Source organism: Eublepharis macularius, chromosome 1 (assembly GCF_028583425.1).
Source record: "Eublepharis macularius isolate TG4126 chromosome 1, MPM_Emac_v1.0, whole genome shotgun sequence".
In the NCBI taxonomy this organism is placed as follows: domain Eukaryota; kingdom Metazoa; phylum Chordata; class Lepidosauria; order Squamata; family Eublepharidae; genus Eublepharis; species Eublepharis macularius.
This window is the reverse complement of record NC_072790.1, coordinates 82,783,914-83,028,857: the sequence shown is the minus strand read 5'-3', so window position 1 is coordinate 83,028,857 and position 244,944 is coordinate 82,783,914. Positions and strand designations below refer to the sequence as shown.

General features: G+C 42.4%; 5 protein-coding genes across 7 annotated transcripts; 4 read left to right on the top strand and 1 right to left on the bottom strand.

The window, feature by feature from the left end:
- Nucleotides 1-1,797: 1,797 nt before the first annotated feature.
- Nucleotides 1,798-6,071, top strand: LYRM2 (LYR motif containing 2). Its single transcript, XM_055001780.1, has 3 exons — nucleotides 1,798-2,000; nucleotides 4,071-4,211; nucleotides 5,351-6,071. The coding sequence occupies exons 1-3, from the start codon at nucleotides 1,956-1,958 to the stop codon at nucleotides 5,429-5,431; spliced, it is 267 nt and encodes an 88-aa protein (XP_054857755.1). The 5' UTR covers nucleotides 1,798-1,955; the 3' UTR covers nucleotides 5,432-6,071.
- A 3,079-nt stretch (nucleotides 6,072-9,150) lies between these two features.
- Nucleotides 9,151-139,629, bottom strand: ANKRD6 (ankyrin repeat domain 6). 3 transcript variants are annotated; one of them, XM_054995699.1, is made up of 16 exons: nucleotides 139,431-139,629; nucleotides 87,337-87,601; nucleotides 49,076-49,174; nucleotides 30,596-30,694; nucleotides 29,468-29,566; nucleotides 27,877-27,975; nucleotides 26,057-26,155; nucleotides 24,078-24,176; nucleotides 23,808-23,912; nucleotides 22,630-22,734; nucleotides 22,239-22,376; nucleotides 21,579-21,755; nucleotides 20,236-20,388; nucleotides 17,829-17,942; nucleotides 15,031-15,358; nucleotides 9,151-10,978 (listed from the first exon to the last, which is right to left on the bottom strand). In XM_054995699.1, the coding sequence occupies exons 2-16, from the start codon at nucleotides 87,454-87,456 to the stop codon at nucleotides 10,416-10,418; spliced, it is 2,397 nt and encodes a 798-aa protein (XP_054851674.1). In that variant the 5' UTR covers nucleotides 87,457-87,601; nucleotides 139,431-139,629; the 3' UTR covers nucleotides 9,151-10,415. The 3 variants fall into 3 exon arrangements, with proteins under 3 accessions (XP_054851674.1, XP_054851675.1, XP_054851673.1); XM_054995700.1 differs by having other exon boundaries at nucleotides 23,808-23,885; XM_054995698.1 differs by lacking the exons at nucleotides 49,076-49,174; nucleotides 87,337-87,601; nucleotides 139,431-139,629 and adding an exon at nucleotides 46,299-46,592 and having other exon boundaries at nucleotides 23,808-23,885.
- A 3,734-nt stretch (nucleotides 139,630-143,363) lies between these two features.
- Nucleotides 143,364-170,543, top strand: RRAGD (Ras related GTP binding D). Its single transcript, XM_054972285.1, has 7 exons — nucleotides 143,364-143,770; nucleotides 149,278-149,573; nucleotides 151,893-152,092; nucleotides 158,943-159,057; nucleotides 160,060-160,202; nucleotides 161,273-161,421; nucleotides 169,926-170,543. Exons 1-7 carry the CDS (start codon nucleotides 143,575-143,577, stop codon nucleotides 170,075-170,077), a joined length of 1,251 nt encoding a protein of 416 aa, XP_054828260.1. The 5' UTR covers nucleotides 143,364-143,574; the 3' UTR covers nucleotides 170,078-170,543.
- A 3,742-nt stretch (nucleotides 170,544-174,285) lies between these two features.
- UBE2J1 (ubiquitin conjugating enzyme E2 J1) lies at nucleotides 174,286-195,436 on the top strand. Its single transcript, XM_055000807.1, has 8 exons — nucleotides 174,286-174,577; nucleotides 180,389-180,462; nucleotides 183,685-183,816; nucleotides 184,525-184,609; nucleotides 184,872-184,977; nucleotides 186,277-186,406; nucleotides 188,481-188,612; nucleotides 194,416-195,436. The coding sequence occupies exons 1-8, from the start codon at nucleotides 174,547-174,549 to the stop codon at nucleotides 194,677-194,679; spliced, it is 954 nt and encodes a 317-aa protein (XP_054856782.1). The 5' UTR covers nucleotides 174,286-174,546; the 3' UTR covers nucleotides 194,680-195,436.
- A 3,692-nt stretch (nucleotides 195,437-199,128) lies between these two features.
- LOC129328281 (gamma-aminobutyric acid receptor subunit rho-2) lies at nucleotides 199,129-243,730 on the top strand. Its single transcript, XM_054977241.1, has 9 exons — nucleotides 199,129-199,316; nucleotides 210,738-210,844; nucleotides 229,203-229,270; nucleotides 231,523-231,746; nucleotides 234,252-234,334; nucleotides 238,855-238,995; nucleotides 240,632-240,784; nucleotides 241,314-241,510; nucleotides 243,422-243,730. The coding sequence occupies exons 1-9, from the start codon at nucleotides 199,129-199,131 to the stop codon at nucleotides 243,728-243,730; spliced, it is 1,470 nt and encodes a 489-aa protein (XP_054833216.1).
- The last annotated feature ends 1,214 nt before the right edge of the window (nucleotides 243,731-244,944 follow it).

The following is a 244,944-nucleotide window of genomic DNA, read 5'->3' as shown; positions in this document are numbered from 1 at the left end:
TGATGATCAAAGAGTATTTGCAGTTTAATTTTATTTAATAGCTGCACAGCTTTTACGTGGTGGTTCCATGGAAGCAAAGATGTGTATTTTCAAAGTAATGTTGCTTATCTATGGAAATACTTTTCTAGCACTCAAAATCAGTGTCGTATTTCTAGATAAATTACGGTTACTTTGAATGTGGTCATATGATTGCCACAGCTGTTCACTGGAATGCATCCTATCACCTTCTGCTATGTCTGTGCCTAAGAGTAGGCTATTTTCCCACCCAACCCCATTAACAGTGCGACACTATTTCTGTGTCTGTTTTTGAAGGCCGGTTATTCCCCTTTTCTCAGGTCAGGAAACAATTTCACCATTTTCTTCCTCTGGGATAATCCACTTATATGTGGATTCTAGGTAGCTACAGGTAGTATGACTCTGAGAAGGTAGCTTAGAATCCTAAAAGTATTGGACTAAAAATAAGACCCTGTTCACACAGTGTGTCTACTGATTGTGTGCTTCCCTGTATGGTGCCATAAATCTTGGAAACTATTGGTGATGTGGAAAAGGAATTTGGTAAGCAGTTTCTATATGGGATTATTTAAAGTGAACTTCAGGAATAAACTGGCTATATGAACTCATACTTGACAGTGTACCGTAAGCAAAAGAAATGCCATTCAGTGGATGCACAAGAGCTCTGCAAGTTTGTCATTACCTTGTTGAAAAAGTTATCAGCTGAGTAAATAGTCTTAAAATCATCACTGCCAAGGAAATATCACAACTACCTTTGCTTAAACCATGTTGCTTTCTTTGAGCTGTGCCCCAGCTGTGGGACTATTACTCAATTTTTATTTACATAATTTATAGTCCACCTTTCTCACTGGGACTCAAGGTGGATTAAGCAGTTTAAATCAATATGATCAACAGCTGGGGACATTCAATAAACATTGCACTAGGATATGCAAATACAAATTTGAAGAAATTGAAAACAAGTCGAAATCTGATACAGAGCCAAAAACAATACTGAAACAAGCGTAAGCAAGTTAAAGGTAAAGATAGTACCTGGTGCAAGCACCAAGTTATTACTGACCCACGGGGGGGATGTCGCATCACAAGTTCACAACGTTTTCTTGGCAGACTTTTTACAGGGTGGTTTGCCATTGCCTTCCCCAGTCATCTAAACTTTACCCACAGGAAACTGGCTACTCATTTTACCGACCTCGGAAGGATGGAAGGCTGAGTCAACCTTGAGCCAGCTAGCTGAACCCGACTTCCGCCAGGATCGAACTCAGGTTGTGAGAAGAGCAAATTAAACATGACATATTAAACAATGCAGAAACTACCCAGCAGGAACATGCAACAGACAGTACACAGCAGTATAGTCCCTGTCCCTTTAGTAGATCCAAATACAAAAGCTATATAATATTTCTGTTTGTTTTTATTATGACCAACCTACCCAGCAAGCTTTTCATGTTCTCTGGAGCAACCTTTCAACATCCAGCCTGATGGAGAAACAAAAAGGAGAGGGAGAAATAGCAAGAAATTATTAATAAACCATCTTCAGTTGCTGCTTTACTAGTTTTCTTGTGTTCATGGTATATTCCCTCCCTACCGGAAATTATCTTAATAGGTCTGCCCAGTAGAAGCTGTACTAAGTGCTGCCTCGCTCTGTTTAACTGCAGGGCCTCCTCTTTATGGAATACATTTTTATTCCCTCCCTAAAAGGAAAGGAGGGCGGTATGCATCCCGCGCCCGCTTTATTCTCACAATCTTTTTGGAAGCACTTCCTGCAGTTCGCTGCCGGAGAGCTCCCAGCGATGCTCCAGCCACCCTCCGTCCCAGCTCTTAGAACGGGGCCGGCAATCTCCCAGTCGCTTCTTCCCTCACTGCAGCGTTTAGCCTGAGAGGGGCGCTGAAGAGCCCCCGCCAGCCGCCCGCAACCAACGACTGAGGAAGAAACCAGCCAGGCAGTCGTCATGGCGTCGTCCCGGCTACCGCCGACAGCAATGACGCTGAAGCAGGTAGGGGGGGGGAGGCGGCAAGGACACCCACACGCACACATTTTCCTTTGCTGCTTCTCGCTGTTTAGCGCTGCTGAACCTCGGAAGGCTCTGCGCCTCGGAGCCTCCTTGTCACCGGTGGGGAGGAGTAGAGTCTGCAGGCCTAGAAGCGACGGGCAGGCATAACTTTAAAAAGGGGAGAACAAAAAACACTTTGCTGCCTCAGCCTGAGAAATGCTGCCTCCTCACGCCCCCCTCCGGCAGTGCTGTTGCTAGGTTTAGCAGCGCGATACGCGCAACCCACTCGCTCAGTTCTAGCACCAAGTCCCTGTCGGAGGGGGAGGGGGAGACCAACAAAGCCAACAAACAATGGATTGTCTCTTCCATTGTTGGGGGCGGGGAAGGAATTCAGGAATCATTTTATTTGCTGTTGCCTTAGCAGGGTGCCCCCCCCCAACATTAACAATGGCATGGCGAATTCAAAATGCAGTTGTGCCCATCTTGGCATCTAGTTTTTAGTAGCAGCTATAGCAGAAACAAAAACCATGTAGCATTATTCTAGAATACAAAATGTACAAAAAGAATACTATTTTTTAAAACTCTCACCCTTTCTCCCAAAAGCTCAGGTAGTGTTAGTAGTCCGCACAATTTATTCACACAACCTGTGAGACTGACTCTCAGAGTCACCCAATAAGCTTCATAGTGGAAATTTGAATCCAGGCCTTTGTCCAGCACCCTGTCCCCATTTGCTCATTTATGCAGCAATAGTCATATGTAGGTGGCTGCCTTTGTCTGGAAATATACACATAGGTGTGATGGTCTCAGTTTCCATATGTGACGGACTCAGCTTCAAATGCTGAGATTACTGGAGAGTAAAGAGGATTATTGACGTCTCCCCCCCCCCCCCCCTGCTGCCTTTGTGGCTAGCCTGAAATGGCAGTTGGTGATGGAATGTTGAGGGGTTGACAGTTGGAGAGTAAACTGCAGAGTGAAGAGAGTTGGAGACTGGCTTCTGACCAGAGAGGTCTGCCAGTTAGTCCCTTGAGTGAGGAAGGAAAGGGAAGGTGTTCCCTTAAAAGTCAAATCAGTACATTCCTGAAGCACTTTTAGTCCTTGGACTAAAGTGGGAAAGACAGCACTAACTACTGCATAGACGCAGGAGATCTGAGAAGTATAGTGGGCCAAGGACGTGGGTAGAGTCCTTCCTTCAGCACCAGGAACAGGTTATAGCTCATAACTATAATGCTTGCCCAGTATCTTGAAAGGGTTTGACTCAGTGGAGTACCCTAAGTTCTGGAGAGGAGGGAAAGTCGTGCTGTGTATGTTAAAAGTGGAGCATTTGTAAAGCAGATCCAATCTCTGAAAGAACATAAGTCTGGTAACACCAACATCTCTTAATACAGGCCAGCAACAAGAATCATATCAAGTGTTTTGTGCCTCACACCAGTGAAGTATTTTGTACAAAAACCTCTCCATTATTTCAGTTTCAAACACCTGCCTACCTGCCTACTTATTTTACCCACTTGAAAATAAACTTTGTTTCAGTTTGAATTTCCACAAGCCTTGTGTGCCAGCTTCTGTTTAAGGGAAGTGCAAACCCCTATTCTTTCCCCTACTTGAACTTGGCTGGGTAACCATAATACTTATATGTTACTGAAAGGTGGGAGAAGAAAAAAAGTTGAAGCTAAACATCAACCACGCTACTAAAGACTTCCCAACCCAGTATACAGCTTCATAGGCTTAGAGAGGAGAAGTTTTACCTCAGGGTAGGGGGAGGTCAGCCCAAGAGTGTGACAAGGGTATTATAATGCCAGGTGCTACACCATGTGTTTAATATTTAGTGTTTCTATAGGGTTTATTTAGATTATCAAAACTGGTGTATGTGGAGTGATAGCTCAGTTATGGAGCCCCAGACATTGCATGCACAAAGCCCCTAGCCAGTCTCCAATGCTAGGAAAGCAGGTTACAAGTAGACAATACTGAACCAACAGCTAATACTGGACTTAGGATAAGACGCCTTTGTATGTTTGCATCAATATTGTAAGATATGCAACCTGTTCCAAAAGTTGATACTCATTTGATGTTTTATAGTTCTTGAGAAGGCAGCAGGTTCTTCATTTATACAGAAAACTTCTGCAGGCTATTCGTCAGGTACCCAATGAAGCTGATCGTCATTACTTGAGAGACTGGGCAAGGGCAGAATTCAAAAGGAATAAAGGTGCTACAGAAGAGGTGAGAAATAGTCACCTAACCATATGCAATAAAACAAGAACTACTAGTGTAGTGGTTAAGAACAGCAGGACTCTAATCTGGAGGACCGGATTTGATTCCCCACTCCTCCACTTTTAAGCCAGCTGGGTGACCTTGGGTCAGTCACAGCTCTCCAGAGCTCTCTTATCCCCGCCCACCATACAGGGTGATTGTTGTGGGGGTAATAATAACATGCTTTGTAAACAGCTCTGAATGGGTGTTAAGTTGTCCTGAAGGGCGGTATATAAATCAAATAATGTTGTTGTTGTTACTAACTGCACTGTATCATAGTGGTTAAGTGGTTGTTCTGCAAATCAGCACTCAAATCCCATCACTGCTATGAGGTTAGCAGGTAGCCTTCTGTAAGCTACTCCTCTCAGCCCCAACTCCCCAGCTGTACTGTAGGGATTATAACAACACTGATTTTGTTCAGTGCTCTGAGAGTGGCACTAATCTTTCTGGAACAGTGATATATAAGGAGAGTTGTTGTAGCTGCTGTAGCACAGTGGTTAAGTGGTTTGGCTGCAAATCAGCACTCCACTGGTTCAAATCCCACTACTGCCATGAGCTCAGTAGGTGGCCTTGGGTAAGCCACTCCTCTCAGTCAGCTCCCCAGCTGCATTGTGGGGATAATGATAACACTAACTTGTTCTGTGCTCTGGGTGAAGCACTAATCTGTCTAGAAGAGCAATATATAAGTGCAGTTATCATCATCACCATGTAAGGAGATGACTGAAAATAGTGGTCCATACCATTATGCTGCTAATGTACAAAAAGTACCAAAGTGTGCTGAGCAAAGGTTTTTGGAATATTTGGTTGAATACTGGAGCTGTAATCTGTAGCTCTGTTTATTATGATGATCTTTGTGCTCAGGGTGTATTACGTGTGTATTATACAGAGCTGTTGCTAGGCAGAAATATTTTTATATGGCCTCCTCATAGGTGTTGTAACATGTTGTATACCAACCCTTATTAGAAAACATGCTAGTTGTAGTTATCATTGTTATAAATAGCATGCAGTTCGTATTGTTTTGCCACCCGACATAAATAGACACTTGTAGAGTATAAGTGAATACTTACTGCCCTGTACGTGCCTACTAAATATGCATTTTTATTTTACAGGCTACAATCAGGATGATGATCACTCAGGGAAACATACAGCTTCAAGAACTTGAAAGAACTCTAAAATTGGCAAAATCCTAGCCTTAATTCTGCTCAGTCACTAATTGTGGAATATATTTTTTAATGTAGCTTCCTCAGAAGACATCAGATTTAGAAAAGTAATGCTTTCACAGACTGTCATAGGCAGGAAAGCTGAGCAAGGTTGAACTGTGATGGGCAGAAATCTATTTAAAAAGGTGATGTCTAAATCTGATTTAGACGCATCAAAATGCAAGTGGACTACTGCCTCAAAAATATGGATTTATTCTATGGATTACATTGCTCAGAATGTAATCAAGCATTGGATTAACTGAATTCTACCCAACATTCTGGAATATCTTTCTCTGCCAGATTGAAGAAGTTGATCTATCATTAGGTGTATTTGTCATGCAAATTGACATCATTCAAATGGTGAGACTGATTTTTTTTCATGTGTTGGTTATGTATGAAGGACAACAAGCCTAAACTATACCACATTGAAAGCTGAAGACCTACAGTGCTTTATGGAAACTTATTATTGCTGATGTTTTCCAACTTTAGAAGAACATCTACAATGGGATTAAAACTCTAGGAACTGTTTATATAAACCAGTATGTTTAATTTCAATTTATATATTCTACATGGTACAAGTAATCCAATAGGAACTGTACAGGTGTTTTCCATAAAAAACTATTACATCTGATAGGTAATAAGTTAATTCCAAACACATCCGTTACAGCAGAATACACATCTCCATCTATGAATTCCATTTGTTTTATACAACAATTTCTATAAGTACATTCATGCTTTACAGTGGATAATTGTGATGAAATATGGAAGCTGAAGAGAGAGCTGCTTAGCCCAAAGCCTCCATCAGGATCTAGTAATCTGCATTCTTTATTTTCCCTAGCAAGGCATTGTGGTGGTTTTTCTCTATTCGAGAGACTTAAAGCCACTGTGTATGATTATTAACAATAATGAAGGCAAGTGTATTTGAACAGAAGCGATAATGGTTATCCATTTTGGTTAGGAGCAGCTACACATGGAAATGCTCCAATATAGCACAAGTTATAAAATTAACACTGACAGTCCCACAACTATTTGAAGCAGAAAACTACTAACAATCATTTACATGGTTGTTTCCTCAATATAAATTCAATTTAACACAATACCAATGAATTGTATTATTTATAGGGGGAGAGTGCTAGTGGAATACTTCATACACAGGTATTAGTAACCCAGAAAAAAGCAGAAGGCTGAAATCCTACATACTCTTAAATGTGAATATATGGCATCATGTCGTCAATGGAACTTATTTCTAAGTAAACTCACATAAAACTACAGACCAAGTTGCAGTACTTTGCTTTTAAACCTCTTCACATATTGTTTCACGGGCATACGTACACTGTTCCCTTCTCAGCCTTGCAAAGTAATGGATTGTGGTTCTAAAAATAGTTCACAGCAGCTAGAATGCTCTTTGAAAAACAGGCTCTTTGCTTGCAACTTATTTTAAACATCTTAAGCTGTTCTATCATCACAATCAAGTGGGGGAACATCACAAGTAGAAACCTGTTTCATTAGATAGATCTCTCCTACAGTGAGCAATAAAGTTTACTTGGAATGCAATTTTTTGTTTGTGGAAACCTGAGACTATTGATGATCATCTGTTAGGAGGAAAAGAATTTCCGGTTACCTATGCCTGCCTAATGAATTACCTATTTAGGATGGATCAGGAGGAAATAATTTCAGCTGCTGGCACACATTTTTTTGAGGGCCAGACCAGAGGAGACACTGGGAGTTTCCATAAACTGAGCTCCCAGCGTTTTTATTTCTTCAAATACCAGGGATCCAATTACAAAAAGTAAATCAGTGTGAGAAAGGGGACTCAAAGCTTTCTCCCTACCGTTTTCTGTACCTAAAATGGCCCTGGGGGAGGGGGGGGGGGGGCTATTTACCTAGTTGTACCAGACATTACTGATGTGCTGAAAATGTTCAAAACAAGCAGCAAAAAATGGACAAACTAGCCAATTTGACATGGTCCTTATAATAACATTCGATTTATATACTGCCCTTCAGGACAACTTAATGCCCACTCAGAGCGCTTTACAAAGTGTGTCATTATTATCCCCACAACAAAACACCCTGTGAGGTGGGTGGGGCTGAGAGAGCTCCAAAGAGCCGTGACTAGTCCAAGGTCACTCAGCTGGCTTCAAGTGGAGGAGTGGGGAATCAAACCCGGCTCTCCAGATTAGAGTCCCGTGCTCTTAACCACTACACCAAACTGGCTCATCTCCAAACTGGCTTATCTCCAACATATCTTCCTAGAATGCAGCAGAGACTACTATTAGGAGACTAGTAGTGTTCTGCCCCATCACTAAAATATTAAGGTGATACTGCAATCAAACAAGATAAACCAAGCTCCTGCCAAATACTATAGTATATATTTTCACTACCCTTGCAGAGCAGTACAAAAATGGTTCAGGTTGCACTTACCTGTGTGTTGTGAGGAGACTTAACAGTGGAGGTTGGCAAAATGTTGGCCTTGAGGACATTGTTACTTGCTTCCAGTACGTTGCCTGCAAGGAGCTTTTTCGTTCATTGGACCAGAAGAAGGGACCTATATGCAACACCTTTAGCATACACAGATTTCCTCTATCCTCTGAGTAATAACAGCAAAATGAGTGCAAAAGTCATAGTGTTGTTGTTATCCCCACAATACAGTTGGGGAACTGGGGCTGAGAGGAGTGGCTTACCCAAGGCCACCTACTGAGCTCAGATCCTAGTGCACAGCAGTTGTGCGAAGATCCCCATGATGGCATTGTCACAGCTGACTGCACTGTCATCTGTAAAGAGCACAATTGTACAAGTATCGCTGTACACACACTTCTGATTACTTCATGTGTGCGTGTATGCATATGTTTACCTTTTTAGCACACTTTCTGTATACAAAAAAGGAACAATAATATGATCAGGTACTATTAGAATGTACAAAATACAAATCGATAAAAACTATTAAAGAATTTTTCAGTTGGGTTACTCAACAAATCCAAGCTATTGTTTTTGGTACATATAGCACCATCAACATATTTCTGGAATTCCTTACAGGATTTAAATAAATCTATTTTTCTGAAAGGTTGTTATAAATCATGGGAGCTAAAGACCAGTTTCTAAGTGAATAAAAAATTTAGACTAGTTGGATTATGAAACATAAGATTTTGTTCATAAAGACCTTCTATGTAGTTTCATATATATATTTGCTCCTTTTTTAAGGCTTTAATTCAAGAGGTTTATACCAGTGGGTGCCATGTGAGATCTATGCCGAGGGCTCTACTTGTGAATGACAATACCTTTGGGGCCCAATCTAGCTAGGAATATGTAAGGACATGGATGGAGATGTGCATGTTAAGTGCACATCAGAATGTACTTGCCAGTCAAGCAACACAGTGCAAACAGATTGCATCCTCACTCATGCGCATCCAAATGTATGCTGGTAGTTCCAAATCTAGCAAGTGATAAATATAAATATGTTTATGTACACTCCTGCTAGTTTGGGGAACTCTGGGGAAAAACAATGGTGGTGTTTGTTTGCTCAAACAACTTATATTACTTGCAGCTGAGACATCAGACATTAAAAAATGCTTACAGGACACAATATATGCTACTACATTCACACACTTTTAAAAACACAGTAGCCATTTTTTTAAAAAAAAATTCAAAGGTAAGGCAAAATGGCAGTCCATTTTTTTAAAGTTGGTCTTCCTCAGTCCATCAAGACAAACTACATTGAAAAATGCAAGTTTTAAGACTGACTATGCTAAAAGGTACATATGATACAAACACAGGAAAGATGTGTAGAAATGACAATCTATATGCTCCAGAGCCATTCCATTCATCAAAAATTGTATACAGGCTAATTTGCATTTTAGTAGCAGGTGCAGCCTAGCACTATGTTCTTCACAGTTATTGCACATGTGTGCTCAGACATACAAATAAGCACATTTACATATGAAAAACGAAATTCAAAAGAAAGGCAACAATGTATGGAATGTCTCTATCTTACAACTTTAAAAGATTTTTTCATCTTTACAAATGAAATTGTAGCAAACTGGTTGCCAAATTTAAGATTAAAATTTGCTAGGAATGTCGGACGGTCAGATACAAATCACAGTTTTCAAACAACCTTTTAACCTTGTAGGGATTCATAGGACTAGTTTTCATATGAATGTCCTTCAAAAGGAAATCTCCTTTAAAAGGAAATATCTTTCTACATAGGAAGGAATCGCTAAAAGAGCTAAAGCCAGCCCTTTCTCTGCTTCCTCTCACAAAACAGCTGGTCAACATGATTATGACTAATTTGCCAGGGCCATGCATAGGTAGTTCTAACAATTAATGGGCTGGAAAATCAGATGCACGGCACCCATTTGTGTGTGTAATCACGTGATCAACAAGCTAAGGGATATGTGCATGAATGGAGGTTTTAATACACACACATGGCCCATAGCTGAATATGGGCAGAAGAGGATTCATGAAATGGCAGTGAACAGCTATCCAGGAAGAAGAGGTAGCCTTGGTTGACCACAGTGTTTTATTTTGAAAATAATACAAGATGTGCTATAGTTTAAATGGAATAGCAACAGAATGCTCAGCTTCAAAATATCTTTTAATGAATAAAACATTTTCACAAATGACACAGGTATTGGGGAGGCAAGAAGAGGAGTCGGTGTCACTCATCACCACAGTGATCTCATGGGCACTGACAGGCAATGCAATTACATTCTCTACAGGATTACTCTCACAACTAGTATGCCAATGGGGATTAAATATTTTCTTCCCAGCAAGGAAAAAGAATACTGTTTCCCCTCAACAGAAATGCTATGTACTTTAGGAAAGAGATCTAGATTCCTTTGCAACAATTACTGGATGAACAAAATCACCAGCCAAAAAGGCCACAGATCCAACAAGCGTGGTATAGGTTGCCCTTTCCAAAAATTACCTTAATTACTGTTGGTGACAATAGAAGTTCCTCTGTATCTTTCACAAGTACGGACTAATTTTCTTTTTGCAACTTAGTCCTTAACTTATAAAGTTCCTCTTCTAGACTTCTAATGTGTTCTTTAAGAGCTGCTTTATCTTGCTGGGCTTTCTGATCAGCTTGACTCCGGGCTTCCTCAATCTTCCTTTCATACCATTTCTCCATCTGACATGAAACAGCCTCAAAAAAATATTGTGTGATTTCCAGTGCTTGAGAAGTGCTTCCAAGTGGAGGGTTAACCTGGTTTCCTTCTGGGACAGCAAGCGGCTGCTGTTGCTGCACAGGCTGAGTTGCTGCATGCTGGTGGGGCCTGTGCTTCAACTGACCACTTCGGCTCGATTTCTTGGTTTGAGTTCCTTTGTCTGCAAAGTAGCCACTCTGTGACTCTGGCTTTATACATTCAGCAAAGGCCTGTGAAACAGTTTGTACTTTAGCATGCCTTAATTTGGAACCTGAGTATTCAGACAATGGGAACTGTTCTTGCAGTCTGTTGTAACCTGCTTTGTCCTTAGGCCTAACAACTGGAGGAGATCCTGCAGAAAGAGTAGGACCAGCAGTAACTGGCTCTTGCTCTGTTCCTTTAAATAAGGAGGAAAGTACAAATAATGAGTTTTTTTTAATGCACAACACTATGAAAAAGCAGATACTCTCACTAAGGAAGGATAGCGGGCTGGTTTACAGATGCAAATTGATCACTAGAAGATTGCAACATCAAGTGAAGACTTGCACTTGTGAATACGTAATCAGAACTTGAGCTTTTATTTCACCCTCAGATGCAGGACTTTGTCATGGAACAAAGTGGTGGTTCAGCTGCCCATACTGTAATCAATTATTTAAAAATCTCTTTCACATATGAGAGAGCCAGCCCAGAGTGCCCCATTTACACTAAGTACAGCAAGCATTCCCAAAGAGCAGACTGGTACCTGGGTCTTGAGTAGGCCAATCAAGCAGGACTTACTGACATGAAAAGTCCAGTGCAAGTATCTTAGAATGGGCTAACTTGAACAGCCCTAATCTGACATATACAATGAAAGCTTCACCACTAAAAACACTAACAACAGTTATCACCTTGTTCCTTGAAAGCTTCCCATTCAGGTAATTGCCTTTAACTATGTTAAAAAGAATGTTGGGTAGATTTTCGTAATATGTAACTAACCATCCTTTCAAATTTCTAGTAATTTCAGGGGCACTTGTACACAGCAGCTACTGGGAAGCAATCAGGGCCGGTGCCAGGGTTTCTGAAGCCTGAGGTGAGAGACCTACTTGCACCCTTGCCCCGTGCATGCGCTCAAAGCGCGAGTGCACTCCGACCCTGCGCGATGACGTCACTTGTGACATCATCGCGCAGGAGTGTCCCCCTCACCTGAGGCGGGTGGCAGTGGCAAAGGGTCAGGGAGGTGGCCCGCTTCCCTGCTAGCTTCCCCACTCACTGCTGCACCGCCTGGGCGCCCGGCTCGCCAGGAGCTGAGCCAAGGCAGGCAGCAGTGGCAGAGAGGTGAGCAGGGATGCGGCCCGCTTCCGGGTTGGGGGGTTGTCAGGGGCCAGCATGGCACCTCCTTCACAGTTCAGCGCTCGAGGCAGCTGCTGGCACCGCCTCCATGGACGCACCGGGCCTGGAAGCAATGCTCATTTCGCAGAGCTATCTGCTGCTCCAAGGGCACTGTGGAACATCCAGAAGAGAATGATAATTTTAGTGAGCCAGACAGTTGAAATGGTACCTTTTAGGTTTTTGATGGCAACTGACAGGGCCAGTTCCAAGTTTTGTGGGATCCTGGGTAGAGAATGCTCAAAGGCCTGGGCAGAGAGTACCTGCCTCCCCATCTGCAACCATAACCCCTATATGTACCCCCTTTCTGCCCACCCATGCTTATATCCCTCCGCCATTATGTCATTTATGTGTATCCATTATGTAATTTTAAATATTGTATCCATTTGTGGTTTTCAATTTTTCTGAAATGTAAGTTTTCTTGGAATGTTTATTAAATGTAATCCACCCGAGCCTGCTGGTGTGGGGAGGGTGGAATATAAATTGAAGCAAAATAAATAAATAAATAAATAGCCTGTTCATGCCTCCTCTCCACCATGTCATTCGCAAGCCCTCCCATCACCACTGGCTGGAAGCATGGGTTGTGTGAGTAGGCTTGCAATGTGAGCAAGTAGGGGAAGGAAATGCAGAAGGGAGGGTGTTGATGTTGGACCCCACCAGAACCACTGGGCCTCAGCTGCCCCACCTGAGGATATGCTGTCACCAGCTCTTGCAACTGAAGTACTGGTTTGGGAAGGGAGAAATTAAGCAGGAGCAGTTTATATTCAATGGCCTAGACAAAGAAGGGGGAATACACACAACATCCTAGAAGGAGAAAAAGGTAAAATAAAAAGGTGTTATTAGAAGTAGAAATAAGCGAGGAGGACGGGAACTTTTCCCACTGTTGGTGGAAATGCCACTATACAGAAACATTTTGGAAAGAAGTCCTCAAAGAAATTCAACAAATAATGAGATATGATATATACCACTGTCACCAGAAATCATTTTTTTAGATCAATAGGACAAATGTCCGGCCCACGTCCCTATAATAAGAAGGGATTTAATAGCTACCTTACTTGTGGCCGCAAAAAGCACCATAGCAGCCCTTTGGAAATAAAAAACCACCCCGACAACTGACAACTGGTTTTCAAAAATTTGGGACCACTTCATTTCAGAAAAATTAAACGATAAAATTTATCAAGCAGATTATTTCCCCAATACTACAAAGTTTATAGAGAAATGGTTTCCATTTTTTGAGTATCTTGAAAACAACAGCTCTCAATCAGGCTTAAAGTTTTTTCATGTATATGCAAATATGTAAGTTATCTACAAGTTCTTTTTATACACTGTTCTATTAAGTAAACAATTTTAGGCTATGCATTACTTCTTATATTCTCTCTTTGTAATTTGTAATTCATAATTTGCAACTTCCAATATTTCATTATATTGTATAAAAATTAAATTAAAAAGTTTTTTAAAAAAAGAAGTAGAAGTAGAAAAAAGGGAAATAAAATTTCCCGTTTAGTTAAAAGTCTGATGTAAAATTGCCAGTGCTCTTCGAAAGTCTTCCTTGGGGATTTTTTTTTAAAACAGACACACAGAATTTCTCTTCCTGGTGAAACAGAAAAGCAACGTCTGAAGAAGTCATCTCTGTTTTCAAAATTCCAGAGGAAAATTCTCAATTCTACCTTAGGAGTTTTACATCATATTTTAACTGCAAAATGAATTTTTTATTAAGCTTTCTGCTTCGACATTTGGTTGTGTGTTTGGCTTATCCATTACATTAAATACACAATCAAGTATCCTGATTCTTGTGCCCTCAAAGTTACTGTGATGACAATATCACCATAATTTATTCACAGCTGCAGGCTCCAATAGGATTAGAGATGTAGGGAACAGGGACATTTAGGAAATGACAGCTCTAAAACAGCAATTAGACTGTTTTACAAAATAAATACTTTACTTTTTGAGCATTTGTGCTTGGGCTTATCTTGCTAAGTGCTTAGACAAGAAGTCTAGCACTTAGCAGAATCACACCCCATTAAAGTCCTGCTGGCTCCTCCAGCTGATGGTCTACTATGTTGTTTTGGGGTCTTTGCAACTTGATGTTGCTCTGTAAACTGTTTTAAGTCCAGGAAGATAAGGTGGGATACAAATATTTTAAATATATAAATAAATGTCTGAATAGGGCACTTTAACAAACTGCAGTTTGTTTCTTTTTAATTCCGATAAAGAATTCTGGTTGTTAGGCAAGATACAAACTCATACAGACATCATAGCAAACTGGAGTTAGAATAAAAACTTTTGAGAACCTAGATGTCTTCAGCTGTGCTCTGTAATTAACAGGAGGAAGGAGAGAGTGAACAAACTTTACAACAAATCAAATTCATGCTCATCATGAACAAATTTCAGTTTAACTTCTTCAGAAGTGAGCTGTGACTCATGAAAGCTCATACCCTACCACAATTTTATTAGTTTTATAGGTGCTACTGGACTCTTGCTCTTTTCTACCGCTACAGACAAACATGGCAACCCATCTTGAAATTTCAGTTTGTTTAATGATATCTGAATACATGTCTAAATTATAAGAAACAAATAAAGCAAACCAGAATAATTTCCATATTATTTGGGGGAAGTGGGTAGATGAGCAATGCTGAACAACAGAGGCTTACCTAAAGCCAACCAGTGATTTCTGGGCTGAAGTGAGACTTGAACTGGAGATTTCCCTAATAACAGCTTATTCTTTTAAATGCCACATTACACAGTAAGTCACTGAAGACAATGTGTACCAAGAGCTGCCTCTGTTAGTTGCTGGCCAGAAGCGCTAATCCAAAACAATTCTGTTCAGTGTGGAAGAACAGATGATGGCAAAGGGAAAGGAAGGCATTACTTACTATCAAATGGAAATTCTTCCACTAAAATTTGACATTGTTCCATTTGCATGGACTTTAACTTTATTTTCAGTGAAGGGAGGGCTAAGGAATTGTGCTGGAGCATTGTGAAAACAGCAATATCTGATTTTTTTTCAGGTGCAAGAGGACCCAGTGTTCTTTTTGCTACAACTGACATACCTATTATTCTAGAAAATTGCTTGCAAGAAAATACCTGATGCGTTGGAGTGTTGAACTACAAAATATTGCTTCCCAAAGCTTTGTTCTGTTGTTTGTACTCTACTCCCAGCAGTATCTTCTGAGAGGCTATTCTGAAGAGCAATGCAAGAATGCTCGTGTGAACCATCTGACTGTAGTGGAGTCTGGCTTGTTTTACAGTCCTTAGTACTATGAAGATTTTCCGTATCCAGGGTCTCAGTGAGAGACTCGCACGTGGACTGTGTTGATTTTGGTCTTGAAGATCTAGAATCTCCAGAAAGCTTCAGCTCCAGAGTCTGAATTTTTAACATGCACCAAGCTTTCAATTCCCCCACCAGCGAAACCTGCAAGAAAAACCCACAGGCATGTCAAGGTGCTACAATGGCCATCTCTCTCAATGCCCAGATGCTCAATGTGTGTGTGTTCGCAGCACCATCTAAACATTTTTTTTTGGAAGTACATCTCACCCAGTTCAGTAGGACTTGCATCCTAGTACAGTTGCTCAGAATTACAGCCTTAATTTAATGCACATTTCACTTATAATATAAAAAAGCCACTAAGATAATTCCACCTTTGCACAATTCAGCCAAACATTTACGCTGGCTATCAGCCTGCAGCACTGCAGAAACACTGTGATTTGTGACCATGTTCTTGTGCCACTGTAGATTCAGCAATCAGTCTGTAAGTGCTGGCAAAGCAAGTCTTCAAATCAAACCATTAGTGCTTATTGGACCAAACAAAGAGAGGTGTGGCACTGCTGCAATTCTATTACTGCTCTATTCTGTCCATGAAAATTGTCTGCTGTTACGTAGCTGCTACGTTAACTGGGATTTTGTTTTCATTTTGAACATCTGTCCATTCATCCTACGAGGTTTGGTTTTTAGGTCTCAAGCCATCGTTCTTACCAGAAAGCGTCTTTGAAATGTTATAGTACAGGTCCCCCTCAAGACTGAAAGAAACTAACATTTTAGAACTTACCACCCTGTGATAGAAAATGTGTTAAATTCTGATTTACCTGACGGCTACCCACATGGGAATTGGCCTTTGGAACTGAAAATCTTAAATGAGGAATTATGATGCAAAGAGATGCTCCTTTACAGACTGCAAACAGCAAAGTATGCTGGACAGCAATTTGGAAACAGAGCTCTAGTAGCAATGAGACAGACAAACCCTATTTTTAAGCGGGAAGAATGAATATCTCAAATTTTTGTTGAGTAATCAGTGGTTAATGATCAACCAGCTGAAAAACCTTTTTAATGTAAATGAATCAAATGAGACAGCTTTTAAGTAAAGCGGATCCTTTATTATCGATTATGCATTCATTGATTAAGACCAGCATTACATTAGCGGCACTGGTTCACCCATATTCAGAGAGGAGATAGAATTATTGTGGATAACTTGGAATTCTCTGGATCACTTTACGGCTTTCTTTTTAAGGACTCCGCTTTTAAAATAATAATTAATGTAAAGAAACTCTCTTATCTTCAGCAGGAAAACGGACTCCTGAAACAGATATATCTGCACATGAGTAAGCGATATTTGAGTAGTGATCAGCTCATTCCACGTTTTTCTGGGTCTGCTCAGCAGACATCTTTCACATCCATAGCTGTCCAAAGGAAGACAATGGATTAATCTATGCAAACACTGTGTGAAGACTAGATGAGCAGTGGAAGTCAGGTAAAGCTGTAACCAAAGGCAAAAATACCATTTCTGGTACTGAAACTAAAAAAAACCCTCTGACTACAAACACTGAATCATCATTTTGAAAGTGTTTTTCCCACATGAAAAATTGCTGGATTATGCCCCCCTTTTGGCTCAAGAAAGTGGTTCACTTATCTTCTATAATATCAAGGTAAAGCGGCCTGGAAGAAAAATTAGTTCTGTTCAGGAAGTACATTCTGCATTTGGCAGGCAGGAAGTTCAGGAAGTACATTCTGCATTTGGCAGGCAATGTATATTCCTTGGAAACCCTCTTCTTTCCTTTGCTTAGAAACACTCGATATTTCCACCTTGGTGCATGCACAGCAGCGCAGAAATCACTCTTGGAGAAGCACATCAGGCCACACAACTCTATGGACTAAAAGATCTAGGAAAGCTTGTGCCAAAGTAATTATGGAAATTGGTTCATTCAAGCACTGACCTCAAAATGAAGTACAAAAAAAGCTACCTTGGGAAGTTTGGGGGTATAGATTTATGAGGAACAGTAAATATTACTCCATCAGTTTCCTCTGTTAAAACCTCAGGTGACGAGTGAAATCCCCCTGGACTGCTCTTTTATCTCTACAAACAATAGTGGCTAACAGGCATAAGGAGAGGGAAAAAACCCTTAATAGGCAGCCTGCGCTTTAGACCTGTCAAAATTATGTGCTGCTTTTGTTAAACCCCATGTTCTCAATTTTGTTACGGCTACCATGATGAAAGCTAGTCCATTCCTCTGCTTTTGCTGATGGTAGTGTTATTCCTCTTCATTCCTTTCTTCTGTCATAGCCAGTGTCTGACGGAAATGAACTTGAAATTACCACCACAGCAAAAGGCAGGAAGACTGCATCATCACCCGTTACCACTGTCATTAACGGTCACTATGCGTACCTTGTAGAGAACTGAGGTTTTGCACAGAAATATCATAAAGCAGCACCTTTTGGTTCTACAACCTGCATGCATATATATATGTATATGAGGCCAAGACTTCATATATCTGACATACTGGACCCCATCTTACAAAAGCCTTTTACAAGAAAATTGGTTTGTATTTAGGGTGCCACAAGATCACTCGAGATATCCTTTACTATGTGAAATATTTATTTTTTCGCCTACCTGCCGTTTTTCCCCTTCATTTTTTTCCAACTCAGCATGCTGCTGAAGGCGGTGAAGGCACTCTGTTCTTTCTGCTGACAGTCTCTCTGCCATCAATTTGTCTAAGACACGGAGCTGTGATAGAAAAGAAGGGTTCACCAGAAATGACATCAGCGCATAAATCGATTCATCACATCTCATGACTTTATAAATCTCTCTTCCTGGCTCCCAGGCCTTTTATTTCAATTTATTTCACTAAGGGAATTAATTGATCTAAACAGGCATAAATCTATAAAGATACTCCTTAAATATCACAATTGTGATGGGAAAAAGTCCATTCTAAAAATTTCATGTACTGCAATTATTTCATTTCCCAACTGGCATACAGCTAGTGTGTAAAACAGTGAAAAAGATTTTATCAATTTATTTTCAGGGGTCAAAGAAGACTTCTGTGCTTTGAAAGGCATCATTATTTTTTTTTCCAAGGCCTACATTGCAACAATAATATTTGATTTATATACTGCCCTTCAGGACAACTTAACACCCACTCAGAGCGGTTTTCAAAGTGTGTTATTATTATCCTCATGACAATCACCCTGTGAGGTGGGTGGGGCTGAGAGAGCTCTGAGAGAGCTGTGACTGACCCAAGATCACCCAGCTGGCTTCAAACTGAGCAGTGGGGGCTCAAACCCAGTTCTCCAGATTAGAGTCCTGCCGTTCTTTGTCAAGGGCTTGCTGCGGCCACTGCTGGGCGGAGCACCGGCATGCCTGGCCCTGACATCAAAGGGGTGTTAGGGATACTGCAGGACCCTGCTCTGTGGAAGGAGGGGCAGTATACATCACCCAGACTCCCTCTCAGTCCACTCAGGCCTGCTCAACCTGATCCAGTCCTCCCCCTTGATCTCCTCCGTCCACCTGCCTCTTCTCTCACTCTCGCTCTCGCTCTCGCTCTCGCTCTCGCTCTCGCTCTCGCTCTCGCTCTCGCTCTCGCTCTCACTCTCACTCTCACTCTCACTCTCACTCTCACTCTCACTCTCACTCTCACTCTCACTCTCACTCTCACTCTCACTCTCACTCTCACTCCTACTCAACCCACCACACCCTGTGGGAGGGCTTCCCTTTTATCCCCTCAGCCTTGCCATGCTCCACCTGCCAACCATGCCCTCCTGCTGCCTTCTAACCATGGCCCTAGCTGGCCTAGGCAGCTGCACCTGCGCTTGTTTGGCTGGAAGCATGGGCCGGGCCACCTGTGCCTTGTTGGCTGGCTATCCAGCCTCTTTGGCTGGGCTGACGGCTGAAGGCAGGTCCAGCTGAGCCTCCTTGGCTGGCTGCCCATCTTCTCCCCCAGATTGCCTCAGGCAGCTCCACCTGGTGTTGTTTTGCTCCTGGCATCCCCTGGGCTAGGTTATTGCTTTCAAGCTGGACTGCAGGCTGGGGCGTGGCTCTGAGTTGCTGAGGCTGTTTCTCCTCCCTGACTGGTAAGGCTTCAGTTTGCCCGGCTGCTGGTTGTCTGTCCCCACTGAGTTGCTGAGGCTGCTTCTCCTCCCTGGCTGGTCAGGCTTCAGTTTGCCCGGCTGCTGGTTGCCTGTCCCCACTGCCTTTGCCCTCCCTCTCCCTGCCTGGCACCCTGGACTCCCACTGGAGGGTGGGACTAGCTAGCCTCCACCTGCCCCTTCTAATCCTCTGAGGCTTGGGAGTTATTTTCCCTCCCTCCTGTGCAGGTAGGTTCTGGCCATGGGTTCCTGCTGGGGTGACTGGGCAGCTGTCTCTTGGATGGCTCCCATCCCCTCCTCCCGGTAAGTCGGGGGGATGTGCCCCAGACCCCTGACACTCTTAACCACTACACCAAACTTGACAGATTTAAGATGTAAACTAGAGAAGTGACATAAGGTCCACAATATGCATTATGTTCACCACAGGGAGGCTGGCATGGAAGAATGGCTTCCATATTTGACTACTGTATTGTGAAAAGTTTCCATACTACAACCATCTGTCAAGAAAGTCTGCTAACAGCACCTAGATTGGGAGCATTGGGAGCAATCCATGGAACAATCGCATGGTGAATGCAGCCCTTTTCACACATTCTAAGGAGGTAGAATGAACATGTGGGGCAATCATCAGGATCATGGGGGCAATCTAGCCCCCATCACTACATGAATTCACTGGAATTCTGTGGGTTCCTAATCAAGGAGAGGCAGACCTACTTGGCTATGCTTCTACATGCCTAGGCTCTCTCAATATGTCCAATGAAGATGGCATTAGACAGGACTTGCCACCACAATCCTATTCCCAATCAAGCACTTAGAATGTCTACAGATGCTTCATGCAGCTTCCACATAAGAGTTACAACAAGCAGACCAGCCCTCATCCTGCAAGTGAGATTTCCCAACATTTACAGGAATACCTTGTCTCCGGGATGCTGCTTTACCTGATGCTGAGTTTTGTTTTCCATCTGTCCTAGTTTGCTATTCATCTTATCCTGTACAGTCACAAACTCAGCTTTTATTTCTTCCACAGCTGCTGCAAGCTGATTCTCTACTTTATTTATCAGTGGCTCACAACGACATCCATTTATTGGGGCCTGTGAAGAAATGAACAACTGTGACGACCCATCCCTCTGTGCCAGCAAAATGTATCTTCACAACTTCAGCTAGCTAAGAATACAACAAAGGCAGCCATAGCAAACATTCTCACTATTGTTCCCTTCAACAATCACCTGGAAATACAGGAAGAAAATTATCAAGATGATGACAACAGATAGGTGGACCGTCTGTATACAAACGTCAGTAGGACCTGAAAATAAATAGGTTAACCTAGCTTAGAACCCATTCTTTGCATTTCTATTAATCAGAGATTTATAAAAATGTTAAGTGCTTTGAAGAGTCAGGACTGCAGCCAATTTTTCAAAAATATGTGTGCTGCTCTGAGTTTACATTTTAGGCGTGACCACTTCACATTTATGACAGGGCAGGTTAAAGGATTCACAGTTATGCCCTGTGCTCTGTAAAATCTTATTAAAGGAGTACCACCACCAAAACTCAAGAGTCTTAGGTTAAACAGAAAACTAAATCAAAAGTACTAATAATATTCATTACTCTCATTGGGAATATAACCTCTTTCAAACAAAGGCTTTCTTTATCTTGCAAAAACACAGCTTCCTATTAGAAATATATGTTCCAAGGTGAATGCTAGAAATTTCCCTCAAAAAGATTCCATTGATTTCTCCACAATTACAAAACATAAACATCAGGAACGCCCCCAACCAGAAATAAGATTACAATTTTTGAATATAAAGAAAGAGAATATAAGAACATGTTGTTATTTATATAACAATATAAATATAACAATAACCATTATAAAGAATATAAAACATAAGATTTTTATAAAATTAAATCCAACCAAAATTATCTGAGTTGAGTAGACTGCTTAGGGACATCAGAATTATCATTCACACGTGAAATAAATTAGAATCTTGAGAAAATAATCTGGTTTTACATGTACTCTTTTTTGCTAATTTTAATTGGACTCTTAATTTTTCTATAGCTGCCAACAATAATAGCAATTTTTAATAATTATTGTACCCACTGAACTGCAACCAGAAAAATAATTCAGAAATCTTGAAATGTTTAACCATAATGGCACAAGCCCATATAATGAATGCATCACTTCTTCAAAGAAAAAGTTATCTATCACTCTCTTGACTGTGCTGAAAATCCTTTCCAGCTCTATTTCTCCCAAAGATACTCCTGTTGCTCCAACCGGATCAGTTACCTGCATGATCTTCCCATTTTTTCCACGGTAAAGTGTATACAATTGGTAGGCTCTGAATTCATGGGGAGGTGGAGGCGATGCACAACGGTGTTTACTTTTGCGTTTGGGCAAGTTCTGCTGTTGGCCAGGAGGCATCTGCTGATCAGCTGGTGATGTGGGATCTGAGTGTGCAGAAGCCTGATAAAATACGTACAGCAATTCATTAGCATATAAAATGCTTAAAGTGTTGGTAGTCCATAACAAGATCTAATTATGTTTTTTACGTCTATGAGAACAGTCCACATCCTTCACAACTAGACATATATTCATTCATCAAATTTACATCAAATTAAGTTAACATTCTGGATTTTATTTCTACTGTGCAACTCATTACTACCCCAAAAAATTCTTGGAATGGTGATTTGAAATGGAATGTAATAAACTGTGACCTAAACCTGGGTTAAAGCAGTTACGAGACCGATGGGTCTTGTAAGCCAAGGCCAATTGACCCTGGATTTAGCCTTTCCTGTGAACTGATATCCATTAATGCTTACTAGGACTCCATGTCTCTTACAGGGGCCAACAACAGCAGGCAAATGTGACAAATCTGCCCTTGATGGAAGAAGAAGAAAGTGGCTCGTGTCAAGAATGTGTGCTCTGTCACTTTATATCTACTGTTACCTTTTCTCTTGGTTTCTTATTTTTATTCTTCTTCACTTTGAGCTCTGACAATGGCAGTTGAGCTTCATCTTTCAAGTCACATATCCCTTGAGGGCCCTGGTCACTGCTGTGAGTGTCATCTGCAGCTGAGACACTGCCCTGTTTCAATATAAAACACACAAAATCCAAGGTGATCAAGATTCAGAACTCTGTTCTTGGATAGCTTCTTGTGCTCAGGGCATGGCCAACAGCAATATTCTCCAGCACTAATATTTTCATCCAAGTTACTGCACAGTGACTCAAAAAGTGAATTTCCCACAGCAGATTCAAAAAGTTTCAAAAGGGGTTTTCTGAAATCAAGCTACATTCTTTGCCTTTTAAGTATATGAAGCTGGGTAAAACGGGTCTGTACCTTGCTCTGAACCACTTCATCTCTTGGTACGGACTGAGCTCGCCTTTCTGCTTTGAGTCTTTCCCTCTTCTTCCTCAGGCTCCTTCCACGATTAAAGCGTGAAACCTGCATAAGGCAACATTTCCATCATTATGGTCTAGTCAGTCCCAGTCCTGTTACAGAAAGGGAAGTTATAATGTATCAGTTTGCTCATAGTGGGCACCATCAGAAAGGCAAAATTCTACCTACCTTTTTTCTGAGGTAAAATTCTACCTTTTTTTTCTGAGAAAAGAGGTGGTGGAACTCAGTGGTACCATATGGGTGCGTACACTCCCAGGAACATGCAATGACATCACTTCCGGGAAGTGACATCATCGTGCAGGGCATGGTCAACCCCTGCTTGCCTCCCTGCCCCAGGCTGATTTGGGCCCAATCCTGGCTGTTTTGGGCCCATTTCAGCCCCATTTTGGCCCAATCCGGCCAGGATTGGGCCGCTGCTGGGCAGGGGAGTGTTCCCCCCAGCAGTGGCCTGATCCTGGCCATTTTGGGCCCATTTTGGCAATTGGGCAAAAATGGGACTGAAATGGGCCCCTCACCCGGCAGCAGCCTGATTCTGGCCATTTGGGGCCTGATCCTGGCCATTTCGGGTCCGATCCTGGACGTTTTGGGCCTGTTTGGGCCATTTTGGGCCCGAAATGGCCAGGATCAGGCTGCTGTCGGGCAGGGGAGTCTTCCCTCGCTTGGCAGAGGCCCAATCCTGGCTGCTTCAGGCCCGATCCTGGCCATTTCAGGCCCATTTCAGGCACGAAATGGCCAGCAGCGGGGGGGGGCAGTTTTGAGAACTGCCAGAACACCATTCCGGAGCATTCCAGCAGAAAAAAAAGCTGTGCCTAATGGAATGCTCAAACCAGTTTGCACCCAAAACTATTGAAAACACAAATGAATGCAGGCTGGGTTCTTCAGTAAAACCTTCCCTCCCAAAAGGGAATACTCACTCTAATATTTACAGAGTGCAACTGCCTCCAAAGAAGGAAGTTGCAATCTCCGCACATTAGACTGAGTTATCAACAAGCCTATCATGAACAATACCTAGAACACATAAACAATTTCATGTATGTGAGAGAAACTTAAATATAGGGTATTTCTGTTAAATAAAAGCTCTAAGTCAAATATTAATGAACTATATATTCATGATGTACCTGTGGAGCCTTGGTGAGCAGAAGGGCAACCTCAGGGTTGTTGTGTTCTCTGGCAACTTCTAGCGGGGTCTGACCAGCCTGTAACAAGGAAGACTGCATGATGCCCTTCAAAAGACATTTTAAAAGTTACTATGCATTTAAGACTTTTGCTTTTGAGCATTTGTTATATATACAAATAAAGTCTTAGATGCTTCTATTTGGTCAAAGTAATATTTCAATTGTTTCAACCATCATTTAATTAAAAACAACTAGAAATTGTTATGTGCTTACATTGTTAACTATTGTCCCATCAGCACCTGCTTCCAACAAGAGTTTGACCACCTTTTTATGATTCAATGCAGCAGCTACATGAAGCGCTGTGTCACCAGCCTGTAAATCACAAAACCAAGATGCACTTTAAGACTTTCACATCCAGCACATTCTGTGTCACGCAAATGGAAACATAGATGCACAATTCATATTTCCAGATTTGGGACACATTCGGGCAGGCAGGTTTTCCCCAGTGTGTTTGTTTTTATAGTATCAGTAGTTCTGTGCGGAGCTTAACGGTTTATTTCTGTGGTGTTTTCTGCCTTTCCACCCAAAGGTCCCAAGGAAATCATTGCTTTTAGGAAAAACTAGTATAAATGGGAAATGCATCAAAACATGCATCTGAATGTGGACACTGTCTTTAGCTTTCAGTTGGATGAACATCTGAATGTATATCTAAATGCTGATGCTGTCTTGGATTCCAGGGGGACACACTCCTCCATTCTTAAATCCTCAACTAGCTTGCATAAATACGATCTTCTGTATCCAGCTGCATTATTTTTTTCAAGTACTGAAAAGAAAATTGGGATCAGGATAATTTACTGTGCTATCAGAATGACATTATATCCATCAAAAATCAATCTGCAAGACTCACTATATAACTTTCCTAACTATCAAGCAGTAGGAATCAGTGGGAATAAATTATTAAGAATAGATACAGTGGAAGCAACAGCTACTTTTTTGTACAGTCAACAAAAATCTAGCTCAGTAATAATTAATTGTGCTTACATACTGCTGTTCTAGGCAGATTAGTGCTCTACTCGAGTGGAGAACAAAGTCAGTGTTATTATTATCTCCACAATACAGCTGGGAAGCTGAGGCTGAAAGGAGTGGCTTATGCAAGGCCACCTACTGAGCTCATGGCAGTAGTGGGATTCGAACCTGCAGAATGCTGATTTGCAACCCAACCACTTAGCCACTAGGAATGTTGATACATAGCAATCCAAATCCGTTGGGTTCATAACAAATGTGCTTCAATAAGAGCTGCTTGAAAGAAAGAGATTATCAAGAGCAACCTAAACTGGATTTTTTGAAACATTTTGTTTTGAACATCATGATGGTTACGAACATATCAGCCATTTGTCAAGTCTTCCATGTTGTATTTAGTGAAATATAATATTGCATCAATGGCAGCAGAACAAGCATTTAATTACTGTGCAAATGTTTATCATCACAAAGTTTCTTTAAACCCAGTAATTTTGTATTGTGCCTCTCACATCAAGTTTATGTTTTATATATCGACTCCAGGGAAAGCAAACAGTTTAAAAGTACTAACTCCCCAGATTCACACACGAGCATCCACTTAAATCTGAGGGTAGGTCAGGAAAGGAATTCTGCCTCTAAATTGCATGTTACACCTTATCTGCACTATGGAATGTCACAACTTTCCTAAAACAGCAGCACAGCATTGCTCTGCGGCACTGGAATAAATACACCAATATGAGGCATCAAAAGGCTTAATTTACTGGTATCACAAGTTTTGGCACTGAGCCATTACTAATGGTTTCACATCGCTGCAATGTCGATACGTGTCATAAGCAAGTATACAGAGCAGGAAAGATACCTGATTATTTGGTGCTTTGTTTTAGAGCAAAACTGGATGTTTAAAACATATGTATTTTTAACTTCTAATTCAGTTTTTAATCAATGGGGCAGCTTTCACTTTTGCAGATTGAACATTTTCCTAAAAAGTCTAAAAGTAAGCAATGAAAATGTGATGATGCACTCTGAGATGACAAACTGAAGATACAGCTTTTCTGTAAGGCCATCTTGACACGGGAGCAATAACTACAATACAACAATATTGTGATAAGGTTGACAGCCTTCTACATGGATAAGAGTGCAGTGGCCCCATCCTTTATTCCAAATATAGGAAATAGCTTGTACTAGGAAGCCTTATGGAAAAGGGGCATAATGGACAATGAAGTTCATGCACTGACCTGATTTTTTTCATGGACCGAACAGAAAGCACTGAGGAGCACCCTAATGATGGGTAAGTGATTATAACGCGCTGCAACATGCAAACAGGTGTCTCCTGCCTAAAAAAAGGGGAGGGGGAATGCAATCAAAATAAGAACGTTTTTTGCTGTGTCAACTAAGATATGGTAAATACATTAACAATGCAATTGGGCTTGGACTGGAGTATCTCTGCATGGATTGCACTAATGACACATAGATCCAGAGGAGTTAGCCGTGTTAGTCTGCAGTAGCAAAATAGCAAAGAGTCCAGTAGCACCTTTAAGATTAACCAACTTTATTGTAGCATAAGCTTTCGAGAGCCACAGCTCTCTTCGTCAGATGCATCTGATGAAGAGAGCTATGGCTCTCAAAAGCTTATGCTATAATAAGTTGGTTAGTCTTAAAGGTGCTACTGGACTCTTTACTAATGACACATTTTATTTTTACAGCTTGAATCATAAACAGCATTACTGATTTCCCACCCTTTCTCAGTTAATCTGATCAGTTTATTTGCACAGCTTCTGTTTGATTTTTTAACAACACATCAAAGATATTATAGGCTAGAGGGGTTTGATATATTGATTCTGCAATACTATTTTGCTTATGTATCCAAGACATTTTAGGCTGCAATCTTTAAATCCTTTGCTTAACAGTAGTTTTGCTGGTTCACTAGGACAACTTTAGAGTTGGCAGTTTTGTGTCTGTGGCCCTGATTCCGTTAATGTTACAGTGCACTTTAAACCTTTAACAAGCTCTAATTATTTCTTTTTATAGCAGTTGAACAGTTCTTTAATTTCTTCCTATACTTATTCAACAGAATAAACAAAGCAAAATATGTAAAGGCTTAACCATTGGTTCAACTTCTGTTGATGTGGATCCATTCATTTCATGAGGCACCATGGTGCTAACACTACTGGCATAACCAAATGATGGGCCCAAAACCACACTGCTGATTATAACATAGCTTAGACAAAGCCTTCATTCACTCAGATTTAGGAATGAGGTACTTTTGAGATCAGTATTTTTGTTATTACATTGCTTCTGATTTTTGGATAATTCAAAATTAGTGTTATAATGTATTGGCTTAACACAATTCCATTTTGTTAAGTTGTTAATCTTTTGCAAAAGTATCTAATACATTTAAATATATGAAAACACAGGCCACAATCTAGCACAGCAGTCACTATGTTTATACCTTTCTACCTTTGCATTTGATTGTAGATCTCTTTTTAAAAAAAATAGTTTTCATGTTTTTTATATTATATGGGAGAAGGTAAAAAAGGTAAAGTTAGTCCCCTGTGCAAGCACCGAGTCATTACTGATCCATGAGGGGACGTCGCATCATGACATTTTTACAGGGCAGTTTGCCATTGCCTTCCCCAGTCATCTACACTTTACCCCCAGGAAACTGGGTACTCATTTTACCGACATCAGAAGAATGGAAGGCTGAATTAGCCTTGAGCAGGCTACCTGAACCTGGCTTCCGCCGGGATCAAACTCAGGTCGTGTGAGCAGAGCTTGGACTGCAGTACTGCAGCTTACCACTCTGTGCCACGGGGCTCTTCCTGATATGGGGGAAAGAGGTTTATATATTCTACACAATAAGGAAATTTATCTTCTCTGAATATGATAGCTGCTACTCAGAAAATAAAGACAAACTTCCTTCAAATTAACCTTCAGTAATTTGGTTATTTCTGGTAAATGCTGCTAGCTTTACCTATGCAGAACTCTAGCCCATTTAACATTATTGTCATCAATCCAGACACTGTATTTGATTTTTTGTTAGTTTTACATCACTCACATTGTTTTTGATATCTGCCCGAGAACCTCCAAGAAGCAAAACTCGAACACTTTGTGAATGACTGTTTTGGCAAGCCAAGTGCAATGGCGTGTTACCTGCCTGAGGAAAGAAACAGGAAAACACACATGTTTAGGAAGGAGACAGAATGAACAAAGGGCCCAAACAGCATTACATTCTTTCTGCGATTCTGTACATTATATATGTCCTATAATATCTATGGGGAAATGAATCTGAAATATAAAATGAACACTGGCAGAAACAGAATTGTGGCTTCAAAGAAACAGATAAAGGCAGATGCTTTCTTCCAAATTATACAACATATACCATTCCTTTTGCAATCCCATTTACAATCCCATATGTTCATTTTTTCTGCATGCTAGTTCACAAAGTCTGACCAAATATTTGAGTACAACCTAATGAGATAGCTGGCCCTCATACCAGAATCCATTATTTCCTATGGGAAGTGTAAATTTTATTCAAAACCCAGTAATGAGAAACAACAGAAACAGCATGAGATCAGAATTTAATGATACCGTTGTTTTAAAAATACAAGTTGTTTCATATGTTTGCATTTTAATGCAATGTAATTTGAATTTATTTCTTTTCAACAGAGAAGGATCTTACATTTGGGGGGGAGACAAAATGGCTTGAAATCCGTGATCTGCCTGCAGAAGGTGTGATGTGAATTTTTGTTCCCCTCAGAAGTCCATTTCAGCCCTCAGAAAGATAATTCATTGGATGTTAAGATCCATGTGGACAAACAACCATGTGGTTGAGGTGGCTACAGAGGACGTAAAAGTAGGCAAAATTGCCCCCTCCTTTTTCCTCTGCACTTGAAGAAGGGAGAAGCGAGCAATTTCGTCCTCTTCTCCCTCTAACAGAAGCCCCCCCCCCCAATCCCCATAACTGTTTCTCCACCTCCACACGGTTCCTGTGACCAGAGAAATGATCTTTATGAGGGTCAGAAGGGACCACTGAGGGAGAAGAGCATAGTGAACATTGACTCTCCTTTCATGGACAGATTATTGGATCCAAGCCATACCCTTGTTTCCCCCACTTTCTAATTCTCCTTTTAGAAGTTTCTTCATAGTAAAATACAGAACACAGACTAAAAAACATTTTAAGTTTCCTAAAATGATTTTTTTAACAAAATCTTGTTTTTGAAGGGTGAAACATTTCCTCTGTCTATTCATTTGGTTTTCTTAGTTCTAATAAAATGGATTTTTATTACCATTTTTTCTTATTAACCTGATTGGTTTTCTGACACCAGCTACAATGAATCTCTTCCATACTAATCAGGATGCTAAAGGAACTCCTAGTGCTTTTGAGCCATAATTAATGCAACATTCAGTGTTACCGAGTTCTTCCTGTGTCAGCTGTCAAAACACAAAAATTCCCATATGGAAATTTCCTCATGATGGAATAATCTAGGCACAGTTAACTAAAAGGAAAAAAGATCCTGCCCAGAACTTCACTACCACTCACATGGAAATGTCAGTGCTGGAAACTACTGATGAGAAATAACTATTTTAAAAATTTATTCTTTTTTTAGCAGCTGAACCTAAAGAGCTTCTTTCTACATTCATCTTACCTTGTTTCTGGCCAGAACATTCGCTCCAGCTTTAACAAGCAGTTTGGCAGACTGACTGAATCCATGCCAAGAGGCTTCATGAAGAGCTGTGTTTCCATCCTAAAGAACACAGAAAAAGCAGCAGTGAGAGTACTGGGTCAGCAATATTTATCAGTTATTTGTCACATTTTAAGATTTTAAAACATCTAGCTGGTTACTGTGTTGCAGTAGAGAACAGTATTGCATACATCTAGACTGCATTAGGCACTCTACATGTCTTTGGTCCATTAAATAAAAACCTTAGTGTACTTTCTTGTTTTAGCATTCAAATCTAGGGTTTTAAAAATTGAGAGGAATCGGTCACCCCCATTCTTACCACCCCCAACACTTTCCTCCCAACTTTTCTGATGGGGAAAAATTGGAAAATCCTAGAGGAAACAATCCTTTTTTTTTTTTTGAATGAGTGAAATGTTTGTGAGCGATATTTATTGTAGTTAATGTCAAGGCCCATTTCCAGAGCAATCCTATGAAAAGTTACACCGGTCTAAGCCCATTGAAATCAATGGGCTTAGACTGGTGTAACTCTGCTTAGGATTGCACCGTTCAAACTAGAGTATGAAACTAAGATTTGAAAGTGGTTACAAATCTTGTGTGAACCCTGGTTAATGTGAAATGTGGTCAACATCTGTGCCAGCACAATCCTGAGTCACAGCTGAGCCCAGAAGGGCCACACTGTACATAACACGGAATGACTGAGAAGATGAGGAAGGAACACGCACTGCTGCCGCCTGATCCCACTCCCTTAACCGTGGTTAAGAAACAGGCCAGCCTGCAACCCTACTAGCTCTAGGTGGTTTCCTCTAAACAACATGGTCATCAGTTCAGAGTAACGAATACTGAGTCAAAAAGCAACACACACTGTCAGCTTTCACAATATGTGAAAATAAAAGCCTACAGCAACTCAAACTCTCCTAATAATAAGGGGATTACCTAAATTTCACCAGTGCAATATGAATGTATTTCAAGGGATGTTATTTGGGACTTTTAAACATTGTATTTAAAACTGTTAACATTTCCTCCACAAACAAGGTCCAAAGGACTTACTTTGCAGACAACAGCCTAGTGTTTTTGCCATCAGTTTCCGTTTACCTTATCTTGTCTGTCCAAAGCACACCCTTCGTGGATAAGAGCCGCTATTACATCTGTATTCCCTACAACAGTAGCCCGGTGCAAAGCTGTCTGATCACCCTGGAAAGAGAACAAATTTACTAACACATTGGGTTTCAAACTGACACAAATATACATACACACACATCCTAAACACCGTGTTCCCTGTAAAACAGTGACACAAAGAGTGCAACTGAAATACACTCACTCTGTTGGCCCAAGCTCCATAAAAATCCCAGCATTCAAATCCTAACTCATTTCACAGTCTGTCAAATACTTTGGTTTCGATGTTCATAGACATCTTTGGCACTTACAGCATTTCAGATGTCATGCTTTTCCTATACAGAAGGCACTTGCAGTTGGAAAAAATGGATGAAACCCAGATGGAGGTTTTCATGCATTAACTATTGTGCTCATGCTCTGCTCTGTGTTCATGCTTGTCATTATGATGGTGATCTACATTCAGGTCTCGTCGTGATGCTTCCCTTACATGGTCTTGCCTTCCTTGTAGGAGGAGCATGATTTGAAGCAACCACTGTGTTAGATCCTAAAGTTTGGTTCCACCAATGTAATGGCAGTTATGCTGGCAGAATAGCCATCGCCATTGCCAAGGAAGGGAGGGCTATTTCCACTGATTCCCAACTCCCATTGTGGACCTCCATTTTGCCTATACAGTGCTCTTTGGTCTCCCAGCATTGTGGAGAACTCAGAGGACTGCAACAGCATGAAGGAGGTGGTGAAATACAACTCCAATACAACTCCATGGGTTTGACTTCACTGGCAGGACTTAGGATCCATCCTGTTATTTCTTGAAAGAAGCAATCAGGTCTGTTGGGCTGAAATAATTTCAGCTATATGAAAAAATAAGATTCAAATGACGTAGATAACAGTGAAGAGAGATGTAACTTGGTATGATAGAAGTGGCTTGAACCACATTTGCTGACTGTCAAGGTTATTGATTTCAAGACAGGAAGTGTGTGTAATTTGGGGGGGGGGTGCGTGCTCTGTATAAATATGGCTATCAGATCCATAGCAGTTTTAGCCTCTGCAGACTGTTTATATAGTGAATGTAAATTGAGTGACTCGACAGCCAGCTTGCCCACAGCAAAGTGGTTGTGTAACAGTTTGAAATGCACCCACTGCAAAGCCCAAGGATCTTGAAGAAGCAGGGAATGAACTTTAATTTGCACAGAGTCAGGAATTCTGTAAGCAGCATCTTATTTAAGATTATTTTCTTATTATCATAAAAATTACCTTCCCTTTTGGGATAGGGTGGGACAAATTATAAAATAATAAATACTAAGGTGGGTTACATGGTGGTACAATAAACAAGGCTGAATTGCAAAACAGGCCACATCCATAATTAGCTAAGAACATATTTAGAAAAGGGACTTCCCAGATGCATTCCGAGTTGCTATTATGGGCCAATTTTCTGCCATGCCTCCCCAGCCATGCTTTTATGCATGTGTACTATATGAACGATTCAACCATATTTGGATTTCTAGATATGGTAGATGTTTTATAAGGTTTACTTTTGGGGAGCACTTTATTTTGTCTGCTTTGGTTTGGAAATTATATTTGCTTTTAGATTCTTTTTTGCATTCATCTTTCTTTTTGTTACATTGCTATTTATTATTGGAAGAAGGGAAACATTTCAGGAAAAGAACAATGTCAGACAAGCCAATATGGGCATATGACCTGCACATCGGGCAGAAAACAAGCAAGAAGATTGCCTTTGCCTTCACTCGGATAAATGAAAGCAAGGGACAGGAGTTCTGTTCATGAAGGTTGTAACTACATGATACATCTGACATGTGCCAAGTCACGAGTCTGTGACAGGACACAGTCAAACATACATTGGGGGAATTCACCTTAAAAAGCACTTGTGTCAGTCTCTGGCAGTTAGGTCCCTCAAGCCCTCCACAGTTAACATGCAGGTGTTCCAGTTGAAGTAGCTTTATTGAGATCCATACAGTACAGGTATTCACCCAAAGGTGGCAATTGGCAGAAGTGACAATTCAAACAAAGGCATAACTAATTATAGGAAAACTTCCCACCCTCTGTGGTCCGTTGATATTTTGGCACAAAACCCCAAAATGTTTGCATGGGAACAATTAGTTTAGACTACATGAAGTACAAAGCAAAATATCCCCATCTCTGGGGAAAGATACAATGTGTGCTGCTAGCAGCTCTCCTCCAAGGACACTTACTGGAAGAAGTGAAAGTACATATTTTCAACAGATAACAGAGAGGCCCACTGGCCCTCCTGCAATAAATGTTAGCAGTTAAGACACTTTCAGATGATCTGAGATCTCAGGCACAGCATTGACTAGTACAAAATGCAGAATACAATCATGGCAGGTATGCTGGGATACATGACATACTGCCCACCCACCCCAAAAATTCACCCCCCTCTTATATCGGGCCAGGTTTGTCAGGGTACAGCTAATGAATTTTTTTATATGTCTTTGAGCATTCATGTTAGAGCTTTCAATCCACTCCCTGTGACTTTCAGCGAAATATTTCCAACGAACCAGATAAAAGTTTTCCATGTTTTATTTTAGAGTCTAGGAAGTCCTCTTTCATGATGCACTTGTCCATCCATGAGGATGGGGCGGGGAGCTCCACGCACGGATGCCATTTATCGGGGGGGGGAGCATTTTTCAGGAGGCTGAAGTGGAATACTGGGTGGATTTTTTTAAAAGTTCTTTGGTAATTCCACCTCTGCAGTTACTTCATTTATTACTTTCTTTACTGGGAAGGGTCCTAAAAATTTCCATCCAAGTTTTTTACTGGGTTGCTCTCCCCACAAGTGTTTGGTGGAGATGTACACATAATCTCCTGCTTGCAGCTTCCATTGGACAGATCGTTTTGTCAGCAAACTTTTTATAATCCTCTTTGGCTTTTTCCAAAGTCTTTTTTATGACCTCCCATTGGGTAGTTAAGTTAGTCCACCACTCCCCCAGATCTCCTGGTTACTGAGATTTTGGGGTCTGAGTAAAAAGCATTGTTGTTCCCTCGTAGACTTGTGCTACCATAAATGGCAAGGCACCTGTGGAACTGTGTATGGAGTTGTTATAAGCATCTTCGGCAAAAGCCAAGAAATCAGTCCAATTATCCTGTTGATAACTGATGTAGCATCTTAGGAACTGTTCTAACACCTGGTTTGTTCTTTCCGTTAGCCCATCAGTCTTGGGATGATTGGCGGAGCTACGTCCTTCTTCAATCCCTGCTACTTTGAGTAGCTCCTGCCAGACGTTGGCAACAAACTGGACTCCCCTGTTGGAGATCATCTTATTTGGAAAAGAGTGCAGCCTGACCACATGTTGCACAAAGAGGGTGGCCAGTTTCTTTGCTGTGGGAATAGTAGCACAGGGAACAAAATGGGCTTGTTTAGAAAATAAATCAACCACCACTAGAATTACTGTTTTCCCCTTTGAGGGAGGTAGATCAGTGATAAAGTCCATTGAGACCACAGTCCATGGTCTAGGGGGTGGTTTCTAGTGGTTCTAACAATTCGGGAGGGGGGGTGTTTCTGTAGGAAAATATAGCAGAGATTGTGCAAAGATTGTGCATTGGAAGTAATGAGAATAGATTCACACACATACTCCAGTGTAGCTCTGTAAAATTACTTTACTAAAGGATAAAAATTAGGGTTACATTTGGAGAAAATAATAAATTGCTAAGCTGACTACATCTTGCTAGATAAGTGACTTAGAGTAGAGACAAGAAGAAGTGAAGAAGTGGAAGTGGTGGAAGAAGAAGTGAACAAAGAGCAATAAAACTTCAGTATATAGCATCAATTAATTGCCCCCAATAAACAAACTGCCCAATAGAAAATCCTAATCCTACTTCATTATGCTTAGTGACTCCCCTTACTACGGCGGGAATCTTATTCGAAGCTCTAATGGTTACATTCAAAGTATGTTTACTAATTAAGTAGGTAACACAAACAGTTTAACTCTTTCATGACTGAAATGAAAACACTTGCCAAATTCCCACAGTTTCCCTCCTCTGGGTTTCCCCATGATACACACTTGACAAGAAGATACATACTGAGAGACATCCTTTCTCATATTTGGCCACCAAAATTGTCTTTGCACTAGATGCAATGTTTTTAAGTATCCAAAATGACCAGTCAATTTGGAATCATGACATTGTTTCAACACTTCCCCTCTTAAACTGGCTGGAATGTACAATTTATCGTTTCTGTACCAGTTACTATTTTCCCCTTCGTTCAGTTCAGTTTTTGGTACAGCTTCCTCCTCTTTTTCCACCTCGGTTTTAACTCTTTCCTCCCAGTCTGGGAGGTCATGCTTTACATTTGCTTTTATGGTTTGACTACGGGTAACCACAGCCCCTCCCAATTGGGTTGGTGAGAACATTGTGTCTATCACCTCCTCCTTTTGGCTTTCATGCTGATGCATGCGCGAAAATGTGTCTGCCAGGAAGTTAGATTTGTCAAGGAGGTACTTCAGAGTGAAATTGAACTTGGAGAAGAATTCCGCCCACCACAAGTGTTTGGCACCTAATTTGCGGGGGGTATGTAGGGCTTCTAGGTTCTTATGATCAGTCCATACTTCGAACAGTACCCTAGCCGCCTCTAACCAGTGTCTCCAAGTAGTTAGAGCTAATTTAATAGCTGAAGCTTCTTTATCCCAAATTGCCCAATGGCATTCAGTCTCAGAGAATTTTTTTGACACATAAGCACAGGGGGGCAATTTCCCCTCATCATCTACTTGCAAGAGTATACCTCTCATTGCAAGAGTATACCTCCCATTGCAACATTGCTAGTGTCTACTTGCACAATAAATTTACAATTCTCGTCCGGGTGCTGCAGGACCGGCTCTGAAGTGAACAGTGTTTTAAATGGTCAAATGCCTCCCGGCACTCTTTAGTCCAGTTTAACTTAGCACTGGGTTTCGTTCCTTGAGGCCCCTTCCCTTTTGTTTTCAACAGATCAGTTAAGAGTAAGACGATTTGAGTAAAGTTCTTTATGAATGGTCTGTAAAAGTTAGCGAAACCCAGGAAAGATTGTAATTGCCTTCTAGTTTTAGGGGGGTCCCACCCCATCACGGCTTGTATTTTTGCCAGATCCATCTTTAGACCTTGCCCAGACACACGGTAGCCCAAGAAGTCCAACTCGTCCTTGTGAAAATAACATTTAGACAGTTTTACTGGTGATTATCATTTAGTCTTGACCACTTCCCCGACCAATGTCACATGTGACTCGTAATCTCTTGAATAAATCAACACATCATCAAGATAACCACCACACCTTTGTACAGGTATTTATGCAAAACTTCATTAATTAAATTCATAAAAACCCCTGGAGCCCCTTGTAATCCAAAAGGCATTACTCTGTATTCAAATTGTCCCAATGGGGTGTTGAAAGCAGTTTTCCATTCATCCCCCTCCCTTATTTGTACTCAGAAGTACGCATCTTTTAAGTCCAGTTTAGAAAAAATCTTCCACTGAGCCACAACGCTCAGTAAATCCTTAATGAGAGAGGGGGGGTAGGCGTTAGGCATTGAAACAGCATTTATTCCTCTATAATCAGTACAAAGTCTTAGTCCTCCATCTTTTTTCTTGCGAAATAACACCAGTGCAGCATGGGGAGAGCTGGTGGAGCAGATGAATCCTCGTGCCAAGTTTTTGGCAATGAAGTCCCTTAGCTCCTCCTGTTCCTCCCGGCTCATAGAATACAATTTCCCTTTTGACAGCTTCTGTCCTGGGATGAGTTCAATGGCACAATCAATAGCTCTGTGGGGTGGAAGCTCATTAGCTTCTTTTCCCCCAAACACTTGTCTTAAGTCCAGGTATTCGGGAGGAATTTGCTTTACTTGTTCTTGAGTCAGTAACACAGCTTCTAAGGGGGAGGGGGATGCTCTCCTCCAAAGACACTTGCTGGAAGAAGTGAAAGTACGTATTTTCAACAGATAACAGAGAGGCCCACTGGCCCTCTTGCAATTAATATTAGCAGTTAAGACACTCTCAGATGATCTGAGATCTCAGGCACAAAATACAGCATAGAATTCTGGCAAATAGCACTGACCAGTACAAAATGCAGAATACAATCATGGCAGGTATGCTGGCATACATGACAACTTGCTTGCTCAGTACTGCGAGGTAGTACCGTGAGGGAGAAGAAGGAACTTTCAATTTCCCTCCCCTGCTTATACCAGCAGAAAGGGCAGCTTTTTGCCTCTTTGCTCTGGCACTACATATCCTTCCTAGGGCACATGGAGCCAGAGAAAAGAGGCAAAAAGCACCCCACCCCCCACCCACGCAATTGCCTTTCCAATGGCGAATGCAGGACAGGTAGGAAAAAAGAAGCTTCTTCCTCACAGCACTCCCTTGCTGCACTAAGCAAACAAGCAGATTTTAAGGTGAGTTCCACCAGTCTATGTCAGTTGGAGTCCAGGCAATCACATGTCAGGTGTATCACAGAGCTTGGCCCTAAGAAACAGATGAGACACAGTAGGGTTCAAACATACAGTGACTGGAAGTCTGAAAAACAGCTTTTCTCCACCATGAACAACCTACTAATCATCAATTGTTACTAGATAATGTGTGATTTTAATAAAACTGAATTGAGTACCCAGTTTCCTGGGGGTAAAGTGTAGATGACTGGGGAAGGCAATGGCAAACCACCCTGTAAAAAGTCTGCCAAGAAGACGTCATGATGTGACGTCCCACCATGGGTCAGTAATGACTTGGTGCTTGAACAGGGGACTACGTTTACCTTTTTACATTTCTGTATTAAATACAACTCTTTAGGCTCAAACAGTAATGTGATGTAATTGGATAGGAAAAAGAAGCTTGTTGGCAGAGTAATGTCTTATTTGTGATATATCAAAGGACTCTTCGTTCCAGTTAAGAATTCTTGCCAGTTACTAAAATAGCCTGCAAAGGCTATATTTGAAAACAGAGCTGCTGTAGCAGAGGGTCAAACCACACGAGACAAAATACACTTGAATTACAGTCGAATTACTCAAATACACTTGAATGACCCATGTAATTCGAGTGTATTTTGTCTAGTGTGGCGAGACTCACAGTGGTTAAGGGGTTCAGCTGCGAATCAGCACTCTACTGGTTTGAATCCCACTACTGCCATGAGCTTAATTGGTGGCCTTGGGTAAGCCACTCCTCTCAGCCCCAGCTCCCCAGCTGTATTGTGGAGATAATAATAACACTAAATTGTTCGCCATTCTGGGTGAGGCACTAATCTGTCTAGAAGAGCGGTATATAAGTGCAGTTATTATTATATAGTTTTTAAAATTTAATTTTTTTATTCCTCCAATACATTTATAGGTCTTTTCACATGTTTCTGTCATCACCACAGATTGCAGGCCCAAGTTCCAGGAGAGAATTTACAGCTCTATATCTGACAATATCTTTTTGCTGCATCTAACACAGAAATCATATTCATTCAGATAATATGATATGCACACATGTACTACAGAGCAGAATAGCCATCAATCTGTTGTAGGAAAACTACCTTTTTGAAACTGCTAAGTTATAAAAGATGGTACAAATCAAAACCACATGGAAGGGCATTTATCACTGAGATATATGGTGCAAAAATAATTCCTATTATTTCCTGCAGTTCAGATCCAAAGCATCTTAAATAACAGGGCTCAAGTGCCTGCTCTTGAAAAAAAAAGATTAATTTGTAACAAAAGACCCACTTAATAGATTTTGTTGTAACAGTATTTGAACAAGATTAGACTGACAGCAACCAGAAAACATAATGTAGTTCATTAAAGGACATTAAACTTGCTGGCATTTGAAAAAGGCAAAATCTGCTCTGTGATATCTTCCTTTCCTAATAAAGTGAATCTCAGATCACAAAGCAGAAAGATATATTTCCAATGTAAATTTTTTTTTTAAAAAGATTGAAATCCAACACAAACACAGAAAGCTCTGTAAAACAACTATCTGAGTTACATCTGCTATTGCAGCAAAGCATTCTTCCTCCACACACACACACACACACACACACACACACACACACACACACACACACACACACACAGAGAGAGAGAGAGAGAGAGAGAGAGAGAGAGAGCAGCTCAGTTGTGTATATTCCAGTGTGTATACAACTATTTTTTTATTTTTTTATAATATTTTTTATTTTTAATTACTAACATCCAGACTACAACCAAACTACAAACAGAAAAGGGGAAAAAGGAAACAAGGGGAAAGGTAAAAAACAACATAAGAACATAAACTACAACTACAAGTATTGAATTCCCTTCATAACACAATTCTTTAAAGTTAAACTTTCTCATATGCTATTAGATTGGCAGATCTTATAAAATACAAACTACAGTCAGGATCAGGTCTTCCTCCCCCCCCCCCCCTGCGTCTCGGTCTCAATTCTCTCTGAACAGCTACACTAGCTGCGCTCACTCCCTCCTCTCCACTCCCCCCTCCAGATTCTGAATCTTCTTCTTGCTGGAACTCTTGATGATTAAACACAAAATCCCTCAGCTGTACTTCCGATGTTATCTTGTAGGCTTGGTCTTTATATCTAAACCAGATGCCTTCCGGAAATAACCATTTATATTTTATGTCACGCTTTCTCTTTTGTATTTGAATCTTCTTTTCCGAGCTAAAAATGGAACGTCCTTCAGTATCTTAACCTTGTTGCCCAGAAAGTCCAAGTCCACATTAATCGAATTGTATAAGATGGTGTCCCGAGTCTTCTTAGATGAAAAATCAATAATAATCTCGCGAGGCAGCTGACGCTTCGTTGCATATTTTGAAGACGTCCGACGGACTTCCAGAATATCGCTTTTTACCTCTTCTTTAGTTGCCTTTGCGAATGACGCCAAAAGTTTCAACACCAAATCCTTTAAATTTTCACTTTCCCCCTCCTTCACATTCTGTAAACGCAATACTGTCTGAGCACGATCCACTTGTAGTCCTATCAATTGATTCTCCAGAAGCTTTACCTCTTTATTTGTAGCTCCCATGAGTGTTGCATTTTCCCGGGCAGATTTCTCTGCTTCGAGCGCTACATCTTTAATGGTTTTCACTTCATTTTCAACTGAGCCAACCCTTTGTCCGATTTCATTTAGCTTGTCAACAAAGGGCTTCATAGCTTCAACGACTGACCGTTTAACCACCTCTTCTAGAGTCTCTCCCTTCCCCAGCAACGCAACCGAAACTGATTTGCCCACCGCGGGGCTCTGCTTTTTCGTCGCCATCTTAGGGGAGGGGGGGGAGTCCGCCAACTAGGTTCCAAAACTCAATGAAGGGGAAGATTTCCGAACCTTCTTTAGCTTCATCTCCCACCAATCCTTCGCATATGCTTAGAATAACAGAAGGGATCCGCTTACTTACAGGCTTTCACCTTAAATCTGCTTGTTGCCGTTCTCCATGGCCCGGTGGACAGAGAGGGAACAAGCCCACGGGAAGCACATAAAACTAATCAAAGAATTTACAAAATTGTATTCAAAGTGCAAGTGCTATAAATAGTGGTAATTCATACATATATCAATTTCATTCACATTATCTCATTCCATATCCATAACAAACTGTACAGGGAAAACCTTCACAATTGTACATCCAACAATCGGGCATAAACACAAACAGAGTCTATTGTAGATTCCAATGCAAAATCTTGTGTCGAACAAGCAAATTCCTGGAACCTCCCAGATGAAAAGGGAGCATCACCGTTTGAAATGAGGAACAAACTCTCAAACCACGCCCAATCTGGGGCTGGCTAAACGCTGCAGATTTCGTAGCACCTTCATCAGGAGCGTGTTGTTCGCTATAATACAAAATACAAAAATCCTTTCGTATCCAATGTACAGCCATTCATACCCCCAATTAACAATAAATTAAAATTTTACCTTCATTATGGGAGGAACAAGCTTAATCCAATGTTAATTCATCATCAATATTTGAAGCCCGGAGCACAATGGCTAAGTTTACTTGCTTGTGCACTGAAAACGCTGAGCGTTTCCCTGTTTCTGTCTTTGCTGGCTAATGATCAATCAAACTCTTAAAGGGATCTTCCTCATTATCTCTCTCAAACTGCAGCAAACCCTTTTACATCTATCTCTATTAGGAGCTTCGAGTCAAACAACTTCAAAGAAAACAACTAAGGGAGAGGTCATGATTAAGTCCCCGTGGCTGGACTGTATCCAATCTGTGAATCCAAGTTGCCTCCCTACATAAGAGTGCTGTTTGAGCATTGTCATGACTGTGCTTGTATAAAACTTCCAGGATAAAAACCTTAATAGCATTCTCCTTATGTTGTTTAGCAGTAAAATGCTGTGTCAAGGGCGCTTCCTGAACACAATTCCAGATACAGGATATGTGTTCTAGGATACGCACCTTGATAGGTCTCATAGGACATCCTATGTACACAAGTGGGCAGGGGCATTCGATAGCATAAACCACTGCAGCACTCTGGCAAGTGGCAAAATGAGTGAAGCATAATCTCTGTCCATTGAGTGTTACTTCCTTGCCTTCCCAGAGGACAGAACACATCTGGCAATGGCCACATCTAAAATTACCCTGTGGCAACTCCGATGCGGAAACTCTAGACCGTATATCAGCATGGATTAGGTTATCCTTCAGACTCCTAGTTCTACGGAAACCTACCCGTGGTCTCAACTCACACCCTGCAATGCTCTCAATCAGTCGCCAGTGATTGTGCACAATCTTCTTAATGTTGTTGGACAAGGGTGTGTAATCAATCGCCCAACAGATTCTGTTCTCAGGATCCTGTGTTCTAGTGGCGAAAAGAGACTCCCTACTCACAGAAGCAGCCCTGGTCATGGCTGATCTAACTACTTCTCTAGGGTAATTTCTCTTAATAAAACTGTCGCACAAAATTTCACTATCCCTGTCATAATCCAGGGGAGAAGATGAATTGCGCTTAATGCGCAAAAGTTGTCCGTAAGGTATATTCTCACGTAAGTGACGGGGATGAAAGGAACCGAACTCCAGGTATGAGTTCCGGTCCGTCTCTTTTTTGTAGCTTCTAACTCTGATAGTATTATCACTATTTCTATATGTGATAATGTCCAAAAATGAAATTTCCTGGTTATTATATTGCCACGTGAACTTAACATGATTGTCTCTCTGGTTCAGCCATTGGCAGAAATCCTCTGCTGGTTCAGGACCCTCATACAGAAAATAAAGGTCATCAATGTACCGAGAATATCTTATAATGTTTGCCCTGAAGGGATTCAGAGGGTTCAGAATATGTTTTTGTTCCCACTCACTCATGAATAAATTGGCTATGCTGGGTGCCGCCGCGCATCCCATAGCAACGCCCCGTAACTGAAAGTAATAAGAATCATTAAAGAAAAAATAATTCTTCTCTAGGACCAAGTCCAATAACTGTAACAGGAAATGGACCGGTAGGTGACTGTCATGTCTAGTGGTTAAAGCCTCCTTCACTACCATTCTGGCGCTCTCATGTGGAATGATGGTATAAAGGGAGTTCACGTCCGTCGTGAGAAATACTGTGTCGTCCCCCATCTTTACCTCTTCTATCTATCTGATGAAATCACGACTATCGTGAATCAAGGGACCTATTCCTGCAACTGCCCCCTGAAGCTGGGAGTCCAACAGGATGGCCAGCGGTTCCAAGACGGAGCCGCAGCCTGACACAATGGGACGGCCTGGGGGAGGGGAAATCTGTTTGTGTATCTTTGGCAACACGTAAAACAGGGGGATCCGCGGTGACCTGGCTTGCAGTGCTTGATGCAGCTGATTTCACCTAACTCCCTTGCTTCATCTACAACAATTTGAATAAGTTCCCTGATGTGATTCGTTGGGTCCTGTGCAACTCTGGAGTAACTGCAAGGATCCCCCAGTTGCCTCATCACTTCCGTGATGTACATCTCTCGGTCCATGACAACTACTCCCCCACCCTTGTCTGCCGGCTTAATGATTATAGTCCTGTTGTTCTTAAGGGACATTAAAGCTGTTCTTTGTGCAGATGTCAAATTATGCCAGACCCTAGTGGGTTTACTCTCAAGTGCAGCAATGTCTTTCATGACCATGTATTCAAAGGTCTCAATCCTGTGGTCAGATACGGGGGGCATGAAATTGGATCCCTGTCTCAACCATTTAGGCAATTGAAAAGTCAGAGCAACGTGAATCAGACTCACTGAGAAAAATTCTCAACTTAATTAGACGAATGAGTCTAAATAAATCTAATCTAGTTTGAAAAGAAAAAATGGGGGTGGGTACAAAACCCAAGCCTTTATTAAGAACAGACAGTTCTGCCTCACTCAAAACATGCGAGGATAAATTAAACACTAAGTTCTCTGCCTGGACTTGTGGTAGGTCTTTCTCCTGCCTCTGTCTAAAAAAGGCTGTCTAGGGTTGGGATATACAGTTCTACTACGTAAGTTATGACCGCTGGTCCCTTCATCTCCTGAACTATCTGATAAACCTGAAGTCTCCAGGTCAGAGAAGGATCTAATTGGAGACGCCCAACTAACCTTACGTTGAGTATCCTTATTAGCTTGGGATGTGTCCCACCAACTGTACACTCTGTTGTTAGCATAATCCAGAGTATCTCTCTTATATTTTTTAATTTTGATGTCCTTAGTGCGACTCTCAAAAGCCTGTACCTCCTTCTCAATCTCCTTGAGGCGTGTCTCAAACTCTGTCAAGGGGGTCTGAGCTTTGATAGACTCAGTAACCTTCTCCACTTCCTTAACCGATTCTGCACTCTCTCTCTTGCATCTCCTAATCACCAGCAACATCAGGTCCAGGCTGCACTTGTTTAACACTGCAGCCCAATCTGATTTGAACTCTTCATCACTAGCAAACATCCCAGGCAGTTTCTGAACCCTCAGTCCCCACGGAATGCGCTGTGTTGTGTAATAATCATATAGGGTGGCTGCATGTAAATCATATTTGACCTTTTTACATTTCAAAAAATTGAGCGAGTCCCAGTCATTTCCCGAAGTATCATTAGTAACATTCATAATTGATTTCATACCAGCAAGAATCTGTGCCTGATCTTCTGGTGTAAAAGCTAACACCTCTTTGTAAGAAGCCATGATAGAGTAACTGAAAAAAGCAGCTGGCTGCCCCCGTATGTATAGCGTACAACACACTCCTGATGAAGGTGCTACGAAATCTGCAGCGTTTAGCCGGCCCCAGATTGGGCGTGGTTTGAGAGTTTGTTCCTCATTTCAAACAGTGATGCTCCCTTTTCATCTGGAAGGTTCCAGGAATTTGCTTGTTCGACACAAGATTTTGCATTGGAATCTACAATAGACTCTGTTTGTGTTTATGCCCGATTGTTGGATGTACAATTGTGAAGGTTTTCCCTGTACAGTTTGTTATGGATATGAAATGAGATAATGTGAATGAAATTGATATATGTATGAATTACCACTATTTATAGCACTTGCACTTTGAATACAATTTTGTAAATTCTTTGATTAGTTTTATGTGTGCTTCCCGTGGGCTTGTTCCCTCTCTGTCCACTTGTACATACGGGGGCAGCCAGCTGCTTTTTTCAGTTACTCTAATGTTCTCCCTGCCAATCAGAAAAGCAGCAAAGTCAGTGTAATGATTCCAAGTAAATGTGTGCATGTGTCTCTAAATGCTTGGTTTGAGCTAAGTGAAGAGTGGGGTGAGTGATGTGATTGGTTGATGACTGAGAGTGTGGGCGGAGTGAATACAGTTTAGACAGAGAGAGCAGAGAGAAAAGGTTTCAGTCAGAAGAAAGCAGGCTAGCTGTGTGCTGCCTGAGTATACTGAAGTATTTACGACAGAAATATGACCTGTGTGGAACCTGAACTGAGCATGTTTGTGAAAGGACACTCAGTCAGGGAAAGAGAGGCCAGCTGTGTGCTGCCTGAGCAGGTTTCATATTTCTGTGAATGAGAGTCAGAGGAAGAGGGGCTAGCTGTGTGCTGCCTATATTTGAAGTATTTGTGAGAGAACTATTGAGTCTAGTGAAGGAGGCTAACTGTGTGTGAAGCCTTAGAAGAGATTTGTGTGAATGAGTTTATAGGAAGTAACTTTAAGAACTAAGAACTACTTTTATGAAACCAATACGCTTCTTGAAAAATAAACATTTATTTTGTTTTGTTATATCCCAGTGTAGCTGTCATTGCTATATCCCATTCATATCCTCAGGGCCACATAGAACCACGAAGGAGCCTGACGTTTAAACACGTTACCAAAGGGGAAATCTGAATAAAATTTTTGGAATAATATATTCCTGGTGGCAGCAAACTACCCAGAGGGTGTAAGGGGAAGAGTAAAAGAAAAATCTACCCCAAAGAAAGTACAGGTCATAACAGTCAGGCAGCCATTAAGCAACATAATTTTTTACATAATAGGGGACTCTCCAGGTATGCAGAAACAACATCTTCTTAAATTAACCAAAAGAAAAAGAAACAACTGGGAAACCACCTGATAAGAACTGAACATGCTCCAGGAGCATGGAATGTTAAGAGCAGTTGAGTATCAGTTAAAAGGAATCAAGGGAGAGGGGGATTTACATGGATGGTGACTTTCATTATTTTCCTCAACAACTTCACCATTCCTCAAGGGTCCCCAGTTGTCCTCCTTTACTTTCAAGTAGCAAGTTTTTTACCAAGGAGCTACAATGTCACTGATAGCTGACTTTCTGGATCCAGGAAGGAATTTTCTTCTCCCCACTTGACTGACAATGCAGAGAAGGCTTTTAACAATCAAAAACTAGTGATCTTCACAGCTGTGTTCAACTGACAATATATGCAATACCTGTGCCATATCTGGCCAAGGTCAAGCCAGCAACCTTGCTTATTAAGGATCAGCCTTTAAAATCCAGTCAGAATGAACAACTTGACAGGGCAGAAAGCTATAAATTACTAGTCTTCTGATCATCATAAGCATGAAAGACAAACTTGTATTCTAGCAAGTGGAAAAGAGGACTTCCTAACCTCCTCACTCAACATTAAAGCCAAATACTGTATATTATATTAAGGATCTATATACTTTAGCAGGTATCCTGAGATAAGCTCCGAATCTACTTCATTATCTTTTTTGTTTATACAAGTACTGCCTTTTGCCTGGGAGAACTTCCCATCAAAGACTGAGTTTTCCCATCTAATCAGTTACAACTCCCAGCTCTTCAAACCCTCCACAGGAGCCGTCACTGGTGTCATTTTATTAATTTTGACTGATAATTTGATGTTTATACTGTTTTATTAGGATGTTTTCTATTTGTTAGCCATCTTGGGTTGTTGAACAGAAAAACAGAATATCAAATTAATAAATAAATGTTCAAGATGAAGAACTCTCTTTCATCCCGAAACATCATAATGTAAACAATAGCAAAGCTGTTATCCCTTGTGGACAGAGTTCCAGAAAGCAATACAACGACCAATGAACAACCCATATAGTTAGAAAACTGTTTCTGGCTTAAAGACTTTCAGATTCCCTTTTTGTGTGAACAGTGAGTTTGTTGGATCTGGACTGCTCAAACTATTTCTGAAAAGCATTTCATATAGATACTGTACTTGGAGAACATTTAATGGGACTCTATGTAAAAAGTATATCGGTAGGCATTTTTCTGACAAACCATTCTAAGAAAGCCAGACATGCAACCATGCACTTTTGAAGGAACTCTGACATGCCAGATGGCCAATCAAAATGCTACATGCAACTGTGTCAGAGAGAGGCTAAAGTTAAAAGTGCTAACCTCCTTCTCTCTTTCCAATCTTCTAGGGTCTTTTCTAGCCTTTCTCCTCTGTTTTTTCTTATCTTTTTCTTCCTTGACTTCTTTTACCAGGGCCACTTTTCCTTTGTCTATTTCTGAGGTATGTGCTGTGTGAACACTCATTGACCAATCGGAGATGGCATCAGGATTCCAATAAGGACTTGCAGGATTAGCAGGGAGAAGGAAAGAATTACTTCTTGGGGTTTCATACTCTAGAGAGCTGGTCTCCACAGGCTGAAATTCATAATAATCCCACTCAAGGCCACTGGAGGTCATTCTTCAACTAATGATAAGGTCTTTTACAATATATATTAAGGATCAACATCTGTAGAACATGAAGTCAGAATTTTAAATTCTCCACAATGCTTTAGAGATCCTGCATTCTGTATAACATTTGGCAGATGAAGTGTTAATTGGGGAGTTAGATATTTGCTGTAGGATAGCAGTCAAATATAAAATGATTACTGGCTTTCACAGCTCACTGAAAAACAGCAGGAAAAGAGGTAGTCATTTGAAAGCGGGGAATATCATTAGCCAACTGAGATGAACAAGCAGTAAAACTGTAATCTTAAGCATATACTGGAAAGCAAGGGAATACAAGAATCTTAGAAGTGCTATAAATATTTCAGAAAACAAAGTAACAAAACTCCACAGGGACCTTGTCTGGAAAAAGGGCCACTTTGTTTTTATGTTACATCTAAAGCAGGGTGGGGGGAAACCCTTGGGGGAACCTACAAGAAAAGATTCAAATGAAGAAACTTGCAGTGCTCATCTTAGAGATAAGACAGCTTTTAACTTAAACTTAGTATAGAGAACAATCCTAAGCAGGACTACTAAGAATCCTACTGAAATCTATTCAATATTGCTTACTCCCTAGTAAGTGTTCTTAAGATTGCACTATTAATCTCTAGGGGTGTGCGCTTTGGGTTTCCGATTCAGATAAGATACCCGAATAGGACCCTATTTGTAAAGATTCGGGATTTCCAAATTGGGTCCACCATGCTGGCCCCGATTCAGGAATCCCAAATCAAAGTTTCCCCAAAGCATTTGGGTCTCTTCAGGAAGCTTTGGAGCAAGTTTAAAAGGCCCTTTCCCTGCCACTTGCAAGCAGGTCCCTTTAAACTATCAGCTGTCAGGTGGCGGGGAGGATCCTCCCTCGCCACCTGACAGGTGATAGTTTAAAGGGCCCTTTCCTGATGCTTGCAAGCGGCAGGTTCCTTTAAACTATCAGCTGTCAGGGGGATCCCCCCCTGCCGCCTGCCAGGTAACAGTTTAAACAGCCCTTTCCTGCCGCTTGCAAACAGCAGGTCCCTTTAAACTATCATCTGGCAGCTGATAGTTTAAAGGGCCCTTTCCTGCCACTTGCAAGGGGCAGGTCCCTTTAAACTGTCAGCTGTCAGGCGGCGGGGAGGATCCTCCCTCGCCACCTGACAGCTGATAGTTTAAAGGGCCCTTTCCTAATGCTCACAAGCAGCAGGTTCCTTTAAACTATCAGCTGTCAGGGGGATCCCCCCCTGCCGCCTGCCAGGTGACAGTTTAAACAGCCCTTTCCTGCCGCTTGCAAGCAGCAGGTCCCTTTAAACTATCACCTGGCAGCTGATAGTTTAAAGGGCCCTTTCCTGACGCTTGCAAGGGAGGGATTCCCTCCCCCACGCCGCCTGACAGCTGATAGTTTAAAGAACCCTTTAAACACCCCAAACCTCACAACCCCCAGCCCCCCAGCCCCAACCCCCCACTTAACTTGGCTCTGCTGCTGCAGTGGTGGAGGCTGCAGCCCAGCAGCAGCAGCTCTGGCCTTCTCCGCCGCCCTGCAGGCCTACGTGGCGGCAGAGGAAGCCAAAAAGGCCATTCCTGCCCCTCAAATGTCCGCCACGAAGTGATTCAAATACCTGAAGTAGGAAACCCGAATATTTTCAGGGTGCACACCCCTATTAATCTCCCATCCCCCACACAATTACTACACTTTTAGGAGTCTGCACACATTAGGGGGATTGGACATTGCTCAGATTTTAAGGGTATAAAATTCTGTCACTAGAATGGGCTATCTGTCAATGCTTCTTTGAATTCTGATCACAAGGTAGTCAACCCATGAATGGCAAGAAACATCCCACAAATTAAAATGGCCAGTAATTTCTGTGCCACAAAGCACTTTTGTTTCTCTCAATGGAATGAGGCCATAGAAAGTGTTCCAGCCATTCTATCTGCAAGCATTCTATACTATTTTGTGCTAAACAATGTGATGGAGTGTGAACTGTCTACCCTGAGTGGAGATGAGTCCGAACAAATAACAATGCTATCTTGATATGTGAGGCAAGTAAAGGCTTTTTGGGGTGGGCAGTGGAATTAAATTTCCTCCAAAACTTTTGTACCAAATGTCTACCCATCTGAAAAGTATAGGTCTAATTCAGAGCTCCTAAAACAAAGAACAGCAAATTTTGAACACCTAATATGTTTCCTACACTGTATACATGAACTGATTTCACTTTGGTGCCATGCTTTCCTGCTGCTTGCAGATATTATTAAAGAGATCTAGGTCTTGAAAACAACCCCCAAGGCACTTATCTACAATGCCATTGTCTTTAACTATCCCTCCCCCCTGCATGCTGACCTATAAAGCTTCAGAGCATGCAAACAAAGCAAACATCTGTTCTAAGCTGAAGAAGGCTCTAAAGGAGACAACTTGTTGCAGTCGTCTTTGGAATACTAATGTGGAGGAGGGGCTTTTCTTGGGGCAAGAATGGTAGTTTGAAGCTACTCACATCATCCTGAAGGTCCACATCACAGCCTGCCTTGAGTAAAATCTGAACAACGTCAAGATGGCCCTTGTGAGCTGCAAGATGGAGAGCTGTCCGCCCATGCTGTAAAGCAAAAGAAAGCAATTGCTGAAAAAAATCAAAACCAGTTGCTAGTCAGACTTCCTGTTTGGGATCCATGGAGGTCTAACGCAGCTCCACTTGCGGAGCTGACCGGACTGCCGTTTTAACCGGCCGGCGGGGTGAAAATAGCCCGCGGCCGACTGCTCTCAGGCGGGGAGCAGGCAAAGAACGCTCAAGACCCTAGGGTGAGCTAGATCTCGGACGAGGGGGGGCTCTACACAGCGAGTCTCCCCCCGATCCTTGAGGTCCCACCTTGCGACGGGTCGGCTATAATCTCTGCGGCAGTTTTGGGGCCAATTCGGCTGGCATAAGACCTACATACCCAAGCATCGATTGGGGGAAGAAGCTGAGAGGAGAACTTAAAATCGAAACAGCGATTACAACCCGAGAAAAGTGAAGAGAAGGTAAAGATCATTATCTTCTGAGACGGGACAGATTGATAAAAACAGAGAGGAAAAAAAGTAGATTTTTAAACTGCAACAGACTAGTGAAAAGGAGGGGAAGACTCGGCAGGAATCGAATTTAAAAAGAGACTAAGTTTAAAGAAGTTATTAAAGAAATGGGACTATTGTTTTGAATACCTGTGGCTTTGGAGCTGTGAGAAAAAGACACCATCGCGAGATCTGCTGTGGGAAGACGGGAGACAGGAAGTGCGTAATAACAATAGAGTGGCTGGAGAGAAGCGGCCCTTGCTGGAGGGCAGGAAGTAGGGAATCGCCATTTTTGAAAGGGGAAGGGTCGCGGCTTCAGCGGAAGAGGAAGTAGGCCATCTTGGATTACAAAATCATAGAGAAACCATAGAGAAAAGACGCCCGACATTTTGGACTCTTTAAAACTTAATTTCTATAAGAAGACCGGGACATTTAAAATAGAAAAACGTTAAATTTTACGCCACGGAGTTAAGGAAGAGAGCGGATTCGTGGGAGCGAGCTAAAGCAAGCCCCACGATGTCAAAAAAAGAGTGGCAATCGGCAATAGAAAACCTGGATAAAAACCTGGACAAAAAACTTTTAGATATGATTAAAGAACTTAAGGACACGAAATTGGAGCTGATAAAAGAGGTTAAAGAGGTTACACAGACAGTAAAATCGGAGCTGTCAGAAGTGAAAAAAGGTATGGAAACAATACGAAGTGAACTACAAGGAACGCAGCAGAGAGTTAAAACAGTAGAAGACGCGATGGAGAATTTAGCAGACACGCAACAAACAGAGATGAGATTGGTGAAGGGGAGAATGTCAGTTGCAGAAACTAAACATATGGAGAAGCAGCTACGTTTTCGTGGCTTGCCAGAAGTGGAAGGAAAGTCAGCGCAAGAACAGATGACTGAGGTGTTGGCTGAATACCTGGGGAAGGAGGAGGAGGAAGTTGTGGCTATCCTAGATGTGGCGTACCGTGTGAACTCGAGAATTGCAACCCAGAGGAAATTACCAAGGGATGTGATTGTGCAGTTTACAACTAGAAACATGAAAGAGAGGATTGTGACAAAACAGTTTCAAGATCCATTGGAGATTGATGGCAAGACGATTATTATAATGAAGGAACTGCCCAGATCAGTGTTATTGGACCGGAAAAAATATAAAGTGCTAATTCAGACTTTGAAGGACATGAATATTAGGTACAGATGGGAGCTACCGGAAGGAGTGTCCTTTGAGTTTGGAGGGGCAAAAAAACGCATCAGATCTGAGCGGGAGATGGAGCGATTTATTAAGGACAATGAAAAAGACTTACCAACAAAACTATGAATATGGAGTGTAAAGTATTATCTTGGAATGTAAATGGACTAAACTCACCGAATAAGAGGAAAAATATTTTTCATTGGCTACTAAAACAAAAATGTGATATTGTTTGTTTGCAGGAGACCCATATTAGAAAACAGGATGTAAAATATTTAAAATCTGGAAAATTGGGCAAAGAATTTGTAGCGGCCTCCAACAAGAAAAAAAGAGGAGTGGTGTTGTACATAAAGGAGGAGCTGCAGCCAAAATTTGTTATGAGAGATGTGGAAGCTAGATTTGTAGCAGTGGAATGTAATTGGAATTTAAAGAGAGTGTTGGTAGTCGGACTTTATGCACCTAATGGTGCAAAGGAAAGCTTCTTTGAGGATTTAAGGAAGCATTTAGACGATCTTGCATATGACCAGATAATTCTTGCTGGAGACTTCAATGGAGTGACAGATTTGGAATTAGACAAAAAGACTACAACAGCACAAAAGAAAAGAGGACTATTGCCAAAGCTTTTTTTTGAGTTGATTCAACAAGAGACTCTCGAAGATGTATGGAGGAGAGAATATCCTAAAACCAGACAGTTTACTTTTTATTCTGCAAGGCATCTTACATTATCAAGAATTGACATGATCTGGGCCTCAAAAGACTTAGCGTTATGGACTAAGGAGGTAGAAATAATGCCGATGGTAGGCTCAGATCACAACCCAATTATATGGAAATTTGGAAAAAGGAGAAAAAGGAAAGCCTGGAGAATAAATGAGGACTTGTTACAGGAAAGAGAGAATATGGAAATATTGAGAAGAGAGACAAAGTTTTTCATACAATACAACGTGAACAAAGAAGTACCAACCAACAAAGTTTGGGATGCATACAAGGCGGTTGTAAGGGGCATACTAATGGACTTAAATGGTAGAGCAAGGAAAAAGAAAGAGGAGAAAAGACAAGAGATTGAGGAGAAAATAAAAGCCAAAGAAGCACAGTTAAAAAAGAGACCAGGAAAAAAGAAAATATACCAGGAAATCAAAATTCTTCAAGAACAGCTAACAGCAATGAGTAATAAAGAATTGGAGTGGAACCTTAAAAGATTGAATCAAAAAGCGTTTGAGGGTGCCAATAAACCTGGGAAATATTTGGCATGGCAATTGAAGAAGAAAAGGGAAAAGAAAACAATAAATAAAATCTGTGAAGAAAATAAAACGTACTTGGAGCAGACTACCATCAGTAGAGCCTTTTATAAATTTTATGCTAAGCTGTATAATAAAAAAGAAGTAAACAAAGAATCAATAGCATCATATCTGGAGAAAACCAAACTTCCAGAAATCTCGGAAGCTTGGAGAAATAAGTTGAACAGTGAAGTAACTGATGAGGAAATAAGTAAGGCAATACAATCCGCAAATCTAGGAAAGGCGCCAGGGCCAGATGGACTTACGGCTAAATTTTATAAGATAATGGCCAATGAACTGGCACCATTCCTAAAAGAGGTGATGAATGGAGTTTTTAGGGATCAAAGGATTCCAGATACTTGGAGTGAAGCGAATATATCATTGATCCCAAAAGAGGGCCAAGACCTGACCAACGTGAAAAATTACAGACCTATATCACTACTTAACAATGACTATAAAATTTTAGCGAAGATATTGGCGGAGAGATTGAAGGGGTGGCTCTCGGAAGTTATAGAGGAGGAACAAGCAGGCTTTTTGCCAGACAGACAAATAAGAGACAATTTAAGGACAGTGATCAATGCTATTGAATATTATGACAAGCGTTGTGACAAAGAGGTTGGTTTCTTCTTTGTAGATGCTGAAAAAGCGTTTGACAATTTAAACTGGGACTTTATGTTTGCCACTATGGAAAAGCTACAACTGGGAGAAAGATTTGTCAAAGCAATTAAGGAAATTTATAGAGACCAGACTGCAGCAATTGTAGTGAATGATGAACTGACCAAGAAATTGACGATTAGTAAAGGAACAAGACAAGGTTGCCCGTTATCTCCATTGTTGTTCATTTTAGTATTGGAGATTCTGATGATACAAATACGACAAGACGAGGAAATACGAGGAATAAAAATAAAGGACTATTCATATAAGGTCAGAGCATTTGCAGATGACATAATGTTAATTGTAGAAGACCCACTGGAGAACATGCCAAAAGTGATAGATAAGATTAAGGAGTTTGGAGACTTGGCAGGTTTCTTCATTAACAAAAAGAAGTCAAAGATACTATGCAAAAACATGACTAAGCAGAAACAACAATTGTTAATGGAAACAACGGATTGTGAAGTAACTAGTAAGGTGAAATATTTGGGAGTTGAGCTGACTGCAAAAAATATAGATTTGTTCAAGAATAATTATGAAAAATTATGGATTCAGATAGAGAGAGACTTGATCAAATGGAATAGATTGAACTTGTCATGGCTGGGCAGGATTGCAGCAGTTAAGATGAATGTGTTACCAAGAGTAATGTTTTTGCTACAGACAATACCAATCATCAGAGACTCTAAACAATTTGAAAAATGGCAGAGGAAAATATCAGATTTTGTTTGGGCAGGCAAGAAGCCTCGAGTGAAAGTAAAAGTTTTACAAGATGCAAAGGAAAGAGGCGGAATGCAACTGCCCAACCTGAGACTTTATCATGATGCAATCTGCCTAGTTTGGCTAAAAGAGTGGATGACATTAAAGAATAAGAAACTATTAGCCCTAGAGGGATATAAAAAAATTTTTGGATGGCACGCATACCTATGGCATGACAAAGTGAAGGTCAACTCGATGTTCCTGCATCATTTTGTAAGGAGAAGTTTATATACAATCTGGAAGAAGTACAGAATTTATCTACAAGAAGGAACCCCCTTGTGGGTGGTTCCATATGAGGTGATAGACCCGAGAGCTGTTGATAATGAACAACAATGCTTAACGTACAAAGAAATAACTAAAATTGAAGTATCTAAACTTAGAATAAAGACGCAAGAGGAACTATCACCTAACTATGATTGGTTCCAGTATAGGCAGATCAGAGACTTATACAATTCGGACTCTGCAAAAGGGGCCATACGAACAGAGAACTCGGAACTAGAGCAGACCCTTCTTAAAGAAGATAAGAAAAGAATATCCAAGGTATACCAAGTACTGCTGAAATGGTATACTGAGGACGAGACAGTTAAAACACAGATGGTGAAATGGGCTATAAATTTTAATAAAGAAATAACAATGGAGGCATGGGAATACTTGTGGAAAACTACAATGAAGATAACGACATGTACTAATATTAAAGAGAACATTTACAAAATGATTTATCGTTGGTACATGACACCAAAGAAGATTGCGCTAGGGAACTTGAATACTTCTAATAAATGCTGGAAATGTAAGAAACATGAGGGCTCCCTCTACCACATGTGGTGGTCGTGTGAGGTAGCTAGGCAGTACTGGGGGGAAATAATAAGAGAAATGAGTGAAATTTTACAGTTTCAAATAAATAAGAACCCAGAACTCCTGCTACTAAACTTGGGAATGGAGGGAATTCCAGCCCATCATAGGACGTTGATATTTTATATGACAGCAGCAGCTAGACTTTTGTATGCGCAAAAATGGAAAGTACAAGAAGTGCCAACTATTGAAGATTGGATCTACAAATTGCTGTATATGGCTGAAATGGACAAGATGACGAGAAAATTGAGAGATCTGGACTCAGGGCAGTTTAACACGGACTGGGAGAAGCTGAAACAACATCTGGAGAAGAAATGGGAGGTGGGAGGAAAACTGTGGCAGTTTGAGAACTACTGAAGTATAATATAAGTATAAAAGAGAGGGGTGACTTTACCGGGGGAGGAAGAGAAAAGTGAACTTATAAGCAGTTAGATTAATAGATTGATATATATCAATATATGTATAGGTTAATTGATAGAACATTGATAGAGAATAATTAATGATAAGGTTTAAACATGAGGATTGAGTAACTAACAATATTTTCTTTCTTTGATAAGATTTATATGCACCAAACTGAATGTACAGAAGAGTTAAATTGATTGACTATGTGATGAGCTATATAGAATTACCATAAAAAGATGAAATGAGTAACATATAGAGAACAAATCAAATTGTTTGATTTGTTTGATTTAAATGTGGGAAATTTTTATGGTTTATGATATATAGGTTTATGATATATAGAAATATTCAAAATGGGAAAAGGGGATAAATTGTTTATCCAAGGACGTACAGTTTGGGTGTATAGTAAGTAAAGGAGTTAAAGATGTACTGCTTAATATAATGGAGAATGTATATCTGTTTTAGATAGAGGAATTTAATAGAAGTAAGGGAAAAGGGACAGAGGGGGGGAAAGCTGTTGGAAGTCAACAAAAGGGGGGGAAAGGGAGGGGGTTAGAAATGAAAAATTTGGGGAAAATTGAATGTAATGTAAAAATAATAATATTCTAACCCAATAAAAATTTTTCTAAAAAAAAAACCAGTTGCTAGTGAAGAGACTGCTATTAAACAAGTGTTTGACAGCAACAGAACACACTAACACATTTATACATGTGTGCCCTTTTGTAATATTCCTCTTCCTACATTTCCAATATCAGGTGCCCGATTTTCAGTCTTTTGTTCTTGTTTCACAGCACACAATGGAAAAACCTAATTTCAACACACCATTCCTTTTATCATTTTAGTCCGACAAACTTACCTCCCCTGAGAAAGCAATTTCTCCAAGCAGGGGCAGTCTTGGCCAATGGGCAATAGGGCACTTGGCGGAAACTCAACCACCCACAGCCCTGTCCCCCAAAGGAGAGGGGGAAAGAAGAAGAGCAGGCTCCTATTGCCACTTGACCCAGTTCCATCTGGGGCTTAGGGCCAAGCTACAAGTGACGAATGACACTTGAACGGCAAGTGAACAGACTCACGTGTATTCCTCCCTGTTCACTTGCTCTCCACTTGCTCTCCACTTGATCACTATGTGATCAAATGAACAGGGAAGAATACACGTGAGTCCACTTGCTCTCCACTTGCTCTCCACTTGCTCACTATGTGATCAAGTGAACAGGAAGGAATACTCGTGAGTCTGTTCACTTGCTGTTCAAGTGTCATTCATCACTTGTAGCTTGGCTCTTAGGCAGTTGGCTTCCAGTGGAAGCGGTGGTTCCCACCCAACACACATGGGGTGAGGGTCACCCCATTGCTTGTCTCAGGCTAGGGTGTGGTGGTGGGGTGGCCGTGATTCTGAGGCCCTAGCCTGGACTTTTGCCCAGGGCCCCAGAATCACAAAAGCATCCCGTCTCCAAGAAGCAAATGACTACAAATGTAGTCTATCAAACTGAAGTAATAAAACACATCTTTAACTTAGCCACTGAACTTAATTGTACATTAGAGTGTTAACTCAGCCAGTGTAGTACAGTAGCTAGAGTAACAGCTCTAGTTTGATTCCTCACTCTACCATGGAAGCTTGCTGCATGACCTTGGACCATCAAATACTCTCAGCCTAACCTACTTCACAGTGTTGCTGTGAGGATAAAATGGAGGAGAGAAGAAGGATGCAAGCCACTTTGGGCCCCCACTGGGGAGAAAGGCAGGGTACAAATGAAGTAAACCAAAATTTATACACCTCATTCTTTGCAATTGCACATTCATGGGAAGTGGGTGCTGGGTGGGACAGAAATCGTTAACAGCCCTCAGGAATTTCTGTGGTTGTTGAAATTACAGAAATGGAACAACAGTACAACTAGAACACAGGAAGTACAATGAACAAGATGTATACATAATTTACAATTTGAAGAACACACAAACTATCACAATTTCTTTTAATTAATCAAGGTATTACTAGCAATTTAGCAATAACCCTCTCAAGAGAATTACATACTCATACAACGTGTACCTGTAAAGAAATTCAGCTGAATTCAAGATATCCAAAAAGATATTTTTGCTAAAGGAAAAAAATAAAGGATTACTAATGTGGTAGCAAATAAAAACAAATGTATAAAAGATAAAAATAAGTATTGAAATTGAAGGCCACCCAAGAACGTAGCAAAATTTAAAAAATTAAAAACACCCATCAATCTACCTCTTTTTGCTTCCACAGCCAAAAGGATATAAACTGCATATATGGTGTTATATCATTCTTCCCTCATGGGACAGGATTCTGTGGCAACATCTTATCACAGCCCTTAAACCACATTAATGGATATATTTCCTACATGGGTAGCATGGGGCATGGTCAATGTCAGAGTTAACAGGGCTGCTGTGTTACAGTGCAGAAGCGTTGCGGGGCCACAGACACACCTGCCTGTTCTTGTAACAGCTATTCTTAGACCTCAGTATTTTACTGGCCATGATTAAACAGGGTTAACATACCTGTAACTTATGTTCATCGAGTTCTTCTGTGCTGACACACATGGGGACTGCGCAGGCGCAGGCCAGCCGCCGGAGAATTTTCTAGAGCTTCCATGGCTCCGAAGGGGCCGTTTGTCGCGCGCCTCAGCGACCGTTTTCCCGCCCAAACGGTCACGTGATCCTCCAGCGACCAACGGCCCCTTCCCTCAGTTCTCCCTTGCCGCCGCTTGACCAACACACTTCAGCCATAACACCTTAAAAACACCAATTTCCGTTACAGCCACCACATCTTTGTGCATTGGAATTCACAGCGGGGTAGGAGGGAGGGTTGTGTGTCAGCACAGAAGAACTCGATGAACATAAGTTACAGGTATGTTAACCCTGTTTTCATCTTCGTTCTTCTGTGCCTCCACACATGGGAGTGTACCAAGCTTCACACAATAAGGAAGGCGGGGGTGAAGTCCAACACAGTTTTATTAAGCAAACAAGATCAACAATAAATAGATATGCATATATACATCTATGTAAAAAATACTGTGTAAGGACACATAAATACTCAATATTTACATATATACACACCCCCAGGTACATATATACACACTTTCACTCAAGGGTACCCAACAGGTACGCCAAGAAAGTCATACCAAAACTCCCTCAGGAAAAAAGGGAGTGTAAGACAGCCTTGGCCACAGATACATCCTGCTCCGCATTGACATCAACGGCGTAATGCCTGACAAAGGTGTCTGCAGAGGACCATGTGGCTGCTTTACAAATGTTAACCAGGGGCACACCCCTGAGGAGTGCCGAAGAGGATGCTTGGGACCGCGTGGAGTGGGCTCTGACATGAAGCGGGCAAGCCACCCCTGCCAGGGAATAGGCCTTGCTAATAGCCGTCACAATCCACCTAGACAGGGTCTGTGAGGAAGCCCTGTTACCCTTGTCCTTGGCCCCAAAACATACAAACAGGTGAGGACTGGAGCGGAACCCCTTCGTCCTATCCAGGTAATAGGCTAGGGCCCTCTTCAAATCTAGGGAATGGAGGGCCTTTTCCCCCTTAGAGGAAGGTTGAGGAAAGAATGCAGGCAGTGAGATATCCTGCGAGAGGTGGAAAGCGGACACCACCTTGGGCAGAAACCCGAGGCAGGGACGCAGGACCACCTTGTTGGGATGAAACACAAGAAAGGGAGGGTCAGACCGCAGCGCAGACAGCTCACTGACCCTTCTGGCCGATGTGACGGCCACCAAGAATGCTACCTTGTAGGAGAGCATATCCAAGGGGCATGTAGCCATAGGTTCAAATGGAGGCAACATGAGACGGGAGAGCACCAAGGACAGTGACCACTGAGGCACTGGCGCCGACACAGGTGGGTAAAGATTGTACATGCCCTTAAGGAACTGGCGGGATTGTGGGTGAGAAAACACCGTAGCACCCTCAACTCGGGTGTGAGCAGCTGATATCGCTGCCAGGTGGACCTTGAGGGAGGAAACCTTCAAGCCCAGGCCACGCAAGTGGCACAAATACTCGAACACAACCCCCAAGGGACTGCTGTCAGGCACCACTCCTCTGGCAAGTGCCCAGAGCTCAAACCTGCGCCACTTGGCCGCATAAGCGCGCCTAGTGGATGGCCGACGAGCATTCAGGAGGACCCTCTGTACCTCGTCAGTAAAGCCTACAGGGGAGGAACGATCCGCCAAGCCGTTAGGTGCAGCTTCCTGGGATCGTGGTGGACTAGGCTCCCGTTTAAGAGAAGGTCTTGCCGAGGGGGCAGACTCACATATGTCCGTTGGGACATCCGCAGGAGCTTCGGGAACCAAACCTGCCGTGGCCAGAAGGGGGCCACCAGGATGCAGTCCGTCCCGTCTTCCTCTATCTTGCACAGGACCCTGGGAATCAAGGGGAATGGAGGAAACATGTAGTGCAAGCCCTGCGTCCACGTAAACTGGAAGGCATCCCCAATAGAGAGGGGGTCGCTCCCTGCCCTGGAACAGAACGTGTGGGCCTTGGTGGTTGCCGCAGTGGCGAACACGTCTATCACCGGATGACCCCACATCCGAAAGATCGGCCCAATGCACTCTCCGTTCAGTTCCCACTCGTGGTCTAGTAAAGGGGCCCTGCTGAGGGCATCTGCCCGGGCATTGTCTGACCCAGCCACGTGTATAGCACGGAGCGACACGCCGTTCTTGATAGCCCACTGCCAAGTGAGTGTGGCTTCCCGGCACAGGGCCATGGACACTGTGCCCCCCTGCTGATTCACGTAGTACATGGCAGTCGTGTTGTCCGTCTGCACCAAGACCTGACGATGTCTCAGCAGTGCTGTAAGAGACACAAGTGCGAAACGAATGGCCCTTAGTTCAAGCACATTGATATGGAGGGTCTTTTCCCTGTCAGACCAGACATCCTGCACAGACACATCACCACAGTAAGCCCCCCATCCCAACAGAGAGGCATCAGTGGTAACCGTGATGTCATGGTGTTGATACCCAAAAGGAGTCCCTCTAAACAAGTTGTCATCAGACAGCCACCAGTCCAAGGAGGAGAGGATGACCCTCGGGATAGAGAATTTGAGGGACGGAGGGTGCAGCAGAGCATCGTACCTCCGCACAAACCAGTTCTGGAGAGGGCGCATACGCAGCCTAGCGAAAGGCACCACCGAGGTGGCCGCTGCCATATGCCCTAGTAAGCACTGGATAGTGCGCACAGACTGGAATCGGTTCCTCTTGAACATGGACACTAGACCCCTTAGGGACCGAGCCCTCTCCAAGGGGAGCAGGGCCTTACCCTCCACAGAGTCTAACAGTGCACCAATGTAGGACACCTTGCAATTGGGCACCAGCTTGGATTTCTCCAAGTTCACCAGGAGCCCCAGGCGTTGGCAAGTGCTAAGTACCAAGCCAATGTCCCGCACCAGCCTAGACTCTGATCCAGCTACGATGAGCCAGTCATCAAGGTACGGAAAGATGGTACAGCCTTCTTCCCGTAGGAAGGAAACCACAGGGGCCACACATTTAGTGAACACTCGTGGGGCAGTGGACAGGCCAAAGGGGAGCACCTTATACCGGAAAACCCTTTGCCGGTAAACAAAGCTCAGGTATTTTCTGTGCTCCTTCCTTATGCCCACGTGAAAGTATGCGTCTTTTAAGTCAAGAACCGCAAACCAATCTCCCTGTTTCAGCAAGGCGATCACAGCCGCCAAGGTAACCATTTTGAATTTGGTCACCTTGAGGAAGGCATTAAGGCCCCTCAGATCTAAAATGGGACGTAAGCCCCCATCCTTCTTAGGGACCAGGAAGAACCTAGAGAAGAAACCCCTTACAGAGTCCTCATAGGGCAATTCTTCCACAGCACCCTTGGCCAAGAGCGACACGATCTCCGCATCCAGCTCGGCCATAGTGTTATTGACAGCTGTCAGGGGTGAACTGCACCTAGGCAGCTCAACAAACTCCAGCCCGTATCCCATTTCAACAATTGTTAAGACCCATGAGTCAGATGTTATTGACTCCCACTCAGAGAGGAGTGGACTCAGTCTGTCCGAAAAGTTCGGGGATACGGCTGGCGTGACCCGTCAGTACTGCCTCCCGGCGCCCTGCTGATCTTTCTGCTGGGCTGGTTGTTGTGCCGGACGAGGCTTGAAGGGCCGACGCCTCCTCTGCTGTTGTGCGGGAGGGTAAGGCCGCTGCTGGTATGCAGGATACTGCTGGTAGCCCGGTCGCTGATGTTGGTATCTGCCCTGGTAGTGGTAAGGGCCGGACCGGGGAGCGTACCGTGGCCTGGAGGAGGGCTTGTCCGCTGGAGCCAGACCCAAAGACCGCGCCGTCTGCCTGTCCTCCTTCTTTTTCTTCAGGGTCTCGTCGGTGGACTTGGAGAACAGCGAGTCCCCTTCAAAGGGCATGCTCTCCACCCTGGAACGCACCTCTTGGGACAGGGCCGTCGACCGCAACCAAGAGTGGCGCCTGAGGACCACCGCCGACGCCATCCCCCTAGCAGCAGTGTCAGCAGCGTGGCTCCCAGCGTTCATTTGCTGTTTAGACAGCCGGACAGCCTCTGTTTGCAGCAGGGACACCACAGCCTTCTGCTCAGGAGGGAGGTCCCGGGTATAGGATGCCAACTTCTCCCAGAGGTACAGCTGGTACCCTGCCATGATGGTCTGGTAGTTGGCAATCCTCAGACCCAGCGAAGCGACGATGTACTGGCGCCTGCCCATGGCATCCAGCTTCTTGCCCTCTTTATCGGCAGGCACCGAGGAGTGACCCGATCGTCGGGGGTTGAACTCCTCTGTGACCAAGGAGGAAGGTGGAGGGTGTTTCACCAACGCCGGCCAGGTGCCCTGCTTGATCTTGTAAAGCTGCTCGATGCGCTTGGACGTTGGAGGTTGATCACAGGGCACCTGCCACACCTTCTCCACAATCTCCTCAATACCCTCGAGCATGGGGAAGCCAACGTACGCCAGATTATCCCCATAGATACGCTTGAGGAGCTTGTCCTTGGTCTGGGGGACTGCCGAAGAGATGTCCATCTCGAGAGCCTTGGCCATCCTTGCCATCTGGTCGGCGTAGATGCGGAGGTCCTCGAATGGGGAGTCCGCAGATGGCACTAGCTCCTCCGCTGGCGATGGTTCGGACCAGGACTCCGACTGGTAGCCGCCAAAGCTCTCCACATCCTCCTCATCGGAACCGAGCTGGGATTCCGGGACCTGGAGCGGAGGGGGAGCCCACGCAGACCTCGATGTCGAAGGCCTCGGTTCCGACACGGAGAAACCCGCAGGTGCCCCCTCCCATTGGCAACGGTATGGCGAGGGGAGGTAGGAAGCCTGTCGATGCCGGGACGCAGTGGACCGGACTGATCGGGCACTGTCCCCGGAACCATGCCGCTCACGACCGACCGGAGGTGGAGACGGACGGGCAGGCGACGGACGGCTCCGACGAGGAGACGGGCTCGGTTCCAGCCTCGGCGACCGAAGGGGAAGCGATGGTCGGCCCCGACGGCGCGGGCTCGGCTCCGGCCCCGACGAGAACTCTGCGGGCACCGTCTCGAAGGCCATCGGATCCGGCACCGGCACGGAGATGTCTTCTGGCTCCGGGGAGCCCAGATGAGGGGAAGGCGTGTGAGGAAGCACGATGACCTCCTCCTGAGGAGCGGGACGCGGCGACCGATGATGCTTGGTCTTCTTCTTCTTCTTCGCTGGTTCCGAAGAAGACCTCGGAACCGACGCGCTCCTCGCCTTCGAAGGGGACCTCGGTTTCGACCTCTTAGGCTTCATCGGAACCGATCCGGACGTCGGTTCCGACCGGGGACTCGGTACCAGGATCCTCGGTTCCGACGTAGGTCTCGGATCCGACCTGGTAGATGACGCGCTACGGGGCGGCCGCACCGGTCCCTGCGCTGGAGAGGCCGCTCTCGACGCCGAGGTACTCGGGGGACGCGGTTTCGACCCCGACCTCGCGGAGGCCACTGAGCCAGCTCTTGAATGCCGTTCGGCAGAGGGGCTTGGGCCGGCCTTGGAGGAGGGCAACGGAGCGCCTCCGGACATGACCTTCTGCCACAGGGAGGAGTTAAGACGGGCCTTGCGCTCCTGTCGGGCCTTGCTGGTGAAGCCCTGGCAAATCTTACAGGCCGTCACATTATGGGTCTCCCCCAAACAGAACAGGCACAGTTCATGGCCATCGGTCTTGGCCATTTTAGTGTGGCATTGCAGGCAATGCTTGAAGAGAGCCTTAGAGGCCATCTTCAGGGGCACGCGAAAGGAAGGTCAAAAACAGTCCGAGTCAAATTACCGAGTCCACAACAAAGTCCAAAACGAGATCCGAAGAATAGTCGAGGTCACGAAGTCCGAAGTCAAAAGCCAAGCAATCAGTCAGAATAAAGCACGAAGCACAAAAGCACAGAGCAACGAAGCTCACGTTCTCTCCAAGCGGCGGCAAGAAGAGAACTGAGGGAAGGAGCCGTTGGTCGCTGGAGGATCACGTGACCGTTTGGGCGGGAAAACGGTCGCTGAGGCGCGCGACAAACGGCCCCTTCGGAGCCATGGAAGCTCTAGAAAATTCTCCGGCGGCTGGCCTGCGCCTGCGCAGTCCCCATGTGTGGAGGCACAGAAGAACGAAGATGAATTTTAATTGTAATTGGAGAATGTCTAGCAAACAAATAATAAGGTCATTTCCAAGGTACCTATTTTGATTTTCACTGACCCCAGAAGAGGATGAGTGGAACCAGTGTTTGAAGCCATTATAATCTATCTACAGGAAGACTTTCCTCCAATAAGACAGCAATGGAATACTACCATGAAAAGAATATTGAACTGGGGGCAAGGGGGAAGCGTATTTAAATATAACCTCAAGTATGAGGCCGATGTTTACTTAAGCAAATGCTCCCCTCTGTCCGTAAAAATCCTTTCCCTGTTCTGAATTCATCAACAATTTTACAATCTGAAGCAGAGCTTTTTTTTCCTGCTGCAGTGCTTTCATTGTGAAACCCCCTGGCCCAGAGAGGCCCACTTTAACTCTTTTATTTTTAGATGGCTGGTTTAAAAATTCTTTTTAAATTAGAAAGTATTTCATAAAATTCACAGCCAAATGTTTTAATCTCATTGTGATCCTTTAGTACACCTTTGGACTGTTTTTTGTCTATTTTATGTAGTGATCTGGTCTTATGCAGATTTGTTATTTATACAAATTGAAAGCTGAAAGACATTTATGGCTTCACTTTAGTTCCAGGTAAGTACATAGTAAGATGTCCCTACATGTCTCTAGGCAACATTAAAACACATACGTACACTGATCTGATAAATAATTTTGAGACATGAGATGTAGGTTTATAATAATGCATTCCTACAAGTTGAGGCCTGTGGCTTCTATCTGCAACTCTTAGAATACATAAATCAGGGTGACTCATTTCTTGACATGTTAAAGAACTGTCATAGGAAACCAGCTGAAAAGTTAACTGGGAGCTGTATGGACAGTCCACCTACTGACTGGCTTATCCATTTTTGGTCAGTGCAAACTTCCTCAATTTTATATTGTCGAAGGCTTTCACGACCGGAGAACGATGGTTGTTGTGGATTTTCTGGGCTGTATAGCCGTGATCTTGGCATTGTAGTTCCTGACGTTTCGCCAGCAGCTGTGACTGGCATCTTCAGAGGTGTAGCACCAAAAGACAGAGATCTCTCAGTGTCCTACAATGCCTGACACTGAGAGATCTCTGTCTTTTGGTGCTACACCTCTGAAGATGCCAGTCACAGCTGCTGGCTAAACGTCAGGAACTACAATGCCAAGACCACAGCTATACAGCCCAGAAAATCCACAACAACCATTCCTCAATCTTAATTTCTCCTCAAATTACCAGGTAACAGCTGCTGCAGATGTACAGATGGCAGTTTGTATTTGTTATGCCAAAAGAAAACCATCATGGGATTGCATAGATTCTACATGAAGACAACAGTGCCACCCAACAGAGTCTGGCATGCTAGCAATGGTTCTTCCACTTTGGTTTGGATTCTACCACTCCACTCAGAGGAGTGTGTAGCTTTCCTCTGGTGCAAGAACCCATCCTAGCAGAAGAGGCTCTTCTTCTAGAGAAAAGCTTCTCACAGCCTAAGATGGCTCTGTACCTGAAAACAGAACCAACCCACTGCAGGTAGCCTCACCATGGAGGTCTGCAAATCAGGGTGAGGCTGAGAGATTGTCTAAAACTTGTCTAAAAACCATCTAATCGGGTCATTTGACAATTGCTGCCTTTTGGTCAGATCCAGCTGGACCTTCCTTGGACAGATGGCATGAGAAACTTTGGGAGATTTGTGTTTTAGAGAAAATTGTGCACAATCCCTTTTTCTGTAGCTTGCATCATAGTGCACAACGGAGCAGTTATGAAGACATCTGGAATCCTGTCTTTGATTATTTGGAACTCAGAGGAATCCTAGTGTAACCCTTGCCCACTAGAGGGAGATAGACAGTTGGGGTATTCCTTATAAGGAAAAAAAGGCGCAAATTTCCCTGAGAGACTGGAGGGCCTGAAGCTGCAGGGAGAAGCACTCACTCCTCAGAAACACTCCTTTCTCTGAACTCTCTATTAATGTTATAGGTATGAGAATTTCTTATACTTATTATTGGAAGGGAAGATTGTGTTTATATTAATTAGCTGTTAGTTTGTAATTTGATTATTGTTGGGACTATTTGAAATGGATATTATATGTATAATTTTCCCTGAGAGACTGGAGGGCCTGAAACTGCAGGGAGAAGCACTCACTCCTCAGAAACACTCCTTTCTCTGAACTCTCTATTAATGTTATAGGACTCCTGTGAAGAACAGAAGGTATATCAAAGTAGAGCACAGCTACAAGTTGCTGCAATTCAAGGGACTGACCACCATACAGAAGTCAGAAAGACTGAGACCTGGGTCTGCTTGAGTAAAACAGGCCTGTTTTGTTACATGATTGTTGTTATATATGCTTTATTATTGTATTGTTCCAAATAAGATGTTTTTTTTCTCAAGTTTGTTCATTGTAATCTTTTATAAATGCAAGTGTCATAAGGTGGGATCACACTGTCATAGACATGAACTCTCCCAGTTCTCAAATTAGATAAATTTATTTATTTCATATTGCCCTTGAACAAAACAGGTTACACTAGCATGGAGAAAAGACTATAGACTTTGGTTTTCTCTTTGACTATCCTTATGTCTGAAGCTGGTATATTTTTTTACACTCTTGGGGTGGGGTCTAATTGTGTTTATATTTGTGTACTTTTTTATGTGAATAAATTAGAAATTAAGGGGAAAATAAAAAATATAACATCATTTAATCAATTGATGGCAAGAAGCAAAGTCTGAACTGGGGACCTCCTGGTTCATAGTTCAGTCTGCATTTATAAACGAGCTTTCTTCCAAAACAGGTGGCCACTGCACTGTGTTATATTAACTTTCCAGATATGTCACCAATCCACATTAAAACAGCATAGCCACTGTCATTTGATGACCTTTCTATTCACCGAACATAAAAACAAATGAGCCTGTTTTCCTGTTAGATATCAAAGGATGATGTTAGCTGAAAGGGAGGCCAGGAACAGAGGCAGGAAAAATGGCACAGAGCCAGCCACCTCAAATCAAGGAGTTTAGGTTGTCAAAAATGTAGGGAAGAGGAGTAAGTAAACAGCTTGGTGTTGTCTGTCTGTCTGTAGGGCCTAGAAAGAAATTTATGTGCTACTATTAAGCAGGGGACCAGGGAGATACCTTGCCAAACAGACAAGAATATCATGAGAAAAAGAAAAAAAGATGAAATACAAATAGTGTAGAAGTAGCAGACAGGCTTGTGAGACAGCTAGAGAGAGATTGAGGAGGAAGCAGAGCCTATGTCATAAAGGTACTTTGAGCAAAGCTCTAAAAACAAGCAAAATCAAGTACTTGTCTAGGAATACTTTTGCTTTAGCTTACCAATAACAGAATCAGCACTTGTAGCTTTAAGATAGAAATGCCCTCCGTGGCCATTGCTAGGCAACTATAGCAGTATCTCCAGCCTTCAAGTATTGGTTTCTGTCAGTAAAAGGCAAGGGAAGAGAGCTGAGTTCTTTCCAGGGGGACTCATTGGGGCCAGGCTTAGCAGCAGCCAGCACATAACTTCTTACCACATGATTTGCATATTTCGCCTTAGTCTGGCTGCCCTCTATTGTTCAACAGCTGCCAGCTCATGAAAGTGTGGTATAACAATTAGAGTGTGGTATAACAATTAGAGTTTCAGAGTAGGGTATGGGATATCCAGGATCAGATCTCCACTGCTGTGGTAGTTTCCTGGGTGACCTTGTGCCAGCCACATACTGTTAGCCCAACCTACATCACAGGGTTGTTGTGAAGATAAAACTGAGAGGAGAAAAATGTAAGCTGTTTTGGCTCCATATTTTCGACAAAGGCAGTGTATAAATGAAGTACATAAATAATACAGCTAACAATGGAGGGGACAGATAAAAGGTAGGTTGGTCGGTGGGTGGAAAAGAGAGAAGGAAGCAAGGAAATGTGAGAATTTGGGGGCTGCCTAGAGAAGGAAAAGAGGAAATAGTTACACAGTGGGGAACCACAAGTACTTGTAGGTTCCCCACTGTGTAACTGGGCCTGGCCTGAGCCAGTCCAGTAGCTGGAGAGGCTGCCAAAGGGGTTAAAAAGAGGAAAAGCTGAAGAGGGGGGACAGATAAAGGTAGGTTGGCTGGTGGGCAGAAAGGAGAGAAGGAAGCAGGAAAAGGGGAAAGGCTATGGGGGCTTTTAGAGAAGAGATTCAGGGAAAAAGGAAATAGCGGGGAAAAGGAAAATGACATGCCCCCTGCAAGTCCTTGGGAGTTCCCTGCTTGTATGTATCTAAAGGGCTCTGTGGGGAGGGGGGGAGGGGGAGTCTTACCTGTTGGGAGGCAACCTTGGCAGTGTCATTGTGACATTGCCAGTGATGCAGTGACATCACTTCTTTTTTTTTTTTATAAAATTTTTATTGGATTAGACACATATAAAATTTATTACTATCACATTCCCTTAAATTTTCCGATTCTAACCCCCTCCCTTTCGTTGACTTCCAACAGTTTTCCAACCCCTTGTCTATTCTCCCTCTACTCATTTCAAACTTATTGTACTTATTATAATATACTTTCAAACTCTTCTAAGCTTTTCTATAGTAACATAGTGCTATCTCTAATTTCCTTCCCAAATGGGTAAAAGTATGACAATCTTATCTTTTTCAATCATCATCATCATCATCATCATCATCATCATCATCATCATCATTTTGGTATTCTGTACTCTATCTTACTCTTTCTAAGTACTTCAAAATGGGACAAACAATTTGTCCCTCTTTATGCATAACTTCACATACTTCTATAAACATTGCATACATTTATTATAAATCAATCAATTTGACTTGTACTCTATGTGTTACTCTTTACTTTCTTTTACGTCTTGTCCTTTTTGATTAACTAATTTCTCCTTTGTAAAACTACACAACAAACAATTCATGTACACATTCAACAAAGGTCTATCAATTAGACCTATATTATGTATGCTAATGTATATTAATTCTCCATTGTACAGTTATCTGCTTACTTAAAAAAATTAATTAAATTCTATCCTTATAATCCTTATAATAATAACACTATTGATACCCAACTATTCATACTAATCAAATAAAATAATTGCTTAGAATTTATTCACTTTACTCTCTCCCCCCGGTATAGTCACTCCCCTCTCCTTTTGTTATATTTCAGTAATTATCAAACTGCCACAGTCCTCCTGCAGTGACATCACTTCTGGTGCATCCCAGAACAGAAGTAATGCCATTGTATCCTCAGTGACACTCAGAACTGACATCATGGGTATGAGGAAATGGTTATCGCCCCCTCCCCAATTTCTCCAACTATTTTCCCCCCATCACCCAGCTTAGTGGTAGCAGGCAGCATGGAGAGGGGGGAGGAAGACCTGCCAAAGTGGTACATCTGGCCTCCATAGCATGTGTGTATACAAATCCCATATGCCAGGTTGCTATGGCACTTAGAAATGTCATCGTGGCATCTTGTAATTTCAGCAATTATTTTATTGTGGCAGATCTCAGTTGTTCTTGGTGGATGTACAAAGCTTATTTATCATTGCACGTCAGAATGTTTTGTTTTATGATGTAGAAATAAATGAACATGAAGTTCTTGTCATTGCATGTTTATACGGAAACTTAATTTTACACCATTCATTGGTGGCTGAGAAATTCATTTCTTAACCAGTTGGTTTCTATACTGGTTCCAGTATTCAATTAACTGGAGATTTTTAAAGCAATAATGACATGAGAAATTGGGGGAGAAGTTAGGTTAGGGTTTCAGGTTAGCTTTTTGTTGTGATGATGACAACCAATGTTAACCCTATATACTAGCTTTTATAAAATAACAAGGAACTCTAGCTCCTAAATTTTGGGGCTGGTTCCTACAGCCAAACAAAATTTGTCATGGTGTGCATATGTGTATTTAATGTTGTGAAGAGGCAAATGTTCCTAAATACAGGGGTGAAAGAAGCCCCAAGAGCGCTTTTCATGAATTGGTTTTGAAGTTTCGTTTACAGAATAGACAGAAATGCCTCCATGGAGTATCTTCACCAAAATATCATAGCATAAGCTGCAGAATATGGAAATGTGTCCTATTTTCTCATAATTTCAAGTTCCTCCATACAAGCAACAGCCTCTCAGAAAGTAGCACAATTGTTGATGAAGGAGAATATATTTGCCAGCATTAGGTATTACAGCAGAAATGGACCCCCCCCCTCCCCTCAATGTGAACAATCCATGGGATGAATCTATTTGCATCACATGTTCAAATCATTCCACAGAACAGCTTCACTTTGGAAACCACTCAAACACCCAGTGCTGTTGACAGTATATAGATGCCTTTATGCCTTTACTAGTTTCAACAACATTAGGGTTCTGTCTACAAGCACAGACAGATTTTTATAAGATATTTACAAGACTATGCATACTTGAAGTATCTTTTAATCTAAACAATCATGCCAGGCATGCTAGATTTCTTCAGCCTGGCTAGATTTATTGGGTTCCAGTCAAGAAAAAGAAAAACAGAAACCCTTTTCAATGTTGGCAGGCCTAGACAACTGTATTATTAGCCTACGAAAGGCCACATGATCTGATTTGTAGCCGCTTCAATAAGCAAGAATTCCAAAATGCCATTTTCTTCCTATCCTCATCTACTATAAAGAGTGCTGATTGTATTAACTGGAGCTTTAAAACTTGAATTATAAAGGATTTAACATTTTTTAAAAGTACACTTAAATGCCTACTAATGGTTTCTCACTGGTTTCTTTGATTTACATTCAGTCAGGATTAATTTAACAGGAAACAGCTAAGAAAATCCATAAGATTCTGACAGGATCTGCAGTCAGAGTTGGAACATAAGTTTATATCAGAACAGTTTAATGCTGTCACACGATGTTCTCTCTTGTGCGTTATATATAATAAACAATATAGTTCCCCAAACCAAAAGGCCAATGTAATACCTCTGAGCCAAAACATGTATTTCAAAAGCAATCACATGAAATCCAGATTTTCAGTATGGATTTTTTTTCTCTTGAATCCAGATTTGCAGAGCTTCCAAGCACCAGAAGTTAATGAGAAATCGTCTACCATTTAAAGAGTTAGATTCGGTAGCATGTTAAAGACCAACTATGAGCTTTTCCGCATCAGGGAGCTCTCCCTTAGGAAGTTCTGACTGTCAAAAGCTCATACCCTGTGAATCTAGTTGGTCCTTAATGTCAGGTTCAGAATGCTCTCATGTATGTTCTTGCCTAACCGACTCCATCTTTAATCCTTTCAGTGTTTAAGTGCTTTCTTCACAGGTGCCAAGGTTCCCAGGCAGCTATCTCACAGAGAAGGATTGTTTTGGCTACCGCTGTTCCACCAAGAACCGGCCTTGAGAGACTTTCGCTTTCCTAGCCTTCAAAGGGATTGTTTTGGGAACTATGGGGGGAGGTTGGGCCTGCTGGGATCTGTTACTTTGTACCTCATGCTTTGCCTGTCATTGGTAACAATTCACATGTACCATCCTGAATATTGTATTCAGGGTAGTGGACTATAATGAACTAATTCTTCAGTAAAAACCTTTTGGAAACAATGGACTGTTGTCTAATTGCAGAAGGTAGTCTGGAGTAAGGACATTATCTAGCCACAGCTCTGACATTTTGTTACCAATCACCTTTTCCAATGCCTAAGCCGGATCAAACGGACTCCAAAGCTGTCCCGCTCAGGGATCCTTTGTTTGACCCGTATGTCTCCCCCGGCTCCCAAGGATTGGAACCTCAAGGACCTGTACCAAGGGGAAACAGCTCCTCTGTTACTACGCTCTACACTCTCGCTCCCAGCAGTGCTGATACCCGACCCAGAGCTACAGCCGAACCACTGTTTTCCGTACCCACTCCAACGCAGTGGGGCGCGAGACCAAGGGAGACGAGGGAACGGAGGGCCAGTACGATGTTCACGCAAACACAGGTGGATAGTCGGCACAGTTTGGAGTCGATACCCGAGCATGCCAGCAGCCAACCGTGGCTCTACTGGAACAGGACGACCGAACAAACGGAGTGGGAGACGTCCCGCCGTGGCGCCCTAAGCTGGGATTATTCGGAGGTCACCCCGTGGTCGGGGCAACAAGAAGTAAGTGAGCAGCTTCAAAGCAGAACGATTGCGATTGACTCTGGTATATCGGCAATCACTGGGTTGGCGAAAGGGATCTTAGCTGCAAGGTCTCAAGAAGAACAAGAAGTAGAAGTACCCTTGCCTTGGCAACAGACGAAAGCCACGAGACCACATGCCGAAAATGTGCTGACCTCGCAGGCTACTGGGTATACAGAACAGGAGGAGGAAAATCCAGATAGAGTGCAAGTCTTGGAGACCAGACTAGCAAGCATGGAAGAAAGCTTAGCCCACGCAGTCCACCTGCTGTCTGTACTCGTGGTGGGGGACGGTGGACGTGAACCGCCAGCTGGTCTATCAGACATCAGCCAAAGTTTGTCAAACCTACAAAATCTTTTGCCCCGTCCGGAGGGCCCTATCCAACCGTGGCCGCAACAGCCACCGGAAACGGGGGATTCTGACTCTGTAATCGGGGAAAGACCTTGTCCTGAAGACCCGTGTCCAGAAGAACCCCGTCCCGAACAGCCGATCATACCAGATGACAACGGAGCCGGCGGAGGAGGTGGAGAACCGAGTCCAGAAAACCCCCTTCCCGATCGTCCAATCATTCCCGCTGACAATGGAACCGGAGGAGGAGGTGGGGAACCAGGACCACCACTGAGGCCCACTTCCCCTATAGTGTCTCCACCCATGACCCAAGCGAATCAGCCACCAAGCCTCCCGAGAGGTGATACACCGCGAGTCATCCCCGGCACGAGCAGAATTGGAAGAGGTACTACTCCCAGGCCACACCAAACGCCAGGACCGCGGGGGGCCATGGTGCCCCTCCCACCTATATCTCCTCACCCATCCCCGTTTCAACCGGCACCCCAAGGGCTGATTCCCGCTCCTCTTTTACCAGCGACCAGATTACCGACGCCTCGAGGCCCACCGCCGGTGCAGCCAGCACCCTTACGGCCAGCGCCACTACAACCCGTACCTGGAGGGCCTCCCCAGCCGATCCCGGGAGGGCCTCCCCCACAACAACCTCAACCGTATCCCCAACAACCTCCGCCTCAGCTGCCACCAACACCGCGACAGCCTCTTTTACAACTCGCCCCGCTCGACGTCTACCCGATGCCAGCACCAGCTCCCAGGCAAGAACTTCCCATGGGTTGGGTTAAGCTGGAAGCTACGTTTGATGGAGATCCTTCCAAACTGGGATTTTTCCTTGTCCAAGCGGTACAGTTTTTCAATCGATAGGGACATCTATTTGGAAGTGAAGCCAGTCAAATCGAACACCTGGGATCGAGACTTCAAGGCAAAGCGGCTGACTGGTATGTAGGACTTTATGATATTGGTGCCCCAGAGTTGAATACACTTCAAGGGCTAGTGGACGCGCTCCGAGCTCAATGTGAAGATCCCCTAGAAGAAACTAGGGCCCGGACTGAATTGCAGTCTATTAGGCAAGGCAGCATGTCGGCTAGAGACTATGTTACAAAATTCCGACACCTCGCTGCCATATGCCCAAGGTGTGAGGAATCCACCAAAATCATTTTATTCAAACAGGGATTGAATCCTAAATTGTTGGACAGAGCTCTCATGCAAGATAACCCTCCTACGCTGTTAGGATGGATCCAATTAACTTGCCAAGTAGAAAATCGCATGCTAGAAGTTCGTTTAGTGGAACAACATCAACAACCCGCGGGCCAAAGGCGCTCCTCAGTTCTCGTTCGAGGGGGCCGAGGGGCTGGATATGCTACTCGTGGAGCGAGAGATGCTAGATGGCAACAAGGTTTGTGCTTGCAGTGTGGTCAAAGCGGCCACTTTGCAGCGCAATGTCCGTACCGGCCTGTGCAAAGACCTCCGCTCCAACTAAGACGTCCAGCCCCCGCAACCTACTCTGCGCCACCGCGCCCAACACCAGCTCCCAGATCAGCGAGGGGCAGAGGAGCTCCTCGGAAGAAGTTATGGAGAAGTTATGGAGTATGATTCCACAGCTCTAACCGGGGAGGAGAATCCAGAAAGTCCCGCTTCGGGAAACGAAATGGATCTGTCGTAAAAGGACCCAAACGGCAGATCAAACCTCAGTCCGTTCCTGCTTTGAACAGACCTCCAGGGTCCATACTCTTCATACCCGTAATATTGGTAAATCCAGATAGAAAAATGCACATCCGCGTGCAAGCTCTAATAGATTCGGGCTGCTCAAGAGACATTATTGCCCCAGCCTTGGTGAATGGATTAGTGCTTCCTGTACAAGAACTGCAAACGCCCGTTATTTTTGAGCAAATGGACGGCACTAATATGAACCCAGTCACTACCGAAACCACTCCGGTCGTAACCGGCATGGGGCACCATTGGGAGGTAAGATCGTTCGTCATTAGTGCCACCGCCAAATACCCCTTGATCCTGGGAAGCCGATGGTTGTGCGATCACAACCCCTATATAAACTGGGCAGAAGGAAGCATTACGTTCAGCCATGACGCCTGCAAAAGTCACTGTTGGAATCAAAATTGGGGTGTTAATCCTACCCACAAAGAATCAGCTCTCCTCAGCCAGGAAGAAATTAATCAAATACCCAAGGAATATAGAGCTTACATCCAAGCCTTCACAGAAGAAGAGGCCAATACTTTACCTCCACATAGGAGGGCAGACTGTGCCGTGGAAATTTTACCAGGCGCCTCGCTGCCTAAGGGCCGCCTATACCCCATGAGCCCCAACGAAAGAGAAGAACTTCGCAAGTTCATTGACTCGAATCTTCAAAGGGGATTTATACAACCTGCTAACAGCCCGCATGCTGCACCAGTGCTCTTCGTCAAAAAGAAAGATGGGGGTTTAAGACTGTGCACGGATTTTCGGGGACTTAACGCTGTATCATCCAGCAACGCATACCCCATCCCGCTCATCAGAGACCTTCTCAACGTTGTGGCTCAAGGTAAGATCTTTACCAAATTAGACTTAAAAGATGCCTACTTCCACGTTCGTATCAGAGAAGGGGATGAATGGAAAACCGCTTTTAACACGCCCCTCGGCCAGTATGAATATTTACTTATGCCGTTTGGGTTAGCTGGGGCACCGTCGGTTTTCATGTCCATGATCAATGAAGTCTTACATGAATTTTTGTACAAAGGAGTGGTGGTTTACCTAGATGATGTTTTAATCTATTCAGAATCTGAGGAGGAACACGTGGATCTTGTCAAAAGAGTCCTAACCACCCTAATGTGTAACAAACTGCCCATCAAACTATCTAAATGTGAATTTCATAAAACAGAACTCACTTATTTGGGCTACTGCATCTCCAAAGATGGTTTAAAAATGGATCCGAGCAAAGTACAAGCAATCCAAAGTTGGCAAACTCCTACTACTCGCAAGGAACTACAGTCCTTTTTAGGTTTTGCCAACTTCTATAGAGAGTTCATTGCAAACTTTGCTCAACTTACACTCCCCCTAACTGAACTGTTAAAAACTAAAGACAAGGGGGATAATGCCAAAAAGCCGAGTGCCAAATTGCCTTGGACACGGGAATGCCAAGAGGCATTCGATCTTCTCAAAATGCAGTTTGTTTCCGAACCTGCCCTCCAACACCCCGACGAGAATCGCCCCTTTGTAGTGCAAGTCGACGCCAGCGACACCACAATAGGGGGCGTACTTTTGCAGAAGGGGGAGGACGGGAAACTCAAGCCCTGTGCCTTCCTATCCCGGAAATTTTCTGAAGCAGAGAGAAATTGGAATGTATGGGAAAAGGAAGCATTTGCTGTAAAAGCAGCTCTCACTACCTGGAGGCATTGGTTAGAGGGAGCCCATCATCCATTCGAGGTCTGGACAGACCATAAAAATTTAGAAGCCCTACGCAGTCCTCGGAGACTAAATGCTAAACAGCTGCGCTGGGCAGAATACTTTTCCAAATTCAATTTCACCTTGAACTTTTTGCCGGGCAAAACTAACTTTCTAGCTGATGCCCTCTCGTGCATGCCCCAACACAAAAGCAAGAGGGAGGAGACTATAGACACCGTCTTTTCACCTACGCAATTAGGGGGTGTGGTAACAACGCGCAGTCGCACTGCCCAGCCCCCTCAACCCGATCAGGGGTGGAGGTTGAAGCTGAAAGCTGAAGTGGAAAAGGAGGGGGGGAAAGTGCCCAAAGACAAACTGCAACAATCGAAACAAGGAGAATGGCTTTGGGGGGACCGCTTTTATGTACCCGACAGCTTAAGAAAAGAAGTCTTGCAGCGCTGTCACGATGCCCCTACGGCAGGACACTATGGGTACTTAAAGACGCTTCATTTAGTACAGCGTCAATTTTGGTGGCCAGGCATGCGAAGGACATTTCCCAATATGTAGCATCCTGCCCCATTTGCCTCAGTGCCAAATCCCGCAAAGGCAAGCCTCCCGGATTATTACAACCGTTAGAAACACCAAGCAGACCGTGGGAAGTAATTTCCATGGACTTTATCACTGATTTACCCCCCTCCAAGGGGCACAACTGTATTCTGGTGGTAGTGGATTTATTCTCCAAGCAAGCACACTTTATACCTTGCACCACTATACCTTCAGCTAGAAAACTGGCGGATATTTTTCTAAAACACATTGTAAAATTACATTCTTTTCCGTCTAAGGTGATTTCGGATCGCAGCGGACAGTTCGTTGCCACCTTCTGGCGGGAGCTGTTACAAATGCTAGATATTGAACAAGGTTTAAGTTCAAGCCATCATCCTCAAACCGACGGACAGTCGGAAAAAACTAATCAAATCCTGAAGCAATTTCTTCGCTGTTATATTAACTTCCAACAAGATAATTGGGTCAATTTGCTCCCCCTAGCAGAATTCTCTTACAATAACAGTGTGCACGCCTCCACAGGAGAAACTCCCTTCAAAGTCGTTTATGGCCTCCACTTCAAACCCTTCCCGTTTGAAGCGCTCCCCCCTCCTACAGCGGCTTCCAGAGACGTAACAGAATGGTGGGGGGAAGCTGCTCAACAATGGACTCTAATTAAAAAACATCTCGACAAAGCCAAAGAGGATTACAAACGATACGCCGATCGCCACCGTGCGGCTGATTGGGATTTACAACCAGGTGATCTTGTCTATCTCTCCACAAAGAATCTGAAAGTAACTTTCAAACCAGCCGTAAGCTCGCATTAAAATTTCTTGGACCCTTTCCTGTTCGTAAAGTAATCAACAAAGTGACTGTTGCCTTGGATTTACCAAAGAATTTGCGCCACGTACACGATACTTTTCACATTAGTCTGTTGAAAAGAACTCCTCCTGCAGACCAATGGCACATCCGTGCCCCTCCAATCCCAACTTTAATTGATGATCAAACTCATTACGAAGTATAGCAAATTTTGGACTCTAAACTGAAAAGAAACCAGCTGTTTTACCTTATCAGGTGGAAGGACTTTGACTCTGGGTTTGATGAGTGGGTGAATTCTGCACATGTTCATGCTCCTAGATTAGTTAAAGCATTCCATTCTCGCTACCCACATAAACCTGGGGGGGGGAGCATCTTAGAGGGGGCAGAATGTCAGGTTCAGAATGCTCTCATGTATGTTCTTTCCTAACCGACTCCATCTTTAATCCTTTCAGTGTTTAAGTGCTTTCTTCGCAGGTGCCAAGGTTCCCAAGCAGCTATCTCACAGAGAAGGATTGTTTTGGCTACCGCTGTTCCACCAAGAACCGGTCTTGAGAGACTTTCGCTTTCCTAGCCTTCAAAGGGATTGTTTTGGGAACTATGGGGCGAGGTTGGGCCTGCTGGGATCTGTTACTTTGTACCTCATGCTTTGCCTGTCATTGGTAACAATTCACATGTACCATCCTGAATATTGTATTCAGGCTAGTGGACTATAATGAACTAATTCTTCAGTAAAAACCTTTTGGAAACAATGGACTGTTGTCTAATTGCAGAAGGTAGTCTGGAGTAAGGACATTATCTAGCCACAGCTCTGACACTTAAGTTACTACCAGACCTGAATCTTGCTCTTCTACCAGAGACCAACACAGCTACCCACCTGAAACATTTAAAGAGTTGTGATTGTTTTGCAGAAAGCTGAAAGTCTCTTAGGTTCCAACCAAACATTTTGTCACTGTGATGCATTCGCTGTAATAAAAGGATGACTGAAAACAGAGGAATCACTGACATGTCGGGATTCCTGCTCATAATACAATTTCTGAACCAGTACCCTTATTTCACCCTTGGTCAGATGTGCATTCTAAAATAAACTCTGAAGTGTGGGAATCTGATTGCAGGACAGGTGTACATGTCAGCGACTAGGACATTTGGATAAGTCCAGCTCTCAGCCATAAGCCAGAGCATCATTTCTGCCTGGTTGGAAGCGGGGGCCCCCTTTAAAGGGTTTTGGGGCAGTATGGTGCATGGCAGCAAACCTCAAGGCTGACACATTGACCATGTCACCAGGAGTATGGTGATGGGTAGAAACAGCAGTTTCCCCTGCATCCACCCTAATACGAGCTCTCTCCTCTTGGTTATCCTGAGGTGGGTTGGGAAGTTGCTGACAGCAGGACTGGGCTGTCAACAGCGTCCACTGGAAGAGCCAACAATTGGACTGTCAATTGCTCCCACTGGAGGAGCTGGCAGCAGTTGGGCTGTCAATTCTACTCATCATCCACAGTCTATGCTGTGCCAAGACCCATGGAACCTGTAATCAATGTTGTGGCCCGATCCAGCCCAGCACTGTGTGTTTCTGTCATCTTTTCTCCCCCTACCCTAGGCAGGTCCTGCTCCAGGCATGAGGCAAACTCAATGCCTAACCCCAGGCTTAATGAATGAACTCCACACCTTTTAAAATTCATCAAGTTTTTAACTGACCAAGGCAGAGGGACATACATTCAAGATATTGTTACAATTCAGGGTAATATAATTCTACTTCTATATCTATACCACATCATTAAATCTTCTGCTTCCATGATGTGTCAGTATGAATTTCCTTTGCCTAGAACTGTAATACTTTTAGCATGTTTATTTTCTCTTATTTTCTTTAATTCACTCAAGAGCGGATTGTGGATGCATTTCTAAATTTTACAGTTATTCCCATAGTATACAGCTTCACTGGATACTTCCTCTCTACAATCAAAGATGCTTTACTTTTGTCTCCTCAGTATCTAATGCAAATAAAAGTGTCTGAACTAGCAAGACACTAAGTCGTGGGATTCAACACAGCAAGTCTGCCAGCATTTGATAGAAAGCAGATTTTTCAAAAGCATCAGACACAAAGAGCCTAACAGAGCAGGTGTTTATGTGCAGTCTGAACATTTGCACATTCGTTCAGACGTCATTTCTACTGAATTAAATGAGACTTTTCCTGGGTAAGTGTACATAGGATGGCAACTTTAATCTGTAACCATAATCCAGCAACAATACACTGTTTGAAAGAAACAGAAAGAAGCGTTTTTCTCTGAAACCCAAAACAAAAGATGGTGAAACAAGATTCTGATTCAGTTTAGACACAATACAAACCATTGTTTGGCACAATATGGATGACCCTCAGGCATGAGCAAACCATGCTTTGCTACTCTGATTTGGAAGAGAAGCACAAGCCAGTATGTCAGTCTGGATGTTTCACAAACTGAATTTTATTGGTAGAAAATGTTGCTTCATTTTGCATGGCTTTCTTTAATTTGCAATTCTAAGATAGGTAGGTTTACCAACCTCCAGTTGGAGCCTGGAGATTTTCTGGAATTACAACTGATCTCCATAGTCTGGAGATCAGTTCCCCTAGAGAAAATGGCTGCTTTGGAGGGTGAACTCTATGACATTAGACTCCACAAATATCCCTCCCCTCCCCAAACCCCATCCTCTCCCGGTTGTAACCCCAGATCTCCAGTAATTTCCCAACCGGAAGTTGTCAACCTGAAAGATAGGTCAAGTTGCTTCAAGTCCTCATTTTGAAGTTTTAAGTCTCTCCTTTGTTAGAAATCTTTTTGCTGAAATGTGAAATGAGGAATTTCCTTTTATGGGATAAACCCCTCAGCTACGAACTTCACTTTCCTACTTAATAGCTCTTTAAAAAATCGTCATCTTTCATGTCCTTGATAATAATGAAACAACTTTTTCCAGCCAAAGGATGGCACTGTTATTCATCGGTATCTGAGTTAGAATTAGTTCTCTATTGGCTGTTTGAATGCTGGCTAAAAAAGAAAATCTAATCAGCCAAGCAAAAATACTGACAAACTGCTCATGTTGCTTTTCAAGCCATGCTAATTTTATTGGCAGATCAAGGTACAGGGGATTTATATCATCACCTGTACAATACTCAGCGTACCCACAGACATCTGCAAAGACCCTTTTCTTGAAAGAGGGACCAGTCTCTTATTCAGAAGTGCAAGTCAACAATCTGATTCAGTCCTAGTAGCCAGTGTAGTTTGGTTGTTGGGTCCAAGACTTGGGCTAGCACACTCCTTTTCACACTGAATTCCTTTCTCCTTTCCTGTTTGTGCACAAACAAATTGTTACTCTCTTCTTAGTAGTGGCTGGTACAAAGGAACACAGAGATTTCCATGATCCTTTATTTCCTGCTCACTTTTTCTTTCCTCATTATTTCCCCTTTGTACTTGCACTCCATTTTACATATTTCTTTTGCATTTAAACTTAAATGCATTACTTGTATATCTAAAACATGCAACGCTATAATGTGTGAATACAACAAACATGTAACACCAGTGATGCAGCTAGTCACAAACGGTATGCTCCTAGGGTTGCCACCCAAGTGTGATCATGGAAATGATGCCAGCACATTAGTGCAACACTTTAGGATTCTAACCAAACGCCGTGATGTCAATTTCTCCATCATTTTTCTCCTGCTACTGATGTATCATGCAGCAAGAGGTGGAATGACAGAGGTCTCCCTGTAGAGCAATCAATGCTGGGCAAATAGGACAGAGCATTACAGAGATGCAGAGGTCAAAAGGTCCTCACTGTGCTCTGTGCTCCTGTTCCACAAACGGTGGCTTTAGGTTAGGTACCTGAAGTACAGGGATGTGTGTCACTCAAGCATTTTCTAAGTTTTGTGGTAGTAAGATCCAGCTTTTTCAAACCAAAGACCTAACTTTAGCTACAACCTGTGACATGGGATCCATTTATCATCTGTAATCACACAACACGAAATTCATGGGTGAAGATTTTAAGAATTAAAGCCCCTGCAACCTGGGACCCACAGAATTGAAGGATTCCTCCTGTCTTCATAAAGGCTCAACCAGGGGTCATTTCGTAGAAAAAGAGCTGGAGGAACTCATTAGAATAGCTCACTAGCATAACTCATTAGCATATGCCACACTCCTTGCCATCACCGGAAATGTGTCGTTAGCATAACTGATTTGCATGTGCCACACACCCCTGACATCACCTATCCTGTGGCTGTTTTGGACCCAATCCTGGCCATTCAGGGCCGAAATCAGGCCCAAAATGGCCAAAAGGGGCTGAAAATGGCCAAAAGGGGGCTCAAAATGGTCAGGATTGGGCTGCTGCTGAACAGGAGAGTGATCCGCCACCCGTCAGAGGCCCAATCCAGGCCATTTTGGCCCCAGTCCAGGACGAAATGGGCCCAAAATGGCCAAGAGTCAGATAGGCAGGGCACCTGACATGTGACCTCTTCAGGGAACTGCCAGAACTGCGTTCCTCTGCATTCCCCCTCAAAATGAGTCCTGGGCACACCCATGGTCAGATTCAATACACTTGAATAATAACATAACAGGGTTTTTTTCATAGTAGTTTTACATTTGTAAGTTTATTAATATTCTATAGAATATGGTAAAAAGGAGTATCTAAGGCTCAAAAATGCTATCACATTAAATAAAAGGTAGGCAATGGGGTATGCAAGCCTATTTAGAGTTTACTTTCTCTGTCATTTAAAATTGCTTTATGAAAAGCTCCCTCTTAAGTAATGTAGTTTTGGGGAGAAAAAAGCCTGGTTGTGCTCTTTAGCAAGTTCATTTTGTGTAACTTCCTCTGTATGCTACAGACAGTTGGCCTTTGTTGATATGGCACGACCTGGGTCATAGGCTGTCATTCACATTTTTGTTGTTTATATATAAAAATGAATTAAATGCCTGTTAAGTTTGACTTTTTTGCCCCTCTCTCAGCACCTATATATTCTGTTTCTTGTTCTAGTGGGCTAGTCATGTTACAGCACCATCCTAATAACAACAACAACAACAATAATAATAACATTCGATTTATATACCACCCTTCAGGACAACTCAATGCCCACTCAGAGCGGTTAACAAAGTGTTATTATTACCCCACGACAATCACCCTGTGAGGTGGGTGGGGGCTGAGAGAGCTCCAGAGAACTGTGACTAGCCCAAGGTCACCCAGCTGGCTTTCGTGGAGGAGTGGGGAATCAAACCCGGCTCTCCAGATTAGAGTCCTGTGCTCTTAACCACTACACCAAACTGGCTCTCTATAATAATAACATTCAATTTATATACCGCCCTTCAAGATAACTTATTGCCCACTCAGAGCAGTTTATAAAGTATGTTACTACTAGCAACAAAGCCAGTTGTGGGGAAAAAATACAACGGGCTCTAGAAAGGGGAGGGCAGGCAGGAGGGCTTTCCCTCCTCCGTCACTGATCCCAGCTGGATGATGGTGGGGGGGCATGGCCATCTCCTCTGCTCCTGATCCCAGCTAGGTGAAAGGAGGGCAGGCATTACCTCCTGGTCCGCACCAGATCCTGGCTGAGTGAAGGGGGGAGCAGGCACTGTCACCTGCTTCACTCCTGATCCTGGCCGGGTGAACTGGCGGGCAATGCTGCTTGATCTGTGCCTGATCCCAGCCAGGTGAAGCGGGGGTGGGCACTATCTCTTGCTCTGCACCTGATTCTGGCCGGGTGAAGTGGGGGGCATTGCTACCTGCTCTGCACCTGATTCTGGCTGGTTGAATGGGGGGACGGGCATTGCCTCCTGCTCCGCGTCTGATCCTGGCCGGATGAAGGTGGAGGTGGGAATTGCCATCTGCTCCGCTCCTGATCCCTGCCAGGTGGTGGGGGGTGGCATTGTCATCTGCTCTGCATCTGATTCCAGCCGGGTAAAGGGGGTGGGTGGGCATTACCTCCTGCTCTGCACCTGATCCATGCCAGATGAAGGTGGGCAGGCATTTCCTCATGTCCTGATCCCGATCCCAGTCATGTGAAGGGGGGCAGGCATTGCTGCCTGCTCTGCTCCTGTTCGCAGCTGGGTGAAGGGTGGGTGTGCATTTCCACCTGCTCCACTTCTGATCCCGGCCGGGTGAAGGGGGTGGGGCATTGCCACCAGCTCCACTCCTGATCCCAGCCAGATGAAGGCAGGGGGTCGGAATTGCCAGCTGCTCTGCACTTGATCCCAGCCACATGAAGGGGCTGGGATCAAGTGCAGCATTGTTACCTGCTCCGCGCTTGATCTTGGCTTCATGAAGGAGGGATGGACATTACAGCCTGCTTCGCGCCTGATCCTAGCTGGGTGAAGGGGAGAGTGAGCATTGGTTCCTGCTCCACTCTTGATACCAGCTGTGTGAAGGTGGGGGGTGGGCATTGCCACCTGTTCTGCGCCTGATCCCACTTGGGTTAAGGCGGGGTGCAGGCATTGCCACCTCCTCCACTCCTGATACCAGCTGTGTTAAGGCAGGGGGTGGACGTTGCCACCTGCTCTGCGCCTGATCTCAGCTGGGTGAAGATTGGGGGGTGCATTGCCACCTTCTCCGCTCCTGATACCAGCTGTGTTAAGGCAGGGGGTGGGCATTGCCACCTGCTCCGCTCCTGATCCCACCTGGGTTAAGGCGCGGTGCAGGCACTGCCACCTGCTCTGCTGCTGATCTTGGTCAGATGAAGGGAGGAGCAGGCATTGCTACCTGCTTTGCTCCTGATCTGAGCTGGGTGAAGAGGGGATGGGCATTGCCACCTGCTCTGCTCCTGATCCCAGCAGGGTGATGGCTGGGGGCGGCATTGCCACCTACTCCACTCCTGATCTCAGCTGGGTGAAGGCGGAGGGTGGGTATTGCCGCCTGCTCCATGCCTGATCCCAGCTGGGTAAAGGGTGGGTGGGCATTGCCACCTTCCCCGCACCTGATCTCAGCTGGGTGAAGGGGGGCGGGCATTGCCACCTGCTCCACTCCTGTAATGGCAGGGTGTGGACATTGCCACCAGCTCCGCTCCTGATCCCAGCTGGCTGAAAGCAGTGGGCAGGCATTGTTCCCTCTCTGTTCCTGATCCCAGATGGGTGAATGCAGGAGGCGGGCATTGCTGCCTGCTTCATGACTGATCCCGGCCTGGGCCTCCTGCCCTGGCGCACTCTCTGGAGGTCTGGCTGCCTCATCTGAGTTTCCTTCCACAGCAGCACCCTCTGGAGGCGCACCAGGGTAGAAAGTGGGTTGTCTTTAATATGCTTAGCCTTTTATATATTAGGATTATCCCCACAACAAAACACCCTGTAAGGTGAGTGGGGCTGAGAGAGCTCCTAGAAGCTGTGACTGACCCAAGGTCACTCAGCTGGCTTCAAGTGGGGGAGTGGGAATCAAACCCAGTTCTCCAGATTAGAGTTCCGCACTCTTAACCACTACACCAAACTGAAATAAAATCTCTAGACCCTTCCCTTGCAAAGATAAGCCATATGTCCACAAGGTAAGGGCCTATATATTTACTTTTAAAAAAAAATGAAGCTGAGAATTCTGAAAACTTGCTATACCTGTTGTTACAGCGGTGTATCACTATAATGATATTCTAGCACCAATTTTTAAAACAATTTTTTAAATCTCTTGAGGCAGTGGGGGGAGGAAACAGATGCTACAGAGTCAGAGGAAATTGCTGCCACATGGGACAGAAAATCAGAATTTTCCAGCAACTGTCCAGGCTTTACTGCAATCTTTCCCAAAGCTTTGGAGCAAAGCAGATTTGAGAAAGTTGGGAGAGTAGGCGGGGAATCCCCCAGAGATGCACAAATGTACCAAGATGCTGTGGGGAAGCAGGAAAAAAAACCTGCTTCCAAAAAGCATTGAACTCAGGGCAAATAGCTTGTGTGGAAGACACTTCTGTGATACTTCTGTGCAAAACTAAAACAGATGATAAGTACAGTGACCATTCATATCAACTGCAGAGATCATTCCCATTGGTCTTAATAAAAAGGTATTATACTGTTTTTCTTTTTGGAATGTTTTTGTGGACCTCCATGCTTCATCTAGTCACATTAGCAATAACTGGACATAACACAACCTTCCTAGTTTTGCTAAAGTAATTTAATACTGATAATAGTTGTAAAAACCTTCCTATTGATCAGACTTAGACGTAGATAAATACAGTAATATTTCCTGGATTAATTCATATATTTCCTGGATTAATTCTAACACAGCCATTTCACAATGGAATCTGCCTTTGAAGGTCTTTTAATTAATAATGGTGATTTTTTAGGTTGGCAGTTAAACTTCCCAAGAGTCTAAAATATCCTTCTACTATGTTGCCATTTTGGATATCACATATGTGTCCGTTTATTCTTTTGCATTGCAATGCAAAAGTGATTGACCTGCATGTCTTATGTAGATGTCAACTGTTGTGTTATGACGTATATTACGCTGGACGAACGAGCTTCTGATGGGACGGCCTGTGTTGTTAGGACACATAATAATGCGTCCAAGTAGGTTTGGGAGGGAAGCTGGCATCTGGGTTTGTTAGGGGGGTTAATTCGTGGATTTATGTTTGATTTAAGTCATATTGATTCACTTCCAGAGGCAGGCAAAATCAAAATTCTAGTCCTTCGAGGGAAGGAGTGTTTCTCGCTTCTAATCCTGCCTGCAGCAAGAGCCTGAAGTAATCTTAGTTCTGACCTCAGCAACCAATTTAGCCTTTCTCTGCCACCACCCCAGCACTTAAACTTACATGTTTTAGTGCGGTGAGCCCAACTCTCTTTCGTCACAGCCACACAGTATTGATAGGAAGCTGCTTTTTAAAGGACCACAGGGGCCCAATTTACCTGAAGACTGCAGCATTTGGTGGGGGGGGAGCAGGGGCTCCTACCTCCACCCCTTGAGCCATTTTCCCAAGCGAAAATGGCCCACATGGAGTTATTTGCCCCATTTTGGAGCTGCTTGTGCCTCACTTTGGGAGGGTAATGCCATACATTTCACAATAGTTCAGCCTGGGTTTCTTAGCAAAGGCCTATGTTAAATTTTACTTCTTGATGTATATTGGATAACATTGCATATTATTATGTATTCCCCATTTCTCTGAATAGCAAACATTTCCAGGAGCAACAGTTACCTGGCTCAGTTCCCTTTGGAGTACTAGGAATGTGACACTGACATGGCATTTGATTTATTTACAATTATAAAAGTAGAGCACAGGTGGAGTAAAAAGGCACTCCTGCTCATCTGCTACCTGACTCTGGGTCCCCAGAGAGAGAAATGTTGCATCTTCATTGCCCTTCAGCCAAGTTACAGCAGTATCTGTCTGTTCCTCACTCTGCCGCTTCCCAAATCTAAAACTGCTGATTCTTTATAAACACACATATCTATTTTTCCCTGGCTGGGAATGGAGGAGGGGGGTCACCTCCTCCAAGCCCTGATGGGTGCTTGTGTGTGTGTCATGTGCCATCAAGTTGCTTCCAACTTATGGTGACCCTATGAATGAATTACCTCCAAAACAACCTATCATTAATAGCCTTGCTCAGATCCTGCAAACTGGTGGTTGTCGCATCCTTTATTATGTCAGCTATTTAGCTCCAGGGCAACACTGAGGATCGCACTACAAGTGACGAATGACACTTGCCTGGCAAGTGAACAGACTCGCGTGTATTCCTCCCAGTTCATTTGCTGTTCACTTGTTCTCCACTTGATCAAATGGAGCGCAAGTGAATGGCAAGTGAACAGGGAGGAATGCACGTGAGTCTGCTCACTTGCCAGGCAAGTGTCATTCGTCACTTGTAGTGCGACCCTGAGTCTAAGGAGATTACAAGGGATAAAACTGTTTAAATAAACAAATGAAAGCTGGGTAGCTGTTGCATTTCTAACAAATTATTGTTGAAACTTGAAAGCCAATTGGAATATCTATTTGAAGTTTTATAAATGTACAGATTTGGGGTTATTTTTCTTTTTGGAAATTGCAGCTGCAGGAGAATGGGATTTAGAACAGAACTGTGGTATACCATCTTGCAAGCAAGGCCCCGTAAATCTAATATTTGCATTATTAAGAGAAACATACAGGTTGCCAGTAGGGTGCCTGTATTTTTCTTCAACAGGACAAGTATTAGGCTGAGGCAGAGTTCAACCTGGAAAAAAGGTATAGGGGGGGACAGTCAACTGCTCCCCCAGGTCATGGCCTCACTCTGAATAAAACCTCCATATACACAGCTTCTACTTACTAATAAAAATCATGCTGGATAGCCAATCCCAGACCTTCCAGCAGCTCAACTGGTTTGACCCCCAAACAGGTTTAACCCCCCCCCCCAAACCCTCTGATGTTTGAAAGTCTGAGGTTTGAAAAGCATCAGCACTGTAAAACTGTTCATTAAAAATACCCCAAATCCCATGAACAAAAAAAGGATCCAATTGTTATCCACAATCCTATTTCCCCAAATATATTATTTATTGGTTAAGTAACATTTCCTAAAACAGTGCTCTCCTTCCTTTTGATATATACATGGTAAGGGTGTTTCCCCCCCCGCCCCCCCCCAGGAAGCACTAAAGAGCTCCCTCCACTTCTGAATTTTCTTCTCCCACAATAATTATTTTGTCAATGCAAAATACAAATGATTGCTTCATTGTTAAACTCTGTTTTTAACTGTGGCTGTTTGCCTCTTGGGAGTAGGAAAAACAGCAAAAAAAAGAAAAAGAGAGAAAAACATTTCACGACTAAATGGAGCCATATAAATACAGCTGGAAAGGGGTGGGGGAATAACCCCCTTCCATCAGCATCACTTCTAAGAACAATTAAATTTGCAAAGCAAGGAGAACATTTATCAGGAGAAAGGTTTGGACTGAGGCTAGTTCTGTGAATTTGTAAGGAGTTTTTCTCTTGTTACCTTGGTAACAGCTACCTTGGCACCCTTGTTGATAAGTTGCACAACATTATCCACTTGCCCTTTATACGCAGCTATGAGAAGGCGTTCTGAAAGCACGGCAACCACATCCTGCTGGCTCATGAATTAGGAGAGAATGGCTCTCAGGACAAACTGTGGACAAGCTCCTTCCGCGCAAAACAAAAGCTTCACATCAGTCCAACGGCAGTGCACAGAGGGACCCCAGTTTGGTGGAAGGCTGGATCCGTTGCTATGCCATCTTCTGGATCTATAGATTGGGGAGGAGGGGAGGAGAGAAACCATCAGTCACATCTTGGAAACAAAACAGCTGCAATTACTCCTTCAGAAACCCTCTGAAATGCAAGCAGGATCAACAAAGAATTACCAAGCTAGAATGGCCAGGATTTCTACATGCAACAGACAGGAACTAGATGAGACAGACTTTTGATACATCCTTCTGCTGCTTGTCCATGCGTTTAACAATTATTACAGTTCATAAGTGGTACTTATACTTAAGACTGCAGCAACATGAGAAACACGAGGTGAGCTGCTGTGCTATTCTGAAGCAATCCTCCTCCTATTTGTTCCAGGATGCTCATTTGCAATCTGGCTGTCCCTCCTTCCCATTAGTGGGCAGAAACACTGGCTGCATCTCCTCCTTTTTAAATTCTGTTCTTTCACAGAGTGCAGCCTCCAGTGTACGTAGGTACCAATCAATTACTCCATGCCTAAATTTCTGCCAACTGTAGCCTTGCTATTATTAAGGATATCGTAAAACTGACTTGGTCTACATTCTCAACACTGTGTAGCTGTACAGATCCCTTAACAGCCAGAGAGTATATCTCAAGAAGTGTGATTATAAAGTGCAAAAAATAAAGCAAACTGATGTTCCCTTTATGATGTGCCAGTACAAAAAGGCCATTTTGCCACATACACACACCAAACACCATTTTCTTTGCCCTAAATCTTTTCACAGGTCTAAAACAAGCAAGATAGACAAAAAAAAAATCACCGAAATTGCTGCTATTTCCATAATCGTCCATACAGCATTGAGCAAAATGGCTCACTTATTTTGCCATGGGAAACAGAATATTTGCTTGACTTATATGAGACCACCCTCTGAGTTCAAGTAAAGAACGGAACTCAGACCACACATTTCCAAACAAAAAAACCGTGCATGAATGTAAATAATTGTACTTAAATGCACTTACTCACCGAGCACACTATATAAATAATTAAAGTGAACAATTATATTTCTACAGTATTTTATTGATGCTACAGGAATTCTTGGATAAGCTGAAATCCTCAAGTTTATAATAAGGCAGTCATCATAACACCATATAACTTTTCCCATAAGTGGCAAGCACACAGCACGTGAGTCAGCAGTTGCATGGATTGTTGCAGTTTGTGCCAGACCTGGGGAAGAGAGAAGAACCACCAGTCCCGGCTACAGCACAGAATGAAGCCTCCACTTCTGCCTGCCTCTCCATTGCCTGACCATCTGAACAAAATAGCAGAGTAAGTTTCCTAGGGCACTAGCAAGCTACACCTGTACTGTCGTGCCCAGCTGAACAATGCTCACCTCTTCTGAATATGACTTGCTAGATTGGTTGGCCAGCACTGTCACAGCCCATGGCTACAACTAAGAGAAGACTGTGAAGACTATCCCATAGCTGTGATCAAGTGCTTTGTGTGTGCACTTTTCAGCTGCCATCTTATATAGAGTCATCAGGAAACCACTTTCATATATAGATTTGCATCCAGTACCAGCTAATTTGTTGTTTGCTGAGATGGTCTTGAATTCAAAAGCAGCATTTGACTTCAGGTCATTGATAACTTGATTTTTGGGTGACTTAACTGTGAGGTAGGTTAGGCTGAGAATGTTTGAGTGGATCAAGGTCTCCCAGTGAGCTTCCATAGGAGTGGTGATTTGAACCTGGATCCTTCTCTGAAAAACCATTATATTATATTGGCTTTTGTGGGTGGGGGGGGGGAGGCTGCTATTGAATAGTAGCAAGCAGCTATGTCTGGGTGAGTCTTGCAAGTCAAGTGGTATCAAGTTGTCTGGTGGTTGCTTCTGCACTTGGCTCCAATGAGTCCTCCCTCAAAGGCGAAAACAGCCTTGAAAGTGCTCTGCCCCTTTCCCCTGCTTGACAGCAGCCAAGCCTGGAATATTGGTTAAACTGTTATGGATGCCAAGGAATAGGCCCTCCTTTTATCATTTTGGCTTTTTAAAACCCCCAATGTATTTTTTTATTTCAGGTTTTTCTGCAAACCTGGAATTTTTCTCAAGTGTGTAGGAAGATCTGTCTTGTTCATTCATGGCTCCAGTCTCTCGGTTTAAGTATCCACAGATCAGGGCCACTTAGCTATTATTATATAAGATTCTAGTACATAAACTTTCTACACATATTAAAATATGCAAACCTGTCCATATGAAGTGGTCGTTAGAAATCATTGATGTAGTAATGAACTAGAGAATATATTTTCCATGACAAGATGTTTCAGAAGTACATGAGATTGTGCACTTACTGTAAAAGTGTGCCAGCAAGCATCAAGTTTAAAGCTCCAACAAAAAGAAACTTTCTCCACCCAGAAACTGTTATCCTGATAACACCGCAACAGATTTGAAAACAAAAACACCTTTTCAATCACTCAAGAGAACAAAATAGGCTTAGTTATGAAAGCACACGAAGTATAGTTGAACTGACAATACAAATTAGTATTGCAGAATGAGGGAATGATGTCATCATCTTCCAGATAATTACATCCAACAATATCCATCGATGACTCATTCAGTATTGCAAAATAAAAAAATATATCTCAATGCAACAAGGCTGAATAGTTTCTCAAAGATAAGTTTAGAAATACACAGGCTTTGGCAATGAAAGCTTGCTGACCATCAGTCTGAAGTTCAGTTTTATTTAACCAGAGAAGATACACGTTAACTATATGGGAAACCTTTAGAAATCAGTGCAGGCACACTGGAAATTGCATTGTGCATGGTCAATTTATTATTTAGCAAATTTTTATGCTGCCTTTCCAGGGAACCTGCCTGAGGTGGCTCACAAAACCACCCTCCTCACCTCTAAAGTCAGAGAAGCAGAGTGCAGGGCTTGTGATTAGGGTTGCCATTCCCCCGCTGGGGGTGGAGGATCCCCAGATCCCACCCTTTCCCCCCATGTCCACTTACATGGCTGGCAGGGGGCGCGCTCCCTAAGGAGCCCCCTCCCTGGGCAGTGCGGCACAGCTCTGGGCAGGGGGCGTGCTCCTGCGCTGTGAGAGCAGGCAGCAGCAGCCAGAACAGACTCTCACAGCGAGCACGGCCGCTCGCTCTCACCACCACTGCCAGCTCTTGCTGCCGCCGCTGCTCATGTGCACCAAATGTGAGTGAGCGAGCGAGTGGCTGCTGCTGCGCTTGCTGGTGGTAGCAACAAGGGCCCCCCCTTTGACCCAGGGGCACCCTTTGACCCAGCGTGATGACATCACTCGTGTATGTGACATCATCACGTGAGCTGGGCACTACACATGCATGCGGAGAAAGGAAGCCGGGGTAAGTACCGGCTCCCAATCCCACACTGGGAGACTACAGGGACCTGGGGATCCCCTGTCAAGGGACTCCAGGTCCTTGGCAACCCTACTTGTGATGTAGATCTTAACTGGCAGGTGGGACAATATTGAAGAGGGTGGCCCTTCAAGTACCCTAGCCCCAAGCCATTTAGGTCTTTAAAGATAAGAACTAGCACTCTGAATTTTGCTCTGAATGAAATGGGAAACTAGTGCAGATCTTTCAGCACCAGAGTGTTGCCATTCCTGTATCCTGTCCCTGGCAGTAACCTGGCTGTTGCATTTTAGACAAGCTAAAGTTTCCTGACTGTTTTCAAAGGCAGTCCCACACTGAGCACATTACCACCTGCATGCACCTGTTATGGACTTCCACAGACCCACCTGACTCAGTGGTTAGGGAGACGGAGAGCTGGTGACATCTGAATATTAGTGGCATCTCACTCCCAATCATTAGAATACTTCTCCCAGCAGTTTCATGTATATGTTAAAGAGCATATGTAAAGAGTATATGTTAAAGAGCATACAGAAATCTGCAGGACCCCACCGCATAAATACCATGGGGACCAGCAGCAGCACCCCTTCTGGAGTCAGTAAGAATGGAACCACCAAAGCATGGTAACATCCCCCCTCCCACTCCCAACTCAGCCAGCCTCTCCAGAATGATATCATGATTGATGGTCTCAAACACCACAAAGAGCTCCAGGAGAATCCACATGGATGCACTCCCCTTGTCACTCTCCCAGTGAAGAAGATGCATCAGTCAGAGTGATCACGGCAATTTCTGTCCCAAACTCAGGCTTGAATCCAGATTGAAATAGGTCTAGATAATCTGTCTCCTCCAAAACTGCTTGAAGTTGCATAGCCAGCACCTGCTCATGCACCTTATCGAGAAATGGAATGTTGGCTACCAGGTAGTAGTTGCTTAGGTCAGTGGCATCCGGGGATGCCTTCTTCAGGAGAGGTGACACGACTGCCTCTTTCAAGGCAGTTGGAACTACACTCTCCACAGAAAGGTACTTATTACTTACTGGACCCAGTCAACCAACTTAGTCCAGCTTGATACAACAGCCACGAAGGTCAAGGGTCAATTCTAGATATGGTGGGACAAACACTTCTAAGCGGTTTGTCCCCTTTCATCAGGCCTTACCAACTGAAAATCCACTTTACAACTAGGATCACACCGCACTCCAATGTACTCTGAGATTGAACTGCACCACCTATGGCATTTAAGTCATAGCAGATACAAGCAAATTTATCCACAAAATGCATTATGAAAGCATCATAGCATGTCTTCCAAGTCTATATTTTTAAGAGTCCAGGATAGGAGAATAAATGTTGCCATTAAAATAAAATTAGCCACAAAAATGTGACATGCTCATATTCTGTGGCAATATTAACAGTCTAACCAATCTGCCCATGCACTCTATTTTTATTCCCATTGCCAGTGAGCAAATGATGATCATGTACTAGGCAATTTTATTTTGCCATCTTTATTTTTGGATGGAGCAACCTAGTACTATTTTCTGCAAGTATCAGGCCCAGGATTGAAGGAAGCACCCAGACAGAGCCAGAGATAGGGAACTAGGAGCCAGGGATAAGGTCAAGGGGAGTCCAAGAACTGACACCATGAGAGCCAAAATAAATGATTCCAACTTGTCAAGCAGAAGCCAGAATCCCAGAGACGTCCAATGGTCAAGACCAGAAAAGCTTGTGGCAAGGCTACACTAATTGTTAGACAGCAACCAAGGTCACAAAGAAAGACAAAGGTCAGAAGTAAAGATGGGCAGGGACTGGAAAAACACATTTCACAGACCACGAACTTTTCACAGACCTGCCCCAGTCACGGACCAGTTCATCGGTCCATGGTCCGTTACTTCTGGGGGCCCTAGGACCACCCCCTTTAAGATTCCAAACCTGCAGTGAGGCTTCAGCAGGCTCTCCTCCAGCCACCCTCCAAGTTTGGCCAAGATTGCATTTTGGAGGTCCAAGTTACAGACCCCCAAATTGGCCGCCCCTAGGAAACTTCCAGTAGATACTAGAAGTTGCAAGTGCCAATTGACTTGCATTGGTTCACAGCATCAAAAAATTGCAATGAAGCAAAATCAAACATAAAAGGGTGGGGGAAGAGCCCCCTCACTCACCAGCTGTTGCCTAGGGCATTAATTCTTGCTCCTTGCTCACATAGACAAGAATGGGAGCTCTCTGGTTGGCATCCAGAGCTGCCTATCAAGGTTTTGAGGGCTAGAATTGGTGTGGGAACTGCAAAAGGCCTGCGAACGTCCATTCCATTGCCTAGAGAATTGACAGATTGGTGCCAGGATGTCTGGACTCACAGACCACGGACTGTTGGACTGGCCCAAATGGACCAAAGTTTGTGGAAAAAGTGAGTTCCATGAACCGCGTGTTTGCGAACCACGAACTGGGTCGTGCCCACTTCTAATCAGAAGAAATCAAGAGAACAGGAAAGAAGATCGGCACACCAGGACAATGGTAATACTGTTAAAATGAACAGAAATCCTGAGGCTTCCTTGGGGCATGGTAGTTATTCTCCCTGGAGGGAATCAATGTGCTAAGTATACGGATGCGTGCCTCTCACACTGCCATAAATTTCTTTAGGCGCCCCATACAAAATGGCCAGGTCTAATAAATATCTTCTTACTCTATAAAATAGGATGCGTAAGAGCAGCTGTGGATCAATATATACATAAAATAATTAAAACCCTTTGAACAATTGTATTTTTTAATTTATAAGAACGAATCATTATGGAATATTTAAGCCAAACAAGTCATACTTCAGTTTCACAGCTTTCTATTTGTGTGGCCTGTTCCCCCACCCCCATCCCAATTTCACTACCAATCTGATAAGGATTTTATTTGAAAAGGGACATTCTGTTTTTAATAGCAAGACATTCTGTGCAATATCAGCTGGCCAATAGAGTAATTAAATTCTGTTTCTTTAAAAATAGAAACATAATGACAAAACAGTTAATATTTCTCCAAGGCAATTTTTAAATTTTTTCATATTTTCTCTGAAATTTGCAGAGCTATAATTATATAATTTAAGCAATATAACATGAAGCAGTTTGTGAAACAGATTTAAAAACACATTTTGCTGCCTGATAAAAAATTTATAACTTTCTTTTTGACTGAAATTTTGTGATCATTTTAATGGCTTTGGTAATTCGTATGTTTACCAGTTACATCAATTAGGAAAATTATTCACATCCATGAGACCAAAAATCACATATACATTGCAAAATGGAAAAAAAAAATTGAAATGCAACTGTCAATCAACTTTCCTGAATGTTCACAATCCAATTCAGAAACCTAGCACTTTATTTCCCTTTTGCTGTCAAGTTGCAGCCAACCTGTGGCAAAGTCATAGGGTTTCCCAGACAAGACTTTTAAAGGTTTGGCATTGCCTGTCTATAATGCATAGCAACCCTAGATTTCCTTAGCAGTCTCCCATCCGAGTAGTAAGAACTGTCTATTTTTCACGTCTGAATCTAGGTATTCTCACACTTAGAGACAACATGCTGTTTTTCACAGATGTTCACCAATAGCAAAAGAAGGAATTGACAAGTGTTAACATGCATTTTACTGTAAGTGTTCTGCTGCTTTAGTGTTTCACTGTCATATTTGGCAACAAGGCAGAGGAATAAACTTGGCTGAAGCTAGCTGGCTAATCTAATACTAAAGTTCCTTTCAACGCACTCACCAAGTAATATACAAGCTAGTTTTCCATGACTTTAAGTCTTGCAGATGCAGAGCATGTGTACATGTGTATGCATAAGCCAACCCTTTCTGGCAGAGACACGCCAATGGTTGATCAGTTATTGGTAGAGTTGCCATTCCCCCAGTGGGGGCAGGGGATCTCCCACTCCTACCCTCTGCCACCACTCACCTGGCTGGTGGGGGGAAAGGTGGGGGAACAGGCTTCCAGGCAGGGTGGATTTGATTTAAATCAAACTGATTTAAATCACGATTTAAATCACGATTTAAATCACTAGTCAGTAAGGCTTGATTTAAATCATAGTTTTCTACATAAAGACTAATTCTTGCTGGTATAACTTTAATATGCAAGTAGATGAATATTTTTAGAATAACAACTTTTCATATTAGTTTTACAGTTGTATAAAATATTGATTTTAATACTATTAGAAACACATTATAGTTAATTTATTGTGAGATGAATTATCCCCAGTTTAGGTTAATCATTCATATTTGGACAACTTTTCTGTTGTACTTTATTGGAAGGAGAAAAATAATCATTACCTTAATAATAACAATTTAAATAGTTTTATTTATTCAACTGAAACAATAACATTACAGCATATGTTATTTGCTTAAACAAACATCCATGTTTGTTAACTAATTTGGCTAAACAATATATATATATTTTAAGAAACTTAGACTGTCAGCCCAGCCTACACATGAAAAACTTAAATACTGTCCTCTGTAGCTCACTCGTCATCTTCATCTTCTTCTTTGTTCATAATCTGGAAAAGAAAAACAAGCTTTCCTGCTTTATCGGGTCCCAAACGATTTCTCAATTTAGAATGAATGAGTCCAAAGGAAGAGAATATTCTTTCAACGCCTGCAGAAGAAGCTACTGCTGTTAAAAGTGAAATCATTACTTGAACAGTCTCTAAATCCAAGTACTTAAGTGACTTCCACCAGTTCACTGGTGTGACTTTCTTTAAAATATCTTCAGCAAACATATATTTCTTGAATGGTTCCCCCTTAGCTCTGAAGTTTATTATAGTTGGCATTACAGATGGATGATTGCTGGATACCCATGTCATAGCTAACTCCTCTTCCTCAGCACTTAAGTTTTGACCCTGGTACTGGATATTGACAATATTTGCCAAAAAATGAGCTGGAGACAGTGCTTGTCCCATTCATTTTTCTAATGCTTGTAATTTAATTCTGTCCATGTGTAGTTCTGTTTTTAAGTGTTCACACAGTTCCTTCCAAATTTCAACAGCATCAGCAATAAAACAGCTATTTTTCTGTATTTTGTTTAAAGCTTCAGAGATGGGTTTCAGGATGCTCAACATATGTTCAACATTTCTCTTAAGCCCAATGTTGAGGATTTTGGCCGTGACAGTGCCATCTATTTTATCTCGATTTTGTTCACAAACTGTCATCAGAATAGGCCAGTTCTTGACATACTGCTCAAAACAGTCCACCACAGAGTTCCATCTAACATCTTGTGGGAGCGTTAGCTTGGTTCCACCCATCCTTTTCAGAGCTGCTTCAGCAAAATGATTGTTACGGAAGTATTTAGCAATTTCAACAACATTAGTCTTTATTTCTGGAACACTTAAGTCTTTGGCTAAGAGGTGCAGCAAATGAGCACTGCAACCATATGTTATTAGCTTTGTATTCCCTTCCTGCTCTTCAAAATTTCTTCTCATCTTGGATACATTTGCAGCATTGTCTGTGACCAAACTGCATACTAGATATTTGAATTTTTGTTCACCTGTTATTATAGCTTTTACTGCCACTTCTTGTAAGTATTCTGCTGTGTGTGCATTTCCTGACGTATCAATTGTTTGTGCAAGGAAGACTTTCCCTTCTTCTGTTGTTATACAAGCACATACAACAATTTCATTGTGGACATTACTCCACCCATCAATACTTAGGTTAACAATTCTACCCTCCAGAGCTGTTGCACATTGCTCCATTTCTCTGTCATACACTTTATCCAGCAGTTTCCCTTCAACATCTGCTCTGCAGGGTGGACTGTATCCTGGTCTCAGTCTCAGTGACCGAACTATATTAATGAAATGGGGGTTCTCAGTCAGACGGAAAGAAGAGTTCGTTGCATAAACAAACTGGGCAATTTTTTCATCAATTAACTCTTTTTCTAATCTGCTAGTTTTTATCACAAACTTATCTATGGTGGTTCCAGGAGGGAAGGGTTTTTTCTTTCTTTTAGGTGATATACTGTGGGTGTCTGATGATGATGCAAATGAAGCACTAGCCAGGATGGATAACTCTGAAACTGTAGAAGAGGAGGATGGTGATCTTGAAGGTGGATAGTTTCCAGAATCCTTAATGTTGACGATGAATTCCCCTAAACAAAAAAGGCAATGCTGTTATTTTATTGTTTATACAATTTCTGTTTATTGTACAGCACTGCTCCAAAAGGAGTATTTGCTTTTCTTCATAACTGTACCAAATGACAGTAACATGCAGTAATAATAAGAAATATAATTTTGCTCAAACATGACAGTTCAAGGCAGACTTTAGAAATATGATTCAATAAAAATGTTTACCAACCTGAAGATCCTGCCTGTTCAAATGTGTTTCTTTGGTCATCTTCATCATGATGTTGCCTCATTCGGGCCACCAGGCCTTGCATTTCTTTGTTGCAGTGTTTGCATTTTGCACGCATGCCTGCCTTACCGATAGGTAAAGGAACTTCATTAAAGTATTCCCAAACTGGGTCTCTTTTACGGCCTGCTGCCGTTATAGGTTTTTTCCTCCAAGGAAATAACGTGATAAACCTCAGGTCATACACACAAAAGATCCAAAGACTTGTGCAGTATTGTGCTCAAAAAGTTTCACTTTCATTTTGTACTGCTTGCCCCTCCCTCCTCACAGTTTCTTCTTGTGCAGATCTATTCCACTCCAAACAATCAGAAAAATATTGTTTCTATTCACTGAACTTCTTGAAACTTAGCACTGAAGGGGTTGATTCTGTCTTCATAGGTTTGTAGAACAATAGGATTAAGGTCTTTTTCTCAACTCTGTTCATGTTATAACATTTTTGCTGTGAAGAAGAGGCATGTGATCTCTGCTGAGCTGACACAAATTCAGTTTTGAGAACTGCAAAACCAAGCGTCTGTGATAATATCTTGTAGGCAGAGAAACTGCCCAATAATCTTACAAAAACCTCTGGAAGAGCATGACATTGTGAATGGGTTAATGGAATTTATTTACCAAAAAAATTAAACATATACAGCCTTATTCTACATAATTAAAAACTAATCTTTATTTCATGATGGAATAACCTTTGGATGGTAATATATTTTCCTCAAAAAGCGTTTTATTTTTAAAAAATCCAATTTAAATTTAAAAATCCGATTTAAATCAAAAAAATCTGATTTTTTTGATTTTTTTAAAAAAAATCATTGATTTTTATCCACCCTGCTTCCAGGGCACACTCCTTGTGCGGCACAATGACATCATTGGTGGCAGAGGGCAGAGGGTAGGAGTGATATCATTGTGCTGCACCAGGAGTGCTCTTGTGCAAAGTGCGCATGCTGGGAGGGTAAGGGACCTGTGGCAATTCTAGTTACTGGGTTCAACTTAATGTTCTAGCTATTACCTACAAAGACGTTAATAGCATTGTACCCACATACCTGCAGGAACCACCTCTCCTGCTATGTTCTGCTTCAACTGCTCCATTCATATGAGCACAACCTTCTGAAGGTGCCATACTGCAAACAGGTAAAATTGGCAACTGGTCCATTCATGAGCATTCTCTATGGAGGCTAAGTTATGGAACAGCTGGCCTGAGACTATCAGCAAGGCCTCCACATTTCTATCAAAATGTGCAAAACAGAATTGTCCAGGAGGACATTCTTGTGGAAGTAGCAAAGCTGCGGTGTAATGGTTCAGCTCAGGAAGCAACAAGATTATCAGTGTAGAAAAGACTTTTCCCCTAATAAAATTAGGGGGGGGGGGAGTCTTTGCTACACTCATCATCTTGCTGCCTTAAACAGAGAGGTTTGCTAGTAGTGCTCTTGGTTTTTTCCCTCCTGCATTATTTTGTTTTACTAGGAATCTGTGCTGCCAGATTCATATGTTATCGTATTTTGTAATCTGCTTTCTGCTTGATTGAAACTTTAAAAAAAATTATATTTGTAATCTGCCTTGGCCCTGACCTGGATAGCCCAGGCAAGCCTAATCTTATCAAATCTCAAAAGCTAAGCAGGGTCAGGCTTGGTTAGTAATTTGATAGGAGACCTCCAAAGAAGACTAAGGATTTTATGCAGGTAATGGCCAACTACCTCTTTAGTCTCTTGCCCTGAAAACTCCAACAGGGGTTGCCGTAAGTGCCATGACTTGATGGCACTTTCCACCACAATCTGCCTTGTATCCCAGTGAGAACAGAGGATGATAAATGAGAATATATAATTAAACCATACATTAGGTTAATAGAATGACAGTAAACAGGCTGTTAATATGAAAGACCCATGTGAGAACCAGTTTGGTATAGTGGTTGAGAGCGGCAGGACTCTAATCTGGAGAACCAGGTTTGATTCCCCACTCCTCTGCTTGAAGCCAGCTGAGCGACCTTGGGTTAGTTACAGCTCTCTCAGAGCTCTCTCAGCCTCACCTACCTCACAGGGTGATTGTTGTGAGGAAAATAATAACACACTTTGTAAACCGCTCTGAGTGTGGCATTAAATTGTCCTGAAAGGTGGTCATATAAATCAAATGTCGTCGTTATTATTGTAATTAGCCACATTGCATGTTTATGGCATTTACACACACATTACAGCTGTGTGGATAAAATCATAGAATAGGACTTTGTAATATTATGGGCAGGGATTCCCATCAATGGAAATGTGAGTTAGATATACCAGTTCTGTATCTACATCTGCTTTGGACAAAAAGATTACTACCTCTCCCTCAGAGGCAACTGCATTATACATTGGTCTTGGCACTAGAAGTATCTTTTTCTGTATTTCTCTGTGTTCCAATAGTGTTGTCCAAGTAGTGTAGTCCTAGAAACACTGAACAGACTTGAGTAGACATGTTTAAGATTGCACTCTAGGTAATAGTTTTGGGAAACTGAGCAACAATCCCCTTTCCTTCTTCACAATTTCAATGCATTACCTTTCAGCCCCATAATTTCAGCCTTTAAGAAACAATAAAAGCTAGGATGAAAAGTAGCAGTACAATATAGACTCTATTTTCAGTGTAGCTAAAGGAAAGCCATTAAGTTTATATCACATTCGAGGTTAATACGTTATTCAATTGCCTATGGGAGAGTTCATTTAAAGTTGTGTGCCTATATTTCCAAACGGTGACCCATCATGAAAAGGATTGTGCCACTCACATGAACAACACAGGACCCAAACAACCTCTAATGGCCTAATCTTCCCATTTCCCCAATTAATATATGCAGCTTTTCTCACTAGGGTGATTTTTTTCTCCTTCTATATAAATGAGAGAAAGTAACTGGAGCAGGTGCAGGCCACCAGCTAGGCGATGACATTGGATTCCTGCCAACACTATCTGTAGTCTACTTAGCATAAGAAGGGATAAATAGACTGTCCCCCCTCTCCGCTGGGAAAACAGAAGTTCTGCCTTTACTGCAGAGATCTGTAAATCAGATCTTTGCCAATAACAATGTGTATCACTGACACTACAGGCAATTCTACAAGGACTTTCAAATACAGTGATATCTGATTCATGACCATTTCCAGTCTAACAAAATTACAAAGACCGTTTGCACTACACTGTGCAATCTCCATTGCAAATGTTTAAGTTGTATTAATATAGCTACCTAGTTTAGAAATTGTGCACAGAAAATAAATCTGTAACCACAGTTTGCCCCCTTTCCTATCAGCAAGCAGAATCTCCAGATGCTATCCCAAACTCTCCTGCGTTAATCTGGCTGCTGGCGAAGCCTCACTAAATATGCAACCTGCTTACCACTAGTCAGCCACAATAAATGTGCAGAGAAAACATCTTGCATGAGATCTCTGGGCCAGTGACCAGTCATCAGCCACCCTTCCCCCTCTGTCTAACTGTGTACGCCAATCTTTTCTTAAGTCTGAAACAATTTGAAGCGTGAGTAGGTATGGCAGTAAGTAGGCTGGATATACCATTTGACTGTAACTATGATTTTGTGGAGCTATTTCTATTGTGTATGTTGGTAAATTCAATAACATCATGTGAATAAGTGACATCTTTGTCCTGCTGCCTTTTAAATTTCTTTTTTTGGAGAGAATAGACTCCAAAGTTCTGTTTGGTATCATTACTAGCTGAAGGGATGGACAGAAGACAGAGGGATAAATAGTATATACTGAGAAAGCACCTTTAAAAGCTGAACACAACTGGAGGAGCTAATTTTTATCCTTATTCTGTGCAATCAGCTCTGTATGCAGGAAGCTGAGAGGGATAGTGCTAGTGTTCTTCATGGGACTGACATTTGTCTTTATTGGAAAGGTCTTTCCTTTCAAATAAATGCATATTTCTAATGCTACATCTATTATCATAAATGATCTGAGCTTTTACACAAGAGGGAGATCTTGACCCTAACATATTAGAGTACAGAAACCCATTCAGGATATAATTGTTCTCTAGAATTTTCAAATGCCACTTATATCAAAAGAGCATAGAGGAACAGCTAAAGTTCTCTTAGCCAAATGTCATGGGTTTCATATTGTTATTGGTCCCCACCACTTTCTCGTGTCTTAATTCTCAGTCATACTTCTCATGCAAAATAAAATTAAAGCATTTATTTAAAACACATGGTAGCCTTGCTTCCATTCACTCCAAATCTGAAGTAGATTTATACAATTAATAAATAGGCTTTATCTCATCTCTTTCAAGTGAAATTTCAGTTGAATATTGGAAATTGCATGGAGTTGGCTTATTCCATCTGCTTAGTAAAATGCCAATGTTGTTATTTGTGGCACTTTGCTGAACTCTCATCAAATTAGGGTTTCCCACTCTAGGTAAAGAAATCCCTAGGCATTTGGGGGGCGAAGCCTGAGAATGGCAGGGTTTGAGGAGGAGAGCAGGGTATAATGTCATAAAGGTCACCTTCCAGGGCAGCTATTTTCTCCAGGGGCACTGATCTCAGTCACCTGGAGATCAGTTGTAATTCTGAGAGATCTCTAGCTACCACCTGGAGGTTGGCAATCCTACATCAAATGCATAAGGGGTGTGTGTGAAAAAACATCAGGCTAAGCCCACATTAACTGCTATTATTTTACCCTTTTCAGCCATCCCTCATACAAACTTTGTGTTAATGTAACACGTTAATGGTCAAGGGACAATATAGTTGCCTATAAACTGGCTGTCTATGTATAATTATAGCACCATTTGCTATGAATGCTGATATATTTAGTGTTTGTTTGTTTGACTGACTTATAGTCTGCTATCCCTGCAATGCAGGCTCAGAGTGGATCACAACCTGATTAAAACACAATACAATATACAATAAATAACAGCTAAAAGCAATTTAAAACTGGCAGCAAAATTTAAACAGACAGCGGATTTCACAGTCCTGAAAGATCACTGGGTCTGCGGAGACTAATATACAGTAATGAGCTAAAAACCAGAAGTGGGGATCTTCCCCCCATCAGTAGGACACCGAGAGGAGGCCCACCCTCCTCAACCACCAAAAGCCTGGCAGAACATCTCTGTCACGGGCTGGGCCAGCCCAAGCAGGGTGGTTCAAGTCCAAACCTTAAAGCCAAAGTCAAAGGGGAGTTCCAAGAGCAAAAGCCAAGTCAAACCGGTGGTCAGAGCACGAGATAAAGCCAGGAGTGAGTCCAGAGTCCAAAAGCAAGGTCAGGCACAGTCCAAGGTCAGTCACCGATAGTGTCAGGTCCAAAAGCAGGCACGGGCAAGGTTCACGAAACACGGAGTGGTTGCAAGCAGTAGACACGTTGCTTCCACGCCCAGCAGTTCCTCCAGACTGGCTCTTATAGCCAGGCGTGGTTTTCAGCCAGCTGCTGGGGCTCTATCCTGTCACTACTCATCATCACTCTCCAGCAGCTGCCGTTGGCTTAAGAGGCGAGCACTGCGCCGTCTCTCCTGCAGTTCCAGTCTCTGGCGCTGCCTGCGGCGTTCCTTGGGCGTGGGTGAACCTGGGGGGGTGGAGGCTCTTGGCTGCGCTGCACCTGTAGAAGTCCCTGGCTGAGCTTCCTCTGTAGTATTGGAGCTTGAGGGTGCTGGTGCCTCAGCTGCTGGCTGTAAGCTCTGATCAGCCAGCAGCTGTTGCTCCTGATTGCTGGCTTCTGCTGAATCAGGGCTAGGGCTGGCTACACAGGGCTCCTCTTCTCCAGAGGAGTCCTGGCTGGCTACACGAGGCTCCTCTCCTCCAGAGGAGACCTCACTCTCAGACTGGGCCATGACACCATCCCCCCTCCCAAGGCCCCCCCTCTTCTGCGGCCCGGGCAGCCCCGGTTTCTGAGGATAGGCCCGATGGAACTGTCGGACTAGACGGGGGGCATGGATGTTCACGGCAGGCTCCCATGAGCGGTCTTCCGGCCCATACCCCTTCCAGTCCACCAAGTACTGTACTTGCCCCCGCCGGCGACGTGAGTCTAGGATCCGGGCAACCTCATATTCCTCTTGCCCCTCGACGGTAATCGGAGGCGGAGGGGGCGGTGGCCCGGGATGGTGCGGGTCCGGGGGTAAAGCCGGGACTAGAAGGGACCGGTGAAACACAGGATGGATCGGGAGGGTTCGTGGTAGTTGCAGGCGGTAGGCCACAGGGTTCACCTGGTCTGTGATCACAAAGGGTCCAAGGAACCGGGCATCTAGCTTTTTGGAGGGCCGTTGGCTGCGGATCTGGCGGGTGGATAACCAGACCCGATCACCCACAGACAAGGGAACACCAGGTTGCCGTTTCCGATCCGCAGCCTCCTTGTAGCTTCCCTTGGCAAGCTGGAGTTGTTCCCGCAACAGCTCATGCATGGATTGGAGTTCCTGGAGGCGATCATCAGCAGCTGGAATTCCCGACAATGGTGCTGTGCTAGGGAAGAAACGAGGGTGGTGGCCATAGTTTGCCATGAAGGGGGTCTGCTGGGTGGAGGAGTGCACTGCATTGTTATATGCGAACTCGGCCAAAGGCAGTAGAGCTAGCCAGTCATCCTGTTGATGGTTTGTGTAGCATCTCAGATATTGCTCCAGGGTTGCATTGGTGCGCTCTGTCTGCCCGTCAGATTGGGGGTGGTGTGCTGAGGATAAGTGGACTTGGGTGCCAAGAAGGGAGTGCAGGGCCTGCCAGAACCGAGAGGTGAATTGAACTCCCCGATCAGAAATTATATGATCCGGACGCCCATGGAGTCGAAAGATGTGCTGAAGGTACAGGTGTGCCGTTTCCTGAGCAGTGGGGGGTCCAGAACAGGGAACGAAGTGGGCCATCTTTGTGAACAAGTCCACCACCACTAGGATGCAGGTGTGGCCTTTGGAGCAGGGCAGGTCTGTAATGAAATCCATGGAAATAGTCCTCCATGGCCCAGTGGGTGTGGGGAGTGGATGCAGGAGACCAGAAGGTTTGCCGGGGACGTCTTTGGCCCGTCTACACGTTTCACAGGCTGCCACATACCGGGCCACATCCGATTGCACCCGGGGCCACCAGAAGTCACGGGTCAAGAGATGAATTGTCTTGTGGCGGCCGAAGTGCCCGGCAGGTCTAGAATCGTGGACCAGCTGCAGTACCTTTGTTCGTAGAGAGCCTGGGGGTACATAAATCCGGCCTCGGTGGGTCAGTAGCCCCTCTTCCTCTGCAAATCCCTCTGCCTGGGGATGGGGAGATCCCCGGACGTTCTGGAGGTACTTCTGGGCAACGGGGTCCAGCAGCTGTTGAGTCTGTATCTCCTCCACCAGCCCCGGAGGGGGTTGCGTGGCGGCGAAAGTTTCTGGAGCCAGGATGGTCATTGGAGGTTGTTCCAGGTCAGGGGATGTGTTGTACTCTGGCTTTCGGGACAGAGCATCGGCCTTCTTATTCTGGGAGCTGGGAACATAGGTGATCCTGAAATCAAAACGGGAAAAGAACAACGACCAGCGGATCTGTCTCTGGTTGAGACGGCGGGCAGTTTGGAGGTGTTCGAGGTTCCGGTGGTCAGTGAGCACTTGGACTGGGTACCGAGCCCCCTCCAGATGATGCCGCCAAACCTCAAAGGCTGCCTTTATTGCCAGCAGCTCCCGCTCCCAGATGGTGTAGTTCCTTTCAGCGGGGGTCAGCTGGCGAGAGTAGTAGGCGCAAGGCTGTGGAGAGCTAGAGGGGGTTGCCCGTTGTGAGAGCACCGCTCCAATGGCGGTGCTGGAGGCATCTGCTTCAACTAGAAAGGGTAGCTGGGGATCCGGGTATCGAAGGACTGGTTGCGTGACGAAGCGTGTCTTCAGGGTCAGGAATGCCTCGCTGGCTTCCGGTGTCCAACGGAAAGGTTCTCGAGGCCAGAGAAGTCGAGTGAGAGGGACGGCTATGGATGCAAACTGGGGGATGAATTGCCGGTAGTAATTGGCAAACCCCAGAAATCGCTGCACATCCTTCCGAGAACGGGGGGCTTGCCAAGTCTGTACAGCCTCGACTTTAGCTGGGTCCATTTGGATTCCGTGGGGTGATAGCACATGGCCAAGGAATTCCACGGTAGGCCGGTGAAATGCACACTTTTCCAGTTTGGCGAATAGGCCATGCTGCCGGAGTCTTTGCAGCACCGTCCGAACATGCCGAGTATGTTGCGACGCATCACGTGAATAGATTAATATGTCATCCAGGTAAACAATGACAAACTGATCCAGGATATCTCGAAAGATGTCGTTCATCAGTCTCTGGAACACAGCTGGCGCGTTAGTCAGGCCAAAGGGCATTACCCGGTACTCGTATTGTCCATATCTGGTACTGAAGGCGGTCTTCTATTCATCGCCTTCTCGGATACGCACCAGGTTGTAGGCTCCCCGAAGATCCAGCTTGGTGTAGATCTGGGCTCCCTTGACTTGCTCCAAGAGGTCGGAGATCAGAGGCAGTGGGTACCGGTCGCGAACGGTGATCTTGTTCAGGGCCCGGTAATCATTGCACAGCCGGAGTTCTCCACTTTTCTTTTTGACGAAGAGGACTGGGGCAGAAGTAGGCGAGGTAGAGGACCGGATGAACCCTCGCTGCAGATTGGTGGTGAGGAAATCCCGGAGTGCAGCCAACTCAGGCTCTGATAACGAGTACAGGCGTCCCACTGGCAGGGGGACTCCAGGAATCAAGTCTATGGCACAATCATATGGCCGATGAGGGGGAAGTTGGTCTGCTCCCTTTTCCTCAAACACATCTTCAAACTCTGCGTATTCCTCTGGCATCACAGAGGCCTCCTGTACAGCGGCTGCAATGGGACCTGGGCATTGATTTTCGTGTGGGCATGGGTCCCGGAAGCAGAGGTCCAACTGGCCCCACCGGATAACCGGGTCATGGCGGCAAAGCCAGGAAAGTCCCAAGACCAGCGGGAACTGAGGGATGCCTACCACATCAAAGCAGAGCCGTTCACGGTGCTGCTGGATCTGCAAGAGGAGGTCCTGGGTCTCCTCGACCACGGGCCCAGAACGTAGCGGTCGCCCATCAATGGCCTCAACTACGGTGGGGGTCTTTTTTGCCCGCAAGGGAATTCGGTGCTGTGCGGCAAACTTGGCGTCCATGAAGCAGCGGGATGCCCCTGAGTCTATCATGGCATACACAAATAGCCATCGACCATCAGGCAGGCACAGCTTTACTGGCACCAGGAAGGGTTCAGGAGGAACACTGGAGGCATTGGCCGTTCCCACAAGTTGTTTAGTGGGAGTCTGCTCCTGGACTATAGCTCGGGTCCTTCTTTTGGCAGGGCACCCATCGGCAAAATGGCCCACCCCACCACAGTACCAGCAGAGGTTGTGGGCATGACGCCTCGCCTTTTCCTCTGGAGGCAGGTGGGTAGAAGGCATGTTCAATGGTGTGGGTTCCGCTGTCTTTTCAGGCAAGGTCTGGGGCGGGGGTGGCTGGCGTAGCGCACGTGCTTGCCGCCGGCTCTCCAGTCGTCCATCAATACGGAGGCATAGGAGAATGAGCGCTTGCAGCCCTCCTGGTCTTTCAGATCGAGCCACTTCATCCAATACTGCGTCAGACAGTCCTTCCAGGTACTGGTCGACTAAGGCTGCTTCGTTCCAGTCCAAGTCCTGAGCCAGTAGCTGGAATTCAGTGGAATATTGGGCCACAGTCCCATCTCCCTGGGTGAGGGCACGTATTTTCTGGTTTGCTTTCACAGCTTTCAGTGGGTTTGCAAAGGTGGCGGTAATGTGAGCCACAAAGCTTGGAAAATCCCCCAGCAAAGGGGATTTGGCCAGTAACAAGGGTGTGGCCCATCTTGCTGCCTGCCCCTTTAACAGGCTGAGGATGAAGCCGACTTTGACTTGATCTGTGGGGAAGTCTCTAGCCCGGAATTCAATATATAGCTGGCACTGGGCGAAAAATGCTGGGAATTCTTCCACATTGCCCTCAAAACTGTCAGGAGGCTTCACTGGGCATTTTGCAGGCAGAGGTGCAGCAGGGGCGGCAAGGAGAGTAGCAATCTGCTGCTGCAAAGTCACCAGTGCTTGGGTTAGTTGTAGTACCTGGTCCTGCAGCATTGCCAGGCTCCCTGGGGTGGGTGTTGCCATGTCCATGCCAGGGAGTTTTGGGTGGAAGCAATCTGTCACGGGCTGGGCCAGCCCAAGCAGGGTGGTTCAAGTCCAAACCTTAAAGCCAAAGTCAAAGGGGAGTTCCAAGAGCAAAAGCCAAGTCAAACCGGTGGTCAGAGCACGAGATAAAGCCAGGAGTGAGTCCAGAGTCCAAAAGCAAGGTCAGGCACAGTCCAAGGTCAGTCACCGATAGTGTCAGGTCCAAAAGCAGGCACGGGCAAGGTTCACGAAACACGGAGTGGTTGCAAGCAGTAGACACGTTGCTTCCACGCCCAGCAGTTCCTCCAGACTGGCTCTTATAGCCAGGCGTGGTTTTCAGCCAGCTGCTGGGGCTCTATCCTGTCACTACTCATCATCACTCTCCAGCAGCTGCCGTTGGCTTAAGAGGCGAGCACTGCGCCGTCTCTCCTGCAGTTCCAGTCTCTGGCGCTGCCTGCGGCGTTCCTTGGGCGTGGGTGAACCTGGGGGGGTGGAGGCTCTTGGCTGCGCTGCACCTGTAGAAGTCCCTGGCTGAGCTTCCTCTGTAGTATTGGAGCTTGAGGGTGCTGGTGCCTCAGCTGCTGGCTGTAAGCTCTGATCAGCCAGCAGCTGTTGCTCCTGATTGCTGGCTTCTGCTGAATCAGGGCTAGGGCTGGCTACACAGGGCTCCTCTTCTCCAGAGGAGTCCTGGCTGGCTACACGAGACTCCTCTCCTCCAGAGGAGACCTCACTCTCAGACTGGGCCATGACAATCTCTGTCTTACAGGCCCGGCGGAATGCTAAAAGATCCCGCTGGGCCCGAGTTGTCTCAGACAGAGAGTTCCACCAGGTTGGGGCCAAGGCTGAGAAGGCCCAGGCCCTGGTCAAGGCAAGACGGATCTCCTTGGGGCCGGGGATCTCCAGAAGATGTTTCCCTTCTGAGCAAAGTGCCCTCCGGGGTATATAGGGTGAGAGGTGGTCCTGAAGGTATGCTGGTCCCAGTCCACTAATGGCCTTAAAGGTCAAGACCAGCACCTTGAACCTGATCCGGATCTCCACTGGGAGCCAGTGCAGCTGGCGCAAGATAGGTGTCATAGGGGCCCAAACGGCGTTCCGGTCAAGAGCCAAGCCACTGCATTCTGGACCAGCTGTAATTTCTGGAGCAGGACGAAGGGCAGCCCAGCATAGAGCGAGTTACAGTAGTCCAGCCTGAAGATGACCATTGCATGGATCACTGTTGCAAGGTCGAGGGGTAAGAAGTAGGGGGCAAGCTGTCTGATCTGGCGAAGATAGTAAAACACCGATCTGGCAACCACCATGATCTGGGCCTCCACAGACAAGGAGGCATCCAAGACCACACCCAGGCTCTTCATCATTGAAGTGAGCGTGCAGAGTGCCCCATCAAGAGGTGGGAGCCGGATCCCTGAACCCAATAGCCCATGGCCCAGGTACAGGACCATCTTCACTGGATTCAATTTCAGTCTACTCTGCTTTAACCATCCAGTCACTGCCTCCAAAGCCCTGGCCAGATCATCCGGGGCGGCATCTGGCCATCTGGCCATCAACAGATAAAGTTGGGTGTCATCTGCATATTGATGAGATCCCAACCCAAAGCTCCGCACCGCACCATCTGGGCAAGAGAACGCATATAGATGTTGAACAGCATCTGGGAGAGTATCACCCCCTGGGGGACACCAAACATGTTTTTACCATGCATGCTCTAAGAACTTAATCCCCTCAGACATCAGGAAGGAAACAAAGTGCCTTTCCTCAGAAAGGAGAGGCAATTTAATTAAACATATGCAGCTGCCCTTCAATAAGCAAACATTATACTTTCGGTGTGTGCATTTACATGTTAACACAGAAGTGGTATGTCCATCTGGTTATGAGCACTAGCATGGAGACTGTTGCTCCTAAAAAAGAAACCTTATTTTGTTAGGGAGCAATAAAGAAGGTACGAGTCTGCCATTTGGAAAGAAGGAAGAAAACAAAAATCCCACTATGAGAAGAACTGATGAAGGAGGGAGGGAAGGAAAGAAAGAAAGCAGGGCAGCTTGCGACCTGCTTCCCACCCTCAGCATATCAATGGTAGTGAGAGAGATGGTTACAAGAGGAGAAGGGTAGGAGTAGCACACACTCCCAACTAAGGCAACAATGACGATGGTGATCTTTTGGGCAGGTGCATCCTCCTCTGCTGCCATCATCCTCCCCTTCTCCACCTTCCCCTAGGCTATAAATCAACATTAGTTTATTCTTTGTTACTCTATTTCAAATCAACTGACATTAGTAATTAAAGTACAGCAAATTTAGACCTGTTTAAACTTAATAGAAAGTTATAAAGGAACACAAATACACTGATCTCACTGATACCATAACACTATTGTGCACAGGTGCTTGTGCTGGCCTATACAGTTTTATGTAAGTGTAACTAAACCTATCCTATCATACTACTTGTCCATTATAGCTGCTCTGTAACCCATCTGAATCTACAACATCCTTTAGTCCCATCCCACTTTTGATGGCCAGTTTCGAGGAACACAATAGCTGTTCCTTTATACAACTATGTTAACACAGAACTGCACCACATTGTTGCAAGATATGAGATATAAATTATTTGTTGGGACAATTTATTCTAATTAATCAGTCATTAAGTGCTGAATAACTTTGAACGTATTTATTTATTAGTTTGTTTGTTTGTTAATTTATATCCCACCTTTCTCCTCAATGGGGACCCAAAACAGCTTACATCATTCTCCTCTCCTCCACTTTATCCTCACAACAACCCTGTGAGGTAGGTTAGTCTGAGAGAGTGTGACTGGCCCAAGGTCATCCAGTGAGCCTCCATTGCAGAGTAGGGATTTGAACCTAGGCCTCCCAGATCCTAGTCCAACACTAACACACTGGGTCTCAGCTTCATTGCTTTCCTAAAGATCATGCCCATCTTGGAGTAATATATTCTTTCTTACATTAGATCAAACAGTTGAGAATTACACATCAGAGGAGAAAACAAATATGGACATCAACACACTTGGAAAACATGCAGTAACATTATACATTAATAACATCAGAAATATAAAATGGAAAAGATAATTTTCTTGGCAAAAAGTTATTGTACATTCTAACAAGATTTGTTATTTGAGTGCCATCTTCTTCTAGTTCAAAATTATAACAGCTCAAGCCACAGCAGGCAGTAAACTGTTTCCTGGCAGAAATTTAAAAATTCACAAAAAGCAAAATAGAGTATTGACTACGCTTTGAATTCTTAATACAAGACCATGTCAACGGCAGCAATACAAGTCAAGGAGATAACAAATTCAGTATAAACAGGATAGCAGCCAATCTCTCCACATGGTTATAACTGCTATCAATCTTACTAAATGCTTCTGGTTTTATGAGAACATTAAGAATGGACATGTTTCAACAGTTTATAGTAAAAGTGGTTGTTTATACTGAATCTTGCTCATCTTTTTAAAAAAATTAACTCCAGCAAAAGAATTAATAAAATATCAATAAACTGTAACAGGAAAAGGTAGCTGGAAAGATTTCTCTCAGGTTGTAAAACTAACTGTATTTAAGATCTGAACCACATCAAAATCAAATTTCTTCCCCAGTACTACAGACAACAAAGAAATCCTAGCACAGGGATGGGAAAGAAAGAACTTAAGAGAACTGATGTGACTTGAATTAGCCTGAGACTGCAAAACAAAACTTTGTTGGAGGTAGGGTTTGTTCCTGGCCATGGTATAAGAGTTAGTGTAGTTTGCATGAGGATTCATACACCCCAGAGGCAGAGATGTCAATACCCACTAGAGAACAAAAACACAGGAACTAAATGATATGAACTTGTATAATGGCTGAAACATAACCATGTTTCTTAAGATGCAATGTTGCTTAAGATTATGCCATTTAAAAAAACTCACCACAGACAAGAGAGGTCCCTGTAGGATGGTTGATATAGGAGAAGATGATATTTTAGATACTGTGTTCTTTTGGCTTTAAAGTTCAAAGCCAACACTTTAAACTGGGTCCAGAAACAAACCAGAAGCCAAATGCAAGAGTCCACTAGCACCTATAAGGCTAACAATATTTGTGGTAGGATGAGCTTTCATTGAGTCACAACTCGCTTCTTCAGAGCTGTGGCTCACAAAAACTCATACCCTGCCATAAATTTTGTTAGTCTTGTAGGTGCCACTGGACTCTTGCTCTTTTCTACTGCTACAGACAGACTAATACGGCCACCCATCTTGATTAGAAGCCCACAAGTAACTGCAACAGAACAGATGCTATCAGCTTATTGTGACAACTTCCAATAAATACAGTACCTGCTGCTGTATTTTGAACAAGCTAAAGCCATTTTCGAAGACAGCAACATGTAGCCTAAGCTGGATATTATTAAGGCATGTATGACTGTGGCCAGATTGTCTTTTTTCAGTAATGGCCACAGCAATGATGGTAAGAAAGCCTCAACTGAACATGGCATTCCTGGTTACTTCTAACTCTTTCTTCTCCACACACTGTGAGGCATCTAGAACTAGCACAAGCATACCTATTCTTCCAAGGAGGAGAAAATGGCTGCTTTGGATGGTGGACTCTATGACATATGGACCGATTGAGGTCCATCCCCAATCCCTGTCCTCTCCCCGGGGTTAAACCCCAAATCTCCAAGTATTTCCCATCCCCTAGCTGGCATCCCTTCCTCAGGGAGGAAGGCTTTAAAAAACCCTGAATATTAGTATAATTTTGTAACAATCTGTGTATCAGGTTGTCTGAATTTCAATCTTTCCTTATAAAAAACTGTCTGTAGCACTTTTTATTGGAGAGATAGAAGGAGAAAGGCATATCTCTGCAACAAAATGGGCTACAGAGTTACTTTTTAAAGAGGAAAGCTGAAATATAGAGAACCTGTTATACAGATAGTTATAATGAAATAATATTTAAATTGCTGATTGTTTTAAAACATGAAAATGCCATGGTAGTGCTGGGGGATAGCCTAGGGTTGCCAACCTCCAATTAGGCCTGCAGTTCTCCTGGAATTACAACTGATCTCCAGACTACATAAATCAGTTCCCATGGAAGAATGACACTTCAGAAAGTGGATTCTATGGCATCATACCCCTATAGAGCTCCCTCCTCCTCAAAATCAACCCTGCCAAGGTACCACCCCCAAATCTCCAGAATTTCCCAACCAAGAGCTCAAACCCTAGGATAGCATCCACTACTGGAGGACTGAAGCAGAGAAACTAAGAGGAGACCTGCCATGTGGAAGCCTCATCGCCAGTGCGTTGTATTGGCAGCCTCAGCAACAACTACTGGGGAAAATACACAAGCCTGTCCCATGTGGAAAACACCAAAATGACTACGAGTAATATCAGAAAGAAAAGCCCCATCAGGAAAACTTTGAGATCTGCCCTTCTCTGGTGGCAGACTGTTTTAAAAGGATCCCCACTGATGCAGGGGCAATATGCCTAGATTCCGCTATACTGGCCAATGTCCTATGAGTTAACCTCTCCATGACTGCCATCTTGCACAGAACACCAACATCAAATCCAAGATATGACTGGATGTATGCATGCAGCTAAATACTACTTGAGACAGCCCTACAGTTGTCATTGTGACCATGACATCCTGATTTGTTCCAGGTAGCAAGAACTCAAGAGTGGAAACTGAAATGCCCCAAGACAAAAAGTTCAGGAGTTTCCTGTGCCTGAATCTGGAAGTTAGTTCAGGGCATAACAGGGCTGTTAGAAATAATTAATTTAGATTGACATTATTTCATTTCAAATTAATTTATCTGACATGAATACCTCTTCCTAGTTGCTGTGTCCAAAGTCTTCAGCAAAACTTACAGTTGCTAATTACACCATTGTATGATGTTGTGAAGACATGTAAGAGATAAGTGTGCCATGATGACTGCAATTTGTACTAGAGGCTCCAGAAACAATTAGGAATGAAAGAGTATGAGCATGTCAGCATTTCAGTGCCCAGGAGATAACTGCTGATCAAGCAGAATAATTTCATTACCAGGCTAATTACGGAACTAAATTTTACCACCGTGTTGTTCATATAATTAATATAATTATAGCAGGGGAAAGGAAGACTTTCTACTCATCCAAGAATTTTTAGAGTGTTCAGATGGTCAGTGAATTTACAGTCCAGATGAAGCAGCTTGATGGGTTTTACAAGCATAAATATAAACTGGAATCATTCACAGGGCTTTTTTGTGACGGTACTCACTGGTACTGAGTACCAATATCTTTTTCTGGGCCTCTCCCAAGTCTTGATCCTCATGTGCTGCTCTGCCCACTCAGCTAGAGAACACGAGACCAGACCTCAGGACCAGCCCAGTGGGGATCTACAGAGGGAGAGGAGAACTTGCAGAAATCAATGCAATCTTATAGATGCATACTGACCTTTCTTTCCTTTTATGGAAAAAAGCACGGGATTACTATCATTTACCAGATCTTTGGAAAAGTGAGAAACCTACACTTTTAAAACTAATTTTTAACCACCATGAAAAAACAGTGTGTTAAAGGCAGTGCTGGCTTCAGTATAACCTGAATTGGGGCAGCTGCTAAGGCGGAGGGCTTCTGGTGGGACCAACTGCTAAAGCCTCCTCACCTCCTCTGTCATCCACTAGCTTACTCATGAAACCTCTTGTCGCCCACACACTACTCAGATCTAGAAGGGGAACAGCATCCAGTGGGGCTGACACAGATTGCCCTTTTATCAAGTCAGAAGATTTCATATCAGAGAAGGAGGACAACCTACCCCCAAACTTGGCCTTGGCAAACCCCTCCTGTGAGCAGTGCCGGATCTAGGGTTGCCCGCGCCTGAGGCAACCCTAGGCTGACCACCTCGCGCTGCGTTATGACGTCACTTCGGTGACATCGTCACGCAGGGCGGAATGGTGGGGGCAGCGTGCGGGGCTGGGAAGCCGCCCACACCATTCGCCTCCCCGCAGGACAGGGAGTGGCCGGCTTGCCACGCACCCCCTGCCCTGCAGGGCAGGCAAAAGGCAGCGCGGCCACCCGCGCCATTCACCTGCCCCGCAGGACAGGGGGCGGCCTGCCCTGCAGGACAGGGGGTGCGCGGCAAGCCGGCCGCCCCCTGTCCTGCGGGGCAGGCAAAAGGCAGCGCAGGGGGCTGCGAGGCTGCCCACGCTGCTTCCTGCGCCCTCTGGCAGCTGCTCCTGGCACCCCCTCCCTGGTGGCACCGGGGGCAGACTACCCCCCCGCCCCCTTGTTCTGGCCCGGCCTGTGAGGCAGGTTCTTCAGTCCCTCCCCCCATAGGATCCTAAGCCGGCACCAGCGCCGTCCATGAGCCAGCAGGGCCCTCAAGCCAGGAGGCCCCAGAATGGATCTGCCCATTACCAAACCTGCCACAGTCTCCTGAAGGACCCCAGGAGCAGAGAAAGTGAAGGGCTAAGGCAGAGGCCTGGACCAGGAATGAGAGTGTCTTCCTCGTGCTGAGGAAGTGTCAGGAGAGACTTGAGTCACTACAGGATCTGGGTCCCTGTCTGGCAACACTGTCCTTCTTTCAACCACCCCCATCAGTGCTGTGGCAGCAGGCACCTTCCCCAGGACTTGCACTACCTCCTCGGTCAGCACCTCAGCTGCAAGTGCCTTCATGGAGCCCCAGACCACCTTTTCCATCACAGTGGCAACTGCCAATACCTATGCCCTGTCCTGGGAAACAACCCCTAGCCATGCAGTTGACTCATCTGTCTCCCGCAGCAGCATAGGGAGCCTAACCTCAGCCAGGCCCACAGGAGATCTTTGGCAGCCCGAGCAGGCCCGCAGAAAACAGAGAGCCACCAGGCTCAAGGAAGAACACCAAGGGGCACCAATATGAAAACTTCCGTTGTTAATCCCAAAAATCCATGCAATAATACAATTCAATGTGGATGCAATGGGAATGCAATACAAAATACAAAATGAATGTAATACAAAAGGCCAATGTGAGGCAAGATCAGTACATCTGTAACAAGGCTTAAATAAGCCCATATGCCGGCAGTCCGTAAATGAGTCCAACCGGCTAAACCGGGGAAAGACAGCCCGAGCAGGCCGACTGCAGAAGCTTCAGAAGCTTCAGGCACAATTTATAGAAATCATGAGACATTTTAAAGGAAGTTATGTACCATATGTGACCTGACCACAAGATAAATACAACTCCCCAGTCATGGATTATAGTCTGCCAGATCCTTGACAATGACTACCCTCCTATTTTTGCAGTTTCAGGCAGGCAACAAAAACAGGAGGCTTTTTGAACTAAGCTGTACCTTCAGCAGGCTGGGTCACAAACTCTACAACCTGATTTAAAGTATATATCATCAAGATCATTGGGCTAGTGATTTACCCCACCCCACACTGATTAATCTAAAACGAAGAACATGCCATTGTGAATACCCCTGTCTCTGGAGAATAACTGCAGATCTGTGGGGAAGAACAGAGACCAGCACCCTTCATGTCTCTACAACGAGCACAGCTTCATGGCTATTGCAAGGAAACTCACCATACACGCATGCGCACCATTCACAGTTGATGCCAGCTTGTACCAGAGTTTAAATGGTGAAATGTAAATTCTCTCTTCAATATTTTAAAAAACAAAGCAAGTGACACGTACCCACGAAGTATAACACATGAACAAGTCTCAAATAGCATCTCCACAAACCCCTTTTACAAACCAGCTTCACTGCACATCCTCCTGATTTTTAATGTCTGATGCTTTTGCTTCAGGCAGTTGTACAAAAATCCCTATTTGTTCAGTGACCACTTGCATTTCTGAATACTGTCAATGTACTGTCTCTCTCTTGTGCTGCTTTTATCATCTGTTATATCCTTTCTGCAGCCTTCTGCTTTGTTCACTTTCCAACTTGAAACAAAGTCTAGAGAAAAATGCATCTCTACTCTCATTCTCATCATTATTAATTATATCAGTTAGGCTACTGTATTTTGCTAAATCAAAATATTAGTCTAAAATATGTATTTTTTTAAAGTTAGTAAAGCAGCAAATAAGCATTTCATACTTTTTTGCTGATAATAAATCTGTTCAGAAAATCTGACAAATGTTGTTCATTAGGGTTGTTAGCTTTTTATCTCTTCTGTTCTTTGCAAAGGGAAATTTCATTAGCCAGAAAATAGACAAACATACAGGGGGGGGGGGGGCTCACTACGTCTTTTACTACTATTGACTGTTAGATGGCTCATTCTCTTGCCACCCAATAAATATTAAGGACAATACTGGTCCTCTTTGTCCAATCAATAAGAAAGTAGGTATGCATAAACTTTAACTAGGTTCCTCAAAAACAAGGGGGTGGAGTGTTAAAATTTTCACAGATTCTCAGTACATTCAAACAGGATCATAATGTTGCAAGTGATTTGTTGTTGTTATTTAGTCTTTAAATATCTTTTCTATTCAGTTTTTTTCAAAAACAAATTTTAGAAGCAGTAATACTCTAGAGATACTGATTTTTTAAGAAAAGAGTAGATGAGTAGGTACTAAAAAACAAATTTGCTGTCACCTAGTAGAATTGCTTAACAACAACACAAAGCTTTTTCTTAAACCATAATAATTGAATGGTTTTATTGAAAACAAAGAATGAACAGACACAAGCACAGGATCTTTTGTTAGTTATCCCATTGTAAAGCCACACAGACTTTCCCACTGCAGAAGATAATACGGCTCATTGTTTGAAGAGGAAAGAACCTTCAATTACTACCTAAGGCGTTTAATGGTTCTTCCTGAGGCTTAAATGGTAACATATTTCCAGTATCTGAAGGCAAACACTGTCTTACCAGATACTTCTGGCCAGAACTCTATGCTCTTTATTTGTATAACTCACAACTACCTAAGTATTTGCAACATTGTACTCACAAGAAACAGGATGCCACACTTGGGGAAGCAGCAAATCCTCTCAGCCATGTGTTTGCCAAACATCTTCCAGTCTCCGAGCCTAAACAACAAATGACACACAACACAGGGACAGCTGGGCTCAACAAAACTGTGCCTACTGCAATAATAGGGCAGAACAATTTGCATGTCAACAGAGGAGTCCCCAAGGCCAATCAGGCTATAAAGAATTAGGGTCCAGCAGGATGGTCCCCACTTCAGCTTTTCAGACCATATGTGATTATTCCTCAGGAGCAATCTTTGTTTACTGAGAGACATTTAAAAAAAAGGTTGCACAAAAATACTTTTAAAATACATAGCTTGTTTGCAAATTTTAATCTTGAATGCTTCCAAAATAATAACAACAACAATAATTGTGCTTATATACTGCTCTTCTAGACAGATTAATGCCCTATGCAGAGCAGTGAACAAAGTCAGTGTTGTTATTATCCCCACAATACAGCTGGAGAGCTGAGGCTGAAAGGAGTGGCTTACCCAAGGCCACCTACTGAGCCTATGGCAGTATTAGAATTTGAACCAGCAGAGTGCTGATCTGCAGACCAACCACTAACCTTTCTGTGAATTTCCAGCCCTCTTGATACTCACTAAAACATTTCCATAACCCCCATACTGTCCTATTTCAGACCACCCTCCAAACTTTTGTTTGGAAGATCATGTTGAAATCAGGCAAGCTATGGTTACCAAGGAGGGTTGCCTATGCCCGCTGGTGGTAGGCAAACTACTGGTGATCAGCCTCTCTACCTGCTGATTGCTGGCAATCATCAGGAGGAGGAAAGCCACCCCGGGGTTGCCCACTATTGGCAGGCACACCAGAAGTGATCACAAGATGGCAGGGCCAACAAGCCGTAAACGTCGCAAAAATGCTGTTTGGGGCTGAATCAACCCTGGCACAATGGCATTGCCAAGTCCTGACCTGGATGGCCCAGGCTAGCCTGATTCTGTCAGATCTCAGAAACTAAGAAGGGTCAGCCCTAATTAGTGCTCAGATAAGAGACCACCAAGGAAGTCCCCATGAGTCAACTGCAACTTGATAGCACCTTACATACACATGGTTACCAATAAACTGAATTCTGCCTAAACATGATTTGCAAATCCACTTTAAACCATTATGGATAGGAGATTAAAGCTCACCATAAATTCTTTGACTCAGGTGTCTCAGCAAATTATACTCAGAAGAATCTGGAACTGGAGGAAGGAACTGATGTGTTTTGCCAGTTTGGTTGGGTTCAATTCAAAGAATTGACTAGCACATACAAAGCCCTTCTTGGCCTTGGACCCTCATATTAATTTGGTATTAAGCTGTAAGGCATTTGGAAGCTTTTTTGTGGATAAGATCTTGTTGCTCCACCGGAATCTGCCAACAACACTTGAGACCGTATGTGAACTAGAGGCCCCTTGGCCGCCTTCAGGGCTGATATTGGACCACTTCAGGCTACTTTCCCAGGATGAGGTGGATAGGATCCTGTGTTCTGTGAAGCCTACCACATGCCTACTGGACCCATGCCATCATGGCTGGTGAAAGCCAGCAGTGCCAGAATTCGGGCCCCTTTAGCTGACATCATTAATCCGTCTTTGAGCTCCAGAGTTTTCCCAGCCTCATTGAAGGAGGCAGTGGTGCAGCCCTTATTTTAAAAAAACCATCATTGGATCCGGCTGATCCAGCCAATTACCATCCAGTTTCGAACCTGGATATTCTCTTTGCAACTTGTAAAGTTTCTTCCAAGAGTCTTCCATATTCTCAGAGTATGTTTAAAAATCCCAACTAACCATTTTGATAGAATATTATTATTCACAACATGTCTAGTATACTGCCAAGTGATAACAAAAAGTATTACACTGCAAAAACTTTACATACGTGAAAAACTTTAAATTTTAAAGAACAATCCATGCAGAATTTACAAGAAGGCTTTCCTTAAATATCCACATTCATTTAGTTGTTTATTAATTATGTAATATAAGTAATTCATCACATGTATCCCTTGCATCTCCCTTTTCTTTCCCCTCCCTCCCAGTTCTGAAATTTAGAATGTATGCTCCTCAGGGCTAGATTCAGTCCCTTTATGCCCTTTTGTAAAGCACTATGTACGCTGATGGACACATAAAACACAATACCATTTCTTGTACATTTAAACTGAACCATACCAGCATTAATCACGAATTCAACAACATAATGAGTATGCATGAACAGTTTACACCTCCAAACTTCTTCCTATTGTTTCCCAAAGACTACCTTCAGGCTGACTGAAGGTCAGGATGGGCCACAAGAATACTATTGCATCTACTAACAGGTCATAAGAGGGCAAGTGACGCTTTACACAGGTTGGACACTTGTCAGCTTACCTCAAGTTTTGATGGGAAATGCAGGTGTCCTGGTTTTACAGCTTGGCTCTCCATTACAGCTGCAAGACCAGGATGCCTTCATTTCCCATCAAAACTTGAGGGAAACTGACAAGTGTCCAACCTGTGTCAGGCATCACTTGTAGCTTGGCTCTCATGTCAGTAAAAAGATCAGATTCTACAAGCTCTTTCACAGATAATGTTCTTTATTCCAAAGCATGGAGGGAATTTCATCCTTTCCATTCATCTTACCCCTCTCTTCACAGTAACCCACACACACATGTGTGTGTTAGAGTTCTGAAAAAGTATGTATATTTTCTTGATGACATAGCAGCAAAATCTGGGAAGGACATTTATAACACAGGTCTCCTTCTTAGCAAATAAATATCCCATAATATCTGTTCAGTAGAGACAAATCATCCCAATGACAAAAACTGTAATTAGACAGACAGAGACATATTAAGCCACTAGCAGATTCTCAGGCTTATACAAGCATTGTGTGCAAAACACTGGTATAAATCCTTGTTAGCATACTCATGGCAGTTTAATTGTAACACATGACAAACAGTATGAGGAGTCAGCACAAGTGGGAGCTCGGAGGGGCATGGAAGGGGATCCCTTGATCAGTCATCACTGGACATTATGACATAATGACATTTGATTTATATACCACCCTTCAGGACAACTTAATAAAACTTTGGTCACTTCTGGGAAAACCTGGAAGTGATGTCATGTCACTGGAGGAAAATTATAGTTTCCTGTGACTCCTAGAGTGACGTGAAGTCACTTCCAGGTCCTCCCTGGAAGTAATGTGACACCGTTGGCTAACAGCAATTTTTTCCTCCCATTGGCACTTTGGCAGCAATGGGAGCTGGGAAGTGGGAAATCTCCCACCCTCCAGCCGGCAAATGGCAATCCTGGTCTTCAGTTATATATAATTCACCTCCTAAAGATCATTTCTTGATGAAAATCCTAGAGTTAATTCACAGGAAAAGTGCTTGCAGGATCAGGAAGGGCACATTAAAAGACTGCAGGATGAAGGTTTTGCAGTTATTTCCTGAAACAGCTCAAATGCCTGAGTGATCTGTCTTGCTGATAGAAAAGGTTTTGAAAATTTATGTCCATTCAAGCCTTGCCTAGTCCTATTAACACTTTGTTCCTGTTGTGCCCTTCAAAAAGAATCTGGGAAGCTTTTATTGTGTATAGTCGTTTCACTTTGCTCAAATACTATACAGCATTTTAAAAATCTTTTGAATTCCTGTCAATAGATGATGTCCCAAGCTGTCCAAAACAAAACAAAAAAAATGTAAATATTACTCTCAAGTGTTTCTTTCACACTTAACGTTGGACAGGAAAAAGGACAAGAAAAATAGTTCATCTGAGCCTCCTAGCGAGTATATAAAGCAGGCAATGAATTAAGATCCACGTGTATTTTTAAAAAATAAAGTACAGTGTATCGAATGTATGTTTGGTTTCAATACACAGAGAAAACATACCAAAGAAAAGTGTTGCTTTCCATATTTTGTAACATATAAGCAATGTTGTAAGATGAAAGGGGAGGAGAGGGTATGGAAAGAAAGCAACCTCACTTCTTTTTGGCTACATCTATTCATCAAACAAAATCAATGAAATATTACAGACCTGCTACTACAGAGCAAAGGGAAAAGACAAGCAACAGGCAGTAACAACTTGTAGACACCTCTTAAGTTTAATTCAGATATCATAATCAAACCTAATTGTCATGCTCACTGGATCCCTCCCTCCTCTTCCTTGTAGACCACCTTCTTGTGATTAGAATGTTGGACTAGGGTCTGGGAGACCCACAATCAAATCTCCACTCTGCCATGCAAGCTTGCTTGGTGACCTTGGGCTAGGATTGCCAGGTCCCCTTAACCTCCTGGGGGGAGGGGGAGACTTCCAGGAAGTCTCTTCTAGGAAGTGATGTCATCACGCAGGCCACATGCTACCCCCAGGAGTGCTCTCACATGCCACAGCAGGCAAAATCAGGCCACTGAGGAGTGCTGCCAGGCAGCGCAACAGCCTTGGAATGCTCCTGCACTCCACAGCAGCCCAGTTTGGCGCGAATCGGTCCGCTGTAAAGCATGGGAGCGCTGCCAGGGCAGCACAATGGTCCCTGGAGTGCTCTTGTGTTCCACAGCAGACCGAATCGGGCTGGATTCAGCCTGAATTGGGCCCATTTGGGGCTGAAATTGGCCCCATGCACAAAAGACTGCCTTATATAGCAATTTTAATAGCGGGTATTTCATCTCAGCCCCACCCACCTCACAAGGTGTTTTGTTGTGGGGATAATAGTAACATACTTTGTAAACCGCTCTGAGTGGGCATTAAGTTGTCCTGAAGGGCGGTATATAAATCAAATGTTGTTGTTGTTGTTGTTGTTATTACCCTGTCAGCTAAAACAGCTCTTTAAGTCATAGCAGCACCACTTCATTTAATATTCTCCACTGAAAAAGACCATTATGTGCATTACCAGCACCACAACTTTAACACAAAAAGAGCTTTGTTTTTAACATCTCACAGACATAAAGCAAAATCTAAGGTCACATTGTATTCTGCAATTAATTTGAAAAATATAGTATCCAATATCTATGCAACAGGTTTTATTTCAGGAAGTGCAATGGCTCAATGAAAAACCCAATTCAGGGGAACAAAGACTTTGCTTTTCTCTGGGAGTAGCAATTTTGCTTCTGAGACCAGGACTTTCTCACCACCCAAGTAATGCTTAAATGCTTGAGATACTGAAAGCAGGATTTTTCAGTTTATTTAAACACTTCGTTAAATCTTAAATGTGAAATAAACATTTAACAACAACAACTGTCAAATACTTTTATGATATCCTTTGACAATGCAGACATTTCTTTTGTTACAAGGTAAACAGGCATTTTAAGAAGAAAATCTACTGGCTTCCACAGGTAACGTTTATTGGTACCAGAACCATCAGGGCTTTCCCTGGCTCCCACCCATGTGTGCAAGGAAAGTGGGTGCAACCATTCCTCAGCAGGCAGTGCCTGGAAGGAGCTCCTCCCAACATGGGCAATCAGCTGGGTGGAAGAGCTGGAAGAGCTGCACTCTGCCGTCCATATGGTTGGTAAGGTGGCTTCAAGGCATCCCAGTACTGCTGGCCAGCAGAGAAGTAAGGAGCCTCCATGTGCAGCACAGTCTGCAGAGCAATCAGAGACATTTGGCTCCTTCCTCTTACTGCAGAGCCCACTCAACTCTTACAGCACACTTTCTAGAAATGTAGATTATTTTCTGCCCTTTTTTATATCGCTATTCCTTACCTCAGTCTCTCAAATCCAATTCTTCAAAAGAATATAAGTGTTGGTTCAGTCCACAAGAGTAAGTTGAAAAGTATTAATATAAATGGTTGCTCCTTCCAGTTGAATGGCTGTGTATTAACCAAACACTTCTAGTATAGTTCATACAGGATTATATTTATATGTTGATACAAAACATACTATTTTGCAATACCATACATCAACACCGTTTCTGATAAATTCAAAATCAAAATATGAATCTCTTTACGACATCTGCATGCCTACTCCCAGAACAGGAACTCCATATGCTGATGAATTGCTAGATACAGGCATTCAGCTATGGAATCTGTATATGGAAGCAGGCTGTTGTCTATGCATGAGTCCATATTTCTGAATTCTGATCCCAATATGGTTTTGCTCTTGATGGAATGGGGAAATAGCTTACTGATATGCTAAAAGAAACAAAGAAAATATAATAAATGCTAACATTTACAGAAAACTGTTGACCTTTCGGCAAGCCAATAGGAACTGTTAAATTGTCCCATACTAATTTATTCCATAGATAACAGTAAACGGTTATAAGAAAGATTCAAAAGTCTGTTGATGCTATGTTTTTTTATTTTTAGTGCTAGCCTCTTCATAATCCTGAACATTTTTTATGTCTTGCTAAAAGTCAACTTTTACTCGAAATTAACAGAAACTAGTCTGTTGAAGACAACTGGAAATTCCTCACAATTTTCAACAAATGACAAAAGCTGACGTCTAATCAGGCTTATTTTCAACCAGCCAACCTTGGTAAATGCTAATGAGACCATCACGTAATAGAACTATCTGGGCTCAAGCTCTGCTTAACAGCTGAGACTCTTTCACCTGTGTATAACGAAGGCGCTAATGTGTTTTAATGTACTTTTATGTATTTTTTATCATTATAGTTTTATAGTTAAATGCTCATGTTTTATTTGTGTGTTTTATTTGCCCATTTGTGATGGCCTTTGGCCACATGCAGTAAACATTATTCTGAGTTCTGAGTAGGGCTGCCAGGTCCCCTTACCCTCCTGGTGGGAGGGGGGGAATCCAGCAGTCACTTTTTTTCCTTTTTGCACACGTGCGCTTTTTGTACTGCCAATGATGTCACTTCCAGGAGTGACATCGTAACACAGGGCCTGGGAGCGCTCCTGTGCTTTACAGTGGGCTGATTCGGCCTGTTTGGGGCTCAGATCAGCCTGCTGCGAAGTGCAGGAGTGCTCCCAGAGCCTGCGCAATGACATCACTACCAGGAGTGACATCAACACGCTGCCCTGGGAGCAAGCTTGTTCCCCTGCCTTTCCTCTCTGCCAGCTAGTTGAGCGGTGGCTGGGGCAGAGGGTGGGGATCCCCTGCCCTCCCCAGGGGACCTGAGATCCCTAGTTCTGAGTTACAGAAACTAGGAAATAATATTGTCATTTTAGAACACGAGCAAATATAATACAAATCTAAGACTTCACTGGCCTATCAAAATGTTAAAACATTTATGGTAGCTTATATATTACATTTTAATAACCACATTTTATAACCTGGATTAAGAACCCAAATAAACAGAAGTACTTAGATTTAAAATGGATTATTCCTGATGGATCTGGGTTTTATATGAACTCCTTATTAACTGCAATTTTTAGAGAGGAAATATCTATAATTTCTACTTTAAAGTGAGAACAAGTCAAGGCACAAAAGGAACTGATTGTGCCAAGCTGGACAGTTTTTAATTATTGTTAAACGTCATTTTTAAATCTTCAGTTCTGTGTCTTTTTTCTGTACACATGTATCAGACTTGCATTATGACTGCCAACACACAATAGTTCATCTTACACAATACAAACTGAATTACTTCTACACTGACAGTTTTAGAAAGCTTACACATTGCAGGTTACAACTTGAAGTTCTGATTAGGTTTGAGTGTTTAAAAGTCTACAAACAATTAACATGTGGCTACTATGTACTGCTGACCTCTTCTACCATAAAAACTGTTCCTGCTGCCTACCCAATGTCACATTTTGTCATCATACAAACAATATCAAAATTACAGCTGAGTATAAACAACCTTGTATTGTGATGTGACTTAATCTCAAGTAAACTTGCTTCAGACTGTTAACTATATGGTGCAGAAAAGTTATGCAACATAAGGGCTACAATTAAGAGCAAGGAAATCCCCGGCTCACCTTTAGGCACACAACAGTTTTCTTGGCCTCAGCTCCTGATCGCATCAAGGAAACAATAAGAATGGCCTAATTCACAGGGCTATTGTAAGGATTACCAGGACACAATATGCCATACATTTTGGGTGTGAACCAACTGAAAGAAAGCAATTAGAAGCCTAACTGATATGAAATTATTATAGTGTTAAGTATGTGCTTAAAACAATGGGATTTAAACCTTCTAACTCTGACTGGATTGTACCTATATAAATACTTGTAATTATGAGCAACCTGACATTTCAAAGTAATCTCGGTGCTGATAATCAACAATAATCCCAGACTTGTGAATTGTTCCAACCAACACTAAAATAGTGAGATAGCACCAATCCGCACTTCAAAAAACAACAACATACAAATCCAGATCAAACTAGAATTTAATTATATGCCGAAGTTTTGGCTCTAGATGGAAATATTTCACAAATGGGCTTCCAAAATTATACTGGCAATTGGTGGGGAACCCGTTGTGCAAAGTGTAAAAGGTAGTCCCCTGTGCAAGCACCAATTCATTAGTGACCCATGGGGGGACATCGCATCATGATGTTTTCTTGGCAGACTTTTTACGGGGTGGTCTGCCATTGCCTTCCCCAGTCATCTACACTTTACCCCCAGGAAACTGGGTACTCATTTTACCGACCTCAGAACCTTGAGCCAGCTACCTGAACCCAACTTCTGTCAGGATCGAACTCAGGTCGTGAGCAGAGCTTGGGTTGCAGTACTGCAGCTTACCATCCTGTGCCATGGGGCTCCTTTTTGTGCAAAGTGATTGATCTTTAATGAAAGGCAGAAAAACCTTTTAACTCCAAGCATATGAGCATAACACATGCACTTGTAGTGGTGTGATTGCCACCAAAAATCTTGAAGGCTCCATGCCACTGCAGGAAATGTACAGTTTACCACATTTTCTGCTCCCACTGAAGTGAAAAATTTCACATCATCATCAGTAATCTCTAGAGAGGTGCCATTACACATTATGGGATAATATATAACATAGGAAAGGCTTCATTTGTTTCCAGTGGCAGCAGGGAGATTCTGGTGGGGATGTGGGCATAAAATGTCTCATTGTAAGATGTTAGTATTGTAACATCCATTAGGAATTTACTAAAGAATGTTAATTTCAAATACTGTTAATTCTTCATTTCTCTTTCCTAACCACGCTTTTCTACATTCTTTTCCTTTATACCAGAAACTACCTTCTGTCCTCTTAAATGGTAACTAATGGCATTCCAAACAGCACTATTTGTGGTTGAACTTCTTCTAGGCATCCTCTCTTTGATACCTGTTACCACTGTTATACATGGCTTTTTTCCGTCTTACATATAAAAGTTATATGACCATATGAAACTGCCTTTTCCATAGCCAAGACTGCTGAACCATCTTGCTCAGTATTGCCTACTCTGAGTGGCAAAAGTTTTCCAAAGTCTCAGGAGGAGAAAGATCTTTCTCAACACCCAGTACCTAAGACCCTTTAAGAGAAGATGCCAGGGACTGATCTTGGACTTTCTGCATGCAAAGCATTTGCTATACACCACTGAACCACACACCCCACACCTTGCATAATAGAAAATTTAAATAGTTTAAATACCAGAGCTTCATGCTGAATGATTTCTTTATGCCAGGAACCACATGTTTTTATGAGCGTGTATTTAAATTCTGGCTATATTGTTATATTTGTAATCCATACTTTTATGACTACATAAACATTTTTTCATTAAGCAACTAAGACTGTAAATCCTATGCATATTTACTTGGAAGTTGCACAGGTAGACTTGGGCTAAAGTATTTGCCCTTGATTTTACTGACCATAGAAAAGCAAAATGTGGCAGAACCACCTCCTATGTGCAAATATTATGGCACATGCCTGGCTTCCCAAAACTAGCTATGAGTCCACTGTGGACTATTTGGAACCAAGCGTAATTCAACCCAAACAACTCTACTCTTGGTATGTGCAGCCTGGCCCACCTTATAAAACTGTAGCTATCCATTTATGACATTCCTAGCCCACTTTTCTCCCTCCAGGGACTCAAGGAAGATTGCAGTGTTGGTTTAAAAAAACAACAACAGATAATGACAATACTTCACAGCAGTCAGAGATACTGATAGGTTCAGAAAGCACAATGCACAAAGCAGGGACTGCTACAGAAAACACTCTACCACAAAGGAGTGTGTTGAGTTGTTTAAACAGTGAAGAGTGTAAGTATTTTCCAGTATTTATTTACTTTATGTATAGTCTGGCATTCTTGCTGAGATTCAAGGAAGGTTATAACAACATTACACGTATAGATACATAAATGCAATCAGACAGCATGATATCCAATAAACAATGCAAAATTAGAAGACAATGCAAACAAAAAAACATCTAAGAAATGATATCCCCTATTCAATACAAAAAATTGAAGTAGAAAATGCAGTAAGAGCAAGGCAATATATACAATGAACAGTGCAATAAGCTACAATTCTACTCCCTTATAATAGTGTGCTCCCAACGATTCAGTTATATTGCAGCCTTATTCCATTTATAAGAATGCCCTCCTGGGCATTTCTGTTTTACACATTCTGTGAAATGATAGAGGTGTGGAGGCCTTTCTGACCTCCTCAGGCAAGTCATTCCAAGAATGCACAGGTACAGGAAGCTGTTTATTCTACTCATTTGCAAATCTCTCAGAGGAGCAAAGCTGTCAGGGAGAAACACACCAAGAGAGGCAGTCCAGCAGATATGTGGGTCCAAGGCCATGAAGGGCTTTGCAAGCAATAACCAGTACCTTGAACGGAACCCAGCAACCAATAGTGCAACTTGCAGAATATGAATAATATGCATTCTCTGCCTAGTTCACAATAGTAATCAAGATGCAGTATTTTGTACCAACTGGAATTTCCAACTAGACTCTTTGCCATTTTGCTACTACAGACTAACATGGCTAGGGGCAGCGCCATGGTTTCTGGTGCCCGCGGCTGCCCCTACGGGCGCGCGACCCCCAGACTGTGTGATGACATCACTGCATGACGACATCATCACACAGCAAGCCGGCCCCATTGGCCGGTGGGTGGCTGAGATGGCACGCGGAGGCTGCCTGTGCTCCCAGTCGGGCACAGCGGGTGGCTGGGGAGGTTACGCACGCTGCCCCAGACACCTGCTGTGCCTGGCCCACAGCTGCTGCGCCCGGCCAGGGGTGTGTGTTGGTGGCAGCGGCAGTGACAGCGGCGCGGGACTGGCCGGCTGCAGCAGCTGCGGGCCAGGCACGCCAGCTTCATGGAGCGTGCCTCTGCCCCTGGCACCCCCTCCGGCGCCCCCCTCGGCACCTCAGCACCCACCTCACTGCCTCAATGGTGGGGCCAGCCCTGAACATGGCTAACTCCTCTGCAACTAGACTCCGAAAGCAATCCTAAGCACATCTACTCAGAATCCTTCTCAGGTCTATTCAATGGGTCTTACTCCCAGGAAAGTATTCTTAAGACTGCACTGTTAGAAAGCAAAAGCATGCAGAGTGCATTATAATAGTCCAGACTATTGCCATGGCATATACCTACACGGCTGAGTCAAGGCAGGAATCCCTCTCCCAGGCATTTTTGCAACTGCATTAACTTGCTTCTCCAGCATGATAGCCAATAAACAATGCAAAATTAGAAGACAATGCAAACAAAAAAATTTAAGAAACGGTATCTCCTACACATAATAAAAAAATTGAAGTAGAAAATGCAACAATATGAGCAACACTTAGGCTCGTAAATGTCAGTAAGGGGCATTTAAACCTCATTGGAAGCGCAGTGTCCTTCAAGATCTCAGTTTTCTCAACCAGCATCAACCTCTGTCTTGTCAAGATTCAGTTTCAAAACACTTACTCTAGCCATTTAACCACAGCAAACAGCCAATGGTTCAGGCCCTCTATAGCATCATTGGACAACCTGGATAAAGAAATATAGAGGTGGATGTCAATTAGCATATTGTTGACAGCCTATTCCAAAACAATTAATGATTTCTTCTACAAGTTTTAGGAGGTAAGATTGAACCTTGTGGACAAGTCCCACACTGATGGTAAGTGGTCTTCATCACAACCCCCCGAGGGTCAAATTAAATGTTACATTTTTTTAAAGGATTATAGAATCATAGGGTTGGAAGGGACCTCTAGGCTCATCTAGTCCAATCCCCTGCACAATGCAGGAAATTCACAGTTACCTCCCCCACACCCGCCCGCTCCAGCCCAGTCCGGATTCCTTGGTCTTAACTCTCCCCACAGCTCACAGCAGCTGCAGGAACTGTCTGTTTTAAAATAAAGGACAGGCCAATTGAGCTAGGAGCTGTGGGGGAGGGGCTCTTGCCTTCCTCTCTGCACTTATCCCAACTCAAAACAGTGCTGAGCTATTATTTCCCCCTTTGGGCTGTTTCACATGCAGTATTCTGTCCATGTGGAACAGACAAAAGGAGTGAAATAACTTTTAAAAAATGTAACCTTTTTGGCTCAGAGTCCAGTCCATAAGGTATGATTTAAACCAATCCAAAGCACATACTCTTTCTATCTCCAAACAACTCAAAGATGGTTGTTGGGGGTTTTCCGGGCTGTATTGCCGTGGTCTTGGCATTGTAGTTCCTGACGTTTCGCCAGCAGCTGTGGCTGGCATCTTCAGAGGTGTAGCACCAAAAGACAGAGATCTCTCAGTGTCTCTCAGTGACACTGAGAGATCTCTGTCTTTTGGTGCTACACCTCTGAAGATGCCAGCCACAGCTGCTGGCGAAACGTCAGGAACTACAATGCCAAGACCACGGCAATACAGCCCGGAAAACCCCCAACAACCATCGTTCTCCGGCCGTGAAAGCCTTCGACAATACAACTCAAAGATGGCACAACTACAATATCAAAGACTGCTAATAAATCTTGTAAGAGCAACCAAGAGGTATAGCCTTTGTCTACATTCAAACAGAGATCATCCACTAAAGCCACCACTCTCTATCTCTCCTGGCCTGAAACCAGACTGAAACAGACACAGAGCAGATGAATCACCGAAAAGACCTGAAGTTATTCTGCAGCCATTGTCTTAACTGCCTTGCCCAGAAACAGCAATGTAGAATCTGGACAATCATTGGCCATAATATTCTTCTCTAGTGAATTTTTTTAAAGGTAGCAGATGGGTAACTGCCTCTTTTAATGAAAAGGAAAGGTGCCCCAAGCCAGTGATTGATTTATGATGTAGGAAAGAGCAAGAGTCCAGTAGCACCTATAAGACTAACAAAATTTGTCATAGGGTATGAGCTTTTGTGAGTCACAACTCATTTCTTCAGATACAGCTAGAATGTGAGTCCATCTGTCCTTCTATCTTGGAGAATGGAGTCATTACAGAAGCCACATGATAACAGGTGGTGAATGGCAATGGCAGGCATGACTGAATAGGGTGAGTACGCAGAGGAGTAGTGGGTATGGAGAAATCATCATTGGTAATGAGACAGGAAGCCTATGTCTTGATTCAGTCCAGGTGGATGCCTTGTCTTGAGCTTCGTTATCAGTTGCAATTCAGCAGTCTCTCTAATCTCACTTTGAAATTCCTCTGCCAGATTGTCTTGATTTATGGTGGACATCAGAAACTCTGGTGACCCTCACACATTCTAAGATCCTGTTCATATCCTTTATAATAACAGGATTAATATGATCCATAAAAGTACTAGATGGTACACTGGACATTTCTACCATCTCAGCTATATTACAACCAGCATTAAAATCAGAACATATTTGAATAATTTTTATCGGCAAAAAAACTCCAAACAAGTGTCACAGCTAACCACCAGATCCTGAGAATTTAAAGACTCAGACTTAGTAGTCAATAAGGGTGAAAAGAGTTTAAACAACTGAGCTGGCCATGAATTGGCTTATGCAATGGTAGCAGAGAAGTATGATTTCCATATATCTCCCAGATGAAGAGGTTTGGATCACCTAGCTCCATCATAAACCAAGGCACTGCATTATGCCTCAAGGACGGGGGGGGGGGGGGAGCAACCATGTGCACAGAAAAAAGGGTATCATTCGGATCCAGGTATCCAGAATACCATATATATTTGGAATTCTTGATATTTGGGTCCAAAAATAGAGATTTATTATTTGGATCTTGGTTTTATTTGGCAATCCAAATACATTCAGCTCGGCTATTCCCATGGCAGAACCTACTGGAGGGGCGTTTTTTGTGCAAACTCCACCAAAATAAAAAAGAACTTAATACTTCTTGTCCACTACAGACTCTCAAAGTTTCAAGCAGATTGGACCAAAGGATCCAATTTTGTGGGCCCATTTTCTATAGGGACAAAATTCCAAGTCTTTCCAGGGCAAAGAAAACTTAACTAAACACACGTGCAGCCACAATGCACATTAAACCAACAAAGCTCAACAGAACCTACACCAAACCAAAGAATCCCAGCAGACCCAAAATGAAGAAAGGGACACTACTGCTAGCCCAACAGAACTGTGTCACTTATAGAAACCAGGCAGAATCCACAGCCAATATGATAACATCAAAGAACAAAACCAAGTACCAACACCTCAACTGCACAGCAGCAGAAGCACAAACCTGGCACAAGCAGAGTCAGTGACCTGGCAACGGCAAGAAGGAACACACACACACACACAAAACCAGTAATTTGGTATAATATCCTTCTACCAAGGAAAGCCTCACAAAGTGAGGGCGGGTAGTTTTGGGTGACCCAAGTTCTCCTTCCTGTACAATCTGCAGTACAGACTACACTGTCACTCAATGGCCCAGAAGAGCCTCCAGACAGAGCTGCAGCAGCTGCCCCTCATCACCAGGCTCCTGTTCCCTCCCACCCACCCCTGTGAAGAAGAAAGTGAACTGTACACAAGAACAACACAACAGGATTCACTAGCTAATTGTTGTGGCTCTAACCTGGAGATGGAAATACATTCTCTAATTAAAAGGTCTTATTTAGATTATGTTATTATTCACTCTAGCAAGAAGCTTAATTCCTCTTAAGACTCAAGAAACCCCCTTCTTGAAACTCAGAGACCTGCACATGTCAGCCTATGGCTACAAACACTACTTTTCTAAACCACCTGACCTGGCTTTACTGAAGCCAAGAGACCAAGAACAAGGTGAGAAGCCTAGTTATTTTTTTTTACTATGGGCCTATTTATCTATTTGACAACAACACCCGAACCCTTCTTAATCCCTACACAAGTCTCTTTAGGGGAAAACTCAATTGGTCTCTAAGCTGAAAATTAATGTGTTTTTAACAAGATCAACACCTCACTTATGTTAAAAACCTTATTAAAAGTTTACCTAGCAACAACTAAGACCATCCCAACACAAGAGTACCCCAAAACAATAAACACGAGGGCTAAAGAGGATAAAAAATCCTAAGCCAGCCCAAACAAGGTGCCCTCAGCATGAATGTTAAAGTCCCCAGAACAACCAGTCTAGGTGTCTCCAGCACCAAACCTGACACTTCCTCTGCCAGCTCAGACAGGTCACCCAGAGGAGAATTCAATAATGTGACTGTTTTTACTTTTATATATTGTATTTTAAATTGTTTTATTGTTATTATAATGTTGTAACCAGCCCTGAGCTCCCTTGTAGAGGGGGCAGGTAAAAATTAAATTAAATTTAAATTAAATTAGGTGGCTGGTAAACAAGTAGAATGCCCACTCTGTACCTGGAACCTATCATAAGGATCAGGCAATCACACCTGGCAAAAGTTTGTACCTATAACTTGTGAAAAGGGAAAAACTCACAAACAATGATGGCCAACTCCAACCTCCACCTTTGGAGCAGGGCTGATGAAGGACCACATGACAGACAGACACACCCCATCATTTTCTTCTAACTCTGACAGCTAAAGTACACGAGACGACTTACACAAGTTTGTGCAAGTCCTAATGTCCTCTAAAGACCTCCCAAGTTTCAGGGAGACTGGACCCCAGGGGTGGGGGGGGGTGGGCAATGATCTCTGTGTTTCTGCCATGAAAATAAAAACAAATAGGGTGGCTGGGGGGCACCTTCTTTACAGGGCCATAAAATGTCTCCCATGGTCCAATCTCCCTGAAATTTGGGGATCTTTAGAGGTCAGTTATGAGTAGGATCCCTGCAAATTTGGTGAATATTGCTTGCAAAATGCCACCTCAGGACCCTACAGTGCTGCCCTAGACAGTTCCCCTAGTTTTCCCCACAGGGAATAATGGAGATTGTAGGGGTATGGGGGCATGTTCTTTGGGAGTCATTATAGTGGCCCTCTGGGGTCCAATCGCTCTGAAAATGTGGGAGCCTTTAGAGGACAGTCAGGAGTATGTCTCTGAAAATTTTGAAGATTTATTTTGCTAAATGCCACCCCCGTCCCCCTGGATAGCCCCCATAGTTTTCCCCATAGGGAATAATGGAGATTAGAGGTAGCTGGGGGCACTTTCTTTGGGGGGGGCATAAAATGGCTCCCTGAAGTTCAATCTTCATGAAACTTAGGGGGTTGTTAGAGGATAGTTAGAAGTAGGTCCCCGGCAAATTTGGTAAAACTTGGTCCAAAAATGCCCCCACAAGCCTCCAAGCCCCGAATTGCATTTCCCATTGGAAACAATGGGCACATTTTACCAAATTTGCTCTGTACTGCCGAGGAAGATTTGAGCATGCGCAAAGAGAAGGTGCATCATGGGATACCATCCCTCATCTCAGAGGAACAAGGAGGAAACCGATGCCAGTCCCTACACGGGATCAACTGCTGTGTGGCTGAAGTGTACAAGTGAAAGGAAAGTAACAGGGGAAACACATGTTAAGTGCAATCACGTTCAGCTCTGAATCTCTATACACGAAACACATTGCATGAGGATATTCAAGTGAAGGGAGATGCAGTGTTAGCTGGGAACTGTAGGGTAAAAAGACAGATCGAAAGGCTCTGTCATTTTCACCTCTCTAGAGCTGTCACAGCAAAGATTGCTCCTCAGAGGGTTTATTTCCTCTTCGCCTCGCTGAAGGCTCTGTCAATTTCCCCTCCCCTTTGGGGAGGCAAAGCGAAAATAAAGAAATCCTCTGAGGAGTGATCTTTGCCATGCTGTCTCTAGAGAGGTGAAAATGACAGCACCTTCCAACCTGTCTTTTTACACTACGATTCCCGGCTAACGTTGCATCTCCCTTCACTTGGGCATCCTCGTGTAATGCGTCTCGTTTAGAGAGACTCTCCGTCTCAGTCTCACAGACGGTCTGGAGCCAAAAGCTCCATCACTGTAATAGTCTTTAGTCTTTCTTATTATTATTCAAGTGATGTTTCTTCTATATTTGTATCTAGATGTTGATTGCACTGCATTCATGTTCGATACAGAATTTAAATTGCCAGAAACAAATCGCAGCTACAGTCTTCAAGATGATTATACTCTATTGCCAGTTTCAGGTGGGTAGCCATGTTGGTCTGCAGTAGAAGAGCAAGATTGGAGTCCTGTGGCACCTTAAAGACCCACAAGTTTCCCAAGGTATGAGCTTTCAAGGCTCTCGCTCTGGTATCTGATGAAGCGATCCTGGATTCTTGAAAGCTTATACCCTGGAAATCTTGTGGATTTTTAAGGTGCTATTGGATTCAAATCTTAGGAACAGTAAAGATATTTTAAAAAATACAAATATGACATTTGAAGGACTTGAGTTGACAATTCTTTGATAAGAAGACTGCTTAAAGCAGAGGAGAGACACATTTGGGCTGTTTCCACACAAGTTGGATAATCCACTTTCAGTACTCTTTAGTGAACATTTGAAACTGATTTTCCATGTGTGGAACAAAAAATCCACTTCAAAAGGATTGCGAAAGTGCATTGAAAGTGCATTATTCAACGTGTGTGGAAATGGCCTTGGAATCTCTGGGCAGTAACTGGTTACCAGCTATACAACATCAAATGACTCAGTAATCAGCACTCAGCCAATCTCAACCTTTAATGTTCTCTCATACATACTGCTTCAGGCAATATTAATTACTACACTTTGTAATCATGTGTAACTTTTAGCAAGACAATGAGTTTCATTATTTATACGCTTATAAAAACAGATAGTGTTTGTTAGTATTTTAATACACTTGAGGTGTCAAGTTTTGTAAAAGTGGTATTGAAAAGCTGTCACTCTGAACAGCATTAGCTGCTAAACAGGTTTCTGTTTGCAAAGCCTTCTGCTTCCCATTCAAATGTCCATTTTCTTTTTTCATAGCAATCTGTGACCATTGTTTCTCTCTTACCTGTAATGTCACTCGCTGATATTGCCCAATTACTTCAGGTATTCTGTGTTATATTCCAAAACTCCCAGAACTAACTTTTGACAGACATCTTTGATAGATGTTCATAATATTTGGGGGGAGGAAGGAATTTCCACTTGATGATGTAATTAAATATAATGCATTTTTCTTTATTATGAATTTGTTCAATTGATTAAATTGTGGCAATGACAAATAATGTACTGAAGTTTATTTCTTTGGAGTAAATCTGAATTTAGTTTAATCTGAATATAGTTGCTTTGAGGCAACCCATTCTGGAATCGCTTGCCCATCTTTGCATTATTGAATTGCTATTTTTAAATGGAGTGATTGACATTTCAAAACAAGGATTGCTATATGAAGATAATAACCTTACAGGGACATCAGTGACAGTTCATTATATTTGACAAGCTATTAGCAAGAGTGCGAAAGCAATTACACTTCTCAGGAACCAATCATCATCTGTACAAAATAAAGTGAATCAGAACACCAGATGTCTCAAGAAGACCTTACTGGAATGTGAAGGTTTGTAATCTCTTGTGGTTGTGTTCAGGCAAGGACTGTGGCTCTTTCCTGCTTTCCCTTTCACCCAGCAGTCTCCGATCCTGCGGAAAGTTGATTCCCAGGGTCATGTGACCTGCATGGGGCAATAAGCGTGTGAGTCAGAGCCAAGCTACAAGTGACGCCTGACACAGGTTGGACACTTGTCAGCTTCCCTCAAGTTTTGATGGGAAATGTAGGCGTCCTGATCTTACAGCTTGGCTCTCCATTTAATTGAAGTTTACAGAAACCCCCACAAACACACTCAGTGGAGGGGAAGGGGGGGCGCCCGGTAAGAGTCCAATGCCTGCACTCCCTCCCATAGACTGCCGCTCTGTAAACTTCAATTAAATGGAGAGCCAAGCTGCAAGACCAGAACGCCTACATTTCCCATCAAAACTTGAGGGAAGCTGACAAGTGTCCAACCTGTTTCAGGCGTCTCTTGTAGCTTGGCTCTCAGTGGGCTGCATTGAGAAGGGAAAAGGAGGTGAAATCAGTCCTTCTTCCCTCTTCCATCAATGCAACTCCAGTGACAGAAGAAGGAAGAGCAATTTCACTCCCTCTTTAGTTCACCAAAACACATGGCTATTACTCCATGCTGGTCCTGTGGCCCAAAGATCAATTTTCCAAGTAGCAGAAGGGATTGCTGGGGAATGGGATTTAGGGCTGCCAACTCTGGCTTAGGAAATTCCTGGAATTTGAGGAAAGAGTGTGGGGAGGATAGAGTTGGGGGGGGGAGCTCAGCATGGACGTGATGCCATGGAGTCCACTCTCTGAAGCTGCCATTTGCTTCAGGGAAACTGGTCTCTGCAGTCTGGAGATCAGCTATAATTCCAGGAAAATTCAAGGCCCTACCTCAAGGTTGGTAACCCTATGTGAAATGCAGGATGGGGCTGAAGCCATCAGCACTCCTGCTGACAAATCACTGGATACAATCCTTGCAAGTAAACTACACAAAGCCAACATCCTGTGTTTGTAGGGAGCTTTGGTAGGCTTCCCAGTTGCTTGCCAGTAATGAGCCATATCCTGGGGGGTTGCTTCGCTGCTCGCCAGTCGCTGGCGACTGGCAGGAGGTGGCAAACAACCCCCCCACACACACACGGTGACCGCCTGCCACCAACAGGCAACCCAGGAAAGTGTGCCAAATGGACCAGAATTGGCCCCATGCAAAGCACGGGAGCATGCCAGTAGCAGACATGACGGCATCACTTTCTGGAAGTTATATCATCGCACCTCGCATGAGGAAACTACTCCAGGTAAATTCCGGTTCCCTCCCTCCTTCTAGGTGAGTATAGGGACCTGGGAACCCTAAAATTTGGTCAAACACATTACATTATCTTCATCTTTTACTTATTGCTTACAAGAACTGGTTTATGCACTCCAGCAGTTTAGCCATATCTGAAATGTATACAATATGCATGAAAAATATATTTCACATAAAAACAAGAGATAAGTTTAAGTGCGTTAAAATACCCAAAGACTGTTCACCAACAAGGAACACTTTACACCAGAGTTATCATCTACAGGACAGGTCCAGCAGGGAGGGACTAAAAAAACCACTGGTTGTCACCTTCCTGTCACAGCGAAACATCTAGAACAAATTATCAGGGATCTACATACACCCTTTCTTAGAAGAAAATTCTTCTTCCTCAGAGGCTTAGGGAAGGAATAAGGGAGTCCTTGCTTACAGACAGACTCATCCAAGTCCAAAGCAGATGTTCAGCAGTAACAATGCACTACACAAAGGATACACGAACCCTGGTCCCAACCTCAGTTCCACCATATCTACTCAGGTGGCACTATCAAAGGACCCGTCAACATTAGCACAGCATCATTTAGCTGCATATCTCCTAATGTGATGCATCACAAGCCAGCAATGCCTTCTGCCCTTTACAAATTCAACAATCTCTGTGCAAGAGACTACACAGACAAGAGTCACTCATTTAAAATAGAGACACTTAAAAATCAATGGAGGAGCATTTCAATTTTTCTGGAATGTCAGCGATTGACTTTAAAGTTGTAGTACTTTGGTAGAAGAGTTTCAAAGCAAAAATTCAGCAAGAAGCTGAGGAATTGCATATCCACATGCAGACCTGAGACCATCAGGCTTGCTGAGAAGGAACTAGGGGTGTTGAGCTCCCTACAAAAATTCTTCCTGGAAGTATCACTCCAAAAAGGAATTGTCACTCTTCACAGATCTATGTACATTATTCAGATTAATCCTACTTGGCTAATGGATCTTGTTTTCATCTGCAGCATCATGTATTGGTTAGAATGTCAGACTAGGATCAGAGAGACTCAGGTTCAAATCCCCACTCTATCCTGGAAGTTCACTGGAAGCCAAACTACACAATACAGCATCCCTGGCTCCACCATGGGAACACTGTGCCATTTTAAAACCATTTTTTAAAACTTTGAGAATCACCATGGGGCCCCAATCCTAACAGAGACTACAATGTGTCTGTGGCGGGGTGGGGGGAATGAGAGGCTGCCCCATGCACTGTTTTCAGCAGTTTGTCCTTGTACAAATCCTGTCCATTTCTAATGGCCTACACAGGGCTATGACTGTATCAGTTAATGGATGAAGGGTTGCCAGGTCCAAGTTGGGAAATTCCTGGAGATTTTGGGGGTGGGTGGGTGGCTGGGTGGGTGGAGCCTGGAGAGAACAGGGTTTGGGGAGAGGAGGGGCCTCAGTGGGGTATAATGACATAGAGTTCACCTTTCAGAGCAGCCATTTTCTCCAGGAGAACTGGTTTCTGTTGCCTGGAGATCAATTGTAATTCCAGATCTCCAGCTACCAGCTGGAGGCTGCCAACCCTACATCATACATTTGGCTCAGACCTGGAAGGAACTCACATGTCTGCCAGGAAACCACATGTTGCACAGGCACACCTCACACCCCAACTACCTGTTGTTTCTCCTTGGTGAGGGGGAGGTGCATTCTTTCCATGATCAGGATCTCTCTTATCTTCATTGCTACCTCAGATGAACTAGGACTGAGCCTTGGCATTTCAAACAGCAAGGGGAAGAGTGGGCAGATGTCTTTTTCAGATAACAGCTCCCCCCCCCCCCCGTAAAAATAAGGCCTTGTAAGCTAGATTCCTAAGCAGTCTGGGAGCCACCTGTAATGGGAGGAAAATCTGCCATTAGACTCATTAAAGATGATGAGCCATGAGAAGGGAGAGTGGGGGCCTTGAAAAGTTCCCCATGAACAGTTAGCACTTAGAGACCGGGCAAAATAGGCGCTATGGTGAACTGTAATCCTAATATTTATAGTAGTTATGTGTAAATTTGCATCAACGCATCTAAATCGGCACCCACAAATTTCGTCTTCTTTTGTCCTTGTTTTTGATCCTCGGGAGATGACCACCCTAGGCGAAGTCCTGGTTTGGATTATAGCCTTGGAAACCTGAGATGGGGGGGTTGAGAAAGAAGCAGCGCCGCAGGCTCACAAAACAACGCCCCCACCCCGAGGAAGAAGCTCCTTGTAGGAAACTGCTATATTAAACCTCCCGTTTTCTGCTTGTTTACAATACGCGGGCAAATGCAAGAGGCTGCGATTAGTATGCCGAGTCTCACACACCCTCTTTCTCGGCGCCTCTTTAAGAACAGATCTCCCCTCTCATTTATAACAAAAAAGGGGGTTTTTTTGCTTAAAAAGCAGTGTCCTACCTTCTCTTTTCTGTCTGAGAGCGCCCCGCTACACACATCCCACACTCAGAAGACGAATAAGCCGTGCGACCGATGGCTTAGACCAGAGGGAAGATCAGGGCTGGTGGGGGGAAGGGGGCCTATGCCGCTCAAGCTACCCCCGTAGATGCGTCCAGTTTGGTCCTTGCTCCACCCTCGGTTAAAGGTTTGCAAAGTTACGGCAAATTCTTGACCCTATTCACTCCGCAGGTAACTTTGCCGTGGGGGGGAGGGTGCTTGTAACCCGCTGTGACACCGCCATCTAGCGGCCCTATCTGGATATACCAAAGGTAGCTGAGATGTCGCTCAGAGACGGAAGTCAACAAGTTGGGATTGACGGGGGGGGGGGGTGACATCTAGCGACAGCAGCAGGAAAGATACAGGAAAGTTGCGATATTACTGTTCCTTATGTGGGTGTCGTGAAGCCTGGTTCACAGGTGCAGGGGAATGAAATGGTAAAAACCTACACCACAGCAGGCTGCAGTTGGCGGAACTTAGAACATGTTGGAACGCTCCCCTATCTCCCCTGCAAATAGGAAATCAGCACAACACGCAAAGAGAGGAACATAAGACCCTTCTCCTTAACTATTTAGTTTCCAGGGAATTTTAATGCAAAGTAACATTCAATACTGGCATTTCCTATCTGGAAGTTCTACAAAACAAGACAGAAGCATGCAGAAAAGGAAGTGGGAATACAAAGGACTATGAGAAAGTGGTAGGTGAGGCAGCAGATAGGAGAGAAATAAAGGGAGTGAAGGCCTAAAAGAGGATGATACAACAAACGGGTCAGAATATGGGACAAAGCTAACTGGGAAAAGGGATGGTAAACTGGGACTGACACTCACCATCCACATGCTTACATGCCACTTATTAGAAGTAAACCAAAATGGGACATTTGTGCTTTTCTCCATCAAAATGCGGGGATTCAATACATACCCTGAAATTCAGGAATTTTCAGGCAATCTAGAAAACTAATTTTTCATACACCCATAGCCCAAGACCTACTGTTTACTCGACAAAACAGACGTTTCTCTCCCAACTGCCAAAACCAGGGAGTCTGAAATTTCCTTCACAACAGAAGGCAGCATTCCCGCATTATATTGCAGCCCAGCTGCATGTGACACAGAATGTAGAGCCGAGGAAATTTCATGACCTTTTCATACTTGAATTTTGGGGGAAAGGAGCACTCCTAGTTACTGAAAGAACCATACATCTAAGCTTGCAGAATGTAGTACGTCTATAATATAAAGATTCTCAGGCATGAGTGACTGAGAAAAATACTGACATTGTTAGGATATTTTCCAATAACCAATACTCCTAAAATTGAGTGAACACATAGACTCTAAGGCAGGGTTCCCCAACCATTTTGAGCCTGTGGGCATATTTGCAATTCTGACACAAATGCGGTGGGCGCAGCAACAAAATGGCTGTCACAAAATGGTTGCTGCAGGAGATGGAGCCAGCCACAAAATGACTGCTACAGCTTACTTTCAGTCAGTGGCCTATCAGAAGCCATGCTTGGCAAAAGCCCTACTTGGCCACACCCACTTTCTAAAAAACACTTGGCAGGCACTAGGAAAGGTGTTGGCACAGGTACAATTGTGCCCACGGGCACCATGTTGAGGACCCTTGCTCTAAAGCAACACAATGTCTAGCAAAAGCAGAAAACAGGACATTTATATACCTCTCCCTCAAAATGGGGGAACCAACGTGTACCCCCCAAATGTATAAACTGCCCCAAAAACTGAACCTTGACACATACATAGCTCAGGATGTGTGCTAATCACTTTAAAAGTCTGCAAACGAGAGATTTTTAATCCTTTTACGGAATGAAAGAGATGTATATCCAAATTTACAGTAGTTCCAGGTAATTCTAAAATGTGAAATCAAGTACATAATGTAACCCGAAGCACACACATTGCTAGAAAAGGTTTTGTACTTAGGCATCAATAGGAGGGCAGTGAAGATTACCTCATAATAGAATCTAACATTCAACCCCAGAGAAAACTAAATTGCACTTGACTGGAATGTTGGGTGTGACAGCCCTCTTGCCTTTCACATATTTCAGTCAGTAATATGAGGGAGGAAGAATATCAACAGAAGCTAGAAGTGTGTATCTATTAATGCAGAACAAAAGCTTTATCTCTGTGTATACACATGCATGCACATGTCTGTCTTTTAGACTGCATATACAATTATACAGATACCTTAAGTCGCCCCTTGGAAGGCAGTGCAGGATATAAATCTTAAAAGAAAACAAAATAAATAAATCAATAAGCCCTAACTTTTAAATGAGCATGGAACTGCCAGGTATTAAAAAATAAAACCTGAAGCTATCTTCAAAATTATTGCCAAAAAAGGAATAACATTAATTCCTAGAAATTTATTTATTTACTTACTGCATTGAAACCCCACCTTTCTCCCCAATGGAGACCCAAAAGCTGCTTATATCCTCATCTTCGTTTTATCCTCATAACAACCCTGTGAAGTGGGTTAGAATGAGTGTGTGTGACTGGTTCAAGGTTACACAGCAAGCTTCCTTGCCAGAATGGAGATCAAAACCTGGGTTTCCCAGATCCTAGTCTGAAACTCTTTACTACATCATGCTGTAAAACCTAGTTTATTAAATCTAGACAATTACTGCTATTGTTGGCAGTGTCCGTACTTTCTTGATGTGAATTGCTCATAATTACATTTCACCCTGTACTTCCAGCATTTCACAGGCCCTCAACCCTGCTGTTATATTGCTCATACTCATAAAGCATGGTGAAAGCCACCGTAGTTGGTTAGTGTCGGACTAGGATCTGGGAGAATCCCACTCTGCCATGGAAGCTTGGGCCAGTCACACACACTCTGCCTAGCTACCTCACAGGGTTGTTGTGAGGATAAGATGGAGGAGAGGAGAAAGATGTAAACTGCTTTGCCTCCCCACTGAGGAGAAAGGCAGGCTATAAATGAAGTAAACAAACAGAAATACCTTTCTAGTGAGGACTCACTGCATTGCATCTGAGGAAGTAAGCTCTACAGTCTAGACTATAAAAGCTTATGTTGGAATAACTCTTCTCATGTGAAATATTATGTCTACTAAATCTGTGTCCAGGTGGGTGTAGCCCCACTGAATAAAGTGGGACTTGCTGCTGAATAAATATAAATATGTTTGCAGTGTAAATGGTGTTAAGAGCCTCCCTCCTTCCAGCTTCCATTAATGGGACCATAAAAGGGCAAAAAAAAGCAAGCCCCCTTTGATCATGCCTGGATCCATTCCAGCTGGATCCCCACCTCTCCAATGAACATGGGTATTTAATTTTATTTTGTATTTATTCCTGTTTGAGCTGCTTTGTGAATCAATGTTGGCTGAAAATCTGGATAAAAATACACTTAAATGAGAAATTGAAGGCTCTGAAATCTGTCCAGAATATTCCACCTGTTGATACGCTTGCAGGTTGACTATACTTAGGGACTGGCTCTTTGTGCCTGTTGAAATACTAGGGTGATGTAACAAGAGAGAGGGCTCCCAAAGCTTTAATAATTGCGTAGGAGGAGGAATTTAGGTCGGCCTGCAGCTTGTCATATTACAGTTCTACAGTGGGACGCCTGCCAAAATTCTAATTTCTGAACAATGACTGAAGTAAAAAGAGCCCTCCTCCACGTACAGAGTGACCACCACTAATCATTGGTGACCATCACCAATCATTGCTAAATTGTACGTGTATATTGTAGGAAGGTAAGTGGGGAATCGCCAGGGAGATTTAAAATCCATTCTCTTTCATTTTGCAAATGAAGCGCTGATCTCTCCAGCTGCGGCACGCGAGCTCAAAACAAACCCAAACAGCCCCGCATGTGCACACCCTCCCTTCTGTGCCAGGATCCTCGCTCCTCTGCGCGCACTAGGCTCTTACTCACTATGCGAGTGTGTTTCTGTGTGCGTGTCAGGTGACTTGGGTCACGCAGTTTTTCTCCTCTGGGAGGGACGCCGGGGCCTGGGCTGACTCTCCTTTGAGAACCTCCGTGACTACACGGGAGGCGAAGGAGAAGGAAGAAGCGGGAGCAGTTAGGGTCAAAGTGCAGAGGAGGCAAATTTGCCCAGGAGAGGTTCCCCGTGCTGCTTGCACTTCGGAGGAGCAGGATGAACCAGGTGCCGAGGAAGCTGAAGGAGCAGGAAGAGGACGACGGCGAGGAAGAGGAGGACGACGACGAAGAAGAAGACGACGAGGAGGAGGAGGACGATGAAGACGACGACGAGATTGTTGGGCCAGCACATTATGGAGACGGGGCTGAATCCTTCTCAGACGGCGACCCGGAGAGCGGCGGGGACGAGGCTTGTAAGTGGCCGCCGCTGCCCAGGAGGAGCGAGGAGGGAAGAGCCTCGTGACTCCGCTGCCAGTTCCATTGTTTGGGGGCGGGCTGAGATGGAGCTGGGCGAAGAGGGAAGCTGAGCGGGGCCCCGGCGCGGAGGAATGCCTGCTGAGCAACGGCGGGAGGGGGGCCCGGGGAGCACTTCGGGGGTCAGGAATTGGAAGGGCGAAGTTAAGGCGGAGCAGCGTTGCCAGATTGCCAAAGCCTGAAATCATCAGCGCTTAGAATCTTTTTCCAGGCATCCTTGAAGGAGGGGGTGTGCACAGATAAACCTTCCTTCCTACCCCCCCCCCCTTTTCCCTCTGGCTGCAGTGATCTTGGGCATATAAGCTGTCCCTCACACCTACAGTTTAAAGCAGTGTTGGGCTTCCTTCCACCACCTCTGCTCTCTCTTACCTGCTTTCCTGCAAATAATATTTAAATCGGTCTCCCCCTCCCCCTGTTCTCTTAGGGCCAAGCTACAAGTGACGAATGACACTTGAACGGCAAGTGGATTGAGTGGAGTGCAAGTGAACAGGGAGAAATACACTTGCCATTCAAGTGTCATTCGTCACTTGTAGCTTGGCCCTTAGTAGCACTGCCTGCAATCCAGGTGGATAAACTGGGAAGGGAGGCAGAGAGCAGAACACCCCTTTATTTTACAGTCTGTTGCTGTAGGGTGGTGCTGTATGGAAAAAACGAATATTACAGGACCAGAATAGCAGGATTTAAGTCTAGTGGCACCTTAGAGACCAACAACATTTTCAGAGTACACTTTCTGAAGAAGGGAGCTCAGACTCTCAAAAGCTTATACTCTGGGAATCTTTTTGATCTCTAAGGTGCCACTGGACCCAAATCCTGCTGTTCTACTGTAGACCAACACTGCAACCCACCTAAACTACAGGACCAGAAGTCTCCTTTATCACAGTTTGGAGCCACAGCTGCAATGGGGGGGGGGGGGGCTCCAGCACATTTTCCTGCTTAACCTTTTGCTTGATAGTTGCTGAACTTTGTTTCCCTGGTGCTCAAGTTAGTCATGGAATCCTGAATCTTTCCAGGTGCAAAATCATTTTGTACTCCAATTCTAGATGCACATAAAAGAATGTTCTCCCATCTGGCAACACTGATAGGGAAAGAAAGGATGTGGGTATGTGCGTGGGTTTGGGGATCCATAGTGAGCTTAGTGTGTGTCCTAGCAATGAGAAATTAGGAGGTGATGCTATTTGGGGTCTGTGAGCTGGGAAATGCACAGGTGGAGAATCCAGAGGGGGCAGACAAGAGGTGGCTGGCAGTTTAGTGGTTGAATAAGGTTAGGGATGAGAGACTGGGAACATGGGTAGCCTTTAGCGCTGCCAGAAATAGAAAAAAGATGAATTACTGGGAATTAGCCATAGGCTTTCTGATACACGTTAGACCAAAGCCAATATCTGGGTTAGTCATTGGGGCAGAAATACTGGAGATTTTGTGGGTCTAACAAGAGGATTGGCTAACCAAGATGTGTTGTATTTTCTGATAGGGACCTGCTATTGAATGGAATGTGCTGCTGCCTTAGAATAATACCTAGTGCTTTTATTGTACTACATTATCTCAGTAAATTTTGGAATTATCCTTGTGAGGTCCAGTTTCAGTGTAGTGCTTGCACTTAACCCTCACACAGCTTCTTATTTAAACTAGGTTGTTATGTGTACTTAGGGTGCAAGAAGCTGGTAGCCTGGGTGGGTGTTTGCTGGGGTGCTAGTAACGTGTAGTGACTTTGCACAGGTAGCAGTCCAGTTTAAACACGGATCTGTGCAAGTGCAAAGTCCAGTGGGTCTTTTGCCTCTTAGGTGTTGCATATAAATTGGCCCTAGGTTAGATTGGTATGATGGGGAGGCATGTGTGTGAGAACAAGGCCATGCCTAAAACTACCTAGAAGAGGCTTCATGGGAGAAATGGGCTTTTGGTCAAATCAAAATTTAGGAAGGCTTGAAGCAAAGAGTAGCAGTAGCTGCCTCTAAGTAATGCAAGATCAAGCTCTGTGGAAAGTCTAGTATTCTGCATCCAACTGATGGAAATACTTGGAGGAGAAAAATTAGATATTTAATACTGGCAGAATTGGGCGGGAAATGCGGGTCGAGGGATAAAATGTTCATGCAACAGTACGGTATAGGAAAGAGCCATGCAAGCATAAGGAGCTTGTGAAAATAATAAGAAATCAGTGGCCACTCAGCTTATTAGTACTTCACACTGTATGAAGTCGGAAAGAAAAAGATAGCAAGACAAATGTTAATGAAAATCTAATTCAAGTGGGGGGAAATAGCTTGAATGTAAAAGTAGGTTGAGCACAAAAGGAAAAAGAGGGCTTAGTAAATGTACTGAGGTCTTTGAAATGATATCTAGAGAGGAATTGTTAATAAATACTTCCTATTTTTGTTATGAAACAGTTATTGACTATGTAGAACAAAGCGAATGCTTTTTAATATTGTGACCTTGGAGTTCTAAGGAAGCAAGAAAGGCAGACTTTAGGCCCATAAAAGGCAACAGCTGTAGAGTGTTCTGTTTTTGGAGTTCCTTCACAGCTGTGAATGTCAGTCCCCATATTACCAGGCTCTGCTCCAGTATTCGTCTTTAGTTTTCATTAAGTGCCTGTGCACCAATATGAATAGTATAGGAAAAGTATCTTTATATGTGATTATTTGAAAGAGAGGCTCATATAGCACCTGTTCTTTCTGCAGAACATGAATTACTTTTCTTTTGGACAATGTCCTGTTGTGTTTTACAGAGCAGGGATAAATAAAAACTCTACATGCAGATTGTAAGGTTTTCTTGAATGTGACTGTATTTAATGTGTTGAAGATCAATCTGATTAATTAAATTCTAAATTAATACTGGTATTTAATGCAAAAAATCCTAACCTTTATCAAGTTTGCACAGTTGACATGTTTCATTTGCAAGCAAAAATATCTTCTCAAGCACTTACTCTTAGAGTGGCCTTTTTAACTTCTCAAAAAAAAAAGATTATCTAGTTTACATAGCCCAGAAACAGTTCCCTTTTCCATTAGAAGTTTTGTACCATGATTCACTTGGCATATTTACAATCTAATATTTCTAATCCTTTTTTATGAACTGATTCAATCATATGAAAATAGTTTATTGATCCAGTTCTTTCTGGACTGTATTCTTACAGAATGCAGGTGGTGGTAGAGTGATGTGGCACAAGAGCAGTCACTAGAGGAGTCCCAAGAGCTTTACAACAATATGTTCCTGCATTCCTAAATAGGATGTCCTTCTATCCCCAGAGCAAGGCCCAGAGCCTTTAAAAATCCATATGCCACTGCCGCAACCTCTGTATATAAATAGGAAACTGAGGACATTTGAAAACTTTAACCTTTCTGGCAATTAAATGCTATTCAATACTTTTATAAAAGAGTAAAGGGAAAAGCCTGCAATTTCCCAATATTAAGAGTAAAAATTAGCATAACCAGACACAGGAGATAGATGGTAAAGACTCAGATTTGTATTCAAAAAGAGGTACAATAAAAGGCAAGTTGGAAAACTGCATTGCCTTTTTAAAAGATAGAAAATTTGTGAAATATTTTTAAAGGATACAAATAGAGAATAGAAGCAATTGTGTGCTGCTTGATGTTGAACCTATCTCAGTCAGGGCTCAACCCTGACACTGTCGATTCTCTGGAAGTACGACTCTAGGTGCAAGGGGTATGTGTTTCTTTTCTGCATTCTTCCTTCACTTTCCTTTTGTAGGTGGAGGAGGGGTGCATATGCAACCACCCTTTTCTGCAAAAATAGAGATATGCTTCAGTTCATGCTTACAGTGAGCAATTCAATACATTACATATTAATGAACAACACTGCAAGGTCCTTGTGAGTCTTCCACTTCAAGATTTTTGTTCTTGTACAAATATTTGTACTTCTCATCTTGGTAGTGATGGAAAGTTCTTTCAAGTCACTGCCTTATAACAACACTGTAGCGTTTTCAAGGTGAGAGACATTCAGAGGTGGTTTGCCATTGCCCTCCTCTGTGTAGCAATGCTGGACTTCCTTGGTGGTCCAAGTAGTAACCAAGGTCAAACCTTTTTAACTTCCAAAAATGAGCTAGCATGGACTATCCAGGTCAAGGCACTTTTCATCTTACTGCTTTAGAAATATAAACTTAATTTCATACACTATTCTTGAGATGTAGTCTTATTTTTAAAAGTTAACATCTGGTGTATTGTATCCAAGTCACTACCTGCCAAGCAGTACAGAAGTAGTACAGTCTAGAGATAGGTTTTCTACCTGATTCATTTGTCAGAACTGGACCATTACTCAACAGAAAGTTACACTTTGTAACTGTATTGGAAATCACTTTCTGAGTCATGTGTATAGGATCAGGGTATTATTACCCCCTTGCTGTAAGCCTCTCCTAAGTTAACCGACTGGCAACATGCATGGAGCTGCACGTAATTGTACAAAGGTTTCAAGTTTCTTATTTCTGATAGTCGGAATGGATTAGTAAAAACTATACAACTTGAAACTGCATGTTTTCCAATTACAGTTCTAAAAAGAGGGGGCAGAGGTTGGAATCAAGGATATTAAAATTGTAGTTTCAGCTCCAAGAGAATGGGTTGGATCCAAAGGTCCACAAGTGGAATTCTGTTTATGGAACAGATATTTTTCCCTTCTGTCTGCTGCAGCCTTCTGAGTTCCCTAGAAAGTGGTTCCTGGGGTTAGGGAACTCTCTGGAGCAGCATGGGGGGGTAAGTTGGAGTTTGCAGTGGGAAAGCAGAATTGGCAAAAATAGGCTCTTCTCCTACTGAGCAGAAGAGGGAGTTTGGATCCTGCACAATATACCTTTAGATGTATTTCTTTATAACTCAACAACAATAGTATTATTTTCAGTGAGTTTTTTGTTTTGCATTGTAACCTGTTTTTATTTTACCTACTTATAACATCTGATCCAGCATAGTATAAGACAGAGCTGAGAACAAACTTAAAGAACATTTAGTCAGCTAATGATTTGCCTTTTGTCTCACTTGTTAATTAGCCAATTAAATTTAATTAGTATATTAACAAAATCTTCAGTATAGGTACTTTTTTGAAGTATTGAAGGATATGTGAGACAATTTATTAAACAAATTATAATATTCATTGTTGAAAGAGACTGTTTGAATTTCCTGTTGCAACTACAAACCAGAACCAAATTAGGATAAAAATTTGTTCATCACTTAACCAGCTAAAGCTTTAGAAGAGCAATGTAGTGATTAAAACCTGAAGTCCTATAATATAGTAGCATTCGAAGTTGATAAACAGGATGAAACTATGTGATCAGCATAGTCCTCTAAATTAGGTGGTAAAAGAAGGAATTCTGAGATTGGAAAAGATGGTCCTGTGGGAGTACGTTCAAATGAGACTGAAAAATGTTACTTCCAAATAAGGGACTTAGAACTGATATGTATGACAAATACACGCATTTTTCTAGCTAAGTATGCTCTCTATAGCTAATTGTTTCCTTCAGTTCTAGATTTCAGTGATCCCTTCAATACTGAAGTCAAACCAAGAATTCTGCTTATGGGACTAAGGAGAAGTGGGAAATCTTCCATTCAGAAAGTTGTGTTTCATAAAATGTCACCAAATGAAACCCTTTTTTTGGAGAGCACTAACAAGATCTGCAGAGAGGATGTTTCCAATAGTTCCTTCGTAAACTTTCAAATATGGGACTTTCCTGGGCAAATTGACTTTTTTGACCCTACCTTTGACTATGAGATGATATTCCGAGGCACTGGAGCACTGATATTTGTTATTGATTCTCAGGTAAGAGAAAAGGTTAAGATGATGGGGTTTATTTTTTTATTGCCCTTCTTCCCTCCCTAGTAACCTATAGAAGCACACTATCTGCATAGTAAATGACTACAGCAGTTGATGAAAAGAAAACCTTTATGCAATGTCATTTACCCTCTCTTTCCATGGTATGCTTTCATCTATATCGCTTAATATAAATACAAATTTTTCTTGTTCCATTTATGTAGACACAGTCACAAGAGTCTTGAACTATACAGAGTTGAAAATTTTTACAATTAAAAAGTTATAGGAATAAAACAGTTAAAAGTTTACAATTTTGGAAATTTTCTTTATTCTCATGAGCAAGATCAAGAATTTTAAGACTGATAATGGTGATTGATAAATTCAGTAAATTGAGCATTAAATTATCACGTAAGAACTGGAAGGAAACTGAGGCCATGGCTCAAGGACAGAGAGGGTTGCCAGCCCTTGATTTGCAATTTCCAGGAGCACTAGGAGGAAGGAAACTTCTCAGATGTCATTTCCTATTTTGGAGCAGGAAGTGATGTCATCACACTCAAGATTTTTTGAAAGGTGTTTGATTCCTTCCTCCCACTGCTCCATTGAGCAATGACAGTGGATAGGGAGCATTGCCAGGAGGTCTCCTGCCAGAACTGGGTAAGGGGCAACCCTAATGGCAGAACATCCATGTTATGCCCCTCTTTATTTTTCAGTTAGATTTTGCCTTTAACCCTCTTCTTACACCCTCTGGGTAGATTGCTGTCACTAGGAATTATATTCCAAAATATTTAATTTAAATTTCCCCTTTAATAAAGTGCCCAAGTATCAGGCTCCTTCATGGGACTATGTGGCCTTGAGGAAAGGAATTGGATATAGGAATAGAATAACATATACTCTGGGATGGAAAAAACCCAAACTTCTATTTTTACAAGAAGGGTATTGGTTTCACGCTGTTACTTAAGTCTGATGGTTTCAATGATAGTTCTCAGTTCTTTAAGTTTCTTTACAGTAGCTCTGTCACACAGATATACATAAACTTTCTCAGGTGCACACAGTTTGCCTACTTCAAATAGATCAATCACTCAGTCAAATGTACATAGACTTTCTCTCAGGCATACACACAGTTTGCCTGTCTAAACTAGAATCAATATTTCCCTCAGAAATGCATAGACACCCTCAGGTCGCACACAGCTTGCATGTCTAAACCAAAAAGCCTCTTTTCTTTCTGCTCCGTAACTAAAAACAACAGTTCACTCTGCCCACTCATTCATCAACCAGTCATCTCACTCACTCACCCCTCTGTTTCATCCTCATTCTTCATCTGTACCACACCAAGCATTTAAAGACACACGCACTTAAAATCATTACAATCCACTTTGCATTCAGAAGGCCCCTAGGTCAATCCCAGCTATCTCTGCTTAATAGAATCAGGTAGCAGGAGATATGACAGACCTCTATGTGAGACACTGGAGAGCCACTGCCTGTCAGAGTAGGCAATGCTGACCTTAACCAGTGGTCTGATTCAGTATAAGGCAGCTTCTTGGGTTCATGTATCTTGTAAGGCAATTGAACCCAGTGGTTTAAGATTTTGCAAGAGGAAGGTGAGAAAATTTAAGGACATTATTGGGAAGTTATCTTTTTACATACACTCACGTTTCTAAAAATGTGGGTGATAATTGCCATTCAGGAGTGGTGACTAGTGAGCTTACTATGATGATAGTAAAGTTCTAGGTGAGGAGCCTGTTTCCAAGTTTAGCTGTATGATCAGCAAAAGCATGTAGGGCAGCTCTTGCTGGTGTGTGCCACTTAACATGGCAGGTGATGGATCAGTAGGAGAAAAACAACTAGAATCCTTGTCCATAAACCCTGCTATTTTTCTATGTGCTGGAAGTTTTTTTGTGAGAGGGATCACCTATCTGAAGTGTTAGTCTGGCAAGAGCTGTGCAGTGAAGTTATGCTAACTGTAGTTCCATTCAGTGACTGGCGAGTTGTGGAAAACAGCCATCAGTTGAAAGCCATCGTGAATGCAGCATTTCTTAATAGTGTGTTCTGTATAAAAATAATAAAAGATTGTACCATATAATGCAACAATTTTAACCCAGTGCAGGAATCTTTTTCTGGTACAAGAACCTCTTCTCCTAGCATAAGTATTTTTGTAAGGGAGAAAAACTCTACCGTTACCAGAATAGGTCTGTAGGAATTCACCCTTAATGTGCATTGTAAAAAAGTAGTTTATTGTGATAAATTAAAATGTGACAATTCAAAATATTTTAATTTTTCATAGTTATGTCAGGTAAACATTTTAGTTTTATAAACTATTTTTGTTTGTAGGATGACTACATGGAAGCATTGGCTAGACTGCATCTGACTGTGACAAGAGCATATAAAGTCAATCCAGACATAAACTTTGAAATATTTATTCACAAAGTAGATGGTTTGTCTGATGATCACAAGATTGAAACACAGAGAGACATTCACCAAAGGGCAAATGATGATCTTGCAGATGCTGGACTGGAAAAGATCCACTTGAGGTGAGAATATGATAGTAATTTATACAGCCTGCAGATTAGAGTTAGAGGAGCTTTATATATTGCTCAGCATTACATCCAATAATCTTGCCAAATTAATCTACGTTCTTAGAAAATGATTGATAGCAGTGATGCACATTGGAAAAATAATGGTCAAGTAACTAGAAGACTTGACCTTATTTTGTTCAAGGTTGACTTCCGGTTTGGGATTCATGGAGGTCTAACGCAGCTCCATTTGCGGAGCTGACCGGACTGCCGTTTTAAGCGGCCGGCGGGGTGAAAATAGCCCGCGGCCGACTGCTCTCAGGCGGAGAGCAGGCAAAGAACGCTCAAGACCCTAGGGTGAGTTAGATCTCGGACGAGGGGGGGCTCTGCATAACGGGTCCCCTCCCGATCCTTGAGGTCCCACCTTGCGACGGGTCGGCTACAATCTCTGCGGCAGTTTTGGGGCCAATTCGGCTGGCATAAGACCTACATACCCAAGCTTCGATTGGGGGAAGAAGCTGAGAGGAGAACTTAAAATCGAAACAGCGACTACAACCCGAGAAAAGTGAAGGGAAGGTAAAGATCACTATCTTCCGATACGGGACAGATTGATAAAAACAGAGAGGAAAAAAAGTAGATTTTTAAACTGCAACAGACTAGTGAAAAGGAGGGGAAGACTCGGCAGGAGTTGTATTTGAAAAGAGACTAAGTTTAAAGAAGTTATTAAAGAAATCGGATTATTGTTTTGAATACCTGTGGCTTTGGAGCTGTGAGAAAAAGACACCATCGCGAGATCTGCTGTGGGAAGACGGGAGACAGGAAGTGCGTAATAACAATAGAGTGGCTGGAGAGAGGCGGCCCTTGCTGGAGGGCAGGAAGAAGGGAATCGCCATTTTTGAAAGGGGAAGGGTCGCGGCTTCAGCGGAAAAGGAAGTAGGCCATCTTGGATCACAAAACTATAGAGAAATCATAGAGAAAAGACGCCCGACATTTTGGATTCTTTAAAATTTAACTTTTGTAAGGAGACCGGGACATTTAAAATAAAAAGACGTTAATTTTTACGCCACGGAGTTAAGGAAGAGAGCGGACTCGTGGGAGCGAGCTAAAGCAAGCCCCACGATGTCAAAAAAAGAGTGGCAATCGGCAATAGAAAACCTGGACAAAAAACTTTTAGATGTGATTAAAGAACTTAAGGACACGAAATTGGAGCTGATTAAAGAGGTTAAAGAGGTTACACAGACAGTAAAATCGGAGCTGTCAGAAGTGAAAAAAGGTATGGAAACAATACAAAGTGAATTACAAGGAACGCAGCAGAGAGTTAAAACAGTAGAAGACGCGATGGAGAACTTAGCAGACACGCAACAAACAGAGATGAGACTGGTGAAGGGGAGAATGTCAGTTGCAGAAACTAAACATATGGAGAAGCAGCTACGTTTTCGCGGCCTGCCAGAAGTGGAAGGAAAGTCAGCGCAAGAACAGATGACTGAGGTGTTAGCTGAATACCTGGGGAAGGAGGAGGAGGAAGTTGTGGCTATCCTAGATGTGGCATATCGTGTGAATTCGAGAATTGCAACCCAGAGGAAATTACCAAGAGATGTGATTGTGCAGTTTACGACACGAAATATGAAAGAGAAGATTGTGACAAAACAGTTTCAAGATCCATTGGAGATTGATGGCAAGATGATTATTATAATGAAGGAACTACCCAGGTCAGTGTTACTAGACCGGAAAAAATATAAAGTGCTAATTCAGATCTTGAAGGACATGAAAATCAGATACAGATGGGAGTTACCAGAAGGAGTGTCCTTTGAGTTTGGAGGAGCAAAAAAACGTATCAGATCTGAGCGAGAGATGGAGCGATTTATTAGGGACAATGAAAAAGACTTACCAACAAGATCATGAGCATGGAGTGTAAAGTATTATCTTGGAATGTAAATGGACTAAATTCACCGAACAAGAGGAAAAATATTTTTCACTGGCTATTGAAACAAAAATGTGACATTGTTTGTTTGCAAGAGACCCATATTAGAAAGCAGGATGTAAAATATTTAAAATCTGGAAAATTGGGCAAAGAATTTGTAGCGGCCTCTAATAAGAAAAAAAGAGGAGTGGTGTTGTACATAAAAGAGGAGCTACAGCCAAAATTTGTTATGAAAGATGTGGAAGCCAGATTTGTAGCAGTGGAATGTATTTGGAATTTAAAGAGAGTGTTGCTAGTCGGACTGTATGCACCTAACGGTGCAAAAGAAAGCTTCTTTGAGGATTTGAGGAAGCATCTAGACGATCTTTCATATGACCAGATAATTCTTGCTGGAGACTTCAATGGAGTGACAGACTTGGAACTAGACAAAAAGACTACAACGGCACAAAAGAAAAGAGGACTATTACCAAAGCTCTTTTTCGAGTTGATTCAACAAGAGACTCTTGAAGATGTATGGAGGAGAGAATATCCTAAAAGCAGACAGTTTACTTTTTATTCTGCAAGGCATTCTACTTTATCAAGAATTGATATGATCTGGGCCTCAAAGGACTTAGCGTTATGGACTAAGGAGGTAGAAATAATGCCGATGGTAGGCTCAGATCACAACCCAATTATGTGGAAACTGGGAAAAAGGAGAAAAAGGAAAGCATGGAGAATAAATGAGGACTTGTTACAGGAAAGAGAGAATATGGAAATACTGAGAAGAGAGACAAAGTTTTTTATACAATACAACGTGAATAAAGAAGTACCAACCAATAAAGTTTGGGATGCTTATAAGGCGGTCATAAGGGGCATACTAATGGACTTAAATGGTAGAGCAAGAAAGAAGAAAGAGGAGAAAAGGCAAGAGATTGAGGAGAAAATAAAAGCCAAAGAAATACAGCTGAAAAAGAGACCAGGGAAAAAGAAATTATACCAGGAAATTAAAATACTTCAAGAACAACTAACAGCAATGAGTAATAAAGAATTGGAGTGGAATCTTAAAAGACTGAATCAAAAAGCGTTTGAGGGTGCCAATAAACCTGGGAAGTACCTGGCATGGCAACTGAAGAAGAGAAGGGAAAAGAAAATAATAAATAAAATTTGTGAAGACAACAAAACGTATTTGGAGCAGACTACCATTAGTAGAGCCTTTTACAAATTCTACGCTAAGTTGTACAATAAGAAAGAAGTAAATAAAGAATCAATAGCGTCATACCTGGAGAAAACCAAACTTCCAGAAATCTCAGAAGCTTGGAGAAATAAACTGAACAGTGAAGTAACTGACGAGGAAATAAGTAAGGCAATACAATCCGCAAATCTAGGAAAGGCGCCAGGGCCAGATGGACTTACGGCTAAATTTTATAAGACAATGGCTAATGAACTGGCACCATTCCTAAAAGAGGTGATGAATGGAGTTTTAAGGGATCAAAGGATTCCAGACACTTGGAGTGAAGCGAACATATCATTGATCCCAAAAGAGGGCCAAGACCTGACTAATGTGAAAAATTATAGACCTATATCGCTACTTAACAATGACTATAAAATTTTTGTGAAGATATTGGCGGAGAGACTGAAGGGGTGGCTCTCGGAAGTTATAGAGGAGGAACAAGCAGGCTTTTTGCCAGATAGACAAATAAGAGATAATTTAAGGACAGTGATTAATGCTATTGAATATTATGACAAGCGTTGTGATAAAGAGGTTGGTTTCTTCTTTGTTGACGCTGAAAAGGCGTTTGACAATTTAAACTGGGACTTTATGTTTGCCACTATGGAAAAGCTACAATTGGGAGAAAGATTCATCAGAGCAATTAAGGAAATTTACAGAGACCAGACTGCAGCAATTGTGGTGAATGATGAAGTGACTAAGAAACTGACGATAAGTAAAGGAACAAGACAAGGTTGCCCGTTGTCTCCACTGTTGTTTATTTTAGTATTGGAGATTCTGATGATACAAATACGACAAGATGAGGAAATTCGTGGAATAAAAATAAAGGACTATTCATATAAGGTCAGAGCGTTTGCGGATGATATAATGTTAATTGTAGAGGACCCATTGGAGAACATGCCAAAAGTGATAGATAAGATCAAGGAGTTTGGAGACTTGGCAGGTTTTTATATCAATAAAAAAAAGTCAAAGATATTATGTAAAAATATGACTAAGCAGAAACAACAATTGTTAACGGAAACAACGGACTGTGAAGTAACAAGCAAAGTGAAATATTTGGGAGTCGAACTGACTGCAAAGAATATAGATTTATTCAAAAACAACTATGAAAAACTATGGACTCAGATAGAGAGAGATTTGATCAAATGGAACAGACTGAATTTATCATGGTTGGGCAGGATTGCAGCAGTTAAGATGAATGTGTTACCAAGAGTAATGTTTTTGCTACAGACAATACCAATCATCAGAGACGCTAAACAATTTGAAAAATGGCAAAGAAAAATATCAGATTTTGTTTGGGCAGGCAAGAAGCCTCGAGTGAAAGTGAAAGTTTTACAAGATGCAAAGGAAAGAGGCGGAATGCAACTGCCCAACCTGAGACTTTACCATGATGCAATCTGCCTAGTTTGGTTGAAAGAGTGGATGACATTAAAGAACAAGAAACTACTAGCCCTAGAGGGATATAAAAAAATATTTGGATGGCACGCATACCTATGGCATGACAAAGTAAAGGTCAACTCAATGTTCCTGCATCATTTTGTACGGAGAAGTCTATACATAATCTGGAAGAAATACAGAACCTATTTACAAGAAGGAACTCCCTTGTGGGTGGTTCCATATGAGGTGATAGACCCGAGAGCTGTCGACAATGAACAACAATGTTTAACATACAAAGAAATAACTAAAACTGAAGCATCTAAACTTAGAATAAAGACGCAAGAGGAACTATCACCTAATTATGACTGGTTCCAGTACAGACAGATCAGAGACTTATATAACTCGGACTCTGTAAAGGGAGGTATACGAACAGAGAATTCGGAACTAGAGCAGACCCTTCTTAAAGAAGACAAAAAAAGAATATCCAAGGTATACCAAGTACTGTTGAAATGGTATACCGAGGATGAGACAGTTAAAACACAAATGGTGAAATGGGCTATAAATTTTAATAAAGAAATAACAATGGAGGCATGGGAATACTTGTGGAAAAATACAATGAAGACAACGACATGTACTAATATTAAAGAGAACATTTACAAAATGATCTATCGTTGGTACATGACACCAAAGAAGATTGCGCTAGGGAATTTGAACACTTCTAATAAGTGCTGGAAATGTAAGAAACATGAGGGCTCCCTCTATCATATGTGGTGGTCGTGTGAGGTAGCCAGGCAGTACTGGGGGGAAATAATAAGAGAAATGAGTGAAATTTTACAATTTCAAATTAATAAGAACCCAGAACTCCTGCTACTGAACTTGGGAATGGAGGGAATCCCAGCCCAATACAGGACGTTGATATTTTACATGACAGCAGCAGCTAGACTTTTGTATGCGCAAAAATGGAAAGTACAAGAAGTGCCAACTATTGAAGATTGGATTTACAAATTGCTGTATATGGCTGAAATGGATAAGATGACAAGAAAACTGAGAGATCTGGACTCAGGGCAGTTTAACACAGACTGGGAGAAGCTGAAACAATATCTGGAGAAGAAATGGGAGGTGGGAGGAAAACTGTGGCAGTTTGACAACTACTGAAGTACTGAAGTAGAGGGGGGAGACTTTACCGGGGGGGGGAAGAGATAAATGTGAATTAATAAGCAGTTAGACTAATAGATTGACATTTATATAGATATATACAGGTTAATAAACAGAATATAGATAGAAAATAATTAACTATAAGGATTAAATATAAGGATTGATTAACCAACAATATTTTCTTTCTTTGGTAAGATTTGTAAAATGTACCAAACTGAATGTCTGAAGATATAGATGAGTCAAATTGATTGACCATGTGATGAGAGTTATACAGAATAACTACAAAAAGATAGAATGAGTAATATATAGAGAATAAGTCAAATTGTTTGATTTAAGTGAATGTATGATTTATATGGTTCATGATATAGAAATATTTGAAATTGAAAAATGGGATAAATTGTTTATCTAAGATGGAAACAAAGATTTACAGTTTGGGTATGCAATGTTAAAAATAGTTAAGGGTGTACTGCTTAGATTAATGGAGAATATATATTTGTTTTAGATAGAGGAATTTAATACAAGTAAGGGAAAGGGGACAAAGGGTCGGAAAGCTGTTGGAAGTCAACAAAAGGGGGGGAAAGGGAGGGGGTTAGAAATGAAAAATCTGGGACAACTGAATGTAAATGTAAAATAATTGATTCTAACCCAATAAAAAAAATTTTCTAAAAAAAAAAAAAAAAAATTTGTTCAAGGTTCCAAAGTGGTTTTTATTTTGGTATTTTCTGTGCAGGTATAAGGAAACTAATAATATTTAGTTATAAGTACTAATCTCGTTAGTAAAGGCCTTGAACATTGCTTTTGTCTTAATCACATCAGCCCTCCTAATATGGATGGCATGGGGGAAACCTTGAGTATAACTTTGCAATTTATTGTAGAGATACACTAGGTAGCAAAAAAACAAACAAACACCCTTCTTCAGGAGATACTATAGTCTGGAATGAACAAGAGTTCTGGTATTGATAACCCCAAGTGTTAAAAATGCAGGTACTGAAAATCAAGAGGCTAGATTAGCATCTGGGAAGGAAAATATTTTTACAAATTACTTTGTATTCAGTTTGTATCTGGCTTCTTGGTATTGTTAAAAGGACTTAACAAAGCATAAACACAGTACGGAATATTATTTTATGGTAATAATGGTAGGTTTTTAAAAGGAGTTTAAGTGGCTGTTCATTACAAATTAATTAATAATACTATTTCCTTTTCCTCAGCTTTTATTTAACAAGTATATATGACCATTCTATATTTGAAGCATTTAGTAAAGTGGTACAAAAACTGATCCCCCAACTTCCAACGCTGGAGAATCTGCTTAACATCTTTATCTCGGTAAATACTTTTGTGTGTGTGTATAAAACATGCAAAAACAAAGGCTTTTGTTTTTATCCTGTTTTTCAGTAACATTGCAATTGTTTGAGCTACTTCAGTGACTCTGAAATAAATGCTAAGAAGATATGTTCAGTCTTGTGGATGTAGGTCATGGATCCATCATAGGATTTGCTCAGGTAGAAGGGGAAATCTGATTCTCATACATTCCCCCCCCCCCCACATCCTCCATGCTGTTTTGGGGATCCATCTTCCCTCAAGAGCAGCATTTTGTGGGGCATTTGAGGCTGCATCGGGAGGGGGAATTTCTGATTGATCAAGCCATAATAGTGCAATCCTAAGCAGAATTACACCCTTCCATTGGAGTTAGTGGTTTAACTTTTTTGAACAAGAATGCAAATTCTATAGTGCTGGCAAATAAGCTATGAAACTGGTAGTTAAAATGTAGTAATGCTCTTTGCATGAAGTTCAGCAAAAGTTAGTCATGACTAAATTGCAGGAATTTAAGTGTTCAGTGGGTTTAGGGGTCAAACGAGAAGTGAGAGGGGCATCCACATAGATGTGGGTCCTCTTGTTCATATGTAAAGTGAGAATGGGAGGATTTCGGTTAACAGTAAATGGAGTGTGCAAATGAACTGAGTGAGACCTCTTCCTCTTGCTGCTTACTTTGTTGTGTTCTGTGCCTGGAAGAATTTTTCTCTCAGCTTGTCTCACTTCTGTTATGAAACAGAGCAAGTTGGGAGAAAAATGCTTTAAGCCCAGCACACACTTTTCTCCCCACCTGCTTTACCTGTGAATCAGTACACTTAGATCTTTACTGTCATGTCAGGTTTGGTCCTTGGTTATGATTTTTGTTTGACTGTCCACATATCGACAAAATTTAAGTAGTGTCTTTTACCAGTTTCTAACTTTTCTCAGCATCCATGGAGGAAAAGAAAGTATGTTCTTTATTGTCAAAAGATTGTTTCTTTTAATGCAGTCTGTATTCTTCCTGTCTTGCTTTAGAATTCTGGAATTGAAAAAGCCTTTCTCTTTGATGTAGTCAGTAAAATTTATATTGCAACAGACAGTACCCCAGTGGACATGCAGACTTATGAACTCAGCTGTGATATGATAGATGTTGTGATTGACATTTCTTGCATTTATGGGTAAGTAGAGTCTTTCTGTGCCATATATAGTTTGTGTGTGTGTGTGTGTGTGTGTGTGTGTTTGTCAGTCACAGCAATTTTTAGGTTCAAAATATTTACAATACAATGAAAACACAAATAGATAAATACTGACTGTAGAAGTTTTTTCGTTGTCATTGCATATGCAGCGTTGTGCTCTAAGTTTTCTGTTTTAACCTCAAGTAAGATATCCCTATCATAAACAGAACATTGAACAATGGAAAAGATGCAATCCTGTTATATGTGCAAAGTTGGAAAGACAAAGGGCAGCCCCTATTTGTCAGTGCATTGGGTGGTTTTAAACTGGACTAATTGAGTAGAATACAGGGGTGGGGGGATTTTCACTATAACAAATTCAAAAATCGCACCTTTCTATTGTGAACCTCAGCATGTATGCCTTATTACGATTTTGTAGGCACAGCATGGAAAAGGCAAACAGTAGTGCGGGCCCTGACCGTATCATAGCCATGCTCATAGGATGCAGGGTTTTCTTCAGGAAATTCACATAGTCTGGCTGCCATTGTCACTTGTTGGCTTGGTGGGTCATTCTAAATAAGGTTTCCTTCCACCCTTGAGGTCTCAGTTGCAGCTTCACCCCATCCCTAGCAATCAATGACATCTTTGACATCTTGCAATGCAGGTGTTGCTTGCACTTGAAATGAGTGAGGTTTGGAGAGAGAGAAACTGCAATCATCATATTTCATCTATTAAGTATTGGATAACATATGAAAGTGGTCTAAATGAGTGGGCTTGTCTGTCGCTGAGTTGACATATCGCAGATGGAAACTGAGTTATTGTTGCCTTCTGTTCATTGGTGTTGACCTGGTACACTTTCAGAACATCATGTAAATAGCATATCTGTGTTAATGGAGCTATTACATCTTTTTCCATAATACATTGAAAAGTTAAAATATTGATATAGGCTCCAGATCCATAATTGTACGTAGTCTTCAAAATGGAAATAAGACCTTTTACGCTGAAGAGGTAAATTATATTACTTTTCCTCCATTTTTTAACCCTCCCCATCTCTATCCCAAACTATTCCTTTTTAGGCTCAAAGAGGATGGTGCAGGAACCCCATATGACAAAGAATCAACAGCAATAATAAAACTGAACAATACAACTGTCCTGTATTTAAAGGAAGTGACAAAGTTCCTTGCTCTTGTTTGTTTTGTCAGAGAAGAAAGCTTTGAGAGAAAAGGTATTTAACTTCTTCATTACTTTAGTTAGATGTAACACTATAGGATACAAAATGCTTCCGAGCTCTTACCCCATTCGTAATTGTGTCACTTAGTAATATATGTTGGCTTGGATTCACCTGTCTGTTTCCACCTGCAGAATGCCAATTTCTGCAGTGGTCCAGGGTGGAGCAGTCACCACTAATGGGAAGAAGCTACTCCTTGAAGGCAGTCAAGGACACTAGCTTTTTTGATGACTCCTGATGGGAGGTGCCTCTCTCCCAGTTTCAGCTTGCATATAGGTTGTCATTGGCAGAGCTCATTAGAGAGCATTATGACTCCTTTTCTTCAAAAGTCTTTCTGATTTCCCCATCCTTTTTCCTCATTAGAAGTGGGGCTGTCATGTCAAGGTGGGCTGTGCTTCCTACAGAGCTGATCCCCTCTACATACACACCCCAAGGTTCTCCTCTCAAAGAGGCGAGAAAAGCCATGAGGACGCTGTGCTCAGGCTAGGAGGGTCCCCAATTGCTTCAGTCACCTCTGGACAAGCACAGCATTGGCAACAATAACAGCAGGCCCCTCACCTAGGGCTACAAACTCTAGGTTTGGAAATACCTGGAGATTTGGGGTTGGAACCAGGGGACAGCAGGTTCTGGAGAGGGGAGGGACATGTCATGGAACTTGCTTTTTATGTATGACAATGGTAGCAAGATTATTATATGCGCAAAAGTGGAAAGGTTTGGCAATACCTATGATAGAGGAATGGTTGGTGAAGATGCTGGAAGTAGCAAAGATGGCTAAACTTACTACTTTGATTAGGGGAAAGACAATATCTAAATTTATTGCTGACTGGAAACTTCTTATAGACTTTTTGCATGAAACAGACAGAAATGAATTGATGGTTTGTGGTTTTGACAATTAAGAAAAAAAATTAGATAAATAGAAACCCTCCACCTAATACAACGGCAGTTTTGGTGGCCTATTCCTGAACTCTTCTGTGATCGAGCATGGTGAGCTTTCTCGTGTTTCTTCTTCACTTTCTGCGGGTTGTACATCCAGCTTCATTAAAACTTCTTCTGCTTCCAAGCCTTTTTCTGGTTGACTGCGTTTTGGTATTCCCCGTCCCCGGCTGGCCCTTGGGGCTGGGATGGGGCAAGCAGGAGCAGGGGTGGCGGTCGCCGGTATGCGTGATGGGCATTGAGCTGCAAAGTGTCCGCTCCTACCACATTGAAGACAGAGTCCTTGTTGCCAACGAGTGTCCCTTGCTCCGCGACTTGAGGGACCCGCTCTCCCCCCTTTGGGTACTACCGGGGTTCTTCTCGCCCCTAATGCTTGTTGTTGCTCCACTAATCTTACTTGTTGTATGCGATTTTCGACTTCGCATGCCAACTGTATCCAACCTAACAGCGTTGGTGGGTCATCTTGCATTAAGGCTCAGTCTAGTAGCCTGGGGTTCATGCCTCCTTTAAACATTACAATTTTGGTCCCTTCTTCACAATGGGGACACTTGGCCGCTAGTTGCCGAAATTTAGCCACATAGTCTCTGATTGGTTGAGTACCTTGCTGTAAAGTTTGTAATTCCGTGCGGGAACGATCTTCTTCTAGTGGGTCCTCATATTGGGCTCGTAGCGCTGACACGAAACTTTGTAAAGTGTCTAATTCAGGAGCGCCAGTGTCATATAACGTTACATACCATTCGGCTGCTTTGCCTTCCAGTCTCGATGCCAGGTGATCAATCCTACTTTCCTCGTCCGGGAAAAGGTGTCCCCGACGGTTGAAAAATTGGAGTGCTTGTACTACGAAGAATCCCAACTTTTGCATATCGCCATCAAAAGTGGCTTCCAGTTTAATACATCCCCACGGTAGCTTAGGCTCCCTCCGTCTGTCTGGCTGTATCAGCCACGGGGCTGGCAGGGGACCGGGCAGCCCCAGCCCCTGCATCAGTCCTCTGGGCCGGTCTTGCGGGCTTCGGGGAATTCCTAGTGGCCAAAGTCTGCGTGCGCTTCCGGGCAGCGGGGCTCGCGGAACGTGCCCCGGGGGCCCCGGTGGGAGACTTCCTGGATGTGGTTGGGGTGCCGGGGGGACTTGTATAGGAGGAGGCAGCCTCGGCGGAGTTGGTTGTTGGGGTACCACCTGTCTAGGAGGTACCTGAGGAGGAGGTGGCGGAGGCACCTGTCTGGGAGGCAGAGGAGGCTGTCGCAGATGAGGAAGAGGTAATGGCTGCGGTACGGTCTGAGGAGGAGGTGGTGGGACCTGCCGCGGGGCCGTTTGAACAGGTGACGGTTGAGCTGGGAGCTGTAGCGTTTGCCAAGGGGTTGGTACTATTTGTGGGACCAAAGGCAGTGGAGCGGGCGCCGCCGGTGTAGATTGGGTCAGTGGCGGCTGCAGTTGAATCGGTGATGGTCCCACACCCGACCCTGGAGTTGATTGGGTACCCACCGATATTCGGCCCGTCCTCGGTACTTGTCCCTGCGCTACGGATGACACTAGCGGGGCTACTGTTTGTCCGGCCGCCGCTCTCGCCTCCCTCTGCTCTCTCACCAACAAACCAATATAGTAGATGGCTTGGGCTAGGTCTTCTTCCATCGCTCCCACTCTGTCTTCCATCCAGCGGTAATGTTCTTGAATTTCGCGGTTCGTTCCATCTTCCCCTCGTTCACTGGGTTCCGAGGCTTCCCGTGACCTCGGAGGAACATAGTCTGTGGGCCAAGGCCTTATTGGTCCTTCTGCACCCCCGATGGACCCCCAATCATGGGCTGTATCATGGGGGCGTATCAGACCTTCAACTCCACCGCCTTGTAGCAATTGCTCTTCCTCCATAGTCATACTGGCCAGAATCCCTTTTGTTAAAACAGTAACTGCCGAAATTCCGGTATCCACAGCCTGGGCTCGATACTCCAGTTGATGTGTGCGCCCCCGCTCTGGCTGAGATTATGTCCGTATAATCCCAGCTCATGAGCTCATGTCGGGTAGTTTCCCAATATTGGATATCCTCGGTCCCACCTTGGGGATCCCACTCCTCCAAGCGGCCAGCGTCTACATCCCACTTATACCAGGGTTGGGTGCTGGCGCACGTTTCCTCTGGAGTGCGGGCTGCTCTCCTTAGATCCCAAACGACACTGGGGCCCTCCTGCTCCGTCGACCCAACAGTGCGTCTCACATCGATCATCGACCGGGAAAACATGGTGCCCGCTCGCCTCTCCCTCGCCTCTCGAGGCCGGGAGCCCCACTGCCACGGTGTCGGCAGTGAAATCAAATGGTTCTCCCCGGTAGCTTCGCGCACCTTTGGTCGTGCGCCAGCTATAGCCGGGTTGGCCTGTTCCACCCCTCTGCCGGGCACAAATTCCATCCGGCCATCGGGAACAGGCGCTGGTCCTCCGGCAGGAACAGTAAAGGTTACGTTGGTAGGTACAATTCCTGGATCAGGGATCACCTCCGATCCATTGTCCGGTACCAACGGTGTCGAATCAGGAAGTCCCCCATCCTCCGTGCCAGGATCGGTTAGATCAATCAAGGCGTCCTCGGTATCCATCCTCCCTGGGTGAGGGGTTGAAGACTTCAAAGTGGATTCCTAACAAAATGTCAGACTATGGCATTCCAGACACGAGAGTCTGTCTTACTCCCTTCTGCAAGAAGACAAGGTCTTTTGATTTCAAAAGGTTTTATTTTGAAAGACAGCATTCAGGCCCAGACGTCCATATTCCAGGATTTGAGATCCTGGCTGAACAAGGCATTGTTAGGAATGAGATACAGAATAGAAGTTGTTACATTTCACACTCTCAGAGCCCAGCCTCCCCCCAGAGTTCACATAGCAGGAGAGTTCTCTGTGGGAACACTATTCAAGGTCGACTCGGCTGGCAGAAAAGATAAGACAGTGCCTTCTCCCATGGAACGGCTCCTCGCAGATGGGGCCTAGAGGAAAAAGGAGACTAAACAACTAAAGAATTAAACATGGCATTAGTCAGGTTGCTTCCTGTCAGGCAACATACAATCAGACCCTGACAAGCTTTTCTTTGTAACCATAGAGTAAGAGATAATTTTATAATTGTACTTGTATTTGCCTCGGCGAAAATCAGAAGCCTTTCTTTTTCTTTATTTCTTTTATATTATATTTTCTCTTTTTTTTCCCTTCCTTTCTTTTTTCCTCATTTCTTTTTCTTCTATTCTTTCTATGTTCTGTTTATTTTATGTTAAGTTTTATTTGTATATTGTCTGTTTAAATAAAAGAGAGGGGGGAGGGACCTCAATAGGGTTTAATACATAGAGACCACTCTCCAAAACAGCCATTTTCTCCAGGGCAACTGACATCAGTAGTCTGGCAGGAAAGCCATGGCAAACATGATAGCATACATGGGATTCCTTGAATAACTGGTCCTTGCTAAGATAGACCCAAGCTAGGAGCTGCATTTTCTTCTGCAGCCATAGAGCCAAACTCCCCCACAAGGAACATAGAAGGCTCTGGTACCAATCTATCTTCTCAGTTGGATAATAAGGGGAGAGATAGAGATACGGGTTTTCCATTTTTTACAGCTCTGGCAGGAGGGTTTTTTCAACACAAACGCTCAGTCAGCCCGTGCACTTAAACACAAAGTGCAAACATAAATCCAACAAAAGTAGTAGATCTCATTCACGGTCAACATCGAGCAAAAGGGGCAGAGAACGGAAGAGAGTTCTGTACTCACTTGTCTTTCACACTCCCCCGCTCATGACAGCTTGATGGTGGAACAATTAGAATTGCCAATTAGAACAATTAGAATTAGGTAGCTGGAGGTCTCCCAGAATCACAACTGATCTCCAGATGACAGAGATCAGTTCCCCTGGAGAAAATGGCTGCTTTGGAGAACATACTTTGTGGCATTATACCCTACTGAGGTCCCTCCCAAGCTTTGCCCTCCTCAGGCTCTACCCCTAAAATTTCCAGGAATTTCCTAGCTTGGAATTGGCAACTCTATAGAGCATCTGGTTTGCATATGGAGGGGCCTAGGTTCAGTGCTTTTCTGGAGTAAACAACTCAAACAATACTGTAGTTTCAGTATGTGTCTGTAATTTGTGCTTGTGGCTTTCAATAGATCTTGTTTTAGATTTAGGTAAAACATATATGAAGTCGGAGATTAATAGTTAAAACTACTCCCCACCCAATAATTAGTAGTGATTTAATTATGTTTTAAATACTGATCAAGAAATCCTGACTCCACTGAGCAAGGTTTATTTATATTTATACACCACATTTTCTTTTGGCTCAAGTTTGAGGACTTCTTTTACTTAAGAGCCACTTAAATTGGAGGAAGGCTTCTTAGATTGGAGTATGGCTACCTGGGGGTCAAATCCACCCCACTGCTTAAATCAAAATATTGTAATGGCATATTGTAAGACAATTTGTAGGTTTTGGAAAATTGCATTTTTTTCATTCTGAGAAATCTTATTTTAGCTCTTTTATTTCAATATGCAGGCGAAGTCCATCAATTGATTTGTTGCAATCATCTATCATCCTTTGTACAAGTGATGTTATTTTGTACAGATGGGAATATAACCTGTAAAAAGGTCTACAGTGTTGGTTTTTGTTTTACTGAACTCTGAAGTAGCTCTTTGGAGTACTGTAGTGTATTTATTCATGTTCTTTTACTTAAATATTAAGTAAATTCCCCATATCCCCACCCTCTCAGAACATAGAGGGCACAACCTTCAAACCTCCCCTTTACAAGTGGCATAAATACTTTGGATCCCAGGTATAGCCTGGAGCTTTTCCTGTGGAAATGGTAGCCTGGATTTATACGTAGGGAATATGTTTCAGCAAGTCTGCCAAAACATTCCAGTATTATTTAAACTGTGATAGAAGAGGTGTTTTTTCAAAGCCTGGACCTAACTTTACATTATAACTGTATAGGCCATAAACTTTTTAGGTTCCTATCCTTGAAAGGCTCCTATGAACACTTCAAAAAACAGAGTTACAAAAAATGTATTGGAGGGAGTAAGAAATCAAAATAGTGCAAGTTTGTAATTTTAATAAGATGACACAATACAAATATTATTTGATGATATGAGTAGCTAGCAAACACCCATTTCAAAAAAAGATTCTTCAGAAAGCTTACTAGTCATTGACTGTAATTTTGTTGTTGTGTGCCTTTTTCAAAAGTCCTTGAAATTCTTGTGGCTAACAAGAACAACAAATGGGCTTAAACATCACACACATATTTAAAAATTATCATGAAATATTCTTACAAAGAAGAAAATAGAACTGTAACAAACAGTTAAGAAAGTTATGTGACTTGTACATACAAATTCTGTAAAACAAATCTATACAGCCAGTTACATATATAATAGTCATAAGGAAACTGTTGCTAAAAAAACAAGTTATGGTAATCTTACTTAAACCTCTTTAAAAGGGGGGGGGAGCCATCTTTCAGCTAGAGATACCAGTTGCATCTAATTTTGTCAGCAAAAAGTCTGCAGTGACCTTGCACCTACATCATACTCTTTATATAGCTCCGAGACTGTTGCCATTTAAAGGGGCAGAGAACCTATAAGGAAGAGAAAGGGAATTGACTTAGGTAAACCCTTTGGAGGAAAGGTGGCTAATAAATAAAAGGTGATAGATCCATACAGTCATTTAAGCCCTAGGGATGTAGTGAATCCAAAGGGTAGAGCCAAAATGCCTCTCTTGGAAGCAACACATTGTTAATGTCACAATGGTAATAAGATTGTGCCTGAATCAACTTAGTGTGAACAAATGTAAAATCAGTGGGTTTATTTTGCTGATCTAAAAAATGTGCCACTAAGGGAGCCTCAAGATACTTGTTCCTGACTTTTGCCCCAGTGTTTGGGTATCCTCATCCTAAGGGGACGTGATGTCATGCCCACACACAGTAATAATAATAACCAATTTATATACTGTCCTTCAGGACAAAACGCCCACTCAGAGCAGTTCACAAAGTGTGTTATTATCTTCACAACAATCACCATAAAAGTTTATATGGGCACCTTAACACCAGAATGTACCAAGTAGAATTGCAGTTGGAAAAATGTCTCAAAGTAAATATTCTTTTGCTAACAGAAGAAATAAAAATTTTAACCTGAGGTGCTGTGGCAATCCTTGCATTTATAATACCCTCTTGAATGGGGAGCCTGACTGTCAGAGCTCAAGTCATCACACATCAGAATATTCTTTAAGGATTTGAGTTTTTTTAATAACCCGCAGTGCTTAAAGCCTCACAACCAGAAACCAGTAAATGCCAGTGCTTCAAAAGTATGCCCTTCATGCAAGAAAAAAGACATGAAAATCCCTAAACATCTTTCTCAGTTCTAGGTCTCTTATTAAACAGTCTTGTCCTAGATGTGCAATTGGCCTTGCTTCTAGAAAATGAAATTACCCTGTTGGGATACCCAAACTCCCAAAAACCTTTTGGCAGTATTTCTGACTTAGATGTATACATTGCTGAGCATGAAGTCTTGCATTTAACACACAGAAAAATGCTGTGTGGTAAGCTGTTGTGCAAATGAGGTGGATAATAGCTCACATAATGCAGAAATGAATTTTTGTCAAGGGATTTAGAAAATGGTCTAACCCACAGATGTCCCTCGAAAACACACACCACTGTGTCAAGAAAGCCTACTTCAGTGGTATCCAAACAATGGAAAATTGAATAGAGGAATGGAGACTGTTGAGCCATTCCACAAAATCAAAGAAAACGTCATTACCCCTAAAGATGACAAAATATCATCAATATACCTAAGGTAAAGAGCCCCGTGGCGCAGAGTGGTAAGCTGCAGTACTGCAGTCCAAGCTCTGCTCATGACTTGAGTTCGATCCTGGCGGAAGCTGGGTTCAAGTAGCCAGTTCAAGGTTGACTCAGCCTTCCATCCTTCCAATGTCGGTAAAATGAGTACCCAGTTTCCTGGGGGTAAAGTGTAGATGACTGAGGAAGGCAATGGCAAACCACCCGGCAACAAAAAGTCTGCCAAGAAAACATTGTGGTGCGACGTCCCACATGGGTCAGTAATGACTCAGTGCTTGCACAGGGGACTATCTTTACCTATACCTAAAGTACAATGTTAAGTGAGTCAAGAAAGAAGAGGGCTGAAAAGTTAGTGTTTCCTCAGAATTACTCATAAACGAGTAACCAAAGGTACAATCATGCTCCCTTGGATTTCATAGTAAAAAAAGATCCAGAAAGTTAAAATACCATTTTCCATCAGTAGCATTAAAAAGAAAGTAGGGGGAGACATATTCTCTTTTCTCAAGGAAGGATTCAGCTACAAAAATGGTCTTCTCGTGTGGTATGTTTCTGAATCTATTTTTTCCTGTGTTGTAAAGGGTTGTCTTCATTGTTTATTCCCTATGATTGCTGCTAACATTTCATGATTTTCTGCATTTAATTAAGTTACATTCCTCCAGAATTCACTTATTGTAGCCAGGGGTCAGTTAAGTAAATAATATAAGCTAATGTATTATTTAGGAAAAAAGATTAATTTGCTCATAACATTTTGAAAAGTTCACTTTTCTTGTGGTTTTGTTTTGTTGTTTTTTTAGGACTGATAGACTATAACTTCCACTGTTTCCGTAAGGCTATACATGAAGTATTTGAAGTAAGAATGAAAGTGGTGAAGGCACGGAAGAATCAGAACCAGATGCAGAAGGCCAAGAGAGCTGCCCCTAATGGCACAGCTAGAATGCCACTGTAGCTGATTTCCTTGTGCTACTACTTACTTGTGAGGATTTCTTGCTTCAGGCAATGATGCCATCTGGTTCCGCTGCCAGAGGAAGATCAGGACTGATGTTCTGTTAACATGGATTTTTACACAGTATCATCCCCACAACACTGTATCTAGTTGTCCCTGTTAACAAAATCTGTGACAGAGCTATGTATGCTCTTTTCATGTTTCCTGGTGGAATTGGACTGTTGATGAACTAAGTTGTGTTATTTTAAATGCCACTTTCATATGCTTGGTTGGGAAGAATCTGTACAGTCATTTCTGTACATGCTGCATACAAATGAATAAACAATCAAAACCTAGTAAGATGACTTTTTACAAACTTGAGGATTAATATTCATGCTATACATATATATTTATATGTGTATATATATTTACAGTTTGTAAACCGAAGTTTTATTTTGGAGTACAATAGCAATAAAAATCTTTCTTGGAAGTGTTTATTTGTACATTAAAAAGTTCTGTACAAATTGCCTTTGCACCAAGTGCTACCCCGAGTTCTCTCTTGTAATGATATTGTCCTTTCTGTTTGGAACATGTAGTCTTTGACCTTTTTAATACAACAGTTCAGAAATGCAAACAAATAGGAACTTGCAGAAATTCACATTTTTAAAAAAATTCATTTATATCCCACCTTTCTCCCCAATGGGACCTAAAGCAGCTTACATTCATTCTCCTCTCCTCCATTTTTTCTTTCACAACAACCCTGTGAGTAGGTTAGGCTGAGAGTGGGATGGGCCCGAGGTCACCCAGAAAGGGGAACTAAACCTGGGTCACTTGCTAAAACATCTCAAGGTACAGATAATGGTGCAGTGCAATGACCAACACAAATAGACCAAGGTACAGTAAAAAACCAGACGCGTTTTGGCCCTAAGGCCTTCCTCAGTGGTCAGTTGTAAACAATTTATAATCAAACACACCTACACATATAGAAACCAATCATGAAATGCTCCTGGTGTTTTATCTAGAGCTGTAACAAAAGAAGGAGGAGAAAATGTCTTAATATAATATAGTCTATTAAGTGCTAGAATGATTTTAGGTAAAATACTAAATCAAAATGTACCTCTAGTATTGTGTGATAAAATACAGTTATTGCAGTAGACCCAGGACTGCATTCACACAATGCTCTTCATTTATTGTACTCTATAGAAAAAATGTACCAAATTAGATAATTATTCTTCTGTAACATTTATTTATAAATTGTTTATATAAATCACAATTCCTTTTTAAATTACAAATTCTTAATAAACACACAAATACATGCGAGCAAAAAAAAAAGGAACAAAGCCCCAAAGCATCATGGAAATCGTAATATGATACAGTCAGTCCTGTACTTCATCTGCCATTGTAACAGTCCGTCGTGAATTTGTCACTGGTTGCCCCAACCCACAGCCAAATCCGGGGGGGGCAACCAGTTCATTGCTTGCCTGGATGACTCACCACCCCAGCCAAATCCAGGGTAGGGGCTTAAGCCCCTCAGCCCCCCTGTAGTTTACACCTATGCCTGTATCATCTGCATATAGCAGTATTGAGATCTTATGATCTGACAGTTTAGGAGGGTGACTGATCCAGTGCTCCTGTGATGCATCAGTTCAGCACATGCACAAAAAAGGGGGGAAAGGACTGGCACTCTGATGCATCAGTGATGACAATGCAAGCACTCATGAATTCTGACTTACTTTGACATGGTGCAGACTAAAAAAAAATGGGTTCAGGTGGACCAAACATGAGAGGCGTGAATGGCCACATACAAGTTGATTCCATGCCTTTTGGCTTGACTTCAGGGATAGTGAAGAGTTATGTTCCTGGTGCAGAAGGGGCTATAGACGGCTCTGGTGACTTTCATTGATGACATCTGTCTGAATGTAGATAAAGGCCATGGTGTTTTGTTGCTCTTGCTGGATTTTTCTGCAGCCTACGATACAGTAAAACATGCCGTCCTGATGAGGCATTTGGAGGCAGACATATGCCTCCAATCCAAGGTTGTGCCTTGGACGAACAAACTCAGTGTGGGAGTTGTCCTGCAGGATTCCACGAGGTGCAATCTTATCCCCCATGCTATACAACTTCTGTGTTATATCTTTAGGAGAAATAATTTGTAGCTATGCTGATGACACCCAGCTCTATACCTCTTTATCTAAATCCCCTGGTGATATGGTAGAGGTTTTAAGCCACTGCCTTGACTGCTGTGGTTAAATGTCTAAAAGTGAACAAATTGAAATTGAACCTAGACAAGACAGAAGTGATGTTTGTTGGGAAGCCTGGGGTCATAAATGACATTATGCTTTCCACTTTTGATAGGGTTCAGCTGACCCTTGGTAAAGTGCCTAGGGCAGTGTTTCCCAACCTTTTCCCCATGGAGTAACCCCTAAATTAATTTTTCAAATCCCAAGGAACTCCTATGAAAAAATTAAAGTCCAGAAAAAGTTGATGGCAGGGAATGCAACTCAATTACTGCTAAATTATCGCCAAGAAAATGTATTTGTAAAGAGCCACTACTGTATACAGCAGAAGAAAAATGTGAAGCGTTTCCCTGTCTAGTTTGTATTATCTAATCTTTCTTTTTCAAATATCAAAATATCAACTCAAAATGAAGTTTACTTAAATATCAAAATAAAGTTCACATCCAAAGTCCTTATAAGGATTACTTTCAGTGTAATATTTTGATTTGTTTACTGTTACACAAATGCTGAATTCGAAGCCAATTTTTCATGGAACTCATGATGTTCTTTGGGACCCTGATTGGGAAACACTGGCCTAATGTTTATACGGGACTCAGCATTACAGCTGGAGAAGCAAGTTAGGGGTTTAATTTTAAAACCCCTTTTAATTAGGGTATTTATCTTACCAGCTTTTTAATGGTCTGCTTCTTTTATGGAGTTTTTATGTGGCTTATATTGGTGTGTTTTTAATTACTTGTTTTAATATTGTGCTGATTTCAATCATAAGCTGTCTTGAGCAGGACTCTGAAAAAGTGGCATAGAAATATCATAAATAATAAGTTAATGTAACTCCTCAAAATGAATGCTTTTTCCCAACTTAGTTTAGCTGGGAAGATGGCCCTTTACCCTGACTCTTCTGATCTGGCCATCTGGTTCCATGCCTTGGCAACACAGAGGATAGATTACTGTAATGCACCAGTCCCTCAAAATCAACTTTGAGACTTCAGATGGTGCAGAATGCGCTATTTGGTTATTATTGGGAGCTAGGTGGATCATGCATATTACACCCTTCCTGCAGTCACTAAATTGGCTGCCTATCAGCAAATTCAGTGCCATATATGGCTATCACATACAAAGCCTTTAATGGCCTTGGACCCTCATATCTGCAAGAACACCTTTCCATCTATGTCCTGTCACAAGTCACAACTTAGTTCATCTGAGCAGGCTCACCTGTAGGTGCCACTCTGCAGATGGGCAAGATCAACAACTGCCCTTTCACATGCCTTCTCCATTGTGCAACACACACACACACACACACACACACACACACACACACACACCTTGAATATTCTGCCTGAGGAGGTCAGACTGTCAGGCAAGTTTCCACACTTTCCCACAAACCATGTAAAACAGAATTGTTCAGGAGGGCACTTTTATAAAGGAAATAGGAATACATCATTACAGTTTGGTCCAGGAAAAAGCACTGTGTTCTGCACTGTTTAGCATGTCATGTTTAATAGTTGGGCTTTGTTCAGATGACAGCTCAGTTTCAAATTTCTGCAGTTCCTAGTCCTATTGCATTGCTTATTAGATATTTATTTAAAATATTTATTAGCTACCTTTCCTCCAAAGGTGTTCAAGATATTTCATCCTATTGATTGCATTGATTTACACTGCATAATCTATCTTTAGTCTCAGTGCAAAAGGTAATACTACTGCTACTACTACTACTACTACTACTACTAATAATAATTTGGTCCTTCAGTGATGGACTGATAACATCACATAATAAACAACAACAGATTTTCACACACAAATTGGTACATGTGTAAATGCTAGTGATTGTGAATGGGGGTGGCTGGGGAGGCTGGCTTTAGTTATTCCAGAATAGTTCATGTGGTGTAAATGATGACAGTAATTTTCTGTGACAAAGAAGGTGGTTGTTTGGGCTGCCAGTAGGTGAGCGAGACAAAGAGGGAAGGCAGCGACAGCGGGACGACAACGGCAACTTTTCAAGGGCTGCTTTGCGAGGGGCGGGCAAGTGAGCGGCTGCGGCCGCGAGCAGCGCCTTCCTCTTCTGACAGCCACGTCAAGGGAATTTCCAGGCCGCTGCGAGCAAACGGGAGTGGGGAGGTGCTGGTTGCCTCCTACTCCCTCTTCGGGTCTCGTTGCTTTTGAGTGGCGGATCGGAGCCGGGTGCCGGAAGACAGCTTTACGTGGCCTGACTTCAGCGGCCCGGCCCCAGGTTGAAAACGAAGGGGCAGTTCGGCCTCCGCCATGGAGACTCGCTATAACCTCAAAAGCCCCGGTGAGTGCTTGATGGATGAAGGAAGCGGGGAGGCTTTCCATCTGAGTATGGCCGCTCTCGGGCTGGCACAGCGGGGCTCACCATCACGCGAGCCCGTGGTTTTGATGCACATACAGGCCGGAACGCCTCAACCGCCGCCGCGACCGGTTTCCGCCCTGTCCGTGTTATCTCTGCGGCTGCTGCCGGAGGGCAACGGGGAGGCCTCTTGTGCCTCAGAAGGACGCGGGTGCCCTGGCTGGCGCTGCTCCTGTTTATTTCCTTCCTCACCATAACTCCCAAGGTGATGACGAGAGCAGTTGGAGGGCAGAAGGCGGCCGGCGGCGGCTCACGGTCCAGCTCGGGGAGGGGGGCACAGTGCAGCCTCGGTCCTGTTCTAACTACAAGTCAGCGTCATGTTTCTTGTTTTACAGACTGCAGCTATTTTTGGACGGATATATTGCAGTTCCCCCATCACACACGTACATGCATTCATCCCTATAGAGGCTTGCCAGACAGCTTGGCGCTTTAAGGAATGTTTATAATATTAAAGACTATTTACATAGTTGACATGCCCAAGTTGGTATGTGATTGAGTGAATCCGTTCATCTCTCTTGGTACACGCTGAGGTGTATGTCTAGGTGCTTGAGTCGTTTCCTGTTTATCATGCCAAGGCTGTGCTGTCAGTCGCTGGTTGAGCAGAAAATATGGATGAGTTGGGTGTCTTGTCGAAACACTTGAACTCACTTCAGTATGTGCCAACCACCATGCTGGCGGTTTTTGTAATGTGACATTTAGTCAGCCTCAAGATATTAAATGCTGAATATGAGTAATACAGCCGTACTGAATGGACACCGACAGTTTCAATGTCAGATTCAACTCTTCATTTTGAAGTTCTGATCATGGTGAGGGAGGGGGGTGCACACATTTTTCCCTCACAAAGGGTAAAATAATGCTGCCTTGGGTGAGGGGTGGGTGGCTGAACAAAAAAACAACCTGGGAAATGGAGATAAGGAGCAACTGGGGAAGCTATATCAGAAAGGAACAAGAAGATACAGTTTACCATTATATCTACTGTTTCTTCTGTGCTTTGCTTTTCATGCTACCCAAAGTGAATGTTTCTGAAAGTTATTTCTCCTGCTTCTTCATTTCTGATCAGACCTCATAGTTTCTGATCCTGGATTTTTGTATTATGCTTTTTCTTTCTGGGGAATATGGATTACTAAGATTTATGTGTTTGCGTTAAACTGAGGCCCATTTTCTTTTTACTCAGGAAACTCAGTCCACAGCTCTGTGGCAGATAAGTAGAATGTTTATAGCATAGTACACTGGGATAAATCCAAATAATCCAAAGTGGAGCACCAGTTATGGAAGGAATCTTTCTCACCTCTCTTCTCATGTTGCAGCCTCTTGTGCTTCCCTGAGAAGCTGCTGCTTTGGGTTTGGGTCTTTTTGGTATAGTGTGGAATGTGGTGTGCCAGCTTGCTGTGGGAAGGAGGAATTAGGAAGTGCCCTTCCATTAAGGGAAGGAGGAGTTTACATCAAACTCGTTACTGTTTTATCCTGGCATTTTCATTATGATTCCTGTATTTTTAGCTATGCCTTCTGTATGCCCTACTATTCTTGAAAGAAACTGTATACCCATACAGATGAAAACAAAACAATTTATTATATGTGGATGAATAGTATGGTTTATTTCATGCATCAAAAGAATTAATGTTCATAAAACATCCTACCTTTACTTGTAGTATAATATTAACTTTATTCAGAGTAGCAGTAAAGAAAAAGGCAAAATTACTTTGAAGCCTTGTTTAGATATTCCATAGCTATCGTGATCTACTTTGGTTCATCATTAAGTGGCTTCTGAACATTCTACCATTTACTGTATTAGAACTATGTTAGAACTTTTGCAATAGAGCCTACTTTGAATATACCCAATATAAAATCTGAAAAACTTAGATCTGACCATCTCTAAGGTCCTACAAAATGGAGGAAAACACAGATAATTGGAGATCGTTTCAGGTGGGTAGCAGTACTGGTCTGCAATAGAACAGCAAAATTCAAGTCCAATAGCACCTTAAAGACCAACAAGATTTCCAGGGTATACACTTTCAAGAGTAAATTTTTTAATCTGATGAAGGAAGCTTTGACTAGCTTATACCTTGAAAATCTTTTAGTCTTTAAGGTGCTAATAGACTCAAAGATAATTTGAGGCCCGCCAGCAGCCACTCACATGGCTGACCATGCAAGCTGATTTTAAACAAAAAAAGTGATTGGTTTAGAGTTGCCAGCTACCTGGAGAAAAAAAAATGACATATTCCCTTAACAGAGGCTTAATGGGATGTTATTTGCCAGGTAATGTTATCTATCTCCATGCCATGAAGAACTTCGAATGCCCTTTTCTACACATGAAGCCTCTATTAAGTGATAGTTTTGTCCTTTTTTGTTGACATCCCTAGGTTAGCGTAAACCCTTACACACTGCCTTCTAGCATAAATCTCTTTTCCCAGGTTCAGGGGTACAGGCCGGCAAGGCAGTCACAAACCACCACCCATCTTGTCTCTCTTTAACAGCTAGAGAGCCCTGACCCTTTTCAAAATACCAGGTCCCCTCTCTCCTCTTTTCCAGAGATGCCAACAGACAGCATCCATTCTCTTTATTTGCCACCCCTTACCCAGTAACTGCACAGGGCTATTGGGGTCAGGGAACCCAATACTTCTTTCCCCTTATACGCTGCCACCATGTAGTTAATTAAATTCATTGGCCATGGCCAGAAAGGTTGGTTGGTGTGTATGTATTATTTTCCTTGAGACACTAAACATCCAGTCAACTGGGTTTAGATTGAGAAATAAGTTAAATTTTATTTACAACTTCAGCAATATTTAGAGGACTCAAATGCAGAGATACATTGTTCCGAATATTTGAATTTTTGATCGCAGATCATTCCCAGCAGTCCATAATTACAGAATATCTGTTCTCAGAAGTCATCTCTAACTCAGGCTGTTCTTTCACAAGCTCAAAATCCTTCTCCTGCCAGATTGACTGTTCTCCCCTTTTAATTGCTCATTTCAGTTGTCAGCCCCGTTCCCTCATTCTGCCAGCTCCCATTGGCTATGACACTTGGTTTATTTATCTCTGTAAATGCTTGTAGTTCATATTTTCACAGTCACCTGAGAGCACATGCATAGTTTTTTTCTCATGCAGTCACACCTTTCTCTCTTATACAACATAAGTAAGGTACATTTAAACTCTTCCTGGCACAAGAAAAACAATAAACAAGAAAAACAAAAATTCTTCTGACAATGTCGTTTTTGACTGAGTTGTACAAAACTGTTCTGTATGTATTCCAGATGAAGATTCAAATAATAATACCCAAATCTGTCTACAAAGAATTGTGGTTATTTAGTATCTGTTGTATAGTTTTAGGCTGGCCGCAAATTCAATCTTTTGTAATGTAGGAAATGGGTGGGGGTATTGTTAAACCAGTAGGTGGCACTTTACGCTCTCAGACAGGACATGCTACTTGGTGACTCTGTGGTATTCACAGTCTTGTTATGAAGAGCAAACCTACTTGTTAATATCATTCAACACATCTTTCTGCACATGCAGGACTACTTTTGTTATTTACCAGTAAATGTGTTTTTTAAAGGATTTTATATGAAGAAAATGACAAATTGCCAAAAAAGCAACTATACACGCAATAGCCAAATAGAAAATAACAACTAACAAACAAAAAATAATAACAAAACAAAGCAAACAAAAGATAAAACCTATAAATTAAAAGGAGGCTTCCGCAACAAATATAAGTGTAATTGTCAAATTTTCTTTTACTTTGTTACAAAGAAAACCTCTCTTTTTTCTAATGTTGAAAATCCCACAAATCAGTAAATCATTATTATCTAATTCATGCAAAAAGTCTATAAAGGAAGGATTTCCCTTCAACAGTAAACAAGCGTATTGTTTTTTCTCTAATCAATGACATAAGTTTTACCATCATTGCTAATTCCAACACCTTTATCAACCATTCCTCTGTTGTAGGCAATATTGGACTCTTCCAATTTTGCGCATATAATAGTCTCATTGCCATAGTCATATATAAAAACAAAGTTCTATGACTTCTTTCCAGCTGAGTATCCATCAGTCCGAAAAGAAAGGACTCTGGTTTCAGTTGTATATTAAAATCTTCTGAATTAATAATTCTATTTGTGTCCAAACATTTTTTGCTTTCTTACATGTCCACAACATATGGTAAAATGTTCCTTCATTTTGTTCACATTTCCAGCATCGACTCGAAATACTGTTACACATTCTAGCCAGTTTCTCAGGAGTCATATACCAATGAGACATCATTTTATAAAAATTATCTTTAAGACTAGAGCTTAATGTAAATTTTGCATTAACCTTAGCTTTGTCATACCACAGGTATCCATACCATCCAAATCTAAAGGCATGTCCTTTTGAATCCAATAGTCTTCTATTTCTTAGCAAAATCTATTCCTTCATGCATTCAAAAGAGCAGGCATCAAAGTATAATTTCAAAGGTAAACCCAATCCTCTTTCCTTGATTTTTTCCCTTGCCATATAAATCTACATATATCTTTCTGCCATTGTTTAAATGGTGCCTCCATTATCAAAACCGGAATTGTCTGTAATAAAAATAACATTCTTGGTAAGACATTGATCTTAATTGCAGCTGTTCTTCCCAAAAGTGATAATTGAACTTTGTCCCATCTTAACAAATATTTTTTTAATTTCATTCCAAGTCTTAATATAATTATGGTAAACGTGTTATAATTGGGTGATTTAATTCTGCTTATTTTCTTTTCCTTATGCGGTTTCAAACTTTCAAATATTGTGATACAAACTGCATTCATTAGGAACACTGCTGGTAAATCAGTGGCTCTTGCATTCATCTTCTTTAGCATATGGACCTTATCTAGAATGCATCAAAAAGTTTGAATAGTCACGGCTGAATTTGAGGGCCTAAGTAAAGTGTTCAACACTGACCTCATGGTCACACTGTTCAGGCTCCCCATACCAGCTACAGCCCCTCATGCCCTTTCCCTTCAGAATTTCTCAGGGGACCCCCAGAAGCACCATTTGATGTTGCATGATGGTTACAACCAGAAGGGGAAATCTACATTCCCTACATGCCTAACTTATTTCTCATAAATGTATTTGTAATTTTAAAAAATTCTTTTGTGATAACTCTGATTAAGTGTGAACATGTTTATTGAAGCATTTCATACCTTCAAATTGCTTCACTTTTTTCTTTTTTTTCCACGTAGGTTGCTAGTTTTCTAGTTAGGAATGCAAGTCATTGTCTAAGGTATTGATCCTGCAGAGGCCAAGAAACCCACTCTTATGCTGGATTATGTCCTCTGGTTGACTGGAAACTACAGAACACCTATTCTCCCATTTCCTCCTTTAAAATAGTATTTAGCATGATTACTTATATATTCTAATGTGTATCCAGTATAGCCTTGTATTTTAAAATACTACATTTGAGAAGACAAATACGTAATGTTATGGCTATAAATTCTTTTAATCATTGTTTTGGTGGTAAATCATGATTTGATCATCCATGTCATGGAGATGTCCATCAATGGCTACTAACCAAGATAATTGAAGGGAACCTCCATGTCTAGAGACAATAAACTTCTGAATACCATTAGACAATATCAGGGGAAGACCTTGGCCTCTGTGTCCTGTTGATTGGCACTCCAGGGCAACTGGTTGGTAAATGTGTGAAACAGGATAAGGCTACTGGAATAGATGGACTCCAGGTCTGATCCAGCAGAGCTCCTCTTATGTCCCATGCGTTTTCTTTTTCAGCTGTTAAACGATTAATGAAAGAGGCTGCTGAACTGAAGGATCCAACAGACCATTATCATGCACAGCCCTTAGAGGTTAGTATGTGTTTTCTGTATCAGACTGGCAAATGAGGCTACAGGTTTTTTAACAAGTCTGCCTGTCCACACATAGGTGTTCCTGTTATTTGCAGCATATTGATGGCATGCTGAAATTGGGTCAGCATTGTAAAGAAAGTTTCAAAACATTTTAATGAACCTGCCACATGTATATTTTAAAAAAACTTGTTGAAAACCATTGCTGTTCTGGATTTTTTTAAAGGGGGGGGAGAGGGGAGAGATTCAGAGGCGTTGCTTTAACTTTTATTTCCATATGCTCTTTTGGTCATGTACAACTTGTGCTCACAATTTTATAGGAACTTTTCACTTCTAGTCCCCCTTCACAGATTTGGATTTATCAAAGACAAAACAAAATTCCACCTTTCTCAAACTGGCAAATATTTACAACATAATTATTGTGTATTGTTCAGAACTTTGCAGGTGAGTATCCCTATCTCCTCTGTTTTCTACCCCACTTTAATTTGAGCCAAATTTTGCTTGAACTTGAATCAACTTGTTCTTACTGCAAGAGAACTGCCTAACAACATGTTAAGTAATAAATAATGTTTTTTTCTACTAGTACAAAATGTTTGCTTTCCCTACTCGGGCAAATAATGCTACCAAGGGGGTTACAGTGGATAAAATGGTAGGGGAGGTAAGCCCCTTCCCCCTCATGCAAAACCATGTCTAAATCAAATTTGCACTATCTGTTTTAACTGTTTAGCTGCAGATTCTGCAAACGTAGACTTAACAGTCCACTTTACACCTTTCTCAATGATAACCTCAGAGGCAAGTGAAGGAAAAGGCAAATAAAATCTGCTCACGTACACTGATAATCTTCTAACAGAGACCTTTAATTTAGTAGATTTAGCTTGTATAGAAAGAATACAAACAGAAGAATACTTTGTAAAAGGCTTTTGCAAGAAGAGGCTTCTGGTGGCTGACTTGGATAACTGATAAGAGTTCAATCATTACTGAACTGACCATGATTTTTAGAGGTCTAGGCTCATGCATTGTGGTGTTCCAAGTAAAGACCTGGTTGCCTGGAGAGACAATTTCTCAAGCTTCTGTTAATGACAGCCACTCTAAATGCACTAGGATTGTTAAAATATACTACATAGTAATACGTGTGTTATGCTATTGGACTACATTCCCTGTTGCTTCCAGCTCATTGTCCTAATTTCCCTAAACTTGTATGTTGAGTTACTTTTCTCAGGTGCCACTTATATTCAGTGAATGTTTTATCCAGTGCAGTAATGTAACTTGTTTGTGTAGGGATAGAGTTATCAAATTGCACAGACTCACATGGGAGCGGGAGGAAACATGAACTTTCAATCCTATGAAGACAGTTGGATAGACTGAGAGATGTAGATGCAGGATTCATACCAATGGTTCAGCAGGGTATTACTGCGCACCTGTTCTTAAAGCATCTTTCTAAATAGCGACTTCTCATTGAGTTGTCCAAGGTTATAAAACACAGGCTGGTTTCATCTTCACCAATAAATTTGGGATAGGTTGCTAACCTCCAGGTGGGGTCAGGAGGAGATCTCCTGGAATTACAACTGATCTCTAGACTACAGAGCGTAGTTCACCTGGAGAAAATAGCTGCTATGGAGGGTGGACTCTATGGCATTATATCCCTCTGAGGCTCTTCCTGTCTCCAAACCCTGCCCTCCTTAGCTTAACCACAAATTCCCAGGAAATTCCCAGCCTGGAATTGACAAATATATTTTGGGATTGTGGAGATAATGGGGCCATATTCATCTTTGGTGCCTCTCCAGAAAAATTAATGCATTTGCCCTACAGGTAAGATCTCTGTAAGTAAATTATGTACATACAAGACAATATCTTCTGCTCTGTAAATAAATACTTTGGCTTCATTTTGTTATTTGTTTTTAATGATAAGTATAGGTAGATAGCCAATTTGGTGTCGTGGTTAAGAGTGTGGGACTTTAATCTGGAGAGCCGGGTTTGATTCCCCCCCCTCCTCCACTTGAAGCCAGCTGGGTGACCTTGGGCTAGTCACAGTTCTCTGGAGCTCTCTCAGCCCTACCCACCTCACAGGGTGTTTATTGTGGGAATAATAATAATATACTTTGTAAACCGCTCTGAGTGGGCATTAAGTTGTCCTGAAGGGTGGTATATAAATAGAATGTTATTATTATTATATGAAAATTCATGAACTTGAAATTAGTGCACATATCATACTCTTGCTCCTATAGAATAGCAGACTGCAGGATAATGCATTCCATTACCCATCCCTCCCTTCTTGTATGTGAATGTTGACCTTATCTTTATAAGATTCATGCCAGTGTTCGCCATTTCCACAGGTTTACTATCAGTCAGCTTTTGAAACAATCTCCCAGATATGTTTTCAAATCTTGTTTAGTAGCAAAGCCTAATTAGTGTTAATTATGATATAGTTTAGTGCCAGTGGAAGCCTTAATTATATTGAAGACAAGTGGGAAAATTCATGCTAGAGAAGAAAGTATCTGAAGGCAGGGAGTATATGACTCATAGCAATGTAATTTAGGAGCATCACAGGTGTCCCAGGCTCTACAGAAAACCTTGAAAACAAATACAAATGAAAAGTGAAACTTCTCTGTGCATATGTCAGACATTGGAGCGCGTTGGGGAAGACAGCAAAAGAGCTACTCTACCATTTCCTTCTGCAAGCATAATAATAATAACAAATGCATATGATGTTTATCTGCATAAGTGTTAGTATGTAAGAAACATGTCAAGTTTGGTCCAGCAATCTGTTGTCAGAAGGCATTGATCTTTCCTGCTTTCCCCTCCTCCCCAGCAGTTCCTTCTGACTCCAGGAAAGCTGATTTCTGGAGTTGTGAGACTTATGTGGAACCACATGGGTTGATGGCCTGCAACGAGGAGGGTAATGTGGCAAAATTGCCCTTCCTGTCTATTCCAGTAGCACAGCTCTGCTGATGGCACGGACATAAAGAGCAATTTTGTCCCCTTTCTCCTTCCTCTCTGCAGTGAACTAACATGCATGGCTATATTGACCAAGTAGATCCTTTGACCACAGGAATTGGCTTCCTTGAGTTGGAAGGAACTGCTGGGAGAGAGGAGGCGAGAACATCTGTAATCCTTGCACATGTGAATTGCTAGATCCAACTCATCTGATTTTTGTCCTCAATCTGTACAGGTTTCAAGTAATTGGTCATTACATTCAATATATGTTGTACATTTATATTTTTCTAGGACAACCTTTTTGAATGGCATTTCACTGTTAGGGGTCCTCCAGATTCAGATTTTGATGGAGGTGTTTATCATGGTCGAATAGTATTGCCACCAGAGTATCCCATGAAACCACCAAGCATTATACTCTTAACGGTAAGAATGTTTAGTCACCGTCTTTAAAGTGTGAGTACTTGGTCAAATTACCATTACAAGTTTTTGTTACTCTAAACAATCTGCAAGAGAATATCTAAGAAAATTAAAAGCTACAGTTATTTTGGCTTATCTTTCTCGCTATACATGCAAATTCAGCTAATAGGAATTTCCACTTCAGCCAGCACAGTTGAGTATAGGAAGTGTTGATTTCTGGAAGATATTATTTTACAGCTAGAAGATATATTATTGGAGCTGGCTACATGGTGCTCTGAGAAGAAAAATTACGTTAATTCTAAGATATTTGGAGTTGGTTTTATCTTACGGATTCCTGAACATTTGTGAAACACCTGAACATATTTATTGCCATTCATGATCTTTTGTCTGACTTGTATCAAAAGAGAAATATATTTTTTAAAATCTTGGGTGGTGTCAATTTCTATTATAAATAATTAGTTTAATAATTAACAATTCCTGTAATAAATAACATGTCATGCCAACTGTACTTTCACATTAGCATGTACTGACTGTATAAAATATATTATGCAACTGTAAAGTATTACTTAATATCTTTGCAATCTACTTATACTGTAAGAGACCCTTTTTTCCCAAGCAAGTTCACTTTCTGATTTAAGCTTGATTTTTGAAAATAAAATCTGATTTTATTTTGATGTTTGTTTTCTCTTTCTCTCCTCCATGTACCCATTTAAGGCCAATGGCAGGTTTGAGGTGGGAAAGAAAATTTGCCTCAGCATCTCAGGACATCATCCTGAAACATGGCAACCATCATGGAGCAGTGAGTACTGACTACTATTATTGCACATTGCACTGCTAGCAAAGGGGCTTTAATACAACGTAAAGCCGAAGATTGCTGTCTTATAGTTTACAGCCAATCCTTCCTTGTAATTCATGTATACATGCGTTGGTTATTGGAGACAAAGAGAGCTAAACTTGTGTGTGTGTGTGATTAAATTGCTTTATATTCTTTAATGCAGCACTTTAGTGAATAATGTTTGTTTTTTGAGTTATTAGCCTGCATATTTCTGTGTCAATTACAGTAAGAACAGCTTTGCTAGCAATTATTGGATTTATGCCAACAAAAGGGGAAGGAGCCATAGGATCTCTGGACTACACACCTGAGGAAAGAAAAGCACTTGCTAAGAAGTAAGGGCTTTCTTTTTGTTTTTAATAACATCTAATGTTGACACTTCAAACAACTTTTTTGTTGCTTTCTGAATAATCAACTCAATGTTTAGGCCTCTCTCTGTTTAGAGACTACTATTGCCATCCTAAGCAGAATTACAGCCTTCTAAGTCCACTGAAATCACAGGGCTTATAAGATGTAATTCTGCTTAAGATGGTACTTTTAATATGTTTGACTATTATTTTTAAACACTCTTAAAGAGTTTCCTTTCACCATGACTGTGACCTTCCCCTGATATCTGCTATAGATAGCTGAAACCACAGGGTTTTACTACATATACATTTCAGCAGACTTAATTTTTTTAGTAAGATGTCCTTCTGTTCTTTTATAGAATGTGTTAGGGCTTGTAAAGGTCCTGATTCCACTGCCCAGCCACGCAGTTATTGTGCTACTACAATAAAAAACCTCTGTGCACAATGAAGCCTACTGCACATGGCTCCAGAATAACACAAATCTATGTTTTTGTCATTTATTACAGGGCATTTGCTCCGTGTTTGCTTGTTCATTTCATTTTTATTAAGGATCCTCTCTTTGGTAGAATCCAGCAGCATCTCTAAGTTCAGTTTTGTCTTCAGCATTAGTTCTCCTAATGTCTGGCTATCTAGTTATGATGAGGAACGATCTGAATCTGTTTTCATGCTTACTCTCACGTCAATAGTGTGTTCATTCTCACGTTTTTTGTGGGTTCATGCTTACTCTGACAAGTACATTGTATAGATTGGTCTTACATTTGTCCTTTTGTCATTGTAATGCAATGCTTCATTTGATTTCCCCTTGAGGTTTATGTAATTGGCTAAATACATTTTCTATTTCTTTACCCTCCCTGTAATACCCAAAGCTTGCATTTGTTTTCTGTACATTGTGTTTGTTGCTTGAAGAGAGTTAATGATTTTCTTCATTCTTAATTCTATGCATGCTTGCTGGGAATACAGTCTATTGAACATCAAGCAGCTTCTGCGTAAACATGCTACTGGCTGTGCATATTGTAACTTGTAGGTGAAAAAGGGAAATGGAAAGTTAGAGTAGGATGCTGTTGATCAGAAATACGCTATAGCAAAGCATTTAGTTGTTTGTGGTTTTAAATACTTACTAACAATAACTTATTGTCAACAAAGTACTGTGAAAGCTTACAGCAGGCACAGCACTTGCATTGGTGCATCTGTAGTTATAATTTCACAAACCTAAGATTCAGTGAGAATGCTGGAGATTTTGAATGCCCTTGCTGGTCCACTTAAATTATATAAACTGATTACTATTAGGTCTCAAGATTTCTACTGTGAAGGATGTGGATCACTTATGAAGGAAGCCCTTTTGCCTCTGACTTCTGGAAGTGCCTCAAGCCAGGCTGATAAAGAGGCCAAGGAACTTGCCAGGCAAATTAGTTTCAAGGTAGAGTAAATATTTGCTTATCTCTTCCTCCAAAATAATCTGCAGTACCATCCTAATTGGAGTTGCACCCTTCTAAGTCTATTGAAGTCAGTGAGATCAGATGGGTGTAACTTCGTTTAGGATGGCACTATTAGTGAGTAGGAATATATCCAGAGTAGACTAAGAAATGCAGGTCATGGGATGGGTGGGGGGGACCAACTGGCTGAGAAACTATGAAATTCTGTGAGATTAATTGACCATATGATACTCACTGCTTGGCAGGGACCAGACACTGCCTGCCTTCCCCTTTTCATCATTTTGAAATAACAGGACTTGCAGAATATGTTAAATTCATATATAGGGCAGAACTAAAAAATATTTTATTGACATGTTATTTGTCAATTTTGCTCATATGTGCAGATGTATGTGCAGATTTTTAACATCTGCCTGTCTAGTTATGACACTAGTGAGAAGACTAAATGTTAGCTGAGGTGGGCCTTTTTAGTATTATTTCAGTCTTTCGTGGTCTGTAGTGTTCTGAAAGATAGTTTTGAGCTTTTCCATGGTTGTCCCTTTACTATGTAATAGTATGCCCCTGTACTATGTAATGCATGCTACGTGAATATGTTATATTCTAATAACCCAAGTGGCCCTGATCTGAGGCTACTTAAGTCCAGAGACTGGAGCCATGAATGGAAAAGACAGATCTTCCTACAGTCTTGAAAAATGACCCAGGTTTGCAGAAAAATGTAAAAAAAAAAAAAAACATTGAGGGGTGTTTAAAAAACCCAAAATGTTAAAAGGAGCACCTGTATCTTTAACCAGATGCCCTCAATAGCTATTGCTAGGCAACCATAACAGTTTAGCTAGTATTTCAGGCTTGGCTGCTGTCAGTAAAAGGCAGTGGGAAGAGTCGGGGCCAGGGCTGTCTGGGTCTCTGATAAAGGACTCATTGGAGTCAGGCCCAGAAGCAACGTCTGGGCAATTTGATATCACATGACTTTCATGACTCATCCAGGCCTGGCTGATTGCTACTGTTCAACAGCAGCCCCCCCCCCCAAATCCAGTGTAGTGTAGTGGTTAGAGTTTCAGAGTAGGATCTGGGAGATCCAAGTTCAAATCAGCACTCTGCTATGGAAGCTCACTGGGTAACTTTGATCCAGTAACACACTGTCAGCCTAACCTGCCTCTTAAGGTTGTTGCGAGGATAATATGAAGGCAAGGAAAATGATGTAAGCCGTTTTGGGTTCCCATTGTAGAAAAAAGCAGTATATAAATGAAGTAAATTAAGAAATATAGGTGAAAATGGGGTGGGGGGGAGATAAAGGCAAATTATTTAGTGGGTTTAAAGGAGGGAAGGACGTAGGGAAAGGTGAGCATGTGCAGGCTGCCAGGAGGAGAGAAGTAGTATGGGGAAGGGAATACAGGGAAATGAAGTACCCCCTGCAAGTCCTTGCAGATTCCCCACAATGCATCTGGGCCACGAGGAGAGGCTGCCAAAGGGAAGTGGGAAAGGTTAAATCAGGGAGTGGGAATGAGGGAAGGAAGCAAGAAAAGCTATGTGGGGGGCGGGTAGGGAAGGGTGAGTGCAGTTTTCCTTCTCATAGAAGAGAATAGGGAACTCTTGAGAGCCCACGGGGCTTGCTGTTCTGCTGGAGTCCCTGGATCACACTCAGCACAGGATTATTTCAGTCTTGTCTGTTTATTTTGAGGTGTGCTTTACCTTTGCTCTTAAAAAACATTGGTTTCTCTTCAAGTAAACTAAAAATGGCAAGGTTTGTTGACATCATTATAAAGATGAAAATGAGACATGTTGATGAAAGTACAGCTGACCTGTAGATCATTCGTTTTATCTTGTTTTTATTTTAACATAATCATGTTGTTGCTATGGCTTACTTGCTGATGCAATAAAGATTGTATGTGAGATGCGGAAACTAAAAATAAAAAAGTTGTCATTTATAAATAGACTAGTTCAGAAACAATTATCTAGAAATAATGTTATACCCTAAATGAAGTGCACATTTCTGTTAATGAAGATTGAATACATTGATTTGATAACAAGATGCATTACATAATACATATTTTTAAAATGTAGGCTGAAGTAAATTCGTCTAGAAAATCTATCACTCAGTCAGATTCCTCTGAATTGAGTCACTTGACCAGTTCACCTGAAGCCCAGCGGGAAAGTATAACTGCAGCATTCCAGGAAACACCCTCCAGTGAAGTGGTAGGTATTGAATAAAGTTGAACGAAGGCTGGGGTTAGAAAAATCAGGTTGACACTGTGTTCTGGATTACTCTCGACAGAGCGCCACTTACGCCGGTGTCGAGAGTGAGGAGCCTGGGGGTGGTCCTGGATGCTTCCTTGTCTATGGAGGCACAGGTCGCAGCGGTTGTTAGATCCTCTTTCTTCTATTTAAGACAGGCTCGACAACTTGTCCCCTACCTATCGACCCATGACCTTACAACAGTGATCCAGGCAATGGTCACCTCCAGATTAGACTACTGCAACTCACTCTACGCAGGGCTTCCCTTGGGCTTGATCCGGAAACTGCAGCTGGTTCAGAATGCAGCTGCATGGGTGGTTGCCAGAGCACCAATCATGGCTCATATAACACCTATCCTCCGTCAGCTGCACTGGTTACCGGTTGAGTACCGGGTCCGGTTCAAGGTTTTGGTGTTGACCTATAAAGCCCTATGTGGACTGGGCCCAGCATACCTTCGGGACCGCCTCTCCCCATATGTTCCCCGGAGGTCGCTTCGATCAGCTACTAAGAACTTGCTGATGGTCCCTGGCCCCAGGGAGGTCTGCCTGGCCTCTACCAGAGCCAGGGCCTTCTCAGTTCTGGCTCCAACCTGGTGGAACTCTCTGTCTGAGGAAACTAGGGCCCGGCAGGATTTGTTATCTTTCCGCTGGGCCTGCAAGACGGAGATGTTCCACCAGGCATTTGGTGGGGGCTAGGCTGTCCTCTCACCAGCCATACCACTGAAGACCTTCCACCACCCATGCAGGACAATGCTGTGTTTTAATATTTTATACCCGCCAATTTTAATTAATTGATATGATGTTTTAATGTTTTTATTGTTTTAAGCTTCTGTTAAACCGCCCTGAGCCCGTCTGACGGGGAGGGCGGTCTAGAAATGCGATTAATAAATAAATAATAAATAAATAAATACTCTGATCAGGTCTGATTCAGATACAGGCATGCACATACGAAGCCCTGAGCATCTAGTTAGCTTTCCTATATCAAATAATTTAATTCTTGGCAAGAGGTACACCACAGGTAATATCTTAGGTTTATTACTGGGTATTGTATAATTATAGAATCTCTGCTTCCATTCTAAACCTTTATAATTACAATATAATTATTCAGCATTTTAATATCAGTTTAATCAACAAAAAATTATACCATTCATTATAATAGCTACATAGATCATTAAAGGAGAGTGATTACATGAGTCCAAAAAAGTATTTTATCCAAAGATATGGCGGTCACAGGCAAGGAGTCCCTTCTAAGAAGAAGCTCCCAATCAATTCAGCTTGTCATATTTATAGAGTTTCAGAACCTTCTCCTAACAATGATTGTGCCGCCTCAAAGGGACTCACATTCCTGGCTAATTTATTATCTTACAACTTCAAACACCAGACAAGGTTATTGATATTTGAAACATCTTCTTAAAATATATAAAAATCATTAGTTCATTGGTTGTTGTGGATTTTCCGGGCTGTATTGCCGTGGTCTTGGCATTGTAGTTCCTGACGTTTCACCAGCAGCTGTGGCTGGCATCTTCAGAGGTGTAGCACCAAAAGACAGAGATCTCTGTCTTTTGGTGCTACACCTCTGAAGATGCCAGCCACAGCTGCTGGCGAAACGTCAGGAACTACAATGCCAAGACCACGGCTATACAGCCCGGAAAATCCACAACAACCATCATTCTCCGGCCGTGAAAGCCTTCGACAATATATCATTAGTTCATTTTTGCTACCTCTTATCTTAACCAAGACTATGTAGAATTAGTGATTACAAGTTTCTCATTCATATGAATATCTTTTGGCCCTTAACCAATTACATTCATCTTTGAATAATATCGCCAGCTTCTGTGAAGTTAGACATTCCTGTCATTCTCAGACAGTCTCTGCAGCTGGGCCTTAATTCATTGTATTTAGTGAGAAAAGTCAGATGGTTCTTCTAATCTACACATGGTTGTACAACTGTGCCACTCCGTTGTTTCATGCTCCTCTCCAACGTTGTTCTGTTCTAAGCCTCTAGACAACCTTTGTGGCATGTCTAGTTATGGTGCCAGGCTAGCCCTGACAACTGGCTGGACACTTCTACACACCCATTTTTAAAGCTTATTAGTATGGCAGGAAAACCACTATTATAATATCCAAGTCTCAAGCATCCTTTAGTTTGCAAGCTCTGCCCGTTTCCTTGGCTGAGGACACACCTCTGCCCTGAAAGTCCTACCTTTTTGAAACTACATGTGGCTTGTACAGAGGATTGTTTGTTTGTTTTTTGCAGCAGTGGTTATAACTTAATTGCAGTGCCACATTTGTTCTTGCTCCAAACGCAAGAGTCTTACGTAAACTGAAAAATAACAATCCTTGATATTTAGTGATTGCAGCACTTGTTTTATTTAATATGCTTATCATGTTCCTTTTTTGCTATGTAAAGGAGAGCATTAATTCTGACCATTTTTAAAATTGTTTGCTTAATTATGGCATTTATACATTAATATAGCCAAAGATAGTGCTTATATAACCCTTGTGCTTTAGAAGTGACTGAGGCCTAGTATTGGTACAGGGCAGCTGCTGCTATGACTGCTCTAGATGCAATCTAAATTCACTGATAAATTGTAGACAAATCCCAGTTAAGCTCAGTGTGTGAGTGTAGGTTTTTTAAAAGGTTCATGGAACTGCAGATTGGTTTTAAAAAATCATGTAAAATCATGTCAGACCATCTGTTGCTTACTGAAGAGTGTTTTTCAGCTATTTAGAAATACAAACATAATATTATCCATCTTTCCTCAATAATTGCCTGTGTGGGCAAGATTATGACTAAGCCAGATGATTTAAATTTTATTTTTCCTCTGCAAATCTTACAGTACTTGGGTGTTATTTTAAGACACTCAACTAATTGAACTTTGCACTAAGAATGAAAACAACTAGCAATAGTTTCATTCCATATTTGATAGTATTTTGTCTAGCAGCTCACCAGTTTTACTCCTTTTGGGCTATTGCTTTCAGAATATGTGCCACACAGTTTTTTAAAAAAGCTTTAACTTGCTTATTTTCATTTGTTCCACATGAGGTATGAACAGTGGACTAAAGTAGATGAATATATAATGAATCATATTATTGATCCCTGAGAACCAGTTTGGTGTAGTGGTTAAGAGCGACAGGATTCTAATCTGGAGAGCCAGGTTTGATTCCGTACTCCTTCACTTGAAGCCAGCCGGGTGACCTTGGGTCAGTCACAGCTTCTAGGAGCTCACTCAGCCCCACCCACCTCACAGGGTGATTATTGTTGTGGGGATAATAATGGCATACTTTGTAAACCGCTCTGAGTGGGCATTAAGTTGTCCTGAAGGGTGGTATATAAATCGAATGTTATTATCATTATTATGTGCTGGTATTTCTTCACCCAATCTTTTTAAGATGTTGCCCATATTCTGAGGGTCTTTTGCCCAGAGAGGAGAAAATTCAGGTTGTTTTTGTGCTAGTATTCCTCCTCCCCCACTCCTGAATACGGTTTGGTAAGTGTTCTTGTGAAACTACCTCTACTATGGTGAGGATTTCAATCTCCTTTATTTCTGTATAAGTATCTTTCATCTAAGTATGTTTTTGCTGTAGCAAAGCTCCATTCAGTTATTTAACAGTTTTCCTTAATGTTAATTTTTAAATGATATATAGTGGAGCAAATACAAAATTGGCCATTGCAGGCATCTATCGTTCTTTAATATTATTATGTTGCCTGTGTGTTGATGATATAATATATGCTCTTGTCCATCTGTGCAGGTCCCCTAGTGTTTGGTTGAGCTGCAGTGATGTCATAGAATGCTGGAATATACTGACTACTTAGGAAGAAAGGGAGTGCAGAAGAACAGGCAGGAAGGCTGAGGTCTTAGAAATACAGTAAGGATTAGGGCTGTGCACTTCGGTATTCGCTTTGGGTAAAAATACCCGAAGCGGAGCCGATCCAGAAAGTTTCTGGAAATCCGAATGCTGGCCCCGATTCGGAAATCCCGAATCAAAGCTTTCCGAAGCTTTTGGAAAGCTTCGGAAAGCTTCGGGGCTGAGTTTAAAGGGCCCCACTGCTGCTTGCAAGCAGCGGTGGGGCCCTTTAAACATCATCCCACCTCCACCCCCCACCCACCCCCACCTACCTTGTTGGCAGCAGCCGCCGCTGCCTGAGCCTGCGGGGCATTGGGGAAGGCTTTCTCTGCCTCCTCCGGCCCTTCCTGCCCCTCAAATGGCTGTGGCGTGCCGGCACCGCAGCGGCCATTTGAGGGGCAGGAAGGGCTGGAGGAGGCAGAGAAAGCCCCTCCTGCCCTTCAAATGGCTGCTGTGGCGCCAGCGCGTCACAGCCATTTGAGGGGCAGAAAGGGCTGGAGGAGGCAGCTCCGGCCTTCCCCAATGCCCCGCAGGCTCAGGTGGCGGCACAAGACTGCGACAGCCTGGAGCCTCCAGGCTGTCACAGCAGCCTCGTGCCGCCACCATCGCCACAGCAGCAGCAGCATGAGGCTGCTGCAACGGCCTGGAGCCTCCAGGCCATCACAGCCTCGTGCCACCGCCAAGGTGGCGGCAGTGGCCCACAGCACAGCTGACCCTCCTGCCAGGTAAGGTAAGTGGATGGGAGGTGGAGGGGTTCCCCAGGGGGGTGGGTGGTGGAAGGGTTGCCCCGGGGGGGCATAGGGGTGGGGGAGTTGCCCCCCTCGCTTCAGTATGCTCCGAATATTTACGGAGCATACTGAAGCAAGTAAAGTACCTTAAGCCACTTTGGAATTAAGGTATTTCCGAATTTTTTTCCTGCTTCGGGGTATCCTGAAGCGGGAAACCCGAATCAATCCCCTCCTGCACACCCGTAGTAAGGATTGATCTATGAAGTAGGATGGCTGAAGGAAAGTAAATGCTGAGAAGCAGGACTCTGTTACCTGAAGAACAGCTGGGGAGTTAAGGATACATACAGCAAAACACTGAAAACAAAATGTTGGCTGTTATGAGCCCTTTGAGATTGTGGTATGCCCATAGCAGCTGAAAGCAATAGAGGACAGTATACCAGAATGGCAAATGAAACAAGGAAACTGGAGTGTAGGGTGCTATCAGAATAAGGCAGTGTTCTGAAATAATCAAATCTTTGATTACAAGTCTGTAACTCATCTAATAAGTAGAGCTTCTCTTCTTATATAAAATGCAACTCCATAAATCCTGTACTTCCTTTTTAACCAAGAGAAAAGCTGGTTGGATCCAGCCCAGGATTTTCTGGGAATATTCACTTACACTTCATCAAATATGCTATATTTGTTTCTGTGCCAAATGCAAGTTATCAGTGCTAAAACATGAGCACTCTGTGCTGCATCAGGAGTTGCATTTTCCTGAAGTGCTGTTCTTCCTGGTAGTGAGCTTGCTTGCTTTCTTCCTTTCTTCCTTTTCTGCTCAACTGACCTATAAGTCTTAAGTAGTGTTCATCAACTGAAAATATGAGGAAGGGTTAATACATAAACTACAGAAAGTCTGATTTTTTATAAGTTGCCCAAATTCTCATGTCCTGAACTAAAAACTTGGCTAAAATGAGTAAATTTTCTACTCTCGAGTCTGCTAGCAATTTAATGACTAAAATATCTGCTGTAGACTCTGTCCTCTGTAATGTCAAGGGTTTCATCCATAGTAGTGAACTGGTACTCGCAGTATTCTGAAAAACAAATTCAAGAGGACAGTTTGCTGTATTCTTCTCTGGCAAACAACAAGCTTGCCAGATAGTATTGTGATATACTAGATTTTGTGTACTAAATCTGCCTTTTCTCTTGTAGTCGGACAATCAGACCAATTCATCCACTTCCAGTCAAGAGGAACATACCCAAACGGTGTCAAGTACTACATCCATGAGCCCCCGGCAGCGACGTGCACAGCAGAGAAGGGTGCCATCTTCAACCAACTTCAATCAGGTCCAGCAGCCAAGAGTCAACACAAGCCACATGGGGTCGAATATGCTTATTGTTCTCCTTGTTTTAGCATTGGCAGCTCTTATATTCAGACGAATATATCTAGCTAATGAGTATATATTTGAATTATGAGTTTATCTTGTTCTTCAGTGACTTGAATGCTTTATTAAAACATTCTGTCAGATATGTTTTGAGGACTGTTTACATAAGATTACATTTTGTATTTACCCATTTTAAGTCTGAATGTTAATTAATTTCTGTAAAGAAAGCACACCTTGATATTGGTGTGAATGTTGATTGTTAAATATATCTATACAAACTGAGCAGATCAGTTGTGAAATTCATTTGGGAATCTGTTTCTGCAATAGCAGGATATTTAAGGAGTTTGGGCGATTGAAAGTATTGTTTGTGATCTTTTGTGGATAAGTTTAATTGACACGCATAAAATTGTGGCAGTATGTTTGAGCAAGAGAAAAGTGAGTGCTTACTCATAATAAATTTTATTACAAAAGTTTGCCTGAAGGCTTCTTAAATTGAAATGCAGGTATGTTTACATAGTAAGTGTTTTTAGTTTGAGCAGAAAGGGGAGCTTATTAATATTTTGTAATTACCTTTATTTCCTAGACAATACGTTCTTTAAAAATTCCTTAATTTGTAGGGATTTTATCTTCAGTGAAGAAGAAGAGCCAGCATGTTGTCATCTTTCCTTTTTCTTGGCTGTTTGAAGTCAAACAGAATAATCTTTTGCAAGATATGAATGTCTTTTTCTAATACTCAATTGTATATATTTTGCTTTTTTTAATTTGAAGTATCTGGAAAGTGCTATAGATATTTAATATTGGCTTGGAGGTTATTGACTTCAGTTTATTTCAGAAATATACTTAATGCTTTGAACTGATAGTTTCATGTGACCATAATTTTTTTTAAAAAATTAAAAGCAATTCCACAGTCCATGAGCTAAGCTATAAGTTTGGTTTTAGTAAGGTTATTATAGCTGTCTATAAAAATCTTGTCAGTTCCACAGAGCAACTTTAACCTTTATTTGAATAATAACCAGTAAGTTGATAAGGAAGGACTCTTAATATTTTAAGATCACTCCCTTTCAACTGTTCTTCGTTGCCAGCATCTGGATCCTGGCACTGTGTGTTCCTAACGATGTCCTGAATTACATGATTACACTTTCAACAATGTGATCTTCTTTGGAACTGGTGGGCTTGCCTGCTCTATTGTGGCATTAGGAATTTGTCAGTATAAGTTGTAATACAAACAGAATACAAAATTAGTCAAATTTATGGCATATTGATGTATCTGACTGTTGTAGTCATGGGAGAAAATGTGGTGGTGGGGTCTTTGTTTTGGCTTTCTTTGTTCCAGACCTTTGATACGTCCTTCCTCTTCTCAAGCCACCCTGTAGATGGGGATAATATTGCATGAGAGAGAGCTGCAATTGCAGGGTGGTTATAACATGCACATTGACCACAGGGTATGGGGTGGATTGTGTTCTTTATTTTAAGAACTTACTAGCAAGCCAAAAATGATAATTTGATAAATTCAGCAAAAGGGGAAAATGGGATGGTTATAGTCTTTGAAATCTTCCAGCTCATGGATTTAAGAACTCTGACTGAGTTTATTGAAATAAGACTCTTAACTGTTAGCTCAATTGCTAAGATGTTATGGAATGTTTGTGGACATTCCAACATCTCAGAAGCTTAACGTGCTATTAAGATTGTGACCTCAAAACTATATAGATGGGAGAGGGTTCAACAGATGAAGAAGTAAGTAGTACTGTTAATGAAAGGGTTAGTTAATTGTCAGGCCTGCGTGGTTGATATGTGAGTGTTGGGATATATATGCGTGTGCGCACTCAATTCAGAAGGAAGGGGGGGGAAATAAATATTAGTCACACAAAAACATATCTCCAAAGGCTCACAGGTGTCTGCTTGTCCAACATATTTCAGTATTACACAGTGGGGGCTGCACATAATACTATTGCTGAGAGACTTGCAGGATGATGAGGAGAAGGGAAATATTGTGGAAGCAAAACATGCAAGATCATACACCTAAGTTTGTGCTCTCCACTTTCAGAAAAGGTGGTGAGGGTCTCATATATTGTAATTTTACATATCTCAGCTATCCTGCAGATAAATGTATGAAATGCTTTTTAACAGTCATCATTAACATTAGCAAATGTTTTAAGAGAAAAATAATCTCAACACATTTGTGATTACTTAAACCTCATTAAGCTAAACTGTCTCAATATACACAGCATTCTGTGTTTAAGCAGTGCTGTTATTTACATCTAGCTGTCCAGTAATGTTTGAAATAAATCTGCAAGAAGGGCTAACATATACATAATGTCAGTTTTGACAACTCTTTGCCTTTGAAATAAATATGGCCCTTTAACTCTCATCTTGAGGTCCTGTGTGCAAAGCATATATATGTACCTGAGATCTATACTGTAGTGGCTAAGACTATGGTGACCAGGGAAGTTGTTGCTTAAAACATTCATACTAGATAGCTTCAAACAAACTACCACTTCTTTAGCCTCATTCTTGGATCTGTAATATAGGAATGATAATACTGGCTTACCTTACAGGGTTGTTGTAAGGATTACTTGTGGAGCATTTTGAAAACTCAAGAAAGCAATGTATAAATGCTAATTATTTTTTAATTACCTGCACTTGTGATGATTCATGTCTAATTACAAGCAGGGAACCTGCAAAGAGTCATGGGTAGCACTTTATTTCCCCCTGTATCCTATTACCCACGTAATTTCTTTCTCTCCACCTCTCTCCCCTCTCCGCAGCTCCCATATCCGCTCCCTTTCCTCCTGGTTCCCCACTAATCACTCACTAACCAGCCTTTCTTTTATCTGCCCCCTCCCAGCCTTCAGTTTTATTTATTTACTTTATTTCTCCCCACTGGGGGCCTAAAGCAGCTTACACCATTCTCCTACCTTCCATTTTATCCTCACAATGACCCTGAGCGATATATTAGGCTGAGAAACAGTGAATGGCCCGAGGTCACCCAGTGAGTTTCCATGGCAGGGTAGGGGTTTGAACCTGGAGGGTCTCCCAGATGTTAGTCTGACAGGAACCACTAAACCACACTGGCTCTCAGCTTTCCTTTTTTCCCTCCCTGCCAGCTTTAACCTGAGACAAGTCTACCTAAGTTACCAAAGTCATGCAGTAGAAAGTCATTCACGTGGTGGCCACAGTCAGGTCCAGCCAAGTCTCACAAGTTATACGGAGGCTACCCCTAGGCCCAGGACAGTTGTGTGGCATCAAATTGTCTGGTAGTCACCACCACATCTGGGTGAGTCTTGCAAATTGCCTAGTGGCAAGTTGCCAGTGGTTACTGATCAGCTACAAGTCCCTATGTGTCCTCCCTTCCCCCATGCCTTTTATAGTCAGAAACCAAAGTTTGAAGGCTGGCAATATTGTTGTGGTTGCTTAGCATCCTCCCACTATAGCTACTAAGAGGATATTCCTTTCTTTAAAGGTACAGGCACTGTTTCTATTATTTTGGAGGTGTTTTACCCCCTCCTTTAAGGATTAAAAGAGTAGAGCAATTCATATGTGCCAGTGTAGTGTAGTAGATGATATGTTGGACCAGAACTGGAGAGACCTGGGTTCAAATCACTGCTTACCATAAAATTGTTGCAAACTAGATGACACACTGGAATTGCATGATCAGAATTTTCTACAATTTTAAAATTTAGTTATCAGGCATGCAGGATCCCAATTTGGATCAAGACTGTGGCTTAACTAGGGTTTAAATCTTTTCCTTGTGCTATTGTCCTAATCTAAAATGGACCTAGGGATCCACTATTTGCCCTACTGGGAAAACATCAAGGTACAGATATGGGCCTCCTGTGTTTCCTCACCAGGGCAAATGGTAGCACCTCACCACAATTTTAGCATGGGAAAATGGCACAAAGAGGAAGACTTCCACCTCCCTTGCACAATAGTCATCATCTGAATCAGATCCCTCTGCATCTGATAACTACATTTTTAAAAATGCTGCAAGCTCCAAACATGGAACTCCCAGCACCTCAACTAGTTTTGACATGGAATGACTTTGGGATAGTCAGTGCCTTTCAGCATAACCTGCCTCAGCATCATTGTGAGGATAAAATGTAGCAGGGGAGAGCTATGTATGCTGCCATGAGCTCCTTGGGTGAAGAGTAGAATAAAATAAGCATATAGATACTGCTTCTTAATTGAGGAATGCTTCATGTACTAGCACACTGACTAGCCAGACTTTGTAACATTACAGTGTGGCAGAAGGACTGTACAGTTCGGAAATTAATGGTTCAACCAGAAAGCCGGCAGATGGAATTGCAATCTTTTTATCCATTGCCCTTCTGAAAAAACACTTTAGGACCCAGAGGAAATATTGCCAGACAGGACTAACTTCTCCATGAGCAATGGCCAATCGCTGAGCAGTGATGAGAGGAAGAGCTTTGAGTGGGAAGCCCAGAAAGCTGGTTTAAAATATTAAATCAGAAAAGCATCATTTAGTGTTTTCTGACAATGAGCACTCCAGCAAATGCAAGGCCCTGGAGGCATATCCGATTCAATGCTTAAACTAGAGTGTACTTGGACTGCAGGAGGTTACTGGAGAGAAGGAAGGTGGACCAGCAATTTCCACAGAATGCCTTATATTGTAAAACTCATTTTGTTGATCTTTTGCTTGGTCCTTCTTGGGGAGAGCAGAAAGCACAGGAGAAGGAGATGGACAGGACATACAGAGATACAGAAGACAAGGTAAGGAAGGAACTGTCACAAAGTCAAATGATCTCTCTCTGTTTTCATTATTTTCACTGAAAAAAATGTGTGGAGATCTCCAGGTGTTCTGTACTTAAGCGGTGTTAGGTATCTCTAAAAAAGACATGCATTGTATTTATCAGTGTGAGGAAGAGGCAGGATGGTAGTTTCCTTGAGTTAATCCTCTACCTCTTTCTTTATACTTGGAGATCTATTGTAATGAGTCACATTTGTAAACATTTTCAGAGATAACCAGAGCTTTGAATAAATTCTCAGACATAAATGTTGGAGAGGAAAGCATTATCCACAGTGCAATTATTCTGAAAGGGTCTCAGTTAAGTTGCTGAGTCTAGTCTGCATTATAGCAAAAGACTGGAGGAGCACAAAAGGGATCAAACCTAGAGTTCTAAAATATATTTCCTGTTGCACTGTAAAAATGGGCTGCCCAAGCATGTGTGTGTCTACTCAAATAGAGCCACTATTTAGTTCAGCGTGGCTTATTTCCAAATAATTTTGCCAATGAGCTTAAAAATGTTTACCTATTTAGATGGGGAATTGGTATCAATGAACAGATCATACAGGGTTTGCCAATTTCTCTTGTAATTACGTTTTTTGTAAATTGGCAACCTTCATATTTCGGAATATTAGGAAGGAAAATCATGAACCAAAGAGCTAAAAGGTCTTAGTAAAGTTGATCAGATTTAGTAGCATAGCGACATAGTGAATGGTTGATGTTAGAAAAGATAATCTTCTGAAACTGCCAAGCGAGCTTGAGTATTTTATCTCTGTTTGTTATATCATCCAGTAGACTGCGGCATCTTATATGATCATTTCCTTGTAAACAAAGGGTAATTCATCTCATTAAATGGAAACCCTGAGACCATCATCTTTTTTATTAGGTGCATGTTCCTCAGCATGATCCTCTGAACTCACAGCGTTCATGGAGGAGTTGCTAATATACTACACAACTGGTGCAAAACAAGCATTCCAGACAAATCCATAGCAGAGCACTAGATACTTAGCTTTATAGGTATGCTGTTTTTGGGTTTGGCACATGGGATTATTGCTGCCGTTGTCACAATAAGTAAGAGCAACACAGTGGGTTATACCTTTTATTGGCCCAACATTCTTGATGAATGCTTGCATTCTAAAGTTCAGAAAAAGATCTCACCTTCCCAACTACATGATATGTGTACATCATATTCTTTTACTATGTAACAGTGCAATCCTGTACAGAATTACCCTTGATCCTACCTAACCCCATTGATTACAATGGATTTAGACTGCAGTAATTCTGCATAGGGTTGCACTGTAAATCACTATGAACTCTGCTGTTGATTACAAAGACAACTTGACTGTCTCCTGTTAATAATTTATGATAGAACACATTGCAAAAGTAATTTATTTTAGAATGCAATTTATTGAATCTGTTCAGGGTCCATTCTTCTTGAAAAAATGCGATCTGCTGAAGTCAGTGATGATTTCAGTGGAGCGGAATTCAGCATAGAAATACAGCAGAGCCTTCCAAGTAAGGCATTATAGTGGGAAGGGCACAAGGAAATGATCATTGGTATCATAAGCATGTTCCTAATTTGCTCTGTAAAATGTTGCAGGTCATGTTGATCTAAAATAAATAAATAAAAGGGGAATTGGGATGAACGTATTATAATTAATGCTAGAATTTTGTCTGCTGCTACCAATCTTCAATATTTGTGCTAGATGCTGTACAGAATTTCCAAAAGACGTGGGCAGCCCAGAAGTTTACAATCTTCACAGCTGTATTATTTATTCAATACATTTTACTCTTGCCCCTCCTCTAATGATGCCAGGGCAGTGTACAATATCCCCCTCCACCATTTCATCTTCACAGCAAACCTGCAAAGTGGAGAAGGCTAAGAGAGTGTCTTCATGGTAGAGTGGAATTAGAGCCTAACTCCCAGATCATAGTCCAATGCTCTTTACTACGACTACGACTACTACTACTACTACTACTACTACTATACGCTGGCAGCAGGGAAGAGTCAGCTGGCAGCAGAGTTACAAGCAAGATCAGATTAGGGTGCCTCAAGTTGGGGGCCACAGTGTAAGGGAGGTGGCAAATTCTGATACGGTCATCTTTGCCTAGTATATTATGTATGGTGAGAGTCACCTCGAGTCTCAGCAAGAAAGGCAGGCTATAAATAAAGTATGTAAATATTTTCTTTGGTTTTGTATCCTGTTTTCATCCTAGCAGTAATGCTTTTTGATGGTGACTTGTTCAAGGCCACCCAGTGACTGAGCAGGGGACTTAGATGCACATTTTCTGTTGCAGTGCTGTCCATAAATGTCCCATGTGTTTTATTCTACCACAACAGTGTCCATGAGGCTCTAAATCATTTAGATGCTCTTCTTGCATTGTTTGTGATGAATGTCTGTCCTTGTAATACAGGATTCCAACTGGGACTTTGGAGGTTAGAAATTCAATATCGTTCAGAGTTTGCAAGGCACAGTCTGTGGGGAAATGGGGAGGGAGTGCTGAATGCCAGGGAAAGCCTTCCCAAGTTCTCTGGAATGTCTAGAGCCACATCCTATGTACTTCGCAAGCCACAGCGGCCAGCATTTGCAAGGACTGATGCAGACCATTTTCCTTCTGTACTCAAGGATGCAGGGAAAGGTAGAGGACATAACAGGTGGAGGCGTGGGTACTTGCAGAACACAAATGTTAATGGAAATTAGAGCTAACACTTGATGCTCATTTATGTTCCCCTTTTGTCTTATTCTGTGGGGCCCTCAGGAATTAATGGGAAGTATTTTCTTTGACTGTTGCTCTGACTTTTTTTTAAACTATTTTAAATTGTTCATATTTTACACTTTAAATTTTGATCAGAATAAGACTTAATATCTTTGAATTGCTTTGGGGGACATTTTTCTCATTAAAAGGCGGTATATAAATACTGGATAGAAAAATGATAAATAATGGACAGCAAAATGATAAAGGTGGTTGTTGTGGGTTTTCTGGGCTGTATTGCCGTGGTCTTGGCATTGTAGTTCCTGACGTTTCTCCAGCAGCTGTGGCTGGCATCTTCAGAGGTGTAGCACCAAAAGACAGAGATCTCTCAGTGTCACAGCTACACCTCTGAAGATGCCAGCCACAGCTGCTGGAGAAACGTCAGGAACTACAATGCCAAGACCACGGCAATACAGCCCGGAAAACCCACAACAACCATCGTTCTCCGGCCGTGAAAGCCTTCGACAATACATAAAATGATAAAGGATAATTAGACATAAAAATGATAAATGCTGGACAGAAAATTAAATGGAAAAATGATAAAATATCCTCACGTTTGATCGATGATTGGAAAACAAGGGTATCTAGCAAAAACACCTCACTGTCTCTCAGACAAAGATATATCAGTTTTAACCACATGGGTATGGTAAAATGCTGGAAGACTGAAATGACCTCATAAATAATCATTCCTTACTGGCCATGATCAGACATTTCAGAAACCCAATACAAGCACATGCAGAATTGGCCTTCTGTTTTTCACCCATGCACACCAATTGTAGGAAAAGGCCTGAACTGTCCTCTTGAGTGCCTTGAGTAGTATATTATGACAGCATACCAAAAGAAAACTGTACAGCACAGGAGCCAGCAGCACTCTTATGCTTATCACATACATTGTTCAAGACCTCCCCTCCTTCCAAATGCCCATTTGTTTGCAACATAGCACTCTGATGGTAAGCTACTTTCATGTGTATGTCTCAAAGATGTGAAAGCTCAAGCAAATACAATGTGTGGAGCAGATATGCTTGGGGTAAAATTCTTGTCTGAAAAGGCTTTTTGAGTCACCCTGTTTCAGCAACAAAATAAAAAGGAAAGATGTATTTTTTTTCTTGGGGACATTTTCATCATAAATCAACCCAACATAACTGAACTATGGAGCAGCTCTGGTTGAATATAAGACATCTGAAAGCAATTTTATTTTAGATGATAACCATGCAACTGTACATTCATTAATTTTTAAATAGCTCAGGCACTGTACAAGGCTTCCTCTGCACCATTTTATCTTCACAATAACCCTTGAGGTAGGTTAAGATGAGAGATTATAGAATTCATGTATTTTTCTTCTTTAAAGGATACGGTATCTGTGGAATTTCATATATCGACCCATTCTAGGTTTGCTCATTCTTGACTCATAGTTGTATGATGTGTTTAGATCACAATGGAAATTATTAGGTCTTACGACTGCTTATCTCTCTTGGAATATATTGTATTAAAATTCAATTTTATTGATGATAAAATATTTTGAATGTGGCCCTTTAAGTCATATGCAAATGATAACAGTCAAACACTTGAATACAGTTTGGTGTAGTGGTTAAAAGCAGCAGGACTCTAATCTGGAGAACAGGATTTGATTCCCCACTCCTCCACTTGAAGCCAGCTGAGCGACCTTGGGTCAGTCACAGCTTCTCAGAGCTCTCTCAGCCCCACCCACCTCACAGGGTGATTGTTGTGAGGATAATAACAACACATTTTGCAAACTGCTCTGATTGGGTGTTATGTTGTCCTGAAGGGTGGTATATAAATATATTATTATTACTACTACTGCTGCTACTGCTACTACTATTATTATTATTATTATTATTATTATAAAAATGGTAAAGAGTAAAAAAAATAAATGCATGTAGCTTTCCCCAGTTCCATACTGCTATGGAAGCCAAATGTGCCAAACTCCTACTATCCCCCAATGCAGCTATTTATGCGAGTAATGATAATAATAACCGATTTATATACCGCCCTTCAGGACAATTTAATGCCCACTCAGAGCGGTTTACAAAGTATGTTACTATTATCCCCACAACAAAACACCCTGTGAGGTGGGTGGAGCTGAGAGAGCTCCAGAGAACTGTGACTAGCCCAAGGTCGCCCAGCTGGCTTCAAGTGGAGGAGTGGGGAATCAAACCCAGCTCTCCAGATTAGAGTCCCACACTCTTAAACACTACACCAAACTGGCTCTCTTATATCTAACTTACAAGTTAGATATAGACCATGCCAATCTATACACCTTAAATGTGTGCCAGTTGAGGCATATCTATACCACAGACTTAAAATGGTTTAAGTAACATTTTATGTCTCCAAAAGACCCTAAGAATTTTAGGCCTGAAAATAGAGGAGGGAGTTTCTAACATTTTCAGCACTCCAACCAAACTACAACCCCCAGGACTGGGGGTGGTGGGCAACAGTCAAACTACCAGAAAATGCACCCATATTTATCATGCTCTTGTTCTTTGCTTCTCCGCACGCTACAAAGAACTACTACCCCCAAATAATGTATTTGGGAAAGGGCTGAGGCTCAGTGGTAGAGCATCTGCTTGGCATTCAGAAGATCCCAGGTTCATTTCCTAGCATTTCCAGCTACAAGGATCAGGTAGTAAGTGGTAGTTTCAGGTAGGAGGGACAAGCGGAAGGTGATATAAAAGACTTATACCTGAGACCCTGAAGAGCTGCTGCCAGTCTGAGTAGACAATACTGACCTTGATGGACCAATGGTCTGATTCAGTAAAAGGCTGTTCATGTACGTGTTAATGTATGTGTTCAGTGTACCTTCCCAAACGTCCATGGACATCCTTCTGGAAGATTCATCAGGTTAAAAAGATAATGTGTTGCTAGGATGTGTACCCCCCCTTTATTTTACTTAAACTACTTAAATGGCACTAGAGGCATATTTAAATCCAAAAATAAAATGTTTTCTTTAACATAGAGGAAATCAGAGTTGAAAATGTAACTCAATAACTCAAAATAGATAACTCTGAGGTAAAACCATTACATGTGTTAGCAGTCAGACCCCTCTTCCCACTGAGGGACAGTTTATAGATATATGAAACCATAAACATCCTCCCTCAGATATCAGAAGTGAAGACACTGCCTGGCCTAAAATGAAACAAAATGAATGCCAGCCAGGTAAGAGTTTGGAAAATATTTTAGGGAGGGAGTCAGAGTGGCTGACTGACTAATGGCCCCCTCCATGCCCCAGAGAAATGCATGATTTAGGACCAGATGTCACAGCCAGATTGCCCTCACATCTGATTTAGGCCCATGGGTCTCCCAAGAAACTCCTGACTCATCCATGCCTGGACTCACTTCCCCTCACCCATTTACCCTGATGAAGTACTACCTAACGCTATTCACCAAACCTGGTAGCTTTTCCCATCCAGTACTAACAGGGTCATCAAACACAATTTAAGTTTTTGGGGTGAAAACGTCAGCTTGCCCCAGGGAGCATTTTGCCCTATATTTGGGCACCCTAGCCACCATTGTGGTGTGTATGTGTGAGAGAGTGAGCGAGTGAAACACTGATTGTTTTTCTGCTGCCTCTGCAGACCTCTCTCTTTGAGACTGATGAGTATAACCTTCCCAAAACTGCTTTCTCCCCCTCTCCTACCCAATTTCCTCTTAGTTAGCCTCTTATGTCTGCTCTGTATGTTGTACATTTGCCGTTTTATTTCTCTTTTAATGAAAACCTTTCCAGCTGAACATTTGGCTGGTTTATTTCGAGAGGTCTCTTAAGAAAAAATCTCTGCAATTATTGGTGGAGAATTCCAGTTACTCCCTCTCACTTTGTCTCCTTTAAGCTAATTTCTCTCAACTAATTAGGAGACTGCCTACTTTGGTAACACATACACCGACTTTAGTTCTTAGGTTTAAGACTAATGAGAGTTTCTTAATCTCTTCACAGTTACTTAAATCTTTAAGTTGAGAGGCTTTTGTTCCAGTGTTTTCCCAAATACTCTAGAACACTTCTTTTTGAGTATTCTCTTATTCTTTTGGTTTCAAGAAGGCTGATACCCTCCTTCTAGTATCAACCCCCTTCTCTTGAAACACTGGTACTCATCTTCAGTTTTTAACTCTTAAGGTCTCCAAAGACAGTTTCTAACCACACCAGACCAGGGATCACTTCACTCTTCAGAGCTAACTCCCTGTTTGACTTGGAAGGGAAAGTCTCCTCTCACTACATGATCTATCCCCTTTTCTTTGGCCCAAATGGGAGTCTTCACCTACTTCCTTGCCAACGTTCCCCCAGTTCTCCTGTCTCTGTTAAACTGCTTTCAGTGAGGGCTGAGTCTTGAAACTATCAGTTCTTAACTCTCAGCAAGGGCAGAAAGCAGACTCTCTTCTCCCCAGGATCCAATTCAGAAGTCTTTCTCTGTTCAGCTCATGCTACCCAATCAAATTCCTTGGAGTAGCCTGTCACTCAAAGCTCTCTGTTTCAGTGAAGCATTAACCCTTCATAGTCCTTCAGCTGTTTGTGCAGCACTTCTAAGCTTTTAAAAAATGCAGTCCGTCACAGTTGCTCACTCTCTCCAGTTCCTTGTAAATAAAACTTGCTCATGCTGGAAGAGCCATTATGACCACATTGCACTCCTTCCACTACCTCCACTCACTGGACTGTCAGTTTGCAGGCCAAGAACAACCAAAATAGACCAAACAAGGAAATTCTCAAAGATTCGTTCAACAGCTCAGAAAAGAAATTCCACAATAGGAAGACAAAGGAGGTGTCAATTTGGAGAGCCAGTCATGGCCTTGTAGATGGCATTGGAAATGCCCAGATGGCTGTGATTAATTGGAGCTCTGTTTTTAGTCTGCTATCAAGCTGTTAATCTATTAATCCTTTCAGGAGCTGCAAATAATGGTAGCATTCCATACTGCGGTGGGCTTCATGAAGCCTTCCTTTCCTTGCCTTCTAATGTTTGTAAGCTAAAAACAGCTGAACATGAGAAAAATGCTTCTTGTGAAGAAACTGTATGTATGTTTTCTCTGAAGTATGGCAAGTGGAATGCAGATATCTGGAGCCCATTACTCCAAGAGGTATTTTTAATTATTTGGCCCCTTTAACATTTAGAAACCACAATTGCATATATTTTATAGTATCATACTAATCTATTTCCAAAGCACTATCATTCGTCACAATTTCAGTATCTATTAATAAAGATGGTATGTTTGGTACCAAATCATTATGCAAACCTACAACTGGTATACATAGTAAGAAAATAGTTTTTTCTGTTTTCAAATGAAGGGTATTGTATTGACCTTTCATTGGCATGCTTGGCCAAAAACAAGCTCACTCTCACCACAAGGTACTGGCTCTGTAAAGAAGTATCACTTTAAGTGCAATTACACAACCCTCTCATTCACTGGGATTAAATCAATGCTTCAAACGATCCAGTGCTTCCAGCAGTCTGATTGCCAGGGTACATTCTTTCCCCATGATTATTCTAAAAAGCTGTCAACTACAAAAAACACTGAGATAAGGGTCACTAAACACAAAAATAATTACAATACATTGAAATTTACTGTTATCCAATATTGTGTATTATTATAAGAAATTTATCCAACATATATGCAATCCAGTCCACAAACGTGTTCAAATACTGTCAGATAGTCAATTAGTATTATAACAAAGTAACTCATATACAGTCTAATAAACTTTAAGCATGTCATGTTGAGTCCAAACATTGCAAACATTTTTAACAACTCTCCTTTAATCTTCCTTCTTCTTTTGACAAACTTCCGAATTCCACTGGGAATGAGTGCTTGAAGTTCAGTCTCTTGGAAGAAGTGTTAATTGGTACCTTCCAAGTCATAATTTAGTTACTTTTTCCTAATTATGTCTTTTGATATCTATATAATATATAAGTATTTACTTCTCTTCTGAAGAAGACTTCAAAATGAGTGATAGTCCAGAAGCGTGAAAGGAAGAAGGAAGATTAAAGGAGGGTTGTTTAAAAAATGCTTGGAATGTTTAGACTCAACGTGAAGTGCTTAAGGTTTATTTGATTGTACATGAGTTATTTTTACTTTTTTATATTACTAATTGACTAGCTGGCAGTATTTGAACATGTTTGTAGATTGGATTGCATATATATGTTGAATACATTTCTTATAATCACACACAACATTGCATAAGACTGAATTTCATTGTATTGTAATTATTTTTGTGTTTAGCGACCCTTATCTCAGTGTTTTTGTAGTTCGCTGTTTTAAACACTGTGATTCCTCTTGACTGTTTTACTCTAAAAAGCATTCATTTCAGGGTTTGTGAGAGTAACAATTTGGAAGTGAGCTCTGAGTGAGAACTCACGCAGATTCAGGCTTTGAGACCCTTTTGAGGATGGGTAGTTCCACTGCTGTATCTCTACATGGGAAGTTGTTGAATAATCCAATCACACCAGAGAAGATGACCCTCCTCAGTAGGGGCTGATTAGAAAGAGGTAACATACAGCTTCTTCTGTGAGTTGGTACTTAATTCTCATAAGAATCCTTTATTTAATGAATCTGTATCTCATGGCACACCACCCAGTCTTTCATACTACCTTAGTGGGCTTAGCACATAGTTTGAGAAACACTGACTTAACACTAGATGTGTTGAACTGAAGTTGATGCTTGTGTTCCTTCCATTTATTGTAGGGAAAAAAATTGAGCACAGATGTTTTAGACACACTTCCTATTTTCAGCTTAGCTGGGTATCATTTTTCTTCCATCACTGTTCTCAGATGTTCTCATTCCATCACTAAACTTTTCTGCTAGCCAGTATTTCCCTGAAAAAGTGGTTTTGATTCTGTTCTACATTCTCTTGTCGCTGACTAGCAATGGTATTTAAAACTTTGTAGATCTCCCTGCCAGGGTAAAAGGCTCATGGATATTAGTTTATTCTAATCCTCTAGCAATGATTAGAAAACTAGATTCTTTTTCCCTTCACTAACTGACCCCAGTGACCTCTTACTGGACTGTAATTAAATTCCTATTGTATAATATATGTTATGATAACTCTTAAATTAAGAGTTTGCTCTGCCATCTTTTAACATTCATTTCCACTGCATCTAAATTCCAAAGTTTTCATTTTCTCATCTGCTGCATAAGGCAATCTGTTGTAAATACATTAACTGGAAATGAATTCTGTTTCTACAGAAACATATTCTGAGCAATCAGCTTAATTTGTCTGTGCACAGATTCAAATCCATTGTAGCTTGGGAATGTCACTTGCAGACTGGAATGGAGTGTGTACTTCTATTGTGATATAGTATATGACAATGTGCATATATACAATTTCATTAGCACTGTAGTTTACATCCTGATCAGGCCCAATGTGTTTATGCTTTGAAAAGGGTTCTAAGTAAATAGAGCCACATACTGCTCCAATGTACAAGAAAAGGACATAGTTTTAAATAGAGTTTAAGGAATACATTCTGCACACAGTCCTCCAAACATCATCAATGGGAAACGTGTGCATATATAAAAAGAAAAATAATTGTAATTTTATGTCAGTGTTAAGTAAAAAATGAAAATGCACAATATTTTAGTAATATGCAAATTTTCAGGGCTTGATAATTTCACATCAACTGTGCATCTTTTCATTAAATTCCAACCCAGCAAAAATAATTTGTCTGTCTTCTGTGGTCTACTTGATTCAGTCCTTGAAGATGTGATATCTTGCTGTTAGATGAGGGTGGGCTGTGAGAAATACAGTACAATGTTTTAGCCATTTGCTTTGGTTTCCTCAAGGCACCATTCAAAGTCCTCATATTGAGACCTTCAGTATAAAGATCTTTCCAATACCTCTGCCCGTGGTGGACATTTACTTTTTTTCTGCTTTGCCAGTCCCTTTCAGCTGCACCGAATGGTACAATGGCAACACATTTAACCCATGGCAACACAGCAGTAAGTTATACTGAAAATTTTAGTCCAGTATAATATCATTGACAGTCTAGTCTGAAAGGTTGCCAGCCTCCAGGTGGTAGCTGGAGATCTCCCAAAATTACAACTGCTCTCCAGGCATCAGAGATAAGTTCCCCTGGAGAAAATGGCTGCTCTGAAGGGAGAACTCTATGGCATTATACCCCGCTGAGGTCCTTCTCCTCCCCAAACCCCACCCTCTCCATGTTCCACCTCCCAAATCTCCAGGAATTTCCCAATCTGGACCTGGCAACCCTATCTGGAAGTAATCAGATTCATTAGAATGCCAGCTAGGATCATCGAATGAACCCATCATAAACCCATGCATTCCATTCCCATGAGCTGTACAGTTTCTAAGTTTAAACATGCTCCTGTCTCCATAAACAATTGAAGGACCAGTAGAGGTGATGCTTTTCACATCACAGCTTTTATTTTGACACATAATCCCTGCTTTTTCAAAGGATCTCTTCAATTCCCAGCTTAGCACAAAGCTATCAAGCTGAGACACACAAACTTGCTCCTTCAGATTCATGGTAACTGTATTCTACTGAAAGCTGATCATGCAGAAATATATTACAGATTTTTTTTACTTATTAAAATATCAAATGTTATGGAAAGTAAAACAAACTTCCCACAGCTTTTAAGAATTGTTTCTAGAATAATGCTTAGGCTCTGGAAATTTCAATCAGTGCTATTGTTTTCCATTTTAGTCACATATATAAAAAGAACCATGACATAACAAAAATTCGGAAAGGAAAAACTGAACAGCTTCTGAGGGTAGATGACCATGATTTCACCATGAGGCCTGCCTTTGGAGGTAAGAAATTGTTTGTACTAGTTCCTTTATAGTTGAAAGCTGTTCATAAACTGAATGGCATTTCCAACAGACTGTATCCATAAACACATTACCAGTGCTTTTTTTCTAAAAAAAATGTTTAGGGGTACTCTCAGTTTGACTCAAAAAAATCACCATTTTATAGTTCAAATTGGAAAAAATAAATGCAGTCAATGGACAAAATTACCAAGAACATGCATTATCTCATATTACAAAGCTCACAATAACTTCCAGATTGGCATGAAACACTCGCTTCCATCTGAGACTCAGGAAACACCGTGAAAGGAAATGACGTCAGAAGACTGTCGGTGATGAGAATTATGGGTATCAATATTGCCAACCAAGCCCCTCTATAGTGACACGTGTGCACAACCAAAGAGTTTTGGTATAGACAAACTCTTTGCGCAAAACATACACAAATTGGTCGCCGCCATCGGGGGTAGCAACAAGACTGACAAATCACCATGCTAAATTCCAACTACCAGAGCTCCAAGTGGCTTAGAGAAGACTTGTTTGTATTTGTCTGCACCCTAACGATCACTGATTATGCCAGCGATCTCGGTGGCATGTTCGATGCTCAAAGACATTCCATTTTTTGTAAGACGAACAGCGCTCCTAGTGAGTTTAAATATAACTAAACATCTTTGTTGCCAACATATGCTACATAAAACTTAACAAATCACATAAATATCCATAATAATATGTTTGGAGCTGGTTTAGCGGGAATTCCAACATTTTAAAATTTTTACTTTCTCCCGTTAGATTCACAAAATGTTTAGGGGTACACTTACCCCTGCGTACCCCCAGAAAAAAGCATTGCACATTACTATAGGGCTCATTTTTATTGGTCAAGCCAATGATGAGGAAAATAAGAGTTGTGTAATTTCCTGATTTTCTAGGAGCACATAGAAATACAACTCCCAGTCCCAGCATGTTGTTAAATTCTCTTTCAGTTTATGTGATATATATTTTAAATGATATTCAGAAATGATTTAAGAAGGAATTATTCTACTGCTCCATGAGGAGCTTCTGTGTGGACTTTACTGTCAACTATAATCTCAGTTAATCAAACGTCTGTAGTTACATTTTGCTGTTGGAATGATACTTCTATCAGTGGAAAGAAGGGTGGTAATTTTTGCTAATATCCCCTCCCATTGCAGACCCCCCAGTTTTTGCCCAGTGCTGTCCAGGGAGGGGGGTGCCCCTGGCCTCTGGGTCAGTGTTTTAAGGGGAAGAGTGACCTACATTGACAAGGGAGGGCAGGAAATTCCCATTCTGCAAGCTATGCTCCACTTACAGTTACTAATTAATACAATTCATAGTTACTAACACAGAAGCATTGTCTCAAGTTCCCTGCCTTGTAAAGAACATGCCACATGAAAATAGTGATTAAAATACATTTTACTTATTCAGTGAGAATTCAGCAAAAAGTATGCATAGCATTTCAGCCTTATTATTTCTGTCATTTAAAATAGTTATATCCCACTACATTGGATTCGTTTAATAAAATGTAGGTAAAATGTTAATATGATTGTAGCCGCATGTTTTCATCTTTAAAATGTTTGTCTTGTATTCTTTCAGTAGTTTTTCCAAGTTATATCTACTTGCTGTCCTCATACCCATAATATTTTGTGATGTCTGTCAGTGCCAATTATAGGATTTTGCCACTTATAGGGTACTTGAAAAATATGCAGGATTATCTCATAAAAGTGATTCTGGGGAGATAGACCTGTGACAAATATACTACCAATCTCAAGTATTTGTGTGTTGTTACCAACTCTGTGGTTTCCATCCTTTGCTGAAGTCAATGAGCTTAGAAGGGTGTAACTTTGCTTAGGATGGCACTGTAGAAGCTAGAAGCAGTCTAACAGCTTCACAACTCCATGCAGATTTTGTTCTACTAAGCAAAGATGGGTCCCTAAGGCAGCTGGCAGGCAGGACAAACCCTCTAACCTCAGAGAATTAAAAAAAACACCTGATTTGAATATCTTCAAACAGAACAAGATCATTTCTTCGTAAGTTTTTTCACTATATATTGGCAAAACCTACAGAATGTAAAGTTTGAAAGCAGTAGCATCTTCAAAATCTAAAAACTAAAGTACATGAACCCTGAGGGGAGTTATTGTATTCAGATTCTCAAAGGAACTTCAGAAGCCTCTGCTTTCAGGCATGGTATCCAGAAATACTCTTTATATGGGACGGCACTGTAGAACCTAGAAGCAGTCTATATAAAGAAGTACTCTTTAGTCTTTATATAAGCATACATGCATGAACTTATCCTTCCACCATTCCCCCACTCGACTTGCTTCCTTATGAGCCTTTCTACCACCCATGCTCCCAGCTGCATGTAAGATTAGAGATGGGCACAAACAGCAATACGAACTAAAAAAAAGCCACAAACAGCCCAATCAGCTTTTTGTGAACAAGCTGTTTGTGAGGCCCCATTCTAAACAAACAGGTGGTCGTTGAAAGCCTCATTTGTTGCTGTTCGTTAAGCCAGACAATCTGGCACCTGCAATCAATTCCCTTGGCAACCAGAGGCAGGGACTGCTTGAACTCTGTCTGAACTCCTGCTGTCACCCTGGAAACCCCAATCTAAGACCAATTTATCTTGATAGGCAGGTCTTCCTTTCAAGTGTGGAGCTCAAATTTGTTACAAAGAAGCAAAGAGCCAGCGGGGAGGGGGGCTCCCCGCTCTGATTTTGCAGACAGTGAGAGAGAGACAGTTGCTGTTGGCATTTTGAGAGAGAGACAGGGAGAGTGCATTGGAGCTTGAATTTTCTTTGTGTGTGGTGCGATAGGGATCTACCTCTTCAAGTTCCAGGGCTGCTGCCAGGCTCTGAGCCAAGCTATTATTTATTACTGGTACCTTTCCTGCTGCCTGTTCAGGTAAGGTTTCTGGGAGTGGTGCGGTAGGGATCTTGATGGCTGGAGGAGGGCCTGCAGGCCCCCATGAACAACGAAAAACGAACATGTTCGTGAACAGATCATGTTAATCAGTGTTCATTGTTCTTTGTTCATGGATGACAGTGAACAATGAACACCATGTTCGGGGGTTTTTCTGTTCGTGTCCATGTCTTAATTCGTGCCCATTACAGTTACAAACAGGCTTTCACTGACTAACCACCAGGTTGAATCCTTTCACACACAGGGTTCCACCCCCCAGCAGCCTGTCCTTTCTCAAGAGTCAAACTAAATGGTACCAGGTCAGCTCATCACCATAGGCAGGCCTCATGCCTAGGTACTCTGTCCTCTCCCAGAGGTAGAGCTAAACCACGCTACCAGGCACAGTAGGATTTCCAGGTCCCCTTACTCTCCTTGTGCGGGGGGGAACCTGGCATTCACCTCTAGGACATTCTCTGTCTTGCACACTCCCAACCTTCCAGGCCTATGCGATGATATCACTCCTGGGAGTGACATTGTTGCACAGCATCAGGAGCATGCACTGGAAAGTCCATTCCTGCACCTTTCCCCACACCAGCCAGGTGAGTGGCTGCTAGGGGGTGGAGCCTGCTCCCAGTGCCACCAAAGATGGGGCGCCAGGTGCGGTTGCCAGCCACTGGGAGCGTGCTGTGGCTTGCCACGCGGGAGGCTGAGTGCAGGATTGGGAGGCCCTCACCTGCCCCACCGATGGGGCGGCTGGCTTGCCGCGTATGTAGGACCTCCCAGCCCTGCACTCAGCCACCCGCACAGCAAGCCAGCCACCCCAGTGCATGCCAGCACTGCTGCCGCCAGCTCCACAGTGCACCGGGTGCTGGGGCGACCGGCGCGGGGCAGGCAAACCATGCGGAGGGCCTCCCAGCCCCTGAACTCAGCCACCCAAGTGGCAAGCCAGCTGCCCCAGTGCACGCTCATGCCACCGCCCCCAGTTCCGCGGCACACCGAGCGCTGAGGTGGGCAGCTTGCTGTGCGGGCGGCACGGAGTAGCAGGGCAGGTGAACCGTGCTTAGGGCCTCCCAGCCCTGCACTCAGCCACCCGCGCGGCAAGCCAGCCACTCCAGCACCGCCAGCTCCGTGGCAGACCGGGCACTTGGGTGGCTAGCTTGCCACGCGGGTGGCATGCCTCCTGCCTCTGTGTGATGACGTCACAGAGGGCCAAGCAAGGGTTGCACCAGGCGCCGGCAACCCTAGATCTGGCCCTGTGTCTTTCCCTCCAACATTCCATCCCGCCCTCAGAAAGGCGATTGGATACTGGGTCAGCACTCCTACAGATTCAGGGCTGAGTGGCTGTTCTACCTTGCAGGGGCAGGACAGCCCCCTGTCCATCACAACCCCCCAAACCTGTAAATTCCCTGCACCTAGTGAACCATATTTACTGAGAAGGAATAGTTTCAGAGAGAAAACAAGCCTTTCCTGTCCCAATCAGTCAGACACATAATTAAGACTTCTCAGGGTATTCATCAAGGTTCATTTAGATACAAATGATCCTTCTGCATTGACATTACTGCCTGCAGAACACTATACCCCAATTTGCCATTATTGCTAAAAGGTTCTTACTTCAGATTGATCCCATTTGGACTAGCAGGAATTTCCTACTGGAAATGCATCTCAGAGAGGTAATTATCTCCAACACATCTCTTTCTTATTCAGAGGCTTCCCCTCTCTGTCCTTACTTGGAAACATTCCATGACCCCAGACTTCCTTTCTCCTTCACTTCAGTCAATCAGGAAATGTACTTATTAGTGAACCTTGCCCAACCACCACTTTCCAATTCTGAAGATAAAGGAATCTTCAAACCTCTTGCTCTAAACTTTGCACCAGAATCTTCCCCCCAATACAAATTTCTTTCTGTTCCTTCTGCCTTCACCTCTGTATGTAGCTAGTCATTATGTGCCTCTACTTCCTGCCCTTTGTCTGCTTTGAAACTACAGCAAGGCTTGAACCCTGCTGCTTTTGCCCTGGAATTAGTTTTTGGATTGTTGGCTGCATGAATACTCAGACCCTTGCTCAAGGAATTAGACCTGTGGATGCAACTCGTTCAGATAGTTATATGGTTGCTAGAGAGTTTCTGCTGAATCCTAGAGTGGCGTGACATCATTTCAGGGTTTCCCTCAGAAATCATTTTTTGCCATTTACTCAGTGATTATTTTTTTTTGGTCTTGTTTTTTCCTTACTAGCTTACTGAGTGGTGGGATGGGGGTAGGGACTCAAAGCACTGAGTCTTAATCCTCCTTTTCTTATGTGTGCTGCATTCCCGATCTGAATTGGACTCCTACATGTTTGAGAATTAAAATTGCTGGAAACTCTGAACACGGAACTCCCACTATACTTCTGGATTGACAGGACCCAGGGCAAACAGTGTGGCCAGTGGATTAACCTAGTATGGATTGGGGATGAGATTGGAAAGTGGACCACATTCTCAGTGACATGCCTATAGGTACACACAGCCTCCTGATGATACACAGGGTAGCAGCTAATGTCTATCAAGCAGTTTCTCTTTAGCTCAGTCAAGTCTGTAGTTTTCACCACCACCATCTCTGCCCACATGTCATACATTCAACATTTTATATAGTTGTATATAATTTTAATAATAATAATGTTAAAAATAGTATATTAATAAAACAAATTTGCTTCAGTCCTTTTCTCTTAGTGCCAGTGACCTTGGTGGAACTAGCAGATGTTCAGGTATTATTCATTACAAGTATTAATACTTAAAGCTTATATAAATAGTTGGGCTCCCTTCCTCATACTCCCCCTGGAAGCATTTCATCTAGGACATCTCATATTTTTTAAGAGGGAGTCCATGAATAAGCAGCTTTAGCTGATACTTAAAATAACTGTATCTTTTCCGTCGAAGAACAGCTCAGTGCTTCCTATGATGCAGTTTATTTCTTATCCACCTCCACTATGCTGTGTCAGTTGGATCCTTTTACACAGAATTTAATCAGCATATATAGACTGGAGGCAGAAATGGACACAGTTTTATAACAAGATCATTCCCTCGTTTTCGCAATGGTAATTAAGAGGTATGTAATTAATTAATAGGTATGTAAAGAAAAAGTACCACATGATATAAATAGTGTGTGAATAATCTCTTTCCAAGGTATTTTCCACAATACAGAGAGATGGGATTTTGTGGTTTCCCTGTTGCTGGTATGGCTGCAGATGACATGAAGCAGCAACAGAGCTTCCGTGTATAGCAGGCTTCTCCACAATTTTCCTGCCCTCAGTTTCCCAGAACTGGTCCTTCTCCGTTGGGCCACCAAGGCTTTTGCAATTTTAAAAATTCCGCACAAGTATATCATTATATTGATATACCATTGTAACGATAGATGTAGCAGGTTCTCTGAATTCCCAGCTTTCAGTTTTTTTTTAAGTAAGCCTCTAGCTCCTTTCCTTGAGAATATAAGCCTTATCCCTTATATGTTCACAAGGGAACTAAGACTTTTTAAAAAATGAAAGCTGGGAACCCAGAGAACCTGCAATACTTATTGTAACAATGGTATATTGATGTAACAATTTCTAGCGCTGATTAAAAAGAATAGTGGCAGGGGGCGGGGGAATTGTTGCTGAAAGGGCTGGTTCAGCAGAAATGGATGCTGGTCAGAAAACCCAAATTTACCAACCCACACAGCAGCCATACAGGCTTTACCGTACTCTTTCCCAAAATTTTGGAACAAAGCAAGATTGACAAAGATTGGAGAAAAGCTGAGAAAACCCCCAGAGGTGCATGTAGCACCACGAAAACGGAATCATAACTGCCTGCATCCTTTTTTGAAGAGGTGACATCAGAAATCATGTGGAAAAGCCACCAGCATTCAGTGAGTAGGGTGCTATTTTTAAAACATGGGGAAACAGCCGTGGTATCCAATGTGGGTATGACTTGGCTGGCTCCCAGATTTTCTCCATTAGCCAGATCAAAAATAAACCACTTTTGATCTGACTCAAAGGGGAAGTCATGGGATGGCTGTGGGTGGAGCATCCATTCTAGAAGCTTCACCTGCAGCCACCATGGGAAAGAGGACAGAACTAAGCTCCGCCTTCAAAATGGTGGAGCAAAACTGCACATTTCTTCCCCTATTTTCAGCCCTTTAAAGGGCTTTTTTCCTTTCCCAGCTGAGCCTGTGGATTTGAGGCCTAGGCATAGTATATTTCATTACTAATCTCAGGATGTCCTATTATGTTTATGGTATAGATTCAGTGGTTTCAGGCTTTTGTATCTTATGTTTCACTAATCATTCTATCAAAGAACCTGGGTCCCACCATGATAGAAACAAAAAGTTAACTTTTTCCAAGAGAGACATCGATATGTTTGTTGGAAGCCACCCTAAGCCCACTTTGTGGGAAGGGTGGAGTATAAGTTGAATGAATAAATAAATGAATAAATGAATAAATAAATAAATTTACAGGCATTCTGTTACTATATTTATCATGTATGGTACATTTTAAGGACATAAAAAATTGCAGAAGTACAATGGATAATCCCTGGCAGGTAGAGTTGGCAGGAAGTACCACATCAAAGCCACTTCCTTGTGGGAAGATGGAACAGGGGATTAGGAGAAACTCAGTCAGTATTAGCACAGTTCCAAAGTTATTATTAGCATGCCAAAAGGTTACAGATGGATAGTCCATGGCAGGTAGGATCAGCAGGAGACACCACATCACACCTGGGGACAGAGGGTGAGCGAATTCTTAGTAATTGTTATGAAAATCCTGTATTCTACCTTAGACTACTTTTGCATCCCACTAGTTGTATGCATGCCACTGGTTGAGAACCACTGATATAGATTATATCACTATTATTTGCATGTACACCATTTGTTGAATGAGCATTGGTATTATAAATTTTCTCACATTTTTTTTTAAAAACCCTGAATGTTAACACAGTGCTGGCCACACAGGTCAGCTTTGGCCAGTTTTACAAGTACAAATAAATTGCTTACACTAATTATTTCAGTTGGTGAGTAGATAGTTGAGCATATAGCCCATGGCAGGCATCCTCCAACCCTAGTCAATCATCTTGATCCTCTGCTTGGACTCAAGGGTTGTGCATATATTGCAGACCACAAAAATGGGATGCTTAGAGTAAGAAATCACATACTGAATCACACAGAAATGTTTCTCTATACTTTTTATTGTACACTAAAGCATACCAGGAGCTCAAAATAGGTTGATGACTACAGGCGTCGTCACACGGCCACTTATTCTGTCAGTTTTGCACCAAATAGCGTCGTCGTTGCTATCGGTATCACCCATCACATCACGTATGCTTGTGCTTCCAGTTGTTCAGGCAGAAGCGCGCTCTGAACCGAAACAGATATGATGAGTTACTAGAGTTCAACTCATGTTTCCTTACCTCAAGGTTTGTCGGGAAGTGTAGGTGTCCTTGCAGCTTAAAGTTTAACATTTACAGAGTGGCAGGGAGGGAAGTGCAGGCGTGGGGCACCTTTCCTCCTGCTCTCCAGGTGGACTGCTGCATTTCCCCTTCCCCCGCTCACGCAGCCCGGAGCTACATAGCCCGCTCACGTGGAGCATTGCTTCATCTCCCTCCCCCCTCACTTGGCCTGGCCCCCACAGAGTGACGCCAGGCTGCACCAGGAGAGTGGGAGGAAAGGCGCCCAGAGCATTGCTGCATCTCCCCCCCCTTGCTCACCTGGCCCCCGCCCAAAGCCACACAGCCCAGAGCTGCATAGCCCAGTGTCACTCTGCGGGGGCTGGGCGAGGGTGGTGGTGGAGTGATGCACCGTGCGACCGGGGAAAGGCCCATGAACTGGCAAAAACATTGGTCGAGCCAATTTTTTTTTCCAATGCAGGTCATACAATAAGAGAATATACGTTTACTTTGCATTTTGAATTAGGATGGGAAAAGGGCCTTCAGGCTTTGTTTCTAGCATTACAGAAGATCGTAATACCGCAATAAGGCTTATTTTTTTAAAAAAAAATTAATTAGGTGCACGAGGGCTTCTGGGAGTGAGGGGCGGGAAAATCAATTGAAAACATAGGAAGGATGAGCGGGGAAGTGAGCGCTTTGGTGTTGCGAAGCGTTCAGAGATGATTCTGGACATTCACATGGAAGCGGATGAGATCGTGAAAATGAATAAGGACCCGTTTGGGAAGGAGAATGACGATCTCGCAACTGGAATGGAATAAGGTGGGCATTCGGCAGGAGATGTCGCTAGTTTGTTGCGAAATTTATGGCCGTGTGACGATGGCCTACTGTTCACTTTATCAGCACTCAAAAGCAAGTTGAGAAATTATGAAGTCCTTGTCTGTATTGCAGTACCACCGTATTACTTTGCAGCTATGCTGTGACCTTCTTACATGCTGCCACCTGCTATAAACCTTTTCAGGTTGTGGATCTCATAGGTAGTTCAGGGCAGTCACAATACATCACCTGTGTAGTCCCTAATTATTAAACAGGCCTGGCCCAAATCCACACATCTCTGGGACCAGGGAATAGACACATGCACACACACCCAATTTGGGTAACAGCTTTACTATGCAATGCTATTCTGTGGCCTATAGTGATTAGCTAAAGTTTAATAGTAACTTGCAGTCTTTGCATGTATAAAGTTCTAAGTTAAGTTCTCTAATATCCAATTAAAGCATCTCTAGTAACAGGAATGGGGAAGATTTCTACCTAAGAATCTGGAAAGCTGTTGTAACATTATGTATCATCGGACTGGTTCTGCAGGGCAGATTTGGGTGTTATGAGAAGAACAATGCAAAATACAGATTTGGATGCGAGGGACACTTGCAGGGGAGAATTGGCAGGGAGTGGTTAATCTTTTTTCCTGGTTGATCTCCCTGCTTCCTCACTAATTTAAAACATTTTCTTAGAAATAAGGTAGTTTGGAGGGAAAGCAGTTTGGAGGACAATGTGTAGAGAATGGATCGACACTAGAAGAGTAAAACATCTTACCCATCAATTTTCTGCAACTGAACCACTCCGCACACACCCGGTTCATGGAATCTTGGCAAAGGAAGGTTCAACAGTGCTAAAGATGTCATGTTAATTACTGACACTAATTCAGAAAGGTTTCATCTGTGTTCGGCTTTATGGTAGCTTTCAAATTTGTGGCCACCATACCCTATTGTATCTGTTAACTGAATGTCCTAACTATTGATCATATTGTATTTTTGCTCTGTCAATGTCCTAGCTATTGATTATATTGTATTCACTTGCAATATATAATCCGCCTTGGATCTCAGTGAGAAAGGCGGATTATAAATACACAACAACATTTGCCAAGGTAACATATAGTTGTCGTAAGTTGAACTATAATGGTGCTCTCTTTTGACATAAACCATAGTCCTTCACAGAAAATAATTTTACAGCCTAAGCAAAACTGAGTCCTGACCTGGATGGTCCAAGCAAACCCAATCTAGTCAGATCTCAGAAGCTAAACAGGGTCGGCCTTAGTTAGTAATTAGATGGGAGACCTCCAAAGAAAACTAGGGTTGCACAGCCAGGCAATGGCAAACCATCTCTGTTACAATCTTGCCTTGAAATTCCCAGCAGGGGTCACCATAAGTCAGCTATGACTTGACAGCACTTTTCACCTCCACCAAACAAAACTGAAACTGTGGTAAATGCCTTGTAATTTTTAAAGGTTTATGTGAGAATCAAGCAAGTGGCTGCTAAGTTTTTTTCTTCACGTATATTCAGAACTTAATCCCTTGCCTTTTTGAAGAGTTCTATAATTCAATCATGATTTGAAATAATGAACTCGATTTCAGCAAATATAAATTACAAAATTGCAGGATTAGCTACTGTAGCTTGAAGCCAGCAGACAAGTGCAGAACAAGCTTCTCTTTAGAGCCCTGACAACAGAACTTATTCGAAGCCTACAGAACCTCCTCCTAGGTCTAGTCCCTGTCCATTTTCTTCTGCCTTCCCTGCTGAATTACTGAAGCAATACTGTAGTGCCTATTAAAAGCTAGGATAATACTTGACTCTCTCAAGTTCCTTGTAAACTTCGTTCAGAAGGAAAATTACGATTTATGAAGAAGAAAACCATCAGATTCCTCACAAAACTCTTATCCCTAAAACAAATTGTATGTCATGCCACTCCAATATTAATAGTCTGTGCATATCAGTAATAGCACATTGTTGAAGGGAGAGCAAGGTCAATGCTGTAAACAGGAAAGAACCATAGGCATGGGCATTTTAAAATAGAACTAATGCACTGTACGGCTTTGAAAGTTACCCATGAAGAAGTGATTCTAGTGAGTGGAAGGCCAAACAATTCGCATGGCATCCTCCAGGCATATATTAATGGGGCATGTCTGTGCTATATCTTGAAACTACTACAAATGAATAATTGTGAACAAAGAAAAAAGGTAAGCATTCAAGACTAATAACAATGGCCTATAGGCTCATATATGTTTGCTTTCCATTTTAAGTATATAAGTGCTACATTGACTCAAATATAATGATATACAATAATGTTTCCAGGCAAAGGCTTCAGATCTGAAAATAGCAATGTCCACCTGTGTGTTAACATCTGCAGATCCTGATTTTACTGATCAGAGTCAAACTAGACATGACTTGTGTTTCCACGTACCCACTTTTAAAACCAAAGAATGTTACGCGGCTGCAAATCTCAGTGAAGGATGGCCGAAAGATGTCAATGAATTTTCTTCTTTGACCATTTTTCCACTTAAAATTAGGGATGCTGTGAATTTCACTGTAAACATGTTTGACAGTCAAACTTATCCTGTTTGATTGTGATGATCAGATGTGAGCTGATCACTGAAAAGGTTTGCATCCAGCATTTGCAAAATTGACCATATGCAAAATGTTGCTGAACCATAAATATTGGCAGCCATTAATGTCACTAAAGACTACTCAGATGAACACGGAAGAGCAGGAGTTTTAAAAAATACCATTTATGACTGATTTATATGATAAGTGCCTGTTGACTTAACCAAAAGGGCAGAAAAAGAGGAGTCAGATAGAATCTTCCAGATCAGATGAAGAGAGACATTACACAAATACACAGTTACATACTCTGGTTCTAGTAAAAGGGAAAATATAGTGAGGGGCTCTTTACATATGTGCTAAACATGGGTTTGATTAGGGAAAAACCCAACTCAACTTCTGTTTAACTTGTGATCTGAAGCTTACCTTTAAACCACCCCACATCCTTTCCACCCCACATGCTTTAACTAGCAGAGAAATGCCATGAGGCGAGGGCTATTTTTCTTACTGCCAATTGTGCATGCATCCTCATGCATGATTAGACGACACAGGCAGATCCTAGGCATGGAATCAGCAGCAAAACTTTAGTTAACCATTTTGAGCATCTCAACCCTCTCAAACCAGTATAGTTTGAGAGAGAAACAGGATTAAAAATCTAGCAGCTTTCTAATGACCATAAGGATTAGCGAGATCAAAAAATCTCCTGTTCTTTCTGTGACTCATCACCAGATGCTTAATTCAACAGTATGGTCTGCTGCCAGGATGACCTTTAAAAACACACAGATAGCATTTGAGACTGGTGCTAGAAGAGAAACACAAGTTTCTGGATCTATGTTTTGTGCTATGTGCTCATCTACCTTTATATTCCTAATGTTATAAAGTTGGTCATGTGATTGATTGATTTATATGTTGTGACCAACCTTACACACCATCACCCACCATATACCTATGTATAGGGTTCCAGGGGCTCCCCAGGCAGTTAAGGGCAGTCACAACCTGCCACTTGTCTAATCTCTATTATCAGGAAGAGAGCCCTGACCCAAATCCACAAAGGGTTCCCTCTCTCCTCTTCCAGAGGCTCCACCAGACAGGCATCCCAAACCCTATATTTACTTCCCCTCACCCAGCTACTGCCCAGAGCTTCTGGGAAAAGGGAACTTAAGAGTTTACTGTCCCTACTATACACTGCTATCATTAAATTAAACTTGGCCCATTCGTTGTGACCAGTGTTTAAAGTGTTTGGACCTGGTATGCGTGACCAAGACCTGGGTGAGGGAAGGCGAAACAGTCACCTGAGGAGAACTGACCCCTCCAAGTAATTGGTCCTCCATCAGTCCCAAATGGGAGGTTGGGGGGAGGGGTGGCAATCCTTGAGAGTCTTTCTCCTTCAGGCAGCTCCCCACTCCTGAGATTTTTGGTACTGATTATGTAGGCCTAGTGTGGAGTGCCAAGGAGAGTTTGGCTATCTGTTTGGTGTACCAACCGCCTAGCTCACCAGCAGATATCCTGTCACGCCTGCTAGAGGTGGGCCTTGGAGTACCCTAGGTTGGTGGTGCTGGATGATTTCAGTGTCCACACCAATGATGCTACCTCTGTGCAGGCCGCGGACCTGATGTCTTCCATGGCAGCACTGGGACTCTCCCAATTTGTATTGGCCCCTAGATATAAAGCAGGCCACACTCTGGATCTGATCTTTGGGATGGGGATAACTGTGGTTGTGGACAGTGCCATGGCCATTTGGTCCTGAAGGCTCAGATGGATCTGCCCCCCCCCCCTCCCTGCAAGGGCAGCGAGCTAATTTATGCTCGCCCATGGAGACTTATGGATTCGATTGGTTTTCAGAATGCTCTATGGGACCTGATGCTCCATGGCGGTTCATTGGATGAGCTGGTAGAGGACTGGCAGGTCCATCTCTCTGAAGCCATTGACAAAATCACTCTCCGTCACCCTCTTCACCCCCATGCCCATCAAGCTCCTTGGTATACAGAGGAGCTACAATGGAAGAAGCAGGAGCTAAGATGGCTTGAGTGAGTGTGGCAGCGATCTCGGGACAAAGAAACAAGAGCATCTTATAGGACATTTATGAAATCCTATGAGGTGGCAGTGAAGGCTGTGAAGAAGGAATTCTATGCAGCTTCTATCATGTCAGCTAGTTCACGCCCAGCAAAACTGTTTAATGTGGTGCAATCATTTGTCTCCCTGTTGGAGGGAGACTGTCAAAATTTGAATTTGGATATTAGCTGTGAGGCTTTTGGGAGCATTTTTGCTGATAAAATTCTTTCTCTCTGCCATAACCCGCTGGCCACAATTGATATAGTACATGAACTAGAGACTCCTTGGCCATCTTCTGGGCCAACATTTGATCATTTCAGCCCACTCTCTAGGGAGGAGATTGACAAGAACCTGCGAGCACTGAGACCTGCCATGTGCCTCCTGGATCTGTGCCTATCGTGGCTGGTGAAGGCCGGTGCCAATGGAGTGCGGGATTCTTTAGAGGCCATTGTCAACTTGTCCTTGGACTCTGAGGTTTTTCCTGTGGCACTAAGGGAGGCCATGGTGAGGTCTCTCTTTAAAAAACCATCTTTGGACCCCACTGACCTGACCAGTTACCACCCAGTCTTGAACCTCCCGTTTCTGGGTAAGGTGATTGAACGGGCAGTGGAGGAACAGCTTCAGGGATTCCTGAAGGATACCTTGACCCTAGATCCCTTCCAGTCTGGCTTCTGCCCGGGACATGGGACAGAGACGCTGCTGGTTGCCTTTACAGATCTTTGCAGACTCCTGGATAGAGGTGGATCAGCGTTGCTGATATTATTGGGTCTTTCAGTGGCGTTCTATACGGTCAATTATGATCTTTTGACCCACTGCCTCGCAGATATGGGGATACGAGGGATGGCCTTACCGTGGCTTGTCTCTTTTCTCCATGGTTGGGGACAGAGGGTAGCACTGGGAGAAAAGTTGTTATCCCACCACCCATGGTTGTTATCCCACCACCCATGGTTGTTATCCCACCACCCATTGCCTGCAAGGGGCAATACTCTCCCCATTACTGTTAATATCTATATGTGCCCTCTCGCCCACTTGGTGTGAAGTTTCAGACTTGGGTGTCATCAATATGCGGATGACACCCACTTATATATGCTGATGGATGACCAACCCAGCTTGGCCCCAGATGTCCTGGAATACGCTTTTGAAGGCGTGACTGGATGGTTGAAGCAGAGTCAGCTTAAATTGAATCCTATGAAGATGAAGGTCGTACACTTGAGTCATGGATGTGTAGATTTGGGACTCCGTCTCCCAACTCTCAATGGGGTGCTACTTGCACCAGTTCTGAAGGTTAGGAGCGTGGGGGTGATCTTAGATGCCTCCCTAAAAATGGAGGTGCAGGTCGCAGCGGTTGCCACATCCTCTTTTTTTCACCTTCGACAGACCAGGCAGCTTGTCCCTTTCCTCTCAACCCACGACTTAACTACAGTGATCCAGGTGACGGTCACCTCTAGACTGGATTACTGTAACACACTCTATGTGAGGCTTCTCTTGGGTCTGATCTGGAGATTGCAACTGGTTCAAAATGCAGAGCCGTGTGTCATTGTGGGAGTGTCGAGTGGTACACATATAACACCTGTACTGCTCCAGCTGCATTGGCTGCCAGTGGAGTGCTGAATCAGATTCAAGGTTCTGGTACTAACCTATAAAGCCCTATGTGGACTGGGACCAGCGTATCTGCAGGACTGCCTATCCCCATATGTGCCCTAGAGGACACTCCAATCAGAAGACAAACAATTATTGGTGGTCCCTGGCCCCAGGGAGGCCTACCTGGCCTCGACCAGAGCCAGGGCTTTTTCAGTCCTGCCTCCAAACTGGTGGAACTCTGTGTAATGAGACCAGGGCCCAGCAGGATTTACTATCTTTCCATTGGGCCTGTAAGACTGTCATATGGTTGAGGCTAGGCTAGACTTCCACTGGCCTGGACAGAGGAGAAGTGAAGATCTGACCCTTCCCGATTAGAGTCATCCACCATCTGGCTTTTTTAATTGGTGCATGTTGACTGCTGCCATCTAGCTAGGATACTGTCTTGTATGATATGTGCTGTTTTTGAAATTTTGGAAGTTCTTAATGTTTTATTGTTTTTATGCTATATAAATTATGATGTATCTTAACCTGATGTAATCCACCCTGAGCCCACTTGTAGGGAGGGTGGAATAAAAGTTTAAGGTAAATAAATGAATAAGTTTGTGTGTGCTTTAATTCCCCTCAGCCTACAACTTCAAGCCAGCCAGGGATAAAACAAAAACAAGAATAAACTTTATTTACAACATAGAACACTGGAGTGAATGATTTTAAAATTCATGTGTATGCTGTGGTTAAACAGAGAATGTTTCAATGTATCAGAGTAGGGCCCTTTTCACACTGCTTACCTGCTCCCGGAACATCGTGAAATATCGCTCAAAAACCACGGAAGATAGCATCTTCTCTCAAGAGTTTTGTGCGACATTGCGCAAAACTCTCGCGAGAAGATGCTATCTTCTGTGGTTTTTGCGCAGTATTTCACAACGTTCTGGGAGCAGGTAAGCAGTATGAAAAGGGCCTAGGTTTGTAAGAGCCAGCCAATCTCTCTGCTGCCTTCTCTCAGCAGCTCCAAAAGCCAATTCTCCCTCTAACTCCCTTTTCAACCAACTCCAACTGTCTCTGGCCCAGCATTCTGCCCGCTCTCATTGGCTGTTTTGAGGAGAGGTAGAGCTGAGACCAGTCCTGTCTGTCACATATGTCTTTATGTCCAAGGAGGTTTACACTTCAAAACAATTGCCCACAATATAATATGCATAACATAAAAGGGGGGGGGATACGAGGAGGAAAGAAAAATAAACAAACTCGGGTATAAAATATTGGACAATTATAAAACTGTTCCATAATTATCAGGTGAAATGGCTGCTGCAGGGTTCAGTTCAGGGGCAGGGGGAAGAGCCAAATGGCAATTGATCCCAAGCAGGCTGATGGAAAAGTCCTTGCTGGGTCGCTGCTCTCCTTCTGCATTTTGGAGAACCACCTATGAGTTGCAAAATGACTATTCGCTGCTGTTGGGGTTGCTGGATGGGCTCTGGGAAAATAGAGGACTCTGGGGAGGGGTACATCTTCGCACATATGCTCCTGGCCCCAGTATGATGATGTCATTTCTGGAAGTGATATCATCATGCCCGGCTGTGCAAGCCCCCAACCTGAGTTTCTCAGTGACTGGACCATATAGTTAGAGACAGGTGGTGGAGAGCTGGCCTGACCAGATGATCCCTCCCAGGGGTTCCCCTCAACAGGGAGCAGGGGTGCTATGGGCCTGGCCTGTGAGCAGCCCTGGGCCCCAGGTGAAATCTCGCCTGTTCCACAGCAGTGAGCGGGCTGGCTTCCTACATGCGCTCTGCTTCCTCCCCTTCCTCCTCTTCCCCTCTCTCCCTTCCAGCCAGGTGCCTGGTATTTCTCCCAGACAGTCCAAGGAAATAATGAACTGTCCAGTTGAAAACCAGACGCCTGGCAATCCTAGCTGCTATATATGCCTTCTGCAATCATTATCTTAAAAGATGTTCTTTCATTTATATGATTGTCATATAGTCCACAAAAACAGTATCTTTAAAAAATGAATATATAGCCATTGTTTCACCATTTCACAAGTTCTGTGGAACATAATGAACATAATAAATTACTTAAATTCTGCAGTTAATATTTTGATCTGGCATTCTTAAAATCCAATCTATAAAATTGTCATGTAATAAGAAAATATGAAGCTGCAGTCCCTTAGCCAGTTATGCTTCCTTTAATCTCAGAACAACTATTGAAAAACAATCCTTTTATACATATATATCAATTAAACTTTCAGTGGACTGCCCCCTCTCCCCTGCCAACACTGGGAGGCAGCATTATAACTTTACAGATGAGGATCTGAGTCAGGCACGATCAGAGGCACTCTCCATTCCGGAAGTCGCACATGATCCTAAGCTTTTACTGCTTCTGTCATATCCAGGTACCCAAGCATTCTTAGTGCACATGGGTTCTGGGGTGCTGTGTGCTTGTTTGCTCAGGAATTCAGCTATGTCAGGACCAGCATGTGTGGCCTGACATACAAACTGAGTGTAATCCGGTGAAACCCTTTGTGATGTCACAGGGGTTTCCAGGATGCACTCTTTGTTTCCCTGGAGAAAACATCATCCTTCTCTACTTAGGTTTTTTGAACTGTCCATGAACTGCTCCCCAGGATTTTTTTGTGTGTGCTGCACCCTATAATATGTGTGAGTTGGTATTAGCTCCTGTGAGATATTCATGGAAGTATCTACCTGCAATTCAAAAATACCTTCTTGGGAGTAAGCCTCATCAAATAAAATGGTACTTACTTCTGAGTAGACCTGCTTGGGCTTGCTCCCTATAACTACTGGTGTTTTCTTGAATACAGAGGTCAAATTAAAATCATTGACTGCATTTGTCCTCTCCTTATACTTTGAGCATGGATTATCATTTCAGGAGACAACATATACTATATAGTAATGTAGTCTTTAAAATATTCTGATGTGCAATTTATGATCCATACATCATGCCCAAATGACAAGTGGGAATGGCACTCAAAAGTACCAGCATAAGTAGAAATATTCACATTCTTTCCTGCAATTGTCTAAAGTTTTATAAAGGACAAATGTGAATTTTATTCTCCCACAGGCCCTGCTATTCCTGTTGGGATTGATGTGCAGGTTGAAAGCTTGGACAGCATTTCTGAGGTTGATATGGTATGTAATTTTTTTTTAAAGCCTATTTCCAGTCAGAAAAATCTTGAATTTTTTCCAGGTTATGGTAGGGTATTACCAGGGATTTTTTTCTGGGAAAAGAGGTGGTAGAACTCAGTGGGTTGCCAGCACAAGGGGCAACTCTTGGCAGAAGGTAGTGCCCCTGGTACCACATGAACATGCGCAAAGTGCGCGCATGCTCCCAAGACTGCACAATGTGTCACTTTGGGTCAGCTGGAACAAGGGGGGAGTTTTTTAAAGTTTAAATCACTCTTGGCAAAAATGGTCACATGGCTGGTGGCCCTGCCCCCTGATCTCCAGACAGAGGGGAGTTTAGATTGTCCTCTGCGCCGCTCCAGTGGCGTGGAGGACAATCTCAACTCCCCTCTGGAGATCAGGGGGCAGGGCCACCAGCCATGTGACCATTTTCAAGAGGTGCTAGAACTCCGTTCCACCGCGTTCCAGCTGAAAAAAAGCCCTGGGTATTACACTGTTAACATCTTAATGCTTCACAAAACCAATGTATAACATACTGTTATTTGGGCACAGTTCTTACTGAAAAGGTAAACTGTAAGCCAGGCTAAGCCATCTCAAATTGCAACTGGAGGCTGATATGATAGAATGCTCCTCTATTCATTTCCCCCCTGCCTTTAGAAAACTATCATGTTATGGAAAAAGTTAGAACCTTTCTCCCTAACTAGAGTTTCCAACCTCCATGTGGGGCCTGGCGTTCTCTTGGAATTGCAACCGATTTCCAGACTATAGAGATTAGTTCCCTTGAAATGGCAGTTTTGGAGATCAGACTATGACATCACATCCCCACTGATCTCCCCCCTACAACTCTACCACTACCAATTCTGTAGGAATTTCTCAAGCTGGATTTGGCTACCCTGTCTCTAGCATCTAGTTTTCCATGTGCACATAGGTTTTCCTCATTTAAAAGGACCATTACACTACCATTACACACATGTAATTTGCATGTAATGTGTCATTTCAGCCTGACTCTATGATCAAAAACATACTTAACAGTAGACATCTAGGCCAGGTTGTTTCTTGTAATACTGGTGGAAAGCTGCAGAAACACCTTCATAAAAATGTGGTTTTATAAAAAGGATATTAATGATAAAAGAGATGCTCAGACTTTGGAATTGTCTACACATTCACACACACAACCATATAAATTAAAGTTCTGGCAATACATTTACATGCATACAGGTGTGACTCCCAAAGACTACAACTGTCAAGTGTAAAACCATTCTGAAAGTTTGTTTTACATTAAAAATTACAGCAAAGTGACTTATCAGTTTCCTAAAGGAAAGGAAACAGCAAAAAGAGTGCTGGTGGAGGATGTACCAAATTAGATCCTGCCATTAGATTCTTTGCTTTGAGCAGAGAAAGCAGTGTGGATGATCTTGAGTACAATTTCATAATGACCTATTGGGTCAATGAACAAATGTGTAGCATGCAAATGACTATGTTTACTCTTACCCATGACTATCTTTTCAGTGGTTACTAAAGATGCATTTAGCTGGTAACTAAAAATGTGTTTACAATTTTACTATAAGCAGCTTTGGAGGATTTTTTAAAAAAACCTGAAAGTGGCATAAAAGTGCTTCAATGAACAGATAAATTAATGACAATGTCCCAGTATAGAAACTTTAAGACTAACCAACTTCATTGTAGCATAAGCATTTGAGAACCACAGCTCTCTTCATCAGATGCATCTTGCATCGAAAGCTTATGCTACAATAAAGTTGGTTAGTCTTAAAGGTGCTACTGGACTCTTTAACACGGCTAACTTCTCTGAATCTATGAACAGTATAGAAAGGTATTACAGTAAAAGGGAAGAAATGACCATGCAGATATTACACGTAATGCTCAGCTCAGGAAATTTTACCTCTAGAAAAATGGTAATATAACTATTTTCCCCCTTCGTTCTCTCCTTTGGTGTAGACTCTTTCTACTAATGTTTATGGTTGTGGGCAGGGCTTTTTTCTGGGAAAAGAGGTGGTGGAACTCAGTGGGTTGCCCTTGGAGATAATGGTCACATGGCTGGTGCCCCCGCCCCCTGATCTCCAGACAGAGGGGAGTTTAGATTGTCCTCTGCGCCGCTGTCTGGAAATCAGGGGGCGGGGGCACTAGCCATGTGACCATTTTCAAGAGGTTCCAGAACTCCGTTCCACCACGTTCCAGCTGAAAAAAAGCCCTGGATGTAGGTCATATAATCATAATACATCTTCTTTCTCCTAATTCAGGACTTTACGATGACATTGTATCTAAGGCATTACTGGAAGGATGAGCGTCTTGCCTTTCCCAGTCATACTAATAAGAGCATGACTTTTGATGGAAGGCTGGTGAAGAAGATTTGGGTGCCTGATGTCTTCTTTGTTCACTCTAAAAGATCCTTCATTCATGACACAACTACTGACAATATCATGTTGCGGGTGTTCCCAGATGGCCATGTGCTCTATAGTATGAGGTGAAGCCATAATCAATTCAGTATCAGCTGTACTGCATTCTTTGGCCTGCTCTGTTCCATTTTTTCACAAAGAAATTACTTTTGTTACTTAGTGTTGTTTTCATAGAGGTGTGCCTTTCATCTCAGCCTCACAAATTTAATTATTTAATTTTAAAAAGAGATGATGTAACACAGTGGTTAAGTGGTTTGATTGTGAATCATTACTCTGCTGGTTTGAATCCAACTACTGCCATGAGCTCAGCAGGTGACCTTGGGTAATTCAAGGTCTTCTTTCAATGGCATCTTCTGTTGTAGGTGTATTGGGCAATAATTTCTGCCTCAGAAAAACTGGAACTTCTCCCATGTAACTCATCCATTTCTATGGCATTTCTACGGTGGAAGAAGAATCTTGAGATTGTTATTCCCTATGACTTTACTAATGATACCATCTTCCCTCTATTCCCACATTTCCCTCTATTTCCACAAACATTTTCTTCATTAATTCAGGATATCTGAAACTTAATATTTATCACAGTAACACACAGGCCATAAATGCCTTCAAAAATGAACAAACTGAAATAACATAGGTATCACAGACAGTGCAGATTTTAAAGATATATTGATTTCATCTAAGGAAAAAGACAGACATAAGAGAGTGGTGAGGAGGATGATATGGTGATCCCATTCCTGTATTCAGTCCAGAAGTCCCCCTTCCCAATCTCTGAAGATGTTATGCACTTTTTAAAAGTCTCCTTTTAAAATTAATAAAATGAGTGGAATAGCATTGTGAGAACACATGAGATAATTTTTTAAAACATGCAGTCAGCCCCTAACTATGGTATGCACTGTCCTAAGAGTTATGACTAGCATCAAAAAGTCTTCGGCCATCTTTTGAAAACATACATGGCTGAAAGATATTGCAACAGGTAGAGCAAGGAATGTTAGCCCAGCAATGGAGGAGTCAATGAGAGAGCTGAACCAGCCACCAGGTGCTTGGAAACAGACTAAGATCTGGCAGATGGGAGGTGGAGGTTGGAAGCTGTGAGAGGGAGAGTAGAGCATGGTGAACAGTTGGTTTTAACGGGCATGTGGGTTAAAGACAGCACAGGGATAACTGTCCTGGAATAGAAAGAATTACTGATTGTTTTGGATTAATTAAAATGTTTTGGCCAGGGTATAATATAGTATAAAAGTTTGCTTGGAAAAGCCAGTTTGGTGCAGTGGTTAAGAGTGCGAGACTCTAATCTGGAGAGCCGGGTTTGATTCTCCACTCCTCCACTTGAAACCAGCTGGGTGACCTTGTGTCAGTCACAACTTCTAGGAGCTCTCTCAGCTCCAGCCACATCACAGGGTGATTGTTGTGGGGATAATAATAGCATACTTTGTAAACCGCTCTGAGTGGTCATTAAGTTGTCCTGAAGGGCAGTATATAAATCAAATGTTATTATTATTATTCAGCAAGCAGTGTTTAAAACCTGACCTTCCACATTCCTTGTCAAGATTTACCTAAATAAGTATTACTTCTTTTAAATAAACCTTGTTCTTGTTCCTTTGAAAAATAAACCATCATGTCCTATTCTGTTTACCTCATACCTCAGTCAGTGACCAAATGCTCTAAGTGGATTCCACTCAGATTCTGTCTCCACAAATATTTATTTATTCCCACTGGAATTCCCCAGTGGAATTTATTTATCATATTGGATATTTAGCCTGTCCTTCCCAGAAGCAGACCCAGGGTGGGTTACAACCAGAACAAACAATACATAATAAATAGCATATAAATAGCATATAAAAACATAATTAAAATCTCAACATGGCGTCTAATTAGCTTAAAATTGGTTAAGGTGGGGGATTGTCATGGAAAATCCTTGGGGTGGCATCTAGCCCCAGGGCACTGTCACAGAGCTGCGAGTTCTCTTTTTTCTATGACATCAGCTTCTTTTGGATCTGGTTCTGATTACTATAATGAAGCACAGTCTTTCCTCCTAGAAATAGAAAATATTTCCTCTGTATGATACCAAATGTCAGAAAATAGGCATATTTTTTTGTATTGGCACAGGAAGAGGTAGCTAATCTATTAGTGTTGTTTTCATAGAGGTGTGCCTTTCATCTCAGCCTCACAAATTTAATTAATTAATTTTAAAAAGAGCTGCTGTAGCATAATGGTTATGTGGTTGGGATGTGAATCAGTACTCTGCTAGTTTGAATCCCACTACTACCATGAGCTCAGCAGGTGGCCTTGGGTAAGCCACTCCGCTGCCCCAGTTCCGCAGCTGTATTATGGGGATAACAACAACACTGATTTTATTCACCATTCTGAGTGGGGTACTAATCTGGCTAGAAGAGCAGTATATAAGTGAGTAGTAGTATTTATTATTGTTGGAGGACAAATTTTTATCTGTGATTGATGTTTTAGTGTATTAATCTATCAGTGAAATAATTTAAAACTCATAGCCTATCGCTGTGTGTGTGTACCTGGTCCTGCATATATATACCAAAACTGACTGTTTTGTTTGGAATTTCTAGAATTACAGTGACAGCAATGTGCAACATGGACTTTAGCCGATTCCCACTAGATTCCCAGACCTGTTCTCTGGAGCTGGAAAGCTGTATGTAGAATTTGCATTTCTACCTGCTACTCTTTCCTAGATGTCTGTTCAATTACTAGTTGTTCGCTTAAATTGAAGGGAAATGTGTGAACAAGGCCATCCAATCCATGGTATCTGTCCATAGTCATGTAGCATAAAAATTACTGTAGTATTTTAGGATTTAATCTAACACGAAGTATCAGTGGACCCCTGTATGTTTATGTCACAAGAAACAGAAGGACACAAGATCAGCAATACTTCTATTAATTAGTAAAAATTTTCTACCATTTTTCAGTAAACAAAATACTTCTAAGGTGGTTTACAATTAAAATCAGTGTCATAGAATATAATTTAAATGAGTAACAAGTAACAAACAAAACTAATAATTAAACCAAATCTTACAGCAAACAGAGAAGCAATAAATAAAAGTTCTCATCATGATAGTCAGAAAAATCAGCATCAATATAACAGAAAAAATCTGAGACTAAAATCAACTCAGTAATTAAAAAAAAAATCCCTGACCCACACTGAAAAACACAAATCAAGAGTCCTACAGAAAAGAATGATCTTCCTAAAAGATAAAAAGGGAATGTGCCAGACACTTTATGGAAAAGAAGTTCCTTAAACTCATTCACATCTATCAGAAATTCCTGTCTTATGCAACTACCTTTTCAAGTTTCCTAAACTCATTTAGAGTAGATGGTCCTTCAGTTGGTCCCAAAGCATTTATGATTCTTAACAGCATCATCCTAAGCAGGTCTATTCAGAATCCTACTCAGGTCTACTCAATGGGACTTATTCCCAGGAAAGTGTTCTTAAAATTGCACTTCTTAAGGTCAACATTAGCACTCTGAATCAAGCAAAGGCAGATTCAAGTAGAGTATACTACAATAATGTAATTTGAATTTTACTAGGACCAGTGTAACTGTAGCCGGATCAGACTTCTCCAGAAAGGGTTTCATTCTAAGTTGTTAAGAAGCATTCCTGGCCACAGACACCACCTATCTAGTAACTAAGTGGGGTCCAGAACTACCTCAAATCATAAACCTAGGGGAGTTTCTAGGGGAGGTACACCCAATCCAGGATTGGTTGAATATCATGCCGAGACAACTGAGGCCCATGCAACAACATCTCTGAATTACCTAGATAAAGCTTCAGTTTGTTTTCCCTTGTTCAACCCATCACTGCCTTCAAGTACTTGTTTAGTAAGTCTATATTGCTTCTTTAGGATCTGAGGAAAATAGCAGGTAGAGCTGGGCATTATCAGAACTTGTAATACTAACAGGATGTTCAGGAGATGTGTGGATGCTGCCAACATGTATTTTGCCTCCTCTTGTTTACCTACTAATGAGCAACTGAAAAATATGTGACATAATGATATCACATCTCCTGCCCCACTTTATTGGTTGGTACTTGCAATGATGTAACATCACGGGTTTTTTCAGCTACTTGTTACAGGGGAGATAGTGAGAAATGCAGCCCAGTTATACTCATGAATCTTTCATAATGTGCAGTTTGAGCTTTACATAGAAAATACCTGAATGGTGCTTTCTGCTAGGCTCTGACATTTTTGCCTACTTTGCACATCAGCTCCTATTTATGCCCTTATATTCCAGATCTGTCGGCATTCTTCAGCATTCCCCTCCCACTTTTTGCTTGTATAAACATCTCACACTGCAAGAGCAACATTTTAGTCCAGAAGATAATTATTGTCCGGAAGATAGTTATTCCCCAGTGCAACCAGGAGAACACAGCTCTTCTTGACTGCCATTTGCTAAATGGAAATTCTTACCAATGGATAACTTTATAAGTACGGACAAAGAAGAATACTGTAAAGGGTCAAATGTGTTGTTGGTTCTGTTTCCCCTCTGCCCTCTGATCAAGGCAATCAAGTGATAATGGTGAGGAAGAAGGCCACAACACAATGGTCCTATACCAACAACATGTGTGTTATGGAAGGGTATGGTTCAGCCACTGGCTATGGAAGGGACTTAGCATTTGCTTTGTCACTCATAAATCCTCTGAGCAGACCTGCTAATCCGTGGTCCAGCTGACATATGTAGAATCTTGATAGTGATAAAATCTGCTACATCTGCTTGCAGGCTCTACTTTCCATGCATTTGGCTACAGCAGCCTTTAATCCACTACCACCCACGCAGTACACAGCATTATCATTATATATCATGAAGCCGTAAGTAAAAAATTAGGACATAAAAACAGCACTCCAACAGGGCAACTTTATTAATTTAGACATATTTATCATACATGCAGAGAGAGGAGAAACAAACTCTTAAAAAGTGCCATTTGTTCTTTGAGCCTTCCTGGCTCTTTTTGGAGAAGCTATTTTCCCCTTGCAAGATATTTTATGCTCAGGTTTTTATGCAGTTTTATGTTATGTGTTTTTATTGGCTGGGGTTTTAAGGATCTTATTTTATGGTTTTATCTTGTTTTACTTTGTGAGCTGCCTTGAGAAAGGCTCTAAAGAGGCAGCATATAAACTATTTAAATAAATGAATGTTCTTAGTTGCTATTATAGTGCCCCCTTTGTGGTTTTCTTTCTAGAAACTCATCACACGCAGGCCTTTTCTTTGGTTCTGGTCCAATACGGCTTTGATGAGTTCTACATGCATGATCAAAATACCCCAATTCCGTTTCCAAACTGCTTCCCACACTTTTTCACATTCTGCCCAGTGAAAGGCTGCATTGGCTACAGATTTCCTTCGCGGTTTTTCTCCCTGCACATTTATCTGGATTTTTTTTTACACCAAAGTTAAAAGACAGCTTTTTTGAAGAGCAGAATATTTTCTCCAGTGTCAGCCCTAGGCCTCCCTTTCACCCTCCCCTTCATCCCCTTGTTATGTGCTGTGTGTTCAAGCTAGCCTCGGCAGTAAAATTGTCTTCTTACCAATACAAGCTTGTGCAGGAGCGTGTTTCCTGTATTTTTTAGTCCAGGTTTTTTTCTCCTCATTTTAAATTATTTAAAAAACAACAGCACTTCTACATTTTTTTAAAGTTTTAAAAATCCTGCTTAATATTTTAAACTTTCCCCTCAGAACTCCTCAACCATTCAACAAACAATTAAAAAAAAACTGGACCACAAACAGAGTGAGGTAGAGAGATTAACCACAACCCTCTCTAATGGTCAAACGTTACAATGTTATAACACATGCACAAAAAAAATCCCAGGCTGACAAAACTGCTAACATCTATTCCCAGAAAGCCCACAGCAGAAATGGGGCATTTTTCCAAACTGAGAAATAAAAACTAGACACCACCTCAGTTCAACTGCTTCAGTTGTGGAATTAGAGAAGCACAAAGCGGATCCCATCCTCGTGGGCCAAAATATCCAGAAAACCCGCTGAAAACACCCTGTGTGGCAAAGACCATATTTAGCTGGAGGAGTATTATTTTTGTTTGGTTTTGCTTCATGGTTGGGGCACTTTTGTTTGATTCTTACTTGGTATGTGCCATTTTTAATGTCCTGGAGAAGAAATCTAGAAACAGGGGTTTCATGGACAGGGCAGACTACATAGTATAAAACATTTCTCCTCTGTTACCTGTCAGAAGACATTGCAAGCATGGAAAGGGGGCTGGTTAAAATCTTAAAATCTTCAATTACCTCAAAAGTCCTGAATGCTCCCACCCCTGAAATTTGTTTACTGAGGGCTACACTACACATTAATGTGAGTCTGCCATGGGAACTCACAGCTATATTGCAACTATGAGTTCTTTGTTGGAACTCCACTTAAAAGTGCTGTGGGGGCGGGGTTGGATCAAGACCATGGTGCAAGGGAAAGAGAGGGTCATGCCTTCTTTCCTGTGCCATTTTTCCAAGGTGATATGGTGCCAGGGAACATTATCTGCCCATTAGGAGATTGGACAAATAATACACCCAGCACCATTTTATCTTGGTAAAACAACACAGGGTCGAGGCAGGAACTCCTCTTGCCCGCAGTTTTCCCAAGCCAAAACCCAACTTTGAACCCTACTCCCCTTGGTGCTTTTAAATGTAGTTCACACTGGAAACTTGCAGCTGCAATACGGCTGTGAGTGCCTCTGGTCGACTTGTGCATGTTGCTGGTGTATGAGATGCAGGAAGCACCTATTTAATTTGCTTTCTGTTATTGGTACAAATAATACCGTATTTCAACAATTTGGGGGCATATCTATATTTAAAATATACATCAATATAAAATATACATCAGTATACATCAAAAAATCTAAGGAATTAAAGTTTGGTGAGGTTGCGGAGATACAGGCACCCATGATCCCCAAGATTTTCCATGCTATGCAACCTGTTTTTAGTATGAAGATAAATATCTGATGTTCATATCAGGGAACCTTCTTCCACCCAGCTATTTGCTTGTATTCCTATGTACCGCCCACTGCATATAAGTATAATTTCTAATCAGTATTGAAATCCAATAAATAATCACACTTTTCCAATCTCACATTTTCTACAGGCTAGTAGTTTATCTGTCAGTTGTATTGTTTTGGTATCAAACTTTACAGGATTACATTCTGCTATCCTTATCCCCTAGATGCTTACACAGATGAAGATCTGATGCTCTACTGGAAAAATGGGAATGAATCTCTGAAAACAGATGAGAAGATTTCATTATCTCAGTTTCTCATACAAAAATTTCATACAACTTCTAGACTTGCTTTCTACAGCAGCACAGGTATCAAAGTTTAGTTCTAATTCTCTTTTGTATCCCTGTCCCTTTGCTAACCCAGTCTCACACTTTTGCTGAGTGAAATGCCAATAAACTTGTACTAGATCTTTTTCTGTCCCTTTTTCTCTTTGTGAGAATGAATGAATTCTCACACATACTTCTAATCAGTTGCTCTCACAAACATTTTTAAAATCAAACATACCTTCTAACATATAGTTTTCACATTTGCTTTATAGATATAAGAAAAGCAAAAAAAAAAGGGGGGGGAAGTAAGTTACCACATATATGAAAAGACTGTACATTTGTGATGCGCAAAGAGAGTTGGAGCTTACTGTCTTTTCTGCTCAGTCTTGCCTAAATTGGTACCCATCCCACATGGCTTTTGTACATGCATGCCCTATCATCTCTGGCATAGCTTTTTCAATGGTCACAAGTAGAGATGGGCACGAACAGAAAAAAAAATGAACATGATGTTCGTTGTTCATTGCCATCCGCAAACAGGGACTCACGAACAACCACGAACATGGCTTTGTTCGCGAACATGTTCATGGTTGGCTGTTTGTGGGGGCCAGCAGGCTCTCCTCCAGCCATCATCCAAGTCAAGATCCCTACTGCACCACTCCCAGAGACCTCACCTGAGCAGGTGCCAGGAAAGCTACCAATAATAAATAATAGCTTGGCCCAGAGCCTGGCAGCAGCCCTGGAACTTGAAGGGGTAGATCCCTATCCCACCACACACAAAGAAAATTCAAGCTCCAATGCACTGTCTCTATCAAAATGCCAACAGCAACCGTCTCTCTCCCTCTCCACAGTCTGCAAAGTCAGAGCTGGGAGCCCCCCTCCCCCCTGGTCTTTGCTCCCTTGTTGTAACAAATTTGGAGCTCCACACTTGAAAGGAAGACTTGCCTATCAAGATAAATTGGGCTTAGATTGGGGTTTCCAGGGTGACAGCAGGAGTGCAAACAATCCCTGCCCAAGTTGCCAAGGGAACTGATTGCAGGTGCCAGACTGTCTGGCTTGACGAACAGCAACAAACGAGGCTTGCAAAAACCACCTGTTCATTTAGAATGGGGCCTTATGAACAGCTTGTTTGCGAACAGTAGATTGGGCTGTTCGTGGCTTTTTTTGGTTCATATTGCTGTTTGTGCCCATCTCTAGTCTCAAGTGACTATTCCTTCTATCCCTAGCAGAAAAGCTAATAGGCTAGAACCCAGATATTGCTGAATGATATCTGATATCTTAAAATTAAAAATATGATTTCTCGAAGCACATGGGCTCATAACTGTACTCCCAAAGACCTATTAAGTTCACTGTGTAGCTTTCGGCAAATCACTGTTGACCTTGGCTCCTAAATGTGAAATAAGGATAAAAGTATTTTGTAAAGGCAAATAAATATATAAATTCTATCAACCACTGAAAATGTTAACCATGTGAATGAAATGTAATCTTAGCAATGTTTACTTGTCTGATTCCCTCCTCTTCCATTTTTAATGTCTTTCTTCCAGTACCACCCTACTTCCTTTTCTAATCTCATTATCTCTTCACTAAGTGTATGCTTCACTTGATTCTTGGTCGTAGCTCCATAGAGAGGTAATGCCTCTCATTTTTGGTGCTGCTATTAAAGACATTTCCCTCCCAACAGGTTGGTACAATCGCCTCTACATTAACTTCACTTTACGGCGCCATATATTCTTCTTCTTGCTCCAAACCTATTTTCCTGCCACTCTGATGGTCATGCTGTCCTGGGTGTCCTTCTGGATAGACCGCAGAGCTGTGCCTGCAAGAGTTTCCTTAGGTGAGAATGGTTATTCTTTACATTATGTAGCAACAGCCAGTTTAAAAGGCTTACTCAAAGTAAATTTTTCATGCACACACACAGACAACTCATCCTGATGAAGAACTAGAGACAGTCCCTTTTTGTTTATGGCTAATTACTGTGTTCTGCATCCTGAAATGAAGAGAGATACAGAAAGAGCAGCAATTAACTCTGAAACTCTGTTTTATAATATACACTGACTGTTCAGTATTTGATATGTAAAATTAGAGGGAATTGGGCTTAAGTTTACTTGCTGGTCAAGCCCATTAATCTGGAAGCCTTTCCTGTGAATTTGATATGTGTGACTTGCTTGAGCTAGTTAATAAGGGAAAAGACATTCTGCACATGCTCAAAGGGATTCTAGCTTTTATTATTAGTTCCCAACTACCACACTGAGTGATGGCTTGGAAAACAGGCCCTTCTGGTATTAGCCCAGGTTCAGATTAAGCCTCATATTTGTCCTGTATTGATGTATGTAGTAAATTATCCTTGTGTGTGGCCTTTCTAGGGATAACAACGGTGCTAACCATGTCTACCATCATCACGGGTGTCAATGCCTCCATGCCTCGAGTTTCATACATCAAAGCTGTGGACATTTACCTCTGGGTCAGTTTTGTGTTTGTCTTCCTCTCGGTCATAGAGTATGCAGCAGTGAACTACCTGACCACAGTGCAAGAGCGAAAGCAGCGAAAGCTGCGAGAGAAGGTGAGAGACACTTTCTGCACACTTCCTTGGAGTATATTTGTGAATATGAGAAAGAAAACTCTGGTGCCCATGTCTCTGCTTAAATGAAATTTTTTTGTCAAGAACATTCAAACTGACATTGAATTGTTGATACCACAAAAGCAGGACCAAATCATAGTAGGAAGAACAGAGGACAGGAACTTAAAACTTAAAATCAGAAGTGGGGAATTTGGCAGAAAGAGGATAATTCAGTCTGGTACTTACCTGTGTTTTCCTCAGTGCTTTTAGTTATTGCTAATGAATTATTATGAAGTCGCTACCACAGTCAGATGTACATTTTAAAACTGGCTTCAACCACGATAAAAATACATTCAGATTCACACGTTAAATAGAGTTGTCAAGATCAGGTGCATGGGTGACAAACATTCTATTATCTCCTGTATAAAGTACAAAAGAGAAACTCCTTTATCTCACACAAATACACCCAAATCTAGCAAGTTAGAGCCAAACACAGAAATAGGTTTCTGCATGCATAGCCAATACAAATGGATCTACATTGCTAACTTCATTGGGGCCCAGTGAATTATCTTGACATGTCTTTTGATTCAGAGACACAAGAAACTGCAGGTAAGTATTTCTACAGTAACATGATCTGCAGGTGCAAGGTTAACAAATGTTGCAAAAATCCACAGTAAAATCTTTGTCTCGTGCTATTTATTTATTTAAATTATTTACATGCCTACTCTTCTCCTGAGCAATGCACCAATCTAAAAACACCTTATTCTCTACTAGCAGGATGTTCCCTCTTTGCCAAGGCTGAGGCCACCTCAAAATCTCTCTGGAATAATTGCTTTACAGCCTCACTGTACAGTGAGGAGGGTGGAAGCCCTCCCAGGAGAATGTTCCACCAGCATGAGGAAGCCACTGACAAAGCCTGAGACTAGGTGGTTGCACAATGTGCCTTAGGCAGAGGGTAGTTTTAGGTAGCTGTGTTGGTCTGCAGTAGAACCGTAGGATTTGAGTCCAGTGGCATCTTAGAGACCAACAAGAGTCTTTCTACACAAGACATTTTACACAGGGACCTCAAGTGAAAGATCTGACACTTCTTCTCCCATTGTGGATACACATGCAGTGCTAGGGAGACAGAGTACCTTTGAATATAAGACCACACAGAAAGTAAGTCACTTGAGGGTCCCAATGTAAGAGTCTCTCTATATGAGACATCTGAAACGTGAAGAACACATGTTGGGAGATGCAATGTCAGCCAGGAAAAGACAGAGACAGAGAGGTGAAATTGACAGAGCTTTCAGGAGGTGAAGATGAAATTAACAAACCCTCTGAGGAGTGACCTCCGCCAGCTCTGTCTTTTAAAACTATGCTTCCGGCTAACATTGCATCTCCCTACACTTGACAAACATGTGCCAAGGCATCTCGTGTAGAGAGGCTTAAGATTTTCAAGGTGTATGCTTTTGAGAATCAGAGCTCCCTTCTTCAGGCAGAAGGGACACTGATAATAGGCCTTGCGGAGAAGAAAAAAAGCTGTCACACAGGAACATGTGGGGAGTGGCAGTGCTTCAAGTACATATATATGAGGTCATGAAGGGCTTTAAAGGTGAGTATCAGCACCTTGAATTACACATTGAAATGAATAGGCTGCCAGTGAAGGCATCTTAAAACAGGAGTTACAGAATCCCATTGGCTGGCCCCTGCTAACAAATGGATTGCTGATGAAGTTTCCAGATAATCTTCAAGGGCGGAGGACACTAATCTAATCTAGCCTAGAGGTTACTGAAGCATGGATTAGCGTGGCAAGATGGGCATCTGCAGGCAGGAAGCCAGTTCCTAACAAAACGAAGCGGGGGGGGGGGAGATCTTTCCGTAACTTCCTTTCTGTCCTTTTTATTGTATTTTATGGCATTTCCTTTTCTCCAGTTTCCGTGTACATGTGGAATACCTTCTACAAAAACTGTGCTGCTTGATGGTACCTACAGTGAGTCGGATGTCAGCAGCCTAGAAAGATATGCAAGAGGCCAGATAGTAACTGAGGAAGATAAACATGACAAGATGGTGATCCATTTGTCCATGAATAACGAATCTAATTCATCAAGGAAGAGGGGGCTCAAGGGATATGTGAGCCTTCGTATCATCCAGAACACTCATATTATTGATAACTACTCAAGGTTAATATTCCCAGGCACTTACATATTTTTTAACTTGATATATTGGTCTGTCTTCTGCTGAATATATGGATGCAATGGGTCATTTAGAAGGGATAAGTCAGAAATCTACTTCTCCTGTTGTACCTTTGGAACATGAAAGCGCTGCACTTCACAAAACATTATTGGGTGCTGTTCACCTGTGCCAGTTAACCCTTGCAGCTCTTTCTTAATTTATCACAGTCTCATCTTTCATACTTGAAAATAAAACCTGTTGAGTTTGGACATCAGCACTGCATGCAGCCCAGATACCTGCAATAGATCCTAAGATTGCCAAGTCAACACTTCAGCAATAATAGATGTAGAGGAGGAGATCTGATCTGCCATGTGAATGTAGTTGGCACTGTAGAAATAGTGGGAAGTTCTTATGTTTTGGGGAAAGTGGTCATTTGGAACATCTTCACCATAGAGATCATATGGTACCTATAAACAGTCCATTCTTTGGGGAACCGTTGCTATAGCCCACAGCTAATCACTTGAAATTATCTGCCTAGTTGCTTCTGGTGGTTGCTGAAAGGATCCTGAAGAACACTGCTTTTATAATGTGCCAATGAAATCAAACAAGGTGCATTGTGGATTTCCCCCCAGCCAAATATTTCAATTGTTAAGTAAAATCCTAGTGGGACTTCTGCTTCATTATTTGCCTTTGTGATCACATAGAAATTTCTCACATGTATCTACTTTTCTGCATGTTAACATTAGTACTATTTGGGCTACTAACACAGTGGCATAATAATCCGCCCACGTCTCAGTTCACAAGCATTCTGTTCCAAGAAACATGGTAAGATCCTCTATATTTTCTAACATCTTTCACTGACATCATGAAGATCAGATGTCATCATCATGTGCATGTCTAAAGGTGGCGGAAGATAGCTAGGTGACACCAAGACATTTCCTCCCCACATTGGAGGAGGGTTGCAGGACAATTCTAAGCAAAGTTACACCATTAGGATTGCATTGTTAGTTACTGACTTACCGTTATAACAATGTAGACTTCTCACTTCATGACAGCAATTTGACCTGGAGGTTATAAATCCCCTAAAGATCTACCAGGCAACATGCTACTGTCCCTTTATGATACGGCTGCCAAGATGAGCATCATGGATGATTTCTTGTGGCAATAAAGTCTGCAAGATCTTGCCTCTAATATCTAAACTGTGGAGGCCAAGGTGCTCCTTTGCTTCTCATTTAGTTCTTATTTGAACTAGAGATGAAGAGCAATGGCAATGTGAATCTGAA

Coding starts and splice junctions, on each gene's coding strand:
- ANKRD6 (XM_054995698.1), bottom strand. CDS start 46,592: ATGACCTCCAGTGGCCTTGAGTGGGATTATTATGAATTTCAGCCTGTG. Junction 24,177..26,056: donor CGGTCCATGAAAAAAATCAG/GTCAGTGCATGA, acceptor TGTGATTTACAG/GCTGGTGACACAGCGCTTCA. Junction 10,979..15,030: donor TCAACACTCCAACGCATCAG/GTATTTTCTTGC, acceptor CCTTATTTAAAG/GAACAGAGCAAGAGCCAGTT.
- UBE2J1 (XM_055000807.1), top strand. CDS start 174,547: ATGGAGACTCGCTATAACCTCAAAAGCCCCG. Junction 183,817..184,524: donor CAAGCATTATACTCTTAACG/GTAAGAATGTTT, acceptor TACCCATTTAAG/GCCAATGGCAGGTTTGAGGT. Junction 184,610..184,871: donor ATGGCAACCATCATGGAGCA/GTGAGTACTGAC, acceptor TGTCAATTACAG/TAAGAACAGCTTTGCTAGCA.
- LYRM2 (XM_055001780.1), top strand. CDS start 1,956: ATGGCGTCGTCCCGGCTACCGCCGACAGCAATGACGCTGAAGCAG. Junction 2,001..4,070: donor CAGCAATGACGCTGAAGCAG/GTAGGGGGGGGG, acceptor GATGTTTTATAG/TTCTTGAGAAGGCAGCAGGT. Junction 4,212..5,350: donor ATAAAGGTGCTACAGAAGAG/GTGAGAAATAGT, acceptor TTTATTTTACAG/GCTACAATCAGGATGATGAT.
- RRAGD (XM_054972285.1), top strand. CDS start 143,575: ATGAACCAGGTGCCGAGGAAGCTGAAGGAGCAGGAAGAGGACGACGGC. Junction 152,093..158,942: donor CTGGAAAAGATCCACTTGAG/GTGAGAATATGA, acceptor CCTTTTCCTCAG/CTTTTATTTAACAAGTATAT. Junction 160,203..161,272: donor GACATTTCTTGCATTTATGG/GTAAGTAGAGTC, acceptor ATTCCTTTTTAG/GCTCAAAGAGGATGGTGCAG.
- LOC129328281 (XM_054977241.1), top strand. CDS start 199,129: ATGCTTAAACTAGAGTGTACTTGGACTGCAGGAGGTTACTGGAGAGAA. Junction 210,845..229,202: donor CATGAGGCCTGCCTTTGGAG/GTAAGAAATTGT, acceptor ATTCTCCCACAG/GCCCTGCTATTCCTGTTGGG. Junction 240,785..241,313: donor GCCTGCAAGAGTTTCCTTAG/GTGAGAATGGTT, acceptor TGGCCTTTCTAG/GGATAACAACGGTGCTAACC.